Below are 288,358 nucleotides of genomic sequence, written 5' to 3' on the forward strand. Positions count from 1 at the left end.
GTTTTTATATGCCGACCTTCTCTACCACTTGAGGAAGAATCAAATCGGCTTACAATCACCTTCCCTTCCCCTCCCCTCCCCACAACAGACACCCTGAGAGGTAGGTGGGGCTGAGAGAGCTCTAAGAGAGCTGTGACTAGCCTAAGGTCACCCAGCTGGCTTCATGTGTAGAAGTGGGGAAACTAACCCAGTTCACCAGATTAGAGTCCACTGCTCATGTGGAGGAGTGGGGAATCAACCCCGGTTCTCCAGATCAGAGTCCACCATTCCAAACCACTGCTCTTAACCACTACACCACGCTGGCTTATACAATGCCAGCAAATCTTGTTGGTATTTAAGGTGCTAATAGACTGGTGGGCAGGCCTATGTTAAGAGCCAGCGTGGTGTAGTGGTTACGAGCCGTGGTTTGGAGCGGTGGACTCTGATCTGGAGAACCTGGTTTGATTCCCCACTCCTCCACATGAGTGGCGGAGGCTAATCTGGTGAACTGGATTTGTTTCCCCACTCCTACACATGAAGCCAGCTAGGTGGCCTTGGGCTAGTTACACTCTCTCAGCCCCACCTACCACACAGGGTGTCTGTTGTGGGGAGGGGAAGGGAAGGTGATTGTAAGCCGGTCTGATTCTTCCTTAAGTGGTAGAGAAAGTTGGCATATTAAACCAACTCTTCTTCTTCTTCTGTGTTAAGGCACCCTAAACCAGGGCTGGTTCTCTGGCTGAGCCACCCAAGTGACTGACTGTAGTGCCAATGAACCACAGGGACTTGTTCCCAGCCATCAGCAAGTAGGGTTGCCCCAGGGCTAGGTTGCCAGGAACCCATGGGAGCCTTTGGAGGTGGGACATGTGGAAAAGGACGTTTGCAGCGCATCAACATTACTTCCAGCAGAAACTGAAAGTAACATTACCAACACTCTATGATTTCGCCTGATTTCTAGGGTAACCAACAGAGGCATTAGGCAGATTCCGACAGTGCTGCTGATGCCACTTTCAGGTTCCAGTCGGAAGTAATGTCAATGCATCACCAATGCCATAAGAACATAAGAGCCCTGCTGGATCAGACCAGTGGCCCGTCTACTCCAGCATCCTCTGTTGCACAGGGGCCAACCAGTTACTCCGGAGGATCAATGACAGGTCATAGAGGCCAAGGCCTTCCCCTGATGTTGCCTCCTGGCACTGGGGTTCAGAGGTTTACTGCCTCTGAACATGGACGTTCCCTTTAGTCACCATGGCTAGTAGCCAGTGATAGTCCTTCCCCCCATGTCTACCATTCCCTCCGCAATAGAGCCCAAATGGTCAGCCTATCAGCAACTCGGGGGAAGACTGCCCCCCCTCATCCTGCACCAAAGGGGCTTGGTTTGGATGTGGCCAATGGAGGAATGTGCCTAGGAGGGGACGGGCATAGCTTTCTCGGGGCAAGAAAATGCCTTGAACTGGCCCTGTGGCAGGACACGTGGCCGTTGTTTTCAGGCAGAAGCAGTCCCAATGATTTCAACCTTCCTCTGTTAAACACTACAAAACCATACCCCGAGACGGAGCGTACGGAAAGAGAAACACCACCGTTGCTTCAAAATTCACATTCAAGTGCAATCGCTCGATTCGAAGGAAATGAAACGCCCGTGCCACGGCCTTCCATGTAGGGTGATTTGTTCCTTTCCATTCCTGAACTGTTTGAAATATTAAACAATTAAATTGTAACTCAAGGCAAAGAACACACTTACATGCGGATGCGTGTGTACATTTTTTTTAAGGCTAAAAGCCAGGCCTGTACCCCCCCAGCCCCCGAGCCAACCCATCCATTACAGCTGAGAGATAGATGGGAGGCAGCAAACCCTCATCTCCCCTTCCAGAAAAAGGGGTCAGCTCTTCCCTGAGGGAATGACCCTCCGTTTCCATTTACTATGAGGGACAGCAAAGCTCATTTCTCTGACTCTATGGAGGTGGACACCTCCCTCGCAGCCAAGCGGGATGGAAGAGCAGCCAGGCCACCTTTCTGCCAGGCCGGATCAACCGCTCAGCACCGAGAAGAGAAAGGTAGCCAGCAAGTGGAAACACTCTCAGGCAGACCTCGGGAAGGAAAGGGTCGCTGAGAAGTTCACACGCTATATGGAAGTTGGCTGACGAGGGTTGGTTCTCACGCTCAAACATGCCACGGTTATGTTCTGATTTTCATCCTCCTCGCCCTCCAAGGGGTTCAGAGTGGCACATATGCCCATTTTATCCTCCAAACAAGCCTGTGAGGAAAGCTGGGCACTAGAGAAAGTGACTGAGAACATACAAAACAACCCTGCCGGATCCAACCTATGGCCCATTTAGTCCATCGACAGCCAACTAGTTGTCCCTCCAGGGCATAGAGACCGAGGCCTTCCCCTGATGTTGCCTCCTGGTATTAGCATTCACAGGTTCACTACCTCCAGATAGTAGTAGTAGTAATAGTAGGAGGAGGAGGAGGAGGAGGAGGAATTGGTTTTTATATGCCGACTTTCTCTACCACTTAAGGGAGACTCAAACCAGCTTACAATCACCTTCCCTTCCCCACAACAGACATCCTGTGAGGTAGGTAGGGCTGAGAGAGTGTGACTAGCCCAAGGTCACCCAGCTGGCTTCTTGTGTAGAAGTGGGGAGACAAACCCAGTTCACCAGATCAGCCTCCGCCGCTCATGTGGAGGCGTGGGGAATCAAACCCGGTTCTCCAGATCAGAGTCCACCGTTCCAAACCACCGCTCTTAACCACCACACCTCGCTGGCCTTTCGTCAACATGGCCTCTGGTAAACTTGTCTAACTCCCTCTGAATGCCATCTATGCTCGAGGCCATCACTACATCCACTGAATCCCACCATTTATTCATGAGCAAATAAGTATTTCCTTTGGACCTGTCCTGAACGTATTGCTCATGAATCTCGCTGCGTGCCCCCAAAGGGACTCAGTGACCTACATGGCCGAGCGAGGTTTTGAACCCAGGTCTCCCCCCAACGCACTCAACTACTAAGCCGCAGTGGCAGTCTACACTCACAGCTAGTCCATGTGGGATGAAGCCAGGGAAATCCATCATGTCTCATCTTCTGTGAGGCAACATGGGAGTTCTGGAGCTTGAGCCATGATTGCCTGTTCACACATACAGCGGTTCTCTCTCATACTTCAGGGGCACTCAAGGCACCCAGGTTTGGCTTCCCATTATCCATGAAGCAGCCTAACAGAAGGGCCCTTTCCCCCTGCGGACTTGCTACGGCAACCCTCGTTCAGACACGCAGTTAATACCCAGCCTGTGTTCACCAACACACAACAAAATACAGATGCAATTATGGCAGATAGGGGTCGATGTACAATAGATTTCTCCACAACAGCTGGCAGACATCTGGAGCACACTGGGAAGCTTTATGGCAGGTGGCTGTTGGGGCGGACAACAGGGCAGTAAATTCTGAAATTTTCCCTATCCTCCTCCCTTGTACTAATGCTAAAAAAAACCAAAAAACGAGCGCACGGAACAGCTCCTTAACGCTAAACTTTTCCTTGTGCACATACCAACCTAATGCAGCTTCTCCGTTTGCTCCTGTGTTTTCAACAGTAGGAATTCCCTGTGCACAAGAGAAACCCTGTCACATGTCCCCTAGGGTTGCCGTTATCCAGGTGGTGGCTGGAGATCTCCTGGAATTACAGTTGGCCTCCAGGCGAAATAAATCAGTTCCCCTGGAGAAAATGGCTGCTTTTGAGGACGGACTCTATGCCATTATGTCCCACTGAGGTCCCTCCCCTCCTGAAACCCCACCTTCCCCAGGCTCCACCTCCTGATCTCCAGGACTTTCCCAGCCTGGAGATGGCAACCCACCCTAAAACCCACATGCTAGTCAGAAAAGCAAGGCTTATGAGAAAAAGCATATAAACAGTGCAGCTCTCAATCGGAGCCAGAATTCACCAAAAACTCTAGCTCAATCACTTCTTGTCTGTGTTGTAAAATAACCCAAAGCAGTTGCCAGCTCTGGGTTGGAAAATTCTTGGAGATTTTGGGGGGTGAAGCCTGAGGAGGGTGGGGCTTGGGGAGGGGAAGGATTTCAATGGGGTGCAATGCCACGGAGTCCACCTTCCAAAGCGGCCATTTGCTCCAGGTGAACTGATCTCTGTCGCCTGGAGATCTGTTGTAATCCCAGCAGATCTCCAGCCACCAGCTGGAGGTTGGCAACCCTACAAAGCAGAGAGGTATTTGGATCTCAGCGGTGAAGCTGAAGGTGTTCCCTCTCCACCAAGCCATTAACTACATCCCAAACCAGACCGCGGGTTGCTGGTTTCCGGAAAGAGACTTTCAGGCCGCAACGTTTTGCAAAAGCACCGGTGACAAAATGACCGAGAGCATGTGCAGAGCAGCTCTGTTTTACTAATAACGTTGCAATTCTATGCATGCTTTCTCAGAAGCAAATCCTTCTATATTCCACACGATTCAATCTCAAACTGGTTTGTGTATGTAGCCGGAAAGAGGTTTGGTTTTCTTTGGAGATAGAATTTTATATTGGTGGGGGAAGGAGGAAGTTCTAGGCTTCTCTCCTTAAATATGTTTTCAGCAACTCAGTTGCTGAAGCACTTACCTTACATCACGCTTCCTGGCCTCCTTCAACTTCTTACAGCCCGGAGGGGTGGGGGCGCTGAAAGACAATATGTTCCACACACACGTAGTAAGAGAGATACTTCTGTCTTCATGCTGCTCTTGGAGCAACATTTCATTGGGAGACCCACACACCTGTGAGAAATCCTCCTCCTCCAGCAGCTTTGCCTTCTGATGGAAGGGGCAGGACTGGGATAGAGACAAACATGCCCCCACCCCCATTCATTCTATTGCATAGGCCTGACACTGAATAGGAGTGGAAATGAAGATGTTAAAGAGAGAGGCCACCCATTCATTTGGTAGCCATGTAAATGATCCATCTAAGGGAGCTTCTGATCAGTCTTTTTTTTTCTTTTTCCCCTCTCCCTTTTCCCAGGGAAGGAAGATGCACAGGCATGATCAATGGAACCTTATGGATCCATAAGGACGGCTCCCTGGTCAACGAGCCAGCACCCTGAGGTTAGGGTTGCCAACCTCCAGGTAATAGCTGGAGATCTCCTGCTATTACAACTGATCTCCAGCCAATAGATATCAGTTCACCTGGAGAAAATGGCCGCTTTGCCAATTGGACTCTATGGCACTGAAGTCCCTCCCCTCCCCAAACCCTGTTCTCCTTAGGTTCCGCCCCAAAAACCTCCCACTGGTGGCGAAGAAGGACCTGGCAACCCTAGTTCACCTGGAGAAAATGGCCACTTTGGCCACTGGACTCTATGGCACTGAAGTCCCTCCCCTCCCCAAACCAGGGAGGGATTTGCTGAGTTAAACAAAGACAAAATAGAGACTGGCTTAGTTGGCAGCTGGCCAACGAGGACAACCCCTGGACTGTCTGGGTGGGGAGGACAATAAAGAGGCAGGAGGGGGGCTGGGGGTGAGCTGAGTTGGTGGGGTTTTGCCCTAATGGACCACCCCACACCAAAACAATTTAAAATTCAGCCAAACCCAGATTGGGGATAAGCTATCAGAAACACCAGAGGCAAAATAATTAGATTTTGTTGCTCGAAACCCAGCCAAGTTCCACAGCCCCACATGCTATAGGGAGAAGGGCAGCTGGGAAAGGCAGTGGCAGATTGAGAGGAGTCCCAGTAAATCTAAAGGAGTAATGTGGTAGGCTCAATTATGTAGGTGTATGTTGTGACCTGCCCAAGCCCCGTGACCCAGAGAAGAAGTGGGGTATAAGTCTAAAATTAAACAAATAAATAAATGGGCTTGGTGCACCTGTCTTATGGTAAGGGGGTTGCATTTTAGGATTTGCATTTCTTTGCAACCTGGAGAGAATGGAGGCAAAGTTTTATGTTAAAAACCACATGACCCCATCCCTCACACAACCCACTGAGCAGGAACATGCAAGTATAGTAGAAGAGTTGGTTTTTTATATGCCGAGTGACATCCAGAGACTGTCTAGTAAGAGACGGCAACCTCTTTTAACATAACTTCAGAAAATTTCCCCCTACTACTGCTCCCACTTAAAGGAGTTCTTCACACACAAAACAAGAAACCCAGAAACCGGGTCCCCCCCACCCCAAAAAACAAGGCCACAGCTGCCTAAATAACCCAGACATGCCCCAGTGTGTCAGAAATTGGAAGCTAAGCAGGATCGGTCATAGTTAGTTTTTGAATGGGAGACAACCAAGGAAGTCCAAAGTTGCTATGCAGAGGAAGGCTGTGGCAAACCACCTTTGTTCACCTCTTGTCTTGAAAACCCCTTGAAGGGTCGCCATAAGTCAGTTATCGCCTTGACGGCACTTTATCACAGCAGAAAGGAGGTCTCTAAGACATTCCCTTGACTCCAACCTTCAGTTATTTTCGCATTCTCAAGGGAAGGTTGGGGCTTGGGCTACCTTATTGTCCAATTCATAGTCCCTCTGACCTTTTGACTGACAACGGGGGCGGGGGGAGAGTTACAAGCTAATCTACAGTTTGACTATTCGTAATAGAGATTTGGGTAGCTCAGTAGGGGTGTCTAAGAAAAGGTTCCCCAACCCTGTTTGTCATTTTGAGAAAGGATAGTGGGTGCCACCACAAAATGGCTGCAATGGTGGGGTGGGACCAATCACAAAATGGCTGCCATGGGAGGGCAATCACAAAATGTCGGGAGGTTCCAAGACAAGCATACCGCCATGGCAGCTATTTCATACTAGGTGTTTCCGGCAGTCCCAAAGGTAATGCCTGCTGGTGTCTTCTGCATGACCTCCAGCTCCAATAAGTTGGAGGGAAGCCAGGCTTGGCTTTTTGCTTTCAAAGAGAAGTACGCAACACATCAGCATGCACCATGGCACTTTCAGCATCATGTTGGGGTGGGGTTGCCAACTACCAGGTAGTGGGGGAGAAACAGGCACCTCTATACTAATACCAAAGGTTAGGAGAATAGTATAGGAGCGAAGAACATTTACAAACAAGGTGCAATTTATATAAGCTACTGAGATACCTATATACATACAGTGTACAAACACAAGTAACCACACTATAACCAACACACAGTATGTACAAAATATACAATCAAAGTGCAAAAAGTCTTTCAAAGGTCTCAGCAGAGTGCCAAGTAAGTAATGAGTTCAAGTTCAATATTCAAGATGAATGAGAAGCCACAATCTTCAATAGGACACGGCCGTTTCAAATTCACAATAATGTAGAATCCTTCTTCAGTCCTTCAGAGAATTGCTTCTAAAGAGTGTATAGTCATACACAGTACAAAAGGTACTTCACCTTTTGGACGTCTTATAGTAACCTGATTTATACTTACCCTGTGTGGGATATGAAAATGATTGTGTATGACCATACACTCTTTAGAAGCAATTCTCTGAAGGACTGAAGAAGGATTCTACATTATTGTGAATTTGAAACGGCCGTGTCCTATTGAAGATTGTGGCTTCTCATTCATCTTGAATATTGAACTTGAACTCATTACTTACTTGGCACTCTGCTGAGACCTTTGAAAGAATGAATAAGGCTTGGCTTCCTGTCCTAAAAAGCTCCAGACTAACAAAGACTTTAGTCAACAATAGCCATGGAGATTAGCTTTGGACTTCACACATTAACAGATCACTTCAGGATACAATGGTTCCATATTAACATACCACACCCTCATTAGCACATTATCTTGATACTTACAGGACAATGGTTAGCACATTACTTTTGCAGGACAATGACTCAGCTCAAACCCAACCCCTTTCTGACTATATCTTCCTACACACTTGACACTGAGAGACACTGTCCTTCAGTGTTACTACTCTGAAGATGCCTGCCACAGTTGCTGGCGAAACATCAGGAAAAAAAATTCCAAGACCACGGTTACACAGCCCAGATAACCTACAAGAACCTTTGAAATACTTTTTGCCCTTTGATTGTATATTTTGTACATACTGTGTGTTGGTTATAGTGTGGTTACTTGTGTTTGTACATTGTATGAATATAGGTATCTCAGTAGCTTATATAAATTGCACCTTGTTTGTAAATGTTCTTCGCTCCTATACCAACTACCAGGTACCGGTAGTAGCAGGAGATCTCCTGCTATTACTACTGATCTCCAGCCGATAGAGATCAGTTCACCTGGAGAAAATGGCTGCTTTGGCAATGGGACTCTATGGCATTGAAGTCCCTCCTCTCCCCAAACAACGCCTTCCTCAGGCTCTGCCTAAAAAACCTCCTGCCAGTTGCAAAGAGGGTCCTGGCAACCCTATGTTGGGGATCACTTGGTCTATACCATAGACACACAGTGGGGCAATAGGCATGACCACTCAGAAAACTAATAAGAGGAGGGTAAGAAAGGGAACTCAGCATCGTTTAATGCCATTGAGTCCACCCTCCAAAGCAGCCATTTCCTCCAGGGGAGCTGATCTCTGTAGTCTGGAGATCAGTTGCAATTCTGGGAGATCAACAGACCTGGAGAATGGCAACCCTCCTTCTTGTCTTTCAATTAACACAGTGTAGAAAATAAGCACAACCCATCAATAAGTAAAGGTTCTGGGGCCTCTCTCTCTCTCAACAGGGCAGGTTCATCACCAGGGCCAGCTGAAGAGATTCTGTGGCTCTCCTCCCTTAAAGGGTCCCCATTTCCTCCTTAGGAGCTCAAAATTAAATTCCAGCAGCAGCCCGAAATCTCCTTCACCCACTCTTGGTGGAAAGCACGCTCGGTAGTTGTCCCTGTTTATTTCTTCCTTCCTCAGTGCGTTGAAACAGCTGCCAGCCGAAGGCCGCATTCAGCCTGCCACCAAGCCTAACCGACTGGGCTGCTTTCCATCTGTTTGAACAAATCAGTGACTCAGGTCCCCCTCCCCTGGTTGTATTTATTATGAGAGCTCCTTCATTCCCTTCTGCCTCTGGAAGGACACACAAACACACATACAAGGCTGCAGCGTCAGTCTAGAAGAACGTAGCCAGGAAGCTTCTGTGAAGCTTGAGAAGGTGCAGAAAAGAGCAACCAAAATGATCAGGGGACTCCAGCAACTGCCCTATGAGGAGTGGTTAAAACGCTTAGGGCTTTTTAGGTTGGAAAGAAGGCGGTTAAGGGAAGACATGATAAAGGTCTATAAAATTATGCATGGTACAGAGAGAGTGGACCGGGAGGAGCTTTTCTCCCTCTCTCACGCTACTAGAACACGGGGTCACCCGCTGAAGCTGGAGGGTGAAAGATTCGAAACAGATAAAAGGACGTCTTTCTTCACACCACACATTGTTAAATTGTGGAACTCCCTGCCCCAGAATGTGGTGATGGCTGCCAACTTGGAAGGCTTTAAGTGGGGAGTGGACATGTTCATGAAGGAGAGGGCTATTCATGGCTACTAGTCAAAATGGATGCTAGTCATGATGCATCCCTATTCTCTCCAGGATCAGAGGAGCGTGCCTATTATATTAGGTGCTTTGGAACACAGGCAGGATGCTGCTGCTGCAGTAGTCTCGTTCGTGGGCTTCCTAGAGGCGCCTGGTTGGCCACTGTGTGAACAGAGTGCTTGGCTGCATGGCCTTTCTTATGTTCTTATGTGCAAGACCTGGCTTGCGTACGTTGTCGACAATGTGGCATATATACCACATAGCGAATACCTGTGGTTACTCTGCCTGTGCCAACTGGCAGTATAAGGCAACCCATCAGAGCTCAAGAAAGCCAGGGTGGAGTAGAGTATCAGACTACATCTCGGAAATCCCGGGTTCAAATACTCACTTGGTCACCCCGCTCACTGCACGACCTGATGCCAGTCAATGCACGCTCTTAAACCTACTAGAGGCTAAAAGGAGTTCTTTTCATTGAGCTGTCGGATCCCAGCAACCAATCAACGTATTAGCGGCTAGTCCTTGGAAGGTGGAGGTAGCACCATAAGTTCCTGCCCCTCAAAATAGGGGGAAGCTGATTTGACACCCCCCTTCCCGAGAGTCTCTGCCCTGTTTCTAGAAAACCGGGGTCAATTTTCATGCTATCCAAATGGACGTGTGTGTGGGGGGATCAACCTTGGTCCTCACAAGGGATTTATAGACCCCCTGCAATACCTTTGCAGACCCTCCCAATGGTTTCCTGGGCCGTCTTCGGTCTGGGTAGCTTACTTCAAGAGCCTCTTCTCCTACTCTGTGGAAAACCAGGGACTTATACCTGTAGCACCTTCTATTTTCTTGAATTCCTGGCCAGATGTGTCTCCTAAGGAAATTAAACCGCTCATTGATCACCTATGCTCAGGCAAAGCCCCAAGTCCTGATCTAATTCCCTACGAACTTTTTAAAGTCAACAGCGAATGGTGGGCCAACATTCTTGCTCCTGTATTCACACAAATTAATGCATCAGGAGCCATTCCAAAATCTTGGAGACATACTATTATCTTCCCAATCTTTAAAAAGGGTCAGCGCTCTGACCCAAGCTATTATCGCCCAATCAGCCTTTTGTCTTGCTTAGGCAAACTGTATTCCTCCTACTTATTAAAGAGGCTGTTGGACTGGGCTGAGAGTAATGACATCCTTGGCTGGGAACAGATTGGCTTTAGAAGGGGTTGGTCTGTCACGGACCACTGTTTAGTGCTCTCCCATCTAGCCGAGAAATATTCCTCCCCCCGAAATGGCACCCTTTATGCGGGTTTTATGGATCTTAAGGGAGCTTTTGATACCATCCCGAGGGAGGGGCTATGGCTGAAACTATCACATTCTACTATGGATAGGAGGTTACTATGGCTTATTCAGCAATTTAATTCTGACCTCACAGCTCAGGTTCGCTGTGGCAACCAAGGAGAACTAACCAAGCCCTTTGAACTGGTCAAGGGAGTTAGACAAGGTTGCCTCCTTGCTCCTCTCTTGTTTAATCTATACCTGAATGATATGGCAACCAATTTCTCAGAGTTTTGGCACCCCCCAAAGCTTGCAAGTCATCCCACCTCAATTCTACTCTATGCTGATGATGCAGTTCTCCTGTCCTGCACAAGAATTGGTTTGAAAAGATCTTTGCAAACTTTTTCTGAGTACTGCTCTAGGGAACCTTAAAATGAACCATTTTAAGTCTTAAAATGAACCATCATAAATCTAAGATTATAATCTTCACTAAGAGGAGAAAAATGCCTCTTTTTCGCTGGGTATTAGATGGCTTTGAGGTTGACCAAGTCAAGGAGTTTGTTTATCTTGGCATTCTGTTTTCCCATAACCTAAATTGGAATGCCCATCAAAAAGCAGTGTCCAACAAAATTAAACCTGGGGTTGGTGCTATTGTCAATTCTTTTCACACCAAAGGTGGCAAATATATTCCAGGGGCTATTCAGGTTTTTAACCTGAAAATTACCCCAATTATCCTCTTTGGTGTTGCCATCTGGATTACAGTCATCAATGAATCTATAGATCGTCCACTGCTTCAGTTCTTACGAAAACTCCTAAATGCCCCTCAATGTGTTGCTGGCGTTACTCTTCGTTCCGAGTTTGGCCAAATGTCACTTGAAGCTAGGGCGTGGTTGGCTGCCTTTAAACTACACCTTAAACTGTGCTTTAGCACTGAGGGGTTCCTAGCTTCTCTGAAGCATGACCCTTTTAAATCCTCATGGCAAAAAATCTTAGATGAGAAACTGCCGTTGTTGGGCTTCTCGCAGGATATGTTATTAGATCTTGGGAAAACTGAAGCTTTTACCAAAATTAAAAAGAGCATTAAAGAGCTCGATTATAACAGCACTACTTTTCGTGCTCGTCACGTCTGTTCATCCCAGTTCTTCGGAATACCCCCTCCACGTGGTCTGCCTGCCTATACATATTATCTGACAACTCCTCGTCTCTGTAGAGCTTTTTGCTTGGCTAGATTGAATGCTAACCCTTCTATGGTAATGCAGGGCAGAATTCTGAATATACCATACTCAGACAGGATCTGCCCTTGCTTTTCTGGCTCTATTGACTCATTAGCCCATGCCCTTTTGGAATGCCGCTTTTACGAGGAACTTCGATCGCACTATATTTCCCCCCTTTTAATATACAAATCCAATGCCTCTGTGACTGACATAATGCCTTTTTTACTAAGCGATAAGGACCCCAAGGCTACATTGTCAGTGGCAAGATTTGTTTCAGTCCTTATATCCCTCCAACACTAGATATATGCTGCTCAAGATCAATTGATCAAGGAGCTTCTAAGGGATAAAAGGAAAGGAAAGGTTTCCTGGGCCCCACTTTAAGAAATGCTGACCTAGGCAGTCACTAAATGTTTCATCTAAAATGAGAAAAAGTCTGTTTGGAGGTTTCTCTTCAGTCAAAACTTCTGAAGACAATTTTAAGTGTAATATTTTGGTAAGACTCAAACATTTCTCAGCAAGGGTTCACGGGCATCCCTACAAACTCAGAGAACTGTGCAATTTGCAGTACTTGAAATATCTCTTGTTTAGGCCATACCCTGGTAGATGCTCTCCTTCAGGCTTTCCCATCAAGGTATGTCTGAAATAATTTCTTCAGACACGGCTCGGTTGCAGCGTCAAGCTTGAGGATGCATTAACTTGAGGTCTCTGTAAAGTTGATAAGTGCATTTTTCAAAATGTGTCCTTTGTTTCGCTTTCTGGGAATACTGACCTAGTCTGATCCTCCAGCAGTAAGGCACGGAGGCCGCACCAGGGCTGCGCATCATTCTAGAAACTGACCTTGCGCACTCGAGAGAAATGACAAGCCTGAATTCTTTAGAAATGTGTTAATAGGAATCACCATTCTCTTAACTCGCCTCTAAATTCCTACGTTTCAGCTGTGCTCAATGGATTATCTGTGAGCCTAACAGAGAATCTTACCAAAATTCCACTTTGCTGTTTTAAAACCTCTAAAAATACTTCAGCCAATTTTGCTTCTGACCCCAGGCTAAAAAATTCCCATCTCATTGTGTACCACGGAGGCCAGTGTGATTCAACCTGTGTCCAAAGACCAGTAAAACTGAGAACCAAGCAGCAGCAAAGATTCACAGCGTGAATTTTTATTTCCAACAAACACAGCGTCCGCCCAGCCTGGGATGGGGTGGGGAGGAAGACGTGGGGGGGGGGGGGTGTTGCAGGGAGACGGGAGACTCAGATCCAGCCCTGGTTGGAAAAGGTCAGAGAAGGTGCAAGGTCTTCTCCCCCACTGTCCGTGCAGGAAGATCTGGAGGTGGAAGAAGAACAGTGCCGGGGGAAATGTCTCAAAGGGGAGACGTGGGGCGGCGACTTCGATCCCAGACGGCCGGCCGTGCACACAGTGCATGGCGTGAAGAAATACCCAGATAGAAAAGAGTTCGGGTGGCTCTTCCCACCCCACCGCCCCGAGAGAGGAAAGGTCTCCCCCCTCTGCCAAGTTCTGCGGGCGGGAGAACCGGAGAGCCGTCGGTTTGTGATTGTGTGAGCGCTTTTGTGTCTTGGTGGCGAGTCACTGTAGGGGACGGGAGGACAGCTGGAGGTGGAAAAAGGAAAAAGCCAGCACCTGTTATCACTTCTGGGGATGGGGCAGGTGTGTGTGAGGTGCGCGCGGCCGTATCTGTGTGACAGTCAAAGGGGGGGGCAGCACAACATCTCCCGCTGCCTCTCCCCGCCCCCGAGGAGCGACTAAAGGGGTGTCCAAAAGAGCCCAATAAAACCACCAGAAGGGGAAGGAACTGTCTTGTTGTTTTGGTCTCCTTTTTTCCCAAGGTGTGAAAATATATATATATTTATATTTATAACATATATATATATTTATAGGAGGCTAGATCCCAGAGTCCGCGAGGCTCACACTTCTGTCTGGAAGTCCCCCTCGGTCAGATCCAGGCTCATACAGTGCTTTTCCCAGTCAGCAGCAGGATGGAGCTCCAGTTTCTCCCGATGCTTGGAGGGCAGGGAGCTCAGCGTCATGGCCTTGAAGGTGCTCCACGACTTTTGCTTCTGCTGCCGGCTGTCTGGGCTGGCTGCCTCCTGCCAGGGAACGAGAGGGTGAGGTTACCGATTCAAGTCAGAAGGAAAGCAGAATGAAGAAGAAGGAGGAGTTGGTTTTTTATACGCTTGTTTTCTCTTACTACTTAAGGAAGAATCAAACCGGCTAACACTCACTTTCCCTTCCCCTCCCCACAACAGACACCCTGTGAGGTAGGTGGGGCTGAGAGAGCTGTGACTAGCCCAGGGTCACCCAGCTGGCTTCATGTGTAGGAGTGGGGAAACAAATACAGTTCACCAGATCAGCCTCCGCCGCTCATGTGGAGGAGTGGGGAATCAAACCCGGTTCTCCAGATCAGAATCTAATGCTCCAAGAAACCGCTCCAACAAATGGCAAGAAACAGAACCACCATCGCCCTCAGCACTCTCCTCTCTGCCTCCCTAGTGTCTCGTTCAAGCAACCCTGCATCCTGGCTTTGGTACAAGGGCCATTCCTCACTGGCGTTGCGGAAGCCCACATCGTAATAACAGCTGGGGCAGGATGGGAGCTTAAAAGTTCAACTGCGCATTACGGCGGAGGCAGGGGGCGACTTGACACAGGGCTGCCATTTCAGTGGCAGCCACACCTCCTTTGTAAGCTGCAGTTTCACCCTTCGAGATCTAAAGCCCCTTGGCATCCCCCAATCTGTGAGCTAGCTTCAGGTGCTGGTCCGTCCCCTGTGGCAGTTCCGCTCCCCCTCCTCTAGGCATGTGTGGTGACGGAAATTATTTGAAGTCTCGTGAAGGAAATGATACATGAGTGCAAGGCTGGTATCAACATACCCTGAGATGAGGTAGCTGCCAGGGCCCAGGACTTCTGATGTCAACCCCTGTCCCACCTGCTCAATTGCTGGTGTTCTACCACCCATGCTCCCAGATGCGCCGGGGAAAGAGCTGCAGGCAGGTGTGAGCACGAGCAGGGGGAGGGCTCGTGTGCAGGGCAGGGGGAGGACACACAGGCAGGTGGGTGGAAGGGAAGAAGGGTATGAGCAGAGGGGGCTGGTGGTCGGCAGAGGAGGAGAGGGTGTCCTGAGAATTCTCTGCCTGCCCCCCAAAAACCTGGAACTGTCCCTGCAAGGTTGGTCTGTTGTTTAGAAATGACAAAGGATGCAGTTAAGCTGTGGGATTTGCCCTAGGGAATCTGTAAAAAACAACAACACACCCATCAAAAATTGAGGAGTTTGTCCGGCAGTTCTCGTGTCTGGAATGAGCTACTATGGCAAACCTAGCAAGGCTGATGGGCATCCTGCATCCTTAATCTATGAGTGAGACATATATTATGCAATGCAACCAGTTGCCAAGGCTTTCCCAAGCTCATGTGCACTGAGGTTAGCTTTAGATCCCACGAATGTTTTTTTCAACGCTCTTGGTTCCTTCCTTCCTTATTGTATCAGGTGTTCATCAAGAAGACCAATGGCAAGCTTTCGCCCAGGTTGCATCTCTTCTCTGAATGGGTACTTACGCCGGCCACGTTCTTTTCCCCGCTTCCTGAAGAGACGCTCCACCGCTTCTCTCTCTGCGAGACAAAACGTTATCAATTAATCCACCCCGCCAGATGTGATTCCCCCATCCAGCCCAGCCTGAACTGAAGAATTTCTGGGTTCAGAATTTGAACTCGTAGTCCATGCTGCAAAGCGTGGGGTGAGAACTCTCCTTGACTTGGATATGACTTCAGCTTCGGCATAAGGGTACCAGGGACTGCTGAGAAAGGCCACGTATTCTGTAATTGACGATGCTTCCATGACATCTTTAAGGGCAGCCACATATACAGCCCATTGTGTGTTTGTGTGAAATGCCGTCAAGTCGACCCCTTTTGGCGACCCCTTTTGGGGTTTTCATGGCAAAAGACTAACAGAGGTGGTTTGCCAGTGCCTTCCTCTGTACAGCAACCCTGGACTTCCTTGGTGGTCTCTCATCCAAATACTAACCAGGGCTGACCCTGCTTAGCTTCTGAGATCTGACAAGATCAGGCTAGCCAGGGCCATCCAGGTCAGGGCATGCAGCCCATTACAGTAGTCTAATATGGATGTCAACAAGGCATGTGTGACTGAGGCTAATTTGCATTACTGATTCCCCCCATGTTACAAGCATACTTTACTGATGAACCTGTTAGCACCGATTAAACTTGGGGGGGGGGGGTAATCTTTAGTTATTTATTTAGTTTTATTGTTTAGTTATATTATTTTACAGTTACAATTTAGAAAGTGGTGGGCTGCACAAAACAGATACAGTCTTGATGGGGTTGTACTTCCAATTACATCAAGATCCTTTTTGTGTGGTGTTGTTTTAGTGACAATAACATCCCAATGCATTGGTAAGACATTAGACAAAAACAGCATTAACACAACCCTATTATCAGAGCAAGCTTGCTTTTTTGTAATGTTTTATCCATGCACAGACAATGCTCCCAAAGAAACTTGATGCATGAATGGGGTTATGATTGGATCAAAACTGCTTGTGCTTTGGTAATGGGGAGAGAAGTAGGGGGAGAGGAATGAACTGGAATCAGTGGCAAATGGTGGCTGCGCAGAACTCCAAACAAAATTCAGAAGGGAAAAGTGAAACACTAGAGAGGGTGCCTGATGCAATAGTTCCACTTAAAAAAACCGACCCAGGCTATTTGGAACCCATACATTTGATCAGACTTCCACAAGCATTGTGGGTATTCATGGCTATTAGTTAGAATGGATACTAGTCATGCTGCATACCTATTCTCTCTAGTATCAGAGGAGCATGCCTATTGTTTTGGGTGCGGTGGAACACAGGCAGGATGGTGCTGCTGCAGTCGTCTTGTTTGTGGCTTCCTAGAGGCACCTGGTTGGCCACTGTGTGAACAGACTGCTGGACTTGATGGGCCTTGGTCTGATCCAGCAGGGCCTTTCTTATGTTCTTAAGCATCCCTACTCCAAACAGGTAAAGGGGTTGAATGCTGTCTCAAATCGGCTCAGTTGTTACGTGCCTATTGAAGGGGATACTTTGATGTTTTCCTTTTTGCCATCCTTACCTTTGAGGCGTTGGTTGCTGGTGCTCGATACCGGTCCAACGTGTGAAACTTCTGGTTCAACTCGTGGTAAAGTTCAGAGTGGCGTTTTCTCGTGTGCATCACCTTCTGTAGAAGCAGCAGTGGCGGGGAGAAGAGACGCATCAGTCTAGCCTTCTTACCCACAGAGACCTCTAGGGCGCTTTCACACATACCAAACAATGCACTTTCAACCTACTCCCAATGCACTCTGCAGCTGGATCTTACTGTGTGAACTGGCAAAATCCACTTGCAAATGATTGTAAAAGTGTACTGAAAGTGGATTGAAAGGGCATTATTCGGCATGTGTGAAAGTGCCCCTAATCTCAAACCACTCCCCCAAAACATTTACCCACGGAACTGTATAGTTTAAAAACTTAGTGGTGAAAATATGAACTTTGAGTCAGGAAGATACCCCCCCTTCCTGGTTCACATGTGACTCAACCGCAAAGTTCCCTGAGTGGCCCTAAGTAGACGTCTCTGTTTCCCCATATGATTAGTATGGGTAACGACAGCAGCCAGTCTTACAGAACTGTTCCGAGAATGATTCACTCCAGAAAAATAATTATACAAATACTAATTATGCTTTTTTGTACCCTAATCACCAGTTGCCACAAGCAAAAAAAAAAAACAGTCAAGGTGGAAAGCGTGATGCAAAAACCCTGCCATAAAGTATTCGGAAGGGAAATTTAATTAAGGTGCAAACTGCCTCGGACTGGTCTTGGGCAAGACTTGTGAGGAGGGACAGCTTGACTTTATAGAGTGTTGACAGCAGTGCGGCGGCAGCCGGGCTTCTTGTGGCCTGCCACACCCCACCATTCCTTTGGGCCACATGGCGAATGGCGGGTTTTGAAGGGTCCCGAAACCCAGCCAAACCTGTCAACAGAGACGATAGAGGGATGCGGGTGGACACCATGGCAGTGATTCCTTTATGGTACCCACCGTCAATGCTCTGAAAAACCAACAGCTCTCTCCTGTCAGACATTTACTGGGCATGGCTGAAGCCTCTCTCCATCCCTCGGCAGATTCCTCCAGTGACAGGAAATTTTGTCAGATCAACATTTATGGGCTGATATCAGCAGACGAGGAGCCTTTAAGGCCCGCTGGAGCTACACTCCTTATCAAACCTCTCCTTATATTAGCAAGGATATTATCTCTCCCCCACCCCCATAAACCCAGCTAAAATACTTCCACCCCTGGCTCCAGCATTTTAATCAACTGCTAACACTCTTTATTGTGTGTTATAAAACTCGGAGGCCAGTTTCATCAGATTATGCTTAAAGCGGAGCCAGGAAAGTGGCTTGGGAGAGGAAATAAACAACCACCACAAAACTGAGCATTAGTTCAGAAGCACGGGAGAAAGTTCCCTCTCCCACGCCGGATTGTCTCCCCAGAGCTCAGATGCCAGCCAGCCTTCCGACAGAGAAACCTTCCGACAGAGCCATGGTCTCCCTCTTCCCCTCTGGCTGTTTGCAGCCTCTGGAATTGGCCATGGTGTGCTTTTTAAAAGCCTAACTCCACATCTATAGCACGTCTGGGCTGCTTGCTACCACCAGGGGCTCCTTTTCAATTGTCTCTGGCTGCGAGGAGAGGTAAATTTCACCATGGCTGTCTGCACCCACGGGGAAGCCACGTAGGTGTATGTCAGCATGCGCGTGAGTACAATTTATACTACCACATGGCTGGATGTTAACTGCTTTCTCCAAGTGCTTGCAGAGGACAGTGGTATGTTTACAAGGGGCCTCTGTGTTTGGCTGCATTGGGGATACATCTTCATGACAAATGCATATTGAGTTTCTGTCACTTTCACTGGCTTTCCCCAAAGAATCCTGGGAATTGTAGTTTGCTGAGGTTGGGGTTAGAAATCCCTAGAACTACAGTTCCCAGAGGCTCCCGCAGAGAATGGCTATTAAACCCTATTTACGTCCAGGGAGATCAGTCTCTTGCTGGCAGGCACCTGAGAAGGCAGCAAGGGGCAGCCAGATGGGCAGGGAGGGCACTGATTCACCACAAGGAAGACACTGAATGCCTGGGGAAGGAAACCACAGAGGAAGGTGGGCGGGGACCTACCTCGAAATCCAGGTCGGAATACCGTAGCCTTTTCCTCTGGAGGAGAGGGGGGCACAAGTTAGACATACCACAAAAACATACACACAAAGAAGCAAAAAAAAAAAAAAAAAGGCCTTTACTAGAATGTCCAGCAATTAAAAAAAAAAATTAGAGAGGAACACAGCATTTGGAAAGTGTGTGCCTGGAACAGGGAAACCAAAGAAGTGTGTGCAGAAAAGATGAGGCAGAAAATCCTGCCAAAGCATTTCAAGAAGGAGGTACCCCTGGAGCAGCGGTACACAGGTGGGGGGGGGGGGAGGTCCCAGCCACAGTGCAGTGTGCCTGGTATGCCCAGCTGCCCAATGGCAACCTGTGCCAACTTGGAAGACTTTAAGAGGGGAGTGGACATGTTCATGGAGGAGAGGGGTATTCATGGCTACTAGTAAAAATGGATGCTAGTCAAGATGCAGACCTATTCTCTCCAGGATCAGAGGAGCGTACATATTATATTAGGTGCTGTGGCACACAGGCAGGATGGTGCTGCTGCAGTCGTCTTGTTTGGGGGCTTCCTAGAGGCACCTGGTTGGCCACTGTGTGAACAGACTGCTGGACTTGAATGGGCCTTGGTCTGATCCAGCATGGCTTTTCTTGTGTTCTTAAACAGGATATGCCCCCTCTGCAACCTGGCCCTGCCAACCAGTAAGCAAGGGCCACATGGGAGTCCCTTTCTTGGCTCCATATCAGGACACTCCAAGAAAATATCATGGGAGTGGCCAAAGAGGGTCAGGCTTGGGTTTAGGGTTGCTGGCATTCAACCTTAAGAAGCTCTTAGCAGAGGACTTTGCTTTTCAGATCCTCCATCCTCCGCACCAGATGAGAGGTCCACACAATGCAAACCCCCCACCCACAGCTCCTGGTCTCTCACTGATCTCCACCCCCCTTCTATCTTGCATGGTACATTTCTCCCCCACCCCACCCCAGCAATTAAGTCCAGTTATTCTGAAGCTGCAGCCCAGTGTGTCAGCTTGCAAACTCCAGTGTGTTGAAATCAAGCTGACACACTGGGCTGCAGCTTCAGAATAACTGGTCTTAATTGCTGAGGTGGGGTGGGAACCATAATGCCAAGTGGGGACCCCACTCAGCAAAGGGGGAGGCAGAAAAGATAAGGCTGGTTCAATGCAGTTGAGCACCCCCCTCCCCAAATCCTTGCTTTAGGCTTGGGCAGAGGATTGGTGGCCTTTTTGGAAAGTACAAAAGGAATCCTGAAGTGGAACAGGAAAAAAGCACATTCCGTGCTTGCCTCTGAAGTCCCATCTGGTTTCCTTTGACATCTGATTATCTCTTGCTTATGCTTTCAGGGGGACGGTTTCCATTTTTCGCTTGCTCCCAGCATGCTACCTGATATCACACCCTTTGCCCACTGTGTAGCCTGAGAGATCCCACCCACCTAGGGTTGCCAGGTCCCTCTTCGCCACCGATGGGAGATTTTGGGGGCAGAGCCTGAGGAGGGCGGGGTTTGGAGAGGGGAGAGACTTAAATGCCATAGAGTTCAATTGCCACAGTGGCCATTTTTCTCCAGGTAATCTGATCTCTATCGGCTGGAGATCAGTTGAATTTAGCAGAAGATCCCCTGCTACTACCTGGCAGTTGGCAACCCTTCGCCCACCCCCTTCATTAATTTTTAACATCCAGCCTGCTGAAGAATTCTGGAGAACTCAAAAGCTTGCACAGTGTGTTGGGCTGGTTTGAAATCTCTTTGTGGGTTTTGCTTTGGACCATTGTAGCTAACTACACAGCCTCAATCCCCTAACTGATTCCGGCCCTGCATTCACTTCTTTCTTCTAAGGCCGCAGCTACACTACAGACTTAGAACTGATTTAACAATCACTCGCTCACCCCTGGAATTCTGGGAACTGTAGTTCTGTAAACAGGAGCTAGGGATCTCTAAGGGAGCATCCTTAGCACCTTCTTCAGATGATTGTTTAAAGGATTAGTTGGGGGAATCCACAAATGTTATAGTGGCATTATACCAATAAGCTTGTAGCACAGCTAAACCCAGTCTTTGACACACCCGCCACCTGCTCTAGGAACTCAAGAACACAAAGACGTCCATGAAATCCACATTCATACTAGGGATGCTCGAACAGCTGCTAATTTCGCTCACGTCCTGCTCACTGGTGGTGCTCAGGCAGCCAATGAATCAACAGGCTGTTCAGTTGTTCACAACTTGTTCACTGCAGGGATCAGCTGGGATTCAGCTTCTGGTCTCCTGCTGGGAAAATTTTGCTCTGTACCCGACAAAGTAGGGTTCTCCTGATCTCCCATCCTGGAACCTTTGCTGCATCCCTGACTTGATAAAAGGCAGCAAATTTAGCAGGGTGAGGGGTGATCGGAAGTCCAGCTGATTCACACCTTTTCTCCCTACACAAAGCCACTGGCTTGGGCTGCAGAGAAAAGGAAACAAGTGCTTTCTCTTCTTCCTTTTGCAACGAGGAGAGTAGCAGCATATCTTCTGTTCCTCCCTCCTCTCAGCTTGGGGGGGGGGAGGACGAAGAGAAATGACCTCTTTCTCCTCTCTCGTTTGCAATGGGAGCTGATCACTTCTGATCTCCAACTTCTCTGTGTAGTCGTTTTTCCCGGGAGCAGGGTGGATCAGAGCCCAACTCCCAGGTGATCCTCTATCAGGTGTGAATCAGCTTCTAATCCCCTCTGAAGCTCTCCCGTATTCCAGCACAATGAGGCTAGGATACAGGAAAGTGCTTGGAGATCGAAACCAGACTCTCAGCTGATTTCCGATCATGGGGGAGTCAGATTCTGACCAACAGACAGCTGCAAACCTGTTTGAGCTTTTCGGTGAAAGCAGAAAGTATCTTTGATTGGCTAGCAGTCCAATTGTGTATTCCCAACATGTAAACGCTGAACAGATTTATAGTGACATTTGCAACATCCCTAATTCATACTCAAAACAGCAACGTGATTTTTAATACATGCACACGGGTATCTTTTATGGCTTGACCTGTACAGACCTCGAATTTTGAACCCTCTCCCCTCCTGGAGCATGTGAAACGTCCATACGGGGCCTAAAATCCATTATTTAAATAAGCATGCCCAGAGCTAAACTGCATGATCAGCCAAATCACAAAGTGAAACCATCAGCTGAATTTTTCAGTGCCGGCGGGGGCTGCATGTTTGCATTTCCCCTCATGTTAAAAAAAGCACCTCTCTGCACACAGAAAACTAGCACATCAGGGAGAATTTACTCTCCATGATGCTAGGTACCTCTATGCAGACAGAATTTTTAAATGGAAAATTATTTAAATGTGCCAGCCTCCTCCTCCTCCTCCCGCAGTCTGAAGGGCCACAGTTTGCAAAGAACTGAAGTGCACGACATTGCCAACTCCACAGCTTGGCTTTTTTACACATGGTGTTGTGCTTGTAACGGCGAATGCCTTGCATCGATTTGGGAGAAGGAACCAGAGGTGTGTGATGTTGGCCGATCCTACATTGAGCAGGGGGTTGGACTAGATGGCCTGTATGGCCCCTTCCCAATGCTATGATTCTACGTCTCAAGAGGCACGCTCAGCTGCAGCCTGTCCCCAGGCGTCTCACTGACTTCAATGGGACTTATTCCCATACAACCATGCACAGGGCTGTGACTTTCATGTGCTTCCTGGTGGGCTGGGGAGAGAGAGAAAAGAAGCAGCTAGTCAGCTGCCCATCTCCACGCACCATCTGGTCCTCCTCAGCTCTTGCATCTGTCTTTGCTCTGGTCGCAGCTGCTCTCAAGGTGGTTACTGCCATGAGTGAACAGCAAATGGGGGGATTAATGGGGTGGAGGGAGCAATGGGGACTTCTCGTCCTTCCCAGACCCATCCTGGCAAGTGTCATGGTCGTGATCTCTATGCACAGTTACACAGGAGTAAAGTTTACTGCCTGCAATGGGGAGCCAAAACATTGGCTGTAGGTGGGTAATACTGATACTTCCTCTCACATGTATACAGAGAGTCATTTTGTAGACTAAGAGTTGGTTCAGATGTCACTTTTTACACCTTCGAGCTCTTCAGTCCCCCTTTGTGTACTTGGTTATATGATCAAACGGCACAATGGCATTTCCTAAGGTTGATATCTGTCACCCCAAGCCAAACATGTTTCCGCCTATATGGCCTTCCTCAGTGGTCTATTTGAAGCCCATATAAAACATGTATACATATTACAAATCTATTAACATATACAGGCAATATAAAACAGACCAGGCAGTAATAGGTTGTATATATTACAATTGTTTGACTAGGTTGATACTTGCACGCAGCCTATATGGGAGACATATACAGCCCAGCATAAAAACTTAAAACAATCTTACCAGATGTTGGTGTCATTGGTAATACATACAACCTATTACATGCCTGGTCTGTTTTATATTGCCTGTATATGTTAATAGATTTGTAATATGTGTGCATGTTTTATACGGGTTTCAAATAGACCACTGAGGGAGGCCAAATAGGCCGAAAAGCGTTTGGCATGTGGTGACAGATATCAACCTTAGGAAATGCCATTGTGCCATTTTAACATTTTAAAAATAATTTTAATCTTGACATAGCGCTTCTAATAAATTATATATTTCCATTATTTACATTTTTTTCATCCCACCCAACCTTGGGTACCCAACTTCTGTTTTCTAGGTTGGGTTCTATTCCCCTCTTTTTTCTTCTACTATATGATCAAACATCAGAACCTGAAGCTCACAGGTACTTAGAGCAAAGACCAACTCCCACATTCACCATCAGATAGGCTGACGCTCTGCGCATGTGCACTATTGCTCTTACCTCCAGGGAGCCCACTTTCATGGCGGAACCTGGCACGGTGCGGGGCATGGTGCGGCTGCGCTCTGACATCTCCGAGGCCAAGATCTGCCGCACCGTGGGCTGCTGCTTGAACTGGAGGCCGTACGGGTGCTTGATCGTCCCGTAGGGTTGGTTCAAGTTCACGTTGATGTGGTCTACTGAGGCAAAGGAGGGGTAGGCCTCGGCCTCCATCATATGGCGGACCTTGGTCAAGCCCGGCGCCTCGTCCAGTTTGATGTTGAGCTTGCCCTCCTCCCTGGTGAAGGGCTTAAGGCTCACTGTCCGCCGCGGCAGCACCATGTAGTTGCTCTCCATGGCGGCCTCTTGCGGCCGCAGCCAGCCGTAGTCCAGCTGCCGCAGGTTGCTCTCGCCGCACATGTAGACAGGTCCCCGTGAGGCATCCAAGTTGATGTCCTTCTTGGTGGGTGGGTCGTTGAGTTCGTTCAGACCCTTTACCACGTTGTGCGTCATTTTGGGCACCTGGACGAGGATCGAGGTGGGCGGGATGTTCCCTGGGAGAGTGGAGAAGCCCAGGCCTCCCTCGGAGCTGGAGTTGAGCTTAGGATCCTCATCCCCGTCCAGGGAGATGCGCGACAAGGTACTCGTGATGGTGGCCGGGTTGCACGTGTTAACCTCTCTGAAGAGGACTTGGAGGGAAAAGGGCAGTCAAACAGAACATGCCTTAACAGTTCTCAAACTAGCTAAAGGGTATCTATGCTCTAAAGGAAGCTTCCTGTAGTGGTTAAGAGCGGTGATTTGGAATGGTGGAATCTGATCTGGAGAACCGGGAATGATTCCCCACTCCTCCACATGAGCGGCAGATGCTAATTTGGTGAACCGGGTTGGTTTCCCCACTCCTCCACATGAAGCCACCTGGGTGACCTTGGGCTAATCGCAGCTTTCTTAGAGCTCTCTCAGCCCTTCCTACCTCACAGGGTGTCTGTTGTGGGGGAAGGGAAGGTGATTGTAGGCAGGTTTGATTCTTCCTTAAGTGGTAGAGAAAGTCAACATACAAAAACCAACTCTTCTTCTTCTTCTCACCTTGCAGGGATTGGAGGGGGGAGCAGGAAAGGAGGAAGGGTCCTTTAAGTAGGGATCTATCTCTAGCCATAAAGGACTCGTGATGGGGGTCCCAGCCACCAATCCAAACCACCATATACAACAAGGCTGGCTCATCCATGAACCCGAAGACCCACAGCGGAATGAAAAGTGGGATAATTTAATTGTGGCATTCACTGCCAATGGATGTAAGTGATGACCAATGAGCAAATATGGATTTACAAGGGAACCGGATTCATGGAGGAGAGGTCCATCAGCGCTTACGAGACACGGTGACTAAAGAAAACCTCCACAGCCAGAGACAGTAAACCTCTGAATACCAGTGTACTGAGGCAATGTCAAGGGATGGCTTTGACTTCTATGTTCGGTTTGTTGGCCCTCTGGGACACGGTTTGGGCACTGTGCGAACAGGATGTTACACTAGATGGACCGCTGGTTGCTTTGATCTCAAGTAGGAGGTGTTGCGAAAGATCCTTCTCAGCCTGAGACTCTAGGCACCTGCTGCCAGTCAGAGGAGACAATGCAGGGCAAGAAGGACCAATGACCTGACTCTGCACGAGGCAGTCTTGCAAACAGGCATGCAAGCTCAAGGGAGAGGTGTTTCTAGTAGCCAAGCGTGAGTTCAAGGTTGGTGAAGAATCAATTGCCCCCATGACCCTGAGCGTCCCTGGTATTGGCAACTAGCCACATTCCTCATGCCCAGTTCCTGTTCTTCCACTCCTCAAAGAAGCTTGAACAAAAGAAGCTATCTTATAATGAAGTAAAGCCTTGGTCTATCCAGGTCAGTCTTGTCCGCTCTCCAGAAAGAAATTCGGCTGTTTTTCGGTTCGGGCCGAACCGAATCAACAGCCCTACTATCAAAAGAACCAAAGGCCACAGTTTCTGAACAACCCCCCCCCCTTCCGCCAACCGGAGTGAGTTTCTGAAGCCAAGGGAGAGGATCTCACCTGTCTGACACGCCAGGTCAACATCCTTTTCAAAATCTGTCTATAAAAACACAGAAAGAGGGGGAGAAAGGAAGAGAGAGAGAGAGAGAGAGAGAGAGAAGGAGACAGAGAGAAAGTGGGAGTGGAGAAATGAATGCATCATGGGTAGCATAAAGGGGTTTAAAAATGTGTTATGCTGGCTGTCTTCAGGTCTTGTATGGTGTGACAGGCACAGTGTCAGAGGCAAGTGTTTTCTAAACAATGGATACCAAGAGACAGGGCATGCATAACGGTGGCATCGCATGTGCCCAACCTGCTCCACCAGGGCAGCATCCAAGCCTAGGGACTGCTCAGCCACCTTTTAAAATGATTACAGACATGCCATGTACACAGCCCAGCAAGGGCAAGATGGCGGCACCTGCTTCCAAAACAGCAGCGCCGCCATCTTGACACGGACAAGCACTGCCATCCCGCGCATGGTGAAAGCGGCCAAGCGCATTTACCGGTGTGGCACAGAGAGTGATAACTGCCGTGAATGAATTTTATTAGTTGTATTTTTATATACTAGATATCCATTTCATACGAGTGTCGTTGTAACCAATATGCCAATAAAGGGACTGATTGATTGATTGATTGATTGACTGACTGAGATGACGAACCGAAGTCAATGCAGCCCTGAACTTAACAGGCGTCCTTAGACAAGCCACAAAGATAATGTGCGGGGAAACAGTCTGAGAGCGTAGGAAGAGCTCGCTTTGTTTGTGGCTCAGAGACGTTCAAGGCAGCGACAGCTGTGGGAACAGCTGGCTGCTCAAGTGTCTCAAAAACCACATGAGGTGATGAAGGCTGACCTTGTCAGGCTGCACCAGCCTGATCAAACTCCACAGCCTTACTGGGTGTGTCCTCCTCTGGCACATGATGCTGGTCCCAACTGCCACCCCCCTGCCTTGGCACGGGCCCCACACTCACTCACCATGATCTGGACTTGCCCGTTCTTGCAGGAGTCGGGAGAGTTTTCATTCTCGTCGCTCTTGCAGACTCCGATCTGGCACTTCACCACGTCCTGCACCTGGGAGAGGCAAGGCAACCTTCTGGTCATTGGGTCGCGGTAGGTAACGTTTTTGGCTCTACCTTCGCCGAAGGACTTCCTCCACTGCCTTGTTTCCCACCCCGAGATCCATCTCTGTGCACTGGAGCAAACAGCCACTTGGACTTGGTGCTGATTCAAGGGCGTCCACAGGTGGAGCACCAGATGGGAGGGGAAGGGCGGGGCCTTGGGGGAGCAAACAAACAAAACTGCTCTAGTCTCTGTAAAGCAGGGAACAGCCGCTGCTAGTCCCCTGGCCCAATTTGGGCCCCTGAGGCCCTCTGTCTGGCAACACAGACACAGGTAGGGTTGCCAGGTCCATCTTTGCCACCAGCGGGAGGTTTTTAGGGCAGAGCCTGAGGAGGGCTTGGGGAGGGGCTTTAATGCCATAGAGTAGGGCTGTCGATTCGGTTCGTCCCAAACCGAAAAACAGCCGAATTTCCCCTGATTCGGCGGTTTTTAGTTCGGATGGAACTGAACTCAAAAAAGGCGGGAAAACGGGGAGCCGAATTCAGCGAGTTCGGGGTGTTCAGTGAATAAATTTGGCAAATTCGGGGTTCGGCGCAGCAGCACAACCGTCAGTTAGTAAGCAGCATTCTCCTGCGGCCAATCGGTGGCCAAGCTGGGTCTTCTTCCCCACCCTTAATGTGCATCTCTGACAATGGGGGTTTGCAATTAGCAGAGCTTGCTGCCCATGCCCAAAGCTCCCAGCCCCGACAAACAGCTGAGCTGCGGGGAGCAAGGGCGGGGCAGGTGTGAAGAAGATGGAACAGAAGACATCCACAGTAAGACCCATTTTGGGGCTTTTCTCTATAATTTTTCTCCTCTGTGTGTGTGCGTGGGGGGGGGAAGCAGAGTCTGTGTGTGTGTGGGCAGGGAGCAGTTTCTGTGGGTGGGTGGGGAAGCCAAAGGGAGCTTTCACCTGTTCTGCGGGGGGAGGGGTGTGCCCCCTGAGTCTCTCTCTCCCTGGTTTGAGGGGCGGGGCTTCAGTTGTGTGTCCTCAGGTTTTCCCTCATTCATAAGATCAGTTAGGTCTATTTTGATGCTTCCTCAAAACTGGTTTTCAAATTGTGACTTAAAGAATGAATTTGCCTGGTCCTGAGTCCGATGCAAAAGGGGAAATTCCACCCCCTCTTGCTCCTTATGCATAGCTAGCTGCCTCTGTCCCTTTCCATGGTTTGCAAACTCCCAGGTGTCAGGTGTTGCTTTGCATGGTTGCAAAAGTGTTGCTTTGCATGGTTTGCGTGATTGCAAACATGTTGCTTTGCATGGTTTGTAAGGTTGCAAATGTGTTGCTTTGCATGGTTTGCATGGCTGCAAATGTGTTGCTTTGCATGGTTTGCAAACTTCTTCGCACCTGCCCTGCCCTTGCTCCCTGCAGCTCAGTTGTTTGTCGGGGCTGGGAGCTTTGGGTGTGGGCGGCAAGCTCTGCTAATTGCAAACCCCCATTGTCAGAGATACACATTAAGGAGGGGGGACCCCTTTCGGGGCCCATATCTCAGCCCCCCCTGACCCAATCTTTACAAAACTTGGGGGTTCTTGCAAGAAGGGTCCCCTCAAGCTATGCTGAAAGCTTGGGACCTCTACCCCCAAAAATGCCCCCTCGGAGCCGCGATTGTGTTTTTAATGGCTTTATTCGGCCGAATTTTCCCCCAAACTCCGGATCTCATGCCGAATTGCACGGACCCAAAGAGGGGGAGTTCGGACTTCTTCGGCATTTCCCAAATAAAAACAGGCCGAATTTTGCCGAATCCAAATTTTACCGAATTTTTTTTTCAACAGCCCTACCATAGAGGCCAATTGCCAAAGCAGCCATTTTCTCCAGGCGAACTGATCTCTATCGGCTGGAGATCAGTTGTAATAGCAGGACATCTCCAGCTAGTACCTGGAAGTTACAACCCAAAAACTACAGTCACAACTTAATATAGATGCAAATTCTTTGTAACAAAAATTGTCAGCACACCCATATAAACTATACAGTACACCAACTGGTGTATACATACAAAGTATCAAAAAGGTACAAGATCCTTCTTATATCAGATAAGTATAATAAATATTTTGTTTTCACTCTAGTTAACAACATTGTCTATAAAAGACTAATCATATATGAATTCTTGTTTCAGATGCCAGGTAGAAGAGGAAGATGGCAGTTTCTTTCTTCTTCAGTTCCTCTTCTGACCCTTAAGTTTACCAGTTGGTATATTCCTTCAATTTTACATTAGTTCTTTCCTTTATTCAAAAGCTCCCCATGGGTAGTTCAAAAAACAAATTCTTTGCTCTTTCAGGCTAGTCAGGTTCCATAGATTCCTCCTTGGGAATCTGTAGTTTATACGGGTGTGTTGACAATTTTTGTAACAAAGAATTTGCATCTATATTAAGTTGTGACTGTATTTTTTTGGGTTGTAACCAACATTTGTACAGCAGTGTCTATTTTTTGCTAAGTACCTGGAAGTTGGCAACCCTAGACACAGGGGTGCAGAGCTGTGAGATCAGCTAACAGTTTTCTTTGGTAGTGGGAGGAGATCCTTGCACACCGTCCTCAATGAGATCTTTATGAAGGCTGAAGGGGACAGAGAATCCCGGGGGAGGGGGGGATGTGTGGACTGGGTAGGTGCTGAGGCACAGCCTGGGAGGGAAAGGCGCCCAGCCATCCACTTCAGCTGCTGCCTCCAGCCTTGCGATAACAAATTTCCCACTGCCGTCTCTGCCCGTTACCTTGAGAGTATTTATGGGCAGGCATTACGCCTGCCGCTGCCCCCCTCCCCTCCCGAAGATTTTTTTGTTTTGTTTATTAGCCTGAATAAATTCTGACTGTCTCCGCTTGTGCGCCCAAAACATGTGCCGGCCTGTTCCGGATGACCTTCTTAGCACCCGGAAGGCAGGAATCATGTCCCTAATCTGCTGACGTCTCTGCAAGGACACAGATGTTATAAGCCCCCTTCTTCCTGCCAGCAGAGGGTGAGGGATGTGGGGGGGCAGTTGGCACCAACAGGCGCTATGCCCGCCACTTCTGCACGGCACCTTGTGTTTTATGTTTATGGAACAGTCATTGCACGCCCATTGCAGCTAAGATAAATGGGGATGTTGGAGGGAGGGCTGGGGACTCCAGAGCAGAGATGGATGGGATCGGAAGGAGAAGGTTGTCTCCAGGTAGATGGAGGGAAAAGGAACCAAGTCTCCACCTGTGTTCCAGGCTGCCATTAATGGGACTGATCGATTTCGGATTTCTAAGGCTGGTGGCTTAAGAGTGTGAATGCCGCTTCTGGAGGGGTAGGGAGAGAAAGACCTTAGAGGTATCTTCCGTCTCTAAGGCTAGCTATGTGGTGTATTGTATGCTAGATATCCAACCTGGGGCTGCCCCCTTGTCCCCATAATGCAGAGATCATAGATTCAGAGTTGGAAGGGATCACCAGGGTCTTCTAGTCTAACCCCCTGCACAATGCAGGAAATTCACAACTACCTCCCCACCCCACACCCCCAGTGACCCCTACTCCATGCCCAGAAGATGGCCAAGATGCCCTCCCTCTCATGACCTGCCTAAGGTCATAGAATCAGCATTGCTAACAGATGGCTATCTAGCCTCTGCTTAAAAACCTCCAGGGAAGGAGAGCGCACCACCTCCTGAGGAAGCCTGTTCCACTGAGGAACCACTCTAACTGTTTGAAAGATCACAAGTCACTAATCTTGGTGTGCCTGTTGACTGGAAGCAGAGGAGTTACTCATGCAGAGACTCAGTGGGCAGCCTCATCGGATGGGGGCTAATTCTGGTACCCTTCTGCATCAGAGTAATTGAACAATTCAATCATATCTGATACAGATACATGGCAGAATTCCCCTATCACCACTTAGCAGGGGCTGATCGGAAGGATGCAAGGCCAGAGCAGGAGATCACACAGAGACACAGTGGGCAGCCTCCTCTGCAGGTGGGCCCTTTAGGTTCATAACAGCCTTCCACTATTTAATTAATTTACATCCTGCGGCATAAAAGTTGGGAATGATTTGAGTCAGCTCAATGGGAGATAGTTTGTTTTCTTGGCTTCTTTTCCTTTTAATTCATCTGGGTTTTTTTGAGATGGCTTCACTGTTTTCAGGCCTGCTAACAATGTTTAAAAACAGTGGTGCAGAATTTCTTTTAAACATATCTATGCCAGGATCCCATGGCGGTCAGATGTCTTGGAGGTACCACAGGAACATGGAGCTGCTGAGCCTGTGCTTCTCTGGACCTGGATGGGAACCTCTCTGCCACTCCCTCCCACTCCCCTGGCCCCTCCGATATGAAATTGGGGAAGGGCCGTGGCTCAGTGGCAGAGCATCTGCTTGGCATGCAGAAGGTCCCAGGTTCAATCCCCGGCATTTCCAGTTAAAGGGACTAGGCAAGGAGGTGATGTGAAAGACCTCTGCCTGAGACCCTGGAGAGCCGCTGCCGGTCTGAGGAGACAGTGCTGACTTGGATGGACCAAGGGTCTGATTCAGTAGAAGGCAGCTTCATGTGTTCATGTGACACCATCCAACCTGAGAGGGGCACAAGCTACAAGACAGTCTCTAGCCCCATCAGGAGCAATGCGGGGACTAGACACCTTGATGATTCATAATTAACTTGAAAACGACAGGTTTGTTTTTCAGAGCCTGAAAAATAAATATTCTGGGGAGAGGGGAAGGGACTAAATTCCAAAGACTCTTCCGGGTGTCCTCCACTACCCTGCTTTCACACCAGAGGCAGAGCCGGTGTGGTGTAGTGGTTAGTCAGACTAAGATCTGAGGGACCCAAGTTCAAATTCCCGTTCTGCCATGGAAACTTGCTGGGTGACCTTGGGCGGGTCACATACTCTCAGCCTAACCCACCTCACAGAGTTGTTGTGAGGATAACACGGAGAAGGGGATATACTGTCAGACGTTTGGAGTCCCTTTTGGGGACCAAAGTGGAGTATAAATGAAGTAAATCAACCATACACTTCTGATCCAGGGGAGCTGGAAACACCAGTGTAGATCCCCCCCCTATAAACCAGCCACCTGGCAAACACATGGATGCCCACCTCTCTGCGTAGAAAACAGTGGACAGTGATGATGACGAAGCCCTGGACTGAGTTGAAGACAGCAAAGAGGACCTGGAAGAGGATGGAGCGCCGGTCGGTCATGGCGAGCACAGCCGACATCCAGGTGAGCGCCAGCAGAGGCAAGACCACGCAGGAGCTCCACAGCGATGCCCTAGGAGGGGGTGGGAGGAGGGGAGAAGGTGAGAGAGACAGGCACAGAAGCCAATCACAAAGGGGAAGGGGCTTGAGGGGAACCAGAGAGCGCTGAGGCTGCTCCACCCATGCTGCTGCAGAAGGGCTGGCAAGTGATGGTTGGCAAGTGACAGCAGGCAGTTGTTCAGTGTTGGCAAATGAGCAAACTACAAAAGAAAACACCACAGGGTGAGTGTATCTTAGTACAAACCCTCCCCCCGCCCACACAACTGCTATAGAGATCTGCAATCTGAAGCCTGTCAAGTGATATGTTGCTCTGTGGGGGCTTGTTATGGTGGCGGCAAGAGAAATCCACTCTGTACCTGCTCAGAGGCACTACCTTTGTGCTTTCAGAGTCAAGGTCTGAGCTCAAAGTCCTGCCTCTAGACCGGTAGGTTCTTGTGGGTCCTTTGGTCAACAGGGCCAAATAAGTCTCAGCTTCCTCTCCTTAACCTCCAGCCCTTCTACTTCCTTTTGTTCTTCTTCCTTGAATCCCTTCCTTTTCCAGTAATCCATTTCCTGTGGCAGCTCTTTCATTCTCATCCTCAAGCGCCGTCAAGTCGCAACCAACTTAGGACGACCCTGGCAAGGGGCTTCCAAAGCAAGTCAGAAGCAGAGGTGGTTTGCCGTTGCCTTCCACTACACAGCCTTCCTTGAGGGTCACCAATCCAAGTACTGACCCTGCTTAACTCCTGAGATTTGATAAGATCAGGCTATACCACCACCCTATAGCCTGAGGGGCTACGGCTCAGTAGTAGAGTTTCTGCTTGGCATGCAGAAGGTTCCAGGTTCAATCCCCTGTATCTCCAGTTAAAGGGACCAGGCAAGTAGGCGATGTGAAAGACCCCAGCCTGAGACCCTGGAGAGCCGCTGCCAGTCTGAGTAGACAATACTGACTTGGATGGACCAATGGTCTGATTCAGTAGAAGGCAGCTCCATGTGTTCCTCAACCTAGTTTTATTGCATTGTTTATTTTATGACTTATGCTGTCTGATTGAACTATTTTTCAAATCCACCTTGGGTCTCAACAAGAAAGGTAGGCTGTAATTGAAGCAAATAAATTTAAAAAATACCTTTGCAGGAGTAAGGAGCCAGTGTGGCTCAGTGGTTAGAATTTGGGACTACGACCTGGAATGACTGGGTTCGAATCTTTGCTCTGCCATGGAAGCTCACTGGGTGACCTTGGGCCCCTCATGATCTCTGAACCTAACCTACCTCACAGGGTTGTTGTTGAGAGGATAAAGGTGGGGAGAGCAATGTGGTAAGCCGCTCTGGGTCCCCATGAGACAGAAAAGTGGGGGATATATATGTGTGTGTGTGATTTAAATCAACCCTAGAGCTCAGTCCAGACAAGACTGAAATTCTGTGGGTCAGTGAAGAAGCTGGGGACTAAGGAGCCAGCCAGCCCACCAAAGGGAGGGGGTTGTACTCCCCCTGAAGCTGCAGGCTCATAGCTTGGGGGTGCTACTAGATCCTGGCCTATGGTTGGGGGCTCAGATCTCCTCCGTGGCACAGCGCCTTTTATCAGCTACGGCTGGTGTGTCAGCTACGGCTGTTCCTCGAAAAGCATGATCTGGCCACAGTGATCCCTGCTCTGGCAGCATCCAAGATAGATGACTGTAATGAGCTCTATGTGGAGCTGCCCTTGAAAATGGTCTACAATCTTCAATTGGTCCAAAATGAGGCAGCCAGGCTACTATCAGGGGCTGGTCAAAGGAGTCAAAGGTGATCAAGGTGGCTCCCCTGCCAGGTAATTTGTTTTGCGGGTCAAATGACTGTAAATAAACTGAACGGAACGGAATCAAAGATGCTGTGCTGAAAATTCTGTGCTGGCTACCCATCTGTTTCCAGGCACAATTCAAAGTGCTGGTTCTTACCTTTCAGCCCCTGAATGGTTTGAGGCCAGGGCACCCGAAGGACAGTCTCCTCCTCTACTATCCAGACTACTGGTTAAGGTCTGCCTCTCAAGCCCTGCTCTCTGTGTCCTCCTTTCAGAGATGAGGTAAGCGGTGACTAGAGACAGAGCATTTTCTGTGATGGCACCTCGCCTTTGGAACGCCCTCCCCCTTGAGGCTGGTGGTGCCAGCATGGTGTAGTGGTTAAGAGCGGTAGGCTCTAATCAAGTGAACCGGGTTGGTTTCCCCACTCCTACACATGAGCCCTGCTGGGTGACCTGGGGCTAGTCGCAGTTCTCTTCGAACTCTCTCAGCCTCACCTACCTCACAAGGTGTTGTGGGGAGGGGAAGGGAAGGTGATTACAAGCCGGTTTGATTCTCCTTAAAAGGTAGAGAAAAACCGGCATATAAAAACCAGTTCTTCTTCTTCTTTTTTACTTTCCAGGCTAAAACACATCTTCTTACCCAGGGTTTTAAGTAGGGAGTTTATCTTATCAGTCTTTTAATGGTTTGCTTCTGTTTTACACATAGTTTTTATGCTGCTGATGTCCAATGATTTGTGTTCTATTAAGGGCTTGTGTTTTAATACTGTGGTTAATTGTAAGCCGCCTCGAGCAGGACTGTGAAAAGGCAGCACAGAAACATGCTAAACAAATAAAATAAAGAAACAGAGTTATACCCTTCAAAGTCCACCGACCTCTGTTCAGAACTGCAGTGGAGCAAAAGTGTATACTGTATGTAAATTACGCATCACCCGTATATCCAGATGACGAAGAAAATTCACAGTAATTCGCAGGCGATTGTCTTCAGAAAGGTACGGAATGCAACACTAGATGCAGCAAGCATGGAACAGAATGAGCCACTCTAACCTATCTGACGGGACGTGGAATGGTACGGTACAGCCTGATCTCGTCACATCCTGGAAGCATAGCAGGGAAGCTAAGCACTTCCTGGAAGCTAAGTATTTGGATGGGAGACCACCAAAGAAGGCTCTGAAGAGGACGGCAAGAGCAAATCACCATGGCTTCGAATTTACCTTGGAAGCCCCTTTCCGGAGTCATCATAAGCTGGTTGTGACTGGACGGCAGGTACACACGTAACCTATCTCATGCAGATTACAGAACATCTTAGGAAAGGACGGTCTCCTTTCCGAGTTTCATAGGGTGCCTTGCACCCTGTGGGTGTTCTGAATCTACGTTCAACAGTAGTAGGTGAGGCAGGCTGACAGTGCCTAAGGATCGGGGCCAGGGAGGCTGAAGAACTGGGCCAGGCACTTCTACGAATTTTTTGCACTAGGTGAAGAGACACCAGAACCTCCTTTGCCAGCTGTTCCTCACCACTTTGTCATCACAGTGATACCCCTCGGCTTGGGCTGCAGAGAGCCCACTCATCTGCAATGCCTCCAGATAGCCAAGGGAAGCTGCAGGAAGTAAAAAAGGAAGTTGGCTCGGTGTTTTCGTACCAACCACTGCCAGGAGTCCCCGTGGCTAATGTGGGTAGGTGAGCCAGTCAAATTTTCTTGAGGCTATTCATTTGGAGGGGAGGAGGAATTATTTGCAGGGCTGCCTTGGGGTGCATTTACTCTTTTGCCTGCTAGTCTTCCTTGCCACCAGCAAGCCTGAGGATAAAAGGCAGGAGAGGGCTCACCTCTCCATATACAAATGAAGCGGGGAAGATGGTTTTCTTTTGTTGCTTTTCAAGGATATATACATGCCCTGACCTAGATGGGCCTAGGCTAGCTCAATCTCCTCAGCTCTTGGCTGCTAAGCAGGGTCAACCCTGGTTAGTACTTGGATGGGGGACCACCCAGGAAGTCTGGGGTTGCTACGCAGAGGCAGGCAATGGCAAACCACTTCCGTTTGTCTCTTGCCTTGAAAACCCTGTGGGGTCACCATAAGTAAGTTGTAACTTGACGGAACTTTCTGTCACCAAATACTTACACAGACAACCAATGAGGGAGCTGTCACTCACCTGCCTTGAGCTAAGAGGAAAGGCAGGGTATAAATGTTAAAATAAATAAAGTCACCCCCAGGTCCCTGCCTGTAGAGAACTAGGGTGCCAGAAAGAAGGGTGCCAGCAATGCTTTCACCCATTTATTCTTTTATCTGTGCAGGGAGCTTTGGACATGGGGAAACACATTAATAAAGTACATCCTGAAGTGGTATAGCCCCAGCAGGAGGGCTGTATCACATGCTCTCTTCAGCTGGGTCCTAACGATTAAACTGAAGGTGTACTTCAAAAGAGGCAACAAAATGAAAGGGATAATGTTTTTGTCAGAAGAAAAATGTGGCTGAATCTCTGTTTCAATTCTCAATTGTTGAAGCGGCTCTAGCTAAGACCTCTGTCCTCCCTCCCTCACAAATCCCGTCATCTTTTGGGAAATGTGGTGGGAGAAGAGGCAGGAAACTCCACTTCATCTTCAGTGTTTAACTGAACGGGCGTTGCCATTTCAAGCAGAAGGATCAAAATGGAAACAGTTCCTGCGTGCGATTAATTAGATCTAACTATCTTTTAATTCTAACGTCTCCTCTTGCGCTACGCTTGGCTGTCGGAGGCTCATTAAAGCACAGGAGAGGAAACCGAGAGAATGTACCCTGGAATTTAAGCAGGAAAAGATAACAGTGGCAGGAGCAGGGATGGAAGCAAAGGGGGCGGTTGCCAATTTGCCAAACGCCGTCTGAAAGTTTGCTGCCTTGAACCAGTCGGCTCGTACGCAAAGCCAAGGGTGCGTGCCGCAATCTGCCGGCGTCCCGATTCTGGCCCAGGGGGAGAGCACAATCACCATTCAAATGAGCAAGAGCACGGAGATGCTCAAATTATCTGCACAGATGGCAGGTCTCTGTGGGAGTGAACCAGGGCTGATTTTAAAAGCTGATAATAATACTTCGTTTGAAGAGGGGGAAAGGAAGTGCCCCCACAGCCCCAGGGGCCAGCTGGGGAAACAGGTACATTTTCTGTCTGCTGCCACAATAATTTCCATCTCAAGCTATCTGCACACCATGGCGGCGGCTGCCTTTTCCTTAAGTGCTTCTTCAGCAAAGAGGTCTTTAAAAATTAACCCTCCCCCTGGTCCATAGGCACCTTGCTTCTCAGCCCATCTCCCCCCGGCGCCTCCCTGGATGCTGTCGGCAAAACTGCCGCAAGCAGAATGATAACTGATGGTGAGGGAAGGACAGCCTGAGGGCCTGGCAGGTGTCAGCCGTGTTCTGCAGGGTGGGGCACGAGGCGCTGCCTCCCGACGGCAAAGAGGAAATCAGAGTGGCCCTCGATCATGCAGTGCTGGGACCGGCCCTCACACAGGTAGCGGATTAGGGGCAGAAAAAAGGCAGTTCGGTCGCTTGTTAACAGTTTTTGTCGCCATGCCGTCGAAACCTACGAATGTACTTTGAGAGGTCCTTGGGGGCGGCTGCAAAGGTGAAAAACTGTCTCCTCTCCGTTAAATTCAGGCGCACAGCATCCTTCTAGAGCAGGGGTGTCGAGCTGATTTGTTACGAGGGCCCGGATATGACACAAATGGCACTTGGTCGGGCTGGGCCATGCCTTGCCAGCCCAGATCAGAACTGGAGGGTGTGGCTGCCTCAGCTGGCTCATGGGCCGGATAAGAACTCTCACAGGGCCGGATCCAGCCTGCTGGCCTTATGTTTGACACCACTGTTCTAGAGTGCAACTACTGTTTCAGCAAAGGCTGAGCGGCTCTGAAAAACAACCCTCCCTTTTGGATGGTGTTTTGGCACACTATGCAAAAAAAAAAAAAGTCTGCTTGTTTCATACAAACATCGAGCTGGAAGGGACCTCCAGGGTCATCTAGTCCAACCCCATGTACAACGCAGGAAATTCACAACTACCTCTCCCCCACACACACTCCAGTGACCCCTACTGTATGCCCAGTGGGAGGCCTGGCCAATGTGGCCTGGAGGAAAATTGTTTCCGGACCCCATAGTTGTGATCGGTATTACCCTGAGCACGTAAAAAAGGGCCACGGGAGCCAAGCACTGACGCAATCCTTCCTGCACTCCCTCTTTAAGGCCCTCCTTTTCAATTGCCTTCTGTGATATCACCAGGTAGCAAACCCTGATTGGCAACAAAGCAGCAGGATGTCTTCCTGTTTGCTGGAAGATGTCTGGTTGTGCGGGACAGTCTGAACAACTCCTTGAAGAGGGGAAAAGCAGCAGCCGCTGAGGTGGGAAATGGCACCACACGGGGACTCAACAAAGGAGGAGGAAGAACTGAAATGGTGAGTTTGAACTGGAAAACTAGGACTGTTAGGTCTGGGTCTCATTTAGCTCAATGAAGCCAGGAGCCATTGGTTGAATGGCCAAGAATGCCCTTTGTACAGAGAAGGTCCTGGGCTCTGATCCTAGCAACTCCAGTTAAGGGATCTCAGGGAATGAATCATAGAATCATAGAGTTGGAAGGGGCCATTCAGGCCATCTAGTCCAACACCCTGCTCAATGCAGGATCAGCCTAGAGCATCCCTGACAAGTGCTTGTCTAGCCTCTGCTTAAAGACTGCCAGTGAGGGGGAGCTCTCCACCTTCCTAGGTAGCTGATTCCACTGTTGAACAACTCTTACTGTACATTTTTTCCCCTAATATCCAGCCGGTACTTTTCCTCCTGCAATTTAAACCCATTTTTGTGAGTCCTATCCTTTGCTGCCAACAGGAACAGCCCCCTGCCCTCCTCTAAATGACAGCCCTTCAAATACTTAAAGAGAACAATCATGTCCCCTTCTCAACCTCCTCTTCTCCCGACTAAACATTCCCAACTTGCTCATAAGGCTTGGTCTCCAGGCCCGTTCATCCTTGCCACTCTCCTCTGCACCCACTCAATTCTGTCCACATCCTTTTTTGAAGTGAGGTCTCCAGAACTGCACCAGTACTCCAGGCATGGCCTGACCAATGCTGTGTACAGTGTAACTATGACATCTTGCGATTTTGAAGTTATACCTCTGCACAAGATCTTGAACAGCCACTGCTGCTCAGAGCAGACAGTATTCAAAAGCCAAGTGGTCAGACTCGGCTTCCCACCTTCATGAAAGGACAACTCCCTTTTTTGCTGTCCGCGCAGCCCCCGCTCATTAAACTGGCCACTTACAATTTATGCGAGAAAGGGCAAAACGGGGCCAGTGCAAAAGTTTCAGGTGTGGCTCGGCGAGAACCACGTTCCTCAGCATGCAGCATCAAAGCAAACAGGCAGAGAAACAGCGAGAGCAAGATTTGGAAGGGAGGAAAAGAGAGCGAGCCGGGAGCACCGAAGGAGACTAACATGGCGCTGTGGGCAACGGCCGAAGGGAGGGCTGTGCTGGAGACCATGCCGCACTTGGTGCATTTCAACAACAGGCCACTGCATGGAGGATCCCTGAAGCTGAGGGGAGGTGCCGTCCCCACAACAAGTGCCATGCCGTGTCGTCCCCCCGGGGTGAGGAAAGGGAGGACATGAGAAGAAGAAAAAAGTTGGCGAGAAGTGAAGGAACGACGACGAGACAGCGAGACAGATTGCAGGGCAGGGAGGGAGGGGTCGACAGGAAGAAAGCAAAAGAGGATAAAAACACACAGAGAGAAAGAGAGAAAGAGAAAGAGAGAGAGAGAGAGCTGGGTTAGTCGTAGGAGGCACAGGTTGTGAATGGCTAGCATGAAGCAAGGCAGAAGCATGTGTCAGGGCAGCCTCTTCTGCCCTCCTCTGACTGGGTGCCGGCAGGAGGACGGTCTGCATCAATTTCCCCTCGTCTTCTGACTATTCCCACCAAAGAGAGCTGGCTTTCCCCTACACTGGGTGCTGGTTGGAAACCCTTGGTCCGTTTTCATTCATTTATTACACTTCCCCCCCCCCTCCCCGGCCCAAAGGCCAGGCTCAGAGCGCTTTACAAGTCCAGAACAATAAAATCAGTAAAATCATTAAAATATAATTTAAATACGTTAAAATAGCCCGAATCATTCAATAAATAGGGAGTAATACTCCCCCCCGATGGCGCTAAAATCACATAATAGTTGTCTGCAGCATGATAGATGGAACTGACCTCCCCCCGAAATGGGGGGGGGAGGGCTCCACAGCGGGAAGGGGAGAAGGACCCTCTGTCTTTCCTCTCTGTCTTTCAGTGCAGGCCAAGTTTCTTTTGTTGTTGTCGTTGCACCCCTTTGACAAAAGGAGCCGAAGCCCCTCGTGAGGTGGCCCAAGGAGCTTTGCAAGTTACAGCCCCAAGCGGTGCAGCAGATGCACCCGGCATGGAATTTTCACTGTGAGCGTCTCCTGACGGGAGCTTGACAACGCATTTCCCGTGACTGAAGGACTGCACAGTCCGCAGCTGTGCGGGGTCTCTCTGCACATGTCCACAGCCTCAGCTTGTTGCTGCCCTGGCTTCTGACATAACGTTGGCGTTTTGCCTGCCGTAGGATAATTCCTGTCAGGACTACACCATTATTTCCCCTTTTGCAGACACCTTGGACTGTATTTTGTATGTTATTTTGCCTTTGCCTTTGTTACTGTGTAATATTTTACCTTGGCTATTGTGCGATTTTCGTCTTTGGACTTATACTTTGATAGGAATAGAGAGTGTTTTGGAATTCATTACTGCCACGTGTGTCCTAGCATTATTTTTTGTGTAATACTGAGGATTGGATCTCTGAGCTTACATGCTGTATATATTTAGTAGCCCCGGCATGGAGCAGCAGGTCGCTGCTAAAGACTGGGGTGGCATTTCCTGCTAAAGTAGGCAGAGCTGCCCCTGACAACATCGCCGAACCCCCTTTCGGCAGAAAACCCTTCTGCTGTAAACCTGTGTGACCGTGGGAGCGCTGGAACCTTCTTTTAGTGTAGCTGACCTGCTGAGTTTCTAAATAGGGTGGCGAAAGCAGGAAACCCTTTTAAAAAAAGTTTAATTAACTAGAAGTACAGGCAGAGCCACCACAGGTGGCCATAGCGGCGCATCTTCGCCAGACTTCCCTTCTCGGCCCGCAGATCCAGTTCCCATCTGTGCTGGCTAACAGTTTTGACAGCTGCTGGTCCCCTGAAGAAAGCCCCCTAACTCTTCTCAACACTGCCTGCCTGCTCACTCAGCACTACCAGCCATGGGTGGCTTCTTCTCAAAGCGGGGCTCTTGGCAGATGACTGTAGTAGCTGTTAGAATCGCCAGCTGCTACAGTCACCCAGTATGTTCTTGCCACGCGGAACTGTGTTACTTTCAGAACACAATGCACCTTTTCCCTACTTGATCATCTACAAGACCTGTGTCTTTTGTCATGTCTGAACAGATAGGCAAGAAACAGACAACTTTGGTTGCGTGGCCCAGAATGTTCCGTGAGTCAGACGTGAATCTGGCCTATCTCACATGTCACAGATCATTGTTTTCCACTGCATTACATCCCTGTGAGTTAGGGAACAGCCCCGTTTTAAGCAGCCCTCAAAGGGGCCACTACATACAAGTACACACGCGTGCTGGGGGAGAAGATTTTCTTAATCACACTGGCCTTGCCTTTCCATCACAACAGCCATGCCAACTCTAGTGTCGGCACCAAATGTTACTTAAAGCCAAATATGAGGTAAATTGTGAATATGTTAGGTCAAGAAGACATGAAAGCATTTCGAGGCAAGTTTATGATTGATATAATAGGCTAAATTCTGAGCGAGGGAATGGGGGCACGTTTCCCACCCATCTTTCACGTCGCACCAGATTGCATCTGAGGTGAAACGCAAGGTGAAGCTGCTCAGGTGAAACACCTGTACCAATTTCCAGCAGAATGCGGAAAGATTAAGGTCCACTGGGAAAGGGTCACGCTGCCCATCTGCCTCAACATGTGGAGAGCACTGCTCCCTTGTACACCAGCTGCAGGCAGAGGCACCTCATTCTCTGTCAAGAAGTGTGGTTGTTTCTCCTGTTCACCCCAAATGTGTTCAGGGCCAAGGGCTGGGAATGGAGGCTTCCCATGGAGGAGGAGGAGGAGGGAAGAGGAGGAGAGACTCACCCTGCCCGCTGCTTTTTGGACTTGTCCGAGATGCCGTCTCGGGACATGAGCTTGTTGAACACAATGATTCCAATCAGCATGTTGACCTGGCAAAGGGGGAGAGAGAGAATTTGCAAAGCAGAAACTGCACAGCTCTTCACCCAACTGAATTGGCAAAACTGGAATGGGGGTTTGAGAGGATCGAGTGCCGAGTTTGACACGGGCACACAACTGGACCACTGTGCGTGCCTAAAACGAGACGGGCAGTGGCTCACAGCAGCAGCCTGAATAGTCCAGATTGGCCCGAGCTCATTAGAGTCTGAAAGCTCACCAGGGGTGGCCACAGTCAGTACTTTTTAAAATATATATATTTATTTTCACAAACAAGCATAAAAACATTCAAACATACACATCGTCATATTACAGTTTATATGGAGCTTACTTTTTTTAAAAAAAATATTTTAATAAGTCAGTAATTGGATGGGAGACCGCCAGGAAAGTTGAGGGTTGCTATGCAGAGGAAGGCAATGGAAAACTACCTCTGCTCATCTGTCGTCTTGAAAACTCTCGAGAGGTTGCCATAAGTTGGTTGCAACACTCTGTTATTATTACAGCAGTCAATTATTATTATTTGGGGGCTGACATTCCAGATGGCTCAAGTGCTGGGAAACTGTGCCCCGAACACATTCGGAGGCACTTTTCACACATGCTGAATATCTTCTGTCAGATAAGAACCACCATACGACACGATTGGTGGCCTGGTTTTGCACCCTGGTCTGTAATCATAAAAAAGTGGGAAGGGCCTTCAGCACTGAAGAGTGGCAGCGATTTCTGTCACTGAAATGACCTAATTTTTAGTACTTGCCCAGGAGAGTGTCCAAGTGCCAATTTATAGTCAGACATGTGTAGTTTCATCTGGTATCCATTAGGACTATCCTGTGTTTATTAATGAATTTTGTATATTTTATTCCTTTTGTAATTAATGTTTTCTTTATTTGTATACCGGTCGTGGACTGTAATAATAAAGAACTTGAACACATGCTGACTAATGCACTTTCAATCCACTTTCAATGTACTTCTAAGCTGGATTTTACTGTGTGAAATGGCAAAATCCACTTGCAAATGATCGTTAAAGTGCATTGAAATTGGATTGAAAGTGCATTATTCGGCATGTGTGAAAGTGCCCTCATCTTTTTGCTAGACCTAGTAATAATATTACTTAGCACAAATACCGAACATTTTCCAACTTTCCTGCTGCTTCAGATATTATCTCGGCAGTCCTTACAATGATCCTGCCAGGTAGATCAGCATTACTATACTCAGACTGCATACAGGGAACCATGAAATATTGACTTGCTCACGTTAACCTGCCTGAAGCGAGATCGGAACTGGGAGCTTTTCGAGCACATTAAGTCTCATAAATCCCTCCCCACTTTAAAGCCAGACTCCAGTAGGAAAGAAACACCTTATAGCCCCCATTACTGCTCAACCCAATTTGGGCGCCTATGGCCGTAGGGTGAGTGGCGTATAGCGCACTGGAGTCCATGATGGATGCTCTCTGACAGGCTTCTTGGAACACCCACAGAAGGGCAATGAAATGGAAACATCTGATAAGCCACTGAGTTAGATCATCTCCACCGCGAAATGGCTGCTGAGCACCTACCAGGACGATCACGGCAGCTGGGCCAACGAAGGCATACAGCAGCCCCCCCTCGAGGGACAGCCAGCAACTGGGGAAGAGAAGGATGACCTTGTCACTGACAAAAGCGCCGGGAAATCCAACACGAGACACGACTCTCACGGATGGTCTAGAAACGGATGGAGGGCTCCCAAACAAAAGATCCCCCACCCCAGCTCCATCCTTGCTCTCCTGTACTTTTCTAGAAACGGATGGAGGGCTCCCAAACAAAAGATCCCACCCCCCCAGCTCCATCCTTGCTCTCCTGTACTTTTCTGTAGGGAGCTGAACCCCCCGCACTTCTGCTGGCACCCCATCTCTGAGCAATCTGCATCAATGTGAGAACCATGCCAAGCAGCTGACGGATGGCCTCTTGGCCCAAGAGGTAACCGTAAACCTAGCAGGGTGCTTCTCTGTCAGCCCAAAAATAACTAGTTCCCCCTTGCTTTTGAGTCAGATGCCTCTTCTTCAGAGTATTTTGAATGGACTGTACAGAAATCCCAGTGATCTTTGCCATAGGCAATTGTAGGGGGTGGGGGCGTTGTTTTGGCAATGAGAGGTTAGGGTGTTATTTGACCAAGGTGTTATGGTCAAATGCCCTCACTGTTCTTTCTTCTGGAGACCATGGGGCTGGGAGCATCAGGAGTGCAGGGGTCCCCGATGGAGCCTCTCCGTCCTCCCTCGACCGGCTCCTCTTTCAAGGCGACAAAGACAGCACCCTCCCGCTCCCAGAACTTACTAGCTGGACGTTCCGTATCCTTTAGTCCGAGTAAAGCCAACAGAGACGGCAACCACCAAGGCTGGCAATCCTGGGTAGGAAAGAAACAAATATGTGCGTGGATTGGATGGTGAAGCAGCCTTGAAGGGACTTTAGGAGAACCTCACCCAGTGTCGACCAGGGGAAGTTGCCAGACACTGACTTGGAGTTGGTGTGATTCTGCGGCAACGCTGTTATGGGTAGCCCTTGGAGGAACCGTCCTCCCTCTCCCCCCCTGGGTGAAAATCCTCCTGACACCAAAATAAGGGGTGTGGGGGGCTCCTGCCATTTATCTTTTTTTTAAAATATTTTATTTTTATATATAATAGGGTACAAAAACAAAAAGGGGTAAAGAAGGGGAAAACAAACAGATGCCTGTGTTCAAGCTTTACAGATTAATACATTGATATATCAACTTCATTCTCGCCCCTTAAAATCTAGAACTTATTTTTTATGATGCCCTTTACAAAATTTTCTATTTTTTTATAAAATGCTAAATTTTACAAGATATATAATAACACTTGGTAGATAAGAATTAATCAGGTACTCAATAATGCCTCAATATAATTTGATAACCTTAATTCTAACCCACAGTGGGTAGCCGTGTTAGTCTGTTTGCAGTAGTCAAAAAGGGCAAGAGTCCAGTAGCACCTTAAAGACTAACAAAAATATTTTCTGGTAGGGTATGAGCTTTCGTGAGCCACAGCTCACTTCTTCAGGTATCTGAAGAAGTGAGCTGTGGTTCACGAAAGCTCATACCCTACCAGAAAATATTTTTGTTAGTCTTTAAGGTGCTACTGGACTCTTGCCCTTTTTGATTAATTCTAACCGTAAAGTAAAACTATTCTTTTCTAATACAAAATATCAGTAAATAGCATATCTCTATGTCCTACCTCTAGCGGAGATGTCTGACCCAGGTAAGTATTATCATATACTGGTTGCTATTTCATCTTAAAATTGTCTAAGGGGTTCTTTTTCATCAGGTGCATTAGTTTTGACATCGATACAAAGTCTAATAGCATATCTGCCATTTATCTTGGCTGATAATCTGACTCGCTCATGTAGGCACACCTATCAGTTGGCTCTGCTAACCTCTGATGACTGTTTCCGCTGAAAACCATGGTGGGGGGCATCATGGAAACTCCATCTGCATTGTTAGATGAGTGACGGGGTCACTTGCACCTGCGAGTCACCCACAGATCAGCGATGTGCATTCACACACCAGACGCACGGCCCTGCCGTGGCCCCTCCCTTGCTCTGTGAGGCACCTCCTGCACCTGCTGGACCAAAGGACGAACCCCTCGGACGCGAGACGAGAAAAGCAACAGCGTCTTACCCCACCCGAGGCAGAGAAAGCGTTTGCGGACGAGGCGAGTCCGGATCCTGCCAATCACAGCCAAGTAAGATTGCCAGGCCTCGGTCAGCACCCAGCAGAAGGAAGAGAGGAAGAAGAAGTGGAGAAAAGCAGCTGTCATAGTGCAGACGCCCTGGAGGGAAAAGGAGAAAGCCAGAGTCATGCGAAATGGGATCCAATGGTCGTTGGCTTCAAGAAACTCAACAGAGAAGAACTGGCTAGACCCCTCAAGAAGGCACACTTTTGATGGGACACCGAGGGTCAAACGCAAGCATGCCACTCTCGATAGTCAAAGCATTTAACACCTCCTAGCTCAGTAAGTCTTACATTAATCCTGTAGGGAAGGCCAGCCTCATTATCCACACGCTTCTGATGGGGGGGGGGTGACACAAGATTAGGTGCTTGTTTAAAGCCCCCTGCTGAATTCTGGGCTGAAATAAGATTTGGAGCCAGGCTTAATCTTAGCCTCAAGCCACATCATTGCCTGCAAGTGTTCATGGTACCCGTTAAATCCAACATAAAGTTAGGATGTCACTGCGAAATACCGGAGCCGAGATGATTCAATGTCTATGTGTTCAAATGAGGCTGACCCCGAAGGCAAAAAAAGAAAGAAAAGAAAGCAAATGGCACAGAGAAGAAGAGAGGCAAAAGAGCCCAAGTGCATCTGTGACCAGAACTGAAAAAGGGAGTTGATTTTCGACATAGCAAGTCACTCTGACTTTGCCCTCCCTGCAAAGTACTTTCCTCAAACTGTCTGGACACATGGCACATGAATGTGTGAACTTATTTATTTATACTCTCCCTTGATAAAATGGCTAAAGACCCTTTCTGAGAAGCGGATACTGCCTTATCTGCTGTCAAATAGATCAGTCAACTGCGTGAGAGATGTGGCAACTGTTCCCTTTATAGTGTCAAGGAAAAATTAAATTTCATTTCCCCTTTTGAAAGTATGAAGTGGTTGATTGATTGATAGCCAATGGCTGTTAAATCTAGGGAAGGGAATATATTCTGCTTTCCTCCCCCGTCAGGACTCAAAGCAGCTTAGAACATCGTTCTCCCATCCTCCTTTTCTCACAACAACCCTGTGAGGCCGAAAGTTTGTGACAGCCCCAAGGTCACCCAGAAAGCTTCCATGGCAGAATTGGGGATTCGAACCCAGGTCTCCCAGGATCCTAATCTGACACTTTACCCACTGCACCATGCTGGTGCACATAGAACCCCCAAAACATGACTGCTACTGGGCCCAAGCCATGCACTTGTCTGCACGGAGTATCTTGCTCAACTTAAAAACAGCTCAAGTTAAAAACAGCCAATCCGCTGCAGGCTTGGCTTTCAAAGCCCAAGCAAGCCACATGACTATCACACCTTTTTCTGTCACTCCCTGAAGCATGTATGGAGTTCAGAAGCCACTGTATCGAAAAACACTGGCTGTCCCCACCAGCCTCCACTTCCCGCTCTCAAAAACTTCCAGTGGGCCAAATTACACAGGATGATTTTTACACAGAAGACCAAGAAGAAGAAGAGTTGGTTTTTATACGCCAACTTTCTCTACCACTTAAGGGAGGCTCAAACCAGCTTACAATCACCTTCCCTTCCCCTCCCCACAACAGACACCTGTGAGGTAGGTGGGGGCTGAGAGAGCTCTAATAGAGCTGTGACTAGCCCAAGGTCACCCAGCAGGCTTCATGTGTAGAAGTGGGGAAAGAAACCCAGTTCACCGCCAGATTAGTCTCCGCCCCTCATGTGGAGGAGTGGGGAATCAAACCCGGTTCTCCAAATCAGAGCCCACCGCTCCAAACCACCGCTCTTAACCACTACACCATGCTGGCACTACTGAGTCCCAGTTCCCCGAACCCAACTCGCTTTTCCCACAACCACACAACAGCTGTCAGAATGTACATGGCAAATGCTGTGGGAGCCTGATTCAGATAGGGACCGCTTCATGGGGGAAAGAGGGGCTCCTGCCTCCCTCTCCCTGTGCCGTTTCCCCAAGCAAAAATGGCACCGTGGGGGGTGGGTATTTTGCCTTTTTTGATCATGAACGTGGATGGAATCCTGCAAATGCAGCTTCGAAGAGGGGCAAACCCAGACCTGATTTGTTTAAAAAATATTTCTTGTAGTTTGGCCCCATGTTTCCACTGCAGCCAGCTCAAATGCCCCCCCCCCACACGCCAGTATTCTGCAGCCACCACCATGTATTGAGACTCTGCAAGCCATTTTTGCAAAGCCAGGCCAGAAGAAGAAGTAGACATTTCTCAAACTACTATACGTTGGCTGAGGAGACCCCTTTCCCTCAGCTTTGGTTCCTTTACTGTTTTGGAAGATCTGTGCAGAGAGTGCCTCCTCTTAAATTGTAGGCTAATTAAGCAAATTTCTCAAACCGTTTCTGGAATCAGAGCACCGAAAACGTCTAGTTCCTTCTGATCATTTGCGCCTCTCGCCCTCTCCTCTGCGTTATCGATGCGCTCGTGTACAGAGTGATAAAACCCTGCAAAAGGCAGTCTTTTGGCGATCATTCATACGATTGCATCAGGATTCTTCTTAAGCGATGATTTACTTGACGCGCGCTTGCATTTGTACAACATCGCACAAAAAAAGGATCCGGATGCAATCGTAAATAAATCATGTTCGGATAGCTTTGGGGAAGTGTTTCATCAACACGGAGGTGTACATCAATATTACAGGGGAGAAGGAAAGCTGCAAAGGCTACCACCACTTGGAGAACACAATCTGTCAGTCACATTTTTATCCCACCCTTCCTGCAAGAAGTGCAGAGCGGCATTCACGGTTCTCCCCTTCCCCCTTTGGAGGTAGGTTCGGCTGAGAGCGACCGGCCCAAAGCTACCCAGCAAGTTTCATGGCAGGGAGTGGGAATTTGAACCCCGGATGTCCCAGATCTTTCTCCAACACTAACCACTACACTGAACTAACTCTTAAAAGGTAAAGGTCCCCTGTGCAAGCACTGGGTCATTCCTGACCCATGGGGTGACGTCAGATCCCGACGTTTACTAGGCAGACTTTGTTTACGGGGTGGTTTGCCAGTGCCTTCCCCAGTTGTCTACACTTTACCCCCCAGCAAGCTGGGAACTCATTTTACTGACCTCGGAAGGATGGAAGGCTGAATCAACCTTGAGCCGGCTACCTGAAACCAACTTCCGTCGGGATTGAACTCAGGTCGTGAGCAGAGCTTGGACTGCAGTACTGCAGCTTGCCACTCTGTGCCACAGGGCTCCTGAACTGACTCGTGCCAGCTCGGTCTTTGTATTACTCTGTGGCTTTGAGGGTTTTGATAAGACTCCCAGCGTACTTTCCTCAGAGTAAGCCCCGCTGAATAGACTTGGGTAGTATTCTGAGGATTTGCCTGAGATTACCGTCTCCCAAATCTGTGACGAAAGAGGATTAAAGTACACATCCCATTGCCCATGGTGGCTCTACTGTGCCACTGTCTCTGGGAAATAAAAAATATCACCTGTCTCCAGACAGGTGCCCAAAGCAAAAAGACAACCCTCCCCCCCCTCTGGCCACTTAGGCTGAAAAGGATTTCATCTGGCAAAACACACCCTGCGTCGCACAGATATACCAGGGGCTCCTCCGGAGCTCACATGCCCCCTTCCTTGTTCTCTCTGCACCCGTAACACACTTTCCGAGCTACTGATGTCTGTGGAACACGAAAGGAAAATGCCGCGGGGTGGTGATGTATTATGCACGAGGCCGCTTGCCAATAAGGCACATAGCGATGCCCGGGCTGCCTGGGGGCTGGAGCAGACTTCCATCTTCGGGTAACCATATTCGAGTATCAAGCTGGGGCTGGAGGCAGGGAATGCAACACAGAACTGCTGAGTGCAAAGACGAGAAATGCAAGAAGAAACGCTTGGCCCCCAGATTCTTTCGTAGCAAACGGAATGAAGACAAGAAATACTACTACTCCCACCCAGGTCTGGTGATGGGATTCCTTGTCCTGTGCTCATCTATGGTTAAGAGAGGCATTGCAGGTTTTCATACTGCTTCAAAACCTGCCAGACCTGTTTGACCTGGGACAACAGCGGGACCGACCAAAAGAGCATGCGCCCTGGGATGCTTTTCTCAAGCCCGTTCTAACCCTGCAAGGGATCAGACAGTGGGAAGAATGTAACTCAGGGCTTCCCCAGTAGCAGGTGGGACCAATCCCTTGTGGCTTTTATCTGATAGGAGAAAGACAAATAGTAGAAAAGAAGAAACATCTGGGCTTCTGCCAGGCCAGGTGCAACATCTTCTTGTAATTCAGATGCAACATCTTCTTGTATGCAATTCAGAGATGAAGTAGCGATAACGGGAACCCTAAACTGCAGAGCAGATCTGGGAACTGTACAGTCCATTCCAGCCACGTGAAAAGACATCCACCATATCTAGGTTTGTCAAAAGATCCTGTGGCCTCTGATAAGGTAAGGAGCTAGTAAGTATCTCCCTTGACATATCAGAGGCCTCCAGGAATGCAAAACTGGGACCTAGCATGGCTTGAGGATATAGCCAGGCTGCACTAGGGTCCCCATCCATTTCACGAATGATCCCTACAGCACTGGGCTCCATTTCAGAAATCTCCCCACCCTCAGTGTGAAATTCTACATTCAGAGGAAGGGGCTTTGGTCGGCCAGAACCTGGTTCAAACCCACTTGTGTCCCACAAGTGGCGATGAACCTGAGCTGTAATGAGTAAGGAGTCTGACACTGTGCCAAGAGACTTGGGTCATGGACTCAGTGGATAACCCTCTGGGAAGTCACTTCTGCAAATACAAATGGGGCACAGGAAAGTCATAGAATCATAGAATCATGGAGTTGGAAGGGACCACCAGGGTCATAAAGTCCAACGCCCTGCACAATGCAGGAAATTCACAACTACCTCCCCCGCACACCTAGTGACCAGAAGATGGCCAAGATGCCCTCCCTCTCATCATCTGCCCAAGGTCACAGAATCAGCATTGCTGACAAATGGCCATCTAACCTCTTTTTAAAAACCTCCAGGGAAGGAGAGCTCGCCACCTCCAGAGGAAGCCTGTTCCACTGAGGAACAGCTCTAAATGTTAGAAAATTCTTCCTAATGTCTAGATGGAAACTCTTTTGATTTAATTTCAACCCGTTGGTTCTGGTCCGACCTTCTTGGGCAACAGAAAACAACTCGGCACCATCCTCAATATGACAGCCCCTCAAGTACTTAAACATGGTTATCATATCCCCTCTCAGTCTTCTCCTCTTCAGGCTAAACATACCCAGCTCCTTCAACCTTTCCTCATAGGACTTGGTCTCCAGACCCCTCACCATCTTTGTTGCCCTCCTCTGGACACGTTCCAGCTTGTCTACATCTTTTTTAAATTGTGGTGCCCAAAACTGAACACAGTACTCTAGTTGAGGTCTAACCAGAGCGGAGTAAAGCGATACCATCACTTCGCATGATCTGGACACTATATTTCTGTTGATGCAGCCCAAGACTGCATTTGCCTATTTAGCTACCGCATCACACTGCTGACTCATGTTCAGTGTTTGGTCTACTAAGACCCCAAGATCCCTTTCACACACACTACTGCTCAGACAAGTCTCCCCCATCCTATAATTATGCATTTGATTTTTCCTACCTAAATGCAGAACTTTACATTTGTCTTTATTGAAGTGCATTTTATTAGTTCTAACCCACTTCTCCAGCCTGTCAAGATTATCCTGCATCTAGGCTCTGTCTTCTACCATATTTGCTACCCCTTCCAATTTAGTATCATCTGCAAATTTAATAAGCATCCCCTCTATTCCTTCATCCAAATCATTTATAAAGATGTTGAACAACACAGGGCCCAGCATAGATCCCTGAGGAACTCCACTAGTCACTTCTCTCGAAGTGGATGAGGAACCATTAACTAGCACTCTTTGGGTACAATTTGTCAACCAGTTGCAGATCCACCTAACAATAATAGGATCTAAACCACATTTTCCCAATTTGTCAACTAGAATACTGTGTGGAACCTTATCAAAAGCCTTACTGAAATCTAGATAAACTATGTCTACAGCATTCCCCTGATCCAGCAAGGTAGTAACTTTCTCAAAAAAGGAGATAAGATTAGTCTGACATGACTTATTCTTGAGAAACCCGTGCTGGCTCTTAGTGATCAGATCCATCCTTTCTAAATGCTCAAGCGACAGTTGTGAGCAATTCCAGAAAGCCCAGGTTTAAGCGGCGTGCTTTCTCTGTGCTAAAAAAAAAAAAAAAAAAGTACTTTTAACTTCTGCATGACACGGAAAAATAAATAACCAATCTTGCTCATGTTATCTAATTTAATCTGCCCTGGCTATTCCAGGATGGAGTGCAGGCAGCACACTGTGGAGCACTGAAATCTGACCACTGGAAGCCTTGGTCCAGCCCCTGCTCTTCCCTGACATTCAGTTCCTCCCGAACAGAAAGACTTAATTCCCAACCATGAGGACTAGAAACCAGCTTTTCATGCACTGGCAACAAGCTGGGATACTCTTAAGATGTTTTGGCCCTGGCTCCAGCCTGGTGGAATGCTCTGCCTGGTAACATCAGGACCCTGCGGGACAAGGAGTCCCGCAGGGCCTGTCAGACAGAGCAATCCCACCAGGCCTACAACTGAGGACAGCCGCGGGTATCATCTTCACTGCCCTCCCTACCCTTCCCCCCTTCTCATACGCATAACATCATGAACTTGAAGGGGTGGCCTCCTGTATGGCTCTTACAGTATAATTGGGATTTTGAGCGCCATCTTGTTGTTTTGGTTTTTTTAGGTATTTCATTGTTGATTTTTATTGTTACCAATTATTATTGTGTGATTTTAACTGATGTTACCTGCCCTAAGCCAGCTTGCTGGGGAGGGAGGGCCACAAATTCGAAAAATAAAGGAATAAAATACTGAGTTCTGCATCCCATACCAAATTCCTCTGAATGCACACAATAACTGCTCTCTCTCTCTCTGGCTCTCTCTCTGATAAACAAAGGCGGTTCCAGCGGAATCCGCTTCTTCCTTTTCTCTTCTCCCGAGCCCCACTCCCTGCTTTCTTCCCGGTTGCACAGGCTGCAGATAAGCAAATATTTCAATTTCCTCCATGCAGACAAACATCCAAGGACGGGCTCTCTCGCTAAGTGTGACTCATCCGCAAACAGCTGCTGCCTGGCTCTGTCACCCCCAGAGACGCAGCCAGAGAGAAGCTGGCACTGGTTGCTGGGAACACTCCTCAAATCCTGCACAGGTGAAGTAAAGGCAAGAAGAGCCCTGCCGGATCTGGCCGTGGGGCTTGAACACACATGAACACAGGAAGCTGCCTTCTACTGAATCAGGCCCTTGGTCCATCAAAGTCAGTATTGTCTACTCCGACCGGCAGTGGCTCTCCAGGGTCTCTCTCAGGCAGGGATCTTTCACATCACCTCCTTGCCTAGTCCCTTTAACTGGAGATGCCAGGGATTGAACCTGGGAGCTTCTGCATGCCAAGCAGGTGCTCCACCACTGAGCCAAGGCCCCTCCCCTTCTTCTGCTGGGCCAGGAAGCTGCCCTTCTATGTAAAGAGACTTAATGTTTTGGAATACCCAACACCAGAGCCTGGTTCACATGATCACATGAAGCTGCCTTCTACTGAATCAGACCCTTGGTCCATCAAAGTCAGTATTGTCTGCTCAGACTGGCAGTGGCTCTCCAGGATCTCAGGCTGAGGTCTTTCACATCACCTACTTGCCTGGTCCCTTAAACTGGAGATGCCAGGGATTGAACCTGGGACCTTCTGTATGCCAAGCAGATGCTCTACCACTGAGCCACAGCCCCTTCCACTCCTACCCTGGCTTGCAAGGCTCCTGATGAAGTAGACTGTTGGGCTTGGAGGGACCTTCTCCTCCAAGAAACCCACTATCGTTCTGTTAGTGACATGCCAAAGGGTGGTGCGCTAGAAATCAATCGTTTAAAACAATTTGTTGTGGATGCTGGAGTCCCACCACGTTACTCAGAAAGGAAAATCCGCCCCGCTCCCCGACAACAGAAAACTCGCAGGCGATTCCAACCGGCCACCTGGAAAATAAACCCGGCATATAAAACCCCTCTCAAATAAATCCATCCTGTCTAAAAATAAAAAAGGAATGAGGTTCTTTTAAAGCTACCAGCGGTCGGATCGGTCTGACTCTGAACGTTCCAAGGGGCGGTGATGAATCTTGACAGAGGCAGCACATGCCAGGCCGAGCCTTGGCTGCCTGGAAGGCCGGGAACTGGAACAGCAGAGAAATTTTGCCAGCAGCAAAATTTCGAGAGGAATTTGAACACACGGAGAAGGGCCAGAACGATAAAGCGGAAATGGGCTGAATCTGCATTTTCATGAATTACGACACCCGGGAACCAGGCCAAACGGGCCCCAGTGTGAAGAGATGTGCAGTTCATCCTGTCCATTTCTACAAATGGGTGGGTGAAAATGAGATTTCAATCAGAATCGCCTTAGATCAGTTCCACTGGACCGAACCCAGGTCTGGGGCGCTCTACCGCTGTGTGTTTAAGCCACTGAAATAAGACAGGCAACGTTGTCAGCTGATGAATGTGCATGAGGAGGGAGGGTATGGAAAGAGCAGGGGAATCGAAAGCAGCCTGGTCGTGTGGACACAGAAACGGTACTGCACGTTTGTAAAACTGGTAGAACCAATTATCTTAGTTAGAATTTTAAAGTAAACACGCAAACATAGAGTCTCCACGTATGCTCTTGAGGATTTTTTTTTGGGGGGGATGGTATGTTTAGATTTATTTATATCTAGCAGGACTGCACTCTTAACCCTGAATCGAAGAAGTGCCCCTCAGAATCAAACTCTGCAATCAAACCTTGCAGATTTCATAATATAACCTTCTGGATTCACATTTTTAATACTCTGGTGCACATTTTTGAAAATGCGCCCAACCCTTTTTTCCGTTTTAGCTTGGCAGAATTATTTATTTCATTTTTATTTCATTGTATTTCATTTTTTTCTCCAAGCAGCTTATCATTCTCCTAGCCACCATTGTGTCCTCACAACCACCCTGTGAGGTAGGTGAGAATGAGCGCATGTAAACGGTGCAAGGTCACTCAGGGCCGAGTGGGGATTTGAACCTGGATCTCCCAGAGCCTAGTTCTGGCACATTAACCCCTACTGGCTCTGTTCACAAATTACAGCGAATACACGTACAGTATGTGTACACTTGATCTTCCTCTATACAGGTGTTGAGTGATCCTTATGCTGCAGTGAACACATGTGCAGCTCAACAGGTGACTGCAATCATGCATTTTTCCAAGTACTGGTCCACGGTTTCATTTGTAAAGTGAACATGTGTTGGCTTTTTTACAAACAAACGTACAGGCTGGACGTACTTGCATTCGCTGTAACCTGTGACCAGCTCTTGAACACAACACATGGCTATAGGATCAGGGTCAAATGCACGGGAAAGCAGAGTGAACTGTCATGCTCTGACACAGAAGCAAAGCACCATGATGGGCAGACGTGGGGCAAAAAGGAAGGAAGTCTTCTCACCTTACTGAGCATCTGGGACTGCCCCACCAGGATCAACACGTTGGAAGCCAAAATGGAGACGCAGAAATTCAGAAGGATGATCGACCGTTCTGACTTGATAAACCTGAAGGAATAGAGGGCAGGTAGAGGGGCTGTGGTAAGACATATCTGGAACGTGAAATATGACTCTGGGAGATTCCTGTTGATGGGTTGTTGTCATGGCTCTATTGCAACAAGACCCACAAATGTCTTTTTCAAAGAATCAGCGAGTGCATACAGACACACACACACACACACACACACACACACACAACCAGTAAAATTGGCTTTTAAACATGAATGTAATATAAGGTAAAGGTCCCCTGTGCAAGCACCGGGCATTCCTGACCCATGGGCTGATGTCACATCCCGACGTTTCCTAGGCAGACTTTGTTTACGGGGTGGTTTGCCAGTGCCTTCCCCAATCATCTTCCCTTTACCCCCAGCAAGCTGGGTACTCATTTTACCGACCTCGGAAGGATGAAAGGCTGAGTCAACCTTGAGCAGGCTACCTGAAACCAACTTCCGTTCTACCTGAAACATGAATATACCTACAGAAAAATGTTTTCTGTGGCACTAGAGTAATATTTAAAAGGAACCTATATTGCTGCTGCCTAGGTTAGCCCAATCTCACCCCAGTGAGGTGTAGTGGTTAAGAACAGTGGTTTGGAGCGGTGGAATCTGATCTGGAGAACCAGGTTTGATTCCCTACTCCTCCACATGGGAAGCGGATGCTAATCTGGTGAACAAGATTTGTTTCCCCACTCCTACACATGAAGCCAGCTGGGTGACCTTGGGCCAGTCACAGGCCTCTTAGAGCTCTCTCAGCCCCACCTACCTCACATAGTGTCTGTTGTGGGGAGGGGAGGGGAGGGGAAGGTGACTGTAAGCCAGTTTGAGTCTCCCTTAAGTGATAGAGGAAGTCAGCACATAAAAACTAACTCTTCTTCTTCATCATCATCATCTCAGAAGCTCAGCAGGGTGGGACCTGGTTATTATTTGGATGGGAGACCACCAAGGATTACCAGGGTTGCTATGCAGAGGCAGGCAATGGCAAAGCACATCTGAATGTCTTATGCCTTGAAAACCCTATGGGGTTGCCATGAGTTAACTGCGACTTGACAGTGCTTTCCAAACACATACTGGAGCTTCTTCATTTATTGGACAACTTGCAGTAACTGATACCTCTTGGCTTTGCCTTCAAAGTCACTAATACAGAATAAATAAACACGAGTCTCGTATCATCTTGAAGAGAGTTTGTACAGTTCCACAAAACTCCTGTTTATTTTTGCTGCAACAGATTAACACGGCGACCCCTCTAGAATTAATGCAGAAGATATTCACAATCTATGCACAGGTGCGCATTGAACGAGATGAAAGAAACACACCTTTTCCTGACTCTCCGGCAAAAATTAATTTAATTTTCAAGCAAGTCCTCTAAACTCAAATTGGTTTGCTGACATTCAAATTCACATTCTGGTAATTAGAGGATTAAAAAACAAACAAAAAACCATTACTAAATTTAAATGTTTTGAAAAACAAGCCACCATTTTGAACAGTTAGTGCCCTGTACCGTGGCTCTCAAATTTGCCAACAAAACCAAAGACGCCGTTTTTAACCAGGCCTCAACATCAAACCTTAAAATTAGACAGTGGCCAACGTCAGAATTTGTTTTCAGGTTGGCAGCTGTTCTGGTTTGCAATAGAAGAGCAGTAGCACCTTAAAGACCAATCACATTTCCAGGGTATAAGCATTCGGGAGTCAAAGTTCCCTTCGTCAGATACTTGCCAGGAACTCTGACTCTCAAAAGCTCACACCCTGGAAATCTTGATCGTCTCTAACATGCTATTGAAGAAGAAGAGTTAATTTTTATATGCTGACTTTCTCTACCACTTAAGGGAGACTCAAACCAGCTTACAATCACCTTCCCTTTCCCTCCCCACAACAGACACCCTGGGAGGTAGGTGGGGCTGAGAGAGCGTGACTAGCCCAAGGTCACCCAGCTGGCTTCATGTGGAAGAGTGGGGAAACCAACCCAGTTCGCCAGATTAGTGTTCGCTGTTCATGTGGAGGAGCTGGGAATCAAACCCGGTTCTCCAGATCTGAGTCCACCGCTATTGGACTTGAATTTTGCTCAACGTCAGAATAGTGGACTAAAAATTCACATTTGTGCAAAAATGTTATTTTAGTTCCGATTCAGAAAGCCTCCCCTCCCCCAATCTCAGTGCTGCTGTGAGCTAGTGGAGATGCTACTCTGCCCAAAATCAGGGACACCCAGAGGGAGCCCTTCCTCCTTGCATGCAAACTCCTTCCCACTTTTCTTTTCTTTTTTGGAACTATTTGTGGTGCATTAAGACCCGTCCACCGGACCACATTTAGCTCATTTAGTCCACAAGCCACATCTGTCGAATCATGGTGTGCATTGCCAACCTACCTCCAAAAGGCGGCGTAGATCACCAACAGGGTCAGCAAAGCCATACAGGAAACGGCACAACCAATCATGAGTGGGACGGAGGGGGAACCGCTGGAGTCCATGGCCTGAAAGGGAAGACAGAAGCCCAGGGAGGGAGATTGCATTCTTGAGACATTCCTGGGAAGGAACTGCCCTGGATTGAGGAAATCCAACTGAGGAAGCCTTAACTGGAGTAGGAAGCTGGCCCAAACAATATAACCTCACTGTTGGTAGAAAGCAAACAAACAAACAAAGACCTAAAGAGGCAATGATTGCAATTGGGTTGGTTCAAGTTGCTAGTAGCCCACCTCCTAGGTTCTCTTGAGGGGCACATCTATCCTGCAGTATCAGCCTCACGAGGGCACGACTGTCGTGCCCCCTCCCCAAAGAATCCAGGGAGTCTTCGTTCAGTGAGAGAGTGCAATGAATGATCGGTTAAGCGATCGCCAGCCCCTTCCCGACATAAAAATACAATTTGATAGCAGAACATGTTCTGCTGCAATGTCCCTTCTACAACGACATAAGATGGCAGTACATTCTCCCCATATTTTCATCTTTTCCTGGGAGATCGGAAGAAGTTAGTTTCCCTTCTCTTAGCAGACTCCTCTTGGGAGATAACCATTCAAGTAGCCAAATTCTGTCTCCGGTCTAGTGGGATTTGTAAACAGCCTAACTGAAAACCTTTCCCCATAGAAGATCTTTCCTCCTCTTCTTCAAATCATCCTCCCCAGAATCATCAACTTTTACTATTTTATTTTATTATTTTAACCTAACTTTGATTTTTATTCAGAGCTGATATTGTATCGAAATAAAACTTGATTGATTGAATTTGACAGCAAGCGCTGAGTACTGGATAGGGTATCAGGCTAGGATCCGGGAGAGCCAGGTTCGAATCCCCACTCTGCCACGGATGCTTCCTTTGGGCCAGTAAGGTTCTCACCTCGCAAGGTCCGACCCACCTCGCAAGGTTGTTGTGAGGATGACAGCATGGAGGAGAGGAGCGCGAAGTTAGCCGCTTTGGGTCCCCGTTGGGGAGAAAGGTGGGGAATAAACAAAGTAAATAAATACATAATAGCATTTCCTGGTTCATTGGGAAGGGCGGGGGGAGGAAAGACTCTCAACCCATTTTAAAGCTATGGTATAGAAATGCCTTATGATCTTAGCCTCACCATCCTGGTTTTGGGGACAGAGGCATTTTGAGGCCTCTTTTCACACACCTGTGGACAGACCTACATCCCTCCTCCAAAGCAAAAGCCCCTTCCCCTAAAGAGCAAAAGGGGAATGCCACCCCGGAACAACCCCATTCGGAGCTGATCTGCTTCTGTTTTGCTTCCTGTGACATACGCTGGGGGAGGTGGGGGGCGGATCGGTTGCAGCTTCTCTGCATTCCTTGGGGGTGGTTCTCCATCTCCTCGCCAACAGGGCATGCTTCTGGAATACCAATGACCCAGCCCGACTAGGGAAGCATGAAAGAGAGCAAGCCGCCGGGAGGGCAGAGCACGGATGCTGCCTTTATCCATCGGCCGCCAGCAGCAGAAGCAAAGCCGGATTCCCAAACACACTTCCAAGATGGTCGCCCTTTCGCTCCTGCTACCCTTCCCCATCGCTAACCCTTATTAATACCTTGAAGGCATGCTAATCACCCTTATAAATCTTGAACAGCCCCAGCAGCGAGCGTGGGGTGGGGGTGTGTGCGTGCAACAAATGCTGCAGAGAACAGATCTACATTATCGGCTGCAGCGCTTAAAGGCGTTTGGGGGGCGGTGAAAAGAGTTCAGAAAGAGAAAGTAGTAGGAGGAAAACAAAAGGAAGATCTGGGAAAGAGAAGCGGGGAGAGGCAGTGGCGGGGAGGAGAGGAAAGGGGGCAGAAGTTCAAGAGAGGAAGGGGGCAGTGAGTCGTGTTGAAGGCAGGGTTGCCAACCTCCAGGTGGGGGCTGGAGATCTCCCGGAATTACAGCTGATCTGCAGACTACAGAGATCAGCTCCCCTAGAGGAAATGGCAGTGGGCCTTACCGAGCTCCCGCCCCTCCCCAAGCTCCACCCTCCCCATGCTCTACCCCAAAACCTCCAGGAATTTCTCAAGCTGGAGTTGGCAACCCTACTTGGGGGGGGTTATCCAAGAGGAAGCATGCCTTTAAATCCCAAATGGGTCAGGGAGGCTGCCTGTGGATATTCAGCATCGAGGGAGGTAATATGCATGTTCCCAGAAGCATCCTAGGTTCTGGGCTGAGTTGTTCTGGGCTGAATTGGGGAGGGGGGGAAGGTATGTGAGAAGGGTGTATTTAGCAGGAGGCTAATTAGCAGCAAGCTGCTCTGTGAAATCCAGGATTGCGAAGTGCTCCCCTCCCCCAAAGCGACCCATTTCTTTTCTCCATGAGGTGTGATGGGTAAGCACCGGATGCTAGGGACGCCTGCCAAACAGAACTTCTTGCAAGGATGCTGTTTCTCCAGTTATGCCCTCCTCTCCTTGACGTTCATTGCCGCTCTGCTGTAAGGTTGCCAAATCCCGCTTGAGAAATCCCTGGAGATTTGGGGCCGTAGCATAGAGCGGGTAGGGTTTGGGGAAGGAGGTTGACGGGGTTGTAATGCCCTGCAGGCCTCCCTCCAGAGCTGACATTTCTTCCAGGAGGAATTGATCTCTGTAGTCCAGAGATCAGCTGTAATTCTGGGGAATCTCCAGGCCCCCCCTGGAGGTTGGCAACCCAATGGCCTACTGAAGCCTATTACTGGCACAGGGCCTAGTGGCTTTTGAGAAGTCTGCGCAGGTTTACACCTAGTCCAGGTGACACTTCTTTCCATCACAGTCGAGGCCCAGGCCTATTTCCTCCCGACATCCTGTGCGAAAAGACCTCCTTGGTGACCACATGGGGGCTTAACGCACGGCCAATTTGTCTCGCTTTTGTGCCTTAATAGTAGCGAATCTCCATGGTCCACACGCACGACCGTCCAAGGGCTGCGCATCGGACCCACCTTAGTCGCGAATTAAGGCAAAAAAACCCGGGTTAATCAATCCCTGGTTTATAGCGATCTTTTCGGTTCTAATCCACTACTTTTTTTTAATTCCGCTACATTACCGGAACGCCGACGTGCGTGTAATTACTCGGCTAGCTCGCTACTAATGCTCCTTACCGGTCTCCTCCGTCCCGCCCCCTTCCCTGCGCGAGCAATTGCCGCTTCCCGTCCCCCGTCCCGCCCCCTTTCCTATGCGAGCAATTGCTGCTTCCGGTCTCCCGTCCCGCCTTTTTTTAATTGACAGGTTGAGACGATGGTATACCGGAACGCTGGCGTTCAAAGAAAAAAAAAAGGGGGAGAATCGCCCTTTGATTGGATAACTCCTCAGCCAATCCTTGGGCGATGTCACTCCCCTGCTATCCCGCATTGCGAACTATCCCACATTATATGGTTGGTTCAAACGCACGGGGAGCCTCCAGCAGCTACTTGTTTCAGACTTAATGTGGGATAGGCTGGCGTCATGCGTTTGATTATCCAGACTTAAATATTGTGGGATTAAAATATTGTGGGATAACAGAGGAGCGAACCAGGAACATTCTGCCCATGCGTTAATGCCCATGGAGTGAGAGTGAGGCCAGTGAGAAATGTTAGGGAAAAAAGGATCACAAAAAGAGCCTTCGTGATCTACACAAGCACCTGAGCAAAAAGAGGCCTAGGGAGAAACAGTTGTCTCTGCTACTACACAGAGGAATGAAAGTACGAATGTTTTGCATTTATTTGGTACTCTGGAATATGCACAACTTCTCCACCTAACATCATCTCAGTAACCCTTACAAAAACCCTATTAAATTGGGGGCATTGAGTGGCAGTGACTTGGCCTAAGGTTACCTCACAAGTTTATGGTGAGGTGAAGTTTGAACCAGGGACTGCCCAGTTCCCAGAGCATATCAGTGCTTGCTTGCTTGCTTGAGAAAACCCAAACAAAATTCTCCTCAATCTGGGCTTGGAAGGAGGTTACCAAGTCCCATTTCCTGCAAATGGGTTGTGTGTGTGTGAAGTGCCGCCAAGTCACAGCTGACTCATGGCGACCCTGTAGGGTTTTCAAGGCAAGAAACGCTTTGCCATTGCCTGCCTCTGCAAAGGCTGAGAGAGTTCTGAGAGACCCGTGACTGGCCCAGAATCACCCAGCAGGGTTCATGTGGAGTGGGGAATCGAACCTGGTCCTCCATATTAGAGTCCCACCCCTCTTAACCACTCCACCACACTGGCTCTCCCATGTAACCCAGTTGCCAGGATGCAACCTGGCAAACTCTTCCTGGGGCCTAGACCAAGAACTGTTGTGTTAGGGACTTCAGAACCTTTAACAGGAACAGGTCCTGTCTTGGAGGGTCCAGGGGAACCCGATTTCATCAGTTCTCAGAAGCTAAGCAGAGTCAACCCTGGTTAGGACTTGGATGGGAGGCCACCCAGGAAAACCAGGGTTGCTACGCAAAGGCAGGCAATGGCAAACAACCTATGTTCATCTCTTGCCTTGCAAAACATATCACCATTAAGTCAGCCGAGACTTGAGGGGAACAAAAGAGAAACAGAGCAAACAATTCCCCCCACCACCATCCAAACACACCTGGATGCCCAAAGCAGCAAACCCAAAAGCCAATTCTGGCTCCCCCACCCCCCTCAAGTAGCACGGGACACCATCCCGACAAACTCTCTCCTGCACAAACCTCATGCAGTTTCACGCTCTTTCTTGTGCTTTTCCCCTTCATTTCAGAAAAGCTTCTGCTGGGTTGTGCCCCCGGGGGCCGGAGCTCCCTCCTCTCCCACTCTGCCACCTTCCGTGACCCTCACATTCTGGATGCCTCTGATGGGGCCAGGCAGCAGGCGAGCCACCAACCTTCTCCACCCCTCCCTGGCACTTACCAGATCTTTGGGCAGCTGAGCAATCACCGCAAAGGTGGAGAGCTGGTTGCACTGGCATTTGGTGTGAGCCGAGAGAGTTTCCACCGTCTGGCAGCTCTCCGTGTCCCAGTTCCCAGAGCCAACCTCCCTGATTGATGGAATGAGAGGGAGAAAGAGAGAGGGGCGGCGGAGAAAGAGATTGCAAAATGATCAGACACTCCACACACACACAATCGCACAAGCCCACACCTCTCGGGCTCTCAATGCCAGCTTTAACGCTTTGCTGGGCACCGTCCCGCTAGGGGATTGCTCTGCCCGGGCAAGGCGGGAGGTCTGCATGCATGGATGGCGCCAGGGTTTTCTGTCTGAGCCGTTTGCTTTGCTGGGGTGAAAAGTCTCTTGCCTGCCTGCCTGGCCATCCCCCACCAAGCGCTCTGCCCAACCCCCTCTCTGCTCCTGGCATCGCCCCCCCCCTCCGCTGCTCCAGGCTCGGGGGCTGCTACTGCAGTAATCGTTTGATTTAATTTGAAGGGTGATGCCAAGAGCAGTTTGCAAGAAGGAAAGGCTGAGATGGGCACAAGAAGAACACCGCTGAGAGGGTCAGGGAGGGCTCGCAGCCCGCAAGTCTTCCAGCCTCCTCTATGAACAGCCAGGGGTGAACACCGGTCCCTCTCAGAGTTTTACTGTCATCAGGTTTTTGCACGGCTGTAAAAAGCACCATGGGAGAACTGAAAAGAGGCAGCAAAGGCTCTGCAGGCCCATTTATGCCCCACAGGGCCTGGCAGCATTCCTTCTGAAAGTGGGGCAGCAACGATTATGATGCCCGGTGGGCAATTCCTATTTGAAATGGTGAAAGCACACAAGACCTCCAGGTGGTGCAGCCCAGTTTTTGCAAAGCAAGCCAGTCTTTTTTTTGGGGGGGGGGAGAGAGATTTAATGCTCTACCCCAGCAAGACAAATCTGCATGAAAAATCACACTTCCACAGGTGCACATGTGAAAGAGATGTGTGTTTGTGCCCACCTACACCACTGTGCTCATATGGGGCCCACTGCACTAGCTGAACATTTCTTCTGCTACCATGGGGTGGATTCAACCAGCTTTTCTGCTCGGCCACCAAAAAGGCTGTGCTGGGAATTGAGGGGGCCCTGCACAGGCAAGGCGTGCGGGGCTGGGGCTGCAATAAGAGGGATTTGGGGCGCACTTGTGCAAAAAAAGTTGTCTGGATCAAACCCCACAAGCCAGACTGAACTGGGGCCCTAAGGGAGAGTGAAGTGGGGGAGGGAGTGGACATTAATGGAGCGAGAAGGTAAAGCCCCTATCTATAGCTATATGTTCAAATGCATATGAAGCTTCTGCGAACACCAAGCGGGGAGCTGTCAGTTTTTCTTGCTGCAAACTCTTGTGGAGGAGAAGCAGCTTACTGCAAACACTCAGTTCACGCTGTCATGTGGTTTCTGAGTGTGAGAGAGAGAGAGAGAGAGAGAGAGAGAGAGGACGCCCACTGGGGTGGAAGTGGTATGTGGGTTTCTGCTCAGAACAAGCAAGAAGTCACACCCCCAGAAATTTGCCTTTGTTGCTGAAGAGCAGAGTGGGGCTGCAAACCAATCCTTTGGAAAAGATCTGGGTAACAGAGCTTCATCCTGAATGCCCAGATATGGATGGGCAACTGCCTAGTGTTGTTGTTTTTTGCCAGCAAGTCACGTCTTACTAGGGTTGCCAACCTCCAGGTACTAGCTGGAGATCTCCTGCTATTACAACTGATCTCCAGCCGATAGAGATCAGTTCACCTGGAGAAAAATGGCCGCTTTGGCAATCGGACTCTATGGTATCGAAGTCCCTCCCCAAACCCTGCCCTCCTCAGGCTCCGCCCCTAAAATCTCCTGCTGGTGACGAAGAGGGACCTACGTCTGACTTATGGCAACCCCTACTGGGGTTTTCAAGGCAAGAGACATTTAGAGGTGGTTTGCCATTGCCTGCCTCCATGTCACAACCCTGGCATTCCTTGGAGGTCTCCCGTCCAAATAGTGCCAGGGTCGACCCTGCTTAGCTTCAGAGACCTGACAAGATCAGGCTAGCTGGGGCTACCTGGCCACAGATCTGGGCCATACCGGTAGAGCGAGCAGAAGCTCGCTTCGCTTGGGATGGGTATGTCTGATTAAGGGTGCCCAGAATAGCCTGACGCAGAGATGCTGATCTTGGCCTCTCAGAACTCTTAGCTACGGGAAAGAAAAGGAGGAACTGAAGCTGCTGGGTTGAGCTCCGTCTCATCTGAATACATCTCACAGGTAACAAAGACCACTTCTCTATTTCAAACCTTTCCAAATCCCTCGGCATTTCCAGATGCCTAAAAAGATTTCCTTAAAAGTAGCCAACGTATAACTGGAGCGTTTCCTGGGCTGACCCCGTTCGGCTTTGCTTTTTCCTCTCCATGCAAAAATTACAGAAACGCCAAAGCTCACCCATTACAGGCACAGACACATTTCTGTTGCCCCAAAAGGTGCAACCAGAACCAATGGGTTGAAATTAAATCTAAAGAGTTTCCGGCTAAACTTTCTAACAGTTAGAGCGGTTCCTCAGTGGAACAGGCTTCCTCGGGAGGTGGTAAGCTCTCCTTCCCTGGAGCTTTTTAAGCAGAGGCTAGATGGCCATCTGTCAGCAATGCTGATTTTGTAACCTTAGGCAGATGATGAGAGGGAGGGCAGGAAGGGTTGCATCAGCATTTGGCTCTCGTGGCCCTTTCTTGCATGCCCAGGGTAGTGCGGATTGCTACTTTGGGGTCAGGAAGTAATTTTTCCTCCAGGCCAGATTGGCCAGGGATCCTGGATGGTTTTTTTTTTTTTTTTTTTTTGCCATCTTTGGGCGTAAAGTAGGGGTCACTGGGTGTGTGTGTGCGGGGGGAGGTAGTTGTGAATTTCCTGCATTGTGCAGGGGGTTGGACTAGATGACCCAGGTTGTCCCTTCAATCTCTACAATTCTATGATTGTACATATTCTTCTGTGACAATGATTTAGGAAAAATGCAACTTGTGAAGCCATTCCTAATATTGCACCTTCTCTGAAGCAGGAAGCAAACTACGTACACCTAAGACTTGGTGTTTTGGAACCTTCCACCTCCTGCATTTCCAAGCTTGCGATGCTTCATTTACCTCCTCCATGAGGCTGGAAAGGGCCTCACGGACCAAGTTGATGTGAAATCCCATGGAGATTTCTACAAGCTGAGCAACCAGTTCTGGCTTTCACAGCCATAGTCACAACCTCCCCAGGTAATGGGAGGGAGGCAGCCTGGCTCTCCTGTTTCTCCTAGAAGGCAGCATCCCCACTGATCCTACACACATGAACACATGAAGCTGCCTCATACTGATTCAAAGCCTTTACCCATCAAAGTCAGTACTGCCTACTCAGACAGGCAGTAGCTCTCCAGCATCTCAAGTGGAGGACTTTCACATCTCCTGCTAACTGGTCCTTTCAACTGGAGATGCTGGGGACTCAACCTGGGACCTTCTGCATGCCAAGGAGATGCTTTGCCACTGAGCCACGTCCCCTCCTACCTCAACCCCCCAAACAGTAGCTATGACGGCTCAGCCCTTCCAACGTCCAATTCCTTTTATAAATCAGGCAGGAAGAAACAGTTTCAAGAATTTCATCCTTTGCTCAACCAGAAGGATTAGTCAGGAAGTAGTAGAAGAAGAAAAATAGTTGTTTATATGCCAACTGTCTCCACCACTTAAGAAAGAATCAAACCGGCTTACAATCACCTTCCCTTCCCCTCCCCACAACGCCCACCCTGTGAGGTACGTGAGGCTGAGAGAGCTCTAAGAGCTGTGTCTAGCCCAAGGTCACCCAGGTGGCTTCATGTTTAGGAGTGGGGAAACCAACCCAGTTCACCAGATTAGCCTCCACTGCTCATGTGGAGGAATGGGGAATCAAACCCGGTTCTCCAGATTAGCCCACCGCTCCAAACCACTTCTCTTTACCACTATACCACGCTGTACTCAGGATGAGCTGGAAGTGGAGCAGAAGAAGGGTGCAGTAGCAACAGTCCTGGCAGGGCGACCCAAGGGGATGGAACCGGTTTGTCTGGAGGTGAAGGCAGGTGGAGAAATGTAGGGCAGAAACTGAGCAGTGGTTTTCAAACTGTGTTCCAGCAGAGCAAGAGGTTTTTTGGAAGCTTATCAACCATGATAAGATCAGTGATTCTGGGCAGGCTTCACTGGGGGGCGCCTTGCCCAAGACAACCAGTCTTCTCCTGCAGTGGCCAGTGAAGAGGTGCAGTAGGCGTTTGAATAACAATTGAATGACATCAAGTCATAACCGGCTTATGGCAACTCCTCACAGGGCTTTCAAAGCCAGAGGTGAGCAGAGGTGGTTTGCTAGGGCCTTCCTCTGCATAGGAGCTCCAGTCTTCCTTGGTTGTCTCCCATCTAAGTACTAACCATAGCCAACCCTGCTTAGCTTCCAAACTCTGACAAGCTCATGTTTGTTTCAGAACAGTTCTAATTCAGGGTGCCAAGGAGGTGCCCAACGTGCTTTAACAGTGGCCCATGTAAACTAAGAGGGTCCCCCAGAATCCTTTGCAATGTACAGAGGTTTCAAGTCAAGATTGTCAGGGGTTCCTTGGCAGGCAAGACAAAGTAGACAGGGCTCCTTGAAAACAGAAATCTGGAAATTCATTGACGCTGAGCAACATTTACCACCTACTGTTTTACAAATCCATTGTACACAAAGCTGAAAGCTTAACTTAAAGGCAAAAGCTTTCAAAATCCTCAACTGGTGTTCGGCAACTAAGAAGTGGAGCAGCACCATCAAGTACGCAAGACTCCAACGGCGGGGCCAGAACCTTGAATTCCCAAGCAAAACCAGAAATAATCCATTGTGAGCTTTTTTTTATTAGGAAACGAAAACGCTGATACATTGTCGGCAAAATATGAAAATAATTATGAAGGATCAAAACTAAATCATGCTGCCCGAAGCTAATGTCATTAGGAACTCTGAATAAAGATTATCGTTGAGACTCTTGACAATGTTACTGTGAGTAGCTTGAAGTTTAGCAAACTGCTCCCAACTCAGCAACATGAAGAGCAAAAGCCGAATTCTTTCTTAGCTGTCGCCTGGATTGTGAGGTTAGGGCTCTGTTGGGGTTCTGTTGTATCAGTCAAATGAAAAGACCGACATTTTCTTTTTTAGCAAGAGAAAACACAAAAAAGCACAGGATGATCGTTTTGCCAAACCACGCAACCTTTGACCAATGCCAGTCCCCCAAGAGATCAAACCCCACTTTATTTTAGTTTAAAGACACATTAAAGGATGCAAATGAAGCCACATAACCACGTGTGCTCCATTGGATGCAAATTCCCCCTTCACGTATTAAGTATTCTGCTGGGAGTCCATGTTTAGCATCCATTCGCTGGTCAGGAAAAAAAATGTTGTCGTTAAGGGCTGGAAATCCCTTCTCACCTGAGCTCTTTGAAGTGAAGGGAGACCCTACTTCAAAGAAAGCAAACGCCCCCCCAGTCACTTTGCATTGCAAGTAATACAGGTGGAGATCAAAGGGTGTTTTAAGGGCTACCCGCTGCAGGAACAAATCCATCAGTTATGGAAGGTGACTTTATTATCACAAAGAATGTCTTAACTGATTTCTTTGAAACACACGACCACAGTGACAGGCCTTGGGTTACAGAAACCTGGACAGCTCTAATTTAACCACACAGGAGATGGAAACCCTTTTCGAAAAGGAGGCCCAGCAAGTGATCTGGGAGCACCCACCGCTGGGGGAGTGTCAAAATGAAGAGGGTGCATTCTTACTCAAGTGCCTGGATGCCCCAATGTGACTGCCAGGTGCCCCGCTGTGACAAGTACACCACCACAATAAAAGGAGTGTGCCACAAACATTAAGAGACAGAGAAACAATAAGCAGCAAGAGTCAAGCCTAGTAGCACCTTAAATAAAGATAAAGGTAGTCCCCTCTGCAAGCACCGGGTCATTACTGACCCACGGGGTGATGTCACGTTATGACGCTTACTAGGCAGACTATGTTTATCGGGTTGGTTTGCCAGTGCCTTCCCCAGTCGTCTACACTTTACCCCCCAGCAAGCTCGGTACTCATTTTACCAGCCTCGGAAGGATGGAAGACTGAGTCAACCTCGAGCCGGCTATCTGAAACTGTCGTAAATACCAACAAAATTTCCAGGGTATAAGCCTTCGAGAGTCAAAGCTCCCTTTATCAGAAGCAAGGGAGTTTTGACACTCGAAAGCTTATACCCTGGAAATCTTGTTGGTCTTTAAGGATCTGAATCTTGCTCTCCTACGGCAGACCAACATGGCTACCCACGTGAAATTAGAAACAATAAAAAGAACCAATAAAGGGGGGAAATAACCTCTTTCCCCATTGTGTGTATGTTAAGCGCTGTCGAGTATGTTAAGTGCCGCTTCCGACTCATGGCGACCCTATGAATCAATGTTGTCCAAAACATCCTATCATTCTTCCAGCGCTATATCTTTTTTCATTTGGATTGAATCTGAATCTGGATTGTCTCATCATAGCATTTTCGAGATAAAGGGTGGTCAGAAAGGGATTACCGTTGCCTTCTTCTGCGTAGTACTAACCACGGTTAGCCGTAGTGGCACTGCAGTTGTCTACGAAAGATCCTCCGCCAGTGTCACCTTCCACTACTGCTGCTGCCTAGTAGCTACTCTTCGAGGATTCCTCTGCCCCCATCACTACTGGAACTGTCCGTTCTGTTCTGCTGATGTGGCCGTTGATCCCTGAAGGGGGTGGATGCACCTTAATCTGGTGTCTCAGCTGCGACCATTCTGCCTTGAGTGACTCTGCTAGGAGTTCAGCCTCTTGACAGAGTCTAGACCCCTTACGATATTTCCCATTACAAAGAAATAAAAGTGAAGGTAGCTAAAGAATACCCGTGTGTGTTTGTGTGTGTGTGTGTGGGGGGGGGGGAGCTGATTTCCCGTTCTCCTTTATTGTCCCTGGAATTCCAGTCTGTGCTGCCCTCCAGTTCTTCTTAACTCCAGCAGCCAAATCCTAACACGCCACTCTGCAAATTCAAAACCTTTCTCCGGCCTAAGAAGCGTTCCTCCAACCGCAGAACAGCCGCTAAAGGTGGAGGCAGGCTCTTTAGGCAGGAGGAAGCCTTTGAACTTTGTTGAGCGGGCTGGTAGGATACGCGCCAGTTCCACCAGGAGCATTAAAAAAAATCAATTCTGGAATTGGAGCATGCACAATCTGGCTCGGCGCCGCTCCTCCGGTTCACTTGCCCCTTTCCCTCCTCTCTGTGTTAACAACTAGAGAGCCGGATGCAAAATCTGTCTAGCTACACCAGTGTTGATTGCAACACTGCAACAACAACAAAAAGGGGAATCTGGTTGTGATTCTCCTCATTGACATGCTTTTTGAGAGGTGTGCTTTCAATGCCCCAGCATGTCAGTACAACGCTATAGCAAAAGGACCACAACAGTGCCTTATGCACAGTAGCATGCAGAGTTTTATCAATGCGTATGCGCTCTTCCGTAATGCACAGGAAGGCAAACAATAAAATAAAATAAAACGAATAATGGCCACAGCGTGTAGAAACTCCTCCTTCCCACAAAGAACATGATCAGGCTCCAGTCCTCAGACTGCATCTAAGGAGCCACGGGCGGGGGGGGGGGGTTGCTTCTCCCCACCCCCTCCTCTCTGCCACTTGCCCCAAGCGCTGAAGCGAGGGAAAAGGCACCCTCGGTCTTTGTCATCGACCAGAGACCTACAAGCTGCAGGGGAGGTACACCCCCACCATCCCAGCACGAAGATCTACCTGGCTCCAGTTGGATATAAATCCTGTCAAATTGATTTCCCTTTCCCCTCCGCTCTCCTACCCTTGTCTCTCTCATCTTTCTAGTAGCAAACCCGTGTCTCTCTCTATTAATGTGAGTCGCTGTTTTTTTTTGGGGGGGGGGGACAATTGTCAGAAAAGCGGGATCTAAATATAACACACGAATCAACACGATGTTCGGAAGGAGAAAAGCCAAAATGACAGAGGGCATCTCCTGCATTGGTTCCACTCTGGAAAACGAGTCTGGGGGTTGGATCTTGCTAACAGCTGTACCTTTCTCTGATGCAAGAAGCTATGCTGCTAGGAGGGGAAGGCACTGCCATTAGAACAATGGCTACTGGGCACCCAACGCTAGGTCCTGGGGAACTGGAAGATCCATGGATGAGATGGATCCATGGGTGAGGATGAGGAGAATTTTCTAAGCATCCCCAAACAAAAGGGCTTCACAGAAGAAATTAAGGAAAGCTGCAATTTTAAGATATGTGCTTCCAAAGTGAGCACAAAATTAAGGAAAGTCCCTTTGTTCATGATGCAAGGTCCCACAACTCTAGTCACTTTGGGGATGAGGAACTGTCAAGCATGTCACAAGTTACTCCCCATCCCCCTCCAGGGGCCAACAATGCCGGCAGTGAAAGTGTCCGTGTCCTCCGTCCTTCCCACACGGTTCCACTGTACAGCTATCACCAATGATGTGTTGGACTAGATCATACGTTAGAGGTTCCTCCAGGAATGGAGAAACTGGGCCATAATAGAGAGGACGGGAAGTGCCTTGGTTAAAACAAGGCTGTTGAAGATATTGATGAGAAGAGACAAATGGGGGCACAGAGCAGATGGGCTTAAATTCTCAGGATGTAGGGCTGGGTATCACCCTGAACTGGATGGTCAAGGCTAAGCCAATTTCATCAGATCTTGGAAGCTAAGCAGGGTCAGCTCTGGTTGTTACTTGAATGGGAGACCATCCAGAAAGTCCGGGGTTGCTACGCAGAGGCAGGCAAGGGCAAACCACCTCTTTGTCTCTTGCCTTGAAAACCCTAGGGGGGGTCAGCATAAGCCAGCTGTGACTTATTGGCAAAACAAAAAAGGACCTGATATCAAAACATTTGTTTGGGTACTTCCACAGAATATGCCCCCTTGGCTGTTGATGCTGCATGAAAGCCCAGTATGGCTTATACAACTGCATTTCTATTTATCTATCTAGCATATTTTTATGCCAACTTGGAAGGCTTTAAGAGGGGAGTGGACATGCTCATGGAGGAGAGGGCTATCCATGGCTACTAGTCAAAATGGATACTAGTCATGACACATACCTATTCTCTCCATGATCAGAGGAGCAGGCCTATTATATTAGGTGCTGTGGAGCCCAGGCAGGGCAATGCTGCTGCAGTGTTCTTGCTTGTGGGCTTCCTAGAATCACCTGGTTGGCCATTGTGTGAACAGACTGCTGGACTTGATGGACCCTGGTCTGATCCAGCATGGCCTTTCTTATGCTCTTATGTTCACCCTTCAAGGAGCTTAGGGATCATATGTGGTTCTCCCATTTTATCCTCACAGCCCTGCACAGCAAGATCAAGAGAGAGTTACTACTAGCCCAAGGTCATCCAGACAGTTTCATGGCCCAGTTGGGACTGGAACTTGGGTCTCTGAACCTAGTCTGCCATTCTAACCTTTCCATGACACTGCCCTTCATTTGGCTCAGAATACAATTCTGAGCCCCGAAAGTCCTCCTGGGAAGGGAAGCCAGCACTGCTGTGATGAGCTGCAGGGGTGTCTCTCTGTAGCTCTGACATCCCTTGGGGGCTCGAGTGCACACCGACAGATGAACCCTGCCATGACTTCTCGTCTGTGGCGAGAGGGAAATCCGTCCTACATCTGCCGCTGCCTTCCCTTGCGGCCAGCTGGTAATGAATTACGTGCTGCAGGCAGGAGGCTTCAATCTCCCAGCGCCTGGTAATCAATAGCTGTTATTAATGAAGTTAAACCACAGTGGAAAGGGGAGGGGGTTGGCCTAGTTAAGGGAGCCTCTCATTTTTAGTCTGGACGGGGATTTGAGACACAGCCTTATTGGGGGTCCTTCCTGATACCGAAAAGAACGTGCACCTTTGATACAATGCGGACAGCGAGGGAGAGAATTTTCAGCCCCAAAGGAACAGACATCTTTCCCACCTCCCCAGCTTCAGGTAACCCTGGGAGTTTGGAAGGATTTCCCCCCCATAATTCCAGGTGCTCAGCTGAAGGGCTCTACACTGTGGACTTGGGGAGGTGTGGCAGAGTCCATATTTCTAAATGCCAGGAAGATCTTCTGTTTGTGATCTGCCCGCCTTAAGCTTGGGTATGGCCCAAGCCATAATCTTGTCGATTAGTCTGCTGCTCGCAGTCTGGGGCCTGAGCCAGCCAGCTCTTTCATTTCCTTTGCTTTGCGTGGTACAGTGGTTAAGAACGGCGGACTCTAATCTGTGGAACCGGGTTTGATTCCCCGCTCCTCCACATTAAGCCTGCTGGGTGACCCTGGGCCAGTTTCAGTTCTCTCCGAACTCTCTCAGCCCCACCTACCTGACAAGGTATCTGTTGTGGGGAGGGGAAGGGAAGGCAATTGTAAGTTGCTTTGAGACTACTTAAAGGTAGAGAAAAAGCGGGGTATAAAAACCAACTCTTCTTCCTCTTTATCTATCTAAACTGGGTTGTTTTGCATTTTGGAACTTTCTGAAAGTCCCTTTGGGGAGAACAGCAGCATAGAAATAAAAGAGATGAATAAAATAGGGAAACTTTTTGCCCTTTAATTTTCTAGGCAAAAGAACCTGGAACAGGTAGCTCACATCCTACCTCCAAAGACCACCCAACGAACACAATAAAAAGAATATCTTTGTGTACATGCACAGATTATTTGAGCGACATCACATAATTATACGGGAGTGGAGTGGGGCAGAAGGACCCCACAATGTGTGGACAGGCAAGCAGGGGAGCTTTCTGAGTCCAACTGGACCAGAAACAATATGAAACTGCTCTTGTTCATAAATAAACAACAACAACAACAATAAATCTACCTTGTTAATGCAGTTAGATATGGATATTGACTCTGTTCTGGGTCAACATCTGTTTGCTGTGGTCTAGTGGCTGAGGGGGAACAAACTGAAAATGACTCCTGACAAGACAGAGTGGGCACTCTCTGGCAAGGGCAGCATCCTTGAAGGCGCTGCTCTGCTCTCCTTAGACGGAGTTAATTTATCCCTATCAGTTAAGAGTCCTGGGGCCTTATTGGAGGCTGCTCTTTATAACAGAAACAGGCGTGCGCTGCAGCGATAAGTGCTTTCTTAGAACTTCATTTGCCACTTAAGATTGTCTCCTTGGTGTATTGGTTGCAGTGGTTAAGAGCGGTGGCTTGGAGTGGTGGAGTCTGATCTGGAGAAATGGGTTTGATTCCCCACTCCTCCATGTGAGCGGCGGGTGCTAATCTGGGGAATCGGTTGATTTCCCCACTTCAACACATGAAACCGCCCTGACCTGGATGGCCCAGGCTAGCTCATCAGATCTCAGAAGCTAAGCAGGGTCAGCCCTGGTTAAGTATTTGGATGGGAGACCACCAAAGAATACCAGGGTTGCTGTGCAGAGGAAGGCACTGGCAAACCACCCGTTAGTCTCTTGCCATGAAAACCCCAAAAGGGGTCGCCATAAGTCGGCTGTGACTTGACGGCACTTTACACACACACACACACACACACACACAGCCAGCTGGGTGACCTTAGGCTAGTCACAGCTCTCTCTCAGCCCCACCTACCTCACAGGGTGTCTGTTGTGGAGAGGGAAAGGGATGGTGATTGTAAGCCAGCTTGATTCTTCCTTAAGTGGCAGAGAAAGTCGGCATATAAAAACCAACTCTTCTTCAGTCTTACAAATGGGACAACTGAAGCTGCAGTCTGATCAAACCACACATGAGCAGAGCCACTCCCAGGTATTTTGTTACTACAAGCAAGATAAACCATCCACTCCTGGACTTGTGCTGCCGACAGCTGGGGCCAAGCACTCATGACCTGCATCCAGCCAGTTGCAGGATGGGCACAACGGGGGAGCCAGTCATTTCATGCGCTACTGGTAGCCAAAGCAAGCCACACCCCTGCAGTGCATTGTGCCCCCTCTCTCTGCTTGGTGGCTTTGCTAGAGAGCCAGCCCTGCACCCGAGCAGGAACACGGGCCTGGCCACCTGAAGCCTCCAAGACTGACTCAGTCCGGGAGCCGTTAGGGCAGTGGGGCAGTTTGTACCTGGGTCTATAACACTGGAGACTTGGAGTAGACTAGCGGGTTTCCTGGGGTAGTTCAGGTCTCTGGTGTGACCCTAGATAAGACACTAGGTAACTGTGGTCGTTTATGCCTGGGAGTTTTACCTGAGGTTTGTGGCTCATTGGACCCACATTTTCCTGTTGGGAATCTATGCGCTAGCAGTCTCCAAACTCAACTCAAGTCCCCGTCCCTTTAAACACTGCTTTGTAATTAGCTTACTTTGTAGAGCTTACTGTGAGAGAAAATCCCCCCCAAACCCAATTGCTGCCTAAAAAAGCATTTTAAGAACAAAAAAGACAAAACAGAGCAATCTGAAAGGAGTGGGGGAAGAAATCCAAGCCTTGGTTTGAAAAAGCATTTTCTCTGCTCAGAAAGAGTTCCGAGGAAGCAGGAAGCATTTGAATCCCCATCTCCTTACACGCTGCTTTGTAATTGGCTGTGAGAGAAACGAAGCTTGTGTGTCCCATGCTCTGCCTTATGCACGGGGATTTCACCCGGGTTGAGCTCAGGGGAGAGGGAAGAATCGGGTTAACAGAGGAACTGGAAGTCCTGGGATTTGCGAGGGCTGGCAGCAAGGTCATCTCTAAAGGACGAAAAACTCACACATAACTCCAAGGAACAACCGAGACAGACTGGGGGCAAACATGAGTGAAAGTACCCATGCATAAGTGACCTTTATTCTGTACAGTGCGCACTGTACAGAATTCTGCTGCTCACACTCACACTATCCTAGAGCAATATTAGTTCATTTTATGTGTTTTAAAACATTTCTGTTCTGCTCTTCAACACAGAACAGCCTCAATATCGCTTCCGTTCAATTCAATAATGCAGCAATAAAAAAACCTCAAGGTAAAACTGACAACGGTTTGCCCAGTGACTGCCCATCACAACAAAAAACCCATAAAAACCCTTACCCCAAAAATGGTTTCGCATCTTTTTCTGAATGATGGAGCCTTTATTGCCTGCTCTGCCACCCCACCCCACAAATAACAAGTGCTGAGGTGGAGGGAACGTAAGGAGAAACTGACTTGAGGGCCTTAAGTAGTCCCCAGGTTCATATGGCGAGAGACAGTCCGTCAGATATGTGGTCCCCAGGCCCTAAACAACTTTGAAGCTAAGAACCAGCTTCTCAAAATGAGCTTGGAAAGAAGCAAGCAGCCAGGGTAATAGTTTTGGAACAGGTGTAATACCTTCCCGCCAGGTACACAAAGTACGTTACATTAGATATGCAAAATCTACACGTATGGATGCCAGAGACAACCAGATCTCAGCATTAACACAAAGGGATCATCCGAGAAAACATGCTGAATATACAGACAATTCCACAACGAACAAAATCCAGAGATATCTATAGTGTTGGACTGCTGGACATCTCAAGAACAAACGGAGCAGGAAAGAGACCAAAGGCACTGCTGATCTTGTTCATAACAATACTAGCCCTGAATACACACACATATTCTGGCTGACTGCCACAATCTCAAGAATCTGATCTTGTTTTCTTATAAGGCCCAACAAATTTTGTTGAACGATAATAGAGATGCTGCTAATATAACCTGACCTGGCCCAGATCTCGTTGGATCTTGGATCAGTCTCATTGGATCTTGGAAGCTATGCAGGTTCAGCAGTGGTTAGTACTTGGATGGGAGACCATGAAGGAAGCCCAGGGTTGCTACGCAGAAGCAGGAAATGGCAAACCACCTCTGAATGTCTCTTGCCTTGAAAACCCGATGGAGTGGGTTCGCCATAAGTTGGTTATGACTAGAAAGGACTTTTCACAACCACTGATGTAACTCCTAACAAGTTTTTATGAAGTCATCCTTGAGCATAGATCTGTCAAGAACAACAACTCGGACGAGTTCTCAATGCAACTCTTTCAGGGATCATATAAAGATCCTACTCGTGGGAATACCAGAGGACCAAGCGTACCACCAAGGGGAGCAGTCAGCCACGTGCCTGTGCACCTGGAGTGAGTGGCAACACTTCCTCCTGGCCCACAAAATGCTTTCCCACCAGATGGGCATGTTTTTTCAGCCAATGGACTGTGGCAGGTTCCAGGAAAGGTAAGTGCGCAAGACAGGCTTCGAAGACTGCACAGCAGAGCAGGTAGGGCTAAAAACACCGTGTGCAAAGCTGGGAGAATCATCCTTCAAACTTCCCCCTACCTCGGCTCCCTTCAGAGGCAGTAGAGATGCCAACGTCAGCCTTCCCCTTCTGCCTCACCTGCTCATTGTCTATGCCGACCCACTATCTACCATGAGTGGTCATACACATACACACTTCACGACAGCAGGCTGAAATGTACTCACGCTTTGGTGTACTCCCAAGTCACGCACTGCGGATGCGAGGTGCCCTGGCGGGGCAGACAAAAGGGAGAGGTAAGTTGGGAGTTGTGACGGCGGAAGTGGATCTTTCGTTGCGACCCAATAGCCAGAGCATTGGGTTCTTCTGGTTCTGCTTCCAGTTTACGAGGGATTGTGTCGTTCCCCCGAGCAACAAAACAAAGCAACAAGCCAAAACCCGTCTACTGCATTTCCTCCTCTGCTAGAAGCCAAGACTTAACTTGTACCCCCCCCCCCCAAAAAAAGGCTATGAATACACAGTCTGCTTCAGGGAAATGTATGCCATGGCTACAAAAACCATGGGGAAGAGAGAGAACCTAAGGTCTCATGATTTGGCTCTACTGTGCTCCCTCGACAGAAACTGTAATCTCTGACATTATTTTCTAGCATGCAAGGCACATCAGTGGAAGTTAGAAGAGGAGGGAATTTACCAGAATCTCTCTCTCTCTCTCTCTCTCTCTCTTTCCCCACCCATCCACCCACCCACCCACCCATCCATCCATCCATCCATCCATCCATCCATCCATCCATCCATCCATCCATCCATCCATCCATCCATGAAAAAAGACAAAACCTTTGGGGTTGGATGCTATCTGCCTTTCCACCGGCACGGTGTCCATGCCATATTAATTTGTTGGGGAGGGGGAGGCTTTGTGCACTTACATTGAAGATGTGGGACAATTCCACAGCAATCAAGGGCTCCATGGCTTTGGTTGGTGGCCTCACTGTCACCGTAAGGACTCTGGACATGACAGCCAAGGGACTTCTGCAGAGGAAAAGGAAACAAGTTGGCTTATTTTCTCTCAGAAGGAGCTCTGAAGCCAGATTCTGGGTAATCTTGTGACTTAAAAAAATACCAAGTGTTTTTTTCTGGGTGGGGGAGGGGAGCACAATATAGCATTTGCCTTCATTCCATTTCCCCCGCCCCCCAAGCAACCTGGTCTTTGCAAGGTTGGGAGAAAGAACACAAGGTATGTAAGCTACTGTATTATGTGTCTCCCCCCACCCCCACATTTTTAAACTGTTGTAATATTTACAGGGAGGAAGGGCAGCATGGTATAGCCCAATTGCGTCAGATCTAAGAAGCTAAGCAGGGTCAGCCCTGGTTAGTATTTGGATGGGAGACCACCAAGGAATACCTGGATTACTATGCAGAGGAAGACCCTGGCAAACCACATCTTTTAGTCTCTTGCCTTGAAAACTCCACAAGGGTCGCCATATGTTGGCTGTGACTTGATGGCACTTTATACATACAATATCTAAAAGGGATCAAGAGCATGTTCCTGACCACCCCACCAAGCCCTAAAGCCGAGGAAAGGCCATGTCTCAGGGTAGAGCATCTGCTTTGTTCAATTCCCTGCATCTTCAGTAAGACTCAGGTTGTAGGGGATCTCAAAGACCTCAGCCTGAGACCCAGGAGAGCAGCTTACAGTCTGAGAAGACAATACTGACTGTGATGGACCAATGGTCTGATTCAGTATAAGGCAGCTTATACTGTAAATGAACCAAAAAATTTTGGGGGGTGTCCTTAAGAAATAGCCTGTTGAAGACTAAATTTGCTCCAGAATCTAAACTGACCGCTCTCTGGTTTAGGGACCCTGAGGACAGGATTCCTGAGGATGGAGAAAAAGCCAGAAGACTGTGAAGCCGGGCCTGGAGAGAAGTCAGCAAGCAAAAGTCGCGGGATTGTTGACCAAGTAGGTTCAGATGGCCAGGCTCCAAGGGTATGCAGTTGGCATAGGCCGGTTCACCGTCCCAGGCAGCTACCCTAAGACAGACTATAGCAGCAGTTCTATGGTCTCTGGTTCTAGCTCCACAGTCTCTGACACATGTGACTGTGTGTCTGTGCACACACACATGCTAACCCATGGACTATGTAGTAACAAAAGTGTTTGGTTTCACTTAACAATGAATGCATTGTGTGTGATATAGGGTTTCTGGAAGAATTAGAATTGGATTTTTTTCTGGAAAACTTTGCCACTTATAAATCAGGAAAACACACATGTATTCTCTTACACAGCTCCTAAGGGTTATTTCCTAAACATATTAATTACAACTTCAAAATTGCCAAGCTTCCCTAATATATAACATTAGAGTAATAACACTCTCAGCCTATAATACCTCTCGAGGTTGTTGTGGAGAATGGGGAAATAGAAAATGTTGTAAGCCACTTTTGGGGAGAAAAATGGGCTACAAATGAAGTAAATAAATAAATACTCTGTTGGCAATGGCATCCATTTGTTGTTATTAACTTTAACCGCACTATGAATCTTTAGAAAAGGGAAATTATCCAGGGCAAAACGAAGGACTGGAAAATGTTCTGCCCCACATCTCTGGTGTGTGGACATTTGCATGGACAGAGCGTGCATGCACACATACACACCCTTGACATTTCTTTGGAGATAAGTGTCTACACACACGGGGATTCTGTCTCACACACAACATCTGTGTGAACTACTCACCGAGGAGGGGGCAGGATCAATCCCAGCGTACGATACAAGATGGCACCAATCACAAAATAGGCTGACTCGTCTGTTTCTGCGCAGGGAGAGGGGTGAACAAAAAGGCCATATTGGTCGTTTATGCATGGGTACTTTCACTCACGTTCGCCTCCAGTCTGTCTCAGTGGTTCCTTGGAGTTATGCATGAGTTTTCCGTCCATTAGAGATGACCTCGCTGCCAGCCCTCACAAGTACTGGACCTTCCCGTTTCTCTGTTAACCCTATTCTTCCCTCTCCCCTGAGCTCAGCCCGGGTGAAATCCCCACGCATAAGGAAAAGCGCGGGACATGCAAGCTTAGTTTCACTCACAGCCAATTATAAAGCAGCATGTTCAGAGGCAGGGATTCAAATACTTCCTACTTCCTGGGAGCTCTTTCTGAGCAGAAGAAAGGCCTTTTAATGCTGAGGCTTGGATCCCCCCCCTTCTTTTCAGATTGCTCCATTTTTTGTTTTATGTTCTTAAAATGCTTTTTTATGCGGCAATTGGGTTTGGGAGGGGGAGGGAACTTTTCTCTCACTACAGCCAATTATGAAGCTGCATTTCAAGGGGCAGGGATTCTAATAATTCCCGATTTGAGCTTGGAGACTGCTGGTGCATAGACTCCCAACAGGAAAGTGTGGGTCCAGCGAGCAACGACCCTCTGGTAAAACTCCCAGGCATAAACGACCATTGATGCACTGTTTATTGGATGTCCCACCCCGGTGACTGTATTGATTTACACTGTGCAATCTGCCGTGAGTGTCAGTGAGAAAGGTGGGCTATAAACAACACAAATAAAATTTAAAAATATAAACTTCAAACTCCAGACCTTCCAGAATTCTTTCAGATGTGCTGACTGTGACTATTTACAAATTAAAATTGGTAAATGCACCTGTACACACATACATCCATATTTAACCAACACACGCATATATATATATATTCTCGAGCCACACATTGGTAATCAAATGTACATTGGGTTCACTTCAACAACGCTTCAGCAATCGGGTGCTCCCAAGCAATCCCCTGGCCCTTCTTTTTAATTCCAATGAGAGATGTATGAAGGGGTGGTGCAAAACCCACCCACCGCTCCCCCAGGTGCTGGGCAGTTCATCCCACACCGCTTACCTGAGGACGAGAGGCTCAGCACTTCCTTGGGGATGAAGATCTTGTCCTCCGAGTGCCGGGCCCAGTCCTTCATTCCCCGGCGTCCTTTCATGGGGAAGTTGATGTCACTGGAGACCGCCGAAACCGGCTCTCTCTGGATGCTGATTACTGCCAAGGGTGGGAGAGAGGAAAACAAGGGGATAGCATAGGGGATGGGGAGGGGTCACTACCAGATTTTTTAGTGGGTGATCTATCAATACTGCTAGGCCCTTTTTCAAACATCCCAGGTCTTTAGGGCTTCAGCCAGGAACTTCATGGTCAGAGGGCAGGGGATCTAGTCTGGCGTGCTCTCTGGGAATGCTCCAGCCTCAGAGAGCACTTGGAGCACAGAATGGAGCAGAGGTGTGCAATATTGGTTCCTGTGACTTACAGGCCATGTGAAGCCTCAGGGGTCGACTCAGCCTGAGACAAATCCTAGGAACCCTCTTCTGGGCAACAGAGCAAGACTTCCTGCCTACTGTATAGCAAACAGGAGTGTTTATTAGAAGAGGGCTTCCGATTTTATTTCAGTGTTCTCTAATTCTGTCACCCAGTTCTATCCCACTGCTTTCTGCTTGTATTATACTGGACTTGGTTGCATTGTTTTTCTCATTCTGTAATCCCCCTCGAGCATCAATGAGAAAGGTGGACTATAAATGAATCTATTGATTCATTAGCTCATGCCCTTTTGGAATGCCGCTTTTATGAAGGACTTAGATAACGTTATATCTTTCCCCTTTTGACATACAAATTTAATGCCTCTGTGTCCGATATAATGCCTTTTTTATTAAGTGACAGGGATCCCAAGGCTACATTGTCAGTGGCAAGATTTATTTCAGTCCTTATATCCCTCAAACATTAGATTTAAAATTACGCTGCTCAAGATCAATGGATCAAGGAGCTTCTAAGGGATAAAGGAAAGGAAAGAATTACTGAATGGTTGAATTTCAGCCTCCAGTTCCAGGCCGAGCGCCGTCTCCAGCTCCAGCCACTGAACACACCCTCCAGGCCTGGCTTCCAATGCAGTCACTCTGATACTTTCCCTCCTGCCACCAACAAAGCCACTCCCCATCCTCTTCTGGCCACTCACCCAAGTTGTCTGTGACAATGAGCGAACTCTGGAAGGCCTTCAGCGCCTCTCCCACCAGATGGATGAAATCCTCAACCACCTTCATGAGGAGGACAGAGCCAGGCAAGACCTGGAAAGCAGATCCAAGGATTGTGTGTGTGTCAAAATAAGAAGGCACCCCCCAACACACACACACACACACACACACACACACAAACACACCTGGCCCTGTGGTTCAACCTGCACCTGCTCACCTGTTGAGCGTCCTCCCATTTGTCCCTGTTCTCCGCATCCACCATGTAGCTGACGACCTGGAAGAATCGCTGCAGGGAAGAGGAGAGGGTGAAGAACAGCTTCTGGGAAGGTTCCGGCCATTACACAGCCTGACATTCTTTTGCCTCAAAACGAGGGATTTGGGGGGAGAGCCTCCTGAGAAATTTCAGCAGCCATATCAAAAATTAATTGCTTCTTCCTCAACAGAAGTTTCTAAGTGTACTTCGAAACGCTGCGGTGGTGGCAACTCTGCTCACAGTTCGTCACCCTCAGTTTTTCTGGTTTGGGCGTTTTGTTGTAAAAAGCAAGTTCCTAGGTCTCATCATGCTGAAAAAGACCTTGAGACTGTATAGGAAACAGTTGATTATGACTCAGCTACTAACCTGTGGTAGGAAGCACCTGGATTACAGCATCCTTTATCCCTTTATTCTATTCTTTATGCTCGTGGACCAACAGGTCATGAGCAAAACAAATTCAATACATTCCATAATAAATACCTGGATTACAGCTAATCAAGTTTCTGACTTTTGGGGATGGCACTTCAGTAGCCTTGACCTTCCACAAGGACAGCAAAATATCTTGTCTGAAATTTAAAAAATCTATGCATACCACATGAATTGCATATTGTATGCAGGTCACCCTTTGGCTTTTTGGCTTTTGTTTTTTTTAGCACAATAAAAAGAATCCAGACCTCATTCACTGCAATGCCTAGACACAACACCACTGTGGCACTCTCCGCCACACTGCCATACAAAGGAGTGTCTTCCTTAAGAACACTCCTGCGCCCAGGTACACCACGCGCTTCAGAAGTGCTTGTTCCATCTCCAAAACCTCGGGTCGATACCTGCACATCATCTGCAGAGGGGATGTAGGTCGCTCTCTTGTAAGTGTCTGTGACGTTGCGCAGGATCTCCACAGAGAAGAGCAGGTCCCCACTGTAGTACGTCTTGCGCGCCACGAGCTCCAGCAGCCCACGAACCACCTGAGACATGCCTTCTCCAGCCAGCATGCGCTGCCCCTTGGCCAGATGCTCTCGAAGCTGAATTTGGGACAGAGCAATGTTTTTTTTTAAACCGGGGTAGAACCAGGAAGGCTGAAGTTCTGTGTCAGAGTGCGCGCTTGGCATGCAGAAGAAGAAGAAGAGTTGGTTTTTATAAGCCGACTTTCTCTACCACTTAAGGGAGGCTCAAACCGCCTTACAATCACCTTCCCTTCCTCCCCATGACAGACACCCTGTGAGGTAGGTGGGGCTGAGAGAGCTCTAACAGAGCTGTGACTTGCCCAAGATCACCCAGTTGGCTTCGTGTGTAGGAGTGGGGAAACAAATCCAGTTCGCCAGATCAGCGTCCGCCGCTCATGTGGAGGAGTGGGGAATCAAACCCGGTTCTCCAGATCAGACTCCACTGCTCCAAACCACTGCTCTTAACCACTACACCACGCTGGCTCTCAGAAGGTTCAACTGCCAGGGACAGGACCTCAGGCTGTGGGGCTTTAAAATAGCCTTAGTCCTTGGACAGCTGCTGCCAGCCAGATTAAACAATACAGAGACAGACTGCTAGATGAGCTCAGCGTAAAGTTACCTCTTGAGGCCACTGCGTGCATTTGCACCCTCTGAAACCCACAGGACTTAGATGGGACACTTTCTCTGAACTGCCTGTCCAACCCAAAGCTATTACAACAGGGGTTGGCAACCTTTTCTTCAATGAGAGCTGGGTAATGAAAAATATTCCAAGCCACCCCCCCACCACCATCGCATTACCAAACTTTGCTCTGCCTAGAAAGAGCGCCAGAAATTCAGTTATCAGCCAAGGAGCACAGAGGACTCCTCCTTTCTTTCATGATCTTACCCTGGGTCTTCTAGGGCTACATGTGCTACTCTGTAGCAGCCTGTGGCCTATCTGTTGGAGACCCCTGCGTTACAACATATGCCCCCTCCCTGTTTCTTTCTATTCATTTCAAACACCACCACCCCAATACGCCTTGCTGTGGAAAACTACTCTGTTTAGCCATGGCCAATTAAACGCACTAAGAACAGAATTCACCTTTCCGATTTGCATTGCCTAGGCAAGTACATAAAGAACCAACGATGCCACTTTTAAAAAGCCAGAATTTTATGCACGTATATAAAGCAGCTTCCTCGATCAATGAGGAATTATGAAACTGCTATTGCTCTGCCTGTTAACAGTGTTCTCGCTGCTGGTATCACCACCTCTCTTTGACATGCTCAACCACACCTTTCCTCCTCCCATAAGGTTCTCCCTTCTTTTTACAAGGCAGGGGCAAAAAAAAAAGGCAACAGTATAGAAGAGACTGCCCTGACCTGGATAGCCCAGGCTAGCCTGATCTCATCAGATCTCAGAAGCAAAGCAGGGTCGAGCCTGGCAGGTGCTTGGATGGGAGACCACCAAGGAATACCAGGGTTGTGCCGTGGAGGCAGGCAATAGCAAACTACCTCTGTTAGTCTCTTGCCTTGAAAACCCCACCATAAGTCAGATGTGACTTGCCTTGAAAACTCACCATAAGTCAGATGTGACTTGACGGCAAAAAACAATGAACAGAAGAGAAAGAAGAGGGAGGGAGGGAGGGAGGGAGGGAGGGAGGGAGGGAGAGAGGCTCAATTGCCTGTCAGAGTCTGCACCTACTGAGAGATGTAAGTATCTGTATTCATGGGAAACGCAGCGTGCAAAGCTGGGCGCACCCCAATAAGCCACACCCTGGGAGTTCAGCAGGCACCGGCGACTGGCAGATCCTGAGGGGGGAGAGAAAAAAGATAAGACAACCAGAGACCTCTCATAGCTGTGGACGTTCACCCCACCGGCTCCCACCTAGACAAACTGCCACAAAACATATTGCCAAAATTGCACCACCAAATGCGTGCCTCTTCCAACATGACTAAGGGGAGGGTCCATGGCTCAATGGCAGACCATCTGCTTGGCACGCAGAAGATCCCAGGTTCAATCCCCGGCATCTCCAGTTAAAGGAACCAGGCAAGGAGGTGATGGGAAAGACCCCTGCCTGAGACCCTGGAGAGCTGCTGCCGGTCTGAGTAGACAATACTGACTTTGATGGACCAAGGGTCTGATTCAGTAGAAGGCAGCTTCATGTGTTTCCGACCGTCAGAGGTCGCCTCGCTCTCGCCCTGTGTTTCCCCGAGTTTTGCTCGAAGGTCTGATTCAGTATAAGGCAGCTTCATATGTTAACTATGTCATGTGTTAACTTTGCGAGACTATTACAAAATCTTCAAGGGGTGGGAGGAGGGATGTTTGAAAAGGTGTCGTGGTGGGAGACTTGCAAAACACATCGCTATATGCAATTTTTTAAAGTTATACAAAGTTGGAAAGAGGCCATTTTCATGTGTCAGCGGTTAGGTTCATTTAAAAAAGATATAAAGTTCTAGTGACAGAGGAGAGCAGGGCAATGTGCTGGATGTAAGGAACTGTGAAGTACCTATAACTTGGAAGAACTACTTGGCACACTGAAGCACTACAGAAATTGGGAGAGAGCAGCAAAGTCTATTAGAAACCTTTTGGCTGGTACAGTCGTACCTTCAAAATTTACAGAAAGGGGCCTTCAGTTTCTAGAAGAATTGGTTTTTATATGCCAACTTTCTCTATCACTTAAGGAAGAATCAAACTGGCTTACAATCTCCTTCCCTTCCCCTCCCCACAAAAGACACCCTGTGAGGTAGGCGGGGCTGAAAGAGCTGTGACTAGCCAAGGTCACCCAGCTGGCTTCATGTGTAGGAGCGGGGAAACCAACCCGCTTCTCCAGATCAGAGTCCACCATTCCAAACCACCGCTCTTAACCACTACACCATGCTGGCTCTCTGGGACATCATGGTGGGCAAGGAGATCTCATGGCACACCTGCCTCCCTTTTCACCATCTGCCCTCTATAAGGCCTTCTCCCCTACTCCCCTCCGATATCATCTCGGCTCCCTATATGGAGATGCCTTCCCACCAAGCTGCCTACCCGTGGCATTGGCTGGGCATTTGTTGTAGACTGTTTCACCGGCGGCGGCTTTCTTCCAAGTCATCAGTGTGACGTATTCGTCCTTGCACATCTCGTGGTACGCTGCAAAAGGAAAAAAGATGGCGAAAGGTGAGGGGCTCTCCAGAGAGGGGCAGGAATCCTGAAGTACACGGTCACACGGCAAAGCCTAGATATCTGGGGGTGAATCGGTGGATGACATCCATAGAGGGCTGTGTGTGTGTAAGATGAGCATATGCGTCTTTGGAGGAATTAAGGGGTGTGTGTTTATGGATTGGCAGAGAGTACGGAGGAAGGAGAATATTGAATGGGGTGGCTACAAGCAACAGCAAGCAGGACAAGTGTTGGTAGGTGGGCCTGCAGTAGCCTGCAGTAGCAGCTCAACTAGCCAGACTTGGACAGACGGTCAGGCCTCTGCAGTTCAAACCCATCCAGAGCCTTCACCCTGCTTGCCAACTGTTGATGTGAATAATGCACCACCCTCTTCCTTTCTGTTCCTCTGAGCTTAGAAGAAGAAGAGTTGGTTTTTATATGCCGACTGCCTCTACCACTTAAGGAAGAATCAAACCGGCTTACAATCACCTTCCCTTCCCCTCCCCACAACAGACACCCTGTGAAGTAGGTGGAGCTGAGAGAGCTCTAAGAGAGCTGTGACTAGCCCAAGGTGGCTTCGTGTGGAGGAGTGGGGAAACCAACCCGGTTCACCAGATTGGCGACCGCCACTCGTGTGGAGGAGTGGGAGATAAAACCCAGTGCTCCAGATTAGTGTCCACCTCTCCAAACCACCACTCTTAACCACTACACCACACTGGCTCTCAGTCCCTGATAGCTCACCACAGTGAGGACCTGGGTAAAGCCTTCTCAGTTCATACCCCAGATCTCCAGAACTGTGCTGGTGGAGGAGAAGTTGATGGGTGTGGGTTGGGGAAATAGAAAGATGGAAAGGTGGACAATCAGAAATATCTTGGCCAAGATGCAGATGTGTAGAAAGGCAACTGCCCAGTTAGCGACCAAAGAGAGCCGAAGAGCAGGGGGCAGATGGGGTGGTCGGGTTTGTTTCCAAGCTGCACAGGGACACTCCTTTGCCGGTGGAAGGGAGAGATTCTCCGGCCACCTGCCAGATTGAAGCACACCCCAGCAAGGATACCTGGGCACTTCTTCTCGTTGCATGTCTTGACTTCCTCCCCGCTGCCCTCGCACGGGTAGCCTTGCACGCCCGTCCCTTGACACATGCGGAAGCGTCTCTGCCAGCCAGTGTCGCACGTCTTGGAGCACAAACTCCAGTGGTTCCATGGGCCCCATGTGCTGTCCGCTTTGGTTCAGGAGAGCAGAAAGGAACAATCAGAAGACCCTTCTGAACTGGCAATCTCCCCATTTCCCTGCCACACGCACTCCCAAATTTAGATTCATATTAGCCAAAAGAGCAGGAAGAATAGCAAGGAGACGGAAGAATTCTTCCTTTATCACTGGGGTGCAACTGAACCGGCCTGGCTGATAATTACTTTAATCAAATATTCCACAGATGATTAAACCAATTTATCAATAATTCAGATCTCATTTCATCCAAACTGTCCCTTCTTCCCTTCCCCACCAGGCCATGACCGTCAGGGTGCCCTTAACAAATGGAATTCATTTTAATTCCTCAGGAGGTGACTCTCCTTCAAGGCTTCTGAATTCTGCAGATCTTATCTGGCTTGAGTAATAGGATTTAATTTTCCTGCATTATCAAATGCAGTGACAGACAATACCCAGACAACTACCATGACCAATAATCAACCTAATTGGTACTTTTTAGGCTGGAACTGGAAGCCGGGTTTGCAGCACAGAAAGCTAGTCCTCTCGACTAATATTATCCAGATTTCTGATAATAGAGACTTTTGCCCCAAAATTGAAAGTGGAGGCGTCCTAATACACTTCAAACACCTTCCTTTAGAGTGTCTGAAAACGACTGTTCTGAGTAGAACCACTCCCTGTTTCCTTGCATGAGTCAGTGATCTTAATGTGGACAGAAAAATCTTCTGTCTCCATTTTAGAGCATGACTGAAAGTTCCAGAGTTCTCTGCCTACAGCAGAAGCAAATAAGAAGGAAGCAAGACCAGAACAGGGAACCAGGCAGAGACACAGTGGGTAGCCTCCTCTGCAGGGTGCAGATGATAATTTTGGGGTTATAATTTGTTTCTCACTGCATTCTAGTGTACTCTGGCTCACAGTTCAGGACTCTGAGCTCTGGCCTCTACAATCCACCGGTTTTCTGACCTCCCCCCCCCTCCTCGGTCTTCAGCTCTCTCCTTGATCATTTGAGCTATGTTGGGCTGAGGACCAGTTTATCCGTCCAATTGCATCAAGAGGTAAAGTTTTTCATAGGCTGAACCATTTCAGGCAGCATATGGGAAGGTGCACGACTTCCCACATGCTTCTTCATAGATATCCTCCCGCAAAAAAACCCTGTCCTCCCAGCATACAGAAAAACAGATTGTCAGCAAGAAAATTAGGCTTCACCCTGAGATGCTAGCTTCGTATGTACAAAGAATTTATTTCAGCATTTGAACTTGTAGCCCCCACCCCCACCCCCGGCATATGCATCTATATAGCTGGTCTTTTAGCACCTATTTCTGTGAGTGCACAAATCCTGTTGATACCCCCTGTCCCCACAATATGGCCTAACCAAACCACCAGCCTCAGTGCGAAAGGCACAGTGACACTAAAACCAGCCATGTGCAAAATCTCACGGGAAACAACCCTCAAGAGGCCAAAGCCACAGATGAAAGCCCCCATTTCTTCCCCAGAGCACTGCAGAAAACCATCACAGTACGACATTCCCCACTCTCCTCCATCTATAGCATCCAGTTTTGCTGGAGAGAGAACCCAGTCCGAGCAGGATAAACATGGCAGAAAAAAAAGCCGGCACAGCAGGGGGTTCAGAGTAAGAGCCCCTCTGGCCGGGCTATGTCCCAAAATCCTGGGTGTTCAACTGCCGGCTGTATGAGTACGATTTATACTTATTCCTTTAGGTAATTTATAACCCACCTTCCCGAGTATCCAAGGTGCCTTACAATACAAATAACACTTAAAACACCAAACAGAACCCTATAGAAACCAGTAGTAATATTTAAACAAATCAATACTAAAAAAGAAACAGAAATGTAGCGAGATGCCATAAACTCGACAGCAGCGCTCTCCAACGGTCCATTAAAAATCCAATTTGAAAGCAGCGGAAATATTATGGCATGCTTAAGAGAGATCTAGAACACCCCAACCACAGGCTGAAAGACCCCAGCGCCAGTGAAATATCGCATACGATTCCAGATAAGAGGGAGACACCGCTGGCTAAAAATAAAGGCTGTTGAGGTTAGTGCAGGCAGTCTGCTCTGAACAAGGTGCACTTTCCTATGAAGGATCCAGTTTGAAGCTTGGAGTGCTACTAGATCCGGGGCGGTAGACAGTGGCACGAGTCTCCTCTGTGGCGTGGAGTTCCTTTTGCTAGCTTTGGTCGGCTCCCCATCCGCAGTCCTTCCTCAGAAGGCAGGATTTGGCCACTGCTATCCATGCACGAATTATATCTGGGTTAGGCTACTACAATGTACTCTATGTGGAACTGCCTTTGAAGACTGCTTAGGAGAATGCTTTGTCTCCAAGCAAGCCCTTCATGGTTTGGAGAAATCTCAAGGAAACACTTTACCCCTCACTTACCTGCCCACCAGCTAAGATCTTTTCTGCCAACCTTTTCAAGGTCTTTTCCATGGTAGAACCTAGACTGCAGAACTCAATTCCTCACAGAGGTTCACATAGCACCCAAAGTAGCTATCTTTTAGGTGCCAGGTAAAGCCTTTTTATTCGCCTGGGCATTTAATTAAAGTACTCCTGAGGGTGTTAATTTTGTTGTCCCTGTTTTGATATTTTAACCCCCTGTACTGCTCTTTTAAAATGTTTTATGCTTCTGTATTTTTCTACTTTTCGTGTTAACTGTTTTAGATCCGCTAGGCTGGTTTTAAGATTTTAATTGGAATGAAGCCCTGATGCTTAATTGATTTTTATCCGCTGTTGTTTCTATACCACTGTTTTGTAGTTGTTTTGATTTGTTTTACTGTACTTGATGATTTTATTGGCTAGCATAAAGCTGCCTCATGAATTTTATATGAAGAGTATGGGATATAAATATTTTAAATACATAAATAAATCTAAGTTCAAAGGTCCTCTGGAAAAAACAAGCTTTACAATTATGCCGGAAGGCTGGAAGAGATGGGGACAGCCTCTTTTTGGAGGCCAGGAAGTTCCCCAACCTGACACAAAAGCAGAAACAGCTGTCAATAGCATCTGCCAATATTTTATATTAATACTGCGGCAGTAACTTTTTTGATACCAGCAAGCTGATTGGGGCGATGGCACAAAACGTTCACAAACATTCTAAAAACTCAGGAAGAACACCTGCTTGCAGAATGCCAGAAATCTGGCCTTCCTCGAGGGAAGAGAAATTCGGCATTTCAGCTGGGGTTAAAACTTCACACAAGCCCTTGGGTCAGGCTGAAGTGTGGGAAGAGGTCCCAAAAGACAGAGAATCTTAAAGGGCAAGGAACATGAAGGAATATGTAGCCAGTGGACTGAGAAAGAGGAACGATGGGTGAAGAAGAAGAAGAAGAGTTTTTATATGCCAACTTTCTCTACCACTAAAGGAAGAATCAAACCAGCTTACAATCACCTTCCCCTCCCCACAACAGACACCCTGTGAGGTAGGTAGGGCTGAGGTAGGTGGGACTAGCCCAAGGTCACCCAGCTGGTTTCATGTGTAGGAGTGGGGAAACAAATCCAGTTCACCAGATTAAACTCCGCCGTTCATGTGGAGGAGTGGGGAATCAAACCTGGTTCTCCAGATTAGAGGAGTCCCCCTTGGGAGAAGGAGGAAAAGCGGCACAAATGGGTCGAAGAAGAGATGGCTCTGAAGAAACCTAGCAGTGCTTAGGTCAGGATAGGTAGATTGGCAGCAGAGGAAAAGGAGACATTGTCAGGCAGGTTTTCAAAAGGAAACTGGATAAATGAAGCCTAAAAGTGAGTGATGTGGACATGGCAGTGATGGAAAAAGGAGCCAAAGAAAAAATGGGAGTGGTGAGAACCAGTGTAGAGGAGTGGACAAGTGTTGACCTAGGATCAGGGAGACCCTGGTTTGAATCCCCACTTCGCCATGGAAGCTTGCTGGATAACCTTGGGTAAGTCACACACTCTCAGCCTAACCCACCTCCCAGGGTTGTTGTGAGGATAAAATAGAGAACAGTGATGTAAGCCACTTTGGGAGAGAAAGGTGGGGTATAAATGAAGTGAGTAAATAAATAAACAGCCCTTTCCTAGCATCTGAGAGGCTACTTGCAGAAAGAAAGCAGTGGGCAGGCAAGGAAACTCTGAAAGGCCATAGGCCATGCAGAACAGGGACACGAGGCTGATGCATAGAGAACAGCAGAGCAAGTGGCCACAGACCGTCTCAAACTGACTTGAACCAACCAGCTCATTTCTTGGCCATAGTTTTCAAGCTACAAGGATTCTGAAGCCGGCAGTGGGGTTCTGCCAGTACTTCCTTCCAGTCTGTCTGCCACAAGACAGAACTAACCAGCAGCCAGCCAGAATTGGATTTGGGAGCTCTGTGGCCTTTTATGCACGGCTGTTTCCCTCACGGTCACCCCTCCGATGACTTCGGGGCTTTGTGTTGATTATGCATGCTGTTTCCGACTGTCAAGAGGTCGCCTCGCTCTCCCCCTGCATTTCCCCATGTTTTGCCCGCGTTTTCAAATTCGAGATAAAACAGGTCCCTGAAAACACGGGGGAAATGCGGGGGAGACCAGGGCGACCTCTGACAGTCGGAAACGGCATGCATAATCAAAACAAAGACCCAAAGTCGTCGGAGGGGTGATGGCGAGTGAAACAGCCATACCTGTGTTCAAGTCGCGCTTCTGTTAACAGAGTCAGCATATGGCCACAGGCCAAACCAAACTCAGTGCAAAGGGACACTGTAAGAAGGAACGCTGCAATGGCTGCCGAGCATTTCCCAAAATCACAAGCTGTGAACCATGCAAGGCAATTTCTCCCCGGGCACCTGGTGGGAAAAACCGGTGCCAAGGGGATTTAACTGCCCCGAAAACCAGTTTCAGCGCCTCTGTTCCCACCTCTGGTTTCCAGCCCCAGCTGTCACTCATCAATAAAAAACCAGCAAATGAAAATCGACGCTGGGGGAAAAGAAGGCAGCCGAGGGCCATCTGTCACTGCCGCCGGATGACTGGCGTCTCTGAACCCACTGTACTAGGCGCTGCGGCTTTATGGAGAACAGCTGCCACTCCAGACAGATTGGCACAGCCTGGTGCTGACGTGTGGGCACGCCTCGCTAGGTCCTGGATGTCGTCCGAGGCTCTGGGCAGGAACAATCCAGGGGTCTGTGGTGTCGTTTGGGAGAGCCAGCAGCAAGGGGGAATGTAAAGCCAGAAGGCTGCCCTCCTCTCCTCAAAGCTCCTGCCTAGGCTCGAGTCAGTCTTGGCTGGTGAGCTTTAAGTAGTTCCTCAGTGGAACAGGCTTCCTTGGGAGGTGGTGAACTCTCCTTCCCTTTTTAAGAAGAGGCTAGATGGCCATCTGTCAGCAATGCTGATTCTATGACCTTAGGCAGATGATGAAAGGGAGGGCATCTTGGCCATCTTCTGGGCATGGAGTAGCCATCACTGGAGGTGTGGGGGGGTAGTTGTGAATTTCCTGCTTGTGCAGGGGGCTGGATTAGATGACCCTGGTGGTCCCTTCCAACTCTATGATTCTAAGAGTCTCGGACAATGGCTGCAAACCCCGCTTTTCTGGTCCACGGATGACCTCTTCCTAATTCCACCCTCCAGGCACTGCAGTGTTTCACCTCTGTCAGGGCCAGACCAGGACAGTCCTATCAGGATTAAGACCTCACAGTTTTGTTCTCCAGATCAGGGTCTTCCAAGGCCAACGGCCGGAGTGGAGGCCTTGGGATGGAGTTATCTGAAGCAACCAACATTGTTTGGTGGCATTCATCAACTGCTTTGTTTGCCAGGAAAACTGGCCCCCAAGGCAAAGGGGGCAGTCAGAGAACTGGAGGGTGGCGAAGAGGGAGTTGTGGGTCAGCGGCACATCATCTGCTTGGTATGCAGGAGGTTGCAAGTTCAGTCTTTGGCAGATAGGAAGTGTCGAGAAAGACCTTGACCGGAGACCCTGGAGAGCTGCTGCCTGACCATGACAATCCTGACCATGACAATCCTGACCGTGACGGACCAAAGGTCTGCTTCGGCCTAAAAAAACTTCATGCATGGATCACAGGAGCCTGTTTTGAAGTAGACTGAAAGTCTGGGTGCAGCAGTAAGCCAGTCTTCTACTGTTTATTCCAATTCATACTGCCAAGCAGAGGGTCTGGTCAAACATAAGGCCCACGGGCCGCATCCAGCCCCTTGAGAGCTCTTATCTGGCCCGCGAGATACCTGAGGCAGCCACCCCCTCCAGTGGCGATCTGGGCTAGCGAGGCATGGACCGGCCCGACCAAGTGACATTTATGTTATATCCGGCCCTCATAACAAATGAGTTTGACACCCCTGCTCTCAGGTGTGAGCTCATGAAGGCATGAGGGCCTTGGGCCAAGACTTTGACAGTTAGTCATTCTGCATTTGGGAGATGGGGGAGAAGGAAAGGAGGACTTCTGGCAATACTTAGGACAAATTACCTGCAGCTGCCCAACAGCGTTAAGGTTCTCCTGACCTCGTGCCCCCCAGGAACCTGTTGCAAACAACCATGCCACACACCAGCATGCTGGGCACTTCTACAGGCCTGCCAGCCCTGTGCCATCTCCAATGCTCTGGCCTGACCGATGGGTACCCACCAACTTTACGGCAGGAGCAGGACTCAGCACTCCAGCCTGGCTGTCTTCGCCTAATTAGTCCAGTCCCAGGGAAAGTGACAAACAATATTGCCAGCAACAGTTCCAGGGGGCCAAAGGGACTCCCCCTCCCCTGGCGACGGAGACCACCGCAATCCTTACCTGGACATTCAGGGTTGTAACACTCCCTGGCGTCGGCATGAGCCCCTTTGCACTCTGCCCAGCCATGAGCCGAGACGCTGCACTTGCGGGTGCGCTGCTGAGTCCCGTTGGAACACGACACAGAGCAGCGGCTCCAGGATCCCCAGTCCAGCCACTGGCCTTCCACTGTCAGAAGAAGCACAGGAGAAAGGCCATCAGTGTAGGGGAGAAGGCGGGAAAGGCTCCTGTCATCCAGCTGATCCTTGCTACCTTCTCATCTAGCTCCCTATTCTAAGGCTGGAGTCCCCAAGCACTTCCACCACAAACTACAAATTGACACCGGTTATTCTCCCGCGTCCTCCGCACACTACTAACTAACCCTGGTTGCTCTCCCGTGTCCTCCGCGCGCTACAAGCTAACCCTGGTTGCTCTCCCGTGTCCTCCGCACACTACAAGCTAACCCTGGTTGCTCTCCCATGACCTCTGCACACTACTAGTTAACCCTGTTTGGTCTTCCATGTTCTCCACATGCTACATGTTAACCCTGGTTGTTGTCCCATGCTAGCAGTACCTACCCCAGAGGAGGAAAAGGATAGCTATTCTAGCAAGATGGCTACTACAAGCAGACTTGAGTCGAGGAAAGGGAGGGGCGAAAAGGAGAACACCTAAAGGCCGAGTGAACGGCTACTGCTGCTGCAGACAACAACTCTGTGTTTAGATCCCCTTTCCGTCACTTCTTGTACATTTTCCTCATGTCCGGATGCGACGCTGTTGTGCATGTCCCCACGCCCCACCGGTGGTAACCAAAGATATGGGATGGGCCCAGGGGAATGCAGGAAATTGGCACATAAGGAAGGGTGTATAACTAGGGTCAGAAAGTGACAGTTCCTCGGTCAAATGCAGCCCCCTATTTTTCAGGCAAGCGTCCACGGGGGGATAGGCCATGGGCTCTGCCAACAGGCCATTTTGAGAGAGAACTGCGCTCTTGGCCTGCCCCACCTGACTTCACTATCAGGGCGGCCTTCCGGGAGATCTAGTTCACAGCCACAGTTCTTGCCACTACACTGGGAGAGAGGGGGTAGCTACTTTCACTGCAGGGTTGGTGTTTGTGCTAGGGGTTCCATCCCCAGCATGAAGCAAAACCTGTTCGGCGGCATTCTGGATAGAAGCAAGTGCTCTGAATCCAGTGCGAATTCTGCAGGGTAGCCACAAAGCTTAGCCTGAATAAAGGAGGAGGGATAAGCTTCTGGCCTCATGATTGAAGGCAAAGGTATTTTCACAGAAGATTCTGCTCATCTCCTACCACTCTGTCCAAAACCAGGATAAGCCAACATACTATTGGCTGAGCTACATATTACATTGCATCTGGGTCCACTGCCCCGTCATACCAGATGAGCGCCAGGACCTCCATGTCCACAACTCCCACTGTTTTCTGAAATTTAATTCTTGGCCATGTGTCTTGGCCCTTGCAAAAACTGCTTCCTGCCAGTCCTCTGTGCCCTGACCCTTTCCTTGTGCTCTACAAGCCACCTCCCCAATTTTAGACTCCTTGCCTGAATTCAGACTCCCCCCACTTGCCTCTTCCTGCACCTAGCTTGCCAAAATCTCTTCTTCACTGGTCCTGACACCCTGCAGCCTCTGACACATGGATGTTTGAGAGCCAGGGCGGTGTCGTGATTAAGAGTGTTGGGACTAGTATCTGGGAGAACAAGGTTCGAATCCCCTCTCATGACATGGAAGCTCGCTGGGTGACCTTGGGTCAGTCACACTTTCGCAGCCTAAGTCACCTCACAAAAGGCTGCTGTGAGGAAACGGGAGTAATGATGTCAGCTGCGTTGGGTCCCCACTGGGGAGAAAGGCGGGGTACAAATGAAATATATAAACACGCGTTTGCAAGAATTCTCACATGGTGTAGAAACTCAACAGAAGCATCAAGTCATTCATTCAAAAGGCCACTTTGCTCCAGGAACTGATCCAGCAAGGGAAGTTGAGCTTCCAACTGGATTGCACAACATTGCAGTCCCCCCCTCCCCTGTTGTGCCTCTTTTTGAGTACCCAGGCACCTGGCAACCTACAGTAAATTCTTATTGAGCTGCGCGTGGCCTGAGGGGTTGTGTATGGAATAGCCTGCCCTACAATCTTGCTCTGTGAAGAGAATGATACCCAAAGGACAAGACCAATGCAGAAAGGCAGGAAGAGGCCATGATGGGTTCTAGGAAGAAATTAACAGCAGCCAGCTAGAGACGCCGCCTCCCTTGGGAAGCTGCAAATAGACTGCTCCCTGCCAACGCTCAGTTTTGTTACAGCAGGTAGAACACCCAAGGCAGGTTCTTACTGCATCTGAAAAGCACGGTGGCCAACTGCACACCATCATGGCCCACGCCCAAAACTCTGGGGCGACACGAGCCTCCCACACAATTCATGTACTGCAAACAGGGCAGCGTCAGATGTGACAATGGCAGGAGCTTCGCAATCTGTGGCTATGGGGACCGAGCCTAGGAAGCATCCTGGGCTGGGACCACGTGCGTTCAGATGATGCAGCGCTCTTCAGCCACAGAAAGCAATAGGAATGTGCAATGTCAGGCTGTGTGATTGGTTAACAGTATGAAGCCTCTAGATTGGCCAGGCTTGTGATGTAAGTATATCATGAAATATATACTTACCCTTCTGTATATCATGATATACCCTTCTGTATATCATGAAAGCCAGTATGTAGTAGCGGTTAGAGTGTCCGACTAAGATCCTGGTGACCCAAGTTCAAATCCCCACTCTGCTACAGAAGCTCACTTGGGGGACCTTGGGCCAGTCACAATGTCTCAGCCTAGCCTACCTCACTGGGTTGTTGTGAGGATGAGATTAAGGAGAGGAGAATGATGTAAGCTACTTTGGGGGCCCCACTGGGGAGAAGGCGAGGTATAAATTGAATAATTGAACAATTAAAAATAATAGCTGTGGCATCCGGTCTGATTTCACATCCCAGTGGCACCCAAAATGCTGAAACCTCAGGCTTACATCACACGCCAATGGGGTGTAGTGGTTACAGAGCTGGAGCAAGGAGACCCGGGTTCAAATCTCCCCTCAGCCATGAAGCCCTTTGGGCCGGTCACTTCCTCTCGGCCTCACAGGGAAATGGGACCACCCGGAGTTCCTTAGATGGAAATTTGCCATAGACAGACACCAGGACCCTCCGGTGGTGCAGGCAGGAGCCGCGGCCACCGGTCTCTCCCATCTGGTTTCCTAATGTTAGATGCCACCAGAGGAACACGGGATGCTGCCATGCAGGGGCATCCGCTGTCCAAGAACCGGCCCTCGGGGGGGGGGGGAAGCGTTTCCGTACTCCTGTTTCCCTCCCCAGTTAGACTCCGGATGAGTTCGTTTGGCAACACGTCGTCATACAAAACAGCCATCTTGCAAACTGACAACCTCGCAAGCCGTTGCTCTCCCGGCCCTAGTCTGACAGGGAGCCCGACACTGTTGTCATGGGAACCGGCGGCGGGGGGGGGGGGGGAGAGTAGGAAGATGGGTCAGATTCATAGTGGAAGGAAGGAAGTAAAGAGCAGTGGGCTGAGAGAGCACCGAGGATGGAGAATAACCTACGATTCGGGGGAAGGGGGGGGAAATGTGCGTGTACGTGGCTCATATAATCTGATTTCCAACCCCCCCACCCCACCCCACCAAATGAGATCCTCATCTGCCCCGGCTCCTGCTGGATGTTCTGCAGATCAATTCAGAACAAGGCACGTTTCATTCCCTCCTACTTATCTGTGTTTTGGCTCAGGGAGCATCTCTGCCGCTCAAAGGCAGAGGCCTTCTGCAATTGCTCTTTGCCACCCCCCCGCCCCAGGCTAGATATATATATTTTTTTGTTTCTCTGATTCAAGGCCAGTTTATACAAATCAGCAGAACCAAGCGCTGAAGCTTTTTCCTTCCTTTGAGCGTACCACTTCAAACTGGAGGGAGGGGATAACCAATGCTGGGGCGCTCCCTCGTGTCAACAAACAACAACAATCCCCCCCAAATACAGAAACCTAGAATGTCAGGGCGGAGGCTTCATGCTAATTTTTAAAATGTAAACAGAGAGTTGGGGGGGGGGGTTCAAGCATGCCATTCCCTCCCCCCCCCAGTCTTAAGCGGTACAGTCAAAGAAGGCCTTAACCACTTGAACCGCTACAAAGATGGTTGATGAAGTGAAAGATAGCCACCAAAGTGACTTCCCATCTCAAAGTAATAAAACCATCTCAAAGTAATATACCAAAGAAATAAAACAGGCCTTGCAAAAAAAAAAAAAAAAGTATTTCCTTCTTCCCCATGTTGAGACCTCACCCCACCCCAAATCAACCATGTCCTGAAAAATACTAGCAAAAATCTCCAGGATGTTTGGAATCATCTCCCAGGTAAGTAGGATTGCCATCCACCAGGTACTACTGGAAAAATGTAGGCTCTGTGCTGTAAAGTATTGTAAGAAAACAACAACAGCACACAAATAACAATGCAATATAAATATATTAAGTGCAATAGTGAAAAGTGAATAAATAAAGAACAAACAATACACACAAATATACAACAAAGTACAGACTAATAAAGAGGACCTTTCAACCAAGGTAAGTAATATATTAAACAGCCTTATAATGCATAAATATTTTTCGTTTCAGGGTATCTGTTTCAAGGTAAGTAATATTTATAAAATCAATAAAGACAGACTGGGAACAAAGTCCACAGCAAGAACAGCCGGAGAAGAATGGCTGATCATTTTCTGTACACAATAAAAATATTTTTTCACATTTTTTCAAGCAATAAAATATATGCAAAAATATTCTTCCAAACATCGTTGCCTAACAAGTAATATAGTAAAGCATACCATCAATAATTAGAATAGCTCACCTCAAAGGAAATAATAATGCTGCACACAAGTCATAGCCATATTAGGCACGAGTTTCCAGCAGCCAGGCTGTTCTTGCTGTGGACTTTGTTCCCAGTCTGTCTTTTTGGATTTTATAAATATTACTTACCTTGAAACATATACCCTGAAACGAAAAATATTTCTGCATTATAAGACTGTTTAATATATTACTTACCTTGGTTGAAAGGTCCTCCTTGTTAGTCTGTACTTTGTTGTATATTTGTGTGTATTATTTGTTCTTTATTTATTCACTTTTCACTATTGCACTTAATATATTTATATTGCATTGTTATTTGTGTGCTGTTTTTGTTTTCTTACAACCACCAGGTACTAGCTGGAGATCTCCTGCTATTACAGCTGATCTCCAGCCGACAGAGATCAGTTCCCCTGGAGAAAATGGCCGCTTTGGCCGTTGGACTCTATGGCATTGAAGTCCCTCCCCTCCCCCAAACCCCGCCCTCCTCAGGATCCGCCCCCAAAAACCTCCCACCGGTGGCGAAGAGGGACCTGGCAATCCTTTCACCAGATTGTCTTACCATACTGGGATGATCGAACTACCTCTGAATTAAGACTGGGGGTGGGGGGGGTGGGGAGGGAGAGACGGTCAACTATCTTTTCAAGAATGGGGGAAAAAACTATGGGAAGGGAGGAGAAAGGAAGGAGAGGGAAACCCAAGCAGCTGGATACTAACCGGGGCAGAGAGCGATATTGCAGGGCTTAGTCTGCACCTCGGGCCCCTCGCAGGCCTTCCTGCCGTGCCGGGGAGAAACGCAGTGCCGCATTCTGATCCGAGACCCTCGCCCACAAGTCATCGAGCACAGACTCCAGGGGGACCATTCCTCCCGCAGGCCATGAACTGCAACACAGCACACAGCGATCACGCCCCACCCTCCTGCTTCGCAGGTGGGGTGGGGGATTGAGGAGAGCGGAAGAGAGCGGAAAGACCCGGGGTGGGAGATTCAACAGGGGGAAGGAGGGAAGTGATCGAGAGAAGAAGGGTGAGCAACCATCTGCGCTGTCTTCTGGTAGGACAACACGCAAATGGGATCACGACAACTGGGGTGGGGGAGAGATTTGGGATAAATGATGAAGAGCTTTCTACCTCAGGGCAGGAGTGATGGAACAGTTGACTGAAATACTGCCTCGTTTATTCCGTTCCCTATTTATTTATTAACGGGGGGGTTCAAAATGCTATTAAGGCTCCGGGCCAGCGATCCCCAGTGTGGTACCCACGGGTGTCATGGGGCCCTCCAATAAGTTTCTTGGTGCCTACTTCCTTCTTCTCCAAAGCATCTCTTCTCTAGGGCAAAGCACCATTCCTGGTTTCCCTCTACCTCCAGGGAGTGCTTGGGAGGAGCCCAGGAGACATCCCATTTTATATGCCTATGACGGAAAATTGGCTCGGAAACTCCTAACATTTTGAGACTGGCCCCAGCCCCCATGGCGGCAGCCATTTTGCAGCTGGCCATTGGTTGCCACCATGGCAACCATTTTGGGCAGTGCCTGTCACCTATCCAGACTAGTGTTGCCAGGTCCCTCTTCGCCACCGGCAGGAGGTTTTAGGGCCGATCCGATGGGTCTCCAGCGGCCTGGGGAGACGGACGGGAAGGAGAGGACCCGACTGCCGCCACCGTGGGAGCAGCGCGCCGCCGGCAAGCGAGTTGCCATGGGAACAGCACGCCCCTGGGCCGCTGCCGACGGGGCGTTGGCTGTAGAGGCCCTCTCTGTGCCCCAGCTGAGAAGCGGGCGAGCCAGGGCAGGGAACAGGCGCGGACCGCGCCCGGCGTCTCGGGGCTGGGAGGGGGCGTCTTCCGGCCCTTATATGGACTTCCGGGGGGAGGGCTAGGGGCGGAGCTAGGGGAGGTGCTTCTCTGGCCTGGAGGGTATATAAGGCCAGAGAAGTCTGACTGCCAGGAAGGAAAGAAGCCAGAGGCTGCCTGCAAGGTGTGTCCTGTAGCAACCTGGCAACGTCTGAGGGAGAGTCGAGCTCTGACTCCCCCTCTGACTGGTCTGAGGCGGAAGAGACTGTCTCAACCCCAAACTCCTCCCGGGCAGAGACCCTCCCAGCTCCTGGGCCGAAGCCCCCTCGCAACAGAGTCCAACTGCAAAAGTGGCCATTTTCTCCAGGTGAACTGAACTCTATCGGCTGGAGATCAGTTGTAATACCAGGAGCTCTCCAGCTACTATCTGGAGGTTGGCAACCCTAATCCAGACCCAGGCTCCGCAACATGGTGCCATGGCGGGGCCAGGTGAGGCTTTTGCCCAGCAAGGTTTCTGATTGGCCATTGGTGATTTGATTGGCTGTGCAGATTTTTAAAAGCGCTGCTTTGGCAGTACTGCCGGAGTGGGTTGTTTGATAAAGCTCAATGAAAAGGTTCTAGTCAAGCATGCTGGTTGGTCTGAGCAAGAATCCTCCACAGTGGTGTTCCCTGTAACAGGCAATCTTTGCCTCACTCCCCTCTACTCCTGGAGCCAGATCTAAAGAAGGCAGGGATACCTACTATGTGTTATCGACCTTGGATCTATCTGGTGAATGTCCAAAAACATGACTGAAAGCTGACAACAGCCATTAGACAATTGTCTGTATTCACTACTTGAGTTCTGATTCTGAACATGTGCCAGGTTTGTGCAGGATTTCCAATATTTCCCCAGGGATAGCTGATAATCTGGACTACTGCCAACGAGGCATTTTGGACATTACCTGTAGCATACACATCGCTTGGCAGATATAATTAAATTATCTATAACGTAATATATTTGTATTATCAAATGTAATCCAATTAAATACAATTTGCATGTTGCAATTGCTGGGAGTTAGAATGAATTTGGCAACCGAGTGGGTGCGAAAGACTTGTGCGGCAGGAGAGGCAAAGACCTTCAGCTCCGAAGGAGTTATGGAAAAAAACCTGTTCCTACTGAACCCTCAGCCCCCAGAATTCGGGCTAATTTTTTTCCGGAGGTCTGTTCTTGTTCTGACATTTCTCTACTGCCCCAAGGGCTAGGAATTAGCTTAATTTGTTTTAAGGACTACACTAGATGAAGGGTGGCATTTTAGAGCTGGCTGACAAATTGCAAATTAGCAGGTCACTGGGGCAGGAGGGCAGCCACCTGTCCTTTTAGTGAGAACCCCCAAAGCTATTAAAATCAGTCTCTTTGTCTGCGAATTGGAAAGTTATCAACACGATACCCATTGTCAAAGTGTAAACTGGGAACGACAGATTTGTCAGCTTAATTTCGATCCAAGGAAAGCAGATGGAAAGCATAATTAAAGCTAGATTTATTAAACTTATGGAAGAACGAGCCTTGCTAAGGGAGAATCAGTAAGGCTTCTTTTGCGAAAGGGTGTCTCGTTTCACTGACCTTTTAGAAACTTTTTGAGAGAATCAATGAGCATATGTAAAGGGACAATCCTGTAGACAATAAGTATCTGGAGGTTTTTCGACATACCTTTTGCATCATAATGGCTCATATACAAACTCACAGGAGGAGAGAAACAGTCAAGCAGTTTTCCCAATGGAAAAAGTGTGGTGGTATCTCCCATAGACTTGTATTAAGCCTGGGGCCATTTAACTTATCCATAAGTGATATGGAGTCAGGGTTTTAGCAGGTTGCAGAGGACAGAGAATTATTTGGGATAGTGGAATGTACAGAAGACTTCAAAGAGCTCCAGAAGGATTTCTCTGAAGTGGGTGACTGAGCAAGAAATGTCAAATGAGATTCAATATATGTGCTAAGTGAGGCACACAATGCCTTCCCCCAATCTTAACCACCTGAACTGGCAGTGTCTACTGAGGAAAGAAATCTTGGGGTTGCAGAGAACAGTTTGCTGTGAAGGGAACTAAAGTTTTAATGCTGGTAGTGCACCTTAGAGGAATGGCTACACCAGGGGTGTCGAACTCAATTGTTACGAGGGCCGGATATGACATAAATGTCACTTGTTCAGGCTGGCCCATGCCTTGCCAGATCAGATCGAGGGGGGGGGCTGCCTTGGCTGGCTCATGGGCCAGATAAGAGCTCTCAAGGGGCCGGATCAGACCCTCGGGCCTTATGTTTGATACCCCTGGGCTATGATGCCTGGATCTTTTAAGTCAAGAAAAAGAAAAGATGATCAGGAGGAGGGGGATAGAAGAAACACACCACAATGGAATTTTGTAAAGATGTGGACAGTATGGAAAGACCAGAATTATTAGCCGCCCAATAAAATGGATAGCGATAGGATCAAAGCAGATCAAAGATAGTACAGAACCATCTCAATACAGAACTCATAGAATTCAGGACCACTAAGTGGCCAGAAGCTTGGCTGGCTTGACATATGAGAGATCCATTGATTCCTGTGAGCCAGGAGAACTGCAAGCCCAGTTTGTGAGCTTCTTAGAGGCATCCACCTGGCCACTGTTGGAAACAGAATGTTGGTCTTGGGGAGCCCCTTTGGTCTGCAGTGAGACAGGGGAGGCAAGAAAATCCCATTCTTCTGATGGAAGTAGCTTCCACTGGATCCAATCCATCCTCTAAAACATCCAGCTTCTGTCAACTGGCATTTCCTTGGTAATGTCCAGTTGAAGCAGATATGCAACTGAAAGGAACCACCTTCAGCATTCCACTGCTGGTACACAGCAGCCAATGAAATGGTGTGTGGAGTCTGAGGAACGATGGACAAGTCGATATCACATCATGCATCTGCTTCAACGAGATGTTATTGGGAGATGCATGAACAGATGGGGTGGCCATACATTGCTGGCGATGTCTAATGTGGCCCTGTAGCATATAAATGTGTGCGGAATCACAGACTGCCTTCTCAATAAAGCTCAAGAAACTTCAAACCTGATCCTGCAGCTATCGACTTTATAGACCCTCTCCCGTTTTCTTTCCCCCAACTACGTCTTTTCCTTCTATATCACCACCACACCCCCTCAACCAGACAGTTATCAAAAAGTCAAGCATCCACAGGTTGAGAAAGACTCAATCTAATGCTAGTCACCACATTGCACAGTTTGCCACGGATTCCTTTGTTACAGGAGATCATCTTCAGCATCTTGCTGTTTGGTCCATAGGACACCCCAAACACACACACAGCCACTGCTCATAAAGTCACAAAACTGTAGTTGGAAAATAAACCCTCCGTACAGTTTAAAAGTTAAAAAACCGAAACATTTCATCATCCAGACCAAGTTGAGGAACAGAAGACAAGGCCTTAAATATCCTTCCATTAAAAACCCCAAAAGCCAAACCAAGAGGAAGGAATCTCCTAAATAAAATGTTGCAACAGTGGAAGCCAGCCTCACCTCCAAAGGCGGGGCCTGCTGGGTGCACAACTCATTCTGTATTGACTATACAAAGTTCCATCCTGCTTTGGGTCCATGGTGGGCAGAGGACAGCAGGTTAAAAGTACCCATAAATAGAGAAATAAACTAACTGCCCTTGATGCTGCCATGTGTCTTTATAGCCTCTTTGTTCATGTTCCCAGAAGATAATCAGTGCCCTACAATTTCAACACGGCACCAGGATCCTGCTGTTGGCATACATTTGTACACACTTCTCAAATCTATGAAAACATGCATGCTCCTCAGTGCGCAGGGTGCTTTCTTAGGCTTTTTGTTCTAAGGTTCAGGAAGCTTACTAGTGGCCAGAGAGATGGACAGAGAGACTGATATTCCTCAAATAGCAAGTAGACATTACATAAATGTTTTAATCTCGCCATCACAGAGGTCTGGCTGAATATGTGCACTTAAAAAAATTCAACAAGAGTTTGTCCTGAACTAGATGTTACATGTAACTTGGGACCCCCACGGGGACTCGCAGCCAGACAGCATCTGCGAGTTCCCTGTGGGAAATCAATTCTGAAGCACCACAGGGGGCCGATTGGGATTGGCACTGTGTCTTAGGGAGAAAAGGGGCTTCAATCTTCCCAATGTACTGTTTCCACAACCTAGAACAGCCCTGGAGGGCATTATTTGCCCTGGGGAGGGACTGCATGTACAAGTATTCAGTGAATGTCCAGCCCCCCCCCCATGGGGCAAATAAACACCACTCCTGGGCCATTTCAGGTTAGGAAAATACCGGGGGGGGGGGGAGGACTGAATGCCCCCTTCCTCCATGCTGTGGTGCTGATCTGAGTCAGGCCCCTGCGGCGCTTTAGAATTGAGTTCCCACAGGGAACTCACAGCTGCTGCCTAGCTGCGAGTCCCCATGGCCATCACATGTTATAGGTAATGTCTAGTTTGGACCTGAATCTACTTAATAAGTAATGGCAACCTGAAATGTTTTATTTATCAGGAACTACAGATTCTCAAAAAATAAAGTTTTTTCCCCCCAGCCAGCAAAATTAAATCTCGTGTGAGAATAACAGAGCAAGACATGAAAAGAAATGTGCCAGAAAATAAACCTTTCCCTACTTGTGTACCAGGCTGGATTGTTGTGCAATTAAGCCAATTGTGCACGGAATGCGCAAGAACGAATTCAGAGCTTTTCTGCTGCCTGTGTTTTTGGATGAGGAGCATGATGCGCAGTTGCTGACAATGGGTACACAATGTGCCACCGTTATGTGGATCTCACCCAAACATATGGTGCAACACTACAGGAAGGTGGGACTCACAGCCTGCTAAAACCCAAGGTTTTTCTCAGACACCATAAAAGCCAAAGGTTTCTAATCAAGTGCTTCAGTGGGACTAGGATGCTCTGCCATCAAAAGCTTATGCAAATATCTATTTGTCTAACTGCTAAAGGCTGGTCCCCGTGAGGGCAGGAAAATCCATACAACGGGGCTATCCTTACCTATGAGACAAGGAGCTGCAAAGCCGAGAGGGAACCCCCAGATTTGCAAAAAATCTTAGTACGGAACTCCCCCAAAGTTAACCTCCTATGTGCATGCATCACAAAACAAACAAACAAACAAACAAACATGCACAGAAACAAAAAGACCAGAGTTGGGTGGCATTTGGGGTTGCTGTACCAACCCACAGCAGCACAGGCAATGATGGCCACCCAAAGAAGGTGAAGAGGGGAAGCTGAAGCTGGTTTCCGCTTGCCTCCCTCTCCTTGTGCCACAGGAGGAGACAAGAAAGTACACAGGCAGGGGAGTGGAGGGCAAGCTGGGCCAGAGGTGGTACAGGGAGCCAAGCAGTTGCTGGCAGGTAGCAAGGGGGAGAGAAGCTGGAGATGACCAGAGGCAATGGTGAGGAGGTGGAAGATGGGGGTTTTCCTCCCTATAAGCCCTCACGTGTCCCCTTGTATACAATATTAACAATATTCAAAGCTGTAATAGTAGAAGTAGAAAAAGAAGCAGAAGGAGTAGAAGTAGTCGTAGAAGAAGAACAGTTGGTTTTTATACCCTGCTTTTCTCTACCAAAAGGAGTCTCAAAGCAGCTTACAATCACCCCCCTCCAAACAAGCACCTTGTGAGGTAGGTGGGGCTGAGAGAATTCTGAGAGAACTGTGACTGGCCCAAGTTCACCCAGCAGGCTTCATGTGGAGCAGTGGGGAATTGAACCCGTTTCTCCAGATTAGAGTCCGCCCCTCATGTGGAGGAGCAGAAATCAAATTTGGTTCTCCAGTTTAGAGTCCACCGCTCTTAACCACTACACCACGCTGGCTCACAGAGCAGAGGAACAGCTTTTGGGACTGACCACATGACTCTCTCTAAAAGATGACTCCAACAAGAGGCCTTGGAAGGAGGGTCTGGCTTGTTTCACTGGCGTCTCTTCTCTGCAACCTTCCAAAGGCCCGCTTGAGGGACATAAGTATATAGCAAGTTTATCAAGTGCACTCTTCTTTGCATCTATCCCTACAGGGTGGATGCAGCACCTCCAAAAGAGTAGACAAAGAGCAAGGCAAGGAAAGAAGTGGATTAGAGAAGCTGGCATCTAGACAATTCTATTTTGAACAGTGCAGTTTTCAATTCCATCATCCAATTCCACAGGACTGGGTCTAGAGGTTTTCTACCAAGATGGTGGGTTAGATCTGCAACCAAGACAGAACCAACCTAAACACTCACATGTGCAACAGTGGTAGCGATGGTTATTTTACCATTACAGATCTTCCTCCTATTCTATCATTCCACTGAGTAAGGAATAAAACCTTCCTCCAATCTAAGGGGCCTTCCTTCAAAGTAAGGGGCTCTTCCACTGGAGAAAGAGCCACTTGACTTTGAGGCAGAATGGAAGAAGGTTCCTTGCAGGATGGTTGGACCTGCCCTGCTCACTTGGGAGAACAATCGAGCGGCTTCCTTGTCTTCCAGTCTTGCTAAAAATCTGTATTCTTTCACTACGAACTCTTACATGAAACCTTAAATTGTTGCAATTATGAATGCAATGGAGGATTTCTTTGTGGAAAGCTAAAAAAAAATTATCTCCAGCTTTTTCACTAGCTGACCACCCTCTCTTTGGTTCTGCACTCTACCTTATAAGGGACCTGTGAGTTCTGATTAATACTAAATACAGGTCTGAAGACCTACCAACATCTATACATTCAAAGGGAGAAGTGCCCCAGCTGCTTTGCCACAGCGAGGCTTTGTGCAACCAGGAGCGTTTGCAAGAAGCTTTCTGAATCCTGATCTTAAGACTGACACATGCTGTAGATAGATCTTCTACCATATCTTTTGCCTGTACCTTGCTCTTTTCCCTCTCCCCACCTTTTCTGCTTTAACATCCAGCCTGAGGAAGAATTCTGTGAAACCTGAAAGCTAGCCCACAACTTCGTGATTTTTTGTTGGTCCTAATAAAGGCAGGAGAGGGAAGACAGCATGGTATAGCGCAATTTTGTCAGACCTTGGAAGCTAAGCAGGGTTGGTACTTGGAAGGGAGACCACCAAGCAAGACTCTGCAGAGGACAGTAACGACAAACCACCCCTGCTTCTCACTTGCCTTGAAAGCCCGTTGCTGGGATCACCAAACTCAGTTGCGACCTGACAGCCCTTACATACGTAGTAAAGGCATTATGATACTATTAATGTATAAGTTGTTAAAAGCACGATACACTTAAGATTATTCCACTTTTTTATACACTAGTCATATGAGGTTTTTTTGCTTTTCTTTACAGTTTGCTTTATAATCCTTAGGCTTCCTCGGGAGGTGGTAAGCTCTCCTTCCCCGGAGGTTTTTAAGCAGAGGCTAGATGGCCATCTGTCAGCAATGCTGATTCTATGACCTTAGGCAGTTCATGAGAGGGAGGGCATCTTGGCCATCTTCTGAGCATGAAGTAAGGGTCACTAGGGTGTGTGTGGGGGAGGTAGTTGTGAATTTCCTGCATTGTGCAGGGGGTTGGACTAGATTACCCCAGCGGTCCCTTCCAACTCTATGATTCTAAATTGTGTATTTGAATAAGATTCCGGGAAGGAAACATGGGAGAAAACCTAAGAAGGGAATGGGAACTTCTAGGAAAGCAAAGTCCTCTCACCTGTGAAATTTAATGAAAATATCCATGGAAATTTAATCTATTAATACAAATTAAATGGAGGGGGGGCAGAGTGGTGGGGGTGCGAGCAATTTTTAATGACCTAGTGAGCAGCTCCTAATTTGACTCTGCTCAGTGTTTTCAGACAGGAATGAGATTTTTCAAGCTGACGGTGATCTTCCATCGATTAGCTGTCACGGACCCGGAATACTAATTAAGGCATAAACTCTTCAACCTCCTTTAAAATCAGAGATATAGAAGCAATGCTTGGAATAAGTTCACCCAGCTTTCCCAGGAGTTCTAGAAGCTATTTTATGACTTTACAAAAAGAAGAGAGATCAAGGACACTTCCCACAAATTACACTAAAACAAGGTCTTATAAGGATGCTCCCTTTGTTTTTGTTATTTATGAGGAAAGGTACAGCAGTTCTGTATCTTATGAACGTGGCATGTAATACGCACAGGGTATTTCCACAGGGCTTCTCCTGAGGAATCTTCTGATGGATGCCTGCTATCTGCTCTTTGTGACAACATCTTAAAAGGTGTGCTTTATCAGTTGTCAATAAGCTTTTGGGAGGAACAGTGGCTCAGCAGTACAGCGCATGGTTTGCATGCAGAAGGGCTCCGTTTCAACCCCTGGCAGTATCTCCGGTTAGCAGATCTCAGATATGGAAAACCGTACCAGAAGGGAGGAAGGGGCTGATTCATGTGCCTGATCCAAATTGGGCGGCCATGAACCAGGGAGAAGTTCCCAGCAATGATCTCTCTCTGATCAAAAGTACACAAGGATAACATAGCATATAGCTGGGCCCTTTCTCTGACTGAGATCCGGGAGAGCTGCAGCCAATCAGGGTAGACAGCACTGACCCAGATAGATTGGGTATAAAGCAGATTCATCTGTGGAGGTCAGACAGAACAGAAACTGAACAGTACTTGAAAATCTCTGTTGAACCTGAGCTGGAACACAACTCTACAATCAATCCAGGCTGCCTGTTCGAAAGACGGCTTCTGCACACTCCCTGGCTCCAGAGAGAAGAGGTTATGAGGATGTAACCATGTTTCTACACATTTCCCTTTCTGCTCTTTGGTCTCTTAAAAGATCGGGAAGCAGAGGGCAGAACCAAAGCCAGGCACTTTAAGAATTAAGGCCGCAATCTACTTTAATTAAATAGCATACATTAAGAACATGTTAATAATAAATTTGTAAATTCTAGTTATGTAGCGAAATAGACAAGCACTCCACAGTAAGGGTTATGGCTGACGCTTAATCTGTAACAAATTAGACCAATTAACTTGTCCTGTCTTGTGAATCAGAACGGGATCAGCCCTAAAGGCAGTCTGAAGGGGTTGCTGAATCTTTCCCACCTTGAACTGGAACAAATTCAGTCATGGCTGAACACAAACCAGAAGGGCAGGCGATATTTAGTGGGGCAGATTCTCTAAGAGCATTGGGGCACCTGTGAAGCAGGTCAGTGTGACAAAGCTGAACAGATTCTTGGAATGCTAAAATAAATAAATAAAGGAATAAAGGCTGTCATTTCTTGTGAAAGCAACACAAGACAATGGGGGACGGGTGGTGAAGGAAGGGACGGGAGGAGGGAACTGTGTCAACCCTCCCTGTTCCCCCCCACCTACCTGGGCAGGTGGCAGTATTATTACATAGCCGCGTCTCCCGCAACAACCCACTGCACAGTGTTCCGTAAGGCGATGAGACGCAGGAGCGGGTCCGCACCTGAGTGCCCTGCCCACAGGTCAGCGAGCAGACGCTCCACTGGGACCACTCCTCTGCCGCAGGGTCTCCTGTGGGAGAAACAGACAAACACGCAACAGAGAAAAGGTCGGCTCGCTCGTACCCGGAACGCTGGACCGGACAGTCTCTGAATTGTGAATCGGAGGCCAGCTGGAACTTCACAATGGGAATGCCACAAGCAAAATATTTTAAAAGATAAACAGAAGGGCAGCTGGTGAGAGCCGTTCTGCTGAATGTACGCTCTCGGTCTTTGCAGCCTTGAATGTGCGTGCTGGCACAGAGGGAAGGGGAGATTGAATGTTCCCAGGCCCAGTCAAGAAGAAAGGTGCTGGGCTAGAAATAGAAACTCTGTCAGCCATTCTTCATTGGCTCATTCACACTTTCAGGTAGTCGGTTGATGCTACAATAGCAAGCTACCTATGTGGATGTTTGAACCAGCCTTCATAGGCAGAACCTTCTTAACGTATTAGTGACAGGTGAACGGTACGCTACTGGAATCATAACTGAACTGCCAATTACAGGCCGCATCCTTGAACACTAAAATAATCAACACTTGTTGTTTTTTAATCCAGAGGTCTAAAATAGATTGCAAACAACCAGGGGACCCACAAGGATAAATTAGGCTGAGAGCATGCAACTGGTCCAAAGTCATCAAGTGAGCTGCTATAGCAGACTAAGGATTCGAATCTGGGTCTTCAGATCATAGTCTGAAACTCTTACCACTACACCACACTGGCTTTCATGGGGTGGCTGCTGTTCAAGAGTAGTAAGCAGTGTGTCCTGAATGAGTCATGCAAGTCACATGGTAACAAGTTGCCCAGTGGTCGCTGCCGGGGGTGACCCTGATTAATCCTCCCTCAAAGACCAAAAGAGCCCTGGAAAGGGCCCTGCCCAGCTTCCCCTAGCTTTTTACTACCAGAAACCAAGTCTGGAATGCTGGCAATGGTGTGTGGTTGCCTAGTAATAGCCACTGTAGGAAATCCATTTCTTAAATCTATAGGTAGAGGCTTTAACCCCACAATGATTTTGTGTGTTTGTTTTTAGATTTCAGGTTTTCCTGCAAACCTGGGGCATTTTTCAGGTTCGTAGAAAGATATGTCTTGTCCAATCACGGTTCCAATCTCAGGATTTAAGTATCCTCAGGTTTGGCTGGGTTGGGAATTAGATCTATCACTATTTTTTGCATGGATGTGCTCACACTGTTGCTTTGGGATTGTGGGTCCTGTGCGAGGGAAGCCATTTTGCTGTCTAGTCAATTCTCCAACATTGTGTATGTTGTGCATCACAGATTCCAACCGTCTGCCTGCATGTGCCAATATGGCAATTCACCAGTAGCATGGATCCCTCATGACAGAAACAGAGAAGCAAACAGTGGCAACGGGTGCGGACGCTGTTGTTCTATAAATTACATTCTCATTTACCAGGTCCTGAAGTGCATTTGTGAAATAAGGATTCAGGAATCACACAGACTGCTCCTCGAAGTAGTAAGGGGTTAAGGAAGCAAGCCCGACCTAGCCACAGTTATCCACGTGATGGTCACCTCTAGGCTGGATTGCTGTAACTCGCTCTACCTAGGGCTGCCCTCGAGACTGATCCAGTGGCTCCAGTTGGTGCAAAATGCCACAGCGAGGCTCCTTATGGGGACCTCACAGCGAGACCATATAACACCAGTGCTGAAACAACTGCATTAGCTCCAACTGGAGCATCGGATCAGATTCAAGGTGCTGTTTTTGACCTTTAAAGCCTTACACGGTCTGGGACCATTGTACCTGCGGAACAGCGTCTCTTGGTATGCCCCTCAGGAAGCTTTGTTTTCTATGAACAACAATTTATTGGTGGTCCCCAGCCGGAAGAATGTGCGGCTGGCTGTCCTAGACAAGGGCCAGGGCTTTTTCGGCCCTGGCCCTGACCTGGTGGAATAGCCTTCCCAGTGACATAAGGGCCCTGAGGAACCTTATGGAGTTCTGCAGGGCCTGTAAAATGGAACTTTACCACCAGATCTATAACTGAGGGCAGCTGCGAGTTATCCATCATTGCTGGCCTCCCCATCCCCCCGCCCCGTCATCGGTTGGGGGTGATCTGCTGTATCCCACTTGCGTAGTGGCAACTGGTTTATTTCAATGCCATCTTGCTGTTTAATTAGTGTGATATTATGTTTTTTACTTGATGTTTTAGGGGTTTTATGTGATTTTATAGAGTGTTATCTGTCCTGAACCGGGCCTGGCTGGGAATTGAGGGTGGGCTATAAATTTGAATAAATATATAAGCACATTCTTAACATGAGCCAGCGGCAGTTCACTGCCTAGTGTAGGAATACTGCTGACTGCACAGGTGCGAAAAACAGTGCCGGCACGCAAAATATATCCTGCCTTTAACTGCATACAAATCAATAATTTCCAAGTATGAAGAATCAAAATAAAAAACAGCCACTGAGAGCAGGGAATCTTATATACCCCAAGCATGGTACCTGTAAGTTTCATGGCTTCGCTAAATAGTCTCAGTGGCCTGGATTTGCTGTGAGCTTCACACGGAAGGAAGGGACAAAGTTTTAGCCTGTACGTCTCCAATCTGCAGGTGGGAGATCCTGTTTGGAAATGCTCCCACACTTAAAAAGGAGAGCATTTCCATGCCTTGCAAAGTCTTTTGGAATAAGCAGCTTGTTTAGAAATATAGAAGTTGAGCTGGCATGAAGGAAGGATGCTTTAAAAAGTGCAAGCTTAAGTCCCACAAAACTCAGCTGCCTCGCAACACAGGGAAACCCAAACTGTTTCCCCACAAAATTTATCAATCCTGAGGCAGGAAAACATTTCTGTCCCACTCCCTGATGGAAGGAAGTGCTAGGGTTGCCAGAAGGTAGTGCCTGCCAAACTGGCAGGAGGGTTGTGGGCAGGGCCATGGGAGGACAGCTGTGTCAAGGACAATGCTATGTCACTTCCTGTAAAAAAAATGAAAGTGGCAAAGGGCAGCTCTAGGAATCATTGAAAACTCTATGGTAAAACCATAGTTTCCTGCGATTCCTAGAACTACCCCAGAAGTGACAAAGGGCAGCTCTAGAAACTCTACGGTTTCTGGCAAATCCTAGATTTCCGGCAAACCCTTGTCACTTCTGGTAAGAACTTCCAGGGCTGTGTTGTCGTTTAAGAATTTTTTTTCTCCAGCTGCCGTGGTGACTAGCAACAGGACCTGGAGATGGGGATCCCCGCTCCCACTGGGGACTTGGCAGGCCTAGGGGGCACTATAAAATCCGAGAGGTATTCCACGTTAATCCTGTGCTACAACCATGGCCTTCTGTGCTAGATTCACCTGTATCAAGTGACAGAGCTGTGCTGCATACTGGGTTGGAGCCAGCCAGCTTGTTCACTTACGCTCTCCCAATCCCCCCTTCTTTACTACATTGCTTTTGCCTAGGCAGGTCCCATTATCCCCCAACCAGTCTATTTTGGTAGTTAAAGGGGTCCCCCGCTTCCTTTTTTACCAGCAGAAAAGCTGGTTGGGTCCAACCCATCACACTGAGCCATTTTAAATTGGACTTCCCTCTGCTTTGTGGGCGACACAAATGTAAAATGGGAGGCACAGATTTAACACTCAGGAGCTTAATATATTCAGGGACATGACAGCCCTGTTCCTTAAGCCAGCTGGGATTCAGCACTTCTCTGAGGAACAGCTCCTTTGACAAAGAACAGACGCTTTTCAAGACCTGCTTTATATAGCGTAGCAAGAATGCTTTACATATATGCTTTATATAGTGTAGCGAGAATGTGTTCCCACGGCACCATTTTTTTTACAGGTGAGTCCTCTGCTGAAATACCTGAGGAATGTAAAGGAAGCCAAGAGATCAAGAGAAAGGGGGGGAGTGAGTTTTTGAACAGCTAGTGAAATGTCTTGCCAATTCTGAGGCTGCCTGTGGGATTGTCCTCAAACAAAACAAGAAGCCAACTTGGAGGCTTCTCTTCCTGAAAAAGAACCTTGGTGCAAAGTCAAAAAAGTTTCCAAAAGACTGGTTTCCATTCTTTTCTTTTGCACTTTCCTAATGACCGTGTTTTTACCTCCCTTGCATTTCTGGCACTTCACGTGCAAATACCCTCCAGGAAAGCAGCAGCTGGCCTATGGTGGAAATCAGGGCTGCATCTTTTACTGCAATGCGAAGCCATCCTAAAATGTGCCCTATGGCTACCAGTCCTCATTCCCCTCTCAAGTAGAACTAACACATCATGCAGAAACGCAGCTCCCCCCCCCTCGGTGGTCCCAAGCAGGATCAGGCCCCTACAGTATTTTAAAAGTGAGAGCTAAGATGGTGGCAGCAACCCTTGGGGAGGCTGCATCATCTGGTCTGGCCCTCAGTCGGCAGGGGAGGAATGCAGTCCACCTTTTCCCTTCCCTCTGCCCTGAGCAGGAGCTTGACATTTACAACAATCTGGTTCTCTATTAGACTTGATGATCTATTTGAAGTCATTGGACAGAACTGAAGTAGAGGGCATTCATTTAAATTATAGCAGAACAGATGGAAGGAAGAAAGCGGAGGGAGGTGTTACATTTTCCGGACAGCAAGAGGCAGAAAGCAAATATTAGCCGAAAGGGGCGTCATTGTGAGAAGCAGGTGCTGGAGAACAATGCCCTTCAAACACGAGGGCAAAATGAACATTAAGGCAGAAAAACCCCTACTCTTAGGTGTGCCTGTAGCAGGCTAGAGGTAAAATCGGAGTGGCACCATTTGGGAACAACATGATCAAGCCACAGCTGGGAAGCAGGGTGTACCACAACTCCAAAGACATCAAGAGCAGCATTGATCATGAGGAAAAGTCTTCTTGCAGAAACTAGTGGCTCCAGCAGGATCTTGAGAAGGGCGGTTTTCTTTTTCTTACCCAAGTTTTTAGTCCTCGAGGCTGCAGAGAAATGTCAAACACCACAGTGTCCTTTCCTCCTAAAGGGCAACTGAACCCCTGTTCTGTGAATTACAAGGGCTGAAGAATATCGATTCAGGTTCTCTCTTTACTGGGGGACCACTCCAAGCCATCCCAGGCATCCATGTTCAGAATTTCCCCCCATCCTATTTTAAAGTTCCGAAAACTCCGATTGGCATGTTCCAGTTGTTATTGTTTGAAAATCTTCATGTGCATTTTGGGGAGGGGGGCGCGACAAAGGCTCTGAGATTATTACTTGCTGTCCAAGGCAGTTTTACAAACTTTGTGTTTGAGCGGAGATCTGAAATTGGGGCTGGGGTTCTTGTATGCCTGAGCAAAATACTCCAGACCATGCTAGGTCTGATGGCAAAGAAGAAGAAGAAGAAGAAGAAGAAGAAGAAGAAGAAGAAGAAGAAGAAGAAGGAGAAGGAGAAGGAGAAGGAGGAGGAGGAGGAGGAGGAGGAGGAGTTGTTTTTTATATGCCAACTTTCTCTACCACTTAAGGAAGAACCAAACTGGCTTACAATCACCTTCCCCTCCCCACAACAGACACCCTGTGAGGTAGGTGGGCTGAGAGAGTGTGACTAGCCCCAGGACACCCAGTTGGCTTCAGGTGTAGGAGTGGGGAAACAAATCCAGTTCACCAGATGAGCCTCCGCCGCTCATGTTGGAGGAGTGGGGAATCAAACCCGGCTCTCCAGATCAGAGTCCACCACTCCAAACCACCAGTCTTAACCACAACACCACACTCACCAAAATCCGTTATTTGCTCAAGTGTACAGCGGATCCTTTTAAACTCTCCTGGATCTGTCCTGTGTTTGTCTTTCTGTGTGCATGCAATGGCCCACAGAACATAAATCAGAGGCAAGGAGAAGGGTGGGGGCGAGGGAAAGTGACTGGCGTTCACATTAAGCCAGACAAATTTGCTAAATAAATACATACGAACTCAACAATTAATAGATTTGTTTTCTTTATGGGTCTCCAAGGAAGGTGCAAAGAGAACACATAAATGGAGCAAATTAAACTCAGTTGCACCAGGGAAGGGGGGGTACAAAGGAAGAAGGGGGGCAGCTCTGCATCATTGCAATTTGCTGCCACTACGAAAATGATGGCGCTCAGGGGACCGGCGGGGATGGAAGATGAGATGCCGCTTTCGCAGTCATCGGAGGCTGCATCTTAATTAAAATGCATGTGATTATTGGGGCTAGCAGAGAAGTTGATGGATAGCATGTCCCAGCTTAGGCCCCAATACCGGGAGGAACATCTGCCAGGCTCCTCCACTCCAGAAGCAGTTGTTCTTTAAGGAATGCCAGATTTCTGCTAATATCGACAAAACCCAGAATCCTCAAGCTAAAAAAAGAAAAGTTCTGTGTATAAATAAGTTATTTCCTGGGTTCTATCATATGTGAATGTGCCCTGAATAAATGGGAAAGAAGAAGCTGAGGGGTGGGGTATAAATAAAATGGCCAGGCGGTGGACAACTCAAGTCCCAGTGGCTCCCGCTAAGTTTTATGGGACAAATATAAAACAGGCTGAAATCTGGGACAAGGTTGGGGGCTCATTCCACACCCCAGACAATATGGGGTTACCAGGAACTCATTTATGTATGTGAATGTCTGCCATTAACTCCCATAATTAAAATAAAATGATGTGTTTGGAGATTTTGGAATGCCCCCCACCCCAACTTGTCACCATTCCTGATACTGAGTAACCTATCCCCAGGATCAGGGGACGCAGGGTATCACTGGAAGGAATCACATAGAAGCCCTTCTTCCATTTCCCCACAGTCCCTCAAAACTAACATTAGCTAAAATGCTATAAAAAACTAACCCCTATGAAACATTTTGCCAACTTGGTTGAAGGTCTTTTGCTTTATTTCAAAATCATAGAGTTGGAAGGGGCCATACAGGCGTCAGACATTCAATATGAGGAAGAATCTTCATTTTAGGTGAAATCTGGTGACAACCTAGAAATATGCAGAGGCCCCCAGAGAAGGGCTCAAAATTTTATCAAAATTCTCTAAACTTCTCTCAAAGTTCCTCTCTCAAAGAGCCAGCGTGTAGTGATTAAAAGCGGTGGTTTGGAGCGGTGGAGTCTGATCTGGAGAACCAGGTTTGATTCCCCACTCCTCCACATGAGCGGCGGAGGCTAATCTGGTGGACTGGATTTGTTTCCCCACTCCTACACAGGAAGCTTGCTGGGTGAGCTTGGGCTAGTCACAGCTCTTAGAGCTCTCTCAGCCCCACCTACCTCACAGGGTGTCTGTTGTGGGGAGGGGAAGGGAAGGTGATTGTAAGCCAATTTGATTCTGCCTTAAGTGGTAGAGAAAGTCGGCATATAAAAAACAACTCTTTCTTCTTTCACACATCCAGACAGGAATCACCAATTTTGTTTCAAACTTCTCTTTAGGAGAAATTTGATCATATTTATTTATTTTTAAATCTAGATTATCATGCCATTCCCCCCCAGCTGGTCTCCAAGGTATCTTACAAGGAAGTCTTGGTGGCAACTCCATCAGCTGTGTGAGAGTCAGTGTGGCGTCAGACTGGGACCTGGGAGACCCATTCTTGAATCCCTCCTCTGCCATGGAAGCTCACAAGGAGATCTCAGGTCAGTCCCACACTCTCAACCTAGCCCACCTCACAGGGATGTTGCAAGGACTAAACGGAGAAGAAGAGAACACTAAAAGCCACGTCGGGTCCCCACTGGGGAGAAAAGTGGGGCATAAATGAGCTAAATCAATCAACCAAATGAAATGAAATGAAATTACGGCCCTAAATGGAGACGTAAATTGAACAGACAGTGTGTCTAATATGTAATCAGACATGCAGACCTTTGTTTTCTCCTTTTTCGATATTATTGTTTTTCTACTATTCTGATTTAGAACACACACACCAATAAAGGCTGCTGGGAAAGAGCTCCTAAGCCCGCTTGGACAATTTCTAAATGCCTCCCCGAGTCTTGCCCACAGAGAGGGTTTACCGGTTTGTGCCATGTACACTCCTGGCTCGTCTGCTGACCGCGGCCACTGGATCTTCTTCACCTTCTGATCTTCGTGCACGGCATCACCTGAAAGGGGCAGGGGCAACAGTTAGATGGCTCAAAGTCGAGGGAAGGTTGCGGCAAAGCACTCTTTTCTTTATATTACGAGGAGGATTTACTGTTTAGAGTATGCAGTCACTGTGCACAGAACTTGGGGTTGCCAGGTCCCTCTTCGCCATCAGCGGGAGGTTTTTGGGGCCAGAAGTACTCTTCGTCAGCCAGAATCTTTTATGTGGCATGGTGACAATGGAGTTTTCTTACCTTATTACAGTGCTTAGGACAGTGCTTAGGACAGTGCTCCTTAGTAATGGCCAAAATTGGCTTATAATTTGCTTTGGACTTTATAAGGGGTGTGACTGAAATCACACATCATGTTGTTTTTGTACTGTTCATGTTTGTAGCGTGAACTTAGATAGTTAGAGTGAGGTTGTTTTTGTATGTTACTGTACGTGGACCACCTGGAGGTTGGCAACCCTAACAGAGCTTCGCACAGCACTGAAGACAGTCCCTGCCCCAAGGAATTTACAAGCAAAGATTTGACACAGGGGAGGGTGAGAGGGTTGAGAGAGGGGAGGCTAAACAGGAGAAGGATGTGCTCAGTTCAGTTAGGCCAGCGGTACGCTCTCAGTGGCTCATGGAAGGCCACATTTGCAATTACCATCAACCAAAAAGCGCCACATTTACTTCCACCCCTGGCTTGAGGCCGACGCCTCAGGGAAGTTTGCAGCTCACCCGTGCCTCCAGCAGAGGCTGTTTCAAGGTGGGAACCACCTGCCAACCACGAGCCCCACCGGGCAAGGGCTTTGCCCACTTCCCTGAAACATGGGAGTGGGTGCCACGTTAGAGTACACTGCTCAGAACAGGAGGGCCGCAGGTGACATGTCGAAGAGCCACGTGTGGCTCCTGAGCCACCGAGCAAATATCACTGAGGTACACATTCTTAAGCTGCATTTCAGTTGGGAACAAAAACCCCGTTGTTTCATCTAGTTCAGGGGTCCCCAACCTTTCTCAGCCTGTGGGCACCTTTCCAATGGCTGCCACAGATTCCCTTCTGTCACACACAGTGAAGATCCTTCTGCTGTGGTTGCAGCCGCTATTAGAGCGACATTTTTTAAAAATCTGCGCAGCCGATCAAATCTCCAGTTGTAATCGGAAGCCTTGGTGGGCAAAAGCATCACCTGGCCCCACCCACTATCAAAAAACACTTGATGGGCAGGAGGAAAGGTGCCCGCGGGTGCCATGGAGCCTACAGGCACCGCGCTGGGGATCCCTAATCTTGTTAAATTCTGGGAGATCCCCCACAACTGATGTCCCCGACTTTTTCAAAATAAGTAAGGCAGCTGCATGGAGCCAAAATTTGGATCTTGTCCACTGGGGAGGGGAGAGGGGAGTTTAAGTCTTGTACCTCCCCCCTCCGTAGTTCCATCAATCAAAACCACGATCGCCCCCTCCTGCCCCACCACTGCCCCAGTCCAAATTAGGGGCCCCCACATGACTGCTCTTTCTGTTAGACTAATGCAGGGAAGTTCTGATCCTGGGTCTCCCAGCACCTTGCCCTATTAGGCAGAAATTAAGGCCAGATCTTTGTGGAAAAGGTTAAGTTGCCAAAGAGGGAAGGAAAAGAGAGTCTGCATCGTATTCTGGAAAGTATGAGCATCAATAGGCAGGGCTCATGTATCTTAGGGGGAATAAAAGGAAAATGGGAGGGCAAGCAGAGATGCATTATTCACTCTCAAAACTCTCGATCTCGGAGCCATCCAATAAAACCAACTGGCACTAGGATTAGGAGAGGCAACATTTTATTTATTTGAGTGTTTATACGCTGCATTCTCAGCCAGAAACAAATGGCACCCAGAGGGGCGCATTTAAATAAAAATTCAAAGCACAAAACCAAAGGAACTACTTTTTTTACACAACGCGCAGATCAGCCTCAAGGAAGCCGAGTAGGTTTTAAAAAAAGGAGGAGAAATTCACAGAAGTGAGGTCTAGAATGAGTTTCTAGTCGCGGCAACCCCAAACAAAACCACAGTGTTTCTGGGGCAGTATACCTCCCGGCACAGCCTTCTGCCGCACGACTCTCCAAGACAAGCCTAAATGCTATTAAATAGTTGGAATTACAGCATAAATTATATTAACTCAAGATAAAATTGTGACAGTTCACTCCATTTATAGACTTTATTCAAGTCATGGGGTTGGACCCTGCAGTTCTGGAGGGCTTCTTGCATCCAAGTAGGACTCCTTGTGTTGGGATGGGGACACAAAGGGGCATCACCATTATCGGAACCGAGCCGCCAGATTCAACCCACAAAATTCATTTTCCCTGGGCATCACCTGCCACCAAGTTCTATTTTGTTTCTTAAAAGTTCAGAACGGGATAAAAGAAACAGAGTTTGCAAGTGGGCTGGACCCAAGTGGGCCCTGTGATGGCCAGGTACTTTCTCAGTTCCCCACCCACCTTTTCACACCTTCCAGTAGCAGTGAAAAAGCTGGTTTTAGTTATGGCGTGGGATTGCAAAGGGTCAATGAGGCAGTGTTAACAAATAATTGTGTTGGCGTACGTGCTACTATTACAACAGAAGCCTAGGGAGATAGAATAAGGATCGGAGGTAATCTATAGATCTAATTCTGAAGTGCGCCCCCTGCCTGCGGATATTTAAATCTCCAGATGGGGGCACACCCACTCCCCAAAAGGTTTTTCTGCAGACTCAAGGGACCCCATGGGTCTGCAAAAAAATCTGCAATTTGGAGAAAAAACCCCAGGGGGTTTAAATACCCCACAATTTTTGAAATAGCGTTGTCGAGCCTGTGTGGTGCAGTGGTTAAGAGCAGTGGTTTGGAGCGGTGGAGTCTGATCTGGAGAAGTGGGTTTGATTCCCCACTCCTCCACATGAGCGGCCGACGCTAATCTGGTGAACCGGTTGGTTTCCCCACTCCTACACATAAGGCCGCCCCACCACGGCAGCAGACGCTCTTTCAGCCTCACCTACCTCACAGGGTGTCTGTGGTGGGGAGGGGAAGGGAAAATGATTGTAAGCTGGTTTGATTCTCCCTTAAGTGGTAGAGAAAGTCAGCATATAAAAACCAACTCTTCGTCTTCTCCTGGGCTGCACTGCCGCCACGGTGGAGGCCTCAGGCCACTCCAGGGATGGCTGGCACCGCCACAGAGAGCCAGGCCGGCCGCCCCACCACGGCAGTAGACGCTGGCAGCAGCTCCTAGCCTGTGCCACTACTGCAGAGGATGCCTCAGGTTGCTCCAGGGACAGCTGGCCCGGCACTCTGGGGTGGCAGTTGTCCCCGCTGCAGAGAACCAGGCCTGGCCGGGGGTTCCCTCCCATGAGTTTTGCCGGCCCTCACTTGTTTTTACTATTTCTAAGGCAATTACAGATTTTCCCCTCCACTTAACTTCCCTCCTCCCAGAGGTTCCCCAACCTCTTACTAGCTGATGCCACTTAGTATCTGCCCACTCTGTATCTGCCTACTCCAGGGTTGTCGAACTCAAATGTTATGAGGGTCACTTGGTTGGCCTGGGTCATGCCTTGCCAGCCCAGATTGAGGGGGGGGGGTTGGCTGGCTCGAGCCAGATAAGAGCTCATAAGGGGCCAGATCTGGCCCTTAGGCCTTATGTTTGACACCCCAGCCTACTCTATCTGTAGGCAGGGATTCACTGTAGGGTTGCCATGTCCCTCTTTGCCACCGGCAGGTGGTTTTGGGGGCGGTGCCTGAGGGTGGGGTTTGGGGAGGGAAGCAATGCCGTAGAGTCCAATTGCCGATGCGGGCATTTTCTCCAGGGGAACGGATCTCTATCAGCTGCAGATCAGTTGTAATAGCAGGGGATCTCCAGCTAGTACCCGGAGGTTGGCAACCCTAATTTGCTGGGATGCCTGGAGGGTGGAACAAGAGGCCTTCGGGTCACAGGCCCCCATAGCTGTGACTTTCAAGGCTTTCTGCTTTGAAGGGGCCCCTTCCAGATCAAGAGGCTATGGTAAGGAACCCCTGTGCGTTGTAGAAGATTATGGGGCAGGCTCTAGGGTATGTACTCAGTTCTTGCATGCTGGCTAGGTCACCTTGCAAGGATGGACAGTGTGTCCCAGAAACCAGCCAGCACACACCAGCTGCTGTGGAGAAAGATCAGAAGTGGCAGCTTGCCCACAAATACTGGTCTTCTCATTGAGAAATCCTTCAGAAGCGACAATTCCCAAGCCTCGCGGAAAGCGTTGCAAAACCACTGCCCAAAAGAAGAAGAGTCGGTTTTTATATGCCGACTTTCTCTACCACTTAAGGAAGAACCAAACCAGCTTACAATCTCCTTCCCTTCCCCTTCCCACAACAGGCACCCTGTGAGGTTGGTGGGGCTGAGAGAGTCTGACTAGCCCAAGGTCACCCAGCTGGCTTCACATGTAGAAGCAGGGAAACAAATCCAGTTCACCAGATTAGCATCCGCCACTCATGTGGAGGAGTGGGGAATCAAACCCGGTTCTCCAGATCAGAGTCCACCTCTCCAAACCACCACTCTTAACTACTACACCACGCTGGAAGCAGATGCTCTTCTGCCACACCAAAGTTACCCATGGAATGATTATTTCCCTTTGCACAGGGCTTATGTGTTTATATCTATCTGTTGTGGACTTTTGACACACTCTGGCTGGTTCCGCACAAGGGTGTAAAATGTACCCCTCCACACAGACACCTGTAGCAAATGGCATGGGAGTGGCTCAGTGGTAGAGCATCTCCTCGGCATGCAGAAGGTCCTAGGTTCAATCCTTGCCATCTCCAGTTAAAGGGACCAGGCAAATAGGTGATGTGAAAGACCTCTTCCTGAAACCCTGGAGAGCCGCTGCTGGCCTGAGTAGACAATACTGTCTTTGATGGACCAAGGGTCTGATTCAATATAAGGCAGCTTCATTTCTTCACCCATGGGCTGCCCCTCCCCCCTCCCCCTTTGGTTCAAACGCACAAATTGAATTTATTCACTTTATTTATACCTCACTTCCCCCCCCCCAAATGGGCCCCCGAAGAATCTTACGTTCTCCCCTTCTCTATTTTATCTTCACAACAGCCCTGGGGGTAGGGTATGCTACAAGTGTGTGACTGGGCCAAAAGTCACCCAGCCAGCTTCCATGGCAGAGTAGTGATTCGAACCTGGGTCTCCCAGATCCTTGTCCAACGCTCAAACCACTACAATATGCTGGCTCTCAGATGCAGCTGCACTGGCAATGGGGGCCCCTCACAGCCAGAAACCCCCCCTTTCCCAGCTGAGCTAGGCAATAAAACTATGGAAAAGAGCCTTTTGAAGAGCAGAAGGACAGGGGTAGAAAATTCAGAGCTTAGCTTTGCCTGTTCCCCATAGTGGTTGTGCATGGATAGATTATAATAGAAATTATATCTGCATCCTGCCCTCATCTGGCAGAGCTGGGTTCAGGGCAGCTGACATCATAATGCATATACATAACATACATAAGAGCCAGCATGGTGTAGTGGTTAAGAGCGGTGGTTTGGAGCTGTAGAGTCTGATCTGGAGAACCGTGTTTGATTCCTCACTCCTCCACAAGCGGCGGAGGCTAATCTGGTGAACTGGATTTGTTTCCCCACTCCTGCACACGAAGCCGGCTGGGTGACCTTGGGCCAGTCACACTCTCTTAAAACTCTCTCAGCCCCACCTACCTCACAGGGTGTCTGTTGTGGGGAGGGGAAGGGAAGGTGATTGTAAGCCAGTTTGAGTCTCCCTTAAGTGGAAGAGAAAGTCGACAAATAAAATCCAACTCTTCTTCGTAACAATCACATATGTACATAACAATTTTTAAATCATCAAAATAAAATAATGCTGAATATGATAATAAATCTATGATGACGCCATGTTAATGCCCACAAGGAATGATGTCATTTCGGCGGCCGTCGCTCAACCATTTTGTTTGGATAACGAAAAGAGGAAAACACATGGGGGGGAGGGAGAGGGGCAAAGGGGGGGGAGATGGCCAGGAAAGGGGAAATGAAAAAGAGGAGAAAGGGAAGAGAGGGAGGGAGGCCAGCTGCCAATGAAAACCGTTACTGCCCTCAACCATAGGCCTGGCAGAACATCTCTGACTTGCACGCCCTCCGGAACTGACCATATCCCGCAGGGTGTGGGTCTCATTAGACAGGGAGTTCCACCCGGCTGGGGCCATGGCCGAGAAAGCCCTAGCTCTGATTGAGGACAGCTGGACGTTCTTAGGGCCAGGGATCACCAATAGATTATTCCAAGCTGACTGTAAGTCTCTCTGGGGGATGTACAGGAAGAGGCAGTCCCGCAGATGCAGTGGTGCCAGGCTGTTAAGGGCTTTGAAGGTTAAGACCAAGACCTTGAACTCGATCTGGAAAACCATCTAGAGCCGGTGCAGCTATGTGGAGCATCCACCCAGACGTTCCACCTGCAGCCACCCCTCAGTTCCTCTTTTGAACTTGATCAAAGGAGATTTTTCTTGGATCCCGTTCACAGGGGAAAGCCTCAGGTAGGCCACAAGTCGTGATCCCGAGGAGCATGATGTTGTGTGGATCCCCCTATTTAAATCAAGGACCTCCTGCATTCCATAAGAGGGGTGGGGATCCCCACACAAGAAGCAGCCTCTCTCAATTGCAAGTCTCCCTCTAGAGCAGTGGTTCCCAACCTTTTTTTGACCAGGGACCACTAGGACTTTTTTGTTCGGTGCAGGGACCCCAAGGTTCAAAATAAAAATTCCGAAAATTTGAAAATAAACTTTAATCATAACTGTTAGTTAAACATTAAACTTAGAATAATATTTGAATATATATATTTATAATAGAACTTTTAATTGAAAATATTAATTTATTATGGGTTTATAACTTTGTTTCGCGGACCTTAATTTAGTTCTCGCGGACCCCTGGGGGTCCATGGACCCCCGGTTGGGAACCAGTGCTCTAGAGGCAAGAGCTAATTTATGTACAGGGCAGCATCAGGAGAGGAGAATCGTGGAGGTTCTCGGCCACGGAGTGTTACCTTGTGCATACCAATAAGGGATTCAGCGAGGAGCGAGAGGTGATTGCTGGCTACGTTTATGTATTCGCTAACAGCCAGAAGAGAGAAATACCCCTTTCTGCTTTTTCTGTAAAGGTAAAGGTCCCCTGTGCAAGCACCGGGTTATTCCTGACCCATAGGGTGACGTCACATCCCAACGTTTACTAGGCAGGCTTTGTTTACAGGGTGGTTTGCCAGTGCCTTCCCCAGTATCTTCCCTTTACCCCCAGCAAGCTGGGTACAATGCTGTACAATGCTGTAATTTTTAAAAACCCATGCCTGGTAACTAGCTGAGCCTACAAGCGTTTTGATTTTGCAAAACCCTTCCTCGCGGAGGCTGGCAGGTAGCCCCAAAGTAGCCAACATTCCACTGTAGAAACTAACTACAAAGATAGATCCCTGCAAGATTTAGTACTTTTTCAGTTCGGATGGTTGAAGGTTTCTGTGAAACCCAACGTATAGCTGGATTTTCTTCTTAACAAAACTGGTCCGATTGCAGGTAGGGGCTTCGCACTGATGGCGGACCAGAAGAGTCTTGGCAGCGATCGGCCTCGGCTGCTCTGGAAGGGCAGCCAGGAGGTTCTCTGTTTGCCTTCGGCCAAGCTGCTCAGATGCAAGTCAGGCTGATGGATCTAGGCAAGGTATTTAAAAAAGGCACCCGGGGATAGGAAATGGGCGGGAGAAGGCAGCAAAGGAGGCCTTTGGAAAAGGGTTGGAAGACAGAACAACTCGACAAAAGCGGGGAAGAGGAGAAGGCCAGAGGGCAAAAAGGCCAGTCTTGAAAGACTGGGAGAGTGTAGACCCCCCCCCAGATGTTATGCTGGCGTTCACATATTGTGGGAGCCCATCAACCATGTGTTTGGGGAGTGCGATGCATGTGATTCCCTTAACATGTGAACTGGGAAATGTATCCACACACCGCCCAGTTCGTATGTTATGGGAACACACAAGTCACAGTCCTGAAACAAGCTATGTGTCAGGCTCCTGCAACACCCAAATGGAACACCACCGTAACATCTGCTGATGGCTACATGTAACATCTGTAAAGGGCCAGGATGCCCAGAGATCAAAGGCACCCAGAGCCAGCAGCTGCAGCAGAAGGGGAATGTTTACATTTGGGTTTGAAATACCTTGATTTGAAATAATATGAGCCGCTGGGGAATTCTTCCTAGGACACAACAACCCCACACAGTCAGGAATATCTAAAGAAAGCTGTCCCTGGGGAAACTGGCTCCCTCTTCATTAAACCCGGGAGCATCCTGCCAACAGACAGGAAGGTGTAAAATGGCTCCAAACTTGCTTGTCTCGTGCTTTTTTTCCTTCTTCTTGGCCTAACCTCAAAAGGGAATTGGCAGAGGATGGGCATGCAGAATTCAAGTTGGGGAGTTCTGATCCATTTTTACTGGAACCTCCATGGTCCAGCAGTGTCCTCCCTCTCCCTCTCTCTCTCACACACACTCCCTTCTCTACCCTCTCCTCCAACCCCAACGTGCACTTAACAGATTGCTGCCTCGAGGTGTCACAAATTTATGGCTCGGCTCACCAAAAATAACAAGAGATCCATCAAGGGCACTTTGCGTGAAATTAACAGGAACTTGTAAGAGCCCGACAAAGATGCGTTGTCAGCTGAATGGTAGGGGTGGGGAGCGGAAAAGGGGAGGGGCATTTTTCTTTTCCGTTTCCTTACCCTATTCCCCCCCACACACACATTTCTAAAAAGTCACAGAGTCTCAAGAAGAGAAAGCTATCAGAGAGTGTCCTCCTGTTCTCGGTTCCCTGAGGGACAGAGTCTGTGAGAAAGCGTTTTGTCCTCCATATACACGCATCATGGCTGTGGATGGTCAGTCTAGTGTGATGTAGTGGTTAGTGTGTCGGTCTGGGATCTGGGAGACCCAGGTTCGAATCCCGAGTCACCTTGGGCCAGTCACACACTCTCAGCCTAACCTGCCTCGCAGGGTTGAGGTGAGGATAAAATGGAGGCGATCAGAACGATATAGGCCAGGTGGGATCCCCACTGAGGAGAAAGGCGGGGCAGAAGTGAAGTAAATAAAAAAAAATCCAAAATCCAGACATGAGATAGAGTTTTCCAATGTAAGGTCAGTCTGGCTGGAATGGAGTAAGGGACTGAGCCTGTTAAGATGTCCACACACAAAGATCTTCAGTATTTAAAGCTTTTCACTGCTGGTAAATCATAGAGCCTGACCTGGGTGTCTGGCCAGGTGAACCGCCTGGGACTGTGTGTGTTTTGAGACTTCTCAGGAGTCCTCTTCAGGTGCAGAAGGGAACAGGAAGGTGCAATGTTGGGCAACATGAAGTTTTTGGACTGGCTAGGCTGTTACTGGGGAAGGCACTGGCAAACCACCGTAAACAAAGTCTGCCTTGGAAATGTCGGGATGTGACGTCACCCCATGGGTCAGGAATGACCCAGTGCTTGCACAGGGGACCTTTACCTTTAAACCTGGTATAAATACCGGGAGTGTGGCCTTCTACCCTCAGCCAGATAACACAATGGAACTTGGTACCTTTTCAACTTTCAGGTCTAGAAATTGAATTCATGGGCAGTGGGCCAGAAAGCTCACCTGCCTGGTCTATATTATAAAGGCCCACAGGCTACCACCTTGAGTTGTCTAAACAACATAAACTCTCTGCCCAGAGAGATCCAACCATCACCTTGTTGAAGAACTGCAGCTGACAGGCCACAACTTCATTTCCAAGGGTTCCCTTGTTGTCTTATTGTTTAGAAGAAGAGTTTTATATGCCGACTTTATCTACCACTTAAGGAAGAGTCAAACCGTCCTTCAATCGCCTTCCCTTCCCCTCCCCACAACAGACACCCTGTGAGGTAGGTGGGGCTGAGAGAGCTCTAAGAGAGCTGAGACTATCCCAAAGTCACCCAGCTGGCTTCATGTGGCAGAGTGGGGAACCAACCGGTTCACCAGATTAGCCTCTGCCGCTCATGTGGAAGAGTGGGGAATAAAACCCGGTTCTCCAGTTCAGAGTCCACCGCTCCAAACCACAGCTCTTAACCACTGCGTCTTTTTTTTTTAATTGGGCCTTTAAATTGGATCTTGTGATTTGGTGGATTTTAGCTCTTTCAGTATGTGTGTGTGTGTGTTAAGTGCCATCAAATCGTCTCCGACTCATGGCGACCCTATGAATCAATGTCCTCCAAAGGGTTGCTCAGCCTTGCTCAGATCTTGCAAATTGAGGGCCATGGATTCCTTTATAGAGTCAATCTATCTCTTGTTGGGTCTTCCTCTTTTCCTGCTGCCTTCAACTTTACCTAGCATGATTGTCTTTTCCAGTGATTGTCTTTCAGTACAAGCAGTAGAAAAGCCACTCACCAATTCATATATACAGAAAAAAAAGCTAGCCTGGACTTCCACCACTGGAGGAAAAGGGAAATGCAGAGAAAGGGCATCTTGGAGCCAGGCTAGGCTCTGTTTCCTTGGGGCTTGCCCTTGGAGACCCATTTCAGAACTCACCTCAGCCCACCTACCTCACAAGGTGCCTGTTGTGGGGAGAGGAAGGGAAGGCAATTGTAAGCCCCTTTGAGACTCCATATGGTAGAGAAAAGTGGGGCATAAAAACCAACTCTTCTTCTTCTCTTCTTCAAACTGAACCAAGGTCTGCCATCTAGCTGAAGGCCCCAGGCTTGGGTCATGAGCCTTGTGTGACTAACAAGTGCGATCAGCTAATGAGACAGATTGAAAAGTGCCCCAGTTAATTCGGATTGCTGCAAAAGGTAACGTGAGGATTGTCACTCCTCAAAAGACCCACCTTTCTTCATGCCACCCACACAAATTAATACGGGATGCTGGCAGCCAAAGACGGAGCTGGTGACTTCTAGTTAATACACCAACTTCGGCCTTCTTTGTTCACGCAGCTCCTGGCCTGGCACACCTCTCCTCTCTACCTCTTCCCATCTTGAATTGCTCTCCTCTGGAGTAGCGTTGGTTCTCCGGTCAGCTGACTAGTCACTTATGGCTAATTAACTGCCTAGTCTTTGAATGAAGTCAAATATTATCAAATATTCCAGGAAGCTGACTTATTGGCAACCCCATAAGGTTTTCAAGGCAAGAGATTAACAGAGGTGTTTCCCATTGCCTTCCTCTGCACAACAACCCTGGCATTCTTTGGTGGTTTCCCATCCAATTACTAAACTAGGGCTGACCGGCTTAGCTTCTGAGATCTGATAAGATCAGGCTAGCCTGAGCCATCCAGGTCAGGGGATTCTTCCCATCAGCTAGCATCATTAGGAGTTATATCAATTTGTCATATTGGTTTTGGTTTTTTTTAAAAAAAAAAAAAAAAAAAAACAAAGTTAAGTTGTTTCATAAGAACGGTTAACGGATTTAGTTGTGAAAGCAGCATACATTCCTAAATTGTTGTTGATTCAAGTCAGTGTTATATTTACTTATAAAATACTTAACCATTGGACTAGCCCAGTGGTTCCCAAAATGGGCAGTACCACCCCCTGGGGGGGCAGTGGGATTACCTAGGGGGGCACTAAGATGTAAGGAGGCAGCAGGGGGCTCTAGAGGTGGGCCCCTTCAACTGTGTTGTTGGCTAGGGTAGGGGGTGCTGGGGTTGAGTTTGTGGAACCAAGGGGGCAGTGGCCCAAAAAGTTTGGGAACCACTGGACCAGTCCAACAACCGCATCTGTTTTGAGGAGCCGAATGGGTAGTCCTAGTGGATATCTTTATCCCTACTGGAGCTAACTGCAGCTTGGGGTGTGTGTGTGTGTGCCGGGGGTGGATTTCTGCAAGGGGCATCACACAGCGTGGAAAGCCTCCTATGCCTGGATCCAAATCAGGCCCCTTCCAGCCTTTCCCCTGGGACTGCTTTTCACCATTACAAGACACAGCAAGTCCCTTGGGTGCATACTTCTTATTATATCTATGGCCTTCATACCCCCAAATCCAGTGCTTTGCCTCTGGAGTTCTGCTCTGTGTAAACCCTTTGGAGCTCCTTATTTTTACTCAACCAATTTGCCCCCGTGGATACTTCAAGAGCATCGTCGCTAACATCAAGATTCTCATTTGCAACGAATTTTGATTCCCTTTCATCGAGTTTTCAGAGGCAGAAGGTGACCTCTCCTAAAAGCCAACGAAATACAGCTTCGTTTGGTATTTACAAACACTGACTAGCACAGACTTCTAGAGATAAAATACACAATCCTCACTGCTTTTTGTCCTTTCTTTGTGCTGTTCTTCACCCCTAGAATTGTGTTCATCTTCTCTCCAAGGTTTGCTTCCATTCAGTAAAATCAGCCAAAGCGGCTGGGGAGGCTCAATTCCTCAGCAGCCACAGGGGGATCCAGAGCTACCTGCCACTGGGAGAAAGGCTGCCCTGGGAGGAATCTAAGTCCCAAGAAGGGACGGAAAAGCTCTTCATGAAGAGTAAGCACCTGGAAAACATGCAAATCAGGCACTACTTCTATTTAAATTATAATAATTATGTATAAATTTGCATTTGTGCACACAGAGGGGCTTTTCACCCTCTCCCATACTGACGGCCTTCAGGACAGACAAAATGAAACACTTCTTTACTCAACAAGTAATTAAATGTTGAAATTCACTGCCAATGGAGGTAGTGATGGACATAGGTACAAATGGCTTTAAAAGGGGATTAGGCATATTCTTTTAGAAGCAGAGGTCCATCAGTGGCTACTAGCCATGGTGACAAAAGGGAACCTCCATATTCAGATGCAGCGAACGTAAGAATGGCCGTGCTGGATCAGACCAAGGCCCATCAAGTCCAGCAGTCTGTTCACTCAGTGGCCAACCAGGTGCCTTTAGGAAGCCACAAACAAGACGACTGCAGCAGCACCATCCTGCCTGTGTTCCACCGCACCCAAAATAATAGGCATGTTCCTCTGTTACTAGAGAGAATAGGTATGCAGCATGACTAGTATCCATTCTAACTAATAGCCATGAATACCCCTCTCCTCCATGAATATGTCCACTCCCCTCTTAAAGCCCTCCAAGCTGGCAGCCATCACCACATCCTGGCAGCCATCACCACAAACCTAGAAGACAACATCCGAGGGGGGGCCTTGACCTCTCTGCCCTATTTGTTGCCCCTCCAGGGCAACTGGTTGACCCTTGTGTGAGACAGGATGCAGGACTAGATGGACCACTGATCCAGCAGGGCTCTTCTTATGTTCTTATCTATAAATGGAAATTAGCTTGTGCAAATTTTGTGCAAATTCCATCCTCTTTTTTTTGAGGGGGGGTCATTCGTAGATAGCCACCTTAGTTGGGGTCAGGGGTGGAGCCTAGTGGTCTCTGTCAGGCCAAAAGGCAGAAATAGTCAGGCTCAGGATGGTGGGTCCGTAGGGAAAGAAACAGACCCCTCCCCTCCCCTCTCTAGATACCAGGTTTATATAAACAAAACAGAGGATAACAGACCTGGGCCAGAATACTAAATGGGCTAATGAGAACAAACAGTAAGTCTCGATGGCACACTCTAAGCTCCATTCCTCTTTCTGCACACCCCTGGTGTCTCGGGGTTGCTGGTAATGATGGATACCGGAAGGGAAATGGACATGCACATCTCGTGCCATAATGGGGGCCAGATTGTGTCGTCTGTGATGGACAGAAGGAGAAATGGGCCTTAACAAGCCGGGAATAACACCAAGGAGGGTTATCAGGTGGGGTGAAGAATCTATTAGGCATGGTAGAAAGAGGCTTCCTTGGGAAGCGACACAAGGCCAGAGGGCTTGTTTAAACCTGGAGCCAACGAAGCTGGCTCAGGAGAGGCTGCAGGAATAAAAACGAAGCAGCAAGCAGAACTTTCCCTGTCACCTCCAAAACAGAAGCATCACTCATTAGAGACACCATATTCAGCAACCAAAGATGTATTGGGAGCAAACCCCCAAACCCCACAGGCAAGAATTGCATACTTCTTCTACAAAAGATCATGTGGCAAAGATCTAGGTGCCCCCACATGTCACTATCCCCCCTCCAAAAAGCATCTAAGTATCCAGCAGACAATTCACCTGCTCCACTCCCCCAGTAGGAATATGCAAAGGCTGTTCAGGGGAGGGGATTTGAAAAGTTAGGGATGCAACGGACTGTGTCCCCGAATAAGCAACAAATTTGCAAATAGTATGTACGGGCCTGTGGGGACGGTCCAGCAACTGAGTGTTCAAGATATTGCACTGTTAAGGAACTGTGCCAAAGTGGGCTCCTGCTACAAAACAACGATAACCGAGGAACTACAACCATTGTCCAGGGGGAAACAGCATCTCTCAGGCCCTTCTGCACCTTCAGTGGTGGTGAAAAGTGCCATCAAGTTCCAGACGACTTAGGGTTTTCAAGGCAAGAGACAAACAGGGACGGCTGCCATCGTCTGCCTCTGAGTAGCAACCCTGGATCTCCTTGGTGGTCTCCCATCCAAGCACTAACCAGGGCCAATCCTGCTTAGCTTTTGAGATCTCATGAGATGGGCCATCGAGGTCAGAGCCTACCAGGTCAGGGCAAGAATCACACACTGCAGTAGGGGGCTCATAATATCAGCTATGCTACAGGTGACTGGGAATGGGCGCTGATTTCATATGATGGCTAAGAGACTAAGAGGTATGGCCTTTTCTGACTTCTATGTCCAGCCTTTGGTGCATTTTGAACTTAGCTGATCCTGCAACACTCTAATTCAAGCCTCCTGCAAACAACAGACTTGGGGCTTTCCTCTGAACCCCACAAACTTCTTTTTATCTATGCTCTTCCTTTCTTTTCAATGTTCTTTTGCACTGAACACTCAACCTGGTGAGTGGCCAGGTACTCTTGAACACTCAACCTGATGAGTGACAGGGAACTTGAAAGCTTGCTCACTAACTTGTGGCAATTTTGTCAGTCTTGACCACAGTGCTTCTGCTCTCATTTATGTATTTTTTTCCTCCCTACGGAACAACACAGCCCCCCTTCTGTCTTTGTATCCTATCAGATTCCTGAAATAAGGTACGCAACATGCTCTGAGCACTGAAAAGTGCCATATAAATGCAAGTATTGATGACGTTGTGATGGGGCCTTCAACATGCAATGCCGGGGTTTGTGACAAGTCCCAGGATAACCTCCTTAATTTTGTCTTCACCTGTCTTACCAATGTAACAGGGATCTCCAGCTACCCAGCTCCATCACCAGCAGGAACAGGACAGGTTGAGACAGCAGAAATCTGTGTGAGAATCACTGGGAATGTCCCACGCAACTCTAGGCAAGATTGATTTCCGATGCAAACTATAACCCACTGAGAACAGGAAAATCCCATCGAAGGCAATGTCCCCCCCCCCCACACGTCTGTCCTGTCTGAACAGTCAAGAGGCTCCCCCCCATTTCCAGACATAGAAGGAAAACAACAAGCTTCAGGAGCCAGGCACACAAACACACTGTCCCGGCAGGCTGCCACGCTGCCTCTAATTAACTTCCCTTGCCCTTCCGATCCTCAGCAGGCTTTCAAAACTATCCCCTGCTTGGCCATCAGAGGCTGTTCCAAGTTTTTATTATTATTATTACTATTATTAGACACGTCAAGTACTGCTGACAACAATCTGTCAAGTACACAAAGCCGGGCTGTTTGGCACTTGTGATTCCCAACCCCCCCATCTGGCCCTGGCGACGAGGGCTGGCGTCAGGGGCACGCGGTTCCACGCACGCATCCGGGAAGGTGGTGGGCTTCCCACCCGCACACAGGCCTGTGACTGGCCCGGCCGATGCATTGTGCCCCGGGAAAAACAAACAGCAGCAACATTGCAAGCAAACAGGCTAACTGGGCAGAATGCTGGTGATATCAGACTCCCTGGGTAGAAGACAGAGGGAAAGACGCAGCTGCCGGCCTGGGGAGGGGGCGGGTCAGTGCCACGCGCTATGCTGCCCTCCCCAGGATCTAAGCCACCAAGAGCACAGGCCTCCTTACATGCAGGTTCCAGCACTGCCTGATTGGAATAAAACACCCAGGGGCCTGTAAGGTCAGGATGCAATTTGAGAGGGGGCAGAAGCCAAGGAGAGGAGGTCCGTTCCGTCACTGTCCCAGTGGCATCCATGAACATCCCTCTTTAACAGCTGCACACAGGGAGCTTCGGAGTGCACCCCCCTTCCTCCGTGCAAACAAGGACCTATAATACACAGATCTCCTCTGCATAAACATCATCATGACAAACATATGATTAAATAGCATCGGACTTACACTAGTGTAAACGGAGCCTTCCGCTGTTGCAATTTCATTCATTCGCCCCTGTTCCCTCCCTAGCTATTGTTAACTAACCATCTCTCGTCCATGTTCCCCTCCTCACGGAAAAGCCCACATCCCGCCCTCAGCTGCAGCATCTCACCGGACTCTGGTATTTTTCCTCCTGTCTCCACCGCTCCCCCTCAGCTGCACAGATCGTCTTGACACTTATGGGTTCCATAAAATGGGCCCAAATTTACTAACCTGCGCTGCTCACTCTATAATCCGTGCCCTGCCACCGCCGTGGCTGGAAGCATTCATTCCGCTGCATGCGTGCGCCATTAAAAACATCTTTCTGCCAACCGCTGGGAAGAGAGTCCCCTGCCAGCGACAGGAGAGGGAATCTACTGCATCTGACAAGAAACCGTTTTCTTCGCTCCTGTCACTATTCTTTTGCAGAATTTTGGTATGGCAGTGATGTGAGTTCCCCCTTTCCCCCCTAATCTTTCCTTGCAACTGCCAGCTTAGGCCAACAATCCTCCATGTCAGGTTGTGGGAGAAAGACAAGCCTAGGTCATCAATACAACCCTGGTCTGAGACTCTAATCTGGAGAACCGGGTTTGATCCCCCACTCCTCCACATGAGCAGCGGAGACTAATCTGGCGAACTGGCTTTGTTTCCCCACTCCTACGCATGAAGCCAGCTGGGTGACCTTGGGCTAGTCACACTCTCTCAGCCCCACCTACCTCCCAGGGTGCCTGTTGTGGGGAGGGGAAGGGATGGTGATTGTAAGCCAGGGGCAGGGAGTTCCTCAATTTAACTATTGCATCATGGACGATCATCGCTACCAGCAAAAAGTACCAAAAAAAAGAAGAAGAGGAGGAAAGCTTGTGGGAAACAGCACCCCTTTCCCCTCCCCAAAGGAGAAACAACTGGCCCAGCTTCTGACTCGGCCTTACAAGAAACCAGCAGGCCTTAGGGTAACAGCTGCAGGAATCACTGCGAACCGCACAGTCCTCTAAATGCATGCAGAATATGCCGAGTCCTGAACTGAGGGCTGCCAGCCACCGACCACCTGGGCCCTTACTCCTGCACAGTGGGAGCTCAACTGCAGCTCCTTGGCCCAAGCACCTGCACGCTCAGTCCCTTCCAATCCCTAGAGCCTCTATAGATCAGATCCTGCCTACTGTGTGATGCCAAGAGACCTCTTAGAATCATAGAGTTGGAAGGTACCACCAGGGTCATCTAGTCCAACCCCCTGCACAATGCAGGAAATTCACAACCACCTCCCCCCATGATCCCTAGTCCATGCCCAGAAGATGGCCAAGATGCCCTCCCTCTCATCAAGTGTGAAAGGTCATAGAATCAGCATTGTTGACAGATGGCCATCTAGCCTCTTCTTAAAAACCTCCAGGGAAGGAGAGCTTACCACCTCCCGAGGAAGCCTGTTCCACCGAGGAACCACTCTGTTAGAAAATTCTTCCTAATGTCTAGATGGAAACTCTTTTGATTTAATTTCAACCCGTTGGTTCTGGTCCGACCTTCTGGGGCAGCAGAAAACAACTCGGCACCCTCCTTTATATGACAGCCCTTCAAGTACTTGAAGATGGTTATCACATCCCCTCTGTCTTCTCCTCTCTTCTGATTGGGCAAAGCTGCCTAGAGCAGAGACTCGAACCTGGCTCTTCAAAGCCACATCACTGTGGCAAACCTGCCTTCCTAGCAAGAAAGGATCCACTACAAATCAAGGCCCGTTGGGTGACCGGTCCGCTACAGCACTCCTCCCCACCCCCCCAGCGCCATTCTCCATTGCTCAGCCTGATCCCCTGATATCCAAGCTGGAAATCATACATATATTTTTCCTTTCCTTAATAATCTCTGTATAAGCCAATTCTCTCCAGCATGGTCGTTGCCATGGCTACCCGTCTGCTTCAACCACCTCCATTTAAACCTCTGCAAAAGAGTTGCCATCTCCCAAGCAGGTGGCACACCTTGGCACTGGCGGGGGAGCGAAAAGAGTCGAGGAGGGCTCTGCGTTTGCTTTTCCACATGCCCTGCCCAACCCTGGCACACGGAGCGCCTGCGCCGGTTTCATGCTTTAATGCTGCAGCCGGTGCATTTGCCCTGCAGAGGTTCTGGGAAGACTCGCCGGCGTAGCACGAGAAGAGAGTCTCCGCGCCAGCGAGCTGCGCCCGGGCAGTGGAGAAAACGGCTTGACATCTGTGAGCCACAGTGACTAACAGACCGGAAGAGATGGCAGAGATACGTACACAGCCCGGAGAAAAGGCAGCTGGGATCCATCAGAGCACAGAAGTGCAAAATTAAGAATGCCAGAGAAGCCAGCCTTGGATGGCTCACTGGTCTGGCATGCCCAGAATCACTCCTCTGATAGCTGCCCAAACAGGGTGATCGAGTGGTTCGCTATCCTCTGTCAATCTTCTCCAACTTTCTGAAGTATAGAAGCACATTTTCAAAGGATGGAGTTCACCCAAGCGCTCATGAAATGCTTATTATTTAACTTCGATCCCTTCATTGAGTCAGTGTGGTGTAGTGGTTAAGAGCGGTGGTTTGGAGCGGTGGTCTCTGATCTGGAGAACTGGGTTTGATTCCCCACTCCTCCACGTGAGTGGCGGAGGCTAATCTGGTGAACTGGATTTATTTCCCCACTCCTACACATGAAGCCAGCTGGGCAACCCTGGGCTAGTCACAGCTCTCTTAGAGCTCTCTCAGCCCCACCTCCCTCCCAGGGTGCCTGTTATGGGGAGGGGAAGGTGATTGTAAGCCAGTTTGATTCTTCCTTAAGTGGTAGAGAAAGTCAGCATATAAAAAAAAAAAACCTACTCCTCCTCCTTCTTCATTGTTCCATCCAGAATCCGAGGAGTTACACGTGAAGGGTCGACGCTATGACCACACCAGGAACCTTACCCGCTTACATTTCTGTAAAGTTGCAGACCTTGGCTCAGTGGTAGAGCATCTGCTTGGCATGCAGAAGGTCCCCGGTTCAGTCCCCAGCATCTCCAGTTAAAGGGAGTAGGCAAGTAGGGGATGTGAAAGACCTCTCTTCCTGAGACCCTGGAGAGCCACTGCTGGTCAGAGTAGACAATACTGACTTTGATGGACCAAGTCTGAATCAGTATGAGGCAGCTTCATGTGTTCTTCATGTGTTCATGCATTTGCCTGGGTACTTACTGGTACTATGATGTCATTCCTGGGCTCCACTATGGCGGGCTGCAGGGGAAGAGTGCTCTGGGTTCTAATGCTCCCTCATGGCACATAGATAACCAGTGTATCTGCTGCAAGCATACAATCTAGCCTAATGGACTATTTTCCTATGGCCAGATTTTTTTTTTTGTTAAGTATGCAACTCCCTGCCCCCAGTCCTCCCCGCCCCCCAGACTGAAGTGGAAAAGCTTTATGACCTTATTCTGTCGGTTGAATCAAGAGGTCTGCCTGGGGACACATGGAAGGATGCACTCTGAAATGTGCAAAGAGAATGAAAATCCACATTTCCTGGGGATGGTACAGAAGAGATCTTTTGTGGTCGAATTTTTTAGCCATTTTCTTCTTCTTTTTAAATGCTCCTCTGAGTATTTCCTTGCTTCCTGCCGGCGGCAGGTGCAAACCTGTCGGCTGGTCTCTTCCATCTCTCTACTCTTAGACTGCGAGCTTAGACTGGGAGCTCCCTTTCTTTGCCTGAGCCACAGAAGTGCTGTTTAGCAATGGCATTCTTGAAATAATCGCCAGAGCAAAACGGGAGGGTGTGTGGCTTGTGACTGTCTTGTGAGAGATTCAAAACAGATAAAAGGAAGTATTTCTTCTCACAACACATGGTCAAACTGCGAAACTCCCTGTCCCAGGATGTGGTGATGGCTGCCAACTTGGAAGGCTTTAAGAGGGGAGTGGACATGTTCATGGAGGGCTATCCATGGCAACTAGTCAAAATGGATACTAGTCATGATGCATACCTATTCTCTCCAGCATCAGAGGAGCATGTCTATTATATTAGGTGCTGTGGAACACAGGCAGGATGGTACTGCTGCAGTCGTCTTGTTTGTGGGCTTCCTAGAGGCATCTGGCTGGCCACTGTGTGAACAGACTGCTGGACTTGATGGGCCTTGGTCTGATCCAGCAGGGCTTTTCTTAAGTTCTTATGTTCTTAAGCCAAAGACACAGCCTGTGATTCCTAATCAATATGCCAATTTTAGCCTCCTTTGCTTCCGCAGCTCCCAGCCTGATACACCTCTCCTCTCTGCCTCTTCCCATCTTGGATTGCTCTCATCTGGAGTAGGGTTGGTACTCCGGACAGCTGACTAGTCATTTGTGGCTAATTAACTTGCCTAGTCTTTGAATGAACCCAAATATTATCAAATATTCCAGGAAGCTGACATATGGCAACCCCAATCTTGCTACAATCGGTCTTTTAAAAAAAGCCTCCACAGAGTTGCCTTACCTTCCTTTCTAGGGCAGGTAGGAGAAGGAGAAGGAGAAGAAGAAGAAGAATTGGTTTTTATATGCTGACTTTCTCTTATCATTCACAGTGGGTAGCCGTGTTAGTCTGTTTGCAGTAGTCAAAAAGGGCAAGAGTCCAGTAGCACCTTAAAGACTAACAAAAATATTTTCTGGTAGGGTATGAGCTGTGGCTCACGAAAGCTCATACCCTACCAGAAAATATTTTTGTTAGTCTTTAAGGTGCTACTGGACTCTTGCCCTTTTTCTCTTACCATTTAAGGAATAATCAAACTGCCTTACAATCCCCTTCCACTCCCACAACAGACAACCTGTGAGGTAGGTGGGGCTGAGAGAGATCTAGCAGAGCTGTGACTAGCCCAAGGTCACCCAGCTGGCCTTAAGTGGAGGTGTGGGGAAACAAACCCAGTTCACCAGATTAGCCTCCGCCACACATGTGGAGGAGTGAGGAATCAAACCCAGTTCTCCAGATTAGAGTCCACCACTCCAAACCACCGCTCTTAACCGCTACACCATGCTGGTACCCAGGTAGGCAGGAAGGAATTGATGGAGAACAGAGCAGGGGGACCTCTTTCTCTTCCCTTCGACTGTTTCACAGGACACAGGGGCCCAGACCCAACCTGTGTTCTCCATCATGTGTGAATAATCTTCTTGCCTCGGGATCTGACCCACAATCCCACACTCAATTTGAGGATCCTTGAAAAGACACCCACTCAGGAAATGGCCGACTCGACATAATCTCGAATTCATGAGTCTTGTTCAAAAGCCAAGAGGTAGGACATTCATCCAAAAATCTGAGAAGTAGGGAGCCAGCATGGCGTAGCGGTTTGGAGCGGTGGAGTCTGATCTGGAGAAGCAGGTTTGATTCTCCACTCCTCCACATGAGCGACAGAGGCTAATCTGGTGAACTGGATTTGTTTCCCCACTCCTACACATGAAGCCTGCTGGGTGACCTTGGGCTAGTCACAGCTCTCTTGGAGCTCTCTCAGCCCCACCTACCTCATAGGGTGTCTGTTGTGGGGAGGGGAAGGGAAGGTGATTGTAAGCCAGTTTGATTCTTCCTTAAGTGTCAGAGAAAGTCGGCATATAAAAACCAACCTTCTTGCTTGGCCTTGGCTCGCTCTTCTTTGGCTGCCTCCTCCCACAAGCTCATAAAGATGAGTTCAATTCCCAATGGTCCAGCATGTGATGAGTCTGCAAATAAAACATAAGCTCATTCTTCCTTCCCAACTCCACCCCCCCCCCCCGGCCCCGCAACCGCCCTGCTACACATCCAGGTGCCTCCAGGTTTTAATTGAATGTCAAACATAATTTGAGGAAGGTAACGGAGAGTTCAAGCCGCTGCCCTTCGAAAGTAATCACGGGCCTGGCAACCACAAATTATCCCACATGCTTGCCGCAGCAAAATGCAAAGAAGGCGCGCCCTCGCCCCAAGCTCCCTGGCTCAGCAGGAGGGGGCACAAGAAAGGAGACCTTGTGGGACAACAAGCAGTGCCACGATGCGGGGAGGGGGCAGAGGAAGGCACCGAGCTGCATCTAAGTGGCATGACCGTTGCCCCCCCCCCGGTCTTCTCTCTTACACCATTAAGGTTGCCAATTTCATTCATTAGTTTACAATTCCCCTCAGGCACCTGGTTGGCCACTGTGTGAACAGACTGCTGGACTTGATGGGCCTTGGTCTGATCCAGCAGGGCCGTTCTTATGTGAATCCTGACAGAATAGTATTCCGAAAACCCTTTTTCTGTCCTCAGGATTGTTCAGACACAGCTGAAATGGCACAACTTGGACCCATCAAAAGGGGATGTAAGCATCTGGATCACGGGCAACTGCTGAGAGCAGCCGTGGCTCAGTGGTAGAGCATCTGCTTGGCACGCAGAAGGTCCCAGGTTCAATCCCCGGCATCTCCAGTTAAAGGGACTAGGCAAGTAGGTGATGTGAAAGACCTCTGCCTGAGACCTTGGAGAGCCGTTGCCAGTCTGAGTGCATTGACCTTGATGGACTAATGTTCTGATTCAGTATAAGGCAGATCTATGTGTTCATGTGTGCTGGAGTAAAATGGCTAACAGCACAAGACCCTTTGTGGGAAGCCTGCACCAAGTCAGAACCCACAACGTGATTTAGCAAAGCCACTTGCTACATTCGCGTTACAAAGTCCACACATCCATCCCTAATTCTGTTGATCAGACCTTCTCTGGGACTTCTGTGCTTGGAAGTTAATTCCCTGGTATTCACAGATCTGATTTGGAGAGAGGGGCGGACACATTTTTAAACATCTTTTATACCCTGACTTTCTCCCCAACGGGGACCCAACGTGGCTTACATCCTTCTCTTCTCCATTTTATCCCCACAACAACCCTGTGAGGTAGGTTAGGCGGCGAGTATGTGACTGGCCCAGGGTCACACAGCAAGCTTCCAGGGCAGAGCGATGGAGGATTCCTAGGGCAATGGTTCCCACTTTAGAAAGAAGACCCAGTAATTTGGAAGAAACCTGGATGAGGAGAATTTCAGAAGCCTTTGCTACTATGCAAAAGGCCAACCTAGTACTCATTCTCTGTGTTGATGAGGGCAGATGATGAGACTAGAGCATTCTTATAGTCTCCATCCACTATCCCTCTTCCAGCAGTCTGACTGAGACCCAGTCTGGGGAAGTCATCTGCTCAGACACAGTGGAGCCTCCCTGCTCTGAGTAGCCCCACTCATTTCCAGCAGAAACGCTTGTCCTGTTGGTAAATGCAGTTCAGCAATATGTTAGGGCCTCTGAAGTCCCAGCTACCCCAAAGAGCCTGGTAACCCCCACAGATTCGGCTCCCCATCTTTCTCTTGGAAACATGCACACTGCAGCCGCTACTCACTTGTCGAATTCCATCTCACAACTTAAGCTTTCTTCAAAGCACAGGAAATCAGCATACCAAGTAGAAAAAAGTTAAAACCATTGGGACCTTAAGGTGTGGAGACTCCCCACCACCACTTTGGTACCTGTAGGGGGGTGACCTGCCGAAACCCAGTTGCGTGGCGGAATCTGTATTGTTTTAAGGCCATTCTGTACGGTTTTAATAGGAGGTTTTAATTGCTGTTTTATGGATTTTGTGTTTTAAAAGGTTGTTACCCGCCCTGAGCCCGGCCTCGGTTGGGAATGAGAGGGGGCTATACATTCGAAAAATAAATAAATAAAACTTGAGAATCAACACAAGCGATTTTTCCAGGTTGGGATCGGTGGGGGGAGGGGAGGAAAGAAAGCAGGCAGAGGAGAACCCGTTGCCCCAGCCCAGCTAAAGATCAAGTTCCAACCACTTGCCACTCTGCAAAATTCTCCAAAGCGCCCCCCCCCCCACGATAACACAGAATCTGAATGCAGAATTGTAAGTAAAGGATTTTGCAGGCAGGCAACAGCCAGGATATTGGGAAGAGTCTAGCACCAGCTGCATATTTATACTCCCTAGAAAGGAACACGCATAGGAGGGCCTAAACACTGGCCAGATTCGCAGCCTTACCATCTGCCATATTAGAAGGGAGATTAAAGAAGATCCCCCAGGGTGGAGAGACTTTGCCCGTGTAACACAGGGGAGCTGGAAACCATTGAGCGTGTATTTTGTAGATGTCCCCTCTACAAGTCAGCCCGCTTCAACATTATTGACCCTTTGATTAGGGAAATGGGCTCTGGTGATGAGGGTGAATGGACCCAAAGGTTTCTGCTGGGAGACAGCTCACCAATCACCACCCAGGTCACAAAATACTGTGCAGTAGCAACGAAGCTACGTCGCCTTAACGTACTTCGTTAATCTGTGGAAATGTAAAATTGGGTGATTCCTAATTTTGTTGGTTGCAAACATCTACTCTGTAGATGTGTGGTGCAGTGGTTAAGAGCAGTGGTTTGGAGCGGTGGAGTCTGGAGAACCGGGTTTGATTCCCCACTCCCTCCACATGAGCAGCGGAGGCTAATCTGGTGAACTGGGTTTGTTTCCCCACTCCTCCACATGAAGCCAGCTGGGTGACCTTGGGCTAGTCACAGCTCTCTTAGAGCTCCCTCAGCCGCACCTACCTCACAGGGTATCTGTTGTGGGGAGGGGAAGGGAAGGTGATTGTAAGTCGGTTTAAGTCTCCCTTAAGTGATAGAGAAAGCACATATAAAAACCAACTCCTCTTCTTCTGTCTCGACAGAGACAGATGTACATCAGACGAAGGAAAGGAGCTGCATTCAGCGGCACCACCAGCCTCTCCAGAGAGACTTCTGCTGTGGTGGGGGCATCAAGGTAGGTGTTCGAGACGAGCTTGCTGGCCCAATGAAAAAGGTGCATTCCACTTTTGGCTCCTGCCACTCTCTAACAAGCAAATGGCCTCATTCCGCCTGGTTAATAGTCTGGTCGGGCTGAAATGCGGCTCCTTTATATTCTGGCTTGGAATAACAGGTACCTGGTCTGTCACAGTCAAGGGTAATTTGCCACGGGAAAAGGGGTCATTTTCCCCGTAAATTGTTTTTTACGTCTCCGCCAATGCAGAGCAACAGGAGCCCTGCGCTCTCCGGATCCTCACAAGGGAAGAGCGGGGAAGGTCAGTGGGGGAAGATGCCAACGCAGCTCGGCTGGGGCGCAACGCCAGTTTAAGAGGCGCCGGATCCTTAGCTGGAAAGAGGACCCCCGCTTAAAACAGCCGGGTACGTCACAGCCTCTGCAACATGGTGTGAGAGCCAGTGGGGTGTAGTGGTTAAGAGCAGTGGCTTGGAGCGGTGGACTCTAATCTGGAGGAAAGGGTTTGATTCCCCACTCCTCCACATGACCGGTGGAGGCTAATTGGGTGAACTGGATTTGTCTCCCCAATCCTACACACGAAGCCAGCTGGGTGACCTTGGGCTAGTCACAGCTCTCTCAGTCCCACCTACCTCCCAGGGTGTCTGTTGTGGGGAGGGGAAGGGAAGGGGATTGTAAGCCGGTTTGTGTCTCCCTTCAGTGGTAGAGAAAGCCGGCATATAAAATCCAACTCTTCTTCTTCTTCTTTTCTCCCTCCCTCCCTCCCCTCTTTAACAAAACCAGAACTTATCATTGTTGAACAGCAACTGACCATTCAGGACAAAGGAAGTACTTTGGATAATGCATAACTGCCTTGTGGAACTCACCAACATAAGATGGGGTGATGGTCCAGTTGCTTAGACACATGCACACAAATTAGACAACACCATGGAGAACCGTTCCATCAACAGGCATGAGTCATCACAGTTCAAATACCCCAGAGCAGAGGTTCCTCAACTGTGCTCCGTGGAGCACTTGGTGGGCCGTGGCTCAGTGGTAGAGCATTTGCTTGGCATGCAGAAGCTCCAAGGTTCAATCCCCGGCATCTCCAGTTAAAGGGACCAGACAAGTAGGTGATGTGAAAGACCTCAGCCTGAGACCCTGGAGAACCGCTACCGGTCTGAGTAGACAATACTGACTCTGATGGACCAAGGGGTCTGATTCAGTATAAGGCAGCTTCATGTGTTCATGTGAAATATCTCCTAGTACTCCATGAAGAGATTGGAAAGAAAAATACTACTGTCATTCAGTTTAGTATATAGGTGCTAGGTAAAAATTAGTGCTCCGTGACGAATATCTCTCCTGAAAAGTGCTCCATGACTCAAAAAGTTTGGGAACCTCTGCCCCAGAGGATCAAACGAGAGGGAACTATCAGTGACTCTATTTGTGGGCACCTTGGAAACACCTGTGTAGTCAAAGTTGGGAACAAGATGTAGGAATAGACAGGCCCTCAACCTGATCTGGCAGGGCTGTCTACCATGCTAGGGATAAGGGAGAAAAAGGGGGATTCAAAGGGACTGGGCTGTCACCACAATGTTGCTCAGGAGACCTTGGAATGAGGATGCAAGAAAGCCAATCTCAGATCTCCTGCTGAGCCACAAGTCGCTTGAAGCAAGAAACCATCTCTCAGCTCCACCAACTCTGAGTGGCTGTGAGGCTGTTTATAGAACAGGATAAAAACTAGCTTTTGCCTACTGCTAGTCCCCAAGACCCAACTGAGCAATTTGTCCAGCTGCAGTGACATCACAGAACATTCACAAACATCCCAACAGCTTTAACGTGGGAAAACCGCACAAGGCCTATGGCGATGGAGCATAGCTGGGCCAGGGGGCTGATTGACAAATGACCTGAGAGGTAAGAGATGGCCCAGGACGAGGGAAGGAAGAGGACTTCAGCCCGCCGATTAAGACTGACTGACTGAATAATAACAGTGGTCAGAGCAGAGTAGACCCGGGGGGCCTATAGACTCTACTCCCAAGATTCACATAATAAGCAAGCAAAAGTTCTAAATCTTTTATGTACTAAGACAGCCAAGAAACTGCCTTTTTTGGCCAACCGGCTTATTCTGCCTCTCACTCATGACAGAAATACACAATTCACCCCCTTGCATAACAAACAGGACAAGGGCTCCATCCCTCCAGTATTGTCAGCAGGGCAGTGAACACATGAACACATTAAGCTGCCTTCTACTGAATCAGACCCTTGGGTCCATCAAAGTCAGTGTTGTCTTCTCAGACCGGCAGCGGCTCTCCAGGGTCTCAGGCAGAGGTTTTTCACATCATCTACTACCTGGTCCTTTCAACTGGAGATGCTGGGGATTGAACCTGGGACCTTCTGCATGCCAAACAGATGCTCTACCACTGAGCCACATTCCCTTTTCTCCTCTGTACACATGACACTGCATCTTCAGTCTCAATTAAGACACCCCGTGTGGCACAGCCCAGTACTGGGGAGACCCGGGCTCAAAGCCCTGCTCAGCCATAAAACTCGCCTTGGGCCATTTACTCAGGCTGTCAGCCTAACCCACCCCACATGGTTGTTATGAAGACAAAATGGGAAGAGGGCAGAACACAGCCTTGAGTGCCTTGGAAGCCTTGAGCGCCTTGGAAGAAAGGCAGGATCAAAGTATGATAGATGAAACAGAATCATTTATACCTCACCTTTCTCCCCAATCGATCCCCAAAGCGGCTTACATCATTCCTCCATTTATCCTCATGATGACCCTGTGAGGTAGGTCAGGCTAACCCAAGGTCACCCAGTAAGCTTCCTTGGCAGAATGGAGATTTGAAACTGGGTCTCCCAGATCCTAGTCTCTAACTCAGGGGTGTCAAACATAAGGCCCTGGGCCAGATCTGGCCCCTTGAGAGCTCTTATCCGGCCCAAGAGCCAGCCAAGGCAAAAAAAAAAACCCTCGATCTGGGCTGGCGAGGCCTGGCCTGGCCTGACCAAGTGGCATTCGCGTCTTATCCGGCCCTCATAACGATTGAGTTCAACACCTCTGCTCTAATTACTAAACCACACAAAGCTTCGGTACAAGGACTGGCATTTGTTCCACATTCACAGCTTGTTGCTAATCTTTTTACCTTCTTTCTACCCTCTCCCTTGCTGTCACAATTTAAACTGTAAGCTCCCAGGGGAAGGGACTTGGCAAATTTCCCAACATTGCTCAGCAAAAAACCGTTCACACTGATAGCACAATCACAACACCGATCAATTGGATGCTACAGATCCATTCCACTAGCGGGGGCACTTTTCTCTGCCAGAAGAAGATACCTTGCATCAGGGAATGGCCCCTTATACTGTAGGAAAGCACCACCGTAAATTCAACCCCAGATCAACCCCATAAACAATCACGGATCTTGGATTTATTTATGCAGTAGAAAAAAGATTTATCACAGGTGTATCAGTACCTGTAGATCTCAATTCACATCCAATAAGGAATTCCAGGCTATCCACAACCTTCTCTAGAGGATTTCTCTTAGGAATAATGAAATCTACACACTGAAGATGCCAGCCCGTTACAGTAGTTCACATAAGTACCAGTAAAGAGTTGACGAGGCAGGAACAAGCCTGTGATCTCACCAGGGACTGCCAGTGCTTTTTTAAAGGTATCATCAGAACCTCAATCTGCAGCTTGGTACAAAATGCAAGTCCAGTAGCACCCTTAAAGATCAACAAGATTTCCTGGGTATCCGTTTTCCAGAGTCAAAGCTCCCTTCATCTGATCTGACTAAGGGAATGATGATTCTTGAAAGTTTATATCCAGGAAATCTCGTCAGTCTTTAAGGTGCTATTGGATTCGAGCCTTGATCTTCTACTGCAGACTAACACAGCTACCCACCTGAAACCAGCTTGGTACAGTATCCATTTTCAAGGTCTGAAGCGCGTCAAAGGATTGTTCAGGAAACTTGCTCATAGATTTTTTTAAAAAAGAAGTTAAACACAGCAGTTGTCTGAGTAAGTACCCATTTTGGAGAGTAAACTGTTTCTGAATTGCATCACTTCAGACTGCAGGTGGGAGACAAACACTCTCGAGACCAAAATATCCCATGCACACAGAAAGCTGGCCTGTCAGGAAAAAGGTGACCCTTCTCCCAGCTTTTCCATATGCAGGGAATTTTGGAATACCCGTTCAATCACATCAGCCTCCACCTGTTGCCAGAAGTACTGTAACCCAGGAACAGAGGGGGAGGGAAGCCATCATGGTATAGTCCTATCTTGTCAGATCTCAGGGTCGGCAATTGGATGGGGGACCACCAAGGAAGGCTCTGCAGAGAAAGGCAATGGCAAATCACCCCTTCTTCTTACTTGCCTTGAAGGCCCCTTGCTGGAGTTGCCATAAGTCGGCTGCACCTAGACAGCACGCACGTAATCTGAAGAGAAGTCCTGTGGAACTCAAAAGCTTGCCAATAACATTGTCAGTTTGGATTGGTTCTAACAAAGATATGGTTTTTCTGTCCCCATGTCTGACACAGAGATTCAAAATAACATTAGTGACTGTGAGGAATGATTCTAAATTAAATTATCCCACAATGGCTCCCATGAGACAACACAAAGCCCTCTGCAAGCAACCCTCTCTAAGAATCATAGGGTTGAAAGGGACCACCAGGGGCATCTAGTCCAACCCCCTGCACAATGCAGGAAATTCACAACTATCTCCCCCCACACCCCCAGTGACCCCCTACTCCATGCCCAGAAGATGGCCAAGATGCATCTTCTCCCTCTCATGATCTGCCTAAGGTCACAGAATCAGCATTGCTGACAGATGGCCATCTAGCCTCTGCTTAAAAACCTCCAGCGAAGGAGAGCTCACCACCTCCCGAGGAAGCCTGTTCCACTGAGGAACCGCTGTGACTGTTAGAAAATTATTCCTAATGTCTAGACGGAAACTCTTTTGATTTAATTTCAACCCGTTGGTTCCGGTCCAACCTTCTGGAGCAACAGAAATCAACTCGGCCGCCGTGTTACCGCCCGCCTGCCCCGCGTCCACCACCACTTACCGTATTTAATCACCGGAGAGTATACATCATTCGCATTCCCAGAATGCAATTCAGTCACGCAGCACTCGCCGTTGCTGCCGCCGCCGCCAGCGGGAGCGGGAGGAGTCAGAGCATTGGAGAGCGTCTGGTTGAGCTGCGGAGGGGCCGGCAGGGGCTGGGGGGGCTGGCAGACGCAGCCCGTCTGCGAGAGGCCGCAGGGCTGGCCGGAGCCAAGGCGGAGGCACTCCTCCAGCCAACGGCACAAGACGCCGCAGGTGAACTGGCTCGAGTTGTTGTTGTTGATCAGGAGGACCTCCACGAAGCGGAACTCCACGGCCTCCGGAGGCAGCAGGCGGGTGGCGGCCTCGGGCTCCTCCGCCAAGCAGAGCTGGACAAAGTTCTTGTCGAAATGGAAAAAGGTGAACGGGCCTCCCCCTTGGCAAAGCTCCAACCTGACATCCCCTTCTTCCTCCTCCTCCTCCTCGCGAGGCAGGGACGTCACTTCCGGCTGGCTGCAGGTATCGTTGGAGAGGTAATGATCCAGCGGCAGAACCATGGGCGAGTAGTGGGCGCAGACCTGCTCTTCCCGGTTGAACCTGAGGTACAAGGAGTATTTGGTCGGGTCCGGGTTCTCCAGGGTCCACGAGCAGCCGGTGGAGACAGTGGGGAAGAGGTCCTTCAGGGAAAAAGAGCCGTAGAGGACCCCGGAGGCCAAGGCGGAGCAGGCGCTGGGAGCTGGGTCGAAGCCCCGGGAGAGCCACAGGAGACACGATATCACAGACAGTAAGAGTGGTCCAGCAGGGTTCATCCTATGACATTTGCCCTGGGAAAAGAAGACCGCACAGAGACAAGCAGTTATGGACAAGGCCTGAACCAGAGGAAATCACGTGAAGCTGCTTGGTCCGGAACCAGGCCCACGGTCCATCAAGGGCAGTACTGTCTACTCAGGCGGGCAACAGCTCTCCAGGGTCTCAGGGGAGATCTATCGCTTCACCTTCTACCTGATCCTTTTCATTGGAGACGCTGGGGATTGAATTTGGGGCCTTTGGCATGCGGATGCTCTACCACTGAACCACAGCCCCTCCCTCCCCTTCAACTTAACCAGGTTTTCTGTAGCGTGACTCAACACAGAAACATAGAGGGGGGAAGAAACAACTCCAGGGAACCCATTGCCATGGGCAACCTAAGCCTCAGGCTAGGCGACCGACACCTGGATTTATTTATCTGCTTCATTTATCTACCCAAAGCAGTTTATGTTATTCTTTTATTCTCCGTTTTATCATCACAACAACCCTGTGAGGTAGATTAGGCCGAGAGTGTGGGACTGGCCCAAGGTCACCCAGGGAGCTGGCATGAGGGGATGAGAAGCTGGGCCTCCCGGATCAAACACTCTGACCGCTACGCAACACTGAAGTGCTGAACCTTTCAGTGCTGGAAAAAAGGGAGTAGTGAGTGGTCCTAAGAAGAGGCCTGCAAGCCTTCCCTTCACCAGTCTCAGATGGGAGGAAGGGCTCCCCCCTCTGCGGTGAAGACAAGCCACACCACTTCTCAATTCACTCCTGCCAAGGTTGGAAAGACAGACCATATACGAACATATGAAGCTGCCTTATACTGAACCAGACCCTTGGTCCACCAAAGTCAGTATTGTCTACTCTGACCAGCAGCGGCTCTCCAGGGTCTCAGGCAGAGGTCTTTCGCATCACCTACTCGCCTGGTCCCTTTAACTGGAGATGCCGGGGATTGAACCTGGGACCTTCTGCATGCCAAGCAGATGCTCTGCCACTGAACCATGACCAGAAAAGGATCCATTTCTCTTACTGGCACATTCAAGCTTATGTCTCTGCCTACCTACTAACTAGCTTCTGGAAAACTGGGCTGGCTCAATGTTTTGCAGAACAAACTAACCAACTAGCACTTGTAATAAAAATCATGATGACGACACTGATAATAAAGAAGCACCTGAGCTTTCAAAGAGCATCTCTAGTAAAGATAATGACAGAAGCGCCTGTGAGCATGTGCAGAGGCTACTTCCCTCAGAACAGCGTTACAGCAACCAAACCACCTATGGGAAAGGCTTCTAGGTCAGAAGCCGCAGCATCCAGATAAGTTGGGGGACATAAAGCCCCTAGAGCGTGTTCCTCGTCACAACTGCTTATAGCAGTGGCACTCTGTTTTGGCATAAGTCATCGATCGAGATGTAATTCCTGATCAAGAGGAGGCAGGTGTCGGGGAGGGATTCATACTTACGCACAACGGGCAGCCTCCTCAGAATGGGTAATTCTGCTGTGCATCCCCCTCAGGAGTAAGAAAATGCAGGTGGCTTAACTCCCCCAGCAGAAGCTGACTGGGAGAGCGGTGCAGGGAATCATGCAGCGACACAGCAGGCAGCTCTCTCTGTTGATTCGCATTTACTGCTGAACAGCCCCTTTAATTAATTACTTAATTTCTCAGCGCACTCCATCCATTCTCGTGTGGTACTGTGGGAGTTACTGTCTCAGGGTATCTGAAGAAGTGAGCTGTGACTCACGAAAGCTCATACCCTGCCAGAAATTGTGTCAGTCTTTAAGGTGCTACTGGACTCTTGCTCTTTTCTACTGCTACATACACACTGACACGACTACCCATCGAGATCTGTCTCAGGGTATGGACGTCTCACTTATTCCCCAACTCTGATGAGCACTGGTTACAAAAAAGTCAGTCTAAAGAGGGCTAACTTCCCCATTTAGTTTGTCACAATGTCTTGGCAAGCATCTCGTCCTTCGACACCTGACAAGGCTAACCAGAGCGCTGGCTAGCATGAACCAAGGTTTATGTTCAAAGTAAATAAACAGATAAACTAAGCTGTTTGTTATAGTGCTTCTGGAGCTGGGCCACTTCAGAAAGCACCTGACGGGTGGGGGACTACATACTCCACCCTTTGCTATTTAAAAAAAAATCTGCATCAGACACAACATTAGACTAGAACATTCTCATTAAGATGCTAATTTATGTTTTCTTTTTTGTTTTGTTTTGATTTATGTATATTATAAGTTTTTCTTTTATTTTTATTATTATTATAAATAATAATAATATTTTTTTTAAAAAGATGCTAATTTACCACAGGCAGGAAGTATTTAGACAGGGGAGTACTCAAACACAGAAAACTCCATTTCAATCTAGTTAGGTCTGGAACCTAACAGTTACAAGCAGGGAGTCAACCATTCAGATACACTCAGTTTGCACAGTTATGTGGTTTTGTTACCCAATCAGATGGCTTTCTTCCAGTCACTGCCCCCCTGACACCGCTGCTTCCATTTAAAAAGGCATGTATTACAACGGGAGGGGGGAACAGAGATTTTTGAATTCAGATTTGCTGCTTGGGTGTCTTAGTGTGCTTTTGGTGTATGCCTATGAATCCAGCTAATCTTACACATACATGAATTACACATGAAGCTGCCTTCTACTGAATCAGACCCTTGGTCCATCAAAGTCAGTATTGTCTACTCAGACTGGCAGCAGCTCTCCAGGGTCTCAGGCAGGGGTCTTTCACATCACCTACTTGCCTAGTCCCTTTAACTGGAGAGGCTGGGGATTGAACCTGGGACCCTTCTGCATGCCAAGCAGAGGCTCTACCACTGAGCCATGGCCCCTCCCTTGCAGTTAGTTCTTGAACACACTTCTTGAATAGTTTCTGCTGATGGCACACGCACAGAAAGGAGACAATGCAACTTCCGATGTCAATAATTTAAAGAATACATCTGCCTGTGCAGGCACAAAACGGCAAGACACCGAAAGTAACACTGTGCTTTATACAAATCAGACAATTTTATGCAAATCAGACAATTTAACAACTCAGACAACCACAAGCCAGGGTGAGGGGATGGAGATGGGAAGACACTGCTCCTTCACTGCTAAAGGAGATGATTTAGTTCCTAGACCAAGTAAATGCTGCAGCAAGCTGCAATGTCCAGCTTGCGCTTTGGCGCAACGCTGAGCAGAACAGCGCTACGCTCAAGATGAACTTCAGCAGGGAACATCAAGGCCGTCCAATCAGCAGCCCACCTTGCATGTAATCAAAGAAGTTCCGACAAGGTTTGCTCACCACAAAGTTCTTAGCTTGCCTACCTGCATCCTAAAGTGGTATTGCCCTTCTGGCCTTTCCAAATGTACAGATTAGCCCTCAATGCATCTGATAAGAGTTCCTGCTCAACACCTTCTTTTTCTAAAGAACATTCAAGTTCACTGGGCGAACATCAACCTGAGCAGGTCACAAATCCCTGCCGCTGCCTTTCAAACAACTGCCAGGAAAAAACTCTGCGTAACCTGACAGCCTGCACATCGGCTGGTTCAACACAAGGGATTGTTACATGCCCTGTGTTGTGTGTTAGCAGAAGAGTTCCTAAGACGTGGCCCTACACTAAACAACATGCACACCCCAGAGGTTTTGGCAAGACCCTCTTTAAGAGAGCAAGCAGAGAGGAACTTCCCAGCTGTTCAAGATCCAGAGTCCTCTTTCCTTCTTCCCTGCTGCATTTTTGTTCTAATCTATAAAGCGCTTCAGTACAAGCAAAATGGCCACAGGAAAGTGTTCCAGGGTTGTAAAAGACCCATACCCTGGACTTCTAAAGCCCTGCCAGGCACGGCACTAAGGAGCTAGGAGATCACCCAGCCTGACAAAGGAACAGAAAGCCCAGCTGGACCCTGTGAGAAAAGGTACTGGCAACAGCTGACTAAATGTTTTCAATTCCTAGATGCCAGCATAAAAAATTGTTATTAAGGAGGAATCATTTAGATTTTTTTTTCCGGCATCCATCCTAAATGAAGCTGAATCAATGTTATTATGTGATCATCCTCTTTAGCTGGGCCTATTTACATATTTATTTAGTTTAATAGCTAAGTAGCTTCTTCAGTAGGCACTAATGGAGAGAGGACGCCTGCGGAATAGCTTTTGATGGCTGCTGGTTACTAGCTGTTAGAGATGCCTACCAGCCAGGGCCAGAGCCAACACCGGTGTCCGGGGGGGGGGGGGTTAGGGCTGCCAACCAGGTACTCTCAGGCAGGGTGCATACTCCAGGATTTCATCCACGCAATCCAGTGGTTTCTGCCCACATTAAAGATTAAGTGTGCTATGAAATCACAAACTCATGGCGACCCCACGATATTCCACCCCTGGGATTTTTGAGGCAAGTGATGAGCAGAGGTGGTTTGCCATCGCCTTCCTCTGCAGAGCACCCGTCTTCCTTGGTCATCTCCCATCAAAGTATAATCCCTGCTTAGCCTCTGAGATCTGAAGAGACCGGCCCAGTCTGGGCTATTAGGGCTGCCCCCATTATCCCCCATGCAAATGCAAAACCAGGGCTGCCTTAAGATTTGAATGACTCCCTGATGTCACCCAAAGCACAACTCAAAGTGAGATTCGCAGTTTCTCATTCAGGCAAGAAATCAGTTTGTGAATTATGAGCCCAGAAGGAAAAAAATGGCTTCCAATAGGACAAGTGAAATTTCTCAAGGGCATTCTGGCCATCTCTAGCAAAGACACGGCACAATATGCAGCAGATCATCTCCTAACTGCGGTGGCTAGTTCACACATGCAGAAGTCACCCACCTGAGTGATAAACATGAACGTGGGAACCAGCCCTTAAGGCACTAAGGGAAGAAAATAGGGTGGGTGGGTAGGGAATACAGCATAGGGGAAGCCAGGCCTACAGAATTCTGGAAGCACGTAGCCCTATAGGAATGACTCACCTGCAAACTACAGAGCTAGCCCTCCTAAACTTAAAAGAGCTAGTCCTGGAGAGCCAGTGTGGTATAGTGGTTAAGAGAAATGGTTTGGAGCGTTGGGCTCTAATCTGGTGAACCGGGTTGGTTTCCCCACTCCTACACATGAAGCCAGCTGGGTGACCTTGGGCTAGTCACAGCTCTCTTAAGAGCTCTCTCAGCCCTACCCACCTCACAGGGTGTCTGTTGTGGGGAGGGGAAGGGAAGGTGAGATTGTAAGCTGGTTTGAGTCTTCCTTAAGTGGTAGTGAAAAACCAACATATAAAACCAGCATATAAAAACCAACTCTTCTGCTTCCTGAAAAGCTTAGCTCAGCATGTTCACACACACACACACACACCCTTTCACAGTGAGTGAATTATGGCTCTCAATTGATCCAGTGAAGACAGCCACCATCTCCCTAGAGCCCTGGCTGGCAACTACTTTTTAAGAGGGGCTATATTTTGAGCAGAGCAAGGCTGAAAAGGCCACTGACTCTCTTCCCCGTGCCAAGAGGCACGCGAAGACCTCTAACCTCTTTCTTCCCAGGGCCAGCTGCTGAAATGCAAAAGGAAAGATTGAGCTACATCTGCAGTTCACGCATCTGTGCATGTGTGTGCCAGTGTGAAGCCTTTATCTGCGCCTCAGAGGAAGCATCTGAGACGCGCAGTTAAAGGGAAGAAGTCCACGAATGCCTCTGTGATTGTTCCCACTATGCAGGAGGGAGTTTGCTTGTATCTGGGGCTTCTGTGGCAGAAAGAAGCCAAAGTGCCTAATATTACGGTGAAATCTGGGACTGTGCCAAACAAATGGGGCTGGATTGAGCCCCGGCTAGCTAGTAGCCTAGCTTTACACTACAGCAGAGATCCACAAATCCCAGGTTCCCGGTCACTATGGCACCTAGAAATTTCACTGTGGCACCTAGCATTTTCAGCAATGAATTTACCGTAGTGCATCTCAAAAATCCACTGTGGAAGTACAAAGCTTATTTATCATTTCAGATCTGAATAAGTTTTGCCATCTAGTGTAAAAATGCATGAGAGTGAAGTTTTTTGTCATTGCTTTTTTATATTTTAGCTGTATACCATTTTATTTATTTGTTTGTTTATTTGATTCGATTTATACCCTGCCCTTTCCCAACCAAGCCAGGCTCAGAGCAGCTTCCAACAGTTAGCATGTATAATACAATACAGTATAATTAAATCATAAGTTAGAATAATCACAAAAAAGGCTAAATTATGCTTCTGATGACTATCCAACAAGGAAAGCTGCTGATCAGCATAGAAAGTTCTCAAGCATTCCAAAATGAAAGGAACTCTTCACCTTGGTGGTCAAGCAACAGATCCAGAATTATGTATCTGTACCCATATGCATATAAGAGATTCCTTTCTGATCTCCTTGAAAAGACATGGAGGATATCTGAGATGGCAAAGTCACCATTCAGTGGTGGATGGATGGATTTCTTAGCCAGTTGTTCTGCGTATTAGCTCTAGCAGTCAATTAAATGGAGGTTTTTTTAAAGCAATAATAAAGTTATGAGGAATCAGGGAGAGGCCAGGGCAAAATGCCAGCTTTTTGTTGTGGTGATGACAACCAGAGTTGGTGGTGGAAAGAGCTGTCAAGTTGCAGCTGATTTATGGCAACCCCTCAAGGGGTTTTCAAGGCAAGAGAAGAACAGAGATGGTTTGCCCTTCCCAGCTCTGCATGGTGACCCTGGACTTCTTTGGTGATCTTCCATCCAAGCACTAACCAGGACTGACCTTATTTAGCTTCCAATATCTAAAAAGATCAGGTTAGCCTGGGCCATCCAGGCCAGGGTCAACCAGAGTTGCCTCATATTTATTTATAAACAACAGAACTTTTGTGAGAGCTTTAATAAAAATCTGAGACCCTGTGAAGAATTTAGGATTAGGTTTTGTGGTAGCAATCTTTAGAAAATATGGTTGTTTAAATACAGAACCCTGAAGCTGAAAAATAAGCCTAGCTCCTAAATTCTTGGACTGGCTCCTGGAGCCACAGGAAATTTGTCAGACTACAGTATCCAGTCTCCTTTGAGGACAGACAAGGCCTTGGGCCAATCAGACAGCAGGCACATAAAATCCTCCCTGAACAAGTTATTTTTTATTAGGGCATCCTTGCCCTAGCTTTGGAACCTGCTTCTACAAATGGTCTGACCTCTGCAGATCCCACGTTAGGTACACAGATGAGCAGAAGACTAATGGGAGCAGAACGCCCCAGCACATGTGCAAATCTCTCAAATCTGGAAGGGAAAAGAAAATATTGTGCTGATGGAATTATGGAGGAGGGATTCCCCCAAGGAGTTTCGCAGGAGAGCAGAGACAATGTTTCAGCACATCTACCTCTGAACATGCTCGAAGCGTCCACCAGAAAGGGAGACTTCAGCCAGCGCTGGCCCTGCATGGCTTATGAGCATCCAGTCTGAAGGAGGCTGTTTTCAAAATTCCCCAAGCTCCCTTTGGAGCGCAAGCAGATGGCGCACCGCCCACAGACAACCACGACAGAGAGATCTCTGTGTCATTCTCTGATCCAGAGACCAGCAATTCCGACCCCACACCCCACTCATTTGTCAATGCCCTGCTCCCTTGCAAGCCCCTGTCCAAAACAACATAATGCCCACCCTGTTGACCCCTGAGTGCAAAACTGCATGCTAAAGGGCTGCTGCTTTAAAGCTTTGTCAGTCATCAAGCCGGCACTACCTCTAATAAGTGCTGTTCAGAGCAACTGCTTTTACCTCTTTGGAGCTGTCCTTGGTCCTGCAGGTCTTGCCACTGAAATGACAACCGATTATACTGCCAGCAAATGCTAGCTACCGATTGCTACCCAGTTCTGGCAATCACTCTCAGTCCTTGATTGTGGCTTGTCAGGTGTTCAACAACCCCTCTTCATCCCAAACGAGCAGCAAAACGTGGAGCTCTGATGAACACAGGGTGTTCTACCTTATACCACATTGGATTGAGAGCCAGCATGGTGTAGTGGTGAAGAGCGGTGGTTTGGAGCGGTGGACTCTGATCTGGAGAACCGGGTTCGATTCCCCACTCCTCCATATGAGCGGCAGAGGCTAATCTGGTGAGCTGGGTTTGTTTCCCCACTTCTCCACACGAAGCCAGCTGGGTGACGTTGGGCCAGTCACACTCTCTCAGCCCCACCCACCTCACAAGGTGTCTGTTGTGGGGAAAGGAAGGGAAGGTGATTGTAAGGCCAGTTTGAATCTCCCTTAAGTGGTAGAGAAAGTCGGCATATAAAAACCAACTTTTCTTCTTCTTCATCACTGGTCCACCTCATCCAGTCATACTCTAAGGCCTCGAACTGGTCTTTACCCTTCTGGCGACCAGAGATCCTTTTAGCCGGAGGATGATCTGGATCGTGTTCACGTGCTCTACTGATCAGCAATGGTCCCTCTCTCGAGGTACTACACATGGTCTAGGTTTGGTTAGAAGGGTTACAAGGGGGCTGGCCTATGCCAGAGTCAGATTTGCAGGACCCTAAAGGAGGTTCTCTCAGTTCTAACCAGTATATGGCCTCCCCTCCCCATATCTTCCCCCCAGGGGGGAAAAATGCCTGATTTTTTTTTTTTTTTTTTTGCAAACCTTTGCTGGGTTCAATCCAGAGACTTTGGCCATCAACAGCCTCTGTAGACTCTCAGGTCCCTGACAAGTTGTCAAACACAGCCTGCCACTCTCATATGCACCTAGGCAGTAGCAAAGCTTAAGTTGGCAGGAGAGTGCAGAAGACAGCATACTGGCCCTGTGCATGCACACATACACACACAAAAAAAGCACCTCTGTTTTCTAAATTTAGAGCCCGCTAGGCAGTCCCTGACACTTAAGACAAATGAGTTGCTGAGCAACGCATGGGGAGATATGGAAAATAAGCACAGAGGAAAAAGGAGAAGAATACAGAAGGCTCTACAACTTCCGCGCCACAGCAGTGTTTCCTGCCAAGCTTACATCACTTTAAAAAAAGAAACAAAATAGATCAGGGATCAGCAACTTTTTATAATTAAAGAGCTAAATGCTGTCAAGCTCCAGAGCAACAAGTACAAAAGGATAAAAAATCCAACATTACCAGTAATTGACATATTGCTTCAGCAGCCCAAACACTGGTTGTTGTGAGTCTCATTAGGAAGGGGAACACACAAAGCCTCACAATGAGTCATAAATAGGCACGGGAGCACCCTGCACAATTTTTTTAGGGCACTGCAGTAAATCTGTGCATGCATTGCACTTAGATTATTTAGTGGCAACTGTTTGGCTCTATAATTTTCACAAAGCATCTCTAAGAAGCCCTTTAATCCCATAAAAATCTTTGCCTGACATCCCTCTTCACGTCCTGGGTATTCTAGCATCCCAAAATTAAGTACCCGAAGGTTAAGAAAAAGTTAACATCCAAGGCCAAAGGTTATACAATATAAAGGTTATGTCAATACAAAATGTGTATATGTTTATTACAGGCCAAAATCCATAACATGTATAAGGCCCTACAATACCCTACCAAACTAACATGCTCATGTATATATACAACACAAATCGACATAAAATCACAAAATTAGACTTTGACCAAACACATTTCGGCCAAATGGCCGAAAAATCAAAATTTCTAGTTGCGGGGACATCCAGTTAACGAGAGGGGCAACTCAAAGCTGCCTCCCCACAGCCTAAAGTGGCTGAGCCTATTCCACCGGCTCATCACTCTGCCATCTCCTTTGCAGCCGCATTACACAAGGAAAGATCATGGTGTCTTTTAAGGAAGCTTCCTCTGCTCCATTGCTGATGGACTGTTTTCTTGGGCTCCCCCGAACTTGGGCTGCCTTGTGCCAAGAGCCTTGATTTCTTGAAGGCGTTTGCCTCCCGCCTTCCTTTTTACAGCTTGAAAGCAATTTACCTGTCATTGTTGTACAAAGAACTTTATATCCTATGAAATACAGGGGACTCTTTCCCAAAGGTATGAAGCGGGGAAGTTTACTGCAGTTCAGGCTGGTGCCTTTTAGACATGCAGTTACAAAGCATGCAAGCCTGTCGGGACAGGATACTTAATTGGATTAAAAAATTTGGGCTAACGGTCCTGCAAATGGTCTCTTGTCCTCCCCTCCTGGCATGCTACTGTGGTCACTGAAATAAAACGCACACCAGTGTGAGCGGTTCCCTATGCCTGTAAATTAAGTGTAGGCATGTGGGCAGATTCCGTCACACTGCAGCGCGACCAACACTCCAAAGCCAGAATGAGGCTCCGGGGACAGAGGAGCTATGGGGTGAGGCACAAGCTGATCTTCAAGGGGTGAGAGGAAGTTTAGCCCCTTCCCCCACTGCCCCCAAGTCCACTTTCTTCCACATACCGGAATGTCTGTGCTCCTGTGCAAAAAAGGAAATGTTGGCTCTTGGAGACAGTGTTACAGGAAAGGCAAACTACGCGCTCCATCTTGCAACCTGGCCCCAACCTAACCGATGCTTTGCATCTGCAGACAGAGATGGGGAGGGGGAATGCAGTGTTTCCTTGCCTACAGAAGCAACGTGCGCCCGCTCCAAAAGACACTGCAAAGTGCAAGCCCTCCCTTGCATGGGCATGCATACATACACATTCCACTTGTCAAAGCAGCAAGCATTTTGCATTTGCCGGTTGGTTCCGCAATTTGTACTGCTAGCAGCACCCTGCGTAGCAGTAAAAACCCTGGAACGAAAGCTTAAACCAACTTTTTGCAAATAATCAAGATTCAGCGCCGCTTCCAATTTTTCCGCTTGCATTCTAAATGCAAAGCTTCGAATCACAAACCCTACCCCTGCCAAATGTTATCACCAAATGCGATATCCCAGTACTTTAGACTTGATGGCATCTCTGGCTTGTCTTGATTTTGGCAGGTGTCAAATATGAAATCTCGTAAGCGGCCAAATGTCAAGTACTAAATACTGCTTGGGTACCTTCCCCCGAATACTAAGTAACACTGGCTGTCAACTACCTAGTCCTGTCAAGTATCAAATATTGAAATAAAAATATGGATATTGAATATTTGCTGGATACGAAGTAAATGTATGAATATTCAGAAAACACCTAATGAATACTCAATGTCAACATTCAGAAGGGAGTTTCTGGGAGCAAATTTTCAGCTCTAACTTGAACAAGCTTTAACCTATAGTTTTGTTTAAGAGAGAATCAGGACAAAAAAGTCAACAGCCCTGGGGGGGAGGGAGAGCAAAATAAAACAAAGGTTCCTTGCTCACCTTTCATGTAACTCATTATGAAATAACCACAGAGCTGGGAATCTTTGTGTGTGTGTGTGTGTGTGTGTGTGTGTGTGTGTATAAAGCAGATGCCCTGCAACTGAGCCACAGCCCCTCCCCTTAATGAGATGAAATTTTCAGTCTCCACTAGACTAGAGAAAGGTGATCAGTGTAGAGGGGCTGCTTTAGCTGGTGGTGTATCAAACCACTTTCTGCTCGCAACCAGAGCAAAACAAAACAAAAAATTAAGTGTGCAGATCCCTAAGTTGATGGTGCCTGGTGTCCGCCTCTTCTGACCTGGCTATCTTTCATGACAGACAGCTTGGAGGTTTGGGGCAGGGTTTGGATATAGTGTGGGAATAGGCAGAGAGAGAGAAACCCTGAAGCAGCGCCTCTTCCATGTGCGCAATCCACCAAGCTCTGGTTGATCTGCCTGTTGGCTAAAGCTGGCCCTGCTCTCACCAGCCAAAATAGCAAGCTGAACAGCCCAACTCAGTCTGAGTTTATCACAGCTGGGAAGCTAACAGGGTTGGCCCTGGTTCTTACTTGGATGGGAGACAACCAAGGAAGGAAGGGGTGGCTATGAAGAGGAAGGCAATGGCAAACCATCTCTTCTCACCTCTTCCTTGAACACCCTACAGATGGGGTCATAAAATCATAGAGTTGGAAGGTACCACCACAGTCATCTAGTCCAACCCCTGAACAATGCAGGAAATTCACATCTATCCCACACACACCCAGTGACCCCTACTTCATGACCAGAAGATGGCCAAGATGCCCTCCCTCTCATCATCTGCAATGAACAAGAGGGTCGCCATGAGTTGGTTGCAACTCAGTGGTTCATTATTCATGCGTTGAATGTGATGGGTAGGGCCAGCTCTAATTGTTGTAATCTTGGCAGTGCATTACCAGCCCGATGCCTACGAGATGGGTGGGACCTCAGGAGCGAGCAATGAATTGAAGCAGAGAACCTATAAACTCCCTGCAGAAAAGGATTTCAGAGGGCAGCCTTGTTGGTCTATTACAGAGAAACTGGAGTCCAGGGGCAGCTCAAACAGTGCATTCCTAAGGAGAGTTACTCCACTCTAAGCCCATTCATTTCAATGGGCTTAGACTGGAGTAACTCACTTTAGGAATGCACCAAAAGACTAACAAAATTTTATTTGAAAGCCAGCTTTCCTGTCAGAGTTTCAACTGCAAGTGCGCCTATATCATGGAGAATTGCTTCAGACTTTTGTTTTAACAGAAGCCAAGGGATCTTAAAAAAAAGTAGAAAATACAAGACAGAGTGAGCAAGCACTGATTTTTAGAAAATAATCTAGCATGAAGAGCCCCATAGCCTTCAAACAGCTTTTTAATAACTCATTAATAAAATAATGAGGCCGGGGTTGCCTTATTAAGTCAGAACTATGAATGCATAATGGATTTCATGCCACCTTGGAGCCATCCGGCGGCAAAGGGATGTGGAGAAGGTGAAGCAGAGGCAAGAAGAGGTGGAAGGTCCGCCAGAGACGGCACTGGAGGTGGAACCCAGGAGAGAAAAACACTCCATAGCTGCCATTCATGCCTGCTTGGCCCTTGCACACAACAGAGACTTGGGACTGGTGATCCCGTACAGCACAAGGGACCACTGGGGTGATAACGGTAATTATTTGGAGAGCCCCACCGTTCAAGGGAGCAGCTTGCCAAGACAACAGCAAGGAGGTTGTTATCTATAATGCTGTCTGTGTGTGTGTGTGCGTTAAGTGCCGTCACGTCTCTTCCGACTCATGGCGACCCTACGAATCAATGTCCTCCAAAACGTCCTATCTTTGACAGCCTTGCTCAGGTCTTGCAAATTGAGGGCCGTGGCTTCCTTTGTTGAGTCCATCCATCTCTTGTTGGGTCTTCCTCTTTTCCTGTTGCCCTCAACTTTTCCTAGCATGATTGCCTTTTCCAGTGACTCTTGTCTTCTCATAATGTGACCAAAGGACGATAGCCTCAGTTTAGTCATTTTAGCTTCTAGGGTCAGTTCATAATGCTACCGGCTGAAAAATATTACACTAAGTTTGCCTGTCTGCGCACGTATCAGATTTCCCTCCAAGGAGCTGAGAGTTTCATGTCTTTTATGGTCACAACAACCTTCTGAGGTAGGATGAGGCTAAGAGATATTGATTGGCCCAACAGCCACCCAATGAGGGCCAAACTAGATGTTACCTCTGCCATGTGTTGGGATTCTCCTGTTTTACAAACAGATGTGACATCAGAGAACTAAAGTTCCCCAGCATTCCAGGGCCCGATTTGGCTCAGGAGCTCAGCACAGTGGGAGAAGCGGGACAGCTTTCCTGCCTGTACCTTGCTCCCACGCCACATCATGCTCTAGAATGCCTGGCAACATTAGTACCCTGATGTCACGTCTGTCTGTAAAATGGGCTGGGACTTGTGGCAGACATAATGTCTAGTCTGGCCCTAAAGAAGTAGTAGTGGTAGACTTTCTCTACCACTTAAGGAAGAAACAAACTGGCTTACAATCACCTTCCCTTCCCCTCCCCACAACAGACACCCTGTGAGGTAGGTGAGGCTGAGAGAGTGTGACTAGCCCAAGGTAACCCAGCTGGCTTCATGTGGAGGAGTGGGGAAACAAATCCAGTTCACCAGATTAGCCTCTGCCGCTCATGTGGAGGAGTGGGGAATCAAACCCGATCAGACTCCACCCCTCCAAACCACCACTCTTAACTACTACACCATGCTGAGCCTTGAGGCTGGCAGAGGATTTGGACCCAAGTCTCCCATTATGGAGCACTGGCTCCCAATGCGGAAATCACAATGGGGGAGTGCTGGGAGCCCAAACTATCCTGTAACTGAGGCTTGGTTTTCACCTGCCAGAGAATGGATTCCACCACTTCAGACCACAGATGATGGAGCCCAACTTTAAGTGTTTCTTTGAATATAGAATGCAAACAGAACTGTGGGCACGGCAAGCAGAAAGCTTTGATATCCTTTAAGAAGATCCCTGCTGGTCAGACCAGTGGTTCATCTAGCCCAGCATCCAGTCCCACACGGTGGCCGAACACCTGCTCTGGAGGGCCAACAACAGGGCATAGAAGCCGAGTCCTTCCCCTGATGTTGCAAGACTGAATTCATTATCCAAGGGCCAACTTCGATAAAATCAGTGCCAAAATTCCTAGGACTGGTTCACATGTGCACACTGAGCCTCTTGAACACACGAAGCTGTCTTCTACTGAACCAGACCCTTGGTCCATTAAAGTCAGTATTGTCTACTCAGACTAGCAGCGGCTCTCCAGGGTCTCAGGCAGAGAAAGGTCTTTCACATCACCTCCTTGCCTGGTCCTTTTAACTGGAGATGCCGGGGACTGAACCTGGGACCTTCTGCATGCCAAACAGATGCTCTACCACTGAGCCACGGCCCCTCCTCTTGTTGTCTACGGCATCCAGGAAGGGCCTGCACGCATGAATGAATAAAAACAGCACAGGTAGGACACTGATTTTGCCTCAAACCCTATATCTGTCAAGAAAATTGGATCATGCATGCATTCATTATACAGCTGCCTAGCACAGAAAATTTGAGCTACGAACTGGCATGTGTGAATGAACCAATTTGGTACATATTACTTTAATTCTAAGGTAATAATAATAATAATAATAATAATAATAATAATAATAATTTATTTGTATCCCACTCTCCCCCGGCAACGCTGGGCTCAGGGCAGCTAACATCAAAGCATACACATTTCATACATTAGAACAATGAACAAGAAGGAAAATGGGGGGAGGCCAGCAAATAGGGGACTTCATGCCAGCAAATGTCCCCCAGAGCAAAATACACCGCAAACAAAACATGAATGCCTGGGGGAAGGATACACCTAAGCCTTCTCCCCAACTGTCTGGTTTCTTTAGGTGAAGGGAGAATTGTACATATGATGGACACACCCTTCTCTCTTGAATAGGCAGGGTGTAGGGTTGCCAGGTTCCTCTTCGCCACCGGCGAGAGGTGTTTGGGGTGGAGCCTGAGGAGGGCAGGGCTTGGGGAGGGGAAGGACTTCAGTGCCCTAGAGTCCATTGGCCAAAGCAGCCATTTTCTCCAGGTGAACTGATCTCTATCGGTTGGAGGTCAGTTGTAAAAGCAGGAGATCTCCAGCTAGTACCTGGAGGTTGGCAACCCTAGCAGGGTGTGATGTACATGAGCAAGACGGAGCAAGCATGCAAACCCAAGGTGGTACTGGCCAAGAAAAACTCAAGGTGCTACAGGTCAAGAAAAGCCTGACTCAACTGTTTCTGCCAAATTGATTCTCAAAGCCTGGGCAGAGCAGAATGAATATGGCCCAGGCCTCTCCCTATATTTAATCCCCAGGGCCACTGACCAGCCAAATATAATAATGTCTTCTCACATCAGGAATCTGCACATCCAGCAGTAATGCTGGCCACATTTGGAGGCAGGGTGGATTTTGAGAGGCCATTTGCTGGCAGCAACTCACACCGAAGTTAGCGTTATTTTTTTTAAAACAGTGCACAAATAAATAGTATTTTTGTCTGATTTTTTTTTAAGTCAAGATCTACAACCCAGCAAAGGTATAAAGATGGTCACAGGGGCATCCCAAATCAATGGGCTTAGACTGGAAGAGTTTTCCAGCAGACTGTACAGTCAAATGTGCAAATGAGCTCTTGATATTCCGAATATATCCCAACAGAAAGCCACTACCTGAATACATTCCAGAAAAAGAAATAAAAACTTGGAGCCTGCTCTTTCTCCAAGGAAGAAGGCAAAGCGGAGGTGGGTGGTTAGGATATTTGATCCCCACAATTGCCCAGTGAGGAGGAGGAGAACGGTTTTTATATGCCGACTTTCTCTACCACTTAAGGAAGAATCAAAACAGCTTACAGTCACCTTCCCCTCCCAACAACAGACACCCTGTGAGGTAGGTGGGGCTGAGAGAGCTCTAAGAGAGCTGTGACTAGCCCAAGGTCAGCCAGCTGGCTTCATGTGTAAGAGTGGGGAAACAAATCCAGTTCACCAGATTAGCGTCAGCCGTTCATGGGGAGGAGTGGGGAATCGAACCCAGTTTTCCAGATCAGAGTCCACCGCTCCAAGCCACCGCTCTTAACCACTACACCATGCTGGCTCTCAGGTCAGGCTAGGATGAGAAAATGAGCACCATAACTGTCACCCCAGAGCTAACATACCAATAATCTAATGTGAGTTTATGCTCCTTGCCCAGGAAATTCCAAAATATTAGGCCCAACAGAGGAAGTGGGGGGGAGGGATAACAATAAGGCTACTATGAGCCAAGATGTGCGGGAGCTGCTTGCACTCATTGTGGTGGTGGAAAAGAGGATTTGCCGCTGGAAGAGGTAAGAGCAGAGCTCTAAGGGGTGGCAAAAATCAATAGTGGTTTTTCTCCCCCATTCAGGCTAGAAAGGGAGAGAGAGAGAGAGAGAGAGAGAGAGAGAGAGAGAGAGAGAGAGAGAGAGAGAGAGAGAGAGAGAGAGAGAGAGAGAGAGAGAGAGAGAGAGAGAGAGAGAGCGCGAGCATGCACATTAATAACCCTGGGCACACTTTGCTTAGAGACTTATTACAATGGTGATTTTAAAACGGAGACGGTTCGGCTTTCTGGAAACAGGGCACATGCAGTCAGGGACACCACAGGGCAGCCGCCGGCATCCATTCCGGAGCAAGGGATGCCCAGCCTGCGCTCCACGGCTGTCACACTGAGAGCGGGCAGACATGAAGACAAACGAAATGGGGGAACAACATGAAACGACAAAACAGCAGTGTATAAATGATCAACGCAGGCAGATCGTGAGTATGTACATTTGGAATCAAGGCTGCAGATTAGTCTTGGTAAACCCACAAAAGAGGTGCATATTTTAGCGAAACAAACCACTTACCAAAGAAATAATGATATGAATAGTGTAGACCTGTTATGGACAAGAACCATTCAAAGGAAGGAAATGTCTATTTTATAATAAGATATAGTTTCGGTTAAGCGAGAAGGGGCTACGGATGCAGGGCTGTAAAGTATTTTATGTGACTATGTGATTATGTGACTATTTGTTTTCAGTTTATGTATATATTTACTGTTGACCGCCCATTTTTATTAATAAATTTAAAAAAAAGATTAGTCTTGGTAACCCTGGCTTTCAAACCCTGGAGTAGGGCTGTCGATACGGTTAATCCCGAACTGGAAAACAGTTGAATAAACGCTGATTTGGCTTTTCCCAGTTCGGGATTAACCAAAGCAAAAAAAAGGCGGAAAAATCCCAAACCCGAATTTAGCAGCTTCAGGGGAAAGGCGACTAAGTTAGGCTTTCCTGGCTTCGGGATTCCCCCACCTTCCTTTAACAGCATGGATCTCAAGGAGGCTCCCGCTGCTCGACTCCCCCGGACTCGCAGGGAGGCGGGCGGGGGGAGCTTTCTTGAGATCCACGCTGCCAAGCCAGGCAGCGTGGATCTTTTTAAAGACCCACTGACCTGCCTCCTCCAGACTCCCGGGGACACGGGCGGGTGGGTCTTTTAAAAGATCCATAGGAAAATATAGGAAATATCTACTCTAGCAAATAAAAATATTTAATTGTAATAATTTTATATAATTTTACAGCAACATGATAAATATTAATGCACTGCTGATATTATACTGTCCTTGTACATATCTACGGTGAGACCACACTTGGAATGATGTGTACAGTTCTGGTCACCACACCAAAGGATATTGCAGAGCTTGAGGCAGTGCAGAAAAGAGCAACCAAAATGATTAGGGGACTACAGCAACTGCCCTATGACAAGCAGTTAAAATGCTTAGGGTTTTTTAGCTTAGAAAGAAGGCAGTTAAGGGGAGACAGGATAGAGGTCTATAGAAGTCCACAGGGAGAGTGGACAGGGAGAAACTTTTCTCCCTCTCTCATAATACTAGGACGGGGGGTCATCTGCTGAAGCTGGAGGGTGAGAGATTCAAAACTGATAAAAGGAAGTATTTCTTCACACAATGCACAGTTAAATTGTGGAACTCCCTGCCCCAGGATGTGGTGATGGCTGCCAACTTGGAAGGCTTTAAGAGGGGAGTGGACATGTTCATGGAGGAGAGGGGTATTCAGGGCTACTAGTTAAAATGGATACTGGTCGTGATGCATGCCTATTCTCTCCAGGATCAGATAAGCATGCCTATTATATTAGGTGCATTGGAACACAGGCAAGATCAGGCTGCTGCAGTCATCTTGTTTGTGTGTTTCCTAGAGGCACCCAGTTGGCCACTGTGTGAACAGACTGCTGGACTTGATGGTACCACGCTGCCAAGCCTGGCACCGCTGATCAGGAGGCGACTGTGCACAGCGCCCTGAACTCCTTGGGGGAAAGGCAGGATAAAAATGCTACTTTCCCCTGCAAAGCAGCAGCTTCAGAAGAGGTCTGGGAATGGTCTAGGGATACCACCCCACAGGTCATGCAAGATTATGGCAAAGCCCAAGAATGAATGGACACCCCTAAGAAGACCCACCCGCCCGTGTCCCCGGGAGTCTGGAGCAGGCTCCTATTCATTCTTCAGGTGAATGGGGGCGACCCCTTCGAGACCCCATAACTCCAGACCCCCTGACCCAATTTTCACCAAACTTGGGGGTTCTTCCAAGGAGAGTCCCTTCAAGCTACCCTGAACATTTGGGACCTCTACCTGCAAAAATGCCCCCCCCCCAGAGCCACGGAAAGCCACAAAAAGCTATGAATGTGTTTAAATGGCTTTAAATGGTCGCATTATTTGGGAATCCCGAATTTAAACCCGAATTCCTACCTATTCCTACCTATAGGGGAATTCAGGATGTCCTGAATAAAAAAAGGCCTTTTAAACCTGAATCCGAATTATATCAAATTTCTTTTTCAACAGCCCTACCATGGAGTCCCTATCAGAGGTCTTCAATGAAGAACAGATGGGTCAGATGTAGTTGCTGGATTTGGGTGAAAGAGACTTGGGTTCAAATCCTCCCTCTGCCATGAAGCAGAAGCCTGGGTGACTGGAGCCAATCACTCTCTTTCAGCCTAGCCTGGCTCGAAGGGTAGTTGAGGGAATAAAATAGGAGGAGGCGACTGTGCACAGCGCCCTGAACTCCTTGGGGGAAAGGCAGGATAAAAATGCTACTTTCCCCTGCAAAGCAGCAGCTTCAGAAGAGGTCTGGGAATGGTCTAGGGATACCACCCCACAGGTCATGCAAGATTATGGCAAAGCCCAAGAATGAATGGAGTACCTTTGCTAGGACACCCCTAAGAATCCCCTGCAATACTCACGGACTTCAAATCCTTTGGCTGGCATGGAGGAAACTTACCACGCTTTCAGTCCAAGATGAAAAAGATACAAAGGCAAATATAGAAACCTGTGGTACCTTCAGACAACAAGGTGTAGCCTGCTAGAAAAAGAACTTTCCCGGACCACGCTTTTGACCATACTGGCCACCATTCAACCATACTTCAATTAGGGATGGTATGCTGATCAACTAAATGATAAATTATTATTTATTGGCTACCATGGGACCCTGAAAAGCCAGCAATCTAGGACTCTGTACCTGGAACTTCCTGGGCTGAGGCTCAGACCACACCAACAGAGCTATCTGAGACAGTGAGTACGCTCAAACATCTGAGCTGTGATGGTGCACAGAAAGGAATAGGAATGTGCAACATCAGCCCTTGCTATTGGCCCACAGTACAGGGCTTCTAGATTGGCCAGGCCTGACATAAATACAAGCCATCTCACATGAATTTGCCTTATACTGAATCAGACCCTTGGTCCATCAAAGTCAGTATTGTCTACTCAGACTGGCAGCGGCTCTCCAGGGTCTCAGGCAGAGTCCTTTCACATCACCTACTTGCCTGGTCCCTTTAAATGGAGATGCCGGGGACTGAACCTGGGACCTCCTGCATGCCGAGCAGACACTCTACCACTGAGCCACAGCCCTTCCTCTTTTTCAACAGAGCTGGACCTTCTGTCTGCTTTTACAAGACAGTGGATGCATTTCAGCCATCCCACATTGGAGTCCCAGGCTGACGCCGACCCACAGCCAGGGAGATTTCGCTCACAGAAACCAGCTTTGGCGACAGAACCACCCCAGCCTGTCAGCCGCATGCACGGAGGATAACACGGGCCTCCGGGGCACTCTCCTCCCTAGTTTTTCTCTCTTCGTTTTAATTAGTTCCAACAGAGCGAACTCCTGACGGTCCCTTTTCCTGATGGCTCAGGATTGTCGCTGCCTGCTCTGATCCCACCGGCCCCGCGAGAGGCGCTCCATGGCGCAGGCAGGAGGAGGGCCGAGGCCAACAGAAAAGAGGGCAAGGGAAGGAGCAGCTTGTCAGATGGCTGCAAAGGGCACGCCGAGGAGCAGCTGCCCTGGAACACACACACACACACACACACACACACACACACACACAACCCTTCCATAGGCCAGGAAGGAGACTCCCTAGCTAGGCAACGGGGTACTGGTCTGTCCCATAAATCTAGCAGGTTGACAGAGACATCCCAAGACTTTTTGGGGAGGGAAGCCCGGGGTACAAATCCAAGTGGCGTTTCCCCCTTCCTTTACTCATGGTTAAAATAAACTGTTTTGAAACATAAAGACTCTATTAATACACAAAGCTGTCTTTGGTGGAAGATTCTGGAGCTACCACTAAAGGGCCAAGAAGGGCAGCTCTGAAGGCCAGGGGTGTCGAACTCATTTGTTACGAGGGCCGGATATGACATAAATGTCACTTGGTCGAGCCGGGCCATGCCTCACCAGCCCAGATTGGGAGCTGCGTGGTTGCCTTGGCCCGCAGTGGGCTCGCCGGCCCAGATTGAAAGGAGGGTGGTGGCTATCTCAGCTGGTTGGCCACTGTGTGAACAGACTACTGGACTTGATGGGCCTTGGTCTGATCCAGCATGGCTCTCCAGCCCAAATCGGGACTGGGGTGGATGGCTTCCTCGGCTGGCTTGTGGGCTGGATAAGAGCTCTCGGGGGGCTGAATCCGGACCGCGGGTTGTACGTTTGACACCCCTGCTGTAGCCAATTCGAATTGGGGGCTGCCCTGGCCCCACCTCAATCCAAGACACGTTATCCTGGCTCCACCCTTTCTCTGCCACAGCTCCATGCCAGGAAGCGGCAGAGGAAACTCAATTTTTTTAAATCAAAGCTTGACAAACCTACTGACTGACAGTTAGATGTTATCAAGCAATTACACAGCAAAAAAAAAAAAAAATAGCCAGGATATTGGGAGCAGCTGGCCAGACCAACAAGGATGACCATCTCTAACCTGAAATCAGAAATCAACAGGCTGCCTGCACCAAGGATGATGTAGACATGGGGCTGTGCCATTAGGGTTGTCAACCTCTAGGTAGCACCTGGAGATCTCCAGACTATCAAGTTCAGTTTCCCTAGAGAAAATGGCTGCTTTGGAGGATGGGCTGTACGGCATTATACACTGGTGATGTCCCTCCCCCTCCCCCAAATCCCACCATCCACAGACTCCACCCTCAAAATCTCCAGGTATTTCCCAGCCTGAAGCTGGCAACCCTAAGGACCATTCATAGAATCAGAGAGTTGGAAGGGACCACCAGGGTCAACTAATCCAACCCCCTGCACAATGCAGGAAATTCACAACTACCTCCCCCACACACACACACCGTGACTCCTACTCCATGCCCAAAAGATGGCCAATATGCACTCCCTCTCATGAACTGCCTAAGTTCATAGAATCAGCATTGCTGACAGATGGCCATCTAGCCTCAAGAAGACTGCAAACTGCACAGACTTCAGGCTGCCTGCACATTCAAAATGTACACATCTGGGAAAAGGCCAGAAGCAGAACTTCCTCCTTTGCAGGTTAGATTTCTGTATACCAGGAGTCTGTTTTTACATTTCTTGAACAAATGTCTGACTAGCCCCTTGAGAAGAGATCTATCAATGCCTTGAATAATTATCATCCTGCCGGGACCTTTGCCAAATGGGAGGTGGGAGCCAGCCAATAAACAGAGCTTTGGAAAATCGTGTTGGTTGCAATCCTGTTGCGCCCTGCATAATAAGAGTTCCAGAACAGAAGCCAACAGACTGGAACAGAAAAGCAAAAGCCCCTGTCGTAGTATTTCTCAAGTTTCTAGTCTTCACTGTCACAACAGAGAGACAGATAACACATTGGTGTCCTTTTGCCAAAAGGATTAAAAAAGACATTGTGGAGAAGAGTCCCACCGGACAGTCATCAGCCGCCCTTTGTAGCCCCCACCCCATATGAGAAGCACATGAAGCGTCCTTATTCTTAATCAGATTCGCTACTTTGACGGGTGGTGGCTTTCCAGGGTTTCGACTGGAGGTCTTTCACAACACCTACCACCTGATCCTTTTTTAACTGGAGATGCTGGGGATAGAACTTGGGACCTTCTGCATGCCAGGATGCTCTCTACCCATGAGCCACAGCCCCTCCTCTTATCTCCCTGCCCCAGCAGGCACATTCTCCCCTATTAAAACATCTCCTTCAGGCATCCGCCCCCACAAGTGTACATACAGACAAATACCTGAATTCAAAATTTCAGGAAGGAAGGAAGGAAGGAAGGAAGGAAGGAAGGAAGGAAGGAAGGAAGGAAGGAAGGAAGGAAGGAAGGAAGGAAGGAAGGAAGGAAGGAAGGAAGAAAGAAAGAAAGAAAGAAAGAAAGAAAGAAAGAAAGAAAGAAAGAAAGAAAGAAAGAAAGAAAGAAAGAAAGAAAGAAAAGGACCCCACAGCTGATGTCAGGCAACAAGGTTGTGCCAAGGAAGGAGATGCAAGCCATTAACTGCAGGACACTAGAAGGAACATGAACGCTTGGTGCACCCTTTGATGTGATTCCATGAGCATGTGAGAAAATTCATGGAATTAAGGGATGCCTTGTCGTGTCCCCAGAGATGATCCTGTGAACTGGAAGCGAGGGCAGAGCTCAGCCCCACGCCTCTGCTATCGTTAGCTTATGACCTAAGGAGTTAAAACCTGGAGCAGCACAAAAAAAGCCCCACTGCGGTGACCCCAAAGTGAACCTGCTTCAGCTTTCAACCTCTAGCCAGATACTTCCGGAAGCTCCCAAGGAAAGCATGAATCCCTGTTACTTGTCCCCAGAATACGCTGGGATTCAGTGGTAGACAGTCTTGGAACATGGAAGTTCAATTGCGCTATCCAGCGAATACCCGCCCAGAAGTCCAGTTTGTCTGTCCTCGGAGTGTGTGTTTGGGGGGGGGGGATTTCTCAGAACAGGCAGCCTAGTATGTTTTCCTCGGCTGAGTCCTGTCAAGGTCAGATGCAGAAAACCAGTTCACCAGGAGGACATAAGTGGGTAGAGGGCAAATGGCTGATTTTCTAAAGGCAGATTTCACCAGTGGACCGCCAGTAGCTGATCACTGACCTAAAAGCATGTATGGGGGATTTTTTTCTTCATAAGGATTTGAGGGTCACCCTATTCCTAAAAGCCATACAGCATCCCAGTACAGGTTTCCTGGGATCATCTACATATCCATGAAGCAGATGCCTGAAATTCTAGTTTCCATGTTTCGGTGCATAAAAATACCCATCTTTCTACCGGTATGGCTTCCTACATCGTCCATTCTGCATTAAACTGCTGAGTCCAGAGTGAGGAAGTTCCTAGTTAGACATGCTCCAGCATTCCCACTGGGCCATGCTCAAGGATTCCTGCCCAGAAAATGTACATGGATCACCAACACAGCCCTTCTGCATATTCAGGAACATTTCCCAAAGGCAAAGATTTGGCACATAAGTTACCTTCACTTATGCAAAAGAGTGCTCTTCTAAGGGCTTTGTTCATGCAGAGACCCATCAGGGTACACTCATGAAAAAGAGTTCTCAGTGCCAGGGCTGAGTCATGCGATAAATGGAGAAAAACACCACAAAGTATGTGCAGAGCGCATTTATGGTACAACTGAACAGCTATGGCATATTTGCTTAGAATTAAGGATCTAAGGTTGCAGGGCACATAGCACGTGGTCCAAAGAGGTCTAAGCCCCAGTACCTTTCCTTCGAGAAATTATGCAAGCGTACTGTACAATGCAGAAATACTGTCTGCAACTCCTGGCTCCCCTCCTCCTGTTCTTACCAGCTCATTACTAAAAGGCATAATTTCCCCACCCCTCTTTATTCACCCCTCAGGCAGTCTCTCCACTTTGCCCCACCTATCATCTTTCCTTTCACTTGAGGAAGAAGTTCTGCTCCTAGCATACAAGGCAATGTTCATAACTCTCCCTCCTCCATTTTAGACGCACAACAACCCTGTGGGTTAGGTTAGGCTGAGAGTCTGACACTGGCCCAAGGTCACCCAGAAAGCTTCCACAGCAAAGTGGGGATTCAAACCTGGGTCTCTCACACCCTTGTCCGACTCTCCAACCACTGCACCACACTGGCTCTTGTGGGAAGTGCCACCATCCCTTGACAATATCATCTCTTGGACAATATCACTACAATATCATCACCCCTCCTTCCTCACACATTAAGCTGCCTTATACTGAATCAGACTCTTGGTCCATCGAAGTCAGTATTGTCTACTCAGTCCGGCAGCAGCTCTCTAAGGTCTCAGGCAGAGGTCTTTCACAACACCTGCCTATTCCCTTTAACTGGAGATGTCGGGGATTGAACCTGGGACCTTCTGCATGACAAGCAGATGCTCTACCACTGAGCCCCTCCTCCCCTTCTTCCCCCTTCCTTTCTTTTTGCTTCCTTCCTGATTGTTCTCCCCATTAATGATATTAGTCTTGTGGGGCACTGTCTTTTACATTTGATAAGATAAATATTAATCTATATCTTATATACAGTATTCATTTTAATTGTATCTTTTAACTGTTGTTAGATGCCCTGAACCGGACCCCGTTCAGGAAAGGGTGGGGTAAAAATCAAACAAACAAATATTATGCTGCAATTATGCATGTAGAAGGACACCTTCCTACAAATCCCAGCTCTCGTTTTAAAAGCATGCTTCTAGTCCTCGTGTTTAAGAAGACGTGCTTGAACGTGTGTGTGTGTGTGGGGGGGACTGTCGGGCGAAATCTCACAAGCCAAAGTAGAGGTGGAATAAGATTTCTGGTAGTTACACATGAACACACATGAAGCTGCCTTCTACTGAATCAGACCCTTGGTCCATCAAAGTCAGTCTTGTCTACTCAGACCGGCAGCAGCTCTCCAGGGTCTCAGGCAGAGGTATTCCACATCACCTACTCGCCTAGTCCCTTTAACTGGAGATGCCGGGGATTGAACCTGGGACCTTCTGCACGCCAAGCAGATGCTCTACAAACTGAGCCACAGCCCCTCCCTAGTCAGGTGCTTCATCTTCAATCGGAGCACTCTAGAGCGTCTCATCCCTCCCTGCGAGAAGCAGATGCCAAATGACGCAAAAATAAGAACAATCAAGAAACATGGTCGATTGGCTTCATCGACACAGGTCATAAAATTGTAGCTTTCCTGGCACAGAGGGCAGGTTCCAGGTACGTTCGCTCCGAGACGCACGTAACTCATCTCTGCTGGAACCCGCCGAGGGCTCGGCGCACGCACCCCTCCGCCGCGCCCCCACAACATCCCCCATTAATCCTCCGCCATCCCTCAAAGCAAGCAGCTGCTGAGAGAAAGCCAAGCCCGGCCCCATGCCACGTTCCAAAAACGACTGTTTTGTTGCGATAATGGGGAACTGGCTCCGAGGACAGAAAGCAAGCGGCACGCAAGACTCGCTTCCTGTTGATATTTTAAAAAAAGAGCCATTAAAAGACCCCGTCAACTCCCTGGGAAGCTTTCCCCGTCTCCCCCCACCCCCCGCCCTGCTCCTCCCAACAGCTGCGTGTGGCACAGCGAAGCCAGGGACAGACTGACAGAGATGCTGGTCAGGCGAAGTTGGAGCCAAGCAGTGCTTGAAAAGACACCTCCAAGCTACCAGGCTCCAGGCCTGTGCCGTAATCATTTCCCCCACTAAACAGCACGACCCTTTGGATGCCTCCTTTCCTAGCACAAAGCTAGCTTTGAGTTGGGACTGATCTGTGTGCACCCTCATTCCTGCACTGATAACAGAATCGAATCATAGAGTTGGAAGGAACCACCAGTGTCATCTAGTCCAACCCCCTGCACCATGCAGGAAATTCACAACTACCTCCCCTCCCACACACACACCCAATGACTCCTACTCCATGCCCAGAAGATAGCCAAGATGCCCTCCCTTTCATCATCTGCTTAAGGTCACAGAATCAGCATTGCTGACAGATGGCCATCTAACCTCTTCTTAAAAACCTCCAGGGAAGGAGAGCTTACCACCTCCTGAGGAAGCCTGTTCCACTGAGAAACCGCTCCAACGGTTGGAGAATTCTTCCTAGATGTCTTGCGTTTGTCAAACGGCAGGGAACATGGAGCCCTTTTCTGTCCCGTGCCAGAAGGCAACATCACGGGACGACCTTGTCCTCTATGCCATGTTATTGGACCTCTAGAATTACTGGTTGGCCACTGTGTGAGACAGGATGCTGGACTAGGTGGACCACTGGTCTGATCAAGCAGGGCTCTTCCCATATTCCTATGTCATGTCACCATGTTTCACTACAAGTTTGTTCATGTGTTCAGCCGCCAGCTGCCAAGGGGCGAGAAATCAAGTGGCATGCATTCATATGTGACCTAGGCCTTAACAGAACAATTCTTTCCACTGCCGGCTCACACATCAGTTGCCGGTCACATGGAGACACTTGACACACGCAACTGAATCCTGTGGCACCACAAAGTGGGGACTTTAATGTGTAAACGAGCCATCGCGGATTAAGATGCCACAGACTGAACTTTCGTTCTCACCTCATCCCAATGATTTTCCAGCAGCGTCAGCTCACGTATCCAGCAGGCCAGTACAATAATCAATATATCCAGAACAGAAATCAATTTGATATATCAAAGATGGAGATAGATAATGATGGGTAGCCGTGGTAGTCCGAAGCAATAGAAAAGAGCAAGAGTCCAGTAGCACCTTAAAGACTAACAAAATTTCTGGCAGGGTATGAGCTTTCATGAGTCACAGCTCACTTCTTCAGGTCAAAGATGGGTTTGAAACCACCACAGGATATAGCTAGCCCTCCACAGCTTTCACCATGACATTTCCCCAAATAAGAGGCAGTGGTGATGCAGAAAATACAAGAACACAACCAGATCTGGAATTCAGCTGCTCCAGAGGAGAGAAGAGCTGATATTCCTAGGGAGGCTTCAGCAACAGTATGCCAAATTTGGGGAGCCCCGTGGCGCAGAGTGGTAAGTTGCAGTACTGCAGTCCAAGATCTGCTCACGACCTGAGTTCAATCCCGATGGAAGTCGGTTTCAGGTAGCCGGCTCAAGGTAGACTCAGCCTTCCATCCTTCTGAGGTCGGTAAAATGAGTACCCAGCTTGCTTGGGGGGTAAAGGGAAGATGACTGGGGAAGGCACTGGCAAACCACCCCGTAAACAAAGTCTGCCTGGTAAACATCGGGATGTGACATCACCCCATGGGTCAGGAATGACCCGGTGCTTGCACAGGGGACCTTTACCTTTTTCCGAGACCACGGTGGGAAAGGCAAGGGAAGATTTATCAACTGGGTGTGCACCTCACCCGACTTAAATAAACACTGAAGGAACAGAAGCAATTTGGAAAGTCAACTCCTTCCAATACTGCACTGGTCCTATGCATTTTTTTTTAACGTTTCAGAATGTCATAGAAAGCGCTTGATTAATCACTGCAGCTTCATCAAGGTCTGCAGCACAGCACCCCCTAGTGCCAGACCAACGCAAGTGCCACAGAACCTCAGCAACTAAATTTGGGGCAGTTGGGTGCCCTGAAGGGCAAAGAAGGACTTGCCCCCCACACACACTGCATTGGGCAAAGTTGCCAGGGCAGAAGAACACATGAAGCTGCCTTATACTGAATGAGACGCTTGGTCCATCAAAGTCAGTATTGTCTACTCAGACCGGCAGCAGCTCTCCAGGGTCTCATGCAGAGGTCTCTCACATCACCTACCTGCCTAGTCTCTTTAACTGGAGATGCTGGGATTGAATCTGGGACCTTCTGTATGCCAAGCAGATGCTCTACCACTGAGCCACGGCCCCTGGCTTGAAAGCGTGTGGCCACCAGAGATGGCTGAATCAGATTCTTTTCTGGGCCATGTGTGGGACCCTGCCCCTCCCCATGAGCACCACAGGGCCGGCTGGAGACGGAAGGAGACATGAGCCCCTCTCTCCAAGATGGTGCCGCCTGCTTCTCCATGCCCCATCGGCTTCCAAAAGAGGTTCTGTCTGATGAAGGACAGCCAAGAAACAAGCCAGGTACAAGATAATAAACGGACAGTACAAGCCATGCTTTTTACTGTCTTATTTTTACAAGGAGATGCCAGGAACTGTAACGAGAAATTATTATGGTTGTCCGCTTGAGAAGTTCCCCCACCTTCCAAGGTCTGTGAGAAGGGATGGTTCATGACTAGGAGAATGGTTTTGTTGCCTCAAACGTTGCCCCAATCCCCTAGAAAAGGATTTAAAGCACCTAAAAGGAATGCCCGGGGTGGGGGGAGGTGGCATGGGATAGCCCGATGTTGTCAGATCCTGGAAGCTAAGCAGGGTTGGTACTTGGGTCAGAAACCACCAAGGAAGACTCTGCAAAGAAAGGCAATGGCAAACCACCTCTGCTTCTCATTGGCCTTGAAAGCCCCTTTCTGGGGTTGAAACTTGATGGCACTTGCATACGTAAAGGAACACCGCTTTCCAGACAGGAGGCAAAAAAAAAAATAACAATGTGGTCCAACCACGGCTGACCAATGCAAGCGGCGGAAAGTGGTAGTAGAGTCTGAAGGCAGTAGTCTGTCAGTGCATTCCTAAACAGAGTTTCGCCTTTCTAAGTCCATAGAAGACAACAGGCTTAGAAGGATATAACTCTGTTTAGGATTAAATTATGTACCATTGAAGAATTGAGGCTGGGGGTATACCCCATGGGGGGGGAACCCACCCTGCAAATACAAAATAAGCCCATCAGGAGGGGCTCCTTGGTATGCTGATGTTTGTGAGGGGGACTTAGAAATGTGACTCCCCCTAAACTTAACAGCAACCTGAAATGGTGCAGTTCGTCCTAACAGCTCAGGGCTGCGACTCCATTCTAAACCACCCTCAGAAACAAACACACAAATACACACACTGGGGAAAAGGAAAGCATTTTACCTGGCCTTTAATTGCTCCATGTTGCCCAAGGCATTCAAAACAGCTTAATGCCTATTATATTAGGTGCTGTGAAACACAGGCAGGATAATGCTGCAGCTGTCTTGTTTGTGGGCTTCCTGGAGGCACCTGGTTGGCCACTGTGTGAACAGACTGCTGGACTTGATGGGCCTTGGCCTGATCCAGCATGGCCTTTTTTATGTTCTTAATGTACTTTTAGCATCTCCACTGTAAAATTACCCCAAAAAAGGACCCAGCAGAGAGGAGCTCAGAAGATGCTAGTATGGTTGCCAACTCTGGGGTTTGGGGGAATTCCTAGAGATTTGGGGGTGAAGCCCAGGGAGGTTGAGCTTTGAGGAGGGGAGGGAGCCCACCAGGGGGACAACACCAAAGTCCACTCTCCACCGTGGTGTAGTGGTTAAGAGCAGTGGTTTGGAGCGGTGGAGTCTGATCTGGAGAACCGGGTTTGATTCCCCACTCCTCCACATGAGCGGCGGAGGCTAATCTGGTGAACTGGATTTGTTTCCCCACTCCTAGACATGAAGCCAGCTGGGTACCTTGGGCTAGTCACACTCTCTCAGCCCCACCTACCTCACAGTGTGTCTGTTGTGGGGAAGGGAAGGTGACTGTAAGCTGGTTTGATTCCTCCTTAAGTGGCAGAGAAAGTCAGCATATAACAACCACTTCTTCTTCGTCTTCGATCTCTGTACCCTGGACATCGGTTGTCATTCTGGGAGATCTCCAGGCCTCACCTGGAGGCTGGCCACCTGGCTACTGGGCTTCCTAAACTCCCCACCCCACAAAGAGCCAAGCAAAATAGCAGCCTGGATGGCCAGATCCGAGGAAGGCCTACTAAATGGCGCTGAAGGAACAAGAAACGGCAGACACAGAGGGGCAAGGAAACTAGCCCCATGCCTCTATCACACTGCCAGCTTTAAAAAATACTGTATTTTTGCCTTGACTTGTGTGATGGATACAAGTCCTGCCCCATGAGGTTAAGCAGCCACTCGACTGTTTTCACACAGGAGTGGCACACTCCAGCATCCATTCTCCTTAGGGTTGAGGGCTGCCTGGGGGAGAGTGCAGACAGAGAGAGGGGAATCGTCTCAGTAAGGGAGTAGACAATTTCATGTGGTCTCTGCCTGGGAGCGTGACAGAGTGAACATCTTGTAACTGAGGGGACGGCTTACGTCACAAAACCAAGCCGGTTCCCCAAATCTGTCAGAAGGGCAGTGCAGGTCCCCTCCGTTTCAAGAAAGGACTGGTCACACTTTGTTTTCCCCTTGGACGAGATGAAGCCCCGTGAAGTCAGAGTTGGAAGGATTTCAAAACTCAGTAAAGCCAGTCCTTTGGCCAACCGCAGGGACCTCCCTGCTTTGTCCCCCTACTTTTGAAGCAGGCATGTCAAGAGATGCTTCCCTGGTGCCCTGGCTGGTAAGTAGCAGGCTGGATACAGGAAGGAAGGAAACCAAAAAATCCTTCCTTTTCCGTTAGGTGGACCCTTTCCAGTCATTTACAGGGGAAGCAAGAAACTGTGCTGGATCTTCCCGCAGTTAAGAGACATTTAGCTTTATGTACAATTCTTATTCTCTCACTTAGCAGCAAGCGTGAAAAGGCAAGGAAGAAAGGGAGGAAGGAAGGCCATTTAATTTTCATATTATGCTATATCCTGAAGCCAATCGGGTATCCCCCTCCAGAACAAGAGGAAAGACACAGAATTGCTTGGAACATCCTCTGAGAAGCAAAATGAATCGAGAAACAAATTATGCAAAGAAAAATCTGTCTACAAGAGGTTAGCTTAGATGTCTTTAAGAAAGAAAATGCACATTGATGAAGGACAGATGTTAACTAAATGGAACCGCCATGTACACAAACGTAACTAAATAGAACCTCCATGTACACAAGCAGTTTAGCTTAGAACAACAGACACTAGGGACAACAGTCAGGCACGCTTGTGAGTTTCCATGGGTATCTGGTTATCTACTTTGGACACAGAGCCCCCTGGACCAGATGATGCCTGGTCTAGTCCAGTAAATCTGTTGTTACATTACTTTCTTTTGAGGCTGTTTCATTCGACCCCTTTCCCAGCCCAATAGCTCGGAAGTCCTCTCAAACAAGCCCTAAAAAGAATGAGGAGCTCCTGAGGCATGCCAAAAGGAAGGAGAGAGTTAAGCCGTCTTGATAAGCTAGTCTGGAAGTGCCCCCCTTGCCAATCCAAGTGGGCTAGGGCTAGGCAGTGCCATGATGCTTAGTTGTTTGGGGCCACCCAGTATCACGAACCAGCTTTACAGCCCACCTGAAATCCACTGGGGGAAGGGGTTGCTCTCACATATGACCTGGAAATCTTCTGCCCTTTTTGATCCTCACAATCCCTGAAGTTTTTTTCTCCGGTAAAGGCTTGCCCAACCATGTGGCAGGGGGGTGCTGAAATCCCCGCTGGAGTGGAAACTCTGCATGAGGGCAGGGGCATCTTGAAAGCACATCACGTGCATATGGCGCTCCCCCTCCTCCAAAATATAGGGGTTGGTGGATGACCTGGTATGGATTGTGTGTGTACGCGAAGAATGAGGAGGCCTACGAAAGAGCCAGAGCAACCCAGCTTTTTTGCCTTGGGCAGAAAAAACATCTGCATTTCACCTCAGGCTAAATTTTAAATTGAAGGTTCCTGGATGGGCAAAACAGCAGAGGAATTTCAAAAGAAGCTTTAAGAATATTGATCAGATTGGTGTGATTTCCCGCAAAGGGTTTTCCACATCCGCCAAAAGCATTCCCTACTTTCATTTGGGGAGGAGGGTGAAAAAGAAGTTCTAACCCCTACAAATTTAAAGTTGTCTCCTGACAGAATTATCTTTCTTAGACTCTTTCTCTGATGTTTCCAGGAACACAGCAGGTTTTGCAGAGGAGGAAAGGAGAGATCCATGTTTGGTAGGTGTGCAAAAGGATACCCCCCCTTCCCAGATCCCTGCCCGGCAAGCCAAATTTAAATTGCACAAAATTGGAGAATGGATCTTCCTTAGCAAGAATATAGTTTTCTTTCAAAAGGCGTAGAATGTTTCCCAGATAACATCCAAGAACCAACAGGAAGATTCCTTCCAGGCCTTATTATCGTCCAGAGATGCTTCACAGAATATCAATGGAGGGTAAAAAGAGGCCGCAGTGACCTCTACGGCCAGAAGCGACCGGCTGGGATGGGGAAACTCTCTTGGGCTGGGTGGGAATGAGTGGGGTCAGCTTCTGCAGCAGGGACAGGAGGAAGCCCCCACCCAACAAGGTACAATGCCACTCCCAATTTGCAGAATGGTTTATCAGAGAGCTGAACTCCATGTTAAGGGTTTGTGGCCGGGTTTCTTAAGCAGCCACAGGACCGCGGCTTTAACAGAGGGGAGGGCTATTAAAACCACCCCCCAGTGCCGTTTTCGCAGAAGAGACTACCTCCCCTGAGCTATTTGCTCCAAGAGGTTATTCTGCCCATCTTTTTTCCCCACCAACCGAACAGCAGCTGGGAGGGGGGGGGAGAGAGATAAGATTTCAATCAGAAAAATAGTGCTGGGAGAAGACTATACTCCTATGCATCTTGAAGCCCCCAAGCCTAACCCTTCTTCCAACCCACAGCTGCTTTTAACATGAAAAAACATACAGATCTTTTGACCTCTCCTGTGGTAAGAATTAGTCTGTAGGAGACCAGACAGAGAAAACATACAAGCTAATGTTTATGGTTTTTCTTTCAGGCTGTCATCATGGCACTAAGGACATACGTAACTGCCTGCGTGAATAGACTGGCTGGTAAACAAACAGCGTGGGCTACTTTGTGCAGGGAAATCACTTTGTTGTGTGGTGTTTTTTTTCATTTTGGGGAGGGATATAACAGCAAAACACCTCTTCCTTTCTGCTGTGAGGGTATCTTCCCTCGACAACCCTCCAAGGTGGCTGGTCACGTTTAGAGTAACTTAAAAGTACCCAGGCTTTGTGCTCGTGAGCAGATATGGGTTTCCCCTTTTAAAGGCCTTAAATGTGGAGCCTCTCCTCATTTTCAGGCCTCTGTGGCCACACTCTCACATCATCCTCCACTACTGCAAGCCAGCTACATAAATCCATCTCTCATTTCTGCTGGTGTAACTCTTGTATACTCTTAGAATGTCCACGTAACTGCCTGGCTTCTGTGACATCATAGCAGCACAGCCAATAGCTGGGGATAGTAGGGTTGCACAGCCAATAGCTGGGGATAGTAGGGTTGCCAACTGCCAGGTAGTAGCAGGAGATCTCCTGCTAATTCAACTGATCTCCAGCCGACAGAGATCAGATCACCTGGAGAAAAATGGCAGCTTTGGCAATTGAACTCTATGGCATTGAAGTCCCTCCCCAAACCCCTCCTCCTTAGGCTCCGCCCCCAAAATCTCACGCTGGTGGCGAAGAGGGACCTGGTAACCCTAGGGGATAGGGTTGCCAGGTCCCTCTTCACCATCGGCGGGAGGTTTTTGGGGCGGAGCATGAGGACGGGGTTTGGAGAGGGAGGGACATCAATGCCATAGAGTCCAATGGCCAAAACGGCCACTTTCTCTATCGGCTGATCGCTATCGGCTGGAGATCAATTGTAATCGCGGGAGTTCTCCAGCTACTACCTGGAAGTTGGCAACCCTAGCTGGGGATGGATTCCAGTCAGCTTCCATCCAGTTTTGTCATCACATGATCCTCCTCTTTGTTTGACAATATCGCCACTGGGGCCACCGCCAGCCCAGTGAAGCCTAGAGGGCTGTAACTTTTTGGCTGAGCAAAACAAAGCCTTTGGTTTTTGCTTTCATATTCTTTGGTTGTTTGCAGGGAAACAGTACCAGACTCCACACCTGTTTTCTAGGAAGGGGGCAAAAAGTACTAAAGTAAACCGTAATTTGATCTTGGAGACAGGATCTCCTCTGGAGCATCTTTTTGTTCCGCTCCAAGTTGCAGGATGTGGAACCCTCGCATAAAGGAGCAGATTCTAGCTGATTCACGTCAAGGCAAAATGCACACAAACCTGACCACCAGCAGGTGTGGGGAAAAGCAGGGGGTGGCCCGGGGAAAATTACAGCACACCCCACGGGGCTGCGAGCCAAGGCACGGTTCCTGTTCTCCTCTTCTGGGCATGCGGCCACTTTCCATCCAAAAGAGTTCGACCGCCTCCCCGGCAGCTCCACCAAGCCACTGTAGTTATCAGCTGTGTTGCTGCCAGGGACTGATCATTTGCTATCACTGGCAGACATGCGGCCCCCTCTTTTAATTTATTTTAACTTAACTGTTGGTTCAAAAAAGAAACCCCCCCAAAAAAAAGAATAAATGGCTTTCCAAATAGGAAGCTGTTCTTGAAATCTGCTCCAAGATTAAGGATTGCTCCCTGCCAGGGAACACAATGTCTCTGCTCTTGTCCCAGATTGATTTACAGGAGTCCCGGAGCTGGGGTTGGAGGGGCAGCAGAGAGCCCAAAAGATTGGGGAGAAGGCGCAATTGGACCTATTAACATAGAGGAGATGGGGGCAAAAAGCAGCAATGAAAACATTACAGCGATGTCTATCTTGATGCAATCTTTGCAAGGGCAGTTGCTATTATGGTCCCCATAAACCAAGAACATGCCTGCCTAATGAGTCCATGGCTCAGACAAGATTCAAACCGAGGACTTCCCAACCCCTAGCTCAAGCGCTTTGCTACCCCACCAGGCCGATAGTCTTTGTTATGGCTATCCTTGGCCCAATAAAGGCCAAAAGGTGTTTACTGATGCCACTCTCCCTGTGGTAAAATGAGCTGTACAGACTCCCCTGTTTTACTGTGGGCAAACTCAGCACCAGGCTGATCCAGGCCACAAGTTACTAGACCTCAATTTCCTACCGTAGTCTAATTCCTACCACTCATAACAGAAAACTACTTTCCAGCCACCACTACCAGGAGCAAGTAGAAAATGGGCCAGTTTAGTCCTGATAGAAAAGGATTTCTTGCCCTCCCTCAGGCTCCCTGGTTGTAGAAAGACCACAAAACCACAACAACAGAAAGAAAAAAAGAAGAAGAAAAAAGAAGAGTTGGTTTTTATATGCCAACTTTCTCTACCACTTAAGGGAGAATCAAACCGGCTTACAGTCATCTTCCCTTCCCCTCCCCACAACAGACACCCTGTGAGGTAGGAGAGGCTGGAGAGCTCTAGGAGAGCTGTGACTAGCCCAAGGACACCCAGCAGGCTTCATGTGGAGGAGTCCACAGCTCCAAACCACCGCTCTTAACCCCTACACACACTGGATTTAGCTTTTGCTTAGCATAGAAAAGTCACTGATTAGAAGATGGAACAAACATTAAGCCAATAAAATATGTATTTACTGCAACTAAGCAAAAAAAGAAATAAAAGTATGGAAAGATTGCACCCTCTTCTCTTGATCTAAACTTACTCCTCAAGGTGGAGGGAAAGAAGAGTGAGAAAGACTCTGAAGCGGTGCTGTAACTTTGGAATTCCCTCCTGAAGGAAATTTTCCTCGCCCCAATCCTTCCTGGCATTCTGCCATACACTTGAGAGCTTCCTTTTTAACACGGCAATTTGCTGATTATGCTGCTGTTTAATGGCTGGCTTGGTTTTGTGTTGTTTTTAATGCTGGCAATTTTTAACTGAGTCAAGAGGAGAACTGGGGTTTCTTGCTAGGCGAGGGCTTTGTTTTTGTTGTAATTCAATTTTTTATGTTCTCGCCTTGTCGAAAACTGCCAGGAGGGTTATAGGATGGAAGAGTGGAGTATCTTTTTAATAAAGAAAGATCTAGAAATGATTCCCTTTTCACTTGTGGCTATCAGCTGCAGGATCCCTCCTAGCAAAGGGATCACCCTCTTTTAAACATTTACCCTTTCTCTAATTAATGATGATGATGATGTGGTGCCATCAAATCAAGCTAACTTACAGCGACCCTATAGTTTTTTCAAGGCAAGAGATGAACAGAAGTGGTTTGCCATTGCCTCCCTCTGTGTAGCAACCCTGGACTTCCTCTATGGTCTCCCATCCACATACTAACCACAGCTTACCCTGGGACCTTTTCCAGACCCCATAACTTCAGACCCCCAACCCAATCTTTACCAAACTTGGAAGTTCTTGCAAGGAGAGTCCCTGAAAGCTACCCTGCAAGTAAGGGGGCTCTACCTCAAAAAATGCCCCCCCCAAAGCTTCGCAATGCCTGGGGACAACCTGAAAAAGCCGGAAAATTACCTGGTTTATTCGGGAATGGCCAATTTGGCTTTGGCTTCCCGCCAGGTTTTGGAATTCGGTAAACCCAAACCTGAAATTTGCCGAAATGGCTTTTTTCGGCTTACTTTCGGTTCGGGTTTATCGATATGCACAGCCCTAGCCTGAGATGTTCAGGCAGACTTTTACCTCACTTCACCAGGCAGAATTTTCCAGGAACCTCTACTTGCTTCTGCTGCATCCTGCTGTGAATGAAAAGACTTCCTACCACTCTCAGGATGTTTTTAGATCGCACCCAGGCCAGCCATTCACAAAACAACCCAATTTTTTTTGCCAGAGAAGCTGGGTTCCTAGCTGGAATCTATCCTGAGAATGCTACGTTGACTGTTCTTGTGCTAATTCTAGAGGCGTAGCTGTGTTAGTCTGTTGCAGCTAAATTAAACAGGAGTCCCCAGTGGCACCTTGGAGACTAAACTTTTTGTTAGCCTGTTAAGGAGCTACCAGATTCCTATTTTCTCCGCCCGGTGTCCTACCCAGAGAGGAAGCTTTACACTAGTTTCTGAACATTAACAGAAAGCAAATCCACAAACACATACCCTCCAAAGCTATGAATGTCATGACGGGTTTGTGATGTATTTGAGTTCTCCTCCGCTTATGACTGCGCAAGACTTTCTACCAGCAGCCAGAACAAGCAAGAAGGATTCCAGGATCGCCTTCCTCCCCCAGCCCTCTTCCCCCTACCCCAATTCCCAAGAGCAGGAGTAGCTTCAAGGCTCTTGCTGACCCACAAGCTGCGGCCCCAGCCCCCCAGGTCAAGAATTTGCAAGCCTCGAGAGAACTGCTCACGCGCCTTGAGAAGTAAATTTATTTAAACCATTCAAGGCTTCCTAAGAGTCAGAAGTACCTACCCACAGAGACCAGCTGCATGCCGCATCTCTGTGTGACTCACTGCTCTGGCCTCGCCACCAGAGAGGGAAGATCTCCACATTAGGTGAAATTGAATCATTAAATCAGTCGCCACGCAGCTGCACAGCACAACCATGAGCTCAGAGGAGGCTGCCTGCTGTGTCTCTGCATGCTCAGCGCCCTCTTCCTTGCAAAGGACACAGCTTTAAACAGTGGCAAGCAGATACCCTGGGAGTGGATGCCTCCAAAGGGAGGAAATTAATACCTCTACACAGTCTCAATGTAAACCTTTTTCATCTCCAAGAGTGAAGGGGGCATTTAATCTTGACTTTGGAAGAAGCATAGCTCGGCTATCAGAAGGTTGAGAAATGCTGGCTTCACTGTTTCCCCGGCAGCAGTTCCTTACTTTGGCACTCAAATGCAAGAAAGAGGAGGTTACTCGAGCACACACTTAATAGAGGTAGCATGTGAATGAATCACCAGCAAGCCTCAGGCAGCACAGGAGCAGGAGGGCATGATCCATCCTATCGAGGTCTGTCCACACCAGCATTCCTTCACTGTGTTTCCTGTTCGGAGGTTGTCACTATTTAGCATCAGCACGCTGGTCAAATATTGACCACAGACCAGCCCGCTGGCTGCCTATTATTTGAGCCTACTTTAAGCGCTGTCAGATATTTCACGAAAGGGAGCATGCCGCGGTGTAGGTATCGGTTGACCTTTGTAAAAATTTCATTCTGTCCCCCGAGTCCCCGCCAGCCACAGAGACGATGATGTCTCTGAACAGGGAGCAGCTATGGGGGCTGATAGCCATTAAAAGCCCCATTCGACACGCTTGCATCTAATGCATTTTAAAAAACCTTGGTGGCGACGGCCACCCCCGAGTTCCCAAGCAAATTAATTCCGCCGGCTCTTGATGGTGCTAGTGTAAAACAAAAGCAACCCCCACACAAAAAATAAATCTTTTGAGAGCCAGTGTGGTGTAGTGGTTAAGAGCGGTGGTTTGGAGCGGTGGACTCTAATCTGGAGAACCGAGTTTGATTCCCCACTCCTCCACATGAAGCCAGCTGGGTGTCCTTGGGCTACTCACAGCTCTCTCAGCCCCACCTATCTCACAGGGTGTCTGTTGTGGTGACGGAAAGGGAAGGTGATTGTAAGCTGGTTTGATTCTTCCTTAAGTGGTAAGAGAAAGTCAGCATATAAAAACCACCTCTTCTTCTTTTCTTTTGTCTACCAATATATTCGGTATCTGACAAAGGAAGCTCTGACTCTCAAAAACGTATACCCAGGAAATCCTGTGGGTCTTTAAGGTCCTACTGGATTCGAATCTTGCTCTTCCACTGCAGACCAACATGGCTACCCACCTGAAACACTTTTTGCTGGATGGACTGAAGTTCTCAAGCCCCCTCCACGTGCTACACATAGTTTCACAACCTTTTTATGCCCCTCCCTTCGGACGCTTTTCATCCTTATTGAAAAAGGCCCAACGCTGCAAGGCTTTCTCCATATGGAAGACTCCTATGGGTGTTTTTACAAGAAAGAAAAAGATTGGTCAAATCCACAGAGGGCAGGACTGTCAACAGTTATGACAGCTAAATAGAACCTCCATGTTCTGCAGCTGTACACCTCTGAAAGCAGGTGCTGGGATAGAGAAGCCAGGGGAAGATTATGACCCTCGTGCCCAGAATCAGCTGGGCACCCCTGGCAATACAGTGCTGAACGAGATGGGCTCTTGGCTAGATCCTGCCTGGAAAGCAATGCTTTCTGGGTCACATGAAGCTGCCTTATACTGAATCAGACCCTTGGTCCATCAAAGTCAGTATTGTCTACTCAGACTGGCAGCAGCTCTCCAGGGTCTCAGGCAGGGGTCTTTCACATCCCCTACTTGCCTAGCTCCTTTAATGAGAGAGGCAGGGGATTGAACCAGGGACCCTTCTGCTTGCCAAGCAGATGCTCTACCACTGAGCCACGGCCCCTCATTTAATGTGACCCATTCGTGAACTTTCTCCTCCTATGCTTTACTTTTTCTTTTTGTGCTTTCTCCCACCTCTTATCACTCGCTGCCTCTCCAGTTTTTATCCTCTCAATCTGGACTTTAATTTCCCAGATACCGGAGACCTCAAGAAGATCAACTACTTTGCTCGGCAAGATCCACTTCTCAGATACGAGCTGAGAGGAGATTAATAAAAAATCTGGAAATCAGCAGACAGAGATCAGAAGCTGCATTCCTGGGGCCCCAAACGACAGCATGGTGTGGTGATTAAGAGCGGTGGACTCTAATCTGGAGAACCGGATTCTATTCCCCAGTCCTCCACATGAAGCCTGCTGGGTGACCTTGGGCCAATCACAGTTCCCTCAGAACTCTCTCAGCCCCACCTACCTCACAAGGTGTTTGTTATGAGGAGGGGAAGGTGATTGTAAGCCAGTTTGAAACTCTTTACAGTAGAGAAAAGCGTGGTATAAAAATGGCGCCTATGTACATACCTGCCCCAGGTATCATATAAACATCAAAGATGCAACATAAGCCAGGAGAGATGTACACCTCCTATAAGGCTGTTAAGCAGCTCCTGGAATTATTCTATCCATCTATTTAAGTCATGTTTATATAATTCCTTTCCTCTTCCTAAAAAGAGTAGAAATGTTTTAACAAAGATTAAAATGAAATCGTCTATACCATCAGGAAAAAATTACAGTTAAAATCTGGTACAGTAAAATGTATTTCCACACAGGGGTGATTCCTCAGTGTGGAGTCACTCTGAATGCAGCAGTAACAGGGCATCTACACTATTGCATATTGTCTATCGTGTTACAGCAACATACGATTACAGATATTTTAACAGCCAGCAAAAAGTCTACCAGTGGAGGGGGAAATGGCTGGTGCTAGGAAATCAGGCTAGCCTGATCTCATCAGATCTCAGAAGCTAAGCAGGGTCAGCCCTGGTTAGTATTTGGATGGGAGACCACCAAGGAAGTCCAGGGTTGCTGTGCGGAGGAAGGTACTGGCAAACCACCTCTGTTAGTCTCTTGCCTTAAAAACTCCATAAGGGGTCACCATAAGTCGGCTGCGACTTGACGGCACTTGGGAGAGACACAAATAGACTAAGACGTGTGGATAGCCCCAAAAAAACCCTGCTCCTATTGAGAGCAAATCCACAGTGAAGAAGCAATCCTAGCAAAAGGTTCAGTAACCTATCTTAGCAGAAGAATGCAGCTAATCATTAAAAGTTGGGGGGGATAGCGTAGTAGCTAGATGAAAGATGAACACTTCGCTAAGCAAATCTCCCAGGGAAGGAGGTTCCAGAGCCAGGGGACCACCACAGAGAAGGCCTTCACAGACAAGGCTGCCCGGTTAACTTCATAAGGTGGGGGACACAGGGATAGAAGCCTACACAGAAGTTCTCAATCACCTATGGTGAAGAAAAAGAGCCTCAAGGTGACCAACAAGGAACATTATGATGAAGACGATGAAGATGATGATGATGATGAAGAAGAGTTAGTTTTTATATGCCAACTTTCTCTACCACTTAAGGAAGACTCAAACCAGCTTACAATCACCTTCCCTTCCCCTCTCTGCAACAGACACCCTGTGAGCTAGGTGGGGCTGAGAGAGTGTGACTAGCCCACGGTCACCCAGCTGGCTTCGTGCATAGGAGTGGGGAAACAAACCCAGTTCACCAGATTAGCGTCCGCCGCTCACGTGGAGGAGTGGGGAATCAAACCCGGTTCTCCAGATCAGACTCCACCACTCCAAACCACCATTCTTAACCACTACACCATGCTGTAGGGAAGGGAGCCAATGGGCAGTGGAGCTAGGGAAGCCTGGAGACTTTTGGGCTAGGGGGCAGGGGTGAATTTCACATACTGATTTGGAATAACCAGACAAATTTGGGGCAGCACTGATCGCTGGAATAATTAAACACCTTTCCAAAGCAAATGATGGAAAAAAACCAGGCGCCTGCCTGCTTGCATGGAGGGATGAATCAATAAATAAAATAAAACTGGAGACTCAGCAAGGACTGCAGGCGACACAAAGAGCCCCTTCTTGTAGATGCCCTTTGGAGCTGTCTTCTCTCCCCTGTGGCCCAAAGCAGCTTACAACATCATTCTCCCCTCTTCCATTGCATCCTAACAACAACAACCCGGTAAGGTAGATTGGGCTAAGAGACAGTGACTGTCCCAAGGTCACCCAGTGAGCTTCCATGCCAGAGTGGGGATTCAAACCTGGGGATCCTAGTCCCAGCACTATACCTTGCTGGCTCTCCCATGACACAGCTTCTTAACTGACTCTCTATGAAGCCCCCAGGACAAAGGGCAGTCTATCTGAGCAAAGAGGATTTGAAATTTCAGCACACGTTATCTAACTGCTCTTAACTCAGATTTCACAAGTCACTCCCTAAAGGTCCAAGTGGAGGGGCAACTTTTATACTTCAAAACGTCTTTATTACATAATTGATTATCTCCTAGAAAGGAAAACTATCGTTTCGGGCTGATGGAAAGAAAGGAGCCGGCCTTGGAGCCTAGAAGCGGCAGCACTGGGTCTGGGGTGAACCAGGCCCCAAATGAGGGGTACAATAACCAGGCCCCGCTATGTAGGAGGAGGGACCATTAACTAAACCAAGTTTTGCAAAGCTGCCACAGAGTTCCTTTGAATTCTGCAGAGTTCCCTCCCCTTTGGGGAGGGGCCGTGGCTCAGTGGCAAAGCATCTGCTCAGTGTGCAGAAGGTCCCAGGTTCAATCCCCGTCATCTCCAGTTAAAGGGACCAGGCAAGTAGGTGACGTGAAAGACCCCTGCCTGAGACCCTGGAGAGCAGCTGCCAGTCAGAGTAGACAATACTGACTTCAATGGACCAAGGGTCCCAACGGTCTGATTCAGTATAAGGCAGCTTCATGTGTTCTCCCCCACCCTCTTCTGCCACCCCGCCCCGTCCCACCCTACCCCCCCAACCACTAGACCTGCTGGTCGAGGGCAGAAACCCCCAGGCCTTCTCAGAGTTGCAGTACCCTGTAATTTGATTTAGCAACACCCCCTTCCTCTTAAATAGAATTGGAAATTGTATGTAGCATAAAACAAAATAATGTTAAAATAATTTAATAGAGGCGGTTGCATTCAGGTAGCGCTGAACCTGAAATTACACGTTCCAACTTGATAACAATATGCTCATGGAACTGAACTTTCTGAGCTCCTTCTTCCCAAGGCAGCCTGCTGGGCCTCCCACACTCCACTGGCCCATTTGCATAAATGGAAAGATCCTTCCTATCCGAGCATTTACGATTTGGGAAACGGCCCAGGAAAAAAGAGAGACAGTGCTGTATGGCACATATTTAGTTTTTGTAATTAAAGTGGATTAAAATTAATCTCGTTGTGAGAATTTTGCAGTAACCTTTGAGACAGCTGGCAGAGCATCTCAGGAATCGCTGGTCTAGAGGCGCGATTCTCACTCTGGGGTGCCAGAGGTCGGGTTCCGTCTATTGGCAAGCCCATACCAGCGCAGAAAGATGGGGCTAGACCTTTGGGGAGAAGCCAAGGCTCAGGCGTAGAGCGCCTGCTTTGCACACAGAAGGCCCCAGGTGCGATCCTGGAGTCTCTAGTCAAAGGATCTCATTCAGCAGGGGCGTCTTCCTGTGACCAAGACCCTGGAATGTCCCTGTCGCAGCAGATATTACTAAGCAATATGGACCAATGGTCTGACACATCAAAAGACAGTTTCATAGGTATACAAGCATACCTCAGAGATATTGTGGGTTCAGTTCCAGTAAAAGGTAAAGTTCCCCTGTGCAAGCACCGGGTCATTCCTGACCTATGGGGTGACATCACATCCCGATGTCACATCCTGATGTTTCCTAGACAGGCTTTGTTTACAGGGTGGTTTGCCAGTGCCTTCCCCAGTGGTCTTCCCTTTACCCCCAGCAAGCTGGGTACTCATTTTACCGACCTCAGAAGGATGAAAGGCCGAGTCAACCTCGAGCCGGCTACCTGAAACCGACTTCCATCAAGATAGAACTCAGGTCGTGAGCAGAGCTTGGACTGCAGTACTGCAGCGTACCACTCCGCCACGGGGGTGGTCGGTTCCAATAAAGTGAATATTGCAATAAAGTGTGTCACACAACCTTTTTTGGTTTCCCAGTGCATATAAAAGTTAAGTTTACACTATACTGTAGCCTATGAAGCATTATGTCTAAAAAAATCCACATATTGTAATAATGAAAAAGTTTGAAATATTGCGAGAATTACCAACATGAGACAAAGAGATATAAAGTGAGCACATGCTGTTGGAAAAATGACACCGATAGACTTGCTCGAAACGCAATATCTGTGATGCGCGATAAAGCGAGGTGCGCCTGTATTTAACATGTCCATAAACCTATTAGAAAAGGGGCAGCACGATGGTTGTGCATTCAGAAAGTTTCAGGTTCAATCCTGGGCATTTCCAGTTAATGGGTAGCAAATTTTGGTAAAGAACTTCCTCCGCCATCATGCCTGGAGAGCTGCTGCCAGTCCAATGGGTATTACTGAGTCATATGGACCGGTGCTCTAACCTGCGTCAGGCTCAATCCCACATTCGCCCGCGTGACTGTCCTAAGTCAGTCATTTGCTCGCAGAGAGCCGGGGCTCGCTTACAAAAATCATGACTCCCGTGGCAAAAAACAACAACCAGTAAAGACCTTTTTGCAAAAGGATCTATATTGTCATTAAGAGAGGAGATGGAAGCTCTGGAGTTGGAACTCTGGGATCTGTTAGGGGGGGGTTTCAAGACCCAGATGCAGCTCACCTACAATGCCCTACGATGCCAACCTATCATACAACGTATGCCAGGCAAGTCACTGAAAAGAGGGGGCAGCATTAAAAATAGCAGCGCAGATGGGATTCAGAACAATGCTCCCTACCCTCCCGGGCAGAAATTCACTGGCTATAGTGGCCTTATCAAACACGACACATTCTACCCCCCACACTCTTTCTTGCTCCGTGACAGCTGTCACATTGGGAGGAATTACAAACTCGGGATGAAAGAGAAGCTAAGCATCTCGGCATAACAACTGGATCTCCTGAATTGGTCTGGGCAGCCAGCGGGGAGGAGAGATCCTGATTCACAGCAGGGGGCTGGACAAGGCTACTCTGTATCCCAATGCAGAAATGAGGGAAGGGGCCCAGCCTGTTGTGATGGAGGGGCCATATCTGAGTGGAGAGCAGCAACATGAGAAAGAGAATGAATGCCCCAGGTCCAAAACAGAGCAAGAAAGAAGAGTTTCCTTTTATATGCCGACTTTCTCTACCACTTAAGGGAGACTCAAACCGGCTTACAATCACCTTCCCCACAACAGACACCCTGTGACATAGGTGGGGCTGAGAGCTCTAACAGAGCTGTAACTTGCCCAAGGTCACCCAGCTGGCTTCGTGTGTAGGAGTGGGGAAACAAATCAAGTTCACCAGATTAGCACCCACTGCTCATGTGGAGGAGTGGGGAATCAAAACCGGTTCTCCAGATCAGTCCACCCCTCCAAACCACCGCTCTTAACCACTACACCATGTTGGCTCATGTGGGGTGGGGTGAGGGAGTGGGATGTGTTGTGTTTGACAGCCAGTGTGGTGTAGTGGCTAAAAAGGTTTGACTAGTATCTGGAAGACCCTGGTTCGAATCCCACTCGTGCCATGGAAGCTCATTGGGAGACCTCGGGCCAGTCACACTTGCTCAGCCTAAAGGGAGGAGAGGAGAATGATGTGAGCCGCTTTAGATCCCCATTGGGTAGAAAGGCAGGGTATAAATGAATTAAATAAATAAATGAGGATCTCTTATTATACAAGAGTCAACAAGCAGGGTTGGGAAAGACATCTGCCAGTCAGAGAGTTGTGGCCAGCCACAATGAACCACCACTAAGCCATGGAAGAGGACGCTGTTCAGAGGTAGAACATTTATTTCACATGTGGACGGTTGAAAGTTCAGGACCAGGCAGCACCTATTGTGAAGGACCTCTACAAAAGGCCCTGGACTGCCAGTCATAGGAGATGGCATTGACCTTGCCAGACCAACAGTTCAGATACGTATAGAGCCAATTTGTGTGTTCTCACTAAGGGGACCATGGCTCAGTAACAGAGCGTCTGCTTGACATACAGAAGGTCCCAGGTACAGTTCCTGGCATCTTCAGTTAAAAGGATCTGGTGATGCAGAAAGACCTCTGCCTTAGATCCTGGAGAGCTGCTGCCAGTCAGAGACTGGCAATACTGACCTATCTAGGTCTGACTCAGTATTAGGCAGCATCATGCGTTTGTACAATGGAAGACTTAGGATGCCACTGAAAACTACTCATGTGCAGTCGTTAGTTCAGCCGATTCTGTATTTCAAAAACATCCTGTGAACCACTCTTCCTGCCCATGCTCCCAATCCATGTTTCTTCTCTTCCCCTCATTCCTCTGGAACCCTCCCTGTTCCAGCCCTCCATCTTCCCCTTGGCCTCCTCCTTCTCCAGACCTCCATTTCTTCCCTCCCTCCTCCCCAAGATCAGAGCAGCTCAGCCACAAGGGGCCAGAGACCCTCTGTTCTGCAAAAGACCTTTAGGAAATGCTGACGGTTACTATCAGAGGCTTCAACAGCCCCCATAAAATCTTTTTTTCTGCAGGCCAGGGTAGGCTTCTCGTGCCCTCCTGAACTGTGATGCAGCACTGTGAAGCCCCCCCCAAATAAAACTCTTCCTACAAAAGTGCAGAAATAAAAAACCTGCTTACTCCCACACTCTCCAGGTTTGGCATGGTGCCTTCCTTGAATCATATACGTGCACGCGTGCATGCCCCCTAACGCTGCCCCAGAATGTGATTTGTAGAGTGCCATTAGCTCCAGCTCCCTCTTCTAGGCAGAAATAAACTGTCTGCCTGCCAAGAACCTGACGTTGGAACAGCAACAGGCCTGCCTGGCGGTATCTGGGGGGCAGCGCGGGGTCCCGTGTCACAGGCATCCCGCACGGTGCCCTTTCTGTGACTGCACAATTTCTCCATCTCGTCCGAGGTGCTGAAAGGATCGTGTAGAGAGCACCGTGGTGAGGAAAGGGTTAAGCAATGACCTACAAAGTCAGAGGGGGGGGATCATCCGAGTGACACATTTCTGGGGGCTACCATCAGGAGCCTTCCTTGGCAAGCGAAGATGTGAGATCATCGCCAGCTGAGACCGGAGTTAAATAACATCCATCAACGGTCTCCAAGCGAACTCCTTTAAAATATACGTGCGTATGTATGTCCGACTCCATCTCCCGTTCACAGCCCCCCTTCTTCATTGCAAAGCTCCCCATGGAACTGTACGGCATGCCGGACTTGAGGATTTTCCAGCCCAAACTCCCCCTAGACACCCCAGCACACATGTATTAATCTCTCCTTTTGGATTTACTGACACAATCCAGATTAGAATGCCTCTCTGGCAAAGCATGGGGACAGACTGCACCCGATGGAGCAAAGATCTCCCGACTGCGGGCCATTTCAGGGGTGGGGATAGGTGCTGGGGCTCCGGCCAAATTGAAAGCTGCATGCCCTGGCCTGGAAACCTCATTTTCTGAACCCAGGGCTAATGGGGGTTTCTTAGCAACAGGGACTCTGCACATGCTCAGAGCACACCTATTATTTCACGCATGCACCCACAAGGCTGATGAACTCAGGCACACTGAATGAGTTCCGGGGCTCAAGTCCTGATACCAGAAAACCCGAGAAACTGACCCAAAGGTCATGCTACTGAGGAAGATTAAAACAAATAGCCTCAGAGTCACTAGCCAATCTTACCGGGGGGGGGGGATCTATTCCAAGAATAAATACATATTATACAACAGTATTATTACTATTATTATTCTTGCATTGATTTGGGTCCTAAGGCCGCTCATGGTAACAATTAAAACCAGCAAGCCCTTTAAAACTGCTAAATCAGTAGCATCAACCAGTCAATAGCCGAGATCGATAGAACACTTCAGAGCTTAAATGAAGTGGCAACCCATCACCCAAAAAACCCTACTTTAAAGCAACAGGCAGCAGAATCAACAGGTTATCCAGATCCCCATTAAAGCCATTTGGTGCCAAGCCAATGGATGCTGGCAGGGCGATCCACAGCCCCTCAGTGCTCCCTCGTTCTTCAGAAAAGCATCCGTGGATGATCTCAAATGTCTCGTATGGTCAGTAGACGGCTTTTGAGGTACCCTGGTCCCAGCCGGTCGGTGCACCTTTTTGTTTCAAATTAACGGCGGAAAGGGTTAAGACCGGGTTTGCAAATACGCTACCACGCTTTTTTAAAAAATCCAAAACCTAGCTCGTTTCCCCACATATACCTGTGTCAGTCATTTCACAAAGGTTGAAAGGGAAAAAATGAAACAACTCTCTTCTAGTTCCAAACTGCTTCCCCGCCTGATCCCCTACAGGTAATCAGGGCAGGAACAGTGTAGTAGTTAGAGTGTCTGGGCAGGACTTGGAAGGACCGGGTTCGAATTCCCGGCTCAGCCCACCAGGTGACCTCGGGCCCATCACAATCTCTCAGTCTAACCCACCCTCACAAGGTTGTTGTGAGACAGAGTGGAGGGGGGGGTAACGAAGTGAAAAACCACTCTAGGTCCCCAATCAGGGAGAAAAGCAGGATATTTTAAAAAAAAGCATTGCCTGGCACAGACAAATGGCCAATTTTACAAGCCTCAGCATGGAAGGGAAAACGGACCCCCTTCATGAGCTCTTGTGGCACGCCACAACCAACGTTTAAAATTTGTACGTGCAATAATATATCACTTTTCAACACCATCGATTTGCACATCTCACTCCCAAAACACCAAACGGAAGCCGCAGTCCTAAGCACGCTTGTGTGTTAAGTGCCGTCAAATCGCTTCCAACTCACGGCGACCCTATGAATCAATGTCCTCCGAAGTGTCCTATCCTTAACAGCCTTGCTCAGATCTTGCAAATTGAGGGCTGTGGCTTCCTTTATAGAGTTGATCCATCTCTTGTTGGGTCTTCCTCTTTTCCTGCTGACTTCAACTTTTCCTAGCATGATTGTCTTTTTCCAGTGACTCTTGTCTTCTCATAATGTGACCAGAGTACAGCAGCCTCAGTTTAATCATTTTAGCTTGTAGGGTCAGTTTAGGCTTGATTTGATTTATAACCCACTTGTTTGTTTTATTGGCGGTTCAAGCATGGCTTTCAGGGAAGTAAATTCCACGGGAGTCAAGGGGACTTTACTTCCAAGGAAACATGCACAGACTCAGACTGCAAAATATTCAATGTTTCAGATTTTGGCCATGAATGATGCTTGGCATTTCTTTAACAATTCTGAACACTGAAAATGCTTCACATAAACCTCAGCAAACCTTACAACGTCCCTGAAAAGTAGGACACCATTATCTTCATAACAGCGTGTTCCCTAAGCCAGTAAGATCCAGCTTGAAATGAGATTTATACTGGTGGGGAAACGGGGAGGAGCTTTGCCACTAAGTTCCACACGCCGTGTTAACCAAATTACGACATTTGCTAAAAATCACTCTAGGAATATACTGCAGCTTGTGAAATAAAGACACGAAGGATCCAAAGAGCCTCTAAAACCACCTCTGAGTTGAAACCACCTTTTCTGTCTCCTGAAATCCCAGCAAAATCCGTATGCAGGAAGTCAAAGGCTCAGGGGACCACAGCAGAATGTTAACCAACAGTGCAAACTTAGGTGGGGGAGAGGGAATAGATGCATACAAGTGACTCATCGCTGCATCTCCCCACCAGCATCTAGATGCACATTTTCACTCTCTTCCATTTACACGCACAGACAACTGCCTCCCCCCCCCTTTCTTGGCTTCCCCATCTTTCCAACCAGGAGTAGATCAGGCTGTTCCCAATGGAAGGTTCTGGCCCTCAGAAAATACTGGCTGGATGCACAATTAATCTTCCAAAGAAGAGGGTTTGGGGCGCTTTTCATTAAAGCCTAATTAAAATAATTAAAATATACGCACATGCGTACACACTCTTGGCCATAAAAGGTTCTCTCTCATACTCAGCAGCTGGAAGCTTCTATAAAACAGAAAGTCCCTTCCCCAAGGGTTTGGAGATGTCGCTCAGGCTCTCACTTTGGTGGACCTCCATGGGAAGGAAAGCTAGTTGGTCGCAAAGCAACACCCCTGGAAAAGTCCTTGCTGTGTGCCTTCAAGACTCAGGACAGACACACAGACCGCATAGCACCAACATGGCAAAAGGGGGAATGCCCCCCCAAGTTTGGGTGGGGGGGCAGGGAGCTTGTTTTAGTAGGACGGCTGCCGCAGGCCTTTGTTCTCCACTGTTGTTGCAGGAGGCTGATCAGCACAACCCCCCTCCCTGATGGGAACAGCAGGGGCCTGGTGACCAACCTGCCCTGCAGTGACTCTTGCCCACCACTGGGAGGTGCTGCGGGGCCAGCCCTAGCTGCCTCAAAGGCACAGCAGTCAGGCCTAATGGGCTTACTCAGGAAGCTCTAGTAGGGTCTTGCTCCCGTCCCCTGGGCAGCAGAAGGAAAACATTACTAAACTTGTCAGTTAACATCTCTCTGTGTTTTTTTGTTGCTGTTGAAAGATTTGTTTTGAATGCACCGAAAGGGTGGGAGAGATAACACACTTTGCTTTAGATAGCCCCAAACGCTATCTGTGCAACTGCATAAATCATGAGCACAGAGGTCAAGGGGACATGGATTCTACATATCAAAGATAAGTGTGTGTTTTCCTCTTATTCGCTGTCCTAAGGGACTGCAGCTGAGTTCATTTACAAGCCTTCCCCGAAGCTGCGGTCACCCCATGCAGGCGGGCGAGAATCTGCCAGGAAACAACCCCGCGAGGCCGTTTTGAGCATCCGCGAAGCCTTTTCAGACAAACCTCACGGTCCCATCTCGCAGGCAGGCAGGGTCCAACCATCAGACATCGGCTCAGAGAGCAGCGCTTTCCGACTCAGCCGTCCGCCTCGAGGAAAGCAACGCCCTCCCGCTCGTGTGGACGCCAACATCGCGAAAACACCAACCTTGCGACCACAAGGTGTCGTTCCTCCCATCGCCTGTAGCGGGAGCTAGAGAGCACCTCTGCACAGAATAAGCCCCATTTGGTGGGGGGGCTTGTGGGGGGGGGGGAGGAAAAAAATAAACTATTGTGGAAGTGGCGCTCCCAATAATAAATACTTTTCCTCTCCACGATCACCGCCGTATCTCTGTACTAACCCCCTTCTCGTCCCAAGTTGCAGCCTTCCACAGTCTGGTTCCTCGGCTGGGAGGAGCGAGGGGGAGGCAGGCTCCTTCCCCCCCCCCGCCCGTCCCCCACCCCCCAAAAAGAAATCTTGCGGCTCGCAGAGCGAAACGCAATTCAAACTCCTCCAGGCCGCCGCAACTTCGCCGGCGACGGCCGCCTTTCGCGGGGAGGATCGGCGCCTGCCGGCGGGGAGGCGACGCGATCTCCTGCGCCCGAGCTGCCTCGCCCCCTCCCCGGTCAAGCCACACGCCCCCTATCCCCCCCACCCACCCCCCAATGAGGACCACGACCTCTCCAAAATATCCTTCCAATTGCACGGATGCAAAGCGAACGGGGGAGTTGCACGGCCAAAGAGCAAGGAACAGACGGGGGGGGGGGGGATCTCTCCCTCTCCTCCATTCCCCCCCTCCTTTTTTTGCATCAATAAATCCACACACGCAGAAAGCCTCCTAAAAGCCGCTCGTTAAAGCTCGCCGATTTATTTTGCGGCGCCTTCCCAAGGCAGCAAAGAAGGGGAAGCGGGCAGCTGGGGGGGGCGGCACGGCCAGGGCGGGGGCTCGCACGGGAACACTGGCGACCAGAAATGCAGCAGAGGGAAGAGCCAGGCAGGCGAGAAGAACCGGACACTTGTCCGTTTCGCCTTCCCCGCCAGGAGGGGAGCGCCAAATAGACAAGGGGAGGTTTATTCTCTGGACAGCCCCCCCCCCCGCCGCCGCCGCCGCCAACGGCCGATGCAAAGATCAGCCGCTGCAAACTTCCCAGATTGGAGCTCTCTCCCCTTCCTTCAAAATGCATCAGGGAGGCTTTCGGGGGGGGGGCGTTTAAAATGGAAGCCCCCCCTTCATAAAGCCGGACCAAACTTGATCGATTTTAAGACCCCCCCCCTCCTTTTTTCGCAAGGGACTGTTGGCCCGGCCGAGCAGACGGGCGGAGCGGCGCCGATCCTCGGCGGCTCCTTCGACAAACCTCCGGGCGACTCCGGCTCAGTCCTTTGCCAAGCGGCGCAAGGACGGGGACAAAAAGGATGCTGAATTGGGAAAGGGGGTGCAAGACGAACGGCCCCGTCCCCTAACCGCGGCAACTTTCCGGGGGGGGGGGCGTGAAGGGGGGCCGACGGGTGGAAGTGATGTCGCGCGCGAGGGGCGGTCTGCTGGCATCCCGATCCGGGGCGAACTCCCGGCCGCCCCCCTCCCTCGCGGGTCCCCCACCTCCGGCAGGTGGTTGCGGGGGGGGGGTCTCTCTCTCGCGCGCCTTACCTGATCTTTATTCAGCAGGACTTGACGATCTCCCAAGACGAGGCAGCAGCCAGCGAGCCGAAGTTTGCCATCCCTTGGAGGGGGGGCGGATCAAAAAAAGGGGGGCAGGCAGAACCCGAGGGCACGGCTCGGAAACCAAAAGCTCCACGCTCCTCGGTTCGGAAAGCGAAAGGGGGGAAGCCTTAAAAAAAAAAAAGTCCTCCCCCAAAATTAAAGGAGGGGGAGCCTCCCCCCCCCTCCCGGGCCGCGTCCCTCGCCCGGCTATCGCCCCACCGTCTCGGCGCTCCGGAGCCTGGCCGAGGGAGCGCGGCAGCCGGCTGGCATCCTCCCGGCGCCGGCGGGAAGGCGAGTGGGGCGCGCGCTCCCGGGCCCGGGGCTGGGCTGCCGCGGCTTCGGGCGCGCGCCGGAGAGTGTGCGCGCGGCGGCGGCGGCAGCAGCGAGCACGGCGTCGGGTTTGCGCGGAAAAGCGAGGGGAGGGGAGGAGGGCGAGCGGGCAGCCCGGCCTTTAAGGAAGCCCGGGACGGATCCCGGCTGGAAACGGGGGGTGCTTTGCACGGCGGGCTGCAGTTCCTTCCCCCCCCCTTTTTTTTTAAATATTTTTTTTATTTTCTTCATTAACATCTCAACAGAGAAACAATATCCAATACTAAAAATAATGGTAATAATAATTAAAAAAACACAAATAATATCACTCATTTAACAATACAATGACTTCCCCCTCTCCCATCTAAAAATAAATTGTCTAAACTTTTGCTCACGGAGCTAATCCCGATATTATTTTAATTAACCTGTTCGTATCCTATCCAACATTATTAAATCAGTACCTAATATAGAAGTATAGATAAGGGGTTAGATCAAAGAGTGTCCTTTAAATGGTCCCATTAAAAATTGGGTTTCACAATAAGTTCTCCAAGCCTCCCATTCCCCCCCAAAATTATACATTATCATTCTTGTTTATCAAAGCTGTAAGCTTCGCCATCTCAGTCAATTCCAGCATCTTTTTTTTATCCAGTCTTTTTGGTCTGGTATCTCGACGCAGGCGTGGCGTTCCGACGTGATCAGTGGGGGGGGGGGATTCACGTGTCTTTGGAAGTCAGGGCCGTGCCGAGCGGGTCCGAGCGAGAGAGAGAGAAGGAAGCCCTGGACAGATCCAGGCGGGAAACGGGGGTGCTTTGCAGGACACGCTGCAGGCGTGCCGTTCCGACGTGATAAAGGGGGGATCCATGTGTATTTGGAACTCAGGGCCGTGCCGAACGGGTCCAAGAGAGAGAGAGAGAGAGAGAGAGAGAGAGAGAGAGAGAGAGAGAGAAGGCAGCCTGGCCTTTAAGGAAGCCCTGGACGGATCAAGGCGGGATACAGGGGCATTTGCTGGGCGCGCTGCAGACGTGGCTTTCCCATGTAATAAGGAGGGGGGATTCACGTGTATTTGGAACTCGGGGCCGTGCCAGTCCAAGCTTCTCCGCCGAGGGTCCGCTCCGGGAGCTGCCGGCGCTGACTTGCTTGCCTACGCCTGCGTGACGCGCGTATCCGCAAACACGCGTGTTCATTGCATTCACACGTCAATTTAAACTTCTCCTCCCAACACCTTCGGAGATCTGAAAATTAACAGTGGGTAATTACCTGGACGTTGCTGCTCTTGCTAGAGCTCTACTGAGCTCGACGGGTCAACGTGTAGAAGGGTAGAGCCCCACGCTGTGCCACTGCGCGAATCCGGACGTTGCTGGGTAAATAGTGCGCTTCCATTCATAGAGCTGCAAGGTGTTTAAACAGGCTCTGGGAACAGCAAGGCCAGGCTCGAAAGGGGCGCCACTGGGGTTGCAAGATCCCCCCTGGCCACCGGTGGGGGGGATGGGAAGGTGGGGTTGCCAGAGCCAGGTTGGGAAACTCCTGGAGATTTGGGGATGGAGCCTGGGGAGGACGGGGACCTCAGCGGGGTACAATGCCATAAAGCCCACCCTCCAAAGCATCCATTTTCTCCAGGGGAACTGATCTCGGTAGTCTGGAGATGAGCTGTAATTCTGAGGCTTCCCAGGTCCCACCTGGAGGCTGGCATCCCTAGGCATTGTACCCGGTACTTTCCAGAAAGCATTTCTGGAGGGCCTGGTCAGGAACTAGAACTGGAAGGATCACGGAGCCTTCCTGCATTCTGCTGCATTTGTCTACTTTATTTTTCTAATCATAAGCCATTTAAGGCTCTTTTGTATTGTAAACCGCTTCAGACAAGGCTTAGTCATAAATTCCAACACCCCCCCCAAAAAAAACCTTCATTTCACTGTCCAGAGAACCCCCTAACCTTACCTATTAGGGAGGCCTTCAGGGGATAAACCTGGGGTTGCCAACCTTCAGGTGGGGCCTGGAGTTCTGGAATTGCCACAACATCTCCAGACGACAGAGATCAGTTTCCTGGAGAAAATGGCACATTTGGAGGGAAGAACCTGGAGTTGGCAACCCTGAAACTCCGGGGGGGGGGCTACCTCAAAGCAGCATAAATTTGGAAGGCTTTTTCGGGGGCGGCCTTTTTGGAGCAGATGAGTCTCTTCCATGCAAACAGTCTGAGGGCAAAATGGTGAATTTTGAAGGTTAATCAGATGCCTGCAGAAGGAAAGGAGTTGAATAAATTCTCAGAGGGAGAAGTTAAAGCTGCGGACGGAAAAGGACTGCTGACAGTCCATCGGAGGGCACTTGAAGCTGGATATTGCTGGATATTAAATATACCCTTGCTGGATGTTAGGTGGGTCTTGATCTACCCTCCCACTGATGGATGGGAAGTCTCTTCGGAACTGCCTGCACAACCCTTTGAGTTCCACGGTGGATGAATGACAGAGTTCAAATGTAATTAATAATATAGCTTTTCTTCAGTGGTTATAGTGGTTAGAGCAGGGGTGTCAAACTCAATTGTTATGAGGGCCGGATATAATATAAATGTCACTTGGTCAGGCCAGGCCAGATCAACAGTGGGGGGTGGGGTGGCTGGCTCGTGGGCCGATAAGAGCTCTCAAGGGGCCAGATCCGGCCTGCAGGCTGTATATTTGACACCCCTGGGTTAGAGTGTCGGACTAGGAATTTCGGACTAGGAGTGTCGGACTAGGAATTTCACATTCACAGGAGACACAGGGCTGAATCCTTACACTGCTTTGGAAGCTTGCTGGGTGACATTGGGCCAGTCGCTAGGGTTGCTAGGTCCCCTCGGACCCCCGGCAGGGGGTAAGGGAAGGGTTACCAGATCCAGGTTGGGAAACCCCTGGAGATTTGGGGGATGGAGCTTGGGGAGGACAGGGACCTCAATGGGGTACAGTGCCATAAAGTCCACCCTGCAAAGCACCCATTTTCTCTACTGATCTCTGTAGTCTGGAAATGAGCTGTAATTCCGGCAGATCCCCCGGTTCCCACCCGGAGGCTGGCATCCTTACCAGTCACCCATGCTCAGGGTAACCTTACGTCACAGGGTTGTCGTGAGGATAAAATGAAGGAGAGGAGAATGATGTAAATTGCTTTGGGTCCGCATTCAGAAGAAAGGGGGAATAATTGAAATAATTAATAAATACATTTAAGGGACTGAAGGTCAGTTTGGATTGAGGCAATCCCCTTCCTAGGGGCTGGAGGAGTCTGGGGGCTGAAGAAGAAGAGTTGGTTTTTCTATGCCGACTTTCTCTACCACTTAAAGAAGAATCAGACCGGCTTACAATCATCTTCCCTTCCCCACAACAGACACCCTGGGAGGTAGGTGGGGCTGAGAGAACTCTGTGACTAGCCCAAGGTCACCCAGATGGCTTCATGTGTAGGAGCGGCGAAACAAATCCAGTTCACCAGATTAGCCTCCGCCACTCATGTGGGGAATCAAACCCTGTTCTCCAGATCAGACTGCACCGCTCCAAACCACCATTCTTAACCACTACACCATGCTGTAGGGAAGGGAGCCAATGGGCAGTGGAGCTAGGGAAGCTTGGAGACTTTTGGGCTAGGGGGCAGGGGTGAATTTCCCATACTGATTTGGAATAACCAGACAAATTTGGGGCAGCACTGATCGCTTGGTTCGGAGGGTTGGGCAGGTGTATTCTCAGCCAAGAGTCTTAGTAACTGTGATAGCTAAACTAAACCTCCATGTATAGAAGCAGTATATCTCTGAATATCAGACACTGTGACCTGAGAGAAGATGTTCAGTGTCCTTTGTGCCCTGCTTTACGCGCTCCATAGATGCACCTGGCAGGCTGCTCTGCCATAGTTAACTAGAAAGCTGGACAAGATGGACCTTGGTCCAATTCCATAGGGCTTTTCTTATGTGCATTGCTGCCCTCTACTGGCTTGTTTTAGAACTACTTGCTAACATGCCGCCAGCCTTACACTGTTTTGAATCAATTAATTAAAAAAGAAGAAATACTTTTCCTCTTTATTGATGAGGGGGAAAAAATCATCATTAGTAGAGCTGCCATCCCCTGCTTAAGTGTGTGCTACCAATAATAGCAAATTAGTGTCTATCTGGTAATAAACAGGGAGAAGGAGACTGTAATTAAAAGCAATTACGAGAGAAAGACTAGTGCAGCATAATACAGCTATATCCTCATAAACGCAATTAATAAGTGTACAATATAGGGACTACCCGGGGATTAATATATGCAAATGCATATACGTTGTTAGCTGCATTAGACCGAAAATGTCCCATAATAATTTTACACAGATAAGTGGGCACTGTGACCAGCAACGGTCACCATTAAAGTATTTGCATTTCTTATCACCTGACAACATATTTAAACATAAAGGGGGGAAAGCAAGACCAAGACCAGCATTTAATCCCCCACTGGATGAAAGAGGAAAGTTTAGTTTTGCAAAATAATTTGATTTTCTGTGTCCAAACTTTCAGTAGGCCCCCGCCTAAAGGTAAAGTGCAACCATGGGGTGACGCACATCCTGATGTTTTGTAGGCAGACTTTGTTTATTGGGTGGTTTGCCATTGCCTTCCCCAGTCATCTTCCCTTTATCCTCAGCAAGCCGTGTACTCATTTGACCGACCTCAGAAGGATGGAGGGCTGAGTCAACCTTGTGCCGGCTACCTGAACCCAACTTCCGTCGGGAGGGATCGAACTCAGGTCGTGAGCAGAGCTTTTGACTGCAGTACTGCAGCTTACCACTCTGTGCCACGGGGCTCTTAGGCCCCTGCCTACCCAAACTACAACACTCCTCGCCAAACATGTGTCTACCTCCCTCACCCCCACAAGTATTGTCTTCCTGGCACAAATTTCTTTCCCCTCCCCTTCCTCTTATGAAGCAGGAGTACTGAATGTGTTGAGATCATGCCAGGTGCCTTATTTGAACACACTGGAGACTTGTCTTATGTCTGCTGTTCATAGTGTGTGTGTGTAAAGTGCCTTCAAGTCACAGCCAATTTATGGTGAACCCAGTAAGGGATATTCAAAGCAAGTGATTAAACAGAGGTGGTCTGCCATTGCCTTCCTCTGCAAAGTCTTCCTTGGTGGTCTCTCAAGTTCCGACCCCATTTAGCTTCCAAGCTCTGATGAGATTGGGCTATACTATACCATTCCACATCCCACTGTTTACAGTAGCAACCCCATATTGGGAGTAACAGTTATTTAACAGTGCAATCCTAAGCAGAGTTGGTGGTGGAAAGTGCAGATAAGTCACAGCCAACTTACGGCAAACCCATAGGGTTTTCAAGGAAAGAGATGTTCAGAGGTGGTTTGCCATTGCTTGCTCCTGCGTAGCTACTCTGGACTTCCTTGGTGGTCTCCGATCCAAGTACTAAGCAGGGCTGACCCTGCTTAGCTTCTGATATCTGAAAAGATCAGGCAAACCTGGACCATTCAGGTCAGGAAGTCAAACCCTTCTCAAGTCCATTTCAAGTCAACCGGCTCAGAAGGGTGTAACTCTGCTTAAGACTGCACTGCAAATGTACTTAAACATTAAAATGATTTCAGTTATACTTTGGTCCCATACGTGTCGGTCACCTCTCCATTAAAAATGCTTCAGGCAGCTCACGATATTCAGAAATCAAACAGTGCCATCCTAAACAGAGTTACATTTTTCTAAGCCTGCTGGAGTCAATGGACTCAGGAGGCGGTAGCTCTTGTTAGGATTGCACTGAAAATATTCAAAGCCAACTTAAAAAGCGATCTAAGCGTTGCTAAGAACAGCAGCATCCCCGGTTCCGCTTGGAGGCAACAGCATTAGAGGGGCTCAATGCTCTTTTTGAAGCTCTTTTTGGCCATCTGTCAGCAATGCTGATTCTATGACCTTAAGCAGATGATGAGAGGGTTGGCCATCTTCTGGGCATGGAGCAGGGGTCGCTGGGGGTGTGGGGGGAGGTAGTTGTGAATTTCCTGCATTGTGCAGGGGGTTGGACTAGATGACCCTGGTGGTCCCAACTCTATGATTCTATTATTCTAAGTCTGCTGCCCCTTTAGCAATTGTGTGGAGTGACTTTCAGCAAATCCAACTTCTCATCCTTGCAGGATGAGGTGGTGGAGGAAAGTGCCATCAAGTTGCAGGTGAATTATGGCAACCCCCATGGGGTTTTCAAGGCAAGAGACAAACAGAGGCGGTTTGCCATGCATCCCCTGCCTCTGTGCAGCAACCCTGGGCTTCCTTGGTGGTCTCCCATCCGAGTACTAAGCAGTAGGGCTGTCAAAAAAAAAAAATTCGGTACAGTTCGGATTCGGCCGAATTTGGCCCTTCTGGGTTCGGTACGTGCCGAAGTCCGAACTCCCCCACTTCGGATCCGTTCAATTCGGCGGGAATTCAAAGTTCGGGAAAAAAATTGGGCTGAATAAAGCCATTAAAAACACAACCGTGCCTTTCCGCGGCTCTGGGGGGGGGCATTTTTGGGCTTAGAGGTCCCAAACTTTCAGCAGAGCTTCAAAGGACGTATATTGAAAGACTCCCCAAGTTTTGTAAAGATTGGGTCAGGGGGGGCTGAGATATGGGCCCTGAAAGGGGTCCCCCCCACCCTTAATGTGGATCTCTCCGCAGAGCTTGCCGCCCAGGCACAAAGCTCCCGGCCCGACAAACAGCTGATGAGAGCAAGGGCGGGGCAGGTGCTAAGAACTTTGCAAAGCAACACAACTGCAGAGCAACCCCTTTGCAAATATGCAAAGGGCGGGGCAGGTGTGAAGAATTTTGCAAAACAATACAACTGCAAAGCAACACAAGCACGCAATGCAAAACCTTTGCAACAGTGCATAGCAACACCTGACACCTGGGAGTTTGCATACCATGGAAAGGGACAGAGGCAGCTAGCTATGCATAATGAGCAGGAGGGGGTGGAATGTCTCCTTTTGCATTGGACTTGGGACCAGGCAGATGCATTCTTTAAGTCACCATTTGAAAACCAGTTTTGAGCAAGCATCAATAACCTAACTGATCTTATGAATGAGGAAAAACCTGAAGAATAAAAATGAAGCCCCCCCTCAAACCAGGGAGAGAGAGACTGGAGGGGGAACACACACCCCAGGCAGAACCGGCAAAAGCCCCCTTTGGCTTCCCCCACCCACCCACAGAAACTGCTCCCTCCCCACACACACACACAGACTCTGCTTTCCCCCCCCCACACACACAGAAAAGAAAAAATATAGATTAAAGCCCCCAAAGGGGTCTTACTGTGGCTGTCTTCTGTTCCAGCAGGAGGGGCTGGGAGGCTGGGTAATCCAATATGATTCCATTTGTATCCAATATAAGATCCATATGTATGCATCTCTCGAGGGTGATCCATTCATCCCAATAGGGGAAAGGGGAAAGCCCATATCTCGGGGGGCCCTGACCCAATGTTTACAAAACTTGGGTGGTCTCTTAAAAAGCCTTGACTGAAGCTCCGCCGAAAGTCTGGGATCGGCACACCCAAAAATGCGCCCCCTGCAGCCATGGAAAGAGAAAAGGGGGGGGAGCCAATATTTCAGCCCCCACTGAACCCATCTTTACAAAACTTGGGTGGTCTCTTAAGAGGGATTCTCTGAAGCTATGACAAAAGTTTGGGGGCTGAACCCCCCAAAAAGCGCCCCCTGCAGCCACGAAAATGGAAAAGGGGGGAGAGGAAAAAGGGGTGGAGCCCATATCTCGTCGGGGGGCCCTGACCCAATGTTTACAAAACTTGGGGGGTATCTTAAGAAGCCTAGTCTGATGCTCCGCTGAAAGTTTGGGGTCGGCACACCCAAAAATGCGCCCTCTGCAGCCATGGAAAGAAAAAAGGGGGGGAGCCCATATCTCGGGACCCCCTGACCCAATGTTTACAAAACTTGGGTGGTCTCTTAAAAAAACCTGTCTGAATATCCCCTGAAAGTTTGGGGTCGGTACCCCAAAAAATGCGCCCCCTGCAGCCACGGAAAGGAGCGAATGTGCACAAGCACCCCCTCACACACACATGAGGATTTCCCTCTCTCTCTCTCTTTCCCCGGCCGGCCGCACATCAGCTGATTCCTCCAGCACTCAATCCTGTCTGATTGGCCAGAAGAAGACCCAGCTTGGCCGCCGATTGGCCGGGGGAGGAGAATGCTGCTTACTGACGGTTATGCTGCTTACTGACGGCCGAATTGGCCGAATTTATTTGCCGAACTCCCGAACTCGCTGAATTCGGCCCCCCCGGTTGCCCGCCAGTTTTGAGTTCGGATCCGTCCGAACTAAAAACCGCCGAATCAAGGGAAATTCGGTTGATTTTCAGTTCGGGCCGAACCGAATTGACAGCCCTACTAAGCAGGGCTGGGTCTGCTTAACTTCTGAGACCTGAAGAGATCAGGCTACCCTGGGCCATTCAGGTCTGAGAAAATGATTCTGTGAGCTCGCTAAATGTCCTTTTTCTGTTTGTCTGTTACAGGCACCAGGACTCTGCCCCCCCTTGCATTTGGTCAGCCTTGGGTGTGTGAAACACTACGCCCTCCCTGGTTCCAGAACAGCCTACATATTGCCTCCAAGCAAAATTCCATGTAAACTCTTGGTGCTAATAACATTAACTCCTTTCCTTTCCAGACCTCAGCTTCATTTACTTAAGAGGAAACTAAAGCTAAATGAACTCCCTTGAAAGCTGTGTTTCCCAGAGATCAGTGGAACTTGCTTTCAAGTAGACCTACTTAGGATAGGTATTCTTGATATTAAAGGGGGAGGTTGCAGTTGAGGACGTGCCCCCTAGTGGCCATTAGTGGAATATCCTTCGCCGTTGGAAAATTCAATCTTCCCAAAGCAGTCATTATCTCTAATGTTAGATTGGATTCACCCAAGCGACCGAGGCCTCACCTCTCGCATGTCCTCTCTCAAGCGAGGCTTTCTGCCGCCCATAAAGAAATTAAAAAGTTCCCAGCAGTGCATTACGAACCAATTAATGCAAATTTCCACACTGTCGCAGATCATATTTAACTGCGGCCACACAAAAAGGTTATAATTAGAATGGCAACCACGATTGGGAAGGTTATGAGACCAGGGCATTGTGGGAAGGAGGGGAAATTAGGCCTGTCTTTTAAGGCGGTAACAGCTAGCGACAGATTATTTGCATGTTTCTTTGACAAACCGGCATCTAAAGCTTTCTTTGCAAAGGAATCCTGGAAATTGTCAGAAATTGTATCCATGGATTGTTGGATCTAGTAGAAGAAGAAGAGTTGGTTTTTATACGTCAACTTTCTCTACCACTTAAGGAAGACTAAACCGGCTTACAATCACCTTCCCTTCCCCTCCCCACAACAGACACCCTGTAAGGTTGGTGGGGCTGAGAGAGCGCTAAGAGAACTGTGACTAGCCCAAGGTCACCCAGCTGGATTCATGTGGAGGAGTGGGGAAACCAACCTGGTTCACCAGATTAGCCTTCACCACACATGTGGAGGAGTGGGGACTCAAACCCGGTTCTCCAGATCAGAGTCCACCGCTCCAAACCACCGCTCTTAACCACTACACCACTCTGGCTCTCCAGTGTGAAGAGTGCCGAGGGGACAGAGAAGATAAGAGGCTTTCAAACCATCTTGTAAGAAAATAAGAAGAGCATGCTGGATCAGACCAAGGGCCCATCAAGTCCAGCGTTCTAGTCATGCAGTGGCTGACCAGTCGCCTCTAGGAAATCCACAAGTAGGATGATTGCAACAGCATCCTCTCACCCATGCTCCCCAGCAACTGATATAAAGAAGCCTACTGCTTCTGGGCCTGGAGGGGGTAGATATCCATGCTGACTGGTAACCCTTGTGACTAGTAGCCGTTGACGGCCCCCTCTTCCACGAATGTGTCCACTCTTTTCCAAAGCCTTCCAAGTTGGCGCCCATCACCACATCCTGTGGCAGTGAGTTCCACAGTTCAACTATGCGCTGTGTGAAGAAGTACTTGCTTTTGTTGGTCCTGAATTTCCCACCCTTCACTTTCAGTGGGTGGCCCCGGGTTCTTGTATTATGAGAGAGGGAGAAAAGCTTCTCCTTGTCCACTCTCTCCACACCGTGCACAATTTGATAGACCTCTATCGTATCTCCCTTCACTTGCCTTTTTTCCTAAGCTAAACAGCCCTAAGTGTTTTAACCAATCCTCATAGGGCATGCACTCAAGCCCCCGATCAGTTTGGTTCCTCTTTTCTGCCCCTTTTCATGCCCTGCAATAAGGGAACCCAGGGTTCCACACACACTTCCTCATTGAGATCAGAAATGTCAGACAAGCTTCCCTAGAAGGCAGCTGGCCGAGCTCCAAGCCTTCCTATTGCACAAAGAGGACGGATATTTTCTAGAGCAAATTCTCAGTTGATGTGGAGTAACATCAGTCCATGAAAGCACATATTCAGCCAGTACTTTGCCAACTACATTGGCTCCAGGTGGAGTACCAGATCAGGTTCATGGTGCTGGCTTTAACCTTTAAAGCCCTTAATGGTCTGGGACCATCATACCTTCAGGACCATCTCTCCTGGTATGCCCCCAGGAGAGCTTTACGCTCTGCAAGTAACAACTTACTTGTGGTCCCCTGCCCAACGAGTGTCCGGCTGTCCTCGACCAGGGCCTGGCCTTTTTCTGCCCTGGCCCTGGCCTGGTGGAACCCTCTCCCCCTCATGAGACCAGGGCCCCATGGGACCTAATGCAGTTCTGCAGAGCCTGTAAGGCCAAGATGTTCCACCAGGCCTATGGTTGAGGGCTGTGACAGTATGGCCGTTTATGCTTGGTAATTAGCAGCACATTTCAGGCTGAGGTGCCCCGCATATTTTTTTGATTTCTTCACACTGAACCGTCATTCCAGAAGTCACTGTGAAGCCGGTGCATACCTGCTTCACATTTCTTAAGAGCCCCTTTAGCGTGACCTTTTGTATTTGCTCTGCCCCCACATCGAAGCATTCACTGAAGGAAGCATGCAGATTCCCAGCCGCTGCTTAGCTTTGCAAAGGACTATTGCTAATGGCTATGTAAACGAAGGAATGAAGGAGCAGCCGAGTGGGGGGTGGAATTTGTTTGACTTTCTCCTCTTGCATCGGGAGTGTGTCGGATTTAAAAAATCAGCATGGAGCAAGGAGCAGAATTGACCCTGCGTAAATGGCCTATGTGACATAGCTGGCCACCCTCCCACACCCTTTTCACTATTTGGTACCAACTTGACTCTGATTGGGGTACTGATTGCCATCCCAGAATTGTTGTGAACCTGTGTGCCAATGATAGGTGCCAGCTAGTTTTGTATTGGGGTTTTATTGGAACATATTATATCTTTTTACCATTTTATACTTTACTGTAATGTGTTTTAAATCGCTCTGGGCCCAGCCTTGGCTGGGTTAAAAGCAGGGTACAAATTTAATAAAATAAACAACAGAGAGGTACAACAAACTGGTCAGGCGTTTTGCCCTAAAACGAATGGGTGTCCTAGAACATGAGCTCCAATCTTTTGCAGCGCATCACGATCCCAAAGCCAATGCGCAGAAGAAAGTCTATGCAGAAATAGTTTCTATAGCTTAGAACTTAGGCCAGGCACCAAACATTTTGAAACCATCCTTAAAACTAAAGTCCCATGGGGATTATGTGGGTAACACGGCAGCCAAAGTTCAGCTGGCTCTGGATCCTGGAAATATTATGTAGGAACTGGGAATCAGGAAATGACCAACTTCTATTCCTCAACTCTTTCAGTTGCTACAAAGTCCCTCCACCCCCATTTTAGCAAAGAATGACCAACCCTAGTAAGCAGGCCCTAGTAAGTTTTCTTTCTGCCCAGTCCCTTCATAAAACTTTGTGAAGAACAGAAAGGGGGGGAAGCCCAAGTGGAGCCATAAAAGGAGAAAATTGTTTTTTTCAAGATCATCTCTTTTAATGGGAAAAGTAATAAGCACTCGACAAAAGCGGTTCCACAAGTCGCTTAAAGGATATTTATAGTTTTCAGTCCCTCTATTTCCTGGCCATCTCAGCCAAAGCAATGCATGCTCCACAGTTCAATGGAAAACAGGTTTGAGAAATCGCTTTAAAGACAGAAAGACAGTCCCCGTCCCCCCAATAAATTTACAATCTACATCTCACCAGTGTAGATGTCAGAACAGGGAAAGAGATGAGCAGACAAGGAAAATGCAGTCCCTTCAACTTAAGCATCAAATTATGTTGGAGGCGAAGGCAAAAGAGCCATAGAAAAGATGGGTCATGAAGAAGGATTTTTGAATGAAGAAAGAAAGTGTAAGGCCCAGTTTGTGCTTATGTGAGCTGTAGAAGCAACACTAGATAGGTTTGGGTAGAGGGTTTCATTCAGAGAACAGTTAGTTTAGATGCCGCCTTCTGTCTCAGCTACCAATGGGGTGGAAGCAGGAAATGCCAGCCAAGTGGGAACCAAGGGAAGAAGGCCCAGCGTCAAAACTTTGAGGATTGATGTTTCAGCATCAAGAAAACCTCCCCTGTTGAAGGAGTGTAGTTAAGATGGTCACCATCAGACCACAGCCAGGAGGAGGATTTAGAACATAAGGACATAAGAAAGGCCATGCTGGATCAGACCAAGGTCCATCAAGTCCATCAGTCTGTTCACACAGTGGCCAACCAGGTGCCTCTAGGAAGCCCACAAACAAGACGACTGCAGCAGCATTGTCCTGCCTGTGTTCCAATGCACTTAATATATTAGGCATGCTCCTCTGATCCTGGAGAGAATAGGTATGCATCACGACTAGTATCCGTTTTTACTAGCAGCCATGAATAGCCCTCTCCTCCATGAACATGTCCACTCTCCTCTTAAAGCCGTCCAAGTTGGCAGCCGTCCAAGTTGAGTTCCACAATTTAACTATGTGTTGTGTGAAGATATACTTCCTTTTATCAGTTTTGAATCTCTCACTCTCCAGCTTCAGCAGATGACCCCACGTTCTAGTATTACGAGAGAGGGAGAAAAGTTTCTCCCTGTCCACTCTCTCCATTCCATGCATAATTTTATAGACCTCTATCATGTCTCGCCTTAACCGTCTTCTTTCCAAGCTAAACAGCCCTAAGCGTTTTAACCACTCTTCATAGGGCAGTTGCTCTAGTCTCCTGATCATTTTGGTTAAAATCATGACCTGGAAAAGCCCGCTTTCCCCCTTCTGTTTTATTTTGTAACACCTATCCTGATGAAGAGTTCTAGTGAACTCGAAAGATTGCACACAGTTATGTGTCATTGGGTCAGCCCTAATAAAAGGTATTACGTGGCTTTGCGTTCCTGACCTTCCTCAGCCTAGACAAATTCCTTCCTTAGTCAAGGCCACACCAATCAAATATATTTGAAGAAGGGAAGACCCATGTAAGTTCATAGACGTGACTTTTGGGTGCGTGCGACACCACCTTTGTGTCCATTCCCCTTCCACCCTCCCTTGTGCACAAGCCCTCTCAGACCACAACTCACACCCGAGAATCCCATTCACTCATGAACACATGAACCCATGAAGCTGCCTTAAACTGAATCAGACCCCTGGTCCATCAGAGTCAGTACTGTCTACTCAGACTGGCAGCGGCTCTCCAGGGTCTCAGGTAGAGGGGTCTTTCACATCACCTACCTGCCTAGCCCGTTTAACTGGAGATGCAGGGGATTGAATGGGGGACCTTCTGCATGCCAAGCAGATGCTCTGCCACTGAGCTACGGCCTTTCCCCTAAATGCACACCCTACTCACATATCACTCTCACATGCAAGGACAGCAGTGCTGCCAACTCTTCCCACAAATGACACAGGAGCTACATTTTAGAAGCTGGCTTTACTAAACTTCTGACCTGAATAGACATTGCTGCTGGTCCCTAATGAGATGCTACCTATTAAGGTGTTTTGAAGTTATACTTTTGGATACATGTAGCTGACGAAGCCATATGCAAAACGTGATTGATTATGATCTAGACGTCCTGTCATCCTTTATTGTGGCTGTTGCTTGACTTCCAGCATACTGAAATATCTGTCATCCTTCATTGTGGCTGTTGCTTGACTTTTAACATACTGAAATATAATCTGAAAAGAAATACAACTGATTCCCACAAAGGAAATATTCTTCCTATATAACTACTGGACATATTGGACTTACATCTGAATGGACTTGAGAGGTTTCCAAGTCCTGGATATGCTGGATTGAGATATATTACTTACCTGTATCTTGTTGTATTATATTGTATATATTTATTGTCACTTTTGCACTTTATTCACTTATAAAATTAAGCATTGCATATATTGTTTCTGTGCTGTTTTGGTTCTCCAATACTTCTACAGCACTGAGCCTTTGTTTTCTCCACATTTTAGAAGCTGGCTTCACTAAACTTCTGAGAAGGTGGGCTGTTTGCAAACATTCTATAATACCCGACAGTTGAGCCAAGGGCTAAAGAAGACTCATTTCAACTAAAGCCAGAGTTCTTGCTGCCGGTGATTATAAGAGCTTCGAAGTCTTCAGTGTTCATTTCCCTTTGATTCCTCTCTCTCTCTCTCTCACACACACACCACTTTATTGAGTTTGTGAGACAATTTGGCAAAACCCACTATTTTTTCCTGCATACCTGTGTGTTTGTTCTGCACTATAATCTGGAGAACCGGTTTTAATTCCCCACTCCTCCACATGAGCGGCGGACGTTAATCTGGTGAACCAGGTTGGTTTCCCCACTCCTCCACATGAAGCCAGCTGGGTGACCTTGGGCTAGTCACAGCTCTCTTAGAGCTTTCTCAGCCCCACCTACCTCACAGGATGTCTGTTGTGGGGAGGGGAAGGTGATTGTAAGCCGGTTTGATTCTTCCTTACGTGGTAGAGAAAGTTGGCATAGAAAAACCAACTCTTCTTCTTCCTCTTTCATCTGCTGCCTCACAGTCTCTCTGCAACCAGAGTAATGCCAGAAAAGGTGAGCCAAAGCGAGCTTCAACTTTGTAAATGGGATATATAGACAGACTTAACTATTGTTAGATGAGGTAGGTTTTTCTATCTGTGTGCGTGTGTGGAAGCCTGCAACCGGCTGTGTACTCACCATCGTGTCAAAATCAATGCCAAGGTTCCATTTTTAAAACCAGCCTGGAATGCATCCCTCTGCGATTGTAAGTTCAGCTTGGACAACTTGTTCAGCTTGAATAAAAATATCGACAAGAGCACAGATTTATCTAGGCTCTTACCGGGTGGTTCGATGTGTCAGGCCAGGAGGTTGGCTCAGCTCAAAGGCTGATTAGCAATGACTATCTTTTTTTCTTTCTTTTAAGCACACTAATTTACACCGAAACTGCGGCTTACATACAGCAGTCATTTGGCACCGGAGATCTCAGCATGGTTAAGAAGCCATAGGAACATTTTTGCAGGAGCGTTCAAAATAGGAAGGGGGGAGGAGGAGGAGAGGGGGTACATTTGCAGCGCAGCCCTAAACAGAGTTACACCCTTCTAAGGACATTGAAATTGGTGTGATTTCAAGGTTGCGGCTCTGCATAGGATTGCAGTTTGTGTTATCCAAACACATGGCCGGCTTCAGAGGATGGCCAAGGTGAGGCTGGTGATGGGGCTTTGAAACCAGAAGGTAGCCCCAGGCAAAACTTAGACTAGACTCCCGTTCAAGTAACAAGCTGCTTTGTCTCTGGTCATATTCACAACTGGCGGAAAGTCAACAGGCTCAGGAGGGGTGCAGCTCTTCTTAGGACTGCACTGAAAATATCCAAAGCCGACCCATAAGGCAATCTAAGCATTGCTACGAACAGCAGCGTCCCCAGTTCCCCTTGGAGGCAATGGCATTAGAGGGACCCAGTGCTCTTTTAGAAGTCTGCTTCCCCTTTAACAGTCATGTGGAGTGACTTTCAGCAGATCCAGCTTCTCATCCTTGCAGGATTAGGTGGTGGAGGAAAGTGCCATCAAGTCGGGGGCGACTTATGGCAAACCCCATAGGGTATTCAAGGCAAGAGACAATGGTTTGCCATTGCCTGCCTCTGTGTAGCAGTCCTGCCATTCTCGGCACTGGCGTCCAGGGCTGAAAGCTGTCTACAGGTAGCTCTGCCCCCGGCGTGCCCCGGGAACGCCCCCGGGATGCCAGAACACCCCCTTGGAACATGGGCGTGGGCCTTTATGCCAGTGGGACACCGGCAGAAGGCCAAGCCGACGTCCCTGGGTGACACTGCTGTGGCAGCGCTGGAAGACCAGCATCCAGGCCTCCCCACCGGCGTTGAGGCCAGTTACGGCGGCGTAAGTAACCCAGATGCCGGCACACACACACCCAAAGCTGGCGCAGCCCTTTCCTGGCCTCCTGAGGTCTTTTGTCCTCAGAAGTCAGGAATGCGTTGTTAGATTCAAGTCAAGTAGCACCTTAGAAACCAACAAGAATTTCAGGATATAAGCTTTTGAGTAAGAATGAGAGAGTCTCCCCCCCGTTCCGTTCCTTTATAGCTCTGTGAGTTGGCATTCTCTCTCCCTCTGAATTCTAAATGCCTGAAATTCGAACATTAATCCCAGCATTAGAGCATGCACAATTTACCAGAGTTTTCATTCCTGTCCTGTGCATCTCTTTTCCCATCTACGTTACTTCTGAGCATGTGCACATCATAAAAAAGGAACACACGCACACACATATATATGCAGCAAGTTTTTCTCTATTGATGTACACGTTCATTCCTGCACTCTGACAATTTATTTTATTCATTCAACTATTTTTAACCTTGCCTTTCACCAAAGGCTTCAGGCAGCTCTAAATACGACTCAGGCTCACCACGAAACAATATTGTTACAACTACATTGTTGCAGCATTTTACCAATGTGCGCACGTGCATCTAGAAACTGTGCATCTAGAAACAAAAAGAATTGTGATGTGGCCACATGTATAACTGCAACAAGGCTTCTTTTCTCCAGTGTTTCATCAATGCACATTTGCCCATTAATAATGGGAGGGAAGCATACAGAGGAACCCCATAAATTTCCTATAAACTGTACATGAGCAACATTCTGTACAACATTCAGAAACAAGATGTCGAACAGTCGTGAGTTCCTCGCAAATCAGTTTCACTTCAGAAACAAAACCGAGTAAAACAGTACTCTAAAATCTGGGGAGAAATTTCAGTACTTTCTCTGTCTGCTCACTCCCTTCATCCCCCTTCATCTCTCACTAGTTAACGGGTTCATGGAAGTTCTTGCTCTCAGAGACTCCAAAATCCTGTAGCTAGTACATTGTGATGGTTTAAAAAAACATTCATTTGCATTACTTATAGTCTTCCTTTCTCTCTGGGGCTCAAGGCTGATTGCAAAGAATAGCTCAATATAATCAATAGGGTGAAACATCCAATAGATAGTGCGATAGGATTTGACTTACAGAGATCTGGAAACCAACCAGACTGGGTGAAGCAAAGTGTAAGTATTAGCATGACACGTTAAACTCTGCAAAAAGTACATTGTGGGAACCTACAGCAACAGATAGAGTGAACGATACACAGTATCATAGAATCATAGAGTTGGAAGGGACCGCCAGGGTCATCTAGTCCAACCCCCTGCCCAATGCAGGAATTTCACAACCACCTCCCCCACCACACACACACCCAGTGCCCCTTACTCCATGCCCAGAAGATGGCCAAGATGCCCTCCCTCTCATGATCTGCCTAGGGTAATAGAATCAGCATTGCTGACAGTTGGCCATCTAGCCTCTGCTTAAAAACCTCCAGGGAAGGAGAGCTCACCACCTCCCGAGGTAGCCTGTTCCACTGAGGAACCACTCTGTTAGAAAATTCTTCCTGACGTCTAGATGGAAACTCTTTTGATTTAATTTCAACCTGCTGGTTCTGGTCCGACCTTCTGGGGCATCAGAAAACAACTCGGCACCCTCCTCTATATGAAAGCCCTTCAAGTACTTGAAGATGATTATCATATCCCCTCTCAGTCTTCTCCTCTTCAGGCTAAACATATCCAGCTCCTTCAGCCTTTCCTCATAGGACTTCGTCTCCAGACCCCTCACCATCTTTGTTGCCCTCCTCTGAACACAGTAGTATAGTCTATAGTCCCTAACCCTTTAACTCAAGCTTCTTCCTGGCTCAGATGGTCACAGTACAGCCCTACTTCCTGTGCAAAAAGCCCTCTTCAATAATTAAGTTTTGCACAGGGTGTGGAAAGCCCAGATGCTGGGAGCCTTCCTAACCATGTCAGGCAGGCCATTCCATAAGATGGGGGCTGCAACAAAGAATACACACGTTTCTGATATGCAGAAAATCAGCAGATGAAGCTTTTCCTGGCAAGGGAGATCAAGCGATCGGAAAAGCCTCGCATCCCAATTTTCTATGCATCGAAGCTGCTGTGAAAAAGCACTTCGGCCTAACAGGGAAATAAATTTGGAGAGCCTAGCCCCAGCATCAGTGCAATAATAAAGGCAGAAATGCCTCTAAGTGTCTGCAGAGTGCCTTGCCTTTGGAAGCAACCTTGGGATTCGGAAGTGTGGACCCTACCACCTCTTCTGGGAAAAATCAAGCATCCGGCACACGTTGCTGATTGAAAGCGGTTCACAGAGCTTGCAGCCCCGCCGATTAGCAATGGCCATTTTGTGACACGCACGAGAGGATCTTGTTTTCCTGTTCGTCCGAGTTCTACGCTAGGAAACTTCCAACCAGCTGAAAAGGTGGCTTCAGAGAAAAACCACTGCGATGATTATAGAGGCTATCAAAGGAGGGCCTGCTCAACGAAGCTAGAGACAGATGGATAAAGCCTTTTATCTGGGAATCTGTTTGTGAATTGGATAATTTGAGAGCCAGCGTGGTGTAGTGGTTAAGAGAGGTGGTTTGGAGTGGTGGAATCTGATCTGGAGAATTGGGTTTGATTCCCCACTCCTCCACATGAACGGTGGAGGCTAATCTGGTGAACTGGGTTGGTTTCCCCACTCTTACACATGAAGCCTGCTGGGTGACCTTGGGCTAGTTACACTTTCTCAGCCCCATCTACTTCACAGGGTGTCTGTTGTGGGGAGGGAAAGGGAAGGGGATTGTAAACTGGTTTGAGTCTTCCTTAAGTGGTAGAGAAAGTCAGCATATAAAAGCCAACTCTTCTTCTTCTTCTTCTTCTTCATTTTAATACTACATTGGCAGTTGCCAAGTTTTTGTCTCAGTCAATCAAGATAAAAAAATACTAATTTCCTTATTGTTTATCTAGATATATGTATATCTAGTTCCTTTTCAATTTTGACCTTAGTGTGACATTGTTCAGAGCTGAATTGGCCATATGAACAGTATCATTAAAATTAAGCAAAGGAGGAATAAATGAAACACAGGGAGGATGGGTAGCGGTGCCCGATGGGTAGGTTAAGGGTGTGTGTGTGTGTATGTATGTGTGCGATGGAGAGGTTGTGACTAGGCTTGAATGCTTGGACTCAGTCTCCCCAAAGAAAGCAGCCTCACCCAAGTGGCTTCAAAATTTCTGCAGCCCTCTGACCGGTGAAGGTACTGTCAGGTCCTCCCTGTTAACTTATCATGGACGGATTTGTCTTTCCCATCAAGCTCTGGTTACTGTAGCAACTGGGCTCCTCTACACAACCTTTGACTAACAAGGCAGGGCCTGTGGAGACAGGTACATGATAATGAGCAGCAGGTGTGGGATTGTTCACAGACACAAAAGTCCATTTGCAACCAGCGGCGCAAGGCGACCTCGGCTCCCTGCCGAGCAGTGGCCGGTCTCTGTGACACGCGGGAAAGGGATGAAGCACAAACAGTGAGGGGGGAACTATTTGCTAAATTCCAGCCAAACCACCACAGATTGGGAGGACAGGATCCCTCTCCAGGGCAGTTCAGACACTGGTGGGAACATAAGAACATAAGAAAGGCCATGCTGGATCAGACCAAGGTCCATCAAGTCCAGCAGTCTGTTCACACAGTGGCCAACCAGGTGCCTCTAGGAAGCCCACAAACAAGACATCATTATCCTGCCTGTGTTCCACAGTACCCAATATATTAGGCCTGCTCCTCTGATCCTGGGGAGAATAGGTGTGCATCATGACTAGTATCCATTTTTACTAGTAGCCATGGATAGCCCTATCCTGCACAAACATGTCCACTCTCCTCTTAACTCTCAATCAGGTGCTGACAGTGGTACTCGGCACTTTGCAGGGTGGTACAGTCAGACAGCAGGAGACCCTTGGCTCAGAGTGGTAAGATGCATTACTGCAGTCCAAGCTCTGCTCACGACCTGAGTCTGATCCTGACGGAAGAGGGTTTCAGGTAGCCGGCTCAAGGTTGACTCAGCCTTCCATCCTTCCGAGGTTGGTAAAATGAGTACCCAGCTTGTGGGGGTAAAGCGGAGACAACTGGGGAAGGCAGTGGCAAACCACCCCGTAAACGAAGTCTGCCTAGTAAACGCTGGGATGTGACATCACCCCATGGGTCAGGAATGACCCAGTGCTTGCACAGGGGACCTTTACCTTTACAGACAGACACCTTATGACATGGAGAATTGCACAGGCATTTGCTAAATGGCCCTCTGCCCCAAACCTCCAGCTTCATCTGAACTCCAACAGAGGAGAGAGATCTTGAGATAACTCTTGGTTGCACAAGACTGTTCTGTCCTAGAGGGCATCACTGTTCCAGTAATTAAAATGTGGAATTCATTGCCAGTGGATGTGGTGAGGGTCACATGCATCGTTGGCTTTAAAAGGGGATTAGACAGATTGGTGGAGGAGTGGTCTATCAGTGGCTACTAGCCATGGTAAGTTAAGGGAACCTCTTTATTCAGAGGCAGAAAACCTCAGAATATCAGTGCTGGGAGACAGCATCAGGGGAAGATCTTGGCCTGTGTGGCCTGTTTGTTGGTTGTCTGCTGTGTGACATGCTGGTCTAGATGGACCTCTGGTCTGATCCAACAGGGTTCTTCTGATGTTCTTAAATCTGCTGCCACCAATGGTGAACTCTCCTCAGCCCAGAACTTCCTGGCCGTGACTTCCTGTTATCCTGGCCTTCTGCTGCTGAGTAGCCTTCTTCTCCCACAATGTCAGCTGAGGCCTTCTCAGCACAAACAATAGCTTTGTCCTTCCAGTTGAGACCAAGATGGAGTCCATTGAGGAGGGATGTGTTCAAGCTGTGTCAAAACCCTTTTGGCATCCTGCAGAACTCTTCAGATGCATCACCTGAACATCCCATTTTTCCCAATTCACTTTGATTTCCACCTCAAGCATCATTATAGTGGACCGACTGTTATTTATGTGAGTGACTGACAGTTGGCCAATCCTGAGTGGAAAGATGAAGAAACCCCAGGAATGAGGGGGTTGACTAGGCCGTCCAAAGTCCTGCTCCTAAACATTCTGTCACACACTTCCTCCTTCTTATTTCTTCCCCCCGTTTTGGCTCTATGAGCTAACATTGGGAATTAAAAGCTTCTACAATGGCAGAAACTGCTCTGGAGCAGGAAAGTTGCCATAAATATTCATAGTGATTAATATACATGAGAAGCCACAAAAACGCCGCCAAAGCTTTCCGTGGGAGGTTTATCTTTTCTCCTCTCCCCCCCTCCCCTTTCCCCATGCGAGACGTTTTATGGGGAGGAAAATACACCAGACAGTTTTTCAAAGCAATAAACCAAAAAGCTGCTTCTTCTTCTTCTACTTCTACTGTTAGGGAAAATAGGCCTTCCAGTCCCCTACCGCGGAGCACCACTTTACTGCTGGGACCCCATTTATGCGCCTAGCGACGGGAGCACCTGGAAGCATTGAGAAATAAAAGGCTTTTTCTTTTCCCCCAAAAGGACCTCCATAGATGTTTCTCAGGGACATAAAAGCTCCTGTTCTATCCTGAGCTGCTCTGGCTATCACTGAATACCTGGTTTCAGAAGAACACAGACAGCAGGGAGAACGTTCCTCACGCCTCCTGTTTTCGGCTGTCCCCAAGTCTCCTGCTGCTTAAAAAGACTTTGACTGGTCTTCCTTGCCTGGCAAGCCCTCACAGGACAGCTACATGGTGTCACCTCTCTTCATTTCCTGTAGACCCCACCTCAAAACCCTCCTTTCACATGTAGTCTTATAGACTCGAGCTAGGCATGTTTTCTCAGAAGTTATTTCAATGGGGCTTCCTCCTGAGCCCATGCAAAAAAGTTCCAGAGAAGGATTAAGTTGCCTGAACCCTTCCAACCACTTTCTAAGAACATGCTGGATCAGACCAAGGTCCATCAAGTCCAGCAGTCTGTTCACACAGTGGCTAACCAGGTGCTTCTAGGAAGCCCACAAACAAGACAACTGCAGCAGCACTGTCCTGCCTGTTTTTCACAGCACCTAATATAATAGGCATGCTCCTCTGATCCTGGGGAGAATAGGTATGCATCATGACTAGTATCCATTTTTACTAGTAGCCATGTATACCCCTCTCCTCCATGAACATGTCCACTCCCCTCTTAAAGCCTTCCACGTTTCTGTGGAACGTGGTTTCAGCTCAGCACAAGGAATACTTTGGTACTATCTAGTGGGTACACAGGAATCTGCTATATGCTGACTCAAACCCTTAGCCTTTCTAGAGCATCATTGGCTGTTCCAACTGGCAGCTGCTCTCCAGGGTCTCAGCTAGAGTTCTTTCGTATCACTTTGACTATTTTCATTACAGATGCCTGGGATCGAAAATGGCCCTTTCTGCATGCCAAGCAAATGCTCTACCACTGAGCCATGGCCCTTCCACCCATGGTGGTACTGACAGCCTGGCCATTTCCACATTTGTAGCTCTGGACTTGAATTGCACAGGAGGTAGCGGACTCTCTGTGTTTTCAAGAGTCTCCCCCATGGATGATTTATCAAAAAACTTGCAGGCTTTCATGACAGGCAAACAAGTTAGGCCAGTTTTAAAGGCCTTTCTGTCCCTTCCCTTAACCCCACGCTTTACAAAAAGGGCAAATGAGCAAGAGAAGGCCCTTGCCCTATGGAGACAATCCTCTCTAAATGTTCTGCTATTGAATACATTAAGTTGCTTTTGGGCGCTTTCACACATGCTGAATAATGCACTTTCAATCCACTTTCAATGCACTTGAATAACCATTTGCAGGTGGAATTTGCCATTTCACAGTAAAATCCAGCTGAAAAGTTGATCGAAAGTGGGTTGAAAGTGCATTATTCAGCATGTGTAAAAGATCCTTCATCTATTTTTTTAAAGATATTTTATTAACATTTTCAAGAAAAAACAAACAAATTATATACACATACATTCACACAGTTTGAACTCCTTTGGGGAGTCTATTTAATCTTACATTTCAAATACATTGTTCTTATATTCTACATTTTGGATAATAAACTCCTTCTATACTATATAGTAAATTTTATAAACTGATCCTTATATCTAACAGTCTATCCTTTCCATTTAACATTATCAAAATAACATTCCCATTTCTTTTGGGATTCTACAGACGTCTTCTCTTTCATCAAGCTGGTCAGTCTGGCCATCACCGCAAATTCGTCCATCTTTTGTTGCCACTTTTCCAAATCTGGAATGTCCTCCTGTTTCCAAGATGCAGCCAGTACAAGTCTAGCCGCCGTTGTCAGATAGCCAAATATTTCTCTATGGTTTCTGTCCAAATTATCTGGCTCAATTCCTAGCAACATAGTTTCTGGGTTCAAAGGAAATTTGATTCTTAAAACTTTCTGAATTTCTTGATGAATTTGTATCAAAAATTTCTTAACTTTCTTGCATGTCCACCACAAATGAAAATATGTTCCATCTTTGTCTTTACATTTCCAGCACCGGCAGTCATATGATTCATTCATTTTTTTAATGTCCATTGGTGTGATGTACCATCTAAAAAATTGCTTGTACCAGTTCTCACATAGATTATTACTGGCCGTGAATTTAATTGACTTGGTCCAAAGTCTTTCCCATTGCTGCAATGTTATCTCCTTTTTAAAAATTTCCATCCATTTTATCATACATGTCTTGACTTGTTCTTGCTCTGTTTCAAATTTAAGTAAGAGTTTATATATTTTCCCCAAAATATGATCCGTATCTTTACTAATTACATCTTCAAACTCAGTGTTCTTTCTTATCTTCCCCTTTTGGAAACAATCTTGTTGCATTTTCATAATCATTTGATTATAAATCAGCCAGCCAATATTTCTATTCTTCTTAATCTCATTCCACGGTTTTATTTCTTCTTGCTCATTTAACATATCTTGATATCTTACCATATCTATATTTTTCTTCTCTCCCTTGGTTAGATATGTATCTGTTGGGGACATTATCCATGGAGGTACCGGGCTTAATCTATTTTGGTTTCTAAGCCATGTCTTCATCAATCCATCTTTAATGACATGTTTCTCTCCAAAAATTTCTGAATTCTTTGCTTTCCATAAGTAATAGTGAAATCCCTTATTCCATGTGCTCTTTTCAATCTTCAAGTTTGTTTGATCCGGGTTCTTTATCCATTCCACAATCCATGATAATCCTGCCGCTTGGTAATAAAGCTTGATATTTGGTAGAGCAAGTCCACCTCTTTTCTTTTCGTCTTGCATACTTCTAAAGTTAATTCTTGGTTTCTTTCCCGCCCAAACGAATTTATTGATTTGTCTCTGCCACTCCCTCAGCATCTTATCCTCAATTTGTATTGGGAGCGTTTGAAAGAGAAATATCAGCCGTGGAAGTTAAGTTCATCTTTATAACTGCGATTCTTCCCATCCACGATAAATTGAGTTTTGCCCATCTTTTTGAATCTTGCTGTATTGTCGACCATATTTTTAGGTATTTATCTCTTAGCAAAGTATGATTTTCCCAGTAATGTATAATCCTAGGTATCTAACCAGTTCTTCTGTAATCTTACATCCTGTATATTCTGCTTTTCCAAGTTGTCCAGATTCTTTAAAATGAACTTTGTTTTATTTTTGTTTATTCTATATCCCGATACTTGACCGTATTTCTCTATTTCCTCCATGAGATGTTCTATTGACTCTGCAGGGTTCTCCAATGTTAAATCCACGTCATCGGCATAGCATTTTAGTTTATATTCCTCTCCATCAACTTTCAGTCCACCAATTTTCTCATCTTGTCTTATTCTGGTTGCTAATACTTCCAAAGCCAAGTTAAATAACAACGGCGATAGTGGGCATCCTTGTCTAGTGCCTTTCTTAATTTCAAATTTTTCTGATAATTTCCCATTGATAACCAATCTTGCTGATTGTTGCTGATAAATGCTCTGAATCCATTTAAAATATTTGTTGCCGCAGTTTAATTTTTGAAAAGTCTTTAATAAAAAGTCCCATTGAATATTATCAAAAGCTTTTTCAGCATCCAGAAACACAAAAGCTGCTTTTCTTTTCTTCTGTTTTACATGTTCTATAGCATTAATGATAAAAATGTACATTATCGCGCATAAGTCTTTTCGGGATGTAAAAAGACTTATTTTTGAAGATGTAAAGCTAGTTCTTCTTCAAGATGTAAAGCTAGATCTTTCAGCATGTGTGAAAGATCCTTCATCTATTGAGGCCTGTATTGTCTACTTTGATGGGAAGCAGATCTCCAGGGTCTCAGGAGGATGTCTTTTCCATGCACCTACTATGTAAGTAAGAGCCATCAAGTCATATCAAACTTATGGCAACCACAGCAAGGGGCTTTCAAGACAAGTGAGAAGCAATGGTGGTTTGCCATTGCCTTCCTCAGAAGAGTCTTCCTTGGTGGTCTCCCATCGAAATACCAACCCTGCTTAGCTTCCACAATTGGACTATACCATGCTGCCTTCCCTCTCCATCACCTACTACCTGTTCCTTATAAGTGGAAAAGTCAGAGATTGTACTCGGAAGCTTCTACATGCAAAGCATATGGTCTGCCACTGAGCCACAGCCCATTAAGAATAGTTCTGGCCATTAAACGTTATTTAGACCAGAGGTGTCGAACTCAGTTGTTACAAGGGCCGGATATGACATAAATGTCACTTGGTTGGGCCGGGCCACGCCTCACCAGCCCAGATCGGGAATGGGGTGGTGGTGGCTGCCTTGGCTGGCTCGCAGGCCAGATAAGAGCTCTCAAGGGGCTGGATCCAGCCCGTGGGCCTTATGTTTGACACTCATGATTTAGACAATGAGCAGAATCCTGCTCACTCTTCAAACTTGTATTAGCCACAGAGGAGCAGCTGAAGCAAAGCATAATCCTGTCTTCATGAAAAATGTACCCGAAAGGGTCAGAAGACAAGAGCGGGCAACTCTTGGACCCTGTTGATGGAACATCTTGGCCACAAGAAAAATGGTTTTAAAAGGCAGAGGGAATTAGAAAAAAGGGCTTCCAAAAGGGTCTTTGGGGAATGCCTCAAGGAACTGGAGGGAAGAACCTATGCAGAAGTGGAGCGGGTGTTGCAGCCTTGATCAAACATCTTGTCTTGACTTGACTTGCATCCAGGAATGGAGTGGGAAGCACAGCCTGGGGAAAGGGCCCAGCCCTGCCCTGCCCACTGCAAGTCCATAGCCCCCCTCCTCAAGAAGGGAAGGAGAAAACATCTGTGTCACCACTTGAATTCCTCCTTTGTTGCACGAGGCTCGGCCACACACCTCCTTCCTCACCTGGCACAGGACTTGGGGCTCAGGTTGCCAGGTCCCTCTTTGCCACTGGTGGGAGGTTTTTGGGGTGGAGCCTGAGGAGGACGGGGTTTGGAGAGGGGAGGGACTTCAATGCCATAGAGTCCAGTGGCCAAAGCGGCCATTTTCTCCAGGGGAACTGATCTCTATTGGCTGGAGATCAGTTGTAATAGCAGGAGATCTCCAGCTAGTACCTGGAGGTGGGCAACTCTACTTGGGGCACTGGTTTACAACAGCTGCTGCCTGCCCCATACAGTGTAAGACCTGCCCCTATCTTGGGGCCAGAATAGCCCCAGTGTGGAGCAGGACACCAACTCATTGGGACATCCTGGTGGCCATAATGGCCAATCCACCTCCTTCTTGGATTCTATGAAAGCAGAAAAAACTTGCCAGGAGCTGGTTATTTATTCCTTGCAGAAAAGATTCAGCAGAAGCTGAAATCACAGCTTAAAGATTTAGGCCTGGAAAATTTATTTGCCATAGTGGGCCGAGAAGGAAGGCTTGTTTATGCTTTCCTTTTGTTTGGTGCTAATTGATTCCAGTGAGAATGGGTGTGAGAAGTAGAAGGACCTTGAATCTCAAAAGGAAGAAGGACTTGAATCTTGAAGGGGAAGACAAGCACTCTCTCTCTCTTGAGGTACCTGACTCAACTCCCTGAGTCAAGAGGGCTTTAATGGTTCCCTCCTGGGAGGGATCAGAGCAGAGCATACTTCTGACTCATTACCGGCAATTGGAGTGGATGAGTCATAGCTGCAGCAATTTTGGGAGCCATCTGCATGCACCCTCCATTGTGCAGGCAGGGCCCCCAGTGTCCAACTAGAACCTGACAGCCCCAGATTCATAGACGATCGGGTGACTCGAAGGCACTCACTGCTCAACCTCACCTACCTCACAGGGCTGTTGTGAAGATGCAATGCAGAAGGTCGAACCACATATGCTGCCTTTAGCAAAAACAAGATAAAAATATACGAGAGAGAGAGAGAGAGAGAGAGAGAGAGAGAGAGAGAGAGAGAGAGAGAGAGAGAGAGAGAGAGAGAGAGAGAGAGAGAGAGAATCAGAGTTTGGGATTCAGGACAGAATGTGAGGGAGATGGAGTGATGTGGCCACATTGCCTGCCAACTACAAGCATCAACAGATTCAACAGATTCTCTGGCCAAGTTATGTTAAAATTGATCCTTCAGAGTCCCTGTCAGGGACAGCCCAAGGTTTTTTGGCACCCTAGGTGAACTGTGACTTGGACGCCCAGCCCATTCAATAGCGAGAAAAGTGAGAAGTCTAGAATGAACATTTTACTTACTAGCCATTCAAAATGAACAATGTGAAAATAAAAATAGTTATGCTCTTCAAAAGCCCTCCATGTTCCGTCATGGCAACAAGAGAAGACCAGAGATTCTAAAAGCCAATGAATGCCAGGCCAGTAGAGGAAGCTCTTCTTGCCTGTTTGGCACCCCTCAAAGTCTAGGTTTGCCTAGTGATAGTAGAAGAAGGAGGAGGAGGAGGAGGAGGAGAGTTGGTTTTTATATGCCAACTTTCTCTACCACTTAAGGAAGAATCAAACTGGCTTACAATCATCTTCCTTTCCCTTCCCCTCCCCTGTGAGGTAGGTGGGGCTGACAGAGCTCTAAGAGAGCTGTGACTAGCCCAAGGTCATCGAGTTGGGTTCATGTGTAGGCGTGGTGAAACAAATCCGGTTCACCAGATTAGCCCCTGCCGCTCATGTGGAGGAGTGGGGAATCAAACCCGGTTCTCCAGATCAGAGTCCACGCTCCTAACCACTGCTCTTAACCACTACACAATGCTGGCTCTGGTCCCTATGCCCTTCATGAAATGGCAGAGATGCCAAAGGGTACCGGCAGCTCGAGATGCTGCCATTGGGTACCAGATTCCTGCTGCTGGTCCTCCAGCCAAGCAAAGACTGCTCAGAAGAGAAGGGACAGTTATCACGATCCCCGTTGTGTGTGTGCTGAGGGAGAGAGAGTCTGCTTTGCTTGTTTGACAGAATGCTTATTTGGAGCTTTAATTTTTCTCCTTCTTAGTCCCCTTTACATAGTTTACCTCAGAAGAAATGAGACACCAGAGGCTTTTTCAAGTTAACAAACAGAGAACAGAGGTGTATTAAACACTATACAAGGGATTGTTTTGGAGGGAAAACTGTAGGCAGGAAGAGCATAGGACCAGAGCTAATTTTGTAAGTTTCACTTCAGAGAAGGCATAGATCTTAGATGGTACAGAATCACAGTTCTTCATTTCAGTTCACAAATTCAGTTCAGTTCCCAGAACTTCTTATAGATGTTTTTATTCAGACTCTGCTGCCTAGTTATCAGGGAAGGTAGAGACCATACAATCTCTGTTCCCCAGAGAAACACAGAAGTATGGAGATTTCTCCTCAAATCTCTCTTCCAGTTCTCACTATATACGCCACTTCTGTAGCAGTAATCCCTAAACAACACCCTGTATTTGGAATATCTCCTTCCCAGAGCCTATTCCCTCTTAGTGACCTGAGAAAAGGCCCCTTTAGGGCTGTCGATTCAGTTCGTCCGAACTGAAAAAACAGCCAAATCTTCCGCAATTTGGGGGTTTTCAGTTCGGATGGAACCAAACTGAAAAAAAGGCGGGAAAACGACGCCCCGAATTCAGCAAATTTGGGGCGATCACCCAGCACTTCAAAGGCCCGGCTGAATTTTCCCCCAAACTCCGCATCTCGCGCCGAATTTCGCGGATCCGAAGAGGGGGAGTTCAGACTTTGGCACGTCCCGAATTAAAAAGGGCCGAATTTTGCCGAAGCCGAACTTTACCAATTTTTTTTTCAACAGCCCTAGGCCCCTTTCCTCCCAATCTCTTCCTGTCACTCCACAGGATTTGTTTTACACCAGCTTAGGCAAAACTGAACTCTCAGGTTCTCAGAGTCATACACAGCTACTGATCACACAAGTTACCAAAATCAGAATCAAATACTTTCCTCAAAACAGGGAGTCCCTTAGCTCCGCCCACTCCCTTTCTCTGAGTTTCTCTCAAAGACTAACTTTTTGTTCGTCACAACAGTGCAGCAGGTGTCCGGGTGGCCACCACCTGGCCCCTTCCCTTTGCTCAACTTACTGCACCTGGGAGCCTCAGAACACCTGCCCCAAAGGTTGAACCACCTCCTTTATCAGCTGGCTCCAGTTTAAGGCAGCGAGGATCTTAGAGGGAGCTTGTGAAATGACACTGCCGGGAGCAGAGGGTGGGAGAAGCCCTGGAATTGTCCAGCGTTTCCCCCTTTATCATGCTTCCACTACTCAGCGTGCAAGTCAGTAAGTTAGACTCGAGTAAGTCTGCCTAGGATTGCACTGCCAATCACATCGGATTCCAGGCTGAGATTCATAACAAGCAGCGGCAAAGGAAACGACAGAGTTCAACTGCCTGACATCGATAAAGCACTTCTGAGCGCACGCACCATTTCACATTGTATATTCTGGTCAAATCTGCAGCAATCCAGCGGTGTGCCTGACCTCCATCTGTGAATAAAGTCCAGGGTGCTCCCTCACACAGTCAGCAATACCTTGTGCATAGTAGTGGGTCGGACGTCAAAGCAAGGAAAGAAACCATCAAGGTTACAGTCTATGTGTGTGTGTGTGGGGGGGGCAACAATCCCTCACATGGTTCATAAATCCATGGGGAGAAGGAAGGTGGGCAGTGTCCCACACTGGCATCACTAGACCCGGAGACCCTACTTCTGAAGGTCATGTTGGGCCCACACCCTAGGCCAGGAGTCCCCAATGTGGTGCCCACAGACACCTTGCCTGGCACCTGCCAAGTGGTTTTAGGGCGTAGGTGGGGCCAGGTTGGGCTCCTGCCCAGTAGGGCTTCTTATTGGCCAATGGAGATCTGATAGCCTGTGCAAATTAAAATACTGTTGCTTTGTTACTGAGAGCCAGCGTGGTGTAGTGGTTAGGAGCAGCAGACTCTAATCTGGAGAACCAGGTTGGTTTCCCCACTCCTCCTCCACCTGAAGCCAGCTGGGTGACCTTGGGCCAGTCACAATTTCCTCAGAACTCTCTCAGGCCCTCCTACCTCACAAGGTGTCTGTTGTGGGGAGGGGAAGGTGACTACTACTACTACTTCTTCTTCTTCTTAACAGCTACCACCACACTGCTGGTTTTAGTCCCTCTCACGCTCTTGTTTCTCTGTGTACTAAAAAAAAAATCCTCTTGTCCCTTGCATTTGGGCTTCTTTTGTGGGTGGCTCCACCTCCCACGGTGGTCATTTAGTGGCTGCACCCACCACCTTGTGTCAGAATTCCAAAGGTGACCACAGGCTGCCCGAGGCCCTTGACCTGCAGCATATCCCTCAAGATGGTGTGGGAGAGAGCAGCCGGATCCCTGAGACCACCCCCAGGACCCATCTTGAGTAAAATGGAAGGCAAATTTGGGGAACTTTCTCTGCTTCAGTATACTGCCTGGAGCCCCTGGTGATTGGTGGAAGCATCCACAGCAAGGACGGTTTCAAATTGTTCATCCATGCTGTTTTGATCCCAAAATCTCCATTCTGATTTCATCCTTGTACAAACTGAACCTGCCAGCATGGTGTAGTGGTTAAGAGTGGTGGTTAGGAGAGGTGGGCTCTAATCTGGAGAACCGGGTTTGATTCCCCACTCCTCCACATGAGCGGCGGACTCTAATCTGGTGAACCAGGTTGGTTTCCCCACTACTCCACATGAAGCCAGCTGGGTGACCTTGGGCTAGTCACAGCTCTCTTAGAGCTCTCTTAGCCTCACCCACCTCACAGGATGTCTGTTGTGGGGAGGGGAAGGGATGGTGATTGTAAGTATAGTGGTTAAGAACAGCAGAGTCTAATCTGGAGACCTGGGTTTGATTCCCCACTCCTACACATGAAGCCAGCTGGATGACCTGAAGCTAGTCACAGTTCTCTTAGAGCGCTCTCAGCTCCACGTATTTCACAGGGTTTCTGTTGTGGGGGATGAGGAAGGGAAGGTGATTGCAAGCCAGATTGATTCTTCCTTAAGTGGTAGAGAAAGTCGGCATATAAAAAAACCAACTCCTCCTCCCCTTATTCTTTATTTTCATGCTATTTCCTGTTCTTTCTCAACAACTTTCTCCACAGAAAACATAAGCATGTTTCAATGCTATTTGTGCACCAACAAATCAACATTGTAGTATATGTATGAATAATGTGCACAGCACATATGACTGCCACATCCATCATGTACAAAAACAGCACAGCCTGTGTATACAAAAGCAAGCAAAGCTACAAAACCCAGCACAATAATCAGATGGCCAAAACTGGTGAGAGGAAAAGCATCAGTCAGAGTGTCTGATGTGGCCTGGCCATTCTGGTTAAGGTTGAGTGTTGCTAGGTGTTTCTTTGTGGCACAATAGCTAGAAATAGTGTTCAGTTTTATTTCTGTTTTATAACAGTTGAAAATAAAATTGAAACCAGCCTTGACTCCTTTTTGGAGAAAGGTCAGTTAAAAATGCCCCCAATCAACCAACCAACCAACCAACCAACCAGCCAACCAACCAACCAACCAGTGACTGACTATAAAATGACATTTCTCAACCTTCAGCCAAAGCAGTCCCTCCAATGAATTGCATAGAGTTGTAAATAGGGTTGCCAGGTCCCTCTTCGACACTGGCAGGAGGTTTTTGGGGTGGAGCCTGAGGAGGGGAGGGATTTCAATGCAATAGAGTCCAATTGCCAAAGCGGCCATTTTCTCCAGGTGAACTGATCTCTGTCAGCTGGAGATCAGTTGTAATAGCAAGAGATCTCCAGCTAGTACCTGGGGGTTGGCAACCCTAGTTGTAAACTCCACGTCGGGAAATTCCTGGAGATCTGGGTGTAGGGCTTGGGGGGCGGGGTTTTGGAAAGTGGGGGACCTTTGTGGAGTATAATACCCTAGAGTCTGCCCTCCGGAACAGCCATTTTCTTCAGGGGAACTGATTTGTAGGGTGGCCAGCCTCCAGGTGGGGCCTGGAGATCTCCCAGAATTGTACCTGATCTTCAAATGACACATATCAGTTCCCCTGGAGAAAATGACAGCTTTGGAGGGCAGGGCCTATGGCCTCCCCCAACTCTGCCCTTCTTATTCTCCATTTCCAAAAGCCGCCTGGAATTTCACAACCCAGAGTAGGCAACCCTAGATCTCTTTAGTCTGGAAATCAGATGTAATTCTGGAAGTTCTCCAGGCCAGATTGGGAATCCTAACAGCAATGCAGATGAAAGGGAGACCACCAACTGGAACCCTGGAGCCTCACATGACCTAGCCAAAACGACCACCAAACGGCAGCGGCCAGGCGAGAAGCAAAAAACGACACCACGAAGCAGAGATGGCACGAACAGACAAGCTCTCTGGAAACACAGGAAGGGGAACTGGATGCCATACTGGTAGTAGGCTAAAGATTTATCTCTAGGGCTGTCAAAAAAAAAATTCGGTACAGTTCGGATTCGGCCGAATTTGGCCCTTGTGGGTTCGGTACGTGCGGAAGTCCGAACTCCCCCACTTCGGATCCGTTCAATTCGGCGGGAATTCAAAGTTCGGAAAAAAAATTCGGCTGAAAAAAGCCATTAAAAACACAATCGTGCCTTTCCGCGGCTCTGGGGGGGCATTTTTGGGCTTAGAGGTCCCAAACTTTAAGCAGAGCTTCAAAGGACATATATTGAAAGACTCCCCAAGTTTTGTAAAGATTGGGTCAGGGGGGACTGAGATATGGGCCCTGAAAGGGGTCCCCCCACGCTTAATGTGCATCTCTCAGCAGAGCTTGCAGCCCCGACAAACAGCTGATGAGAGCAAGGGCGGGGCAGGTGCTAAGAACTTTGCAAAGCAACACAACTGAAAAGCAACACCTTTGCAAACATGCAAAGGGCGGGGCAGGTGTGAAGAATTTTTCAAAACAATACAACTGCAAAGCAACACGAGCACGCAATGCAACACCTTTGCAACAGTGCAAAGCAACACCCGACACCTGGGAGTTTGCATACCATGGAAAGGGACAGAGGCAGCTAGCTATGCATAATGAGCAGGAGGGGGTGGAATTTCTCCTTTTGCATTGGACTTGGGACCAGACAGATGCATTCTTTAAGTCACCATTTGAAAACCAGTTTTGAGCAAGCATCAAAATAACCTAACTGATCTTATGAATGAGGAAAAACCTGAAGAATAAAAATGAAGCCCCCCCTCAAACCAGGGAGAGAGAGACTGGAGGGGGAACACACACCCCAGGCAGAACCGGCAAAAGCCCCCTTTGGCTTCCCCCCCCCACCCACAGAAACTGCTCCCTCCCCCCACACACACACAGACTCTGCTTTCCCCCCCCTACACACACAGAAAAGAAAAATTATAGATTAAAGCCCCCAAAGGGGTTTTACTGTGGCTGTCTTCTGTTCCAGCAGGAGGGGCTGGGAGGCTGGGTAATCCAATATGATTCCATTTGTATCCAATATAAGATCCATATGTATGCATCTCTCGAGGGTGATCCATTCATCCCAATAGGGAAAAGGGGAAAGCCCATATCTCGGGGGGCCCTGACCCAATGTTTACAAAACTTGGGCGGTCTCTTAAAAAGCCTTGTCTGAAGCTCCGCTGAAAGTTTGGGGTCGGCACACCCAAAAATGCGCCCCCTGCAGCCACGGAAAGAGAAAAGGGGGGAGCCGATATTTCAGCCCCCACTGAACCCATCTTTACAAAACTTGGGTGGTCTCTTAAGAGGGATTGTCTGAAGCTATGATAAAAGTTTGGGGGCTGCACCCCCAAAAAAGCGCCCCCTGCAGCCACGAAAATGGAAAAGGGGGGAGAGGAAAAAGGGGTGGAGCCCATATCTCGGGACCCCCTGACCCAATGTTTACAAAACGTGGGGGGTATCTTAAGAAGCCTTGTCTGATGCTCCGCTGAAAGTTTGGGGTCGGCACACCCAAAAATGCGCCCTCTGCAGCCATGGAAAGAAAAAGGGGGAGCCCATATCTCGGGACCCCCTGACCCAATGTTTACAAAACTTGGGTGGTCTCTTAAGAAAACTTGTCTGAATATCCCCTGAAAGTTTGGGGTCTGTACCCCCAAAAATGCGCCCCCTGCAGCCACGGAAAGGAGCGAATGTGCACAAGCACCCCCTCACACACACATGAGGATTTCCCTCTCTCTATCTCTTTCCCCGGCCGGCCGCACATCAGCTGATTCCTCCAGTACTCAATCCTGACTGATTGGCCAGAAGAAGACCCAGCTTGGCCACCGATTGGCAGGGGGAGGAGAATGCTGCTTACTGAAGGTTATGCTGCTTACTGACGGCCCCGAATTGGCCGAATTTATTCGCGAACTCCCGAACTCGCTGAATTCGGCCCCCCCGGTTGCCCGCCAGTTTTGAGTACGGTTCCTCCCGAACTAAAAACCGCCGAATCAAGGGAAATTCGGCTGATTTTCAGTTCGGGCTGAACCGAATTGACAGCCCTATTTATCTCTCATTCAGGGTGTGTGTAGAGCCAGAGTGGAGTAGTGATTAAGAGCGGTGGATCTAATCTGGAGAACCAGGTTTGATTCCCCGCTCCTCCACGTGAATGGTGGACTCTAATCTGGTGAACTGGATTTGTTTCCCCACTCCTACACATGAAGCCTGCTGGATGACCTTGGGCTAGTCACAGAACTCTCTCAGCCCCACCTGCCTCACAAGGTGTCTGTTGTGGGGAGGGGAAGGGAAGATTGTAAGCTGCTTTGAGGTTCTTTAAAGGTAGAGAAAGATAGAGCCCCGTGGCGCAGAGTGGTAAACTGCAGCACTACAGTCAAAAGCTCTGCTTATGACCTGAGTTTGATCCTGACAGAAGTCGGTCTCAGGTAGCCGGCTCAAGGTTGACTCATCCTTCAATCCTTCCAAGGTCGGTAAAATGAATACCAGCTTGCTGGGGGTAAAATGTAGATGACTGGGGAAGGCAGTGACAAACCACCCCGTAAACATAGGCGTTTTTCACACATGCTGAATAATGCACTTTCAATCCACTTTCAGGGCACTTTGCAGCTGGATTTTACTATGGGCGAAAATGCATGGGAGATTTTCCCTTGGATTTGCCGCTCTCTAGATGCACATTTTCCCCATCTGAATTCTCAAAATTTTGCATGGGGGCTTATTTTTGAGTTTTGAGAATTTGGCTGGGGAAAATGTGCATTTATGTGAAACCACAAAATCCACTTGCAAAAAATTGTTAAAGTAGATTGAAAGTCATTATTCAGCATGTGTGAAAGTGCCCATAGTCTGCCTAGTAAATGAAGGAATGTGACTCTATTGATCAATAATGACGCAGTACTTGCACAGGGAACTACCTTTACCTTTTTACCTTTAAAGATAGAGAAAAGCAGGGTATAAAAACCAACTCTTATTTTTCTTCATCTAGTTGTACACTTATAACAAGCACCCTGTACATCCTCAAAGGCACTGTCTTCGTCGTTATCACTTGGGGCTGGAGCTGAGTCCCAAGGACTTATCCACCTCACTTTTGCCATGCACAACATCCAACCAGCATTGCTATGTTCAGGCCCTCGGGATCCCTCTCTTCCTGCTTTTCGGGGCAAGCTTTGGGCAAGCGGCTGGCAGCACACGCCGCTGATTTCCTTTGTCAGCCTGCCTGTAACTAGCCAGGCCTCCAACTGCTGAGCTGTCGGCGAACATGCAAGTGGCAGGTTCATTTTTACTTGGAAGAAGGCAGGAGCCAGCGGGGCGCACCAGGCAGGGGAGTAAGTCAACAGACAGCAATCCTCCCGCCTGTGGCTCTTTAAACAATGAGCCATGGCTCATTGAAAGAGAGGGGAGAGAGAGGGAATGCAGAGGCTGAGCATCGGAGCTTGTCTGTCATGCTGGACCAGGATGGATAAGGCCTCGGGAGGTTTGCTTCAAGCATCAATAAAAAAAGGAGCCGGCCCTCAGAACCGAAAAGAGCCTATAATGAACAGACTGATCAAGAGAAAGGAAGCAGAACAGGTAATGGCTCCAAACGGACATCACAGATAGTTAGGGTTGCAAACCTCCAGGTACTTAGCAAAACCAAAACAAAAGCACCTCCGTGCCTATACCTTGGTGGTTTGGAAATTAGCACGGGTAAATGGTACACAAATGCTCAGAGCCAGTTAGCAAAATACAAATATTATTAGGTGCTAGACAAAAGAGACAAGCTGTGTGAAGCAAAATCTTAACAACTGTGACTAAACAATATAATATATACATGGAATAATTCAATTTGTGGGCAAAAAAGTCCTCTTCTTAAATATTTCAAAAATGATCCGTTCCAATGGTATAAGTTATTCTCAGGTATAAATCCAACAGGTATGGATCCAAAGTTTTATAGATCAAGACATGGGGGACGGCCGTTTCACCTTGGTTTCTTCAGCCCCATATTATTTCATCCATAAAGGTTCAGTCTTAAGCCACAGCAATGTCCACAAGTTTCCGAAAGGGATACTAACATAGTGTTAATTGCTGTGGCTTAAGACTGAACCTTTATGGACTTTGCTAGGCTGTGAAATTACCATTGCATGGATGAAATAATATGGGGCTGAAGAAACCAAGGTGAAACGGCCGTCCCCCATGTCTTGATCTATAAAACTTTGGATCCATACCTGTTGGATTTATACCTGAGAATAACTTATACCATTGGAACGGATCATTTTTGAAATATTTAAGAAGAGGACTTTTTTGCCCACAAATTGAATTATTCCATGTATATATTGTATATTGTTTAGTCACAGTTGTTAAGATTTTGCTTCACACAGTTTGTCTCTTTTGTCTAGCACCTAATAATATTTGTATTTTGCTAACTGGCTCTGAGCATTTGTGTACCGTTTACCCGTGCTAATTTCCAAACCTCCAGGTACTAGCTGGAGATCGCCTGCTATTACAACTGATCCCAGCCAATAGAGTTCAGTTCACCTGGAGAAAATGGCCGCTTTGGCAATTGGACTCTATGGCATTGAAGTCCCTCCCCTCCCCAAACCCCATCCTCCTAAGGCTCCGCCCCCAAAACCTCCTGCCGGTGATGAAGAGGGACTTGGCAACCCTACAGATAGTTCACAGATGAAAATAAGGACGTTCTTTCGTGCTTCCAACAGCCCTCCCCCCGCTCACACCAAGGATCATGGATGAAGCCTTCCCCTCTACGACTGCTGTATGGGGCTGAAGGGTTGCCAGCTTCCAGGGGTGGCCTGAAGACGTCCCAGAATTACAACAGATCGCCATACTACAGAGATCACTTCCCCTGGAAGAAATGGCTGCTTTGGAGGGTGGACTCTATGGAATTATACCTCACTGAAGTCCCTCCTCTTCCCAAACCCTGCGCTCTCCAGCCTCTACCCCTCCAAATCTCCAGCAATTTTCCAACCTGAAGTTGGTAACCCTAGGCTGCAGGCTCTCCTAGACCGGATATACGCCAGAGTCATTCATTGATTGATTCTGCAACAGCCTGCTCGCTGCTGGTTGAAAACGAAGGAGGATGTGGAATCTTTTGCCTGAAAACACATACTAGGGGAAAGAGACCCGTAATCTAATAGAGGAGGGCTGGCCCGGTCTAGCTAGGAACATCGGCAGAACAGGTCTGCCAGAGATCTGGTCTACATTTCTGCAAGCCTGTGGGGAAACACAGCTTTGTAGAAAAAATTTACTTTGACACCCCTGATTTGGAGTTAAAAACCCCATCCTGGAAATTTAACAGTGATGTTCAGAAGCTGTATAAAATCAATCTAGTTAGTAGCAGCCCGATATGATATGCAAAGCAGAGGCTTGGACCCAGTGAGATGGGAAGATGGAGTGAGCTCTTTCCCATACCATGTGTTGACTCCGAGGGTTGCCAGCTCCCAGTTGGAGAATTCCCAGATGTTTGGGGATGGATCCTGAGGAGAGTGGAGTTTGCAGAGGGGAGAGGATGTGATGCCAGTAGAGTCCACCCTCCAAAGTTGTCGTTTCCTGGGAATTGATCTCTGGAGTATGGAGAGCAGTTGAAATGTTGAGAGAACTCCAAGCCCCACTTGGAGATTGGGGGAAAAAAACCCCACTCTGACTTCCCTCTCCCCCCCCCCCGCCCCTCCTATGCTAGGGCAGGATAGAAGGGAATGGGGAGAAGGGGAAAGCAAGCTGAGTTTAGTAGAAGAGGCATGCTGGAGATGGGAAAGAAGAAGTCAGAGGTGGTGGTGGTGAGGAGGGGCTAATGGGTTTTCTGCCCCCCCCCCGTAAGTCCTCGTGGGTCCCCACTTTTCTTCTTCCATCGTCTCCCAGCCTGTTCCCAGCCTGCTCCATGCCTGTGAAATGGCTGGCATGGCGCCTTAGTGTGCATATGTGCATGTTTAAATACAGGCACATGATGTTCAAGATGGATCTGGAAGGAACTGCAGGCTTTTAGGTTTGTTTGTGTTTGGTTTTTTCCCTTTTTTATCTGAGAGAGGGTTTGGCATTCCGAAGGTAAACTACCCCAAACTGGCTCATGGAATAAAGACAGTGCTGCAGAGAACAGAGAAGAGGCTGGGAAATTTATTTGGGTTGAAGAGTGAAAAAAGTGATCAAGACTACCATAGAGATTTAGCCGTCTTTCCTTGAAAAAATGATGTCATTTTTCTAGGAAGAGACCAGAACACAATACATTATTCTGCCAGTAGATTATAGTAATTTGGGGGTGGGTGGGGGTGTATTATAGTAACTCCAAGAAATTTTCTTCTTCTTTTATGTTCCATTCCTTTTCTTTCTTTCAAGATTTCTTTCCTTTTATTTCTTTCAAGAATTTGTGGGTTACTAAGAAATCTCTCCTGAAGGACTTTTACTTTTAGAGTTTCTTTTCTTTGTTTTATTGCCCCTATATATGTAGTTGTATGTCTAAGTCTACTTGTAGTACATTTAAAATTACTTAATGTAATAGTTTCTGTACTATGTTTAATTAATAAGATATACATTTAATGTAAGTGATATATCAATATCTACTATCTGAAGCGTGGGAGCAAAGGAAAAGCTTTCCCTGGGGGCTCATCCTACTGAATGGATGCTTGGGAACCCAGCTCACCTGTGGCTTTTTGCATTAATATTATCTAATGTAATATTTGAGGACTGCAATAACTACTGCAATACGCCTGTATTTAGGGTTGCCAGCTCCGGATTAGGAAATACCTGGAGATTTTGAGGGTGGAGCTTGAGGAGGGCAGGGTTTGGGGAGGGGAGGGACTTTAATGGGGGTATAATGCCATAGAGGCCACCTCCTGAAGTGGCCATTTTCTCCAGGTGAACTGATCTCTGTCACCTGGAGATCAGATGTAATAGCGGGAGATCTCTGGCCACCACCTGGAGGTTGGCAAAGCTACCGGTACTCCACTCAGACATGTGGTGGAGTATGAATTGTATGTCTTTAATGGAAACTCAGCCCTAAAATCTAGCCCCAAAAGGGGAAATAGGGGCAGCATTTTACCAGGGGCCCTGACTAGAAAATTCAGAGAACACAGGAACCATCAGATCATGCACTGTCCTAGTTCCAAAGCCTCTACTGCTGTGAAAATAAACAGGGCTGCAAATTCTGTGTTCGGAAATTCCTGCAGATGAGGGGGTGGAGCCTGGGGAAGGCAGGGTTTAGGGAGTGGTATAATGTCATAGAGTCCACCCTCCAAAGTAGCCATTTTCTCCAAGGGAACTGATCTCTGTAGTCTGGAGATCCTTGGTAATTCTGGGAGATCCCCACCTGGTGGTTGGTAACCCTAAAGCTACAGGAAGGCAACAGGCAAAGATCCTGAAGCCCTAAGAAGCTAGCAGCTGAATGTGTGGTGCATGCAGATGTTACAACAAGCTCCACTGAACCTCCAACAAAACCCTCATCAAGTGCGAACATCTCCTTGCTGTACTTGGCCTTCCCACTTTCCTTCATCCATGGAGAACTTCCTTGCCTGAACAAGCTCTAGTTGGTTGTGATGCCTGAACACGGACACCTCAGTGAACCGGAGACTGTTAGCTCCACACAAGCTGGGCATCTAAACCTTGGTTTGGGCAGAATCCCAGCTTGTGTAGAACAGAGGCAGATCAGCCTATAAGGCCACTGGGAAAAGTATTAGTAGGACGATGGTCTGGTGGGTACCCCCCGGGTCACCCTGGACCTGAAAGAGCTGAGACTTGACTTAAGTGGGGTGGACTCTCATGAGGTGGGCAGGTGCAAGCTGGTAGCCCTCACCTTGCACAAGGCAGGTAGCCTGTTCTTCCTCCCTTCCTCCTCAGTCTGGGAGGTGCGGTCAGGCCCCCTTTCTAGAGATAATTTTGCCTCCCAATCCACACCTGGAATAGAAACTCTACTTTGGAGTGGAGGCCTCTGATCTGGAGAACCGGGTTTGATTCCCCACTCCTCCACATGAGTGGCAGAGGCTAATCTGGTGAACTGGATTGGTTTCCCCACTCCTACACATGAAGCCAGCTGGGTGACCTTGGGCAAGTTACAGCTCTGTTAGAGCTCTCTCAGCCCCACCTACCTCACAGGGTGTCTGTTGAGGGGAGGGGAAGGGAAGGAGATTGTAAGCCTGTTTGAGTCTCCCTTATGTGGGAGAGAAAGTCGGCACATAAAACCAACTCTTCTTCTTCTTTCCAAGGCCTTTGGATTTCATGGTGAATTGGAGCTTAGTCACACCAAGAAGTTCCTCAAGCATAAAGGGAGGCAGAAGAAGGGAAGAACATATGCAAACCCAGCAGCAAATTGGCATGGACGACCATTTGGAGATTAATTGGAGTTTAAGGGGAGCTTGTCATGAAGCCTGAATACAACCATGTTCTTGTTGATTTTTTTTTAAATTGTTGCTGCTGTTCTCAGGCTACTCAGAAATTTTAATTACTGTTGTAATCGTAGATTGCATTCAGATGTCATGTCAAACTGACATGAAGCCTGAACATGCACAAACTTCCATATGCGCACCTCAATCCTCCACCCCACCCTTGCAGAGTGTGATGTGGGAAATTTGGCTAGAAACTAACCCTGGCTATCCCTGATTATACACACCAGCAAGTGTGCAGCTTAACTGGAGTCAGCCACCCTACCCCACCCCAACCTGGGATCCTAAACTTGGATTAAACTCTGTTTAGAATCCAAGTTTCTGGAGGATGGGGTAGGAATTAACACTAAATCTAACACCAGCATTCATGCGTCACTAGCAGAGTTCTTCATTGTGCTCCAGGTAAGAAGGAAAAGGGTTATCTGCTGAAGTTGGAGGGTGAGAGATTCAAAACTGATAAAAGGAAGTCTTTCTTCACACAACACATTAGTTAAATTGTGGAACTCCCTGCCCCAGGATGTGGTGATGGCTGCCAACTTGGAAGGCTTTAAGAGGGGAGTGGTCATGTTCATGGAGGAGAGGGCTATCCATGGCTACTAGTAAAAATGGATACTAGTCATGATGCATACCTATTCTCTCCAGGATCAGAGGAGCATGCCTATTTATTAGGTGCTGTGGAACACAGGCAGGATGGTGCTGCTGCAGTCGTCTCATTTGTGGGCTTCCTAGAGGCATCTGGTTGGCCACGATGTGAACAGACTGCTGGACTTGGTGTGCCTTGGTCTGATCCAACATGGCCTTTCTTATGTTCTTATGGTGAGGAGGGAGGAACAGGTTCCATCCATGAGTCTGGCAACAAGTTGAGCTTAACGTCGCACTGCACAGATTGGGACATGTATGGCATCCATACTCTGAGTATGCCATACAGAGAGGGCTCTGGACCAATTTGAGGCGTTGTGTTGGGGTGTCTTTTTTTGCAGCTGCTTTTTAAAACACGTGATTATTTTATACTTATTTTTTGGCACAGTTTGAAGTACAAGCTGCCCCGAGCATCTTTTCTAGAGACAGCAGGATCGAGGTGATTCAAATAGATAAGTCGATCAATGAAGTGGCTCAGAGCATTCTGCCTACACACATCTCCTTTCATAAGGACTAGAAACTTGGACGTGTGCGTGTTTTAAAAAATGAATGCTGAATTTATCAGGATGCTACCTGTGCGCCCAATACCATATTCCACTCTTTTGTCCAATTGTCAAAAATTGAGAACGCACCCCGTGTGGTTTGCGACGGTGTGGAAGTTCCTATTCCAAAAGACAACATGTGACTGAGTCCGGATCTGCCTCTCCCGTCAGCCCAGAGAGCAGAAGCGGGAAGATGAAAAGGGGGAGCTTTTACACCCTGTCAGCATCATTGCTGAGGGCTGCTTGAATTTCACTTAAGCGCTTATACAGAATCCTCCAAATCCTAAAAGAGCCTGTTAACATTCTGGCAACTGCGGGGAGGGCGGGAGAATGAGGGAGGGATGAATTTCAGTCAAGTCTGGCTGGCATTTTAGCACCTTGGGGGTCCTCTCAAGTGCGCTGACATAACAACAAGCTTCTTGTAAAAAGCACTTCGGGGCCCTCAGGCAGGCGGGACTCTCGCAGCCCTACGATGTGTGACCAAAGGGATTTGAGCCATTCTAAGTCAGGTTAGAAAAACCTGGGGATTCCCTTTGCTAAAGCAGGCTTGCTTGCAGCCATCCTCCCATTCTGAGCTTCTGAAAGAGCTAAAGGCAGTTCAAGGGCAAGGAATTGGGTTACCAGGAAGCTAAATGTATGACCATGGAATTCCCAGAGGTCATTTTCTCTGAATGTTGGATTGGGAGGGGATAGGGCTGATTAGTGGGGGCATTGAAATTGCTAGGGGGTTTCCACATCAGCAAGAGTCCTACAACTGGTATGGGTGGCAGCTCCAGGTTGGGAAATACCTGGCGGTTTTTCGGGCAGAGCCTGAGGAGGGCGGGGTTTGAGGAGGGACTTCAATGCCATAGAGTGCAATAGCCAAAGTGGCCATTTTCTCCAGGTGAACTGATCTCTATCAGCCAGAGATCAGCCATAATAGCAGGAGATCTCCAGCTAGTACCTGGAGGATGGCAAACCTAGGAGGGGGTGACCATTATGGGTCAAATCTGCTCCTTTCTGGAGAGCACCAGTGTGTAACCCAATGTTGCCTTTTATATTTATAGATTGAACAGTAATGCTTTGGGCCACATAAGGCTCATAGGGTTGCCAACCTCCAGGTGGGGCCTGGAGATTTCCTAGAATTACAACAGCTCTCCAGGTGACAGAGATCAGTCCCTCCAGGGAGGAAATGGCAGCTTTGGAGGGTGGACTCTACAGCATTAGATCCTGCTGAGGTCCCTCCCCAGCCCTGATCTCTCCAGGCTCCACATCCCTAACCTCCAGGAATTTCCCAACCAGGTGTTGGCAACACCTTATCAGCAAGGGAGTTGGCATAAAATAGCTCCAATTCACTTTACATCAGGAGCTCCAAAGTACTTTTTCAGGTGCCAACCACTCAGAATTTCTACATATGAAGAATCTGGGGCAGATGCACATCTCGCATATGGGACCAAGTAGTAGGGTTGCCAACCTCCAGGTACTAGCTGGAGATCTCCCGCTATTACAACTGCTCTCCAGCCGATAGACATCAGTTCACCTGGAGAAAATGGCTGCTCTGGCAATTGGACTCAGTCTCTGGCATTGAAGTCCTTCCCCTCCACAAACACTGCCCTCCTCAGGCTCCGACCCAAAAATATTCAAGTATTTCCCAACCCGGTGCTGGCAACCCTACCAAGTAGCTAGATCCCAGTGTTTCTCTGGCCCCCTACAAACATGACCCACAAAGTACAGACTTATCAAAAGCGGTCCCACGATCTCATTTAAGACACCATGCAGCTACAGAATAGCAAAGAATGTGCAGAAGCTAGGAGGAAAACGAGGCATCTTATTAGTCTTTCTCCCCCTCTGTTCATAAAACAAAAACCAAGTTTCTAGCACTCATGGTTACAAAAGAAACCGTGAAACTGTCACACGCCCTTCCCTTCTATTTTTAGCCATCTAAATCCTTGCCACCAAAAAAATCATAGTACATACTCCCAGGCTGAGTTTCCAAAGTAGAATTTAATATGCAACCTATAAGCAAACAACACAATCTGCATAATTTATTCTGATCACAGAATGTGAGTTTCCAGGCCATCGAGGGGCAAGCTATACGAGGAACTATAGGAAATATTCAGTTGCATGTACTTCATCCCCAGTATATACATGCAGCAGCAGAGGCAGTTAACTAAAACAGAAAATGAGAGAATAAGGAAGGGCTTTCAGCTTTTTTCCCTGTGCGCCATTTTTCTGCTAACATTTGCTTGAAAAGATGAAGACAAATGTGCCCATATATTTTCTATTGCATGCTAAAAAGCATCCGCAAAAGATGATTTTTAGAAGGATTAAGTCACATGTTTCTGAACAGTTTAGGCTGGTCTTGATTTTAAGGAGGTTTGGAGAGGCAAAGGAACAGATGCTCAGAGGGCATGTGCAAAGTTCTCTACTCTGGGAGTTGTCAATACTTCCGCTAGCCCTTTGGAAGGCAGGAAACGCTTCCCATTACGGCCACCCTTCCAGCTTGGTTAAGAAATCGATAAATTAAACAGTTCTTCAACTCCAGAGGACAATGCCTTTCCCAGCTAATGATAACATTTTGAAGAACGCACACACGTGGATTGGCCTGAAAATTTACTTGCAGCTTATTAGAACTCCCTCCAAATACAGGCAAACCTAATTCAAACACATTTGGGTGATAAAATGATATTGACTCCGAGTAATTAAAAATCATTTCCATATTCAAATGGGGCTGATGGAAGAGAAATGGCTTCCCTTAATTGCTTGCGGAAGAATTATCGACTCTTGGAGTTTTTGAGTAGCAGAGTAAACGAATTCCAATTCAGTGGGGGTGGAGGGAGAGGCAGGGTGAAACGGCAGACAGATTTTTTGGAGGGGGGGGGTGGAATATCAGTTCAGCAACAGAGAAAATTGAGTCAGGAGCCAGAGTGTGGAAACAGGAGAAGACTTACAGTCAGCAGAGGATGAAACGGCATCCAAAAGAAACCTGCCGGAAATTCAGAAGACTGCATGAAGAATGCTTTAGAACCTGCGATCCTCAAGCCAGCACAGGTGTCCTCTGCCAGGGCCATAATGTTGCCAACCTACAGGTAGGGCTGGAGCAAAAAAGGCACGTTTACTATAAAAGTCAAGCTGAGAGAAAGCATAGTAAGGGCTCTATAAATGACATACAAACTCTTATTCTATAAGCCAGTGAATTTAGTGACAAAAGTGAAAAAATTACATACAATCTAATAAAGGAAACTTATGAAAATAACTATGAGTACATGAGTTCCCCTGGAGAAAATGTCTGCTTTGGAGAGTGGACTATATGGCTAGGGTTGCCAACCTCCAGGTACTAGGTGGAGATCTCCTGCTATTACAACTGATCTCCAGCCGATAGAGATCAGATCACCTGGAGAAAATGGCTGCTTTGGCAATTGGACTCTATGGCATTGAAGTCCCTCCCCTCCCCAAACCCCACCCTCCTCAGGCTCCACCCCAAAAACCTCCCGCCGGTGGCGAAGAGGGGCCTAGCAACCCTATGTATTATATCCTGCTGAGATCCCTCCCCCCTCAAACCCTGCCCTCCCAAAGCCCCACCCCAAAATCTCCAGGAATTTCTCCACTTGGATCTGGCAACCCTACAAGGGCCAGGATACAGCTGTTAGCACTCATGCTTAAATATAAACCCAATAGGGATTTTTTTTCCCCTCAGCCCAGGAATTTTTCTGTCTGTAGCTTCAGCTGGTAGCTTGAACTGGCATGGGAGTCAGGAGCAAAGAAGGGGCCACAGCGCAGTGGCAGAGTGCACTGCCCACCAAGAAGTGCTCTGGCTCAGCGCCTGGCATCTCCACTGAAAAGGGATCGTTGGACCGACTCGGTGTTGGGAGCTGTGCCCTGGACCTCAGCAGCCAAAGGTCTTGCTCTGTTGACCAGACAGAAGAAGACCACCAAGCTCGCGGAATTGACATCAGAAGCTTCATTCTGCTTGCCAACAGGGCTGCCAGAGGGCAAAACTCCAGGGCTGTGGTCACTCTGGGAGCCCAGAGTCAGGCAAGTCCTGGGATGGGCTTTCAGACGATGTTCACTTTGGGTGCACCTGGTGGGAATGAGGTGTAGAGGGGACTTTTCTTGGGGTTCCAGCAGCCCTGCCTGCCAGTTAACTGGGGTTAATAGTGCATAGTCATTCATGCATGCCTGCATGCATTCGCTCATGATGCTGCCTTATACTGAATCTAACCCTTGTAGGGCAATCCTGGGCAGAGTTACTCTAGTCAAAGCCCATTGAAGTAAATGGCATTTGACAAGAGTAATTCTGCATAGGATTTGCACTGTGGGGCAATCAAGATCAGTCTTGTCTACTCTGACTAACAGGGGCTCTAAGGGTCTCTTTCACATCACCTACTACCTGATCCTTTTAACTGGAGATGCCAGGGACTGAACCTGGGACCTTCTGCATGCCAAACGGATGTTCTGCCACTGAGCCATGAGCCCTCCCCATAAGAATCTGTGTTATATTGAATCGGTCCCAGTACTGTCTACTCAGACTGGCAGTGGCTCTCTGGGGTCTCAGGCAGAGGTCTTTCACATCATCTAGAATCATAGAGTTGGAAGGACCCATACAGGCCATCTAGTCCAAACCTGTGCTCATTGCAGGATCAGAGTATCCCTAACAAGTGCTTGTCCAGCCTCTGCTTAAAGACCGCCATTTACTGCCTGGTCCTTTTAACTGGAAATGCCAGGAACTGAACCTGGGATCTTCTGCATGACACTGAGCCATGAGCCCACCTCATAAGAACCTGTGTTATATTGAATCAGACCCTTGGTCCATCAAAGCCAGTACTGTCTACTCAGACTGGCAGTGGCTCTCCAAGGTCTTCACATCACCTACTGCCTGGTCCTTTTAACTGGAGATGCTGGGGGTGGAACCTGGGACCATCTGCATGCCAAGCAGATGCTCTACCACTGAGCCATGGGCCTTCTTCTTCCCTCCATTACCTGAAGAGGACTCTGAGGCATGAGCATATTACCGTACATTCCAGTAGCCTAGAAGGGCGTCTCAGCCTCAGATCATGAGGACCTTGCATCCCTTACATAAGGAAGGGTTAAAGCTTTAGAATCAATTAATGACCAAGAACCAACATGCTTTGGAATAATACAATTTTCCCCGGCAACATATGGGCCATTAATCGAAAACCATCTAAAATAGAACAGGTGAGAAACACACTTGTTTTTATTTTAACAGAGAAATTATTTTGGATTTCAACAACATGGGACCATTAAAAAAAACTTCTAAAATAACACAAACACTTACCCCACTGAGGCTGCTGGGTCTGAGCTTGCACAAATGGAACCAGAGAGATGCAAACATCAAGGTTAAACTGATATGAACAGGGCTGACAGGGGGAAATGTACCTGTGCTCAGAATCAAAGGTTTAGGGATTTGCCCACTACCCACCTGGAAAGCTATTTGAATGCAGGCTTGCTGAATGACCTTGGGCAAGCGGCTGTCTCTACCACAGGTTTTATAGAACCAATGAGAAAGAAGTCCCATACGGACCCTTAAAGCAGAGGGGCTTTGTGATGTCAGACCATTCCTGTGGTCACGGTGCCTCCCTGTCAGATGAACCACAGTCTCAGCAATAGCTCTGGCACCCAAGCTGAACGTACAACATCATTCTCTGTCCCAAACTTGGGTTTGTTTGCCTCACCTGGAAAGGAGGGGGATTTCTAATCCATACAGAGCTCTGATTTTGCCAGTAGGGTTTGATTCATTTTGTTCTGATTCTTTATTATTGTTATTGTTTTGGCTACTAGAAGGATGGCATCAAAGCAGAACAGGTCCGTGGATCCAACCCCACCTGCTCTTTCACCCACTGATGGTGCTGACGTTTGCAGCATGACACATGAACACATGAAGCTGCCTTATACTGAACCAGACCCTGGGTCCATCAAAGTCAATATTGTCTACTCAGACTGGCAGTGGCTCTCCAGGGTCTCAGGCAGAGGTCTTTCACATCACCTACTTACCTAGTCTCTTTAACTGGAGATGCTGGGTATTGAACCTGGGACCTTCTGCATGCCAGATGCTCTACCACTGAGCCACAGCCCCTCCCCTAACTAGTGGGGACTAGTTTCAATAGGAAACCCAAGTCTCACCTGCAACTTCCCTCGTCCCACCCACATCCAATAGGAATGACATTTTTTGAGGGAATGCCTCACCCATGGGGTTCTTTCTCCCAAATAGAGAGGAGACAGGTGGGGGTGGGGTCACTGCACTAGGCTGTTAAACATCTTCCTTTCAGAGTGGGCGCACATCATCTGGTGATGATGACTTTTTCCTCCATGCTTTCCCCCCGCTGGGATCCTAATGTGTGGTGGGGGCCTGATTTTAAACAGAAATTGCAAGAGGAACAAAATCCTGCACAGGGGCATGTGAACCATGTGCAATGTTCATTCATTCCAACCAGGGTTGCCAACCTCCAGGTGGATTAAACAAATAACAACAAGCACTGATGGCACACAACTTATATGAGTACAATCCCATACAAAAATGTAACAGTATACAAAAAATCACGAAAGGTCTGTAAGATGTAAACAGAATTTACAATGTTGTACCGACTCGCAACATTAGGCTCCACCCCCAAATCTCCAGCTGCAGAGTTGGCAACCGTATCTCCAACATGCCCTCCCTGCCCTAATTTTGCTGACTTGCATAAAGGAGCAGATGGACTTGCTCATGGAAAATTCATAGCTTCAGTCAGTGAAGCATGGTGAGGTAAGACCAGCTAGGAATGGGTCTTTCTTCATTTTTGTACAAGAAAATACCCCTCACCTAGGGTTGCCAACTTCCAGGTAATAGCTGGAGATCTCCTGCTATTACAACTAATCTCCAGCCAATAGAGATCAGTTCACCTGGAGAAAATGGCCGCTTTGGCAACTGGACTCTATGGCATTGAAATCCCTCCCGTCTCCAAACCTCACTTTCCTCAGTCTCCACCCCAAATACATCCTGCTGGTGGCAGAGAGGGACCTGGCAACCCTTCCAGGGGTCTCCCATTCATCTCTTCCTACCAATGGTTAGCGAGGGAGAAGCCAAAGGTCACCTCGAAAGAAATCCAGAGTGAATCAACAAGCTCAATGAATCCAGGAGCTTCAAGGAAAGTCTTAAAAGAGTTTCAATTAGTCCAGTGAAATTTCTCATCTGAGGGTATGGAGCCCTGATGATAATTTAGGCACACAACACCCAAATACTTGACTCTCAAGAAGACAGTAGACCAGCAGGTACTTTCGAGTTACCTGAAGACAAGACTCACCAGAAAAGACAACAATGCTGGGAAAGTTGAAGGCAGTCGGAAAAGAGGAAGACCCAACAAGAGATGGATGGACTCAACAAAGGAAGCCACGGCCCTCAGTTTGCGAGACCTGAGCAAGGCTGTCCATGACAGGATGCTTTAGAGATCACTAATCCATAGGGTCGCCCTAAGTCAGAAATGACTTGTGTGATAACACCCATAAACCCTTTTCAGGGCATTCACCTGCTGGCCGAATGAAAACTTTATTTGTCTAAGACAAAGTGCTCCAAAGTCACACTCAACCGCACATTTCCAGATTCAGGAAATTGGGACACACTGTGCCAAGGAATGGGGAATTCTTTTAAACGTGCCCTCTGCTGCCTGGAAGCCAGCTTTGTAGGGGAGCCCCGATCCACAGTGTGGGGGGTCTTCATCTTCTACTTGAATGACAAGCAGCAAAATTTGCAGAATCTCAGTGGTTCAACCCTGTCTTTTGAGAAGTCTCCCCCTACCCACCCTCTCATTCCACTTTCTTTTCTGGGAAGGCATTTGCAAGTAAAATCTCACTGACCAAGTCCTCCGCAACCCCACAGAGAGAAGCTCTGCCTTGGATCCCCTCCGGCTGATCTACAGGAATAATAATAATAATGTGCCAGGGTGGAATTAATGTTCCGCTTCTTTAAAAAAAAAAAAAATTAACATGGCAGATAAAAGCCTGCAGGATCCCAATGACGGGAATTGTGCGTGTGTGTTTTTTCTCCTGGCTGTAATTATATTTGTACTTTGCAAGAAATACAAAACACTTATATGAACTGCTGGCTCCCTAGAATGAAAAGCTGGTGGCTAAAATCAGTGCTTGAGAAAGAAGAAAGGAGTGGATTACACACACACAGAGAGAGAGAGGAGAGGGAGGGGTGGGGGAGAGGGGGACTTCAGGAACTTTGATGTACGCTCAGTGCGCCTCCGCCTACAAAAAAAAAAGCTTCATTCATTTCAATGAAGGACGGCTAACTGCAGCTCGCAGGCTTCATTCAGCCCTGCCTAGGACTGCCAGGTCCCTCAGTGCCACCAGCGGGAGGTTTTTGGGGCGGAGCCTGAGGAGGGCGGGAATTGGGGAGGGGAGGGACTTCAAAGCCATAGAATCCAATTGCCGAGGCAGCCATTTTCTCCAGGTGAACTGATCTCTTTGGGCTGGAGATCAGTTGTAATAGCAGGAGGTCTCCAGCTAGTACCTGGAGGTTGGCAACCTGAGCCCTGCCCCAATACTTGGAGACCTCTGCTTTCTTGGTCCACCACTGTTGGAGTGAGAGCGACTCAGCATGCCTTGACATTGGGGGGGGGGCGCTAATTTACTCTAAGTTTGCAGTTGTTATCTCTTGAATGAGATGTTCCTCTTTTACTAAACCTGGGGACTGCCCTCTAACTCCTCCTCCTTCTCTCTCAGTAGCCATTTTGCTTTTCTCTTTTCCATATGGTGTGCATGGAGGTAGACGTTTCTACAGATCTCTCCTGTAAAAACCAATGCAATCATACTTGCGCTCACATGACGCTGGATTAGCTAGCCACTTGTACAGGGAAATGTGTTCTTTAGCTGAGGCGTTCTATCTTTTATCCGCTGCAACGAGAATGTTAACAGAGTAAACTTGGATAAATGTAAGTTCTACTTTTCTGCAATTCACATTTTGGGAAAACTTATTTCATTGCACTCAATATCACGCTTCCATGACTGGGCAAACTCTGCCATATTAACCATATATAAAACCCAATAACCACTCCCCAGGATGGGTAGGATGGGTAGGTGCCTTCCTGCAATCCTGTCATTTCATATAGCACACCTGCTGGTGCTTCTAGCAGACAGGTTCCACTCTGCTTCCATCCCCAGCCCTTCAATCTCACCACTGGGATGGGAGGGAAACATTTTTGAAATAAAAAATATATCCCTCCAACATTAGATATATGCTGCTCAAGATCAATTGATCAAGGAGCTTCTAAGGGATAAAAGGAAAGGAAATAAAAAATAATGATAGATGAAACATGCATTGGGCAGTATCCCTAGGGAGTGGCTGTGGCTCAGCGGAAGAGCGTCTGCCTGTCAGGCAGGAGGTCCCAGGTTCAATCCCTGACATCTCCAGGGGAAAGTAGGTGATAGGAAAGACCTCTGACTGAGTCCCTGGAGAGCTGCTGCCAGTCTGAATAGACAAGACTGAACCCTGATGTTCTGATTCAGTGTAAGGCAGATTCGTGTGTGTGTGTGTGTGTGTGTGTGTTCATGATCACCCATCAGGTTTGTCGCACTTGGCGTAGGGCTAGGGTTGCCAGCCTCCAGGTAGTAGCTGCCGATCTCCTGCTATTACAACTGATCTCCAGCCAATAGAGATCAGTTCCCCTGGGAAAAAATGGCTGCTTTGGCAATTGGACTCTATGGCATGGAAGTCCCTCCCCAAACCCCACCCTCCTCAGGCTCCGCCCTGAAAACCTCCTGCCGGTGGCAAAGAGGGACCTGGCAACCCTACGTAGGGCTTGGTTGGCTCTGTACTGCAAGGCCGGGGTGGGGGGGAGAGGGGAGTTCCCGACAATGTTGTGTGTGTGTAAAGTGCCGTCAAGTCGCAGCTGACTTATGGCGACCCCTTTTGGGGTTTTCATGGCAAGAGACTAACAGAGGTGGTTTGCCAGTGCCTTCCTCTGCACAGCAACCCTGGACTTCCTTGGTGGTCTCCCATCCAAATACTAACCAGAGCTGACCCTGCTTAGCTTCTGAGATCTGATGAGATCAGGCTAGCCTGGGCCATCCAGGTCAGGGCCCCGACAATGTTACTTCCGCGCCAAGTCTAAAACAGGCCTTCCATCCCATATGTGCAGAGAGAAATTTCAGCACCCCCCCAAGTTGCACAGGCCCTGTGGCATAGCCAATCCTAGCAGCTCCTCTGCAAACACGCGTCCCAGCGGAGGCAACAAATCCTTTCCTCTTGCCATTTCTCATCCATTATTACACCTCCTGTCTCCGTTCCTTTCTTCTTCTTTTTGTTCTTCCCTTCCTCCCTAAGGATAACTTCTAAGACAACAGGTTGCCCACAAGGAAGTGGCAACTGCCTGGGGACAGATAGAGGCGCGGGCTGCAGTAACCCCCATGAAACATCCCTTTCCGTCTCTGCCAGACACGTGCCCACCTCCTGGGGCCCTGGGGCTTATTCTCAGGTGCCCATCTCGTTTGATGCACAAGACTCCAAAGGGACTGACAGCACAAACGCTGGCAGCCCCTCACCCCCCGTGATGGCATGATGCCACGAAATGAGGCATCCTGATTTCCTAGTTGTTTCCATTCCTGGGAAGCAGCATGAATAGCCTGGCTCATTCTGAGCACATTGGGACTTGGGACCTAAGCAGAATGGGCCATGGTCAGCACTTGGAGGGGGGGAAAGACTGGGATTCCTCTGTTGAGGAAGGCAATGGCAAACCATCTCTGCTCATCTCTTGCCCGGAGCACCCCGTGGAAGGGATCAATATGGATAGGGTTGCCAGGTCCCTATTCGCCACCGGCGGGAGGTTTTTGGGGCGGAGCCAGAGTAGGGCAGGGTTTGGGGAGGGGAGGGACTTCAATGCCATAGAGTCCCATTGCCAAAGCACCCATTTCCTTCAGGTGAACTGATCTCTATCGGCTGGAGATAAGTTGTAATAGCAGGAGATCTCCAGCTAGTACCTGGAGGTTGGCAACCCTAACCATGGAGCAGTTGCAACTCGATAGCCCATTCTTCTTCACTATTCCTGGGATCTTCCCTGAATTTGCCTAAGACAGGGTTGGTTTTTATAGGCCAATTTTCTCTACCTTTTAAACCGGCTTACAGTCTCCTTCACTTCCTCTTCCCACAACAGACACCCTGTGAGGTAGGGTGGGGCTGAGAGAGTTCTGAGAGAACTGAGGCTAGCCCAAGGTCACCCAGCAGGCTTCATGTGGAGGAGCGGGGAAACCAATCGGTTCTCCGGATTAGAGTCTGCTGCTCCTGTGGAGGAGCGGGGGATCAAACCCAAGACAATTCTCCTCATATAGAAATCTATAGCAAATACTTAAGGATACTCAATCCAGAGCACCAAGGCATCATTTCTGAGACTTTGTTCTCGGAAGGCCCAGGGCACAGCCAGGGCTGACATTGCTGCAGCAGAGTCTGAAGATTGCCTGAAGCTTCACCCCTCTGAGAATTTGATCTCTTAAAGACCAGCACTCAGTCTATCCCTTTTCCAAACTCTTGTATCCCTTTGGTAAACCTGGCCATTTATAAGAACATAAGAACATAAGAAAGGCCCTGCTGGATCAGACCAAGGCCCATCAAGTCCATCAGTCTGTTCACACAGTGGCCAACCAGGTGCCTCTAGGAAGCCCACAAACAAGACGACTGCAGCAGCACCATCCTGCCTGCGTTCCACCGCACCCAAAATAATAGGCATGCTCCTCTGATACTAGAGAGAATAGGTATGCAGCATGACCAGTATCCATTCTAACTAACAGCCATGAATACCCCTCTCCTCCATGAATATGTCCACTCCCCTCTTAAAGCTCTCCAAGCTGTCAGCCATCACCACATCCTGGGGCAGGGAGTTCCACAATTTAACTATGCGTTGTGTGAAAAAATACTTCCTTTTATCTGTTTTGAATCTCTCACCCTCCAGCTTTAGCAGATGACCCCGTGTTCTAGTATTATGGGAAAGGGAGAAAAATTTCTCCCTGTCCACTCTCTCCAAACCATGCATAATTTTATAGACCTCTATCATGTCTCCCCTCAGCCGCCTTCTTTCCAAGCTAAACAGCTCTAAGCGTCTTAACCGCTCCCCATAGGACAGTTGCTCTAGTCCCCTAATCATTTTGGTTGCTCTTTTCTGCACCTTCTCAAGCTCTGTAATATCCTTTTTTAGGTGTGGTGACCAGAACTGTACACAGTATTCCAAGTGTGGTCTCACCATAGACTTGTACAAGGGCAAAAAAAGGGAAATCAGTGGCTACCAATGGCTATCTTTAGCTACCGATGAAGTGGTTTATCCGGTGATTTTGGCTAGGGGCTTTTTTATTTTTATTTTTTGCACTGGAGTCCATCATTGGTTCATGCCAAGATGGGGCTTCAGTTCCCCAAGGGCCCCCTTGAGCTCTCAGTCCTCATAGCATCTGTCTTTGGATTAGGGTTGCCAGCTTCCAGGTACTAGCTGGAGATCTCCTGCTACTACAACTGATCTCCAGCCGATTGAGATCAGTTCTCCTGGAGAAAATGGCCGCATTGGCAATCGGACTCTATGGTATTGAAGTCCCTCCCCTCCCCAAACCCCGCCCTCCTCAGGCTCCGCCCAAAAAAACCCTCCCACCTGTGGTGAAGAGGCACCTGGCAACTGCAGCTCAACTCAACTGAACTGCAAAGCCAAGCAGGTCTGATGCAAACCCCAAATTATCCAGCTGCTTAAAGCAGTTGATGGGTACATTTGGATTCTGAATCAGGCTTCATCTCACTTTACACCATGGGTCAAAAGCGTTGCTTCTGCACTGCTCACAAAGTGGCACAAATCACTCTGTGAGAGGAGGAGGAGACCAGGCAGCAGTTGCTCTTTAAGATGGGGCAACTGCGGTGCTGCCAGATTAGCCCTCGAAATGCCAGAGTTGGAGCCTGAGAACTGGACGCCTGGAGAGATTGGGGCACAATCCGCCAGAGCCTTTAGAACAGAGAGGTTCAGGTGACTATAACTGGAGGAAGAGTTAGAGTTACTGAGGCCTAGTCATGGCCTGTTTAGTTAGCTGGTTGTTGTGTTACAATCTGTTACTGTAGAGCACTGGTTCCCAACCAGGGGTCCACGAGAACTAAATTAAGGTCCGCGAAACAAAGTTATAAACCCATAATAAATTAATATTTTCAATTAAAAGTTCTCTATTATAAAAATATATTCAAATATTATTCTAAGTTTAATGTTTAACTAACAGTTATGATTAATTTTCAAATTCTCGGAATTTTTATTTTGAACCTTGGGGTCCCTGCACCAAACAAAAAAGTCCTAGTGGTCCCTGGTCAAAAAAAGGTTGGGAACCACTGCTGTAGAGAATAAGTATGCATCATGACTAATATCCATTTTGACTCGTAGTCAAGGATAGCTCTCTCCTCCATGAACATGTCCACTCCCCCCTTAAAGCCTTCCAAGTTGGCAGTCATCACCACATCCTGGGGCAGGGAGTTCCACAGTTTAACCATGCCCTGTGTGAAGACCTTGTGAGGTAGGTGAGGCTGAGCGTGTGCTGCTCCTTGAAGCAGAGGGAACCACAGCCCCTTCCACAGGGTAACATGGGGGCCCCCTCGAAGCCTCCCATCTTTCAAAAGCTAGGGCCGGCTGGGTAGTGCGGCTCAATGAAGGGTCAAAAGGATGTGGTGTGTGACTGGCCAGGCTTGGAAAACTGGAGAGTTAGAAGACACACAGATATTCCCTCCTCCTCATAGCAGCTAAGAACCCTTCAGGGCAGGTCTACTCTGGATGCTGTGTGCTGAAGTACCCACCTAGCTGCCCCCTAGAACCAGGAATGGTCTGGATGAAAAAGACATCGAAATGATGGAGGCTGCTCATCTTCTGCTGCCCCCGTTATTCACGCACACACAACCCCAAACTTGCCAGCTACGTCTAAAGAAGCAGAAAGCTTTTTTTCCTGCAGGGGCAAGCGTAAAACATTTCATTCTTTATGATGGAAAATCAGCCGGGCAGGAGCCAGAATTTAAGTTAATGCGTGCCAGGGAACCGCTAGGACTTCTGACGGGGATCCATAGCACATCATTTGAGACGAGTGTTTCTTCCCCTTTCTAAATGCTGAAATGGAAGAAAGCAGCTGCTATCTGTACAAACAAAATTAGGGCAAGGGAGGAAAGTAATTTTGCAAAGGGAAACGGGGCGATGCAGGAGGAGATGAATAGCCAGCACATGAATAAACGCAATCTACATAGAAACAGATAAAAATTCAATTTCTCAGCACACACATTTTCTGTCTAGCTCTCTCTGTCTCTGGGCCTCGGTGCATTTACGCTCCACCTTGCTACGGCCCTTCAAAGGTTCCATCTGGAACGTGGGAGGCTGGTACAGAGATTCAAAGCAGACCTGAGCGTGCAGCAAAAGTTACTGGGATAATGTTATTTTCCCCCCTTGGAACGAGATTTGCTGGGAAATGTATTACAATAGAACTCCCTCTTTCTCACGCATCCATGTACCATTGTGCAAACTGTAGGTGTCTGAAACAGCCAACGATTCAAATTCATACGCGAATGGTGCAATCCTAAACAGAATTATACTCTTATAAGTCCATTGACATTAATGGACTTAGAAGGCTACAGCAGGAGGCTGAAGTTGGTTCCCAGTTCTTGTTTTGGGGTGCAGCTGGGCCCCAGTTTCTGTATGTGCATTTGTCCTGGGGGCACCCCACTTGGGAGCAGCTGGCATAAGAACCGGACTTTGGACCAGGACCCAGCATGCACCCTCTCAGAGGGAAAAGTCACCTGAATGTTGGGGTGTATGATATGTGGTGGTCCAATCCTTATTGTATTCCCTATTATGTATGGGTGTGAAAGCTGGACAATGAAGAAAGTAGATTCCTTTGAAATGTGGTGTTGGAGGAGAGTGTTACGGATACCATGGACTGCCAAAAAACAAATCAGTGGGTCATCAAATCAAGCCTGAACTGAGCCTAGAAGCTAAAATGACTAAACTGAGACTATCGTATTTTGGTCAAATTATGAGAAGACAAGAGTCACTAGAAAAGACAGTCGTGCCAGGAAAGGTTGAGGGCAGCAGGAAAAGAGGAAGACCCAACAAGAGATGGATTGACTCAACAAAGGAAGCCACAGCCCTCAATTTGCAAGACCTGAGCAAGGCTGTCAAAGATAGGACATTTTGGAGGACGTTGATTCATAGGGTCGCCATGAGTTGGAAGCAACTCGACGGCACTTAACACACACACAATCCTTAATTTGGTATGCAGACCTTTTAAATTGTCCTCACTATCATTCAGGAACTAGGAACTGGGAATAAGGAACTGGGAATAGGGAACCAACTGGGAACTGGGAACCAACTTCAGCCTCCTGGCTAGAGCTGTGTTTAGGATGGCACTGAAATGTCCCTGGCAAACTTCAACTCAGGTAAATATATGCACCCTTTCCAAATCGAATCCAGGACGTCAGATTATCTGCATGGTGAGACAGGCGGAGGAGGTATTTTATTTGTTAATTGGTTTATTAAAACATTTATATCCCACCTTTCCATTGCAGCTTGAGGCAATTATAAATTAAAACCTTACACAGCACTGTAAAACCCTCAAAAATGCTTACGGGCCACACCCCATTTAAAGCCCTGGCAAAGAAAACAGCCTTGCTGAGCCTGCTGAACATTTCTAAAGATGGCACCTCCCCTGTTTCTGGGAGTTAATTCTAAATCTAAAAGGTGGAATACTAGGAAGTCTTCAGATCAGAATGCACTCTGTCTGGCTTCAAATTCAAGACGCTAAAAGGGGGATGGACCAGTGAGGATATAGTGATTTGACAAATGAGATAACTGACAGGGAAGTGTACCAACCAGCAGAGTTACACAGGCTAGGAGAAAAACAGGCACCACTGCATAGTGGGTTAAAACATAGTTTCACTTCCCACACCTGCATAATCCATTTCTATTTAAGAATAGGCCCACTTACACCTCTTAAGTATCCCAGGAAAGGCAGGAAATGTTCAGGTAGACACCAATTCACACCTCTTTTTTATTAAAGCTGATCCAGCGTTTTAAACCCATTTGACTAGCTCAAATGTTCATGTAGCTATTTTCTGTTGTAATAAACTATTGTTGTTTTAATGATGTTTTAACTTTGTAATACTGGTCAAGGACCGCAATAAATTATATGACATACACCTCTTTTCACCTGCTGTTCAAGAAAGGGAATGCTTTCTCTTATCAGCCTGGAATTTAGGAGGGTCCCTTTGGTGAGGGGTATGTGTGTAAAGTGCCGTCAAGTCACAGCCGACTTATTGCGACCCCTTTTGGGGTTTTCATGGCATGAGACGAACAGAGGTGGTTTGCCAGTGCCTTCCTCTGCACAGCAACCCTGGTATTCCTTGGTGGTCTCCCATCCAAATACTAACCAGGGCTGACCCTGCTTAGCTTCTGAGATCTGAAGAGATCAGGCTAGCCTGGGCCATCCAGGTCAGGACAGTGAGGGGTGAGCCCCCTGATAATTTCATCCCATTTGGACGGAAAAACAAAGCTACAGCTGAGAAAAGTTTTCCCACAGAAGCCCATAGAAACAAAAACCACATATATCAAAACGAGCATTTGTAAGAGATAGAAATAAATAGGGTTGCCAACCTCCAGGTACTAGCTGGAGATCTCCTGCTATTACAACTGATCTCCAGCTGATAGAGATCAGGTCGCCTGGAGAAAATGGCCGCTTTGGCAATTGGACTCTATGGCATTGAAGTCCCTCCCCTCCCCAAACCTCGCCCTCTTCAGGCTGCAAAGGGGGACCTGGCAATCCTAGAAATAAAGGAAAATAACTATCTTAAAACAGAAACGAACTCCAGATATATTGTTGGTTTAGTTCCTGATCTGTTTATGACAAATCAGATGAATTTAAGAAGAACCAAATTTCGAATGTGTATGCACATTGTGTGGCAAGGTCTTCAGCGATCCCACCATCCCATATGCTTATTTCTTCTCTCTAATGAAACTAGAAGAAGAAGAAGAAGAAGAAGAAGAAGAAGAAGAAGAAGAAGAAGAAAGTGAAGATCCCAATCCAGCCAAAGCCACAGAATCTTGAACCAATGTTATAATGGGCCCAGAGTAGGGTTGCCAACCTCCAGGTACTAGCTGGAGATCTCCTTCTATTACAACTGATCTCCAGCCCATAGAGAGCAGTTCACCTGGAGAAAATGGCCGCTTTGGCAATGGGACTCTATGGCATTGAAGTCCCCCCCTCCCCAAACCCTGCCCTCCTCAGGCTCCGCCCCCCAAACCTCCCGCTGACGGCGAAGAGGTACCTGGCAACCCTACCCAAGGCCCATCTGGTCCAGCATCCAGTTTCTTATAGTGTCTGACCAGTTGCTCCAGAAAGGCCACAGTAGGGGGCACAAAGCCTCCCCTAGCAATTTGCAGCCAGAGGTTTACTGCTCCTGGACATGGAGGTTCTATTTAGGCATTATGGCTAATAGCAATTCATAGACCCTCTTCTCCATAAATTTTTCTAACTCCCTTTAAAAAACCATTGTAGCATTTGCTTGAAGAAGAAGAGTTGTTTTTTTAATGCCGATTTCCCCATCGGTAACAAGAGAGACCTGGCAACCCTAGCCCAGAGGAACAGAGTTACATTTGCAGTGTTCAGAGCCCACAGCTTATGCTCCTCTGTGTGTGTTGGGGGAGGGAGTATTTTGCAACTTTAAACACTGCTACTTAGCAATGCTGACCCTCCCTGCCTTAGCATGTGAGCGATGAGAAAGAAGAAAGATTTGCTCGCTTACAAACACACCCTGAGCATTCCTACATCTGAAAATAACGCCTTTCCTTCTTGCACCAGTAGAGAAGCGAGGGGAACGGGATGAGATTGTTATGCGTAGGAGGTCGGTTAGGCCCTTTCGCATTCAGTGTTCATTGATGCCGTGCAAATCTAATAAATTAAATCTAAATGGAAGCCTAATGGCCACTGGCAGGAAAAAAAAGAAAACACTGTTAACCAAAAACAGATGACCAAGAGGTAATGCATTTGGAGCAGCAGGGACAGACAACAGAAATAGCCCATATATCTCCCGGAAAAGTCTGAGCCGCAGCTCAAAAGGAGAGAAACTTGGCACCAATATGGCGGCAGGGAAGATTTAGGGGTAGGGTTGCCAACCTCTAGGTGGGGCCTGGAGATTTCCCGGAATTACAGCTAATTTCCAGACAACAGAGATTAGTTCCCCTGAAGAAAGTGGCTGCTTTGCATGGTGGACTCTCTGGTATTATACCCAGATGAGATCCCTCTCCTTCCCAAGCCCTCCCCTCCCTGGGCTCCACCCCTAAATCTGCAAGAATTTCCCAACCTGAAATTGGCGACCCTATTGGGGTGGCTGAACAAACAAGTTAGTGTTAGGTACAAAAGGACAGAACAGCACATGCCAATCATACCGTGAAGAGCCCTCTGCAGACATTCAATTCCATTCTATTCCTTTCCCTGTGAACCAGGACACCCTCCCCCTCTGCCTTGGGTATCAAGAACATGCAGGTTCCCACAACGCACCGGATACACGTGACTGCTGACTCATATGAAAGGGACAGTGCACTGATTTTCCATGCCTACACAGCTCCATTCACTCAAGCCAGAATCTTGATCTGGGATTCTGCGGTGCTTGAATGGAGGCCATGTAGACCTGGAAAACCCACACGTCGGTGAATTCACATGAGACACTGACCACGCAGCTGTGGGTTTCCAGGTCTACATGAAGGAATGAAATGCCTGCAGAGCTCTAAAGATGCCCTCCTACCCGCCATGGATGGATGGAGCAATCTATGAACTGCCTTATACTGAATGAGACCCTTGGTCCATCAAAATAAGTATTGTCTACTCAGACGGGCAGCGGCTCTCCAGGGACTCAGGCTGAGGCCTTTTGCATCACCTACTTGCCTAGTCCCTTTAACTGGAGATGCCAGGAATTGAACCTGGGACCTTCTGCATGCTGAGCAGATGCCCTACCACTGAGCCGCAGCCCCTCGTCACTATGCATAGAAATGGCAACCCTACCCTTTCCACCCCCTGCCAGTGGCCAGGGGGGAACCTGGTAACCCTACATCAGAGTCAAAGGGACATGGGAGCTCATAAGTGGATGTTTTTTTCTACAAAAATATTTCCCCTCATGGAGCCTCGTGGCACAGAATGGTAAGCTGCAGTACTGCAGTCCAAGCTCTGCTCACGACCTGAGTTCAATCCCGACGGGAGTCGGTTTCAGGTAGCCGGCTCAAGGTTGACTCAGCCTTCCATCCTTCCAAGGTCGGTAAAATGAGTACCCAGCTTGCTGGGGGTAAAGTTTAGATGACTGGGGAAGGCACTGGCAAACCACCCCGTAAACAAAAGTCTGTCTAATAAACGTCGGGATGTGATGTCACCCCATGGGTCAGGAATGACACGGTGCTTGCGCAGGGGACCTTTACTTTTACATAGAGAACCAGCATGTCAGGGTTAAGGCTAGGCTAGAACCTGTCTGGCTTGCTCATTTTCTACTCACAGTTTTTTGGCTTTTGTTTTAGTACAGAGAAGCATTCTGTTATATGAGCTGTCGGAATTTGGGTTTGGAGCCTGGGGAGAACAGGGACTTCAATGGAGTCCACCCTGCAAAGCATCCATTTTCTTCGTGGGAACTGATCTCTGTAGTCTGGAGAGATGAGCTGCAATTCTGGGGGGTCCCCAGGTCCCACCTGGAGGCTGGCATCCCTAGTGGGAAGGGGGCACCTGGGCACTCTCCCCAGGGCAGCCCAAAACTTGGAACCTGCAGTGCTTGGGCCACTGGTTTCCAAGCAATATGCTAGCAAGCAAGTATGCATTGCATTTGATATGACAGTGAAGGAAATTCCATGAATACAGTGTGATTGACTTTCTCTTTTCAGGGTCTGCTATTAACAATATATAGAGTTACTCGTGCAAAAACAAACAAACAGAAAAAACCCAGTTTACATGCAAGTCCTTTTGTAAGGAGATTGTAAAAAGAAATAATAATGTCGTTTGTTAGTCACTTTCCTGCTGCTTGTGATTCACTCCTATTTAAAGTGTCACTGTTGTTAATTGCATTGTTTCCGGAATGCAAATGAAATGGGCTTGTTTTTCCCCCACATGTGCTCCATCCCTGTGGCAGGATTTGCTTTGTCTCATCGCTCCCTTCCTGCACAAAAAGGGTGGCAGTGTGACTTCCCACGCATTCTTCCACCCATCCTTAATTTAGAGTTGCCAACTTCCAGGTACTAGCTGGAGATCTCCTGCTATTACAACTGATCTCCAGGCGATAAGAGATCAGTTCCCCTGGAGAAAATGGCCGCTGTGGCAATTGGACTCTATGGCATTGAAGCCCCTCCCCAAACCCCGCCATCCTCAGGCTCCGCCCCAAAAACCTCCCACCGGTGGCAAAGAGGGACCTGGCAACCCTACCTTAATTGCTTGAAGGGTCCCCCCTCAAGATTGGAAGGTAAATGGAGGTGATGGCTTTTGCTCATGATGAGGCATCCCATATGGTCACACAGGCAGTGAAACTGCATCATGGTGCGCACGGAGACCCCAGGATGTTTTGCTAGTCTTGTCAGAGGGCCCTTGTGTCTTCCTTGAGAACTGTTCTGCGGATTCTCCTCATGGCTGGTTCAAGGTATTTTGCCACCCCAAGCGAGGTACACGCAGAAACACACACACACGCACACAGTCATTTCAATTGATTTCACCCCTAGAGGGGTACAAGAATGTAAGTAAGCTAGCTGAAAAGAAAAATAGCTGCTATGCGTGTGGGTGGTGGTGGGGGAGGGTTGCCAACCTCCAGGTACTTGGTAAACTAAAGTTAGCCTGCCCTCAGTAAATTAGCAAACATAGACCAGCAATTAAAATTGCATGCAAATAAATTATTACACGTGAATTACAAGGTAGTCAAGATTAATTGAGCATATATTTCCAGCATATACGTTCTTATAGTCCGTGTGCACTTAAAACAAACAATGATTGTTTGTTTTAAGTGCACACGGACTATAAGAACGTATATGCTGGAAATATATGCTCAATTAATCGTGACTATCTTGTAATTCACATATAATAATTTATTTGCATGCAACTTTAATTGCTGGTCTATGTTTGCTAACCTCCAGGTACTAGCTGGAGATCTCCTGCTATTACAACTGATCTCCAGCCGATAGAGAGCAGTTAACCTGGAGAAAATGGCCGCTTTGGCCATTGGACTCTATGGCACTGAAATCCCTCCCCTCCCCAAGCCATGCCCTCCTCAGGCTCCACCCCCAAAACCTCCCACCGGTGGCGAAGAGGGACCTAGCAACCCTATGGTGGGGATTTGCTAGGGAGGGTGGGGATGCAGGGGCCAGGGCATTAATTCCGTGCTGAAGCTACCTCCCCACTGCCCTTACTTTAGTGTTGTGAGTGATAAAGTGTTAGCTAAATTGTGGAACTCCCTGCCCCAGGATGTGGTGACGGCTGCCAACTTGGAAGGCTTTAAGAGGGGAGTGGACATGCTCATGGAGGAGAGGTCTATCCATGGCTACTAGTCAAAATGAATACTAGTCATGATGCATACCTATTCTCTCCAGGATCTGAGGAGCATGCCTATTATATTAGGTGCTATGAAACACAGGCAGGATGCTGCTACAGTCGTTTTGTTTGTGGGCTTCCTAGAGGCACCTGGTTAACCACTGTGTGAACAGACGGCTGGACCTGATGGGCCTTGGTCTGATCCAGCATGGCTTCTTATGTTCTTATCCGCAAGACTGGGAACATGCATTTGCTGAGATAATGTTCATTTCAGCAAGAGATTAATACGGCATCTGGCAGTCTGGCGTGGCCAGGAACTGCTCTGGCACTCTTTGGAGGATGGCATCTGCAGCAGTGGAAGAGGAGAGGGGCAGTTCTCTGCCTCTTTCCAGGACTCAGTGGCAGTCTGCGTAGATACAGGCAGCAGAAGGGTTTGGGCTGCACATAGCAGCAGCTAAAGTGTTATTTAACTCTTATGTCTTCCTGGCATCATGGCTCCTCCCCCTCCCCTTCAGCCCTTTTCCTAAGCAAAGCATAGCACCTACTGAAGCCAAACAGAGTCAGTGCAGGTAGGGAAAAGAGGAGGACTTTGTTTCTAGTGACTAGGGTTGCCAGTTATGGGTTGGGAAATACCTGGAGATTATGGGAGCGGAGCCTAAGGAGAGTGGGGTTTGGGGAGGGGAGGGACTTCAATGCCATAGAGTCCAATTGCCAAAGCACCCATTTCCTCCAGGTGAACTGATCTCTATCGGCTGGAGATCAGTTGTAATAGCGGGAGATCTCCAGCTAATACCTGGAGGTTGACAACCCTACCAGTGACTGTTAAGCATACGCTGAGTGGCATGTTCCTTGTCCTTTTTGAGTCTGCTTAAAATAAAAATTGCAAAGGTATAGTTATAGTACAACAAATATGTTATCCCTAAACATTCATAAATTGTGTATTTTCAATAATTCAGTTAGGAGCCCTTTTTAATGCATGAGCCCCATTTAATTTACAGCCTGCCCTAACCCTTTAGGATAAATGGAACAGCTCACAGTACTGTACTTAACTCCTGTATAATTTGGCATCACTCATATTCTGTGGGGCTGTTGGGACTGTTTCCAGTGTTGAGGGCAGCACGGCTTTTGGAGTGAATGCTTTCCGAACTAAATTTGGATCAATCGTGCCGTAGTCGGGGCCTTCAACTACAACACGTTTTTGTGTTTATATGAGGGAAGCGTCCTTGCAGAATGAATGAGGCCAGAAGCAGTGAATCAACTGAAGGGAGTTGCTGAGAAACAGGAGTGACAAACCCGACTGGCTGACACGGCTAACAAGCATTGTAAATGGACACGCTAAGAGAAAAAGTATCTCTTGTGTGTGTGTGTGGGGGGGGGGGGAGAATGAAGCTATGTATCCATGGCTTCATTGGGCAGGGTAAAGAAATCCTGATTTGGATTCCGCAGTGCAGCAAACACACTCATGGGGCTGGCCCAAAGAACATAGTGCCCTAGGCAAACTGCTGATAGAATCATAAAAGTTGGAAGGACCACCAGGGTCATCTAGTCCAACCCCCTGCACAATGCAGGAAATTCACAACTACCTCACCCCCATTCCTCCAGTGACCCCTACTCCATGCCCAGAAGATGGCCAAGGTGCCCTCCCTCTCATGATCTGCCTAAGGTCATAGAATTAGCATTGCTGACAGATGGCCATCTAGCCCCTGTTAAAAACCTCCAGGGAAGGAGAGCTTACCACCTCCCGAGGAAGCCTGTTCCACTGAGGAACCGCTCTGTTAGAAAATTCTTCCTAATGTCGAGACAGAAACTCTTGATTTAATTTCAACCCGTTGGTTCTGGTCCGACCTTCTGGGGCAACAGAAAACAACTCGGCACCCTCCTCTATGTGACAGCCCTTCAAGTACTTGAAGATGGTTATCACATCCCCTCTCAGTCTTTTCCTCTTCAGGCTAAACATCAGAGGCAGTTTACCATTGCCTTCTGTGTAGTACTAACTAGCTGAAGTGGCACTGCCATTGCCTATGACCACGTGTGACTAAATCAGAAGCGTTCACAAATGACGTTTCAGATCCCGCGGACATTGGCATGACGGATGAGTTCTGCAGAAATGTTATTAGTAACAAAACATTTGTGGAAGTACAAACATGTTGGATTAATTGGCTGGCTCGGTTCTTTCCCCCTGAGAAAAGGAAGGCTGATTCATGCTCGTGTTTCTTCCAGCTTCAGGCTGTGAAAGTGTTTCGGTTCGTGGTATGTTCCGCCCTCCCTTACTAGAGCCGGCAAGTACTTTGCCAGTCAATAAGATGAATGGCCCAGGGTGATCCAGCCCGCCTGGGTCAACAGCTCCACTTTCGAACACATCGGCTGTGCAACCAAAATGCCAAGCTGTGGAGTAGATCATGCCCTCGCTGGAGCCCCTTCCCCTTTGCAAAATTCTCACCTCGGCAGGGCAATTTTACTATAACAAACTGGAACATGTGTTTGTGCGTGTGTGTTTTCTTCTTGCCACTTCCGTTGGAAAGAAGAAGAAGAGTTGGTTTTTATATGCCGACTTTCTCTACCACTTAAGGGAGAATCAAACCAACTTACAATCACCTTCCCTTCCCCTTCTTAAAAGGTAGAGAAAGTCGGCATATAAAAACCTACTCTTCTGCTTCTTCTATCTCATAAACGATCTGGAGTTTGAAAACCTGCAGTCCTTGATGAAATTGCGATTTTGTTTAGGCTTAGGGATTTCTTAAAATTTTGCGTTGCTACATTTTACATCTTATTAAAAAAGCAACAGATAAGCTTTTAAAATAAACAAACAAAAAAGTTTATCCCACAATAAAATAATAAGAGATTTGTTGGACCATTCCTCAAGTCAGCATTCCTAGTTCCATCAGTGACTAACCAAATGCTTCCAGGAAGTTCACAGAAGCCTCCTTTTTGTCACCCCATCTGGTAATCAAAGATATACTGTCTCTGAACATGGAGGTTCCATTTAGCCATTTTGGCTGCTGGTCCTCCCCACTGTGAATGTGTCTAATTCTTCTTTGAAGTAGCCTGATCGAATGGCAGTGAATATCCTCTGGCAGTGAATCCTACAAGTTAATTATGAAATTTACCAGGGGACGAGTCATTTCACTTTACGCGCGATGACAATAGCGTGGTGGATGAGCTGCCTACCTGAAGCTTGTTTAAAATCGGCCGGCGTTCTTGATTTCTGACCTCTTTTCAGCGAGATGTTAGCGCCTGACCCTCTTCCCTGGGCAGGAAGCCGGTTCTCGGGAAAGGGCTGTGTCAATACTCCGAAATTACACGTTCCACCACATTGCCCAGTAATTGCATCTCCAAAAAAAGTAATTACCGTCACCGTGTAACTTGCACACAGTGACTTTGAAAGACAATACATTATTTATTTATTCCTTCTTCCCTGGAGTTGGCCTGAAGAGCCTGCCCCGGGCGCTTAGCTCATGGCAATTAACCTGTGATTATTAAACAGGTGTCGCCCCCCCCCCCAAATCTCCCCTTTGCCATTTCTCCTCTCTTAAAGAGACACACCAATATCCTTTTCGCCTTAAGCAGAGAGCTTGAGTTGGGGGAGAGAAGGAGATTTTTCTTCTCAGAACGAGCAGACCGGGTTGTTGTTGTGTGTTTTTTAAGCACCAAAACGTAGAACAAATTGTGCAAAATAAAAGCTGATTATGCCAATGGTTTATTTTATACAAAATTCACGTGCAGTGTGGGAGCTGGGCTGGCAACTGCCGAGGGGGGAAAATAGCAGCTTGGCTGGTTTGGGTTTTTGTTTTGTTTTCAGGCAAATTGCCAGAAATACGAAGGGCAACTTTCCCCTCTCCTCTTTTTCAAGCGGTCCAATGTCAGGGAATAAACCAGTGGGTTCGTGTTGGCCCAGGACCCACTAAAACGCAGCGCCCTCCACTCCCTAGTTCCAACCCTGGGCATGCGCTGGGTTGCACCCTTGACCCGGAGGGCTCTCCTCTCAGGCTTTATCCAGGTGTCAAGTAGCCTGTAATGAATCTTCTCTCGGCAGGAGAATGAACAAATTATGGAGCCTGGACAGCGCTAAGTTATAGGTTAATGCTCTCTGGGATTTAATAGCAGACACTTTCCAAGAAGGTGGAGGACTCTCCAGATTTCGAGAACCAGCAGTCTCTTTAAGAGCTCCGCTGCAAGCATCTTTCAGTAACAACATCTGAGATCCCTGAACACCGGATCACAGGTTATCCCTTGCTTCATTCTTGCTTCCTTCAAATCTTGTGTCTCATGTCACTGTGCTTCTGCAGATGGGCGAGCTATAACCAGATTCTTCTAGAGCCGAACCAGTAACGTCTTGAGGTTACTTGGACCCCGTCAAACATCAATAACCCATGCCTTGCTTTGCCCTGCCTGGTCACGTGCCCGTGTCCTTTGGCAAACTCCTAAGGTTGCCAACCACCAGTTGGGGCCTGGAGAACTCCTGGAATGAGAACTAATGTCCAGATAAGAGGAATCAGTTCTCCTGGAAGAAATGGCTACTTTGGAGGATAGACTCTATGTAGGGTTGCCAGCTCCGGGCTGGGAAATACCTGGAGATTTTTGGAGGGAGCCTGAGGAGGGCAGGGTTTGGGGAGGGGAGGGACTTCAATATCATAGAGTCCAATTGCCAAAGCGGCCATTTTCTCCAGGCAAACTGATCTCTGTTGCCTGGAGATCAGTTGTAATAGAAGATCTCCAGCTAGTATTTAGAGGTTGGCAACCCTAACTCTTTGTCATTATACCCTGCTTAGATCCCTTTCCAAACCCCGCCCTCGAATCTCCAAGAATTACCCAACTCGGAGATGGCAACCTCTGGCCCGCAGCATCCTGCTGGTGCCCGAGTTCAGCTTTTGAGTGGCTTCCCGTTCTATGCTACAGAGCCGGCAAAGTTTGGCTTCAGAGTGGGATCCCAGTAATTACACTAGATGGGAACCAGTGCAGAGAGAATCTCTCATGGAGGAAAGGTTTATTTGGAATGCTGCGTCTCACTCGCTGATCATCAGGGAAGGCCTCTTTAGCAGGCAAACTATAGATCTGTGGCTCGGATTTTGCCTGCTGCAGCAGAAAATGCCAGGTAAATGCCGGGTAAATGTCAAACCTGAACACCTCAAACAAAACAGCCACTTCCTACCAACAAAAAAAAAAAACCCTTTGAGTTCAAACACTGTGATTTCAGGACAAAGCCAGCATGTGATGTGGCCCCATAATGCCAGGGAGCACTTGTACGGATGCTAAGCAGACACAGTAGAGCCTACCACCAAATTCAGAGATGGGGCTGCCTTAAGTGGAACCCAAACAGCTTTTTTTTTGTTTGATTTATTCATTTGAGACTTTATAACCTGTTTTTCTTCTTGAAGGAATCCAAAGCAGCTTATAACAGAAAAGAACACTATATAAATAAAGCAAACAAAAAACCAGACAAATAGATCACAAGCACATCCCGGGCTGGTCCTGGACTCAGAAGAAGAAGAGGAAGAGGAAAAGTTGGTTTTTATATGCTGATTTTCTCTACCTTAAGGAGAATCAAACGGGCTTACAATCGCCTTCCCTTCCTCTCCCCACAACAGACAATATCACATTAGCCTTTTTTGTCGCTGCATCACACTGGCTGCTCCCAGTATTACAATGGATTTCCAGACCATAGAGATCATTTGCCCTGGAGAAAATGGCTGCTTTGGAGGGTGGACTCTATGGCATTACACCCTGTTGAGGTCCCTTCCCTCCCTAAACTCTGCCCTCCGCAGGCTCCACACCCCAAGTCTCCAGGAGTGTCCCAACCTGGATCTGGGAACCCTATTATCATGGCAGTTTTTAAGAAACACCCCAAAGCAAAATGGATCTGGAGGGCTTTTGAAGGAGGCTGATGTTTCCGCCATATGTTCTGTTTGGGATTGCAAAGTTTAGGCTGTACAGCTATCTTTTATTTTCTGTTTTAAATCATTGTTTCTATGCTGTGCCTCTTTTCAGTACGTGCTGGGCAAAAGCAGCTTTGAGCTTCCTTGTACAGAAGGAAAGGCAAGATATAAATATTTAAATAAATATAAAGGTTTACAGTTATACTCTCTGTGGGATTTTTTTTTAAGCCTTCTAGGGATTTTAATTTTTTAAAAGTAAAAAATGTTTAATTCCACAATACATCCAGCCCTACATCTTAAAAGAGCTGCAGCTCAAACGTGTTTGTTAACATTTACTATCTGGGCAGCCAGCCATGGGGTAAACTGGTGCCCAGATGAAGAGAAGAGAGAAGAAGAGTTGTTTTTTTTTATACGCTGTCTTTCTCTACCGCTTAAGGAAGAATCAAACCAGCTTTACAATCACCTTCCCCTCCCCACAACAGACACCCTGTGAGGTAGGTGAGGCTGAGAGAGTGTGACTAGCCCAAGGTCACCCAGCTGGCTTCATGTGGAGGAGTGGGGAAACAAATCCAGTTCACCAGATTAGCCTCTGCTGCTCATGTGGAGGAGTGGGGAATCAAACCCAGTTCTCCAGATCAGACTCCACCGCTCCAAACCACCGCTCTTAGCCACTACACCACGCTGGCAAAAGATATTACTCCCTCCCCTCCCCCTATGTGGTAGTTTATATAATCCAATAAAAACAATATGAGACCCCCAAGCTTTTCATCAATTGTATCTGTCCACTAACACAATAACACAAAATCACTCCATCTTATTTACTCTTCTAACAATTTTTATATATCAGATAAACTTTTTAATCAATTTTTTAAATAATGTTTTAAAATATTTGATTAATAGTCAGTAGGTTAATAAAATTAATTTGATTAATCAGACTGAATTGGTCTATGTTAGTTCATTAAGAAATTTACACAATTAATTTTATTATGCGTAATTATTAAAATTTGATGAATTTGATAAAGTTCAGTTCAAGGGGGGTGGAATAAAAGCACTAACAAACAGTTTGTTAGGCACTTGAACCAAAAGGTTTAATACTGTGCCAAAAAATTTGTTAGTCTTTAAATTGGTACTGGACTCTTGCTCTTTTCTACTTCTATAGATGTGTGCACGCTACCAAGCTTTTGACAAAGACATCACCAAAATCTCCCCAGAGGGACAACACTCCACAAGGGAGAGGAGCCAAAAGGTAGGGGCTGTCCCTGGTAAAGAGGGACAGCGGAGTTTGCGCTCTGATAGGTGATTCTGAACAACTTAATCAAGAAATTCCTGTGATCCCTTCTCTTCCTGGCTACCTTTGAAAATGCAAGTCCAGACAGAGAGGAAGAAATCAATAAAGGGGATTAAGCCACAGCATGAAGAGTATCTCATAAAAATAGTCCAGAAAATGCCCAGCCTGCACCAGCGGTAAAACAAGCACAGGATGAATAAGGGAGGGGACAGAAGTGCACAACTGAAGCTGCCTTCTACTGAGTCTATCAAGGTCAGCGCTGTCTACTCTGACTGGCAGCAGCTCTCTGGGGTCTCGAGTGGAGGTCTTTCGCACCACCTTTTCTCTGGAGATTGTTGGGGATCCAACTTTGAACGTTTGGGTTGCAAGGGAGATGCTCTAACACTAAGCCATTCCACTCCCCTCCCCCAGGTTCTTCTCTTGTCAGTAGCCAATCATAACTGTTTGGTAGCGCCTCAAGTCCTCCTAAATAATTATGGGGTGTAGTAAGAGGAGATGGTCTGCTGGTCTAGAGCCCATCTGGACCAGCATCTTTGCGGGAAGCTCACAACAAGGCATGAAGGCAAAAGCTCTCCAGCTGCCAGTATCCAGAGGCAAACATGGAGGTTCCATTTGGGTACAATCTCAGAGCCACGTGCATCATTTTGCAAGCCAATCCAGAGTAGGGCTGTTTTTAGGCCAGCTCATCTGCTTCCAGCCCCCTCCCATCTCTTTCTCCTATTCATTCCTTGCTGTTTCTTTGCACGCTGTTCCCAACATCTGGTAAATGTACCCAGTGGAGGGGCTCTGGCTCAGTGGCAGAGCTTCTCCTTGGCATGCAGAAGATCCCTGGTTCAATCCTCAGCATCTCCAGGCAAAAGAATCAGGTAGGTGATGTGAAAGACCTCCATCGAAGAACCTGGAGAGCTGTGGCCAGTCAGAGTATTTATTTATTAATATTTATTAAAGCAGGCACATCCCACCTTTCTTTTTGCTTCAAGGCAGAGTAAGTCATGCTAACCTTGGTAGACCAATGGTCTGAGTCAGTCAAAGGCAGCTGCATGTATGCTGTTAAAAACTCACAAATAACAAAAGTTTAGGCCAGCTAAGATCTCACAGGGAGGGAAGGCAGCGTGGGATAGCCTGACCTTGTCTACCAACCCATCAGCTTGACATCTATACCGGGAAAAGTTTTCCAACAAATCATCAAACAGTCCTTGAGCATTTAGAAAGGATGGATCTGATTACTAAGAGCCAGCACAGGTTTCTCAAGAACAAGGGGTTGGACTAGATGACCCTGGTGCTCCCTTCCAACTCTATGATTCTATGATCAGAAGCAAGGCAGAGTCAGTACTTGAATGGGAGACCACCAAGGAAGGCTTTGCAGAGGAACGCAAACCACCTCTACTTCTCACTTGCCTTGAAAGCCCCTTGCTGGGGTCAGTGTAAGTCAGTTGCGACGGCCCTTACATACATGTGTAGGAACTCATGCCTTTTGCTCCCTAATCCCAAATAGGAGGGGCTGGTCTGAGGAATCTGTTCATCTCCAAGAGGTATTGTGTGTGGACAGAAAATGCACATAAATGCAAAAAACCCATGCTGCACATTTTGACAGTTAAAAGAGAAAGAGAGAGAGAAATTTGGCAGGTGCAGCTTTTCTCCATTTGGCAACGCTATGATGTGAAAACCTCCATCACCTGAAATGCTGCAAGTTTACTAAAGGTGCATTTACTAAAGGTGTAATAAGGATACATTTCCTTCTTTGATTTGATTACTTTCTTGACAAGTGAGTGCCCTGCTTTGGTTGAATCCTTGCTCTACAATGACCTATCCATGCAATTAAAAGGTTGGCTCCTTCATTTTGGGTTTCCAGGAATAGAATGTAGGTTATCAGCACAGGTATCTCTTCCCCCCACCTAATAAGCTCATTTCCTATTGAGTACAAGCTTTGCTTTTTTAAGAGAGAAGCTTGAGGGGAAAGGCAAACGCGTGCTGCTAAGGATGCTGGGTCCGAAATCTCTCATACAGCTCTATTAATGGTGTCTAACCAAGTGCGTTACACCTGAGTAGCGCTGTCATTTTCCAGTAATGCAGACAGAGACAAGCCAATAAATCATCCACCTGCTCCAATCAGGAGACGCCCTGTTCTAAGCGAAGACGAAGGCAAAACAACGGCTGACGTTTTTAAAAGGTTGATATATTAATGCAGAACTGCAAAAAACTGCCCTTTGGGAAGAGGACGCCTGGGTTTTCTTATCAACTCTGGTGTCCACTCATTGTGTGACCTTTGTCAAGCCACCTCTCTTCCCCTACTGCGGTGGTCCAAGCCATGGGTCAGGCCTAGGGTTGCCAACCTCCAAGTACTAGCTGGAGATCTCCTGCTATTACAACTGATCTCCAGCCGATAGAGATAAGTTCCCCTGGAGAAAATGGCTTGTTTTGGCCACTGGACTCTATGGCATCGAAGTCCCTCCCCTCCCCAAACCCCAACCTCCTCAGGCTCCACCCCAAATATCTCCAGGTATTTCCAAACCCAGAGCTGGTAACCCTAGTCAGGCCCTCAGGTGGGTTGCAGTACCCTACCTTGTGGGTCGCAAGCCCCTACGGAGCCGCCATTTTTCTCGGCCTTTAGAAAGGCTGCCTGCCAGTGCACATGTATAAAGAGCAAGGGCTCCGTTCTTCCTGCCTTTCTTTTCAAGCAGACTGACAGAAACAGGTAGGGTTACCAACCTCCAGGTGGTAGCTGGAGATCTCCCAGAATTTCAACTCATTTCCAGGCAACAGAGATTAATTCCTATGGGGAAAATGGCTGCTTTGGAGGGTGCGCTCTATGACATTATGACCTCTGAGGTCTCTCCCCTCCACAAACCCTGAACAACTCCTCCCCCAATATCTGGGTACTAATCTCTCTACTGACTGAATGTTACTCTCCCTGCATCTGATCAAGCGGGCTCTGGGTTATGAAAATGTTGTGCACGTAAATGCCAAAGGTTTGCCAGGTCCCTCTTCGCCACTGGCAGGAGGTTTTTGGGGTGGAGCCTGAGGAGGGCGGGGTTTGGGAAGGGACTTCAATGCCATAGAGTCCAATTGCCAAAGTGGCCATTTTCTGCAGGTGAACTGATCTCTATCATCTGATCAGTTGTAATAGCAGGAGATCTCCAGCTAGTACCTGGAGGTTGGCAACCCTAAAGTGCCATCAAGTCACAACTGACTCATGGCAACCCCAGCAAAGAGCTTTCAAGGCAAGTGAGAAGCAGAGGTGGTTTGCCGTTGCCTTCCTCTGCAGAACCTTCCTTGGTGGTCTCCCATTCGAGTACCATCCCTGCTTAGCTTCTAAGATCTGACCAGATCGGGCTATACCATGCTGCCCTCCCTGAAAATGTTAGGCCACAATAAATTTGTTAGTTTTCAACACTCTTTTGTTACTTAAAAAAATCGGTAACCCTTTCTGGGGACTGCGAGAAGAACTGTGTTAAGTGTTGCAACCCTTCTGCTATGGATAAAGTTCCCTCCCCTTAGAAATCTTAGCACGTCAGGCAGGAGGATTCAACCTAAATCTCTCGCTGACATTCCAGTATTCTCTGCTTTATATATGGGGGAGTACCCAAACCTATCACCACCTGCAGTCTCTAGTGCATAATGCATCACAGCTTGACCCAGAAACTTCTTTGTACTGAATAATGCCACTATTGCTTTGTCGTCTATTCAGTATGCTACTGCCTCTCCAAGGACTCAGGAAGAGGCTTTTTCCTACCTTGCTGTCCAACAGCCAAGGAACTAACCTTTGGATCCAGTACACACTCTACCACTGAGCAGTGCTGCTTATTTCCAAAGCATGTGTACCAGCAGGTCCTCTGAACACAATCTGAATCCCCCAATGCTGTAGGTGCATGCCCAATCAAAGCTCTGCAGTCAAGCCATTGATCTGTGCTTTTCTGGCTGTTTGCATAACGACCTCTGCATGAGTTGAGAATATGTGGAGTAAGGTTCTGCTCCGTGGCAGGGAGCTGGTCGTGGTGGGTTTGGATCCCTGTCAAATCAAGGACTCTTGCAATGCAATCCTAAACAGAGCTGCTGCCTTCTAAGCCCATGGATTTAGGAGGGTGTGACTCTGTTTGCCACGACGTAGATGGCCCCGGCTGGCCTGATCTCATCAGATCTCATAAGACAAGCAGGGTCGGCCCTGGTTAGTACTTGGATGGGAGACCACAGTTGCTACACAGCTGTAGGCACTGGCAAACCACCTCTGAATGTCTCTTGCCTTGAAAACCATATGGGATCACCCTAAGTAAGCTGCGACTTGATGGTATTTTACACTAGGGTTGCCAGGTCCCTCTTCACCACTGGTGGGAAGTTTTGGGGGCGGAGCCTGAAGAGTTTGGGATTTGGGGAGGGGCTTCAATGCCATAGAGTCCAATTGCCAAAGCAGCCATTTTATCCAGGTGAACTGATCTCTATTGGCTGGAGATCACTTGTAATAGTGGGAGATCTCCAGACACCACCTGGAGGTTGGCAACCCTACTTTACACACACACACACACACACAACTCTGTTTCGCATAGCACTTTTGAAGCCCTGGGCACCTTCCCACCCTTTTGCCAAGGGATGCAACCTCGTAGATTTAAAACCAGAATGTGAAACTGAGAGCAAAGCTGTTTATCCAGCAAGGAGAAGTTCTCATTACCCTGTGGTGTGCAGGGATGGCGGAGGCTTGCATCTCCTTATCAATCAGACAGCAGAGTCGAAGGACTTGTTAGCACTTTCCCAGCAAAGTCATTATCATTCCTAGAGGTCATGACAAGAGGAGGCATCTGGCAAGCAGCTTAATAAACTTGGGGAGCTGAGAAAGAAGGCCTCGGTTGCCAGGATGCAAAAGCAAGGATGCTTCCAGAGAGAAAGGGAATGTGCCCACAAGCCTTGTGAGAAACAAACTTCTGCATGCCCACGTGCATGTGAATGCGTGCACCGTGTGAATGTCACATCCACGTTCATTCGATTAATCCTGTCGCTATTTGTGGCGGTCATGGCAGCCAATTAACTTCCAGGCAAACTTCCAGGTGGGCCAATGGGCAGCCAGGAACAAGCAGAGCCAAGTCCCTAGGAGTTCGGCCCATGCCTCAGGGGCCCCTCCGCTCAGACCTTGCCATTGTCCACTCACCCACTGCCTCCACTGTTGGTTGGCAACCATTATTGCCACCACTGTCCAGGTCTGGATAGGGTGGCCCTGAATAACTGGCTTGCACCATCGCAACTGAGGCCCATTCTGCATTGCTTGTAGGGTTGCCAACCTCCAGATAGTAGCAGGAGATCTCCTGCTGTTACAACTGATCTCCAGCCGATAAAGATCAGTTCACCTGGAGAAAACGGCCACCTTTAGCAATTGGACTCTATGACATTGAAGTCCCTCCCTTCCCCAAACCCTGCCCTCCTCAGGCTCTGCCCCCAAAACCTTCCGCTGGTGGTGAAGAGGGACCTGGCAACCCTAATTGATTGTTCCTGGGACATTTTAACTTCCCAGTCCATCCCTGGGGAAGGGAATTGGGAACATCTGAGCCACCAGAATAAGACCTGCATCTGAGCATCTGCCCCTCTTCTTATTGCAGTAGGGTTGCCAACTCTGGGTTGGGAAAGTCTTGGAGATTTGGGAGTGGAGACCAGGGAGGGCAGAGTTTGGGGAGGGGAGGGAGCTCTGTAGGGTTTTGATTCCATAGAGTCTACCCTCCAAAGCAGCCCTTTTCTCCCAGAGAACTGATCTCTATCATCTGGAGATTGTAATTCTGGGAGATCTCCTGGCCCCACCTGGAGGTTGGCTACCTTATTTTGCAGGTATTTTAAGTCTGTGCTTGGCTCAAGGTATGAGCTGAAGGGCAACAGTTAAAGGGCCTTTGGTCCTTGGCTCTAATACTATAGCCTTGTATGAGCTGTGCTGGCAAAACCGGCCTCAGCCCGGTACAACTTGGTAACTCATCACCTGCTTAAAGAATGTAATAAGTACCTGTCATTTTGTAAATCTTGGTTTACATTCCTTGTGTGTGTGTGTGTGTATGCATTTTATATTTAAGTTGCTTTGAATCCCCATAGTGGGAGGAAAATGGACATTTAAACAAGCTAACAAACATACTCTCTACACCCCCAGTGAGACTCTCATGTTCCTGACTCATTTAAAACCGTTTTAAAAAGCTGTTATCTTTATGATGGACATGAATATGTCTCTTCTTGGCTGCAGGATGGCTATGCCACTGAGGAAGGGAAGCCAAGGGCTCAATCCACCAGCATCTCTGGCAGCTGTCAGGGAAAAAGTTTAATCACACATAATGCCTAAGTGCTAAATTGAGAGAAGCCGGACTGCAAATCATTTCCTGAAACTAGGAACTGTCGCTCAGTTATATATAGGCACAGAAAAGCTGCAGAATCCACATTCTGCAAAATATCATTTGATTGACACTCAATCTAGCTTCTACATTTAAAAAAAATCCAGGTTTCTGGTCCATATTGAGTTGAAGGTATTTGAAAACGTGCAGGCAATGCCTGTTCAAATATCAGAACCCAGGGTGGTGGGCTAGATGATTAAGGTGTGGGGCTACACTGTCCTAGCCCCTTCCTATGATGAGAAGCAGAGCTACAGAAAATACAATTGTGCAAAGATGCAGACTATCCCAGCTGATAGAGTTGCCAACTCAGGGTTGGGGAAATTCCTGGAGATTTTAGGGGTGGAGCCGAGGGAGGATGGGGTTTGGTGAGGGGAGGGACCTCAGTGGGGTATAATGCCGTCTATCCTCCAAAGCAGCCATTTTCTCCAGGGGAACTGATCTCTGCAGTTTGGAGATCAGTTGTAATACTGGGAGATCGCCAGACCCTACCTGGAGTAGGGTTGCCAACCTCCAGGTGGTGGCTGGAGATCTCCCGCTATTACAACTGATCTCCAGGCGACAGATCAGTTCACCTGGAGAAAATGGCTGCTTTGGAAAGTGGACTCTATGGCATTATATTCCACTGAAGTCCCTTCCCTCTCCAAATCCTGTCCTTCTTAGACTCCACCCCCCAAATCTCCAGGTATTTCCCAACTAGGAGCTGACAACCATAACCTGGAGTTTGGCCCCTCTAGGGGCTCAGAATTTTGATTTTTTTTAAAATGTGTGTTAGCACATATATTTTTGGAAACCCTTCTGCATCAGCTTTGAAGCAGGCAAGAGGCTGGCCGTGCATTCTGCACATGCCCAGAGGCCTTCTGTTCATTATTACTTTCAATATTCTGGGGATAAAACTGGTACAGAGAAGAATTTCTGGTGCTAGTTGCCTATTGAAGTAAAGGGCAGTTCTCCTGTGCAGCTCCCATTTATTTCAGTGGTGCTTGCGCCAGAGACCTTCCCAGAAGATTTTCACCTGCAAGGCGCCTGCCTCCCTCTGTTCTTACATTCGTACCTGCCAGGTACTGCTTAGCAATCCAACACCTCTTTCACCTCTAGCGCATGCGTACACCTGTCCAACACTTCTTTCACAATACGTTTCAAACATTCTTCTCCCTCCCATGCATCCAGTTGCCGCTCCCATTTGTCGGATTTAAACACCTAGACAACAGTGAACCTGGGAAGAATGCGGTGTAAAAACCCTTCAATTTTCTCTTCCCTCTTATCGCTCTCTGGGCTGAAGAGGGGGCACCAACAATAGCACAGAGCACTTCGACTCTTCCGTGAAACACATTTGAGAAAGGGATTGCAGGGGAGAGAGGGAGAGAGAGAGCTTCCCTCTTTGAAATAGTGTATTGACCCTGAGAGAGACAAGCCAAGCCAGTTTTCCTCCAAGCTGGTGTCTCAATTGCCGGATGCTGGGGAGGGATGTCTGATAAACCAGACATTCAAGCATCCAATAAATAGACGTTGCCTTTTGGGCTGATTATGACACCTCTGTGGAGTGATAAAATTTTGCACTTTGTCAAATCTCCTCCCCAGCCCCACCCCATGAGAGGATTTGAAAGCGGTGTGTGTGTGGCAGGGGGAAGGCTTCTACTTCGGGCACTAAGAAGCTGCTCTATTCAGGGTCAAGTCAGTTGAAACAAAAACATGGATGAGGAAACCCCCTTCTTCCCCTACCTTTCGCCGATTAAAATTCCCTGGGCCGTATCCGCAAGCTTGAATCAGCCAGCGTCGCTCTCTTGACTCTGATGGAAGAATGGCTTAGAGGAAAGGCCTGCCCTGCCCCGTCAATACATACCGGCAGGCTTATCTCCTTCCCACATCCCTATCAGCAATTTTCAGAAGAGTGGAGGGCATTCACCCGTTGCCCTCCCAGGAAATACAGGCCTCCGCTTTCTTAAAGCCTCTTTCGGCCGGCTGCTTAAATCCCTGCGGGCCTTTGTTCCCATCTAGCCTTTCACTTTTAATTGACTTTGTATTGGCTTTACCATAAAAATAATATAACCTTATTACTAAGCAAGACAAGCCACAAAAAGCCTCCTCTGGAACATCCATCGCTTCTTATTTACTACCAAGCATCACCTCCGAGGGAGGTGGCCAGATGAGGATGCGACATTGCCAGTAGGGTTGCCAACCTCCAGGCAGTAGCTGGAGATCTCCCGCTATTACAACTGATCTCCAGCCAATTGAGATCAGTGCACCTGGAGAAAATGGTCACTTCGGCAATTGGACTCTATGGCATTGAAGTCCCTCCCCTCCCCAAACCCCGCCCTCCTCAGGCTCTGCCCCAAAACTCTCCAAGTATTTCCCAGTCCAGAGCTGGCAACCCAAACTGCCAGACACAACCTAGCAAGGTAAGTGATCCAGCCTGCAGAGAATCGGAACCAGAACTCAAGACTTCATCTAGATACCTCCGAAGGGAATGGTGACCCTCCCTTACATCTCTTCTCCCCAACTCTTTTGCCTTATGGTTTACCTAAGGCGACAGTTGGCAGAGGATTTGGGCCTAGAGTTGCCCATTTTGAGGCAGTGGCTGGGGATCTCCTGGGATTACAACTGATCTCCAGGTGACAGAGATCAGTTCCCCTGGAGAAAATGGCTGCTTTGCAATGGGGACTCTATGGCATTATACCCAATTGAAGTACCTCCCCTCCCAAACCCCACCTTCCACAGGCTCCACCCCAAATCTTTAGGTATTTCCCAACCCAGAGCTTATTTGAGCCCGTTAAGTGGAACTTGTTCCAGCCTGTTTTCACACGCAAAGTGGCTGCCATGTGATTCAACCTTATTTTTCAAAGGTGTTTTTTTTCAAGTTGTGATTCATGCATCAGAGCCATTTTTCCAAGAACTCCTTCAGGGTTGTCAACCTGCAGGTGTGGCCTGGAGATCTGGAACACAACTGATCTCCATACTACAGAAATCAGCTTCCCTGGGGAAAATGGCTGCTTTGGAGGGCGGAGTCTAGGGCATTACACCCTGCCGAGGTCCCTCCCCTCCCCAAACCCTGCCGCCCCCAGGCTCCACCTCCAAACTTTCCAGGTATTTCCCATTCCAGAGTTGGCAGGCCTACGCATTCTTTCTCAGTTGCAGAGGGACTAGGGTAGATGTTTCCAGCGAATTCTAGGAGAGGGAGAGCAGGCAATTAGTCAATGAATCATTGAGCAGTAACTGAGATTTCAAACCTCAAAAGTGTTTTGTCAATGCAGATGATGATAGGCAGAATTATCACTGCAGCACTGGGAGCCTGGGACCGAGCAGGCTTGGGGAGAGATGGAGGGAGAAAGGGAAGGGGAAGAGATAGCAGCAAACAAGATAAGTGTTTTTATTCCTGATCGGGAGCTGGCACCGAGACAGAATCGCAACCATAAGAAGACAATAAAGTGTACAGGAGAGCAGCTTGAAATACTCCGTTTAATTAGCTACTGAAACAAAGGAAGCCTCTTCTTTCCTTCAAAGGAATGCAGATTCCGCTGGCATGGAGATTGCCACAGCGATACCCATCAAAAATCTCAGAGAACTCAGATGTTTCATACTGAGCGCCAGCATGCCACACCCAGAATTTGCCCCCTGCGGAAACACGCACAGCATTCACGGGCCAATGTATCAACGAAAAGCCAGATGGTCAACAGTAGTGTTGTTCCAGTTACGGGAGGCATCAAATTCAGTGGCCCGTGCTGTTTAGCAGCCCACGAGATGACTTGGTGGAACAATCTCTCTCAGGGCTGGTGTAGCATAGCAGCTACTAGGAAGTTCCCAAGTCAAATAGCTTTTCAATGTACCAAGTGGGCAGTGTGGTGTAGTGGTTAGGGAGTTGGACTAGGACTGGGGAAACCCAGGTTCAATTCCTCACTCACTCTGAAGCTCACTAGGCGATCAGGGCCAGTCAATTTTTTCTTGCCTACCCTACCTCACTGGTAGGGTTGCCAGCTGGGTCCCGAAATTCCTGGAGATTGGGGGTGGAGCCTGAAGAGGACAGAATTTTGGGAAGGGAGGGACCTCAGCAGGGTATAATGCCAGAGTTCACTTTCCAATGCAGCCATTTCCTCCTGGGGCACTGATCTCCAGCTAGTACCTGGAGGTTGGCAACCCTACGAAGCATGACCACAGATGCCTTGCCGCAGTCCAAGAGCTGCATCATAGCAAACTCTGCAGCACTGCAAAAGGTCCCAGACTGCACCTCTTAGGTCCTGTGAAGCCTCGTAGAGGAGCAAAATGCCTCGGCCAGCGGCTTTTCAATAGCCCTGCAGCCTATTCCCCTCCTGACAGGTCTCTTGGACTCCGTAATCAGATCAGACTCAAAAATTAACCCTTGCCGCTCCCTGAGTCCTCCCATCTCGGGCAAAAGATTTCCGACAAACTCAGTTAATCGGTGTGGAAATTAATCCTTTTTCATGTCATCACCCCAGCTCCGGCCAGGCGCTCAAGGGGCTGGAGGTTATTTCTGACAAGAGTGTTAATCTCTCCCGGCAAATCGGCCCTCGCGCCTGTGCTGCTCAGCAATCTCGGGGCCTTGTTGATATTCTCCAACCACAAGGGGCCTGTCGTCCTCCTGACAGAGCAGTCATTTTTAAAGCAGAGCAAAAAAAAAAAAAAATTAGTGTCATGTAAACAGAGAGAGGTCAATAAAGAAAGGACTCTCGTTTGCCTTTACTCCCCCAAAAGCTCTACCTTGAAAGAAACTGAGCTACACACTGACCAACTTGGGGCTTAGCCTCTAAACTAAGTCATGAAAAAAGATTCTGCAAATAGATGACTAAGGAAGCTAACCTGGTCCAGCTGTATGGTTGCTAACCTCCAGGTACTAGCAGGAGATCTATAATTGCAGCTGATCTCCAGTCGATAGAGACCAGTTCACCTGGAGAAAACGACCGCTTTGGCAATTGGACTCTATGGCATTGAAGTCCCTCCCCTCCCCAAACCCTGCCCTCCTCAGGCTCCACCCCAAAAACCTCCTGCCGGTGGTGAAGAAGGACCTGGCAACCCTAGGTCCCACCTGGAGGCTGGCATCCCTAGTTGGTGGGCGCCATGGCCCCCACAGGCACCTCTGTCTTGAGACCTTGTCTTGCCAGCCTTTGGCGTTAGATGCTGGAAGGCTCACATGTTAATTGCTGTAGGTATTAGATTACAGCTCTTGTATTCTGGGAAGCAGCGGCAAACGATGGAGAGTCATCCCATTTTAAAAAATAGAATCCAGCAAGAGCCAAACGTTAACCAGGCAGCCAGACAAACCTCTCGGGGAGGGGATTCCAGAGGGTGGGATAGACAAGTATGAAGCCCCTGCTGTGAGTGCTTAAACCTCAGCCAACAAGGGAATCGGGCTTCGCTTCATTCACAGAGGAAAAGGGAAGGAACATCCTTGAAAGGCCAATGTGATGCTCCTTTAAGAAAATGCTTAGCCAAGCTGTTTGGGTTTTCCCCCCATTGACATTTCTTGGGTATTTTGCCTATGACCTCACCCGAGCTGTCTTAAGAAAGGAGGCGGTGGCACCAGGGTTAGAGCTGCCAAGTCCCTGGTGGGGGATCCCCAGCCCGCAGCTCCCCTTGCCTGCTGCTGCTCTGACTGGCAGCGGGAGAAAACCTGAAAGCGCCACACATGGCGCTGTGTCACTTCTGGCAAAACCTCAGAAGTGATTATGGGTAGCTCTAGGAACAACTGGGAATTCTATGGCGTTTCCAGCTCTATGGAAACTCCACCATAAAGTTTCCAGCAATGCCTAGAGCTACCCATAATCACTTCTGGGTTTTTATTGAAAGTGATGCCAGCGTGCCCGTGACACTCCCACCCCCAACCATGTCCCTACCCCCAAGCCTCCCTTCTGTTGCAGCCTGGCAACCCTAACCAGGGCACAAAGTTGAAAGCTTTGGGCGGGCCAGGGAAATTCTAAAGACATCAGTGGCCATACATAACACCAAACACTGATATGGGATTTTTCAGCTCAAACTCTCTTCCAAAGCCTGATATGGAATGAGAAAATCATACCACTCTGGCAACCAGGCTCAGTCAATCCAAAGGCTTCATACTGTCTGCCCATCACAGACCTGATTCCTCACCACACTGCTTTCCTTTGGTCTCAAGATCCATTCACTGTTTCACCCAAGAAGGACCTCCTTGGTCCCTCTGCTCTGATATTTTGTTTTAAGAAAGACGTTGGTGTAGGGTTGCCAACCTCCAGGTACTGGCTGGAGATCTCTTGCTATTACAACTGATCGCCAGCCGATAAGAGATCAGCTCACCTGGAGGAAATGGCCGCTTTGGCAATTGGACTCGATGGCACTGAAGTCCCTCCCCAAACCCCGCTCTCCTCAGGCTCCGCCCCAAGAACCTCCTGCCGGTTGCAAGAGGGACCTGGCAACCCTACGTTGGTGGCATATCTGGTGTGACGGCTGGGTGGTCTCCCTTGTCTGGGCAGCAGTTCCCAGGATAAGTGAGTGTCTGCAGATGGAAGAAGGCACTGAAAAAGAGGCTTATGCAAATGACCAGCAGTGATTATAATAATACAAAGATACAAATACTTGGCACTTCTGTCGGCGCCTTTGCAGAAAAGGATCTCGGAGTCTTATAAACATTAATTAATCAGGCAACAAAAGGAAGCTAATGACAGAGCTTCTCGAAATCAGTTCTTGGCTGGTGAATTTTGTTGGGACATTATTTTGTGTAATAATAAATCAAGATTCAACCCAAATCACATCCAGTTCCGGGAGGTTGGACAACACAAGCCAAATGCTGGTGCAGTGGGAAGGATTGAATAGTAGGGTTGCCAAGTCCTTCTTCGCCACCAGTGGGAGGGGTGGAGCCTGAGGAGGGCGGGGTTTGGGGGAGGGGAGGGACTTCAATGCCATAGAGTCCAATTGCCAAAGCGGCCATTTTTCTCCAGGTGAACTGATGTCTACCGGCTGGAGATCAGTTGTAATAGCAGGAGATCTCCAGCTAGTACCTGGAGGTTGGCAACCCTATTGAATAGTCTACCTCGCGCTCTGTAGAAGAAAGGTGGGAGATAAATGAAGAAGTGGGCTGTGACTAGGGTTGCCAACCGCCAGGTACTAGCTGGAGATCTCCCACAATTACAACTGATCTCCAGCCGATAGAGATCAGTTCACCTGGAGAAAAATGGCTGCTTTGGATTGGACTCTATGGCATTGAAGTCCCTCCCCTCCCCAAACCCCACCCTCCTCAGGCCCCACCCCAAAAATCTCCCGCCGGTGGCGAAGAGGGACCTGGCAACCCTAGCTGGGACCCACAAAAGCTCATATTGAAGTAAATGTTAGTCTTTAAAGTGACCCTGGACTTTGGTTTCATTTCGCTACGACAGACTAACACAGTTTTCCCTTTGCAAACAGATGAATGGATGGACAGAGTTGTGCTGAAAAATTTCCTGGAAATAGTCAATTGTTGGGCCAAAGCTAGCCATTTTGATGTGGTGGAAACATCTGGGAAATGGTTAGGCAAAGGAAAAAATAAATACCAGTCTCCCACTTAGGTTCAGACGGCTCATTAATTTATTTTGTTATTTATACATGTTTAGATTTGTATCTCACTTTTGGACTGTAGTTCCCCCAAAGTGACTCAGAGCGTACATAAAACACAACCATTCCACTATAAAACCTTACAATTTAAAAATTAAAACCATAAAACAAGTGGAAGTGTGGGGAGCGGGTGGGTAAGGGGAGGGAGAGGAAGAAAACAGGCTGGAAAATAGAATTTTTAAATACTGAGCTCAACTCAAAGCGGAAAGCCCTGGTTGCTGCGGGAGGGTCCACAGCTTTAGGAAAGGGTTCCAGATTTTCATTTTTTAAATCTTGCCTTCTTCCAAGAATCACAGTAAGAGTGCCATTTGCCCATCCATGGCAAGTAAACCCCCATCCTTGGCCCCAAACCTCCACCCTCAAAAAATTGAGGAGCGAGGACAAAAATGGCTGGAAAATGTTTGCCATAGTGACGCTAGCTTTACCATAGAGACTGGAGGACACATCATCCCCAAACGCCACCCTCCACAGGCACCACTAAAATCTTCCCACACTTGCCAAGGCATTGCTGGCAACCCTAGGCCATACGTAAGCCTCCTTTCCCCCGTTTTATCACCACAACAACCCTGTGAGGTAGGTTAAGGACACTTTCCTTGGAGTAAACTCCACTTAATAACATGGGACTTACTTCTGCGTAGACCTGCTTAGAATTGCTACCATAGATGGTGGATGACCAAAAGTCTCTCAGTGATAGGATCGCCAGGTCCCTCTTTGCCATCAGCAGGAGGTTTTGGGGTGGGGCCTGAGGAGGGTGGGGTTTGGGGAGGGGAGGGACTTCAGTGCCATAGAGTCCCATTGCCAAAGTGGCCATTTTCTCCAGGGGAACTGATCTCTATTGGCTGGAGATTTGTTGTAATAGCAGATCTTCTGCTATTACCTGGAAGTTGGGAGAAAAACGGCACCTCTGTACTAATACCAAGAGGTTAGGAAAGCAGTACAGGATAATATATATAAACAAAGTGCAAATTTTATGAGCTACTGAGGTGAAACAAAGACCATATACATGACACATACAAAGCACAAATATATACAATATATACAATCCGCACAAAGCAGAAATGATTCCAAAGGTCTCAACCGAGTACCAGGTAAGTAATATTGTAATCTTTGTGTATAGAGTCCATATAGAGCCACAATCATCAATGGATCAATGGCTGCACTATGTGATGTACTTTGCTGATGTCTGATTATAACAATTTGCACTTACCCTGTGTGGGAAGGAATTATGAATGTATAACAGCACTCTTTTTGAAGGACTGAAGAAAGATTTCCACTGCTGTGGATCTGAAACGGCCGTATCCATTGATGATTGTGGCTCTATATGGACTCTATACACAAAGATTACAATATTACTTACCTGGTACTCGGTTGAGACCTTTGGAATCATTTCTGCTTTGTGCGGATTGTATATATTGTATATATTTGTGCTTTGTATGTGTCATGTATATGGTCTTTGTTTCACCTCAGTAGCTCATAAAATTTGCACTTTGTTTATATATATTATCCTGTACTGATTACCTGGAAGTTGGCAACCCTACTCAATGAGGTTTATGGCTCAGTTAGGATTTGAACTCAGGACTCCCAGATTCTGTTTGGGCCACTGCACTATGCTAGCTCTTCAGTGTCTTTGCTGTTTCTTCTGGCTGCAGCTTCCTAACTGCTGTTTTCCAGCCTGGCCACTGTTTCTTTATCTTTCCAAGCAGATTTGTCACACAGGTGGTCCTACCCAGTCAGGGATCACATAGCGGATGGGACTGCACCATAGGCCATTTATGCATGGTCGCTTTAACCTCCTTTATTCCCCTTTCAGCCAGTATCAAAGTAACCCAGGCTGGGGGAAACCGTATGCACTGGCTGGAATGATCAGGGACGAAACTGTGTGCTAACGGAGGCACGGATGCAGAAAAGCAGTCTCCCAAGCTCAAATCAAGTCCCACCCCTTGAAATGCTGCTCTGTAATTGGCTTACCTCGCGAGAGAAGATTTCCTCCCCCCCCCAAACCCAACTGCCGCATAAAAAAGTATTTTAAGAACAAAAAACAAAAAAAACGGAGCAATCTGAAAGAAGGGGGGGGGAGAAATCTAGCCTCGTTTTAGAAAAGCCTTTCTTTTGCTCAGAAAGAGCTCCGAGGAAGCAGGAAGCACTTGAACCCCTGCCTCTTTACACGCTGCTTCGTGATTGGCGGTGAGAGAAGCCAATCTTCTGTGCTTCCCCTGTTTGGCTATCATCTGCATGAAAGGGTGGGGCGAAGCTCAACCCGAGAAAGTGGTATGCTCGCTCAGTGATTCCGGAATGAGCCAGGAGGAACGGTTTATTTCGGGCCAGAAGAGGAATGGGAAAAGCCGGGTTCATTTTGCGTTGAAACAGGGTTGAGCTGACAAGGAATGAGGTAACATGCATACAGAAAAAATTGATCCTGGCTGAAACAGGGAATAAAGGAGGTTAAAGCGACCATGCATAAATGACCATAGTGTTGCAAACCAATC

At 48.2% G+C, this 288,358-nt stretch overlaps 1 protein-coding gene across 1 annotated transcript; it reads right to left on the bottom strand.

The window, feature by feature from the left end:
* Nucleotides 1-13,554: 13,554 nt before the first annotated feature.
* Nucleotides 13,555-200,586, bottom strand: ADGRB2 (adhesion G protein-coupled receptor B2). Its single transcript, XM_056846271.1, has 31 exons — nucleotides 200,515-200,586; nucleotides 147,870-148,671; nucleotides 117,886-117,972; nucleotides 109,888-110,052; nucleotides 99,557-99,721; nucleotides 93,987-94,151; nucleotides 87,117-87,281; nucleotides 85,952-86,053; nucleotides 84,623-84,729; nucleotides 82,825-83,019; nucleotides 81,962-82,030; nucleotides 81,729-81,837; nucleotides 80,621-80,767; nucleotides 79,474-79,549; nucleotides 77,675-77,777; nucleotides 76,979-77,022; nucleotides 62,599-62,725; nucleotides 57,709-57,812; nucleotides 55,257-55,359; nucleotides 45,735-45,885; nucleotides 44,381-44,450; nucleotides 43,627-43,693; nucleotides 41,985-42,070; nucleotides 31,941-32,112; nucleotides 26,794-26,889; nucleotides 25,842-25,881; nucleotides 23,818-24,482; nucleotides 19,016-19,051; nucleotides 16,931-17,035; nucleotides 15,398-15,442; nucleotides 13,555-13,929 (listed from the first exon to the last, which is right to left on the bottom strand). Exons 2-31 carry the CDS (start codon nucleotides 148,654-148,656, stop codon nucleotides 13,747-13,749), a joined length of 4,536 nt encoding a protein of 1,511 aa, XP_056702249.1. The 5' UTR covers nucleotides 148,657-148,671; nucleotides 200,515-200,586; the 3' UTR covers nucleotides 13,555-13,746.
* Between the last annotated feature and the right edge of the window lie 87,772 nt (nucleotides 200,587-288,358).

The sequence above is a fragment of the Euleptes europaea genome, chromosome 3 (assembly GCF_029931775.1).
Source record: "Euleptes europaea isolate rEulEur1 chromosome 3, rEulEur1.hap1, whole genome shotgun sequence".
Lineage (NCBI taxonomy): Eukaryota > Metazoa > Chordata > Lepidosauria > Squamata > Sphaerodactylidae > Euleptes > Euleptes europaea.

Coding starts and splice junctions, on each gene's coding strand:
- ADGRB2 (XM_056846271.1), bottom strand. CDS start 148,656: ATGAACCCTGCTGGACCACTCTTACTGTCTGTGATATCGTGTCTCCTG. Junction 45,886..55,256: donor AGTCCCAGATGCTCAGTAAG/GTGAGAAGACTT, acceptor TTTTCCCTCCAG/GGCGTCTGCACTATGACAGC. Junction 32,113..41,984: donor TCCAAAAAGCAGCGGGCAGG/GTGAGTCTCTCC, acceptor ACCCCCTCCTAG/GGCATCGCTGTGGAGCTCCT.